A 288358-nucleotide genomic window follows, 5' to 3' on the forward strand; every position below is an offset into this window, starting at 1 on the left:
TAAGAGTCCTAGCTGTACATGCTATGAGCAGACCGACCCTATCCACAACCATAGCTACGATCACAAGGTAGCACTGAAGGTGAATGTATTTATGTGGCAGCACAGTAAAGGCAGCAGGGGAGCTGCCATGGTCTTTGTATCTGCCAAATGTGTCTGCAATGACTCCACATACCCCTTTCCCTGCTATCCAAAGATCAGAAGACTGGTATGAACCATTTTCCTAGAAATAAAAGCTGGATTTCCTTACAAACAACTATGATATGGGTGTCTTAGAGGATTGGATTGCTGCAGAAAGCATTTCAGGTCTGGATGATTTAAGACTGGTGTCTAAATAGGGAGAGAGAGGAGGTGAGCAACTCAAGAAGATGTGTAGGTGAATGTGTAGGGGTTTTTTTTATTACAATTATTGTATAATTCATAGAAAAAATAATCTATGTAAAAAAGCACTTACAAAAGCTATATACAGAAGCAATGTTTGATTGCATACCCCATAACCTTTGGGATAATGTTCATTTTTAGTCCCCCTCTTCAGCTGTGCGTGTTTTTATGGGTTTTTCTTATCAGTAAAGTGATGCTTATGTGACTGATCTCAGAACTTTTGTGAAAAGTATTCTCAGTAGCAGCAATTGTTGATTCAATAAGGAGATTTACAAAGTATTTTTTTCCTGGTGATCTCAAGTGAAATACACGAAAAACAGTGAGCTTTTGATGTGCTGACAAAAAAAAAAAGAGAGAGCAATAGCATATTGTAAAGTTTCAGCCCTCAGATACTAAAAATAAGAGGAAATGAAAGAAAAGACTCGCTTGAAGTCAGAAATCAACAAGACAATATGAACTGCTTCTGTAGCTTCAAAGCAGGCTGACTTAAGCTAATGTTTTGGTAGAAAAGGTCAAGAAGAAAATGGTTTGTGATTCTCAGTGATCTTTGTATTGACTCTTAGGTCTCCAATTATGGAGCTGCTACTTGAATAAAAAAAAGTCAACCAGTCTATTCATAGCAGAAAATATTGCAAGTGAGCACAGCCTATGATATTAGGGTGCTGGGAGGGGAGACAGAAGAAATAAAATAGATTAAAAGTAATAAAGGGTTTTGTGAAGAGTGCCTCAATCCAGATGAGAAATAGAGCAAAGTATGATACCAGATATATACATAGAAAACCCATTTTTTTCAATAAGTAAATTATGAATAATAGAGAGATTTATACCACTTCAGCATTTCTTTTTTCTAGGTTCCTTTCATTTGTGCCATTGATGTTTAAAGAAGGTGAGAAGGGGATTCTTGTGTAAGGTAAGAATAGCATAGCATTGAAGAGAGTAAGCTGACCTGGGGACAGAGTAAGGAAGGAAAGGCAGCTGTTTCCAAGCCCACAATAGAAAGGGAAACATGTTTCTTCTTTCATCTGTAACTTTGGATCTGTGCTCCTTTTTAACACTACTGAATATGAAGGAATCAACAGGAAAAAACAGGGTTTATTGGGAGGGTTCAAGGGGATCAGAAACTGGACAAGATCTTAAACTTCAGGATAGCTCAAGACCTCAAAAGTAAGAAGAGTTGCCAGTTGCTTTTCCTGCTGTGACTGATAAACAGCTGCTGTTGTCATGTCTGCTCACAACTCTTGGATGCTGTTTCCCACTTAGCAATCTCAGTGCCACCAACTGTATGTGTGAGTTTACTGAAAGGCAGTGAAGTACTAAAATATATCATATTGTGTTTAATTGTTTTAATATTGCCATTCTTCTACAAGGATTTTTGTCTTATTCCTCAGTAACTAAGAGGCCAGTACTGCCCAGTAACAACCAGTTGCATCAGCTGCTCCCAGTCCTCCAAGGGAGCCAAGGGCTCCCCTGTAAAGCTGCTGCCCAAACACTTTTTAGAAAGTAGGCTCTTGTTCTTTGTGCTTTGAAACACAGAGAACCCCTGCAAATATTTGATCTTATTAAAAATTCTCCCCCTCACCCCCTACAATTTTCCCCCTACAGCTTAGGGGGAAAATGTCCAAAAACAACCTCCCTGGTTTTGTTGAGCAGCAGGTAGAGGGAAGCTGAACAAAAGCTTTGAATCTCCCTGGCAAAGGCTTTCCTTATTTGACACTGCTTCTTTACATTAAGAAGCTTTTAATTACACTTGAAAAGGCTCATATTTGAAAATTTTCTTAGAAAAACTCAATTACAAACATTACAAGTTTTTTTTGTTTTTTATTTCCCATGTGCAAACCAAGAAGCTTCATGTTCAGTTTATAACCAAAAGCAGTTAAGAGCCTACTTTCCATAAAAAGTCTTAAAAATTTCTTTCATCCCAGAGAGCATTCTAAAAATAAACATTTTCTTTACTCTGAGGAAACAGTGTGGAGATTTCGTTTTTATCAAATAAGTGAATTTTTATTCCTGATAGCTGCTTTTTTCTTTAAGAAAAATTTTAACAGTTTCATAACATCATTACTTTGACAAGATAATAATTTTCCAAGCACTCTTTTCTGTTCAAGCAAAGACAAATTAGTATATATATGCATTTCAACACATCTGGCTTTAAACCACACATTTTTAATTATTTTTTACAGGAATTGCTATGTTATTTGTTACCTTTATTATTTCTTCTCTGTAAGTCAAAAATAATAAACAAATCCAACCAATAACCTCTTCCATTTCATGTCTGAAACTCATTTAAAAAATCCCTCAAATACCCTGTTATCTAAATAACATACTTAAAACATGAACTATGAATAGAAATTAAAGGCTATAGAGTAATTTTTTTTGTCATTTTTTCGAATTATACCAGTTGTCTTTCTACTTTATGGCTGTCTTTTATCTTCCAGCAGTGACACCCACCATCTGACTCATGATCTCTCTACAGGAAGTCATTGAGTGACACAATAGTGTTAATGAATTGGTCTTTCACCTCCAAAAACCTGATCTAAATGCTAGCCTGAGATAATGAGCATGATGGAGTTCAGTAATGTCAGCAGAGTATTAACTTCTGTTTAAAGGAAGAATGAGCACTGGCAGGAAAATGGATTTTAAGAGAGATTTGGAGCAATTGCACCTGCATGCATTATGGTGACTCTAGCCTTCCTTCATTAGTGTCATATTCACATTATCTCTTTGCCATTTGAATAGAATTTGGCAGGGGTTTATCTGCAGAGTGTATAATTTATCAGGGTTCTTTTTAGATATTGAAGTTCCCTACCACTGTAATATCTAAGCAGCACACCTTCAGTACCTGGTAGTTCAATGTCCGGATAGATCCATATAGAGAATCAAAGAGGAGCACTTAGCCAGTCAATAATAATATTTCTTATCACAGACATACATAATGGCAATGTATTTCAGGAAAAAAAATCCCACTGCTGTCTAGTGAGCACTGGGTTAACTGCAGAAGTCAGTGGGACTGACAGAGTGTTCCTTGTGCAGAAAGGCCAAATATAGTTTTTTTCACTGAAAATCTTCATCCCAGCTGAAGGTGAATTATTGGGATGCACTGGAGGCCTTTAGCATCTATAGAGGTAACTCACCTTTTTGTTTTTGGAGGGACTAGTGAGAGGTCAACAACACCTTTCCAAGCACTTAATCATTCACAGACATACTACAAACTGTCAAACCAGCTAGCAAAAGACCAAAAAATGGTCTACAAATTTGTTGGCATATTTGCACCATCTTCCCAACTCTCCAACTTCTTTGTTTCAGACAGATTTTGCCTGTGTTCTCAAAGGTCAATTTTCTCAGTATAAAATAGGAACCATCTCTCATACTTTTCCCAGATTCTTGACAGATTTGTAGTTGTACTGGTCCAGTGATGTTGTTACTTAAGGCTACTTCTGAAAGTACAGTATCAGATATAAAAATGTCCGTATTCCCATACCAAATGCCCCCATCCACTTCCAAGCTTCCACAGGATGTCCAAAGCAATGAGGGTGGTCTAGTTGTCTTGTCAATCAAGACAATGTTTCTCCTGAAAAGTGGCAGTGCAATGAGAGATTGCAGTGTCAATCAGTTATTCTCAATCTGTGATTTTTATTTCACTTCTAGACACAGCCCTGGGGAGAGTAGTGAGCAATGGGGAAGGCTGCCACTTCCTAGCTGCAGCTACCTCAAGAAGCCCAACAAAAGAAGAAAAACCCAAGCAGTAAACCCCAGATCTCATCACCACCATCAAAAACAAGTCCAAAACAAGTAAAACCCAAATGCAAGTACAATCCCTCCCTCACTTTTATCCTCATTGAATTTCTTCCCCTGTGAGCATCGTGTGTCTGGGGGGAGAGACAGTGATCTTCCTAACTGCTCCACAAAACTGTAAGGGAGAACCAGGTTTTCAGAGCTAAAAGATAGCTGTGCTTTTGCCTTCACTCTGATGTCTTTCCCTTACACAAAAAAATTCAAGCTTTCGTGTAGAAAAACCCACAACCTAAACCCAAAACAAAACAAAAATAAATAAATAAAATCAGATATTTACAAACTAACCACGGAAGCATTTTAAGGCAATGAAACCCTGAATAACCAAAGGAAACCTGGACTTTTGAATAGTGAAGTAGCTGGTACCAGAATGTGTACACAGAAAACACTATCTTCACGTCTTAGCCAAATAAGCTTTATTTTTTTTCTGAGTTGCATCAGAGTCAGAGTGACTTCTTCCCTGGACAGTCATTGGCAGTTCATGCTCTCAGATAGGCTGACCTTGTTTATATATTCACTAGTTTTGTGCCTCTCTGACTTTAGTCTTCCAATCCCAGCAAAACAGATCTATTGATTACCACAGGAAGACTAAACAGTTTGCAGGTTGTTCTTCTCTTGTTTAACCATTACCATCTTTTTACTTTCTTCTTGGTTTTTTGGATTTTTTTCCATTGGTTTGTGGTTTGTTGTTTTTTTTCCTTCACAGCTCTTGATTCACCCCTAACTACAGTCCATAAAGAAACAGTTTTAATAACAGCTTTAATACAGCTTTGTCCCCTTCTTGCGCTTTCCTGCCTTCCATTCTGCAGCTGCTTGCAATTCCCACCAAAAAACTGGTTCAGACCCTCACAGTTCACTTGTCCACACCCAACTTTATCTGAAACCAGTTTATGCCTGTCTCCAATCAAAAGTTAATTTTAAACTTAAACAGATGTTTCTCGCTGGTGTTTACATAGTTGACGTATTCAGAAGACAAATGTTCTCTTGACCTTTGTTTTTCTAGATTAAACAATCTAAACTCTCTTTGGCTGTGACTGACAGAGAGCAGACAATGGTCTTTGTGCTCCGTCAGTGGGAGGAGTTGAACCCGTGGCAGTCCTAGACCCAAAACTGGGGAGATACGTGTGTGTGGACACCAGCTGAGTGCTGCACTTGCAGTATTTAGTCTTGCCCCTCAGAGCTTGCTTACACCAAGAAGAATCAGTCCACGACCAGTTCTGCACTGCTGCAGGTATATGATTTTCAGTACTGGACAGTCTTCTTTGGTCAGAATATGGGTGGAGAAAATGCACCTGGATGTGTGAAGCAGGACCCCAGTCTATTCTGAGACATGGTCTCCAATTCCACAGTTTTCTATGAAGTCTTTCTCCAACATAGCTGTTAAGTAGATGAGCTGTCTTCTGTTCATGAAAGATTGTTGTAAGCTCTTAAAATCATGTCCTTACACCTGGTAAAGCTGAGATGATTTCCATTAGATTTGAAGGGGATTTTTGTTTGTTTGGCTTGGGTTGAGGGTCAGAGCTATAGCACTTGGTGTATGCAACTTGCCCCAGTGGTATGACCCAGGACTTGCTCACAGACTATGAGAACAGAGCAGTCAGTGAAGTATTGACGAGTTAAAATGCTGAGCAGGCACCACTGAAATGCTGAATGTGGCACATGAAGTCATAAGAGTCCTCAGGGTTGTAAGGGACCTCTGAAGTTCATGTAGTCCCTGCTAGAGCAGGATCACTACAGTAGATAATATCTCAATGCACTCTGCACCAGCAGCTTGGTGTCTTTCTTGAGGCCCACAGACATGCAAGCTTAAAGACCTGCAAAGCTGAACATGACAACAACGCAGGAAACACTGCATATGTATGGAGGAAAGGAGGAATGTAAAGATGCTTGGAAAGGAGCTATCTTTTGCTTTTCCTGTCTGCCTGTTCACTCAGCTTGTTCTGTGCTCCAGCTGGGAAGGAAACTCTTAGATATACTAGTGCATCCTGTAATGGCACATTTACTCAGATACATTAAGCTTTGGTGTATTTCCATATCTCAAATGGCAGTATTTTTTATTTTAAATTAATTTTATGTTGATTTTTAAAGGCACATTATGAAAAGATGTGGGGGATTTTTAGGGGATATGAGGAGTGTGAAGTTTGTCTGCTTGTTCCAAAAGTGTAAAGCAGCTCAGCAGAAAGGAAGTCTCCTTGCCTTGTCCTAGATCCAGCACACAGTCCTCCTCTTCCTCTTGGAGATGTCACCTTCTCCAGAAATTCCTGGACATGGCCAGAGAAGGGAGGATTCCCAAATGCAGAACAGGGCAGACAGAAGGAAAAACTGAAGAGCTAGCAAGGAAACAGCACAGCAAACAGGGGTAGGTGACTCCTGAGGAGGGCAATGTCAAAATCACAGCCACTGCAGGAGATAAGAAAAAAAAAAAAATCACCCTTTCTTAAGGTTTGAAAGAGGGCAGTGTGAGCACTCAGAAAGTCACCAAGTTGATAGTTTGAAACCAGGCTTGGATATGGAGGCAGGCTTTGGTATGACACTCAGGAATGGGAAGATCCTCAAGTTCCCTTCTGTCTTCCCTTTCTCTTTTGCATTTTCTGAGATTTAAAAGTGTGTTCTAGTTTCTGTTCTGAAAAAACAATCTGGCTTCTAATTCTGCAAAAGCCCATTTAGTGTTCTGGGAGTGATTACTTCCAAGAAAGAATTTTATGCAGATTTACCTAAATGTTGTGGCTTATTCAGGATGAGGACCTAAACAGTTCCAAAATATATCTCTCCAGTCCTGCCTGCAGGTGGTTGCTGTGGCATTTGACTGTGCTCCAGACTGTGCAGGTTCAGGATCTGCAGCTTCATCCTACTCCTCTTTTGCTGAAGTCAGCTGACTGTAGAACCTGAGCAGACAGGAACTAGAACTGTAGTTTACTTGTTTATTACTTCCTCCCAGCTGAGTATTTTGTATTTACAATTGTACTTCAAAATGTAGCTAGTGAGTGTGTCTCATGTCTGGATAAGCTCAGAGCAAAATAAGAAATGGCAGAGCCACATTTTACATGGTGCTGTGGTCAGGTTAATAAACCTTCCAAGCTTTCTGCGTAGTATGTTGTACTTGAGCAGGGCTTGCCACCTCAAGCACAATGTCATCTTAAATATTGTTAGTAGCCTCTAAATCTTTGAAGATTTGCATCCAGTCAGCTGAAAACATGGAGTGACCAAGCTCGTTTTCATCTGCAGAATATCAAGTAACGTACCCTGAAAAAAAAATATTTTTGTGCTAAAAAATATGCGTACAGAAATCGTAGCTGTATTTCCAAGCTTTGAGTTTGTTTTTAAGCAAGCTAACAAAAATGACTTTATTTTAAAATCAGGAGCCACAAAAAGGCACCAGAAACACATTAAAATAACCTTATGCAAATGCACAGCATGCTTCCAGTTATAATGCTAACAATGTGTCCTGGGTACATAATTTTATTTGCTTGAAGGACAAGCAGGGTTCTGCTTTTTGTGACCATATAACATGATGGAAAATTGATCAGATTCATGATAACTTGGCAAGCTGAGATCCCAGGTACACTGATAGGTGTTTTAATGACCAGCTGTCTTTAGCTGCCAATGAGGTGGCTCTGAACCTTAAAACAGGAATGTATTTGTAGGATATTGAGGATAGATATAAGAGAAAGGCAAGCGGTACTTACAAAGCCTTGCTACCAGGTTTTTTATACCCAAAGTCAACCACCAACCCCAGGAAAATGTACTTTTAAACTTTCTTAAGTAGTGCAGTGCCCTGTTGCTTAGTGGAAGAAATCTGGCTTAGCAGCTTTGTGCTGAGGCAATTAGGCTTAAGGAGCAGGCAGCTCTCTAAACCACTCGGCAGTCGACAAAGAGGATGCAATGCACATATAGACTGGCTACACTTCCTGCAGTAAGGAAACTACCTTTTATTACTTGAAAGCACTTCTCATATTTTTTGTATGTTAAGGCAGAAATCTACCCAGAGTTTTTATTTCCCAGGAGAAATTCCCATTTTTGTGAACTTGGTGATCTCCATAATTCAGGTGGAGAAACAGAAACCAGCTGTGAGGTGTTCAGATTTCAATTAAACCTCATTCATGTGGAAATAAATTCCTGGGAAATGCAGAACAGTTCATTTATCAGTTTTTGGAACTAGTAAAACTGAAGAAACCTCAAGGAGCTCACCCCTATCCTAGACCACAGGGTCTAGTGCCAGTGATGATTTTTGAGCAACCACCCCTAGCACAAAATAGGCATCTCCATGTTTTCAGGATCTGAGAGACAGATTGCAGTCACGACAGAGTAAGAACAGGAATGTTTTCCTGTAATGAACAGGAAAATCTGCACTGACCTCCAGCATGGTGAATTAGAGAAGAGCCTCCTGAGGTGCTGGCAGGAGCAAACAGAAGATTCTGCTTCTTCAGTCTAATGTATCTGAGATGTGGAAATGGGTTTGTTTTGTTATTACCTAATATTGGTATTGTCATACTGCAATATACATGTACTTTGAAGTACTCAGTATTTTAAGGAGACAATCAGCATCCAGAGTCCAAGAAGTCCTAGGCTATTATTTAGTATATGTTTTTAAAAGAAAGAAAACTCAGCAGCCTGGTCAATAATAAATCTCTTTCAGTTGCATACAGAAATTGAAAGTCAGAGATATTATATTTTATAGAGTATGGCTCTTTTTCTTGAAAATAAATACATTTTCAGGTGATAAAGACCTTGAAAAAGATGAATGAAATATTGAATATATTACCTTTTCTAGGTGTTCTACTGGCAGTGCTAATTTCGACAGAAAAGAAGAAAGTTTTGAATTATTTCTAAATTGGGGAGACAATAAATCTGAAAGAAACCCTGTGAGTAATTCTGGCGTTTAGATTTTGACATTTACAGTCACACAGTTTGCTATTTAAATTTTCATTCAAGTAATTTGGATTCCAGTTTGAGGACAGAAAACAGATAAAAAAATACACAGTATGTTTTCAAAAACTTCTTTGAAGTAAAATTTGACTAATGAAGTTACTACTACTGGTTTGGTTGCTTAAACTATTTGAAGAGTTTCCTAAGTAGCTTTATTGAAAATTATTTCTTAAAAACCAGTCCTTCCTAGAACAACAATTAAAACAAACCAGAAGAAATAAGTATTAAGAGGGGAAAAATAAAGCTAAAGAATCTGATTACACTTAGTAAGATAAAAAATTATGGAAAACATCTTAATGATGTCTTTCCAAGTTATTTAGAAAGAAGAGGTCATTGTAATATATGTTACTGCATCGGGATTTATGGCTAATGTTAAAGGGAGGGGGAAACGAGATTTCAAGAATTTGGAGAAAAAAAATACATTCTATTTCTGAAAATAAACCAAAGCTACTGTTCCCATTGTTTATGGCAAAACAATGGGATACTGCAGGACTTTTACTGAAAAAGAACAATATAACATGATGCTTGTATGTCATGTTGATACCTCTCCTTTTTCTGAAAGCAGTATCTCAATCCAGAAAGGACAGTACCATTCATGGCAAATTAAATGACACTGGTAAAGTTCCATTTGATGAGCCTTAAATTCTGGCTCTGCTACATAAAAGGGAAACACGTATATGTGCATTTGAACTTGAGTATTCAACTTCTTCCTCACTCCCTTCACATGGAAAAACATATTACTTCACTGTTCCATTAATCAGTTTTTTCAACACATTTTTTCATTACCAGAGAAAGGAAATTAAATCCTGTCTAATTTTAAAACTTCCTTGCCTGCACTGCGGGCTTCTCAATATCAAGAAATTCTTAGTCTCCGTGTATGTTTGCCCACAAGTAAAAAAATCCAGAAAAATGTTTTTAATCTGGGTTTAGGAACCAGGTTTGGGTGATTTCCTGCTTTGCAGCAGCTGGTAAAGGTAAGGGCTAAGCTAAACTTGTAGAGCTTATGTGGCTTTTGCAAACTACAAAGACAGCTTGCTTCTCCACATTACACAAAGAGAAAGCAAAAGAGCAAGCAGCAGTGTTCAGACTGTCCCCTGACTTTTTCTGCCAGAAGCTGCTGAGGGAGTGCAGTCCTCACCTGCATGGGTACATCACCTTCTCTGCTGGCACACATGCCTCACCTTCCCCTTGGCAAATTCTGGGAAACGCCAGTCAATTGGGAAAGACCCAATTGGAGCTTTGCATTGTTACACTTAGTAATGATCTTTGGCACTGAGAACTTAAAAATGAGGATTTCAGAAGCATGGAAGACTTTCTGCAAGGAGGTGAAGCCAACGTTTCTTTTTCTGTGTATTCCCTGCCATCATACTATATCAAAGTACTTTCTGGATATCTGGCTGTGTTGAGGAATGAAATGAGTGATTGACCTCAATGTCTGTCACACACCTTAAGAGGTGAGAGAAGGGTGTCAGAACTGAGAGCAAGCTCAGGAAAAGTAGTTTATTCCAGTGCCATTTGATAGGTCTGGCAAAATACTTGATGGTATAGTCCAGGCACAAGAAGGAGAAATACTCCAGCTGGCAGGGATTTTTCCTCCATAGGCAAAACTAACAAGCAGTAGAACTGTTATAATCAAATACCTAGCAAAATCCCTGAAACAAAAGGTGAGTATTTGTCTAGATCCATACACACATTCATTATTTTTTTTTTTTTTAATTATTATTTCTTAAAGTGCATGCCATATGGACATTTGAGTGCTTCCTGCTAACGGTATATACATGCTGCCTGTGCTCATTAGCCTGGAACAGGAAAATTGGAACTTAGGAAGGATTTTGTTAATAAGCCTTTTCTAAATGACACTTTTACGGTCCACCTCTCAAAGGAGTACAGTGCCAACTTTGTTGTGAGGCAGATGGTAGTGAAAAAGGTGGATGTGACTCTGATCATTTAGCAGGGAAATTAATTTATGTGATACTAACCAGCCTCCAAATTGGGTTTATTGGCTCATTACGGTTTCTCCAAAATGCCAAAGCTTTATGTTTTAAAGAAGCTGAAGGTTATTTTCAGGATATTTGAGAGACAGAGAGGGGAGAAAACTGAGTGACTGAGGATCAGTATTAAAGTTAAGGTCACAACTTTTATGAAACTTTGGATTAAGAACTTTGCAGATCAGCCAAGGAATGTTGAGGAATTTCTCCTGTCTGGTAGTAAAATGCATCTTTATCCACCCTTGGCTGCTCTAGTATGAATGTTCTTATCTTATTAGCATCGTACTTCTGACATGGATACACCTTTCATTGAACAGAGTAAATGAAATACATCATGGCCTAGTGTTACAGCATATAGGTATTTCACACTTTCATTTTATGAACAAAAATTGATCCCCTTATAGCAGAATAACTCTGTGTCTGTTTAGTTTACTAAAGAGAGGAAATTCTGGATGAAAGCTGGACAGCAAAATGGAGATTGTTCTTTACATTTCAATGATTTATGTCAGATGGGTAAAAAAGTTTATTCCTGGCATTGAAGAATGTTACAAAAACATAGAATGTAACTACCAGGCAAAATGTATAGCTTTACTTTTACTGATTTCTGTTTGTGAGTAATAAATCAATGTCTATCCCCATTTCATCGTATTTCTCATCTCTCATTGGTGTATTAGCTTTTTTTCCCAAGTTCCACGTTATAGCTCATCAAGACAAGATTGCATATTTAATCACTACTTACTGGAGTCTATGGAGTACTGTTATCCTAAGGATATTAAGAACACTTGCTTGAGGAGACAATAGTGTTCCTAGATCTGGTGCTTTAAACTTCATTGCATTACTTCCTTCAAAGTAATTGTTTATGCTTGTAAATGATCTAAGATGAGAATTTTTTGTAGTGCATTACAATATGCATGAGATTTGTAAAGATTCCTTAAAAGTTCCTGAAGTTTTTATTAGGCTGCTGTAGCCAACTTTTATCTTCAAGAATTTTTTGACATTTCATGGAATATGCTACAACTGCAAGACTGATAAACGACTAGTCTGCGATTTGATTTTAGATCTCTCTCCTTAGTTTGTGTTTACCTTAATAGGAATTATTTTAGTGGTAAAAAAATCCATTTCCAACAGATTTTTTTCAAGAACAAGTGGTGTTTTAGTCTTTCTATCTTTATCACAATAATTTGTTTCTAACTTCATGGAGCAGAGACTTTTAAAATATTAGACGTTTGTAACCAGGCACACCTGCACAGAAGCATCAGTCATGATGTGGGTAATTCTCCTAGATTAGGCTAACTCCTTCATATCCATTGGATGGGCTTTTTATAGATCCTATGCTGCAACCTGAAATTTGCAGGATGCGCATGATTGCTCTGACCACTTGAAACAGAGGCACTCTCGTGGTTGCCTTGTTTTCATTTTGTGAGCTGATATTTATCAGCAGAAAAAGAATCATAGAAAATCCTCAAAAGGACAACATGCTGGGAGCCAGAAGCCAGTTTCTGGGTGACTTTTGAAGGTTTTGGAAAGGACTGCTTATACTGTCAGTTTACTTAATTATTAAAATAATGAGAAAAAGAAATCTGTTACTGGTTTGGGGTTTGTTTGGGTTTGGTTTTTTGGTTGGTTGGTTTGGGTTTTGTTTGGTTTTGGCTTTTTGTTTATTTGTTTTTTGTGTTTGTTTTTTTTTTAAGTGAGAATGTTTCACAGACACTCAGATGTGTCTTCTGTTATGTTTCAGTCCTGTACTAATTCTCATTTTATCCAGAACAGCTTGTTTGTAATTAGTTGAAATAAATACCTGCTATGGAGTTCAGGAAACCCTCCAGAAGGACTCGGCTAAAATGAAGGATTCCCAAATACCAAATTGAGACCTAAATAGTCCTCCCTAATCCTGGAGATGTTTATGTTTGGTAGCTGCAACCTTGTTTGACTTGGAAGTTTTCAAGGCAACTAGAGCTCTTCTAGTCCCCAGAAACTCTTTGAATTACACAATGCAGTATGTCTTTTGCCTAGACTATTGTTAGGATCCTAAAATTAAGTCTGACTGCACTTCACCCAGATTCCACCAATCTAACAGGGTTTTTTTCAAAGTCTTGCATGTGGGATGTCTCCACAAAAACAGCTGTAATCACTTTATGTAGCAAATAGGAGCAAGTGGTAAAAGCTGTGCCAAAGCTTAAAGGTCAGACCATCTTTGTAGGTGACAGCTACACACCTGCTTTACAGGGAACCTTCCCTCCCCTTGGTGTTGCAAAGATAAAAGGTTGTTCCTCCAATTCTGCTACAGGTGTACATCAAAATGTTTCGGGTGGTTGAGATACATTGGGTTAATAAGGATAATAATTTCTTCCCTGTTGGCTAGTCTTTGCTTTCAATTGCAGCCTAATTCTTCCATAATTTATGCTACAGACTCTCTACCTGTTACAGTTGCCTGACTTCTTCAAAAAATCAATATGATTATAAACTTTTAAATGACAACTAGTAGCAAAATAATTGCATATGAAGCCTGGCAATATGAAATAAAGAAAGAGAAGAGAAGAGGTGCTACTTTTTCCAGTAGCACTACTGGACTGTGGAGCAGCTCCCTGCGAAAAGCTGTAATAGTCCATTGATCTGAATAAAACACAGTTGTGGTGTAAAAAGGCTGCATGAGAACATCTTGCAGCAATGAGATGAGTGTGAATTATTAGAACTCAAAACCCACTAATATTCTCCTGCATACTCTAAGACACTCCACAAGAGGGAAGTGAAAACATGCATGGTTTATGGCTCCCCACAAAACATTTATCCAAAACTACCCATTAATCTCTCTTAGAGTAGGCAGCTATGAAATTAAATTATTCTGAGGCTGAGTTTAAAATTTATATTAAAAAAAATATTAGGGAAAAAAAAAAGAAGTGTTTCAATAACCTAGGTTGGTGGTTTTCCTTTTCAAATCCTACTTTTGATTGCTGGTCCTGGTTTCTATCCAACTAGCATAAGTGGCTGAGAAGTAAGTGCTGCATCTTTCTTTAAGATTACAACCTCCAGACCAAGAAGAATACTTGCTGCTGTCCATAGAGCAGGCTTCTGTGGTGAAAATTCTTTTTTATTAAAGATGATCTAATTTTTCATCAACTCATTCTAGTAGTACTTTAAAAGGGAATGGAGAGGAAGGAGAACACTTTTTTTTTCCAGAGGGAGACATTGGGGTCCAACTGTGCAGAGCAGAGATATCCAAAAGTGCTATTGGCACAAAATGTGTCACAGGACTAACCAGTAAATACAGTTTCCCTCCACACAAGCTCTCATCTCACAACATAGAAACTTCATTGGCCTTTACCCTGGTCAGAAGTTTTTAATCTTGCCTTTGTCAAAAAACATGCAGAATGGGGCTTGAAAATAAAATACAAAATTACTGAAAATAAGAAAAGAGGTAATTTTGAGTGCAGATCAAACTTCTCCTTGCCTGTGAGGTAATTAGGGGCTGACTTTGAAGGCTAAGATCTAAGTGTCTCCGGATTCTGAGGTAGAACCCTGAGGAATCCAGGATTCATCACCAAAACCACAAAAGATAAAGTTTTACTCTTTAGGGTGGAAAAAGTGCAAATTAAAGAGCCTATTACATGAAATGCCGCAGGTTTTCTGCTCCCCCTAAATCCATGGCAGTTGCAAGTCTTGCTGCCTAGAAAAGATAAGTGGACTTGTAATACCATCCTCTGAGATCCCATGGTAGCATTTTGTGGGATAGTATAATTGCTTTGATGTTTAGTGTGAACCCTCTGGACCAAAAAGTCTACCCGCTTCTTTACATTCCTTTCCTATTCAGTCACTTATCTCCACTTGAAAGACTTTGTTCTCATGTAATTAAAATAAAATCGGATACTTTAAAATAGCTTCAAAATCTCCTATGCACCAAATTCTGGATTAACATCATTTTAATAGATTATCTATTAGTTAAAAGAACTGTGGCATTTCATAAAGCCCAGATGACACTTTTCAGGGTAATCTAGTAGTCACTGCTCAGGTTTTAAGTGACTACTTGAAAGACAGACTTTAGGAACAAGAAAACCTTTTTTCTAAGAAGTCAGATCTGTTTAAAATGGGTTGCTTTAGTTACCCCAGAACTCTTTCAGTGAGATTCCTGAAACATGCCTAGAATATGAAGCACAATGACAAGATGTACTCACCATTTCACAGAGCATCATTTAGGTCCAGCAAGGTTTACTCTCTGGCTGCAGGACACTCAGGCTGATAATTCACAACATTTTTTTTTCTCTTTGTGCTTCACAGCATTGCAGATCTGGGAGAGTGAACATCCAAGGAAACCATGCAGATTGAGGTGGTTTCCTTGCTAATGCTGTAGGGAGCCCTTTGCAGATAGATGAGAGCAGTTCTCTGTAGAGCCAGCCTGTCTCTGCCATCAGTGTTGATATGCTACAGCTAGTAGGATGAGGTGCATCAAACTGACTCCAGTTCTGGGGCTCCCAACACACAAAGGACATGGACCTGTTGGGGCAAGTCCAGTGGAGGGCCATGAAGATGATCTGAGGGCTGAAGCACCTCTCCTATGAAGACAGGTTGAGAGTTGAGATTGTTCAGCCTGGAGAAGAGAAGGCTCTGGAGAGAACTCATAGCAGCTTTCCAGTACCTGACGGGGCCTACTGAAAAGCTGGGGAGGGACTTTTTACTAGGGTGTGTGGTGACAGGGCAAGGGGTAATGGTTTTAAGCTAGAAGAGGGTGGATTTAAGTTAGGCATTAGGAAGAAATTATTTACTGTGAGGGTGGTGAGACACTGGTGCAGGTTGCCAAGGGAGGTTGTGGATGGTCCTTCCCTGGAAGTGTTCAAGGATAGGTTGGACAGGGCTTTGAGCAACACAGTCTAGTCAAAGGTGTCCATGCCTATGCAAGGGGATTGGAACCAGCTGATCTTTAAAGTCCCTTCCAACCCATTCTGGTGGTAAGCCAGCACTAGGAAGCCCAGCTGGTGCCACGCCACTCTTTTTCCAGAAATTCTTGGGCATTTCTACTCTTTCTGGTATTCCGCTGTTCTGCTATTACAAAACTGTACTAGTAGTGTGTGATCCCATGTGCTTTTTGCAATATTCATATTAGCTCTTCACCCATCCCTTTATTGCTTGTGCCTAGTCCAAAATCACAGAGCTGACAATAGTACCTCTGGAGATAATTTTGCTTCTTTAACCCCAATAAAGAATATTAACCAAGTTTTTTTCATTGTCAGGGGCACGCACTATCAAAGTCCATACAACTGAGTATTTATTCACCTTGTTATATAGGGTTGACTGTTTGCTGACATTAAGACAGACAGGGGAGTCTATTTGTTAGTGAGTTGGGGTTTTTTTCATATGAATTCTAGCTTCGTTAAATGGGCTTAAGTCAACTAAATTCTTGACTGTCAATCACCCATTGTCTTGGTTCATTACACAACCCATTTCTTAAGGCTCACCACAGCAGGAATTGTTTTCATTTTTGTTCTGCTAATGGAACCTGATTTGGAAAAACTCAATGGAAGTCATTTAAGAAGCCTTAGTTTCAAATGAAAAATATGAAACAATTTACTTCCCAGTGGGGAAAAATGTGGGTTGGACAAAGAAAAAGGCAGCAAAAGAAAGAAATGCAGATAGATATAGAATCACAACTCAATCCAGAGTGTGGGAGCCCAAAACACTGCAGGATTAAATCATGTAATGAACCAACAGTCTGAGAAACCCACAGGGAGTTTCCAAAACATTTTCCCTTTGGAGAAGATAAAAATAATTTCCATAAGAATTATAGTCAGGGGCTTATAACCAACACAAAGATAGTATACCATGTTTTTAGCCAGCTGTTTCTCCACTGTGGCTAAATACAAGTTTATAAACCCTGTTCCTGCTCTCAGATAATAGACTTTGTTCTGCAGCTCACACAGCAGAAATATCTTTGTTTCAAGTCCTGTTGTCACCTCCCTAAAAAGGGTTGCTATCTGTTTCTGCAGATACCGACATGCATATATACAAGTGACAATAACACTACAATATTGTTTTCTGTTCTGAGTTGAGCTTGACAAATAATTCATAGCACTTTTAAAATGTTTTAATTCATCGTTTCCTCTCTTAATAAATTTCCCACAAACAATTATGTGGGCTTTTTTGTATATTCTTTTTCTCTCTTAGTGTATGGGTTGCAGCCGAAACAGGACATTCACTGTTTGCAATTCACTAGCTCTACAAGTAGGTTGTGTGTTTAGGTTCATGGATACTCAGCACTGTAGCATCAAAACACCTTGTGTCAACAAAGTTTTGTTTTCAAGGGTTCTCAGGAAAAATTCAGGAAAACATCACAGTTTTAAGGAATGTAAAATTATGGTTAAGCTTTTGGATTATTACCATTGAAGCACAAAGCACAGCATTCAGTGAAACTAGGTTGTCAGTTGTTTAATGCATGGTTCTCGTGGATTCTGTGAATTACTATGCCTACTAAAAAAAATATTATGGAAACACTGAAAATGGCATGTAGTGTAGTAAGAACTTAAAAACTAAACAGGCAGGTCTGCCAAAGCTGGTGTTAAAAACAAAGCAGTGAACACTGAAATATTTGAATCCTTCTCTTACAGTGGTGGTTGAAAACCAGAAGGAAAAAAAACTTCAAACCAGCCCCTCTGCACTGCTCTCTAGTCAACCTATTAAAGACCAAGTAGGAATACTGGGAATTTCTCCAGTTCCAGCTCCTCCACTGAAGTGATAAACCTGACACTGAACTTCCACTCCCTTACTGAGGGCCCTCTTATAGCTCTTCTACTGGGCGAGGTCCATGACACCACCAGCAAACCCCCAACAGTCAAGTTTCTGCATTCAGCAAAATCCAGATGGACTCACAGGTCAAGTTTATGAGATAATTAACCCTGAAGTCTGTTTCCGTCCTCTTACTTTGAGACCTGTTATTTCCAACTGTCAGAGAAAGTGTAGGTAGAAACACTGCCTAAAATGTGAGTGAATAATTTTTGTGCTTAATGCAACCAAGGTCATTCACTCTAAGAGTTCCTGCTGTAGCTGTGGAAGGACGTGTGGCTTAAGGGTTTGAACTGAAGGAGAAAGAGTTTGCAAAACTCAGTTATATTGGTATTAATAGAATACAGCCAGATGGTGCAGTCATCAATAATCTAAAAATATCCCTGGTGCATAGTCAAAAGCAAAGTAGCATGAAAATTAAAGTAAAAAAATTACACTCACCAATAATGTCCTAAAAAACCTTTAATGGCAATTCACCCTGTGTTTGCTGAAAGGTCAATATGTAGAGACAGTGAAAGCCTTCTGTGAGGGAATTTCTTCAGAAATGCAGCTTTTTGAGATGAAAAGTCATCAAAAGAGAATTTTAATGTTACCTGCCTGATTTTAATGTTGTGCTTTTATGTGACTGAGTAAGAGTAAATACTTTATACAGACGCTTTAAATAGCACAATTTTTTTAATGAGAAAAATGCAGTCACCCTCCTGTATACTTGGCTCACTAATGAGTTAAAATTCCTCCGACAAGCCTGATTTCTCATTCTTGTGTGGGTTTTGTTATTGTTTATACACCCTTGTACAGAAAGGGCAAGAATATACCCTTCTGATCTGATCATAATTTGTGCAACTGTTGGATACAAGAGTTGAATTTTTCACCATGAGGACAGTCAAACATTGGAATAGTCTCCTGAGGGAAGTGGTAGATTCCCCCACATTGGACAGTTTCAGGTCTCAGCTTGACAGGGTGCTGAGCCATCTCATATAAACTATAGTATTACCTAGAAAGGTTGGACCAGATGATCCTTGAAGCCTCTTCCAACCTGGCAATCTGTAATTCTATGATTCTATGAACTGTTTAACGTGACAGTGGTAATAAAAAATATTTTTCATCAAAATAAAAATATATTTATTTATATTTATATAAAAAACTTTGAAACTGTCATAACTAATATATATAAGATAGTTGCTCAACCAATATATACATATACATATATAAACATATACCGACATACATATATTAGTAAGCACTGATTGACCGTGCCATCTTCATAGGAGTAGTTCTAGTCCTCAGCTGCTACATTTTTGCATTACTATGAACCCTTCCTTCTAAGTCTGTAGTTGATAGCTGAATAAAAGAGGGTAAGGTAAGGACCATAGCAAATGTTTTTAAAATGTTTATTTAAGTGCTAATAAGATTTTTTATATTTTATAGACATTTATGAACAAGTAGTCCACATTTAAGACTTGGTAATTAGTTAACCCCAGCTTTAAATTTAGCAATATTAACTAGAAAAAAAATGTACACATTTACACATTTTTAAAAACCCCTACCTAGGCATAATCTGTAGATTGGTTTTCTTTGGGCATAGGGGAGGAAAACCCATGAAAAATAAATCTGTTTTCTCTTTACTAATCTCCAAGGAAAAAAGCTGATACAGTACATTTTTATTTTGTGGTCATAAGCTATTTCTCATTAACTCAAGTCTTTTCATAGTACATGTCAAAAGTCAAGTAGGACAGGTTTTGTTGTAGGTTTTTTTTTTTCCCCCACAGGTATTCCCTAACAATTAATTTGGGAGCTTTTGTTCTATGCAAAGTCAAGCATCTACTTCATGCCTTCAGAGATCTACATGTACAGACTCTGTAAAAGAGAGTACACAGAATTTCTCAGGGCATGTCAGCTTTTAGGAGGTTGAGCATGTCTTCATTGACAGAAAAATGGAAGAAGACACAGCCAGAGATCCTACTTGTCAAGTGGAGGAAATAGCACAACTACCTGCTGCAAAGCCACCTCAGCCCCATGACTGCCTGTATGGCTCAAAGAGATGACAACTTAGACTAATAGTACTTGAAGTGGTGATGTACAGGAAAGACTCAATAAATCTTCAAAGGAGGAAAATATCTAAGAAAAGTTTTCTTTGGTTGTTTGTTTGTTTGTGGTTTTTTTGTGTTTTGTTTTGTTTTGTTCTGTTTTGTTTTTCTTTGGTCTTGGCTCACTTTGCCCCCTGCTTTGTACTACCAAACTTCTCATGGATCCCACTTCTCAGAGGCAGCTCTGGACTGGGTTGCTGAGAGCCACGTAGGCTGCAGGAGGAAACAGAGCCCATCATTTTGGCAGTGGTGGCTTTCTTAAATTATCATTAAATTATATTTAATAAATTAATAAAATAAATTATTATTAACCTTTGATCTTTTTAAGGGGAATAGATACCATGAAAATGGGAAGTGAGGTGGAGGTTGGGATGTAGAGTTTGGAGCATTCTAGAGATGCAAGTAGGATTTTCTCATAAGCAACCATAAGGGGGCCCCAAATTATTTAAGAGAAAAGCCCAGTTTTAAAATGTTTGAGAATTGCCTAGGACAAAAACATTTGAAGGAAATTAGTAGATAAGCAAAGGCTACTTTTGGTCAAGAGAGCAGGCAACTAAGCAATACTAAAACAAAGTGTTTTGCTCAGCCTCACATCTCACCACAGGTGCATATTATGGAAAAGCAGCAGCATCAGAATCATGTCTTAAAATGAAAGCTGTGCTGATTTTTCAGTAGTGTAACCAACACCTGAATCTAGTCCGAATTTATCCAGTTCTGTCAATGATCTTCATCATCTACTTTTTGGAATTATACTTACTTGTTTCCTCAATCTGTTTACTCCTTTAGCCATTAAAGAATAGGAAGGAACTTAATCATATCATTGAAGATAAAGGACTAGCACCAACCAACATGGAGGTAAAACATACTATTTTAATAAAAGTTTAGTATTTTTTTCATGCAGAAATAAGGCTCAAAGTGTTTGGACTGTTCTTACAATAAAATACTTCAGCAGTTATAAACCACCTGAGACTTGGTTTTTGTATCACCCAAGAAAACAATTCAAAGGGCCTTGATATTCCTAAATCAAATGCCCATGATAGATACTTAGAAAATGTTCGGTTTATATGTAAAAAAATAATAATATAAAAAATTAGATTAAATTTTTTTTTTAAATAAAGCAAATGAAAATCTACTCATTTTAAAGTGATTCATTGGGAAATCCCAAACACCAATGTTGTTTTCGGGTCTGTTTATGGTTCCTTTTTATTTAGACAGATGGTGATACCCTTATTTCTATGAATAATTTTTATTCATACACACTTCATGAATAATTTCACAAAGTTAACAGTGATACTCGGGAAGGAAATAACTTTCAAGTATCTCCCTTTTCAGGGTATTCTTTTCAAGGAACAGAAGTGACTTAGGATCATACAAAAATTTCAGAAGTTATTTAAGCCCCTGTAGCCTAGTTTCCTCACAGCCAGTAAGATTTAGGATTTGAAGGGATTTATTTAGATGGTTTTCAGTATTGTTTGGCAGAGAAGCACAACACAACTCCTCGGTCGCTCACAGCTTGGATTTTTAGCATGAACTTGAGTGCCTGTTTGCAGCTTGGGATCCCTACACAGGAATTTTTAAGCTTGTAAGAAAGGGATTTTCAGCTTTTTAAGGCAAACAGCTGAGCAGAGAGCTGCCTAAATTAGGCAATAGTGCAAGGCTGAAGAATGGGGCTTATGTGTCTAAGCAACTGATGTGATGCCAGTTTAGAGGTGGCTCCCCTTGCTCCAGATCCTTGGCTGAGAGCTCTCAGCTGGACGTGGGCACCTCAGCCAAGTCAACTACTTAAGCGGCCTGTGCTCTAGTTGTCAGAACCTCTGCCTGTCTTGAAAGCCTTCTCTGCTGAGTTGATTCTATTATTCTCATTATCCCTGTCATGTAGGCTAGAGCTGGGCTTTCCTTCCATCTAGAGCTGGCCTGTATTTATTTTTCTGCTGTGATCCTGGGAGACAGCATGACTCAGGCATGCTAAGGACACTGGTGGATGGGTAAGCCACTAATGAAAAGACTGTTTTGGTATCCAGGCTAAAACCCTGATGTCAGGGCTTGCAGGACCTCCTTTTGGGGCAGGACTCAGAAAAGCTCATTACTATGCTGCTGAAGTGATTAGGCTTGTTTGAATTCTTTGGATAGCAACAGGTGGGAAGGTATTGTTACTGTGATGTGGTTTAAAAACTCCTCTTCAGCTGCATAACTTGGTCTTATGATCTGGCTTGAAGGAAGTTATTATTTTATTTTATTTTTAATGGGATTGATTATCATAACCTATTTATGCTAGAAGACATAAAAGTGATCAGTATTCTAGAAGCATATGTGACTAAATATTTAGGTACCTAAGTATGACTGTAAATCTGAATCTTAAATGCTTTAAAAACAAAAGTGGCTATCGGCATCCTCTAATACCTAAATGCCCTTACAAACTTGCCCCCATAACTCCCTTGAAACTGTTTTGTTTAACTGAAAGTTTTTGTGAGTATTTGAACTGCAGTTCACGGATTGAACATGGAAAAATACAAACAAATTAAAAAATTCTAAAAAGTACTTCTTATGAGTTAAGTCTTAAGCTATTAACTATTGAGACAGCTGCACTTTCTACTTCAACCTTGGTTATAATGGAACATGTTTATTATTTCACAGTTTGCTTTGAAGTCCTGCCACCTATTGGTTTATCACAGCAACGATTAGACTGGCTGGATTGCTCCCTGTGAAACTACAAATGAGAGCGTATCTTATAAGAAATCTAATAAATTATTAGAAGTAATTTAGCCCCTTTGCAATTTCCAGATAGTTTGCTAGTTCTATATTAGCACCCCATATGGACAAGGCAATTGATAAACTTTCGTTTCTGTCCTTTTGAATTTTGAAAAAAAAAAAAAAAATCCTCTTCAAAGATCAAAACACTGAAGCTTTGGAATCTCATTCAAAGGATTCACAGACTACACTAGAAAAATGTACATATGTTTATTGATGCAAAATAGATTTAAATATACAGATATGCATGTACTGCCTTTACTTGTTATGAGCCAAGTTGTACATGAATAACTTATTTCATAGCTGTAAACAGATCAATCATTCTGCATTTATCTGCAAATGCATTCTTTGACATCACCAACATGCTGCATTATGAGAATATTTTAGAACGCTCTTTTAGCTTGTGTTATCCTGGTGCCACCTTACTTTTAATTTCTTTACTACATACTCAAAAAATGTTTATAATGTCAAGAGTATTTGGGGAATGACAGCAGAGCACAGACAGAAGCTAAAAGGTACATGAGCAGTACAGGACGAAAGCCTAGGGAGTAAGCAATGACTATGGAAGCAGAAGTAAAAACTGGGTGAAAAACATTATTTCTTGACCTTTTGGTACTGAGATGTTTGAAATTCTGCTAGGAAAGGGAGAATTTCTCAAGACAAAGCTGAAGCTGCTTTTAACCTTAACTTTTCTTAAGTCTTTGTTCAGGAGATGCTTCACTCTTGAAGAGTGACCTTTGTGATAACTGATTTCTGCTTGGTGTCCTCCAGGGCAAGATGAAACAAATAATCACTTGGGGAGAAGAGCTTTGCAGATAATGAGGGCTAGCCAGCCCTCTGCTATCTCTGCTAGTACCAAAGCAGTGTAGACAAGGATTGTGCAGAGGAAGGAATTATCATCTTGTCACAGCTGCAAGACAGGCTGCATAAAATAAGGCATCATTCTCAACATGGCTTGCCCTGACAACTCAAGCAAGTTGTGTTGTGATTATTCATATGAAAGGGTCTGGACGGAGAAGACAAAATATTTTAAGAAAAGGGCTTGAAAAATATATCACCAACAAGAAACTTCCAATCTGTTTACAGTTCTTTAGATATTGGGGACATGAAACTGCTTAATTCACAAGCCTTGCTGTCTTCTGTTCATTATTTTGTGTACCCAAAAGAATTCACTAAAGTGCACTCCACACGATGACAGTGTGACAAGGGCCAATTTGTGAATAACTTGTCAACAGCTTGAATGAAACTCTAGAAATCCATAACAGGTGCTCGATAGCTATAATCGAGTGACAGATGGATTAGATACATGAAACCACAACAAACTGACTGAATGAGAGAGGGAGAGAGAATGAGGGTGAGAGTAGGGGAGGTTCATTAACTATAGAAGAGAGCAAAAATACATGAATTATTAAAGAAGCAGTATGAGCCAATTTGTGTGGATGCTTCCTGATCATCTTCAGCAGGCCTGGGAAGAGGAGCTGCAATGCCAGCTACTACACACAGCAGCACTGGTCTAATATCTTGACTCTAGGCAGGGATGTACCGGAGCTTGGCACTGCCCTTGATTGCAGAAATCACTGTTATATTTTTGTACACACGTAAGAGCTGATTCAGCAGCGTCCTTCAGTGCATACCTTGCTGTAGGCGGGTGAGTAGTGTCACTAAGGCCAGCAGGATGATGGTGTTCAAACTAAAATGTTTAAGCATCTTGCTGAATTTTTGAGCTCTGTTGTGGGATTTAAAATACAAGGGAATAACTGGCATAAACTGTTACAAGCTCCCTGGATTCCTTGGGGACTGCTGCCATAAGAGCCCTGAGTGCCACTCAAGGACACAGCCATGTGCATGGGCAGCAATGGACTGCAGGCTTTAAGCAAGAGGGTTGCCATCCAGGCCAGACCTGGGCCCTGTAGATGTGACCCTGTTCCAGCACATCCAGCTTGCCTCTCCTATGAGCCAGAGATTGCCTGCACCCACCCACAGGCTTTTCCTGGCAGCTGGCTTCCAAACCACCAGTGCCAGGTATCCTGTACTTTAAACACCCAGAGTCATTGGTAGGTGCCTGTTGCCCACATACATTTGTGACTGGTATGCCAGAAAATTACATTTAGGCTCAGCAAGAACCAGTTCTTCTTAGTTCATGCCCAGCACACATCTTCTACGTGGTCCTGGCCACAGGCAGTAAGGGGACTCCCATTACCACTCTGTAGCTTGCTCCCTCTCCAATAGGTTGGTTTTTGTTTAAATTAAATATTTTACTTTAAATTAAACCTTCAATTTCCTTATTTTCCTCCTGTACACATTGCCATAATCCCAGATTTGCAATTATTCTATCCAAACAATGCTTTTCCATAGCTACCTATTAAGGGAACAAGCAAAACCTTGACAGCTGGTTTGCTTTTATAGAGTGACCTGTCAGGTTTTTTCCTCACAATCTTGCTGTGCCTACTATCTTCCCTCAGAGAAAAACTTGTGAAATTTTGGAACCCATTTACATAATGAACAAAATACAGCTACTGAATTTTTCAGGTGCAAAAGTAAGACTTGCTGTTGGTAAACCACATTAGTAACTTGATTTCTATTCTCTTCACCACAAATGTCATGTAAACGTGTGAACCAAACTACTTCTTAGAAAAGGAATTTGCTGTGTGGTCACTACCGTAAAAGAAACCCCTGTGATAACAAAATACAGCCATTTTACAAGCCTGGACTCCCAACATAGTTTAATCTTATTGTACTTTGGCTCAATTCTTATGTTTCATGATAGATTCACTCATGCCATAGTCCTGGCTGCTCTGTTTACCGAGAGTGAGACTGATCTCTCTGGCTGCATGGCCAGTGATCCCCAAAATGTCACACTAGCACACTCATACTCAAATACGAACCTTAAACCAACAAATTCAAAGTGTCAGAATTAACCAAAGGTAGGCACTGTTTCATATTTGAGTGCCTTTCAGCTTCTAGCCGTGAAAAATAAAGTTGAGCTCAAAGATACAGAATGCAGGGAAAAGGCAGTCCTGTACAAACACACAATGCTTGTGCATTAATTAAATCCCATTTTATCTCATTTAAGCTCTACTTCAGAGGACTTTTGTGTAGCATAGTTGCTTGCTTGGGTGAGAGAAAAATTACATTGTAATCTTTTATTGATTTAATTTATTTTTTTTTTCTGGCTGAAATAGTGTTCATATGAAGATGTGACCAAGAGGCTGAAAGAGCATTAAGATAAGAGATTAAAAGATCATGAGCTCTGATTAGGATACTCAGCAGTCACCACTAACCTTGTGGTAAGTAATGATAATATAATGGCTAATGCCACTGCCTGTGATAGAGCAGGCAAGCACATGTAAGGAGCAATAAAAGTGTATTAAGGCAAATTGAAAATCCATAGAGAATCAATCATATTTCAGTCTCTGGAAGAGTTTGGGTGCCTGGGGGTAGTTCTTAACCATTACTTTAGTAGAAGCAAAGCTGAGACTGGATAAAGTTTCCTGCTTGGTAAGTGAATTTCTAATCTTGTTCAGATCTGACTAAGCATTCTTCTATTTTGGCTGAGAAACCTATTTTATGTCTATTAGCCTTGGATCTAGAAGTGTTTCCCTGTTCCAAAGTTAAAAACTCTAAACTGATTGCATGCTTTTATGCTTTTATGACTATGACTCCTTTGTAATGTACACTGTAATTATCACCATGTAGAGAATTTTGCCTGTCTACTCCACAGCTGCTTGTGGGTGAAACAGCAACTACGTGAGTGAGTACACAGATGTTCAGCTATTGAATCACTTCTTTGCAATCCAGACCTGACAATAATTTGGATGTCAGTGATCCTCAAGCATCTGATCTATTGTTGGCTTTCTTATTTTGAGAAATCAAATCAAACTCTGGCCTTGCGGATTTTAAAGAACTGAAGCAAAAAAGTGAACCTTCACAGCAATTGTGCAGACTGGCAGAGACTGGCCATTACACCTTGGGGCTTCAAGGAGATGATTATTTTTAATCTCTCTACTTTGCCTAACCTTTTAAAGGCACATCAGTAACACCAAGTAGGCAATGGGTTGTTTTTACTGGAATGAGCATTTATTGAACAAGCACTGGAAATTTTTTTGCGTTTGTAGGGTTTTTTTTTTGTTTGAACTCCACAAGACTTTGTGAATGGTTGTATCACTGATTTACTCTTGGGATCTCCTTGTGAGCTTCCTAGAGACTATTGCAGATCTTGCTCAAGTCTACTGCTAACAGCAAGTTGAAGGGAACATTATTAGTTCCTCCGTTTCACAGATGAAAGGCAAGACACAGTTGCGGGTTCATGCACTTCTGTAACCAAATGGCAGACAAATGCCTGCACACATCTTTCACTTCTCCATGAACAGGAGTGAGAATTTGCACGTGCACCATTTGCACATAATAAACTGTTTGAAGTGTAAGTGTTGTTTAAGCCACGCAGATTTGTTTTCCAGACTCATCCTGTTAAGATACTTCCCCAAGATCTGTAAGTTTTAAGTGTTAGAACCAGGAACAGCTGCATGAGGGGCACCTTTTCCTTGCCATTGTGAGAGCAGCTGTTGAAAGGTGTTTACTCATTGGATACTATAAACAGAAGCTAGAGATAAGCTGAAATGCTTCACATTACAGCTTTTGCAAAATCCACTCACATAGATCATTAACCTCCTAGTAGCCCATACAAACAACTGAAAGACTTTAGAAAGCCATCACTTCAGCTTAAATAAGTTTTTCCTTTAGCCTATCTGACCTGAAGAAATCAGTTTCTCCAGTTTGATTTGGGTTAGTGTTTTCAGCTTGAACCAGTAAGGAAAAGGAATAAAAATTCCACACAAAAAGTTTCTTGTGTAATTCACCATCTTCCCAGCCAGCTCATGTGTACAATTTCCATGTCAAAATAAAGCAAGCATAGCAGCAGTTTTTACACAAAAATATTTCCTGTTGACTTTGTGTCTTCTGGCCAGTAAAGAAACAAAAACATTATAAAACCTTCCTTTAAAACACTCATTCTCAACTACTAGTATGTGTCATTCATGTTGGGTGAATCCCTAAGTAAGGTCTGGGTCTAGGTTCAAAATTTACAAAAATTGGTTTTGAAAGACCATGAAGCCAATCATAAGCATGACCAGACCTCCTTATATTTAAACCTGAAGTTGAAAGTTGCCCTTAAGCAAAAATCCATGTGTAAAGTGTGATTTCAAGGTTGGTCCGAGACCTGGAAGAGCAATACTTTACTGAATCCTACATTTCAGTGTTAGACCTCTTCCTGTGTTACTGAGGTGCATGACAAGAAGTGCATGAGGGTGTATTAGGAGAGGTAAGTCACAAACTTCATGTTAATTTTCAGCTTTTCTGCATTTTTCTGGGATACCTTAACTTACTGGCTGCCTTTGATTTTACATATCAATCTGGAGCGGACAGGAAATCTAAAGGATGAAAGACCTCAATAACATTTCAAAGATAAGTATTCATACCATAGGGGAAAGAGAGAGATAGTATTAAAATTTTGGAGGCTGAATGCTCGTGCCCCCAGGCCAGCACTGTATGTTCAGCAGCAGGCTGTCACACCCTAATTGCTAGTACCCCTTTGTGAATCAACATCTCTGAGAAGCCAATTCTCTGAGATGCTTCTTTAATATACATCTTCTCATTTACCCCACGTATATTTCAGTTTGCCATCTGATAATTGGAATTGTGTGGGTAGCAGCCGATACCATCTGGCTTGCTAATAAGTAGAGGATAAAAATGTCTAATGCCTTGCTCTACATAAATACAAGAATTACCCTACAAATAAACAGCTCCCTAAAACCTCAACTGATGAGAACAAAAGAAAATAGAGTGGTCTTGGCTCATGAAAAAAACACTAAGGAGAGAATGAGAGAGAAGTGGGAAAGCCTCATCATTTCCCATATGAAGTTTTAGTGTAACTAATAATGCAAAATAAAAAGTGATAACGCACTTTTCACACTAAAACATATTGGGCCACTATACGAATGATGCAATTAAAACTGCTGCCTTCAGGAGCCAAAACCTAAAACTGAATAAGTAGGGTACAATTAAAGTTTTTTATTTAAAACCAGTGAAAGATTTATCACAATGAACCTTAGAACTGAGATAATATGGCTTGGGGGCATCAAAGCTAAGCTATAGAATGCCACATGTCCTACATCGTGGACTTAGAATTGGAAGACTGACATCAGCAGATTTTAGGGCACAGAAAGGCTTATAAGTTCATTTGCATATGAATGGCCAAGACCATGCAAAATCTTGCATGTAAACAGTGCGGCATTGTAATCAATACTTTAATTAACAGGAAGGCAGTGCAAAGCTGTCTGCATTGGGGAAATAAACTCTGATCCTGTAGGCTGGATGTGAAAGCCGTGCTGTTGTATTTGGAACCTGCTGGAACATGTACAGGTCCTTATCTGAAAGGCCTCATACTCATCTCGACAATGTCCTCTAATCTGGTAATAAAAAGGGCATCACGAACGGCGGCAGCCAGGCCAGCCAGCGATGGCTGCGGTCATGCTTTGCTCCCAAGATGGTGAAAGGAGATTTAAGTCTCTTGCAGAAAAAAACCAAACAACCACAAGGATTGCCTCCAGTCTGGTCTGGGTAGGGAGGGGGGAAAAGGGAGGAAGTACAGCTGGGTGGCTGCCACGTGGCTGGGGACAGCAGGACCCTGGGAGGTGCTAACAGGCAGAGGAGGAAAGGGACGAAGCAATAACCTTGGTTCTTCCTCCACCACCAGTCACCCCCACAAAATCTCAGCCTATGAAAGCAGACACACTGGTGGATGGAGTTTTGCACTGCTGGAGAGGTTCCCCAGCAAGACCTTACTTGCCCAGCAGGTGCTGTGAAATATACACCTTCATTCTTCCTGTCATAAAGATATCTTGGGGTGAGTCAGAGCTCAGAGGCAGCCTCTGTTTCCTCAGGAAGCAGAGTTAGTAACACTACCCATGATGAAACCACAGCAAGGAGAGGGTATTTCATTGGACAAAATGGGAAAAGACCCACATTTGGAAAATGGACTAGTTCTGCACCAGGCAGAACTGATGTAGTCTGGTGCCTGATGGACTCCCGTGGACTTCTACTTGATGTCCCTGCCCCCATCACTGTCACTAGAAACACTGCATGCCTACCTGCTTTCTTGCTCGAGTATTTATACTGATGCATAAGACTTGTACTGTATACATCCTTTGACATTGCACCAGGCATGAGTGCAGTTCTCTGGCAAATGTTGCACTAACTCTTGCTGCTAGTCTGGGTTGTACATCATGCTGATCAGGAGCCAGCCCTTGCCAAACAGAATCTCTGACAGCTGAGCCTCCCTCCTCATCCCTCTTACGGTGAATCATAATTTTGCTCTCATAGCAATCAACTGATTTTTTGCAAAATCTGTAGAAGCTCCATTATCTCAATAAAAATGCTTCTGCTTTTACAGCTTTTGCTTCTGATGTTCTGTGATGTTCTGAAGTTTAGCTTCTGATTTTGAAAATTTAGCTTCAGACTGATCAGCAGCACTAACTGTAAGATACCCTCAAGGGAAACAATGTAAGAAGCATAGGAAGAAAATGAGGATGGTAATAATGCCTTAGGAGGGGAAAAAAAAAAAAAAAAAAAAAAAAAGCTAAACCTACAGGATGGGCTGTGCATAAGGGCTGATAGTGTTTGAAATAGAAAATGTGGGGATTTCTAGTGAGGCTGTAGTATACACAGCGAAGTCAGTTCTGACAGGCAGAGGAATTCAACCAGAGGCAGCAGATCTGAATCCTTTAGCTGGTACCATGCAGTGCCTCTAAAATGCAGGGAACAAAGTGATTATTTCAGAATTCTAATGACTGCCATCAAGGCATTTAATATATAGTGTGTTATTGTAGATATCTGTCATTGAACACAACTGTTACTGTTGTGGGGTTGACAGTATGCTGCCAGTCATGTAATAAAAGCTACTATGTGCTCTTACACGTGTTCTGGCTCATTCTCCCTGCCTGCATACGCGTGCATGTACTGCACAGTCCTATGTAAGACTGGTGTTGCTCACTCCTAATACACTTCAGAACCATCATCTTCTTTCTTTGATGTGAAAACAGAGCTAGAATGAAGTGTCTTGCCCAGAGTTACCCAAAAGGCTGAGTAGAGCCTAGAGATGGGTTTCCTGAGGTGCCATTTTGTGTCTTGCCAGCTCAGAAACACAAGATGTCCCCTCACAACCTTCAGCACCAATGTTCTACATGTGGTGCATTTGCCACTAGCATCTTTGCAAAGAGCTCAGCTCTTCAGTCCATGGAGATGGCACTGCATTTCTCTCTGAAGGAATTCGATTTAGACACATTTTCCCAGTGGGTTTTTACAAGCTTTTTAAACCTTCATTCCTTCCCTAAAATCTTTTTGACCAGACATCAGGATTAAAGAAACTGACTCTGTCTCCCAATTCTAGGCAATCCCTCCCAAAGGAACTAAGCTCATCCTGCTTCCAAAGGATCAAATGAATTCCATCCTGATAATTTGAAATCAGCATAGAACTTGGCTCCTAATCCAGATTTTGCTTATTGTGTCAGAGGTAAGCAGGGGCAGCACATGAGATGCTACATATGACTGTAATTAAAGAAGATTGCAGGGCAGATACTTTAAGCCCCAGCTCCAGCTTCAGCAGCAGTGACACTGTTTGGACAGATGATAACTTCAGTCAAATAAAGAATGAGGTTCAACCCTTTGTTTTTATTTCTTGTTTGATTTTCCACCAGAACTTCGAAAAATATGTGCACAGACAGTAAAAAGAGGAGCTTGGTAAGGATGAGAATTAAGCTTGGGATAATATCAATGATGTTTATTCTTCAATACCTTGGATGGGTACGGACCTAGAATTTTTTGGTGCATTGTACCCGCAAATAGGCATTGACAAGATACATATGTGATGATTCTATGAAATAATAATATGAAAACTTTGTAGTCATTTAGATTCACCTGAGAAGGGAATTTTGTAAAGGCCTTGCCTGGTATAAATAGCTGTGCATTTGGCTTCTAAAAATGCAGTCCCTTCAAAGGATAGGAAGCTGGGCACCAAAAGCTGGTTTGGAAAAATCTTGGGTGATGACAATTTTAGAAGCAGATAGCAGCAACCTAAATAATAATTGTTATCACATAACTGAATAGTTCTGAGATTTACTTGGACAATGTCCCTTGGAACATTCATTAAGAATGAAATGTAGTTGAAGCAATTTGTACCATGAAGTCAGACAGGAAATCAGACTAATCCTTGATGAAATTATATGTAAGCTTGGCTGTCTAAGACTTACCAGAGCAAAAGAGATAGAAGAAAATCAAGCCAGAATGAGATGTTGAAAGGTACTGAAACTAGGTCACTGTCCTACATTACAGAAAAGCCAAATGGAGCTCTATCATCCCCCAGTATCCTGAGCAAGATGAACAAAGACTTTGTCTGGTGCAAATCTTCTAGCAGCATCCAAGTTATACAGCTGCATAAATCATAAAGAAACTTTAAGCACAGCAGAATGCCAAGATAGATAGAATGTATAACATAGAAGGAACATGAGGAGCAAACGGAGGGGATGGCTTCTGTCATAACTGCATCATTGCATGATAACAAATTCCCATCAAGAAATCCTGTAACTTGCTAAAAAAAAAAAAAAAAAAAAAGAAAAAAGGACAACACGAGTGGGATGAAGGGGTACTGAGTGGAAAAGCCATGACATAATTAGATAGATACACTAAGCCAGCAGGAGAGAAGAAGTGTTTAATTAATAAACAGAAAAAAGATTGCACTAAAAGACAGAATCTATTTTTCTGCACCATAGACTTAAAAACCTTTATTATGATCAGTTAAGAGACAGGATAGACTTCCTGAGCCAACAGGGCAGCAAATGTTTATGGTTCTCTTTCCCTTTTCTTCTCAGATATCTAAATCTTCAATTCCATTAAAGTTAATTCAATCAATGGAATTTATAAATTTGTACTGAATTAAGCACTTTATCCCACTTCTATAGGCATAGATACAGAAAAATTATTAAAAATGGAAAAACTTTAGAAGATGGAAATGGTTTGAAAGTTTATTTCAAGCACAATAGTTTTTGTTGTTCTGTTGGTTCCCCCCCACCCATGGCTTATGTTAAATTAGTAATGAATATGGTGTAGCAGTTTACTTATTTATTTGATTTTTTTTTTAATGGAAAGAGACCACCATTTGGACGTTGAAATTAACATAATCAGAGCAAGTTGTTTAAAGATGAATGCAGGAACAGTCTTCAGATAATAAGAATTTAATCAATTAACTGTAGATATATTTCTTATCCAAAACTATTAGGAAAAGTGTTTCTTTGCTCACAGATAGGGACTCACAGTGCCTATCTCAGATTTCTGAAAACATGTGGAAATACAACACTGTTTTCTTAGGTGTGCATAGAGCCTAATATCCTTATACCACTGCACTACACTGATCTTATAAACAGAAGAAAATAAGAATTAATATAAAACTTAAAAAAAACCCAAAACAACAACTGTGGGGAGCTGCCTATCTGACAATAGTGCCTTCTAAATTTGTGATTTGAATTTAGGTCAGACAAAATGAAAATGTTTGCCTCGGTCTTCATCTGTTTACCACTAAGGCTCATTGCTAGGGGAGACCTGTTTCTGCTTCATCTGTGATGTGTGTGAAGAGATTATTTTGTTAATGATAGACCCAAAGGTCTACAGCTGAAGTTGAACAGTAATTGTAAAGGACCCTGAAAAAAAAATAAGAAAAAATAAATTGTATTCATTAAGAAATATAAAGAAATATTAAGTAACTATTAATTATTGAAGAACAGGTTCATGCTGTGCTTGGATAAGTGTCCTAGAGCAAAGAAAACTCGGAACCCCAATGGAGCAAAACTTCCAGGACAGATCTGTCTCCAGCTCAGCCCTTTGCTGACTCGACAGCTCCAAACCGGGCAAGATTTGTCAGTATCCAGGACTCAAGTCATGATTCAAACATTGAAGCTCTGCTCTATTCAAATACAGAGCATGTCAGTTTCTCTAGTCTCAGAGTCCATTCTTGTTTATCTACTACCTATATTCAAATAAATAATTGTCAGGTACTTTATGTCCTTTAAATATAGCTTATTTTCAAAATGAAAATTATTCTTGGTCTATCCATGGGAAGTTTGAATCTGAGACAAGAAACACTCCTGAATCCATTAGCATGCATCCAAATAAAACTGACCTGTTTTCGCTACAATGAGCAGTGAAAAAAGGAAATCCATTAAATACTGGAAATATTGTCTTTCTAAAACCAGCAGATTTTTATTTGTGCAATGTCTAAGCACTGCAAATCTCAGCAGAAAATTGCACTGGAACAGTGGGCGGTTCCAAATTGCTGGAAACTTTACAATGGCTTTTATGTTTAAACATAATTTAGCAGCTGTTAAAGGTCAGCACAAATCCCATACTTTACCAGTATAAATGAAGTCTACAACTGCCAAGATAAGAATGCATTGAATAATGCAGTGATTATTAGCTTGATTTTTTTTCCCCTCAGACATGTAAAGGACTTCTTAAGCAGTTCCATTTTTCTCCTCCTTATTTCAAATTGACAAAGTAAAACACTAATTACATTATTCATACTAGAAATTTACTTACAGGGATGACACATTTTGTACACAAAGCAAGTAAAACATCTGACACATTATATAGTGCCAGGTGCAGTTAAGAAAGTGTAATACGAGTCGGCATCTAGAGGCTAAAACACCCAACAAACTTGCTGCAATGTTTCATTATCAATTTTATTTCCTACCATACACCAAATGTACAGCACAGAACACAATTTTGTTGTTTTGATGTAAGAAATATTAATTGTATGAAGAAACAGTATACAAACTACTCCAAATTAAAAAATGCATACATCATTGCTCTTTACAAAAGGTCTAATTTACAGTATAGCTCATTAATGCATTTAAACACAAAAAAAAAGAAAAGAAAGAAAATAAAAGAAAAAAAATCAGTGCACATTACAAAACACATCAAGTACAAAGGAGGCAAATAAATACAAACATACTTCACAAAACATCCTGAGCAAACAGCCAAACACAGATAAATCAACCTGAAGCCATAGTAAATCATAATAATAAATACATAGGTCAGTAAGTGATTTTTTTACTTAAATAAAATATATAACAAATTTGTTAAAATATTTAGTAGATTAAATTTTAGTCTTTGCAATGAGTGAACTCATTTTGTATGCATTTAACAAGTATAACAAATGTTTGCTTTTTGTTTGTTTGTTTTTTTAGCAAGAACAATAACTTTAATAGCAAATTTTTGTTTGGTGTCCTCCTATTTATATTAGACAGCAGATATGGTAGCTTTTGAAAAATTGATTTAAAAAATAAACACAGCTCCTAAGAACATACATTTTCCCCTGTCTAAACTAAGATTGGAGAGTTGCATCAACCCTCAAACAAAAAGCAAGCCCCACCTAATGCAGAACAGTGACCACAGTGCATGAGAGTTGAATCACTTTTGAATAGTACTTTTGTGCAGGAACAGTAATAATATAATTGTATATGTCAAGCCTGTGAACGCCATCATATTCGATCTAAATATAAATGAGGCTAATAAAAATAAACACTTTCATTATAGCACGGAAAAATTAAACACACGCTAGATCCATGTATACATTTACACTGAGGCACATATGCACATGAGGTGTGTGTGCATACAAAAAAGGCAGTTTAGCTGGTTGTTTATACCTTTTTCTTAAAAAAAATAAATATAAAAAAAACCACAACTTTTGAAACAATGCTAAATTACTTACAATCCCTGAAATAGACTTTGCCTCTGTTATAGCAACCACTACTTTCTGACGGATTCAGAAGTCCCACAGCCAGGCTAACCAGATACCGCGGCGCACGCCAGCACCGCACGCAAGTGCTCGTCTGTCCGCACCTCCCTCTGTCTGGATGCTCTGTAGCACTTGGTACCCTACCAAAAGACTGGTAACAAATTCAGTATCAGCCTAGTCTTAGTGAAGAAGGATGGGAGAAACCAGTCACGGTGTTGCTACCATTCATCTAAAGAGAAAAGCAACCACCGTCGCGCTGGATTGGTATTATTACCCCCCTAGAGTGCTGCCTTCTCAGCTGCCATTAAGTTCAAACCAGTATTAAATGCCATTTCAGGGGAGATGGGTTTGATTCGTTATGTACAAAGCCTTCAGCTTGGGATGTGTTTGTGTTTTTCAAATCCAAATCCATAGCAATACTGGTCACTTGGTTAAAACCTCAACATCTCGTACTAAAAAAGTACCAGTCCTACCAAATGATCCCCCTCGTTTAGAGATAATTGTCGTTTCCCTCCATGAGCTAACTGCGAAAAAACTGCAGTGGTAAAATAAATCTGAAGTCCTCTTGAAGCATTTTAAATAATCATTCGCATAGGCTAAATCACACAGCCAAGTCAAGTGCTTTGCTGATTGCTATATTTCATTATTGCTAACATATTCTTTAACACACTGTTTTCCAGCATACTGTGCTTTTAAGAGCCCAAGTTCCCCACTAGTGGGAGCCGTTTATCTTCTCATTCCATGCATCTTCACATCTCATGTTACCGCAAACCCATTTCTGATACAAAGCCATTATAAAAAAGCAGGATGTGAGGAAAATAAAACTAGAACCATGGTTCAGTCATTTGTTACTTTCATAGGTTTTGTTTTTTTTTCTTCCTGTACAAACCCAGCATGTTATTTAATTTACAGTATAACTTTTCAGTCTATTTAAAACCCCGTTGGAAAATAAATTAATAAACACATTTGTAAAAATATGGCAGGCCGCAAAAATGCTGTTAAAAGATAAAAAAAACCAACTCTTTGATTAGAAATAAATAAAAAATATAAAAAATAGTCGCACACACTTTTTACATTCACTTTACAAAAACTGAGTGCAAAAGAAGAAAAAAAAAGGAATTGTACTGAAATAAATACAATATACTAACAGAGTGCATTGCTGTTAATACAAATAGTCTGTTGTGGTTTTATTCTTTTTTTTTTCTTTTTATGTCAGCTGGGAAAAAATTAGTGCAATGTTGCAACTGTAAATGCAGCATGGCAACCTACACCCCTTAGCAGTACATGAACTCCTAACAGATCCATCTGGAGTTTACTGCTGTTAAGTAATTTCTGTTGCCCAGCAGCTTTCACATCCTACACATGGATGCCCTTCACTGCCTGTTTGATACTTTCCAGCAGAGCTTTGCATTCGGGGGAATAGTCCCGTTCCAGATTGCTGTACATGTCTGTGAGTGTATTTACATATGCTTCGAAATTCTGCTCACTGATTGGCCCCTAAATGAAGACAAAACAGATTATAATTGTAGGAGTAAAAATTAAGGCCAAAAAACACCCCAAACACCCAATCCCAAAGCATGGCAAAGCAGTGATATGGCAAATGGGGAGAAGTTGTAAACAGGGCAACCATCCAAATTAATGGAGGGGTATGTAGAAATGAAGGGAGCTGCATGTGCTGGGGGAACCACACAATCTCCAAGCAAGGAAAGGATTTGGAGATACTATCATCAGTGTAACTTGCTTTTTTATTGTGGCCTGTTTGGCTCTGGGATTGTGGTTGACATCCCTGTAACTGTCCTCACCTAATTTCCCAGTGGCACTCTTAAGACTGGGAAAGGTGACTGTGACTCTGGAGACCCAAGTACCTTTGTGGATTTGGCCTGTATTTGCAAGTTAAACATCAAGGACCTGGAGTTTTTGAGAAGGTACAGCTTTTTTGGCTCCAGAAAAATCACCTGTATGAAAGGGCTTAAGATTTTGATCTAGGAGCAGAGTAAATAAAGATTCTCACGGTGAAGTTTTCACTCTTTGTGCAGGGTGGACATTCAGATAGGGAGGGGTGAGGGAAAGGCCTGTCCTGCAGAGTGCAGTACAGAGCAGAGATACCAGGGCTGGCTTGGTCCTGGAAGCAACTGTGTCTGCCATCACACAGATTTCATGATCCAGCATCTCTGCACAGTAAATTAGGCTAAAAAAGCTCTCTGATAACGCAGCTCCAGTGCTCCTGCTGGTCCCTGAGCTTGCTCATCTGCTTCAAGTGCTGGCAAAACAGGCTCGAAGAAGGTGTGAAGCTGCTGGCTGTGGTCTTACCATCTGTGGAAGCTGAATGTCAGCAAGGCTGGAGATGAGGGCTTGGCTTAAGCCAGCTAGCTCCTTCAACAGGCTCTCATTGTTCTGCTCTATGAGTTTGTTCTCTTCTTCTATTGTTTTCAAATTGCTCTCCATAGATGTAATCTGAAACACACAGGCAAGAACAAACACAGAAACAGACTCTTGTCACTGAAGTTTGCACCCAAAACAGCAGTCACGTGATCACGAGAAAAGCTGCAATGGATCTGAAACTCAGTTCTGTTTCTTTTAGGATAGGTGTAACTTCTCCACAGAATATTCAGCACAAGGAAGAGGTTGGACTCAGTTTGAATGGATGGACTTTGCTGTTGATTCATGGAGAAACCCTGTGGCAGTGAGGCACTCGAGAGTGCCCTGCAGTAGGAGAAAGGAGTTTGGCAGAGGGGAGAAGTTCTCTGTGGAGCTGGGATGGAGAGTGTGGCCACAGGGCTGGCAGAGGGAAGGAGAAAGGCTGCTTATGTTTACATTGTTGTCCTGCTCTTATAGCATCCCTGCTGATTGACCACAGTAGCAAGGCGATGGGTATTAGCTGTTGTGCTACTTTCCTGCTCCGCTCCTGGGTGGAGGGCAGAGCTGTGGGCTGGTTGGGATTAGTGACAGGGCTAGCACTGGAAACAATAAGAGTAAAAGGAAACCAAGAGGTTGAGCGCACAACGATCATCGCAAAGAAGATCTCTGAACAAAAGAGTGGAAACAAGGGGTTTGGTAAGAGCAGGAGAAAACATTTGAGGTAGCAAAACAGTATCCTTTTAGCATGAGAGCCCTGGGATTCTACTCAGCTCTTAAGACTTGTGTGTCAAAAACAGTGCTGAAAAACTGAAGGCACCAGTGGCAGTGTCTGGCTCCCTTCTGCCCAGCTACGCCCCCTGCAGCAGGCAGGGATGCAGCAGGGAAGGGCAGAACCAAGAGCTGACACCCCTGTGGCCAGGGCTCTGCAAGAAACAGAGCCATGGAGTTGCATCCATGGCTGTTACATCCACCCCTCTCCTCATTAGCATGCACATCTCTGCACTATAGAAATGTCCCTTGCTGTGGCCACCGGACTTTCCTTCCTCACACACCGGCCACACATCCAAACTGTCCCCAGGGGCAGGAACCCCTTTTTGCCTGCCTGTGATCCACTGCAACCTGTCCTCCTGAGGGTACTCACAGAAGCCTAACATCCGACTGGGCCACATTGAAAGGAAACAGAGTAAGCCATGTAGGAAGTGTTGCTTCAGCTGTAGTTCAGTTCAGACTTTAATGGTCAAACTGCCATCACCAGGGAGCAAATCAGAGGAGACAGATATCTGACAGCATAAACTAGGTGTTCTCTGTGCAAATAGCACAGTGACCACCAGAGAGAACTGAAGCAAATGTCCAATGACACTGAACATTATCCCCTCCCTCACTGCTGTGCAATTTGGGATGGATATCCCCAAAACACTGGCAGTGTGAAGCCAGATCATTTAGATGCAGCATAAACTTGACCCTTATTTAGACCATACACACAATGGTTATTACACAACCAGGATGAATTAGCAAGCACTCCAGTGTGGTAGAAATACAGAGGGGTATGGTTACACTCTGTTTTAGATCAGTTTAGACTTATATTCAGTTCCCAGAGCTCATTTAGGAACGTTTTTCTTAAACTTATTCCTAAAATAATAAGCAAGCTTCCTCTCTTGCTTTTACCCAGTCTTCCCAGGTGACTCTCAGGTGCATACTGGAGTCTCTGTAGGGATGAACATATTCAGCTCACTCCATAGAACCACTATCAGTGTCTTAAAGCCAACTTAATCCCTTCAGTATACAAAAGAACAAAAGAGAATTACTCTTTTCTATAGCTCCCATTAAGCTACTCTGCTATACAAATTAGTAAAAGGCATCCATTCTTTACCAGGTGTTGCCTGGAGGCAAAATTCAGACCATTTGAATAAACGACACTGGGTGAACTGAACTGGGGAGATTTTCTTACTACATGTAAGAACTAAGACAACTTGCATTAAGAGTTGGAGTATGCTGGTAAGAGGTAATATCCTCCCTAAAAACCACAGTCATCGGATTCTGCACAGTTTGGTCAACAGATGTTTGGTCAACAAAGGAAAATGAATGCTTTGTTTGGTAAATATGTTTTTTCTGCTTGCCAAGATTAGCTCCAAACTGCCTTGAATTTTTCTTTCACCAGATCTTTAAGATAATACCCTTCAATCTGCTGATGATTGACAAAAAACAAAGAAACAAAAACTTCATAAAGAAACATGTAGGATTTGGGTACTTTCAGTGCCACAGAGCGATGGGAAAACAAGTGCACAGGAGACCATGTTTAAACGTAGTGTTTGCATAGCATTTAATTTATTTATTGTGCTTAAATACAGCATACAAAAAGGCAAAACTTTCACATAATTGTCATACCTGGGTTTGAAGTTTCATCATGTCAGCTTCAATTTTAAGATTGGATTCATTCAGTTCCTTTATTTCCTCATCCAAGTGTCTGATTTCTTCATCACTCTCAATACCTGCAAATAGTTGAAAATACCAGTATCAGGTTTTAAGTGTCCATATGTAAATTATATATGAGTAACAATCTGTGTTACATGTTACTGAACAAGATGAAGATAAAAGCTTTTGATCAAATGATTGGTCCTTAAATTGCCTCTTACTTTGCTTTTACTGTCAAAATTGTTTCCTAGCTGTAAAACACCTATATGACCTGAAACACAGAAGGGGCTTCCTGAGTCTCTGTGCTTCACAATTCTGTTTTTCCAGTGCAACATAAAACTACAACCTGGAAGGTACAGAAAGGCAAAAATTGCCTACAAAAAGGTAAGTTTAACATAAAATACGAAGGTGTATTTGCAATGGCATTTTTGTTTTGAATTAAAATAAATGCTACAGCAACCCTTTTGCAGGGAACAGACTAAAATCTCCACTATTATAATTACTGACTTCAGTAAGCTCATCTGTACCTGCTTTTGATCTTGCAAGAAGTTCTGTGAGAGCAAATCTCTGTGCAAAATAACTTCAAGAAAATTAGTGAACAGCTACAGCTCCTGGCAACACGTCCCTCTTTCTGCTTAGTGTCACTCTGAGACCATCTCTGCCTAGAGATTCGTGCCACTGTTGTCATTTATCCATAAAACCCAGTTCAGAGCCCTTAACACAGTCTATGCGAGAGCCAGCTTGGGAAACCTGTTAGCAGCAGCCCCTGCCCCAGTGAAAACATGGACACAGGGATGCAAACTAGTTTGCCCAACGTAAACACGACCGTTTTGCTCAGCAGTTGGAAGCATAAAGACTAAGTTCCCTGAACCTGGCTCAATGCCCAACTTTCTAAAGCATGCTGTATAAGAAAGGAGACTCCTACATATTTCACCCTCTAGCTATTTGGTAATAACACTTGGGTGTCTGTCCAAGTACCGCACGGATGCTAAACCATGTAGTATTTAACTTAGGGATGGAGTCAATATTTATTCCTTCTTACCTTGGTCATCAGATAGCTAAGTCTTTCTGACCTATAACTACTAATTTGTTAGCAATAATAATATTGAAAGCATCTCCAAATAAACTAAAAAAATAATGCTCTGAGACGAGAGTGTACTCTCAATGTTATCATGATGGAAATGAGAATAATTTTATAATCTCTCATGCAAATATTTTTTATATTCAAGATTTGTTATTATTAGAGACTATTGAAAGGAGTGAGAATTAATGCCAGATGGCATAAAGGGGCGTAAGTATAAATGGGAGTCAGGGCCCTTCTATCTAAATAAATGTCATCATCTTTTACAAATCTCCTTACCACCACTTGCTTTAAGCTTGATAGTCATTAATTCTTCCGAAATTTTGCCCTTTTTTATGGCTTGTGCATTCAGAGGACAACCAGACAGGCTGAAACAAATAGGAAAAAAAACATTAGCACCCACTTGAAAATGGCAACAATCCTTTCAGGCAATATTATCATGCACTTGGACAGACCTCTGTACCTAAGGTCACATCAGTATCTCCATTATAGCATAGCTTCAGGGAATGACATAACTCATAAAGAGCCATTTAACTATATATTCTAGCTTGAAAATTGGCACTGAAATCTAACTTATAAGTAAACAACTCTTAAGCTTATTTCAGAATAATCAAAATAGCAATGGCAGCTACTGCTAAGTTGTGTGAAGATACACTGACAGAATTCTTGAAATTCCAACACATACAAATTAAAACTGCTTATTGTTTTTATTGAGGGCTTGTGCCCCTTAGGAGAGAGGCAGTATGGTCCTTTAAAATGGCAAGTTTACTGTCCAAAAAAAAAATTTAGGTAACACTATGATTTCCACAGTGCTTAACTATTGTATCATTTTGTTGATACATAATAATGATCAATACAATAATAACTCTGGATATACCCTATAGAGTATAATAGCTTTTTTGAATGGTTCTATTATATAGTCAGTGTGCTTTTTAACCACTGTTCACATTAAATTACGTTTTGCTATTTCAAAGCTTACAATTTCATCAGCTGGTAATTATCTGAGGCAATTTTTATAGCTCACTAAAGAGCTAAGGTGAATTGCACTGTCTTAATGCTATCTTTATAAATAACAAAGAAATACTCATATGCTGAAGAACAAGCAGAAGAATTTGTATTCAAATGTAGCCAACTAAGGAGTTAAGGAAAATTTCATTCCACAGGAAAACAAGTGATTTTTATGTGTGTGTAAAAATAAAAAACAAAAATTCTAAGAGACATGGTGGTTCCACATGGAGGGGGGGCAGGAAGCTTTTGTGGGTTAAAATTAACTTCATACTAAAAGCTATATTGGTAAAGATACTAGTTCTCCAGCTCTAAAATGTTGTTTAATATCTCTACCCAGAGCACAAAACTAATGGGAAGAATATCTCAAATCCATGGGTTACTTGTAAGTTTCCAAATGTCCTTGGAAAAGATATCATATCATAAATCTAGATTCGCTACCTCCTTTTAACCAACATGATCTTGACAGTGGTCCAGCTGTATGCATAAGCTGGTTAGAAAGGGTGTTTATTGCTACTACTTATATGTGTGATTCCTAATTTGTAAGGATAGTTTTATTTGTAAGATTATTAAAACTTGTGTAATCCATATGGGTTCTACGCATTTACTTTTTTTTTTTTTTTTTGTGGCTCTAGCTATTTAAATACAAAGTTTATGAAAACAGCTTTTCCACAAGTAGAAAAAGGAAATTAATGCAGCCATTGCCCTTGCAATATCTTTTCTGGTGACATTTTAATGATATTTGCATTTTGTGTAAAAGATATACAGACATAACTTCATATTTGCCCAGGAAATAACTCTATTAAATTTTAAACCATATCGAAACTGTGCTGATCTGAAGAAAAGACCTTGCAAATTCACACTGCAATGGGACAGAGAAAAAGAGTAAAAAGTTGATCCCAAATCTCCAAAAGTTATTCTGATCCATACTATTTCATCTGCAATGTAAACTAGGTTGCTACTTAAAGGACTTTAGCACAATTTATTCAGATTGTAACCTCACATGTTGCCAATTCAACAGTGGAATGTTAAGGAAAAATAAAAAAGAGAAAACACAAAATTATACCTTCTGTGGGTGACAAAAACATTATTAACATGACCCAGCCCGTTGCAGCCTGGCAAAGGACAGTGTGGCAGCTCTTGTTTGTTCAGTTTCCAGGATAGTGAAGACCCATTGACGGGACTCTCCTTCTGTCTCTTGGCAGCCAAAGGACAACCAGAAGCAGTGCGGTGAGAAGTGTATTTACCTGATATGTGACCTTGGCCATCACAGCCTATCACTGGACATCTACAGAAACACAGCAAAAGAATCCCCATTTTCACTGGAGAAAGCAGGCAAAGACAGTCTCAAGAAAGTCTAGGAAAATAATTCAGCTGCCTGTGACACTTTGCATTAATGGATTAAGACTCAATCCCCCGAGGCACACTGTACCTGAGCATCCAATTCATGTCAAGCTGAGTTATGGGAGTTCAGCTGATGTTGAGATTAGGCAATTTAAAATACAGTCATATGGCCTAAGAAACTAAAACATTAATTTAGATAGTATTTTACTAGAAAAGAAAATTGAAAACCCATCACAGGCAATAAATCATACTTCTACAAGTGTGTAGGAAGTCAACATTCCCTCCTCTCTATCTAGGTTTCTGTCATGAAGCAGAGGGTGGGCTCTTGTAACTTGAAAACTTGTATTATCTCATGCAAATACTTGCAAAGAAAGGTTTGGGATTTTTTTTTTGCATTAGTCTGTCAGTATTAAGCAGCCTCTAATATATCATTAGCTAGTATTAAGAACAACATTGTGTGCAACTGAACTTTCATATCTATATTCTGGCAGTTATCATGTACTGATTTTAGTGGAATGTGCATTGAAATCAGAAATGTAGTGAATTTCTACTGAGTTTCCAGTTTTCACTCTAAGTGAAATTTTAATTGATTTATAGATGGAAGACATGAGACATACATTTAAGTTCTCTGGGACTTAGTTTTAGGGTGCTACTCTGATTTAGTTATCTGACACTTCAAGACTTCACCACAGGCAGAAATAATTTATTTTCCTTCATTTTGTCAAATTTTCCAAACAAGTCACATTTTCATAGCACCATTTAAAATAATTGGACTAATGCAACCAGACATAGCAATGCATTGTCACTCTTAAAGCTCCTAGGTGATGGACTCCATCAGCTTTGTTACAAGCAGAAACGCTTAGTTTGGCTCCAGCTCTAGGCCATATCCTCACGTGGCTCAGATTAACTGGGGTATCTCCTGTGATGCCTCAAAACCTGAGCTTTACGGGCTTGTTTCCCCCTCCACTGGTGGTAGAACTCCACTTTTTTACTCACTTAAGTTCAGGATCTTCTTTTTCTTCCTTGGTAGGAGTCACTTTGAGACCTCCTTTCCTGGCACGAGGACAACCAGATAAACTGAAAGAAGCACACAGAATAAAAACCACATCTTGTTGCTACTGCTTGCCCAGAACCCTGAGTGCTGGCTGCCTCCTCATGAGATGGGATTGGTTTTACCTTCTGTGGGATGCATAGTTCCCTGTAACGTGGCCAGAGCCATCACAGCCAGGTGTTGGGCACCTATGGAATAATACAGGGAGCTTAAAAAATACAGCTTCAAAGGCACACAGTAAATAACGAGTACATTCTACATTTTGTCTATTGTGGAAGAGTGAACTGCACACTTCCACAGAAGTGCAGAGCTTTTGTTGAATAATTAGAGCTACTTCTTGCTTATATTTAAATAGCAGACTCCTTTCATTGTTTTGTTTTTGTTGTTTGTTTGGTTTTTGTTGTTGTTGTTTTTTGGTTTGGTTTGGTTTGTTTTTTTATAACAGAGTTTTAGTAAGGAATGTGAAATATATTGCATATGATGTGTAGCTTTATTTAGTTTATTACACTGTTTGCACCAAACATTTTTCCCTGTACAAGATTAATATTAACACCCCCCTCCCCAACAAAACAGCTTGATATCGATCTATTTGTAAATCTACTTTTATGTGTTTGTTTGCTATTCTTCTGATGTTTTCAGGTACAGATATAAATAAGCATTTTGCCAGTATTTACAGAAGGGAAAACGGAAGCAGAGAAGCAGTTTTACTTTTGAGCATTGGTACGAGAGCCAGAATTTGAATTTAGTAATTTGTATATTCTACTACTGTAAGCATACAACAGGAACATATCTTTCTAGCACTAGATTCAACTGGGCATTCAGTTTAGCAATTGGATTATGCTTATGTCTCAGAGTTAAGGGGTTTCTGTGTGTGTGTGTAACAAACAAGCCCTTTCAGATATGAATGTTTAATGCTGAAACATCCACACAGCAAAAAGAAACCTCCCAGTTACTGTGACTTTGACGCTGATTTGGAAGGGTGGGTTCTTGTTTCTTGCTCGCTGGTCATACATGAAGACCTACTCCAAAAGCCTAATGGAGTCAGTAGGTCTTTCCCACTGACTTCTGAGGGGTTTGGAGCAGGACTTGACAGGTAACATCTTTGATCTCAGTTCACACACACACACACACATACATATATATATATGTAGGCACTGCAGTATAGGAAGGACATTGAGATGCTGGAGAGGGTGCAGAGAAGGGCAGATAGGCCAGTTAGGGGTCTGGAGAACAGGTCTTATAAGGAGAGGCTGAGGGAGCTGTGGCTGTTCAGCCTGGAGAAGTTGTTGCTCTCTACAAATACCTGAAAGGAGGTTGTAGTGAGGCCTCTTCTCCCAAGTAAATAATGGCAGGACTAGAGGAAATGGCCTGAAGCTGTGGTGGGGGAGGTTCAGATTGGATATTAGGAAGAATTTCTTAACTGATAGAGTGGTGAGGTATTAGATCTGTCTGTCCAGGGAGATGGTGGAGGTGCCACCCCTGGAGTTGTTAAAAAACCCGGTAAATGTGGTGCCTTGGGAGATGGTTTAGTGGTCATGGGGTGCAGGGTTGATGGTTGGACTTAATGATCTTGAAGGTCTTTTCCAACCTTAATGATTCTGTGATTCAATTTTACTTGCAATTGTACTTCGTCTACCTGAAAATAAAGCAACTTTCTTGGAGAAGGGAACAAAATAGCGAGTACTCACTGCACAGTTACAATAATTTCTGAGAGATTTGGAAAACAAGCAATTAATTGTACAAGAATCTGTAATCTATACCCACTTGAGAGTTGACATCTTTTAGCTTCAGATCCTGAGACCTCTGGCCCTTCAATGTAAATCTGATTTTCTCAGCTCTACACAGGAATCCACAACAAAGGATGAATCCCTAGGTAGGGGCACCAGTTCATCAGCCAATTAAAAGCTGATTAAGATCCACAGTATGACTGACTGTAAGGCAACATATTGTTGCCATATCTTGTATTACGGAATTTCACAATCCACACAAAGGTATAACCAATATTTTGAAAACTTGACCCAGTGATCAAGCTTAATTGTCTGTCAAATGAAGCTTCTTACTAATTTGTCAGTAGTCCACCTGAAATATCATTTAATAATTTCATCAGTATTGATAATATCTCAGCCTCACATCTTTAATTACCTCAAGAATACCTTGGACTCTAATCTGGTTATGAAATGTCTGCTTCCAGAAGTTGTAAATACAGATTGAGAGATTTAAATTTAGTTCAATGTTTTTTCTAAGTCCATAATTCTCAGACTCTCAGATCTTAATGTCTTCCACAAAGAGTTCTTACTGCGTTAAAATCCACATCCAGTCTATTTGGACAGTTCTTCCATCTGTGATATCTGATAAAACTAGTAGCCAAAATTACTACCCATAGTATTTGGCAGGTGTTCTGGATTTACTTGTGAGCTTTCAAACTCTCCAGACATCTGCCCTTGCTGCCTGCTCCACATGACATTGTGCCCAGTCCTTGTCCCACACTCAGACAGGTCAACATTTCATTCTACAAAGCCAAAAGTATCTGACACTCCGCATCCCAGCCTCTACCTTCACTGTCAGTGTGAGGCATGTGATTCTGCCAAAATATTTGCTTGAGGCGCAGCCTCCCCAAGGCCAAGTAGAGGGGCAGGATCACCTTCCTGGTCCTCCTGGTCACACTGTTCCTGATGCAGGCCAGGATGCTCTTGGCCTTCTTGGCCACCTGGGCACACTGATGACTCATATTCAGTTGGCTGTCAATCAACAGCCCCAGGTCCCTCTCTGCTGGGAAGTTCTCCAGCCACTCCTCCCCAAGCCTGTAGTTCTGGTGGGGGTTGTTGTGGCCCAAGTGCAGTACCCAACATTTGGCCTTATTGAAACTCCTACATTTGGCCCTGGCCCATTGATCAAGCCTATCTAGGCCCCTCTGAAGAGCCTACTTACCCTCAAGCAGATCAACACTTCCACCCAGCTTTGTGTCACTTGCAAACTTACTGAGGATGCACTCTATCCCCTCATCCAAATAATCAATAAAGATGTTAAACAGGAGCAGTCCCAGCACTGAGCCCTGGAGAACACCACTCATGACTGGCCGTGAACTGGATTTAACTCAATTGAACACAACTCTTTGGACCTGGCCGTCCAACCAGTTTTTATCCAGCGAAGCATGTGCACATCCAAGCCACGAGCAGCCAGCTTCTCTAGGAGAATGCTGTGGGAAACCTTGTCAAAGGCCTTGCTAAAGTCAAGGCAGACAACATCCACAACTCTTCCCTTGCCCAATAAACAAGTCACCCTGTTTTAGAAGGAGATCATATTAGTCAAACAGGACCTGCTCTTCATGAACCCATGCTGACTGGGCCTGATCACCAGGTTGTCCTGAATGTATCGCATAATGGTTCTCAAGATGATCTGCTCCATCAGATTCCCCTGCACCAAAATCAAACTAATAGGCCTGTAACTTCCGGGATCATCCTTTAGTCCCTTCTTATATATGGGGGTTATGTTGGCTGATTACTAATCTGCTGGTACCTCTCCAGAGGTACACAGAACTGCAGATATAGGAGCATTTCTGGTACTTGTACAGAATCACAGAATCACCAAGACTGGAAAAGACCTTTGAGATTATCAAGTCCAGCCTATACTTCCTAGAAAGCTCACAGGTTTGCTTGGGTATGAACTGTAGTTAAGGCAAACCCACAAAGGTGTCCTAAGAATACCATCAGCTGAAATATGTCATGCCACCTGTGGAATATTGATCAATACCAACATGCCGTGTGAAATCTAGAGAAATCTAGAAAGACCACTAGACTGTCTCCTAAAAATTGCCATTTAACCACTGCAACAACTTGTCTAAGGATAGGATTGCCTACCTATTCCTTAAAGTTTCTAAATTCTAATAAAATATCTTTCTGAAATACACTTTCATAATTCTTTAAGACTTAATAAGCAATCTATTTGGTGAAAAAGGATAATCAGTCATAATTATCTCTTACAGTTTTAAAATCTGAGTCATCAGCTATAGCATGTTTTAATGTGACCACTTTAGATTGCCCTGTGCAGTAAGACTCCTGGGATAAAAAAAAATTCTTGAATCTGACTCAGAGGCTCACTTTCTGAACAGATCTTCCTTATTTTCAAACTGTAGATCACATGGAAGCCTTATATATTTTCTGGCTTAGAGTTTCATAATCCAAGCCAAACTCGTATCTTGATTCTGGCAAATTAAACACGAATAACATTTGCAAAAAAATACAGAGCTTTTTCATATTCGTGCCTAACTACATGAGGGTACTTTTGTGGCCTGATTCAAGAGCATTTATGCCCTTTGCTTACACAGCAATAGTAAAATTAACCATTGATATTACTATACTATACCAGTGCAAGTATGCTAGCAGTTTTTGGCATAAGATTCCATTTATCCAACACTTAGCAAAAGCAGAGTTTTGTTTAAAATTTCACCTGAACTATATTTTCAGGAAGCTAAAATAAGGTGATACATTTGCAGAGAATAATTTTATTTAGCCCTTTTTCCTTATGCAAATTGTCTGTGAACAGATTTTGATTTTTGCTCTTTTTCTAGCTAATTGAAATTAAATGCTAAGTGCTTTATACAACATATTTCTGTCTGTGAAATGTCCATGAACTTTGACTTTGTCTTTCACAACTCACTTATTATACATGGTGTACAGTGTGCAGTTTGTCATTTAAGTCATATGCTGTTGCTCCTCTTTCCTTATGGCATGACCAAAACTCTAGAAGCTTTAGTGGAAAAATAACCATATTGGTATGCAAATTTCCTTATTCACACATGAATATGGGGGGGGAAGCTACATGAGGAGCAACTATTCAAAATATTTGTGTGAGTGTCTATGTATGGCAGAAAGCCAACAAAAGCAGGGACAAATACATGTGACTCAGCAAACAATTTAAAATTCGTCAGCATTTTTACGAGTCATCCCTGTGCTGCTTTTTTAAAAGTCAAGTAAACCTAAATTTTATACATTTGAGTCTCAGTGGTGGAAAAAATGAATCATTGTGACAGTGTGCCAGTTTAGCTCCTGGCTTTAGGAACTGCTTTGAACAGTTGTCCATAGAAATGGCCTTTCTTTGTCATTTTGTTGCACCTCCAGTGGTCTCAACACCTTAGCTACCACCAGTTCAGTATTCTGTTTATAATTCAAGTTGTAAGACTAGGACATAAGGCCACTAACATTCGATCTGTGGAAGCTAAAGACTGAGTCAAACCTAAATGTAGTCACACCTACTATTAATAACATTAGGACAGTGTAGCAGTGCCATGATCACACTTTATTTTCTTATATCTGGACTAGAGATGAATCTAAAGGACAGAAAGGACAGTCATGGGATTCTACTCTTTTACAGGCATTTATGAGTTTTTCCAAGCCATCTATTCTGGGATCCAATTTACAAGTTGCAGAGGGAAAGCTATGAAAGAACTCTAATTATCCTTTCCTCTTCCCCACATCCTTATTGACAAAACCAATTCAATGACTAGATGACTGGTTGCCAGTGCATCTCTTGACTGCAGATTTTTGAAATATTCATATGTCCCTATACATCTGTTTATATAGCAGAATGTGCACAGTCCTTTTGTAAGTGACATTTCATGGTGAGAAATACGCCAGCGCAAAATCATATGACTTGATGTCTGCTTCGGTGACATTATACTTATAGTATATGGTAGTGAACGACAGAAAATTATTCGCCACAGTTCTGGTCTCATTTGTAGATTCATCCTAGTTAGATTTATTTCTAACTAAATATTTCTAATTTATTCTAACTGAATCAGAGAGACTTATTTGCCAGACCAGTCTTACATTTTAATATTTTCTGTTTCTCTCTGATTCAGAAATACTGTGAGAGCAGCATTTCTGTTAGTCTTTACAATTTTTTCCCCCAGGTCCCAGTTAATTCACAAAAATAAAGGGATATAAAAATAATTAATAACAAATGGAGAAAACGAAATTCCAGTTTACTCAAAAGCTTTCAAACCAACTCCCTTCAAACTTCAGACAAAGGTTTGATGTAGATCAGAGCAATGCAAATGAATAGCTCCATTAACATAGGGGACATATTAATGGAATATAAATAACAACATTTGTGATATTATCAATACTTACTTAAGCTCCTGAGAGTTAGCAGCCATAAGGGATTTCAGTGTCTTGTCAGCTAATGGGCACCCAGAAACACTGAAAAAATACCAATGTGAAATGTTTTACTATAACAGAATATTTTTCCCTAAATCAGTAACCTCCAGACAGTCTATGACTTATTATGGGATAAAGGATATCCTCAAATATTTGCTCTTGGCAAAGGAGGAGCAGCCAATATCATGCTGTAGTTCTTATATTACTGGAAGGATATTGGGTTAAGGCCAAAGGCTCTGTAAAGCTTTGCACGGGAAGGCAGTGCTACACAGAGTCCTTCCTTTAAGTTGCCTACAGGAAGGACAAGTTAAGCATCTGGTCCACATGGCTGGTAAAAGGCAGAAGTCGTTCCATTCTACTTTTAAAAAGGCAAGAAATTATTGTTTCACCCCCTAGATTGACAGTAGGCTACTCTGAGGAAAATATATAGCATCCTCTGATTAGATTAGCAGATTTATAAATTTCAAATCCATTTCTGGAGAGATTTGCAGAAACCTCATTTTAAATCCCATGCACCAGCATCTGTACAGAGAGTGTTTGTACACTTAGGGAAATGCAGACTTTACTAAATGACTTATCTACGTCTCTCAGCTAAGAAATGCAGCTGCAGCAATAATGCGTCTTAACTCCACCGGTCCATTGAGCCTAAACCTTCACAAACTATACCAACAGGAAAAACATTTGAGTATGGATTACTTTATCCAAATTACTTGTTTAGTATAAAAATGTTCAAAGATGACAATAGCTATAAGTAGCTCTATTTCCTCTTTAGGCTTTCTGTTGTTTCTTACCTGCGATGTGACGCATAGTTTCCCGTTACATGACCGCTACCATCACATCCTGGAGTTGGACAGCTATGCACAGGACATGCAATGAGAAATTAAAGCATGTACAATACACTCCACAGCTCACCCTACCCTTCAGTGAACTATGTTCTGATCCTTAGGACAATCACATTCATCATTACACTACAGAAAACTAGCAAAACTTACATGATACTTTTAGTTTTCATTTATTACTTGAAGCATAAATGGAAAAAAGCTTTCCTGTTTCCTGTGAGAATGAGTAAAAAAAATTTTTTTTTTTTCTTTTTCCCAACTGTATAATGCAAAGCCACCATGCTTTGTGTAGATTTTTTGGTTATGACTTGGATTCTTAAAAGGACAGTTTTGTGACCAGTACCAAATTTTGACAGCAATTCATAAATGCTAGGGTTGAAGTTTCTGACCTGACCTCCTGTATAACAGATGCCGGAGAACAGTAATATCCAAAATAAATCCCTCAGCTTCTGACTATAATAAGGCACCTTCTTGAGAAACACTTCTAAAATTAGGTGTTATGGTTGCTTGCAGAACAGAAAGCACATCAAGCTCACCCAGCTGAAGCTCAGAATGAGCACAGAAGTTTTCCAAGATGTGTCTCAGCTGAACTGAGAAGTGATTCAACTGTGATATGTTCAGCAGACCAGATAGAGAATCATAGAATCATTAAGGTCAGAAAGACAAAGACCTTCAATATGAAGTTCAACCAATCCAACTACCACAATCACTAACTGTATCCTGAAGTACCACATCTAAACATTTCTCGAACACCTCCAGCGATGGTGGCTCCACCACTTCCCTGGGCAGCCCATTCCAATGCCTCATCACTCTTTCAGTAAAGATTTTTTTCCTAATATCCAGCCTACACCTCCCCTGGCACATCTTAAACCTATTTCGTGTGGTCTTGTCACTAGCTACTTGGGAGAAGACCCCAACACTGGCCTTTCTGTTCATTTATGCTGACAGATGGAACTAAGTTTGACCTGGAGAAGATATCATAGTTTCTGTTTTTCCTCAGCCCTTCTTCAGTCATAGCCCTGAGCTCATTTATCAAGCTGAATACAGTCCTCTGCAAAAGGTCAAAGATCTCAAGAAATGTAATTTGTGCATGAAAAGGGAAAGGTAGGTGAATTAAGTGTATATTTCTGCAGTATTTTAAAACACTAACACCAGCTCTGCAGAGTCACCTTATAGAGGGCTGTGTTTCTTTCTCTGGGCACACAGATAAGAAGGGCAAGCAGAAGATATACAAAATCTTTTAGCTAGTGCTCCATCCTAATAAATAAGGGGTACCTGAGATCCTCTGAGCTGGCAGAGTGCTAGTAAGTTTTTCAAATCTGTAAAAAAGCCTTAGGAAGACATCAGCCTCATTTTCACAGCACATTTCAACCTGAGAAATGCAGTTATGGGCAAGAGAATTAACACAGAAAAATAGAAAGCACATGCTAGTAGGTGGTGTCCAAACCACAGTTCACTGCAACTGAGCTAACCATGTCAGAATTTTTTCTCTGCAAGTGCTTATGTCATTTTAAAAAATTCCTCATGATGGAGCCACCTGTATTGAATTGTTCTGTGTAAGTTTTGAGCTCAATGGGATAAAAATACAGTCTGTTTCCTATGTTACTTATAGGTTCTTCTGATAAACTGAAACTGTGTCTTCTTTAATTTTCTGGACAGCTGCATTTTAGATGTGTATTTCTACTCACTCTGAATATAATACATTAAAACCACTGTAAGCTGATCATTGCCCTAGTAAATACTTTGGGCATTACTATTTACGGGAGTAGAAAAGTATTTTACAGACATCTCAAAACAGGTCAATATCACAAAGGAGTAAATATGACAAAAGAAAAGCCATTAGTCTTCAGCAAATAAACTCTCTGTGATTTTTTTTTTTATCCATTTGTTTTAGAAGAGGCAAAACAAACCTGACCTGCAGCAATTTAGGTCATGAACTACAACTGCAGATATAATGTGGTAAGTAGACAACACGCAGACTGCGTGGCATGAGAGGAAAGAATCACTCTTCACAGCAGCTTGCCCCAGGGAAATGTATGTTCTAGAGACAGAGGTGGATCTAACTGCTTCAGTGCCACTGAGTCTGGGGAGCAGGACACAAGGGATGTGACACATTTATTGATGAGCGAGCCTGCAGATATGTTACGGACTATCATCACTAAGCAATACTGAATGCACTTGTCTAAAGAGACCTGCTCTCCTGCGGGACAAAAAGAAGAGGGCTAAAAATGATTGCTAAGTCCTAGTTGACTATCACAGTGAAAACACTGTGTTGATATCAAAATGAGGTGAATCCAAATGGGTTTTGTGAAGAGCCCAGATGAGATTTCAAAAAGCGGCTCCACTTACGAGCTAGTTGGGACAATTTTACTGAATGATTCTAGACTGAAACAAGCTGTTGCATGCACAAAGGTTTAACATAATTTCTTCGCAGTTCTTGATAATAAAGTTTTGGAACTTTAAACAAAGCAAGTGAGTCTCTTTACTTGGGAAACGATAACACTAGCCTGTTCTCTCAGAGTGTTAATTTGTGCATCACTGGATTTTCAGCAGGACAGAATAACAAACTGTGCTTTGAAAGAAGCAGATGAAGGACTTAAACACAGATTTCCTACAGGTTAGAACACCCTGGGGTAGTTCCTGACTTGTGTTTTATCTTTTTATTAACTTTGTGTGGTTCTTGTCTGAGAAATCCTGAGCACTTCTACACAAGCTCTCAATTAATCAATATTGATGGCTGTCCAAATAAAGTTTAATCATGCAAGCATTAGCACAGTCAGCCTGCAGCACACTACCAACCTGTGTGCTTTGTAGAAGGAGCTGTTGCCCATTTGCTACCTATGGACCTGAGGATTAAGGAGTGAAACCCGGTATAACAGTAGTCTTGAACCTGTCCTGCACCTCCCTGGCATGCCTCAGCTCCAAACCTCATGTCTACCGAGTTGCAAACTGTCGCAAGCCGGTACCGGGGGGCTACCCACAAGAGGGAACTAACTACCTGCTGCAAACAGTCATGCAAGTCCCCTTGCTCAGCTCCTGCAAATCTGCTGCAAACCAGCACTCAGAACAACGACATAGTCAGCCTATAACAAGGCAAAGGAAAACATGGCATTTTTTGACTCACGTGATGAGTTCCTTTTTGAGATCTCTCGAATGGAGCTTGGGTTTAGGACTTGGTATGGAGACATCTCCTGGATACTTCTTTTCCTCCATGTTTTCTGGAGAGCTCACTGGATCTTTCTGAAATATTAGATGAGAATGTGACTAAAGGTTTCTCTCTTCACGGCCTCTCATATATTAAAAAAATAACTTGCTGCGACAAGAACAGAACCTCTTAGAAAAAGAGTAAAAAACCCCAAATTTTAAGAAACACCGAAGAGAGATGAAGAAATTTAGCACCTCACAGTTTTAAGTTCTCATAGGTAGACTTTTAATAATGTTGTGAAAGTATTTCTGAAGGTAGATGCTGGTTTAAGCCTTATATAGGGAAAACTGGGGTTTGATTTATAAAATTGTGGTAAAGGCCAAAGGAAAATATACAGAGAAAATAAAAATTGTTATTGTTATAGAGTAATTTTTTTTTCTGTGTGAGTAGATCACAGTTTTGTATACACTTGAAATCAATACCATTGTACTGTGAACTAAAAAATTGCAATCATAAATTAAAAAAACCCACAATTTTACATCAACATAAGTAAATGCAAACCTTTCAGGTCTGTATAATGGAATGACTTATTATCTTGTTTGAAGAGCAGAATCTTGTTAAAAGTCATAAGAAGAAAACCACTTTTAAATTTTCTTACTAGCAGGCTACTAAGGTAGTTCTTGATTTCTACTATTTGTAGGTTAAAATCATCACTACTGCAGTGCTGTTTGATGGATGGGATGGACCACAAGTATTCACTTCTTTGGGAAGGGCATTTTGGAAATTTGGAGTCCTGGAAATTACATTTTTGTTTCTGAAGAATCGTCTTTGATCACTTCAAAATAGCTTGGTTTATACTGTTTTGAGAATGAATGCCTTCAGTTATTATTACTTTTATCAAAGACAAGTATTTCCTTTCTGGAGGGATGCTCGTTGGATATTGTATCATTCAAGAATTCTCCGAAGCCCATAGCATTGATTCTCACAGCTCTATTAATCCCTTCTGGGACTTCATGTTGGTTTTGTGACTCTGTTCCAATACTCTCAGGTGGTTATCACCCAGAGATTACCATCTGTGGGAGCAGAAACTGCTGCCTGTGGTTGAGAAGAGAAATTCACAGCTCCTGCTAAACTCCCAGGGCTGCTGCCATAGATGCTCTGGACTTGTGCAGCCGACGACTGTGCCAGGACAGAGGGGCAGGGATGTCTGCAGAGCTGTTAGTGCAGAGCAGAGGGCTGAGGATAATCTGGACTGAAAATGGAGATTCTGCCTAACGGGACATGTAAACTCTGCGGGGGCGTTTCTTCTGATAAAGCTTCCATATGGTCCTCAATGCTGGCAGCTCATCTTTGCCTATTTGGAGACTGGATCCTCAATATGACTTCCTTCTGCTTTCTGGTACTGGCTACCTACTGCCTACTGAAACTCACACTACACACATATATAGAAATTGTGCCATATTATTGCTGTATCAATTACTATTGATTTTTGCAACCGTATTTGTGGTGTTAGTTTCTTTGGGAATACTCTAATCTGATACACATATACAAAGCAAAAATGCATATATCCAGCTTTTCTAAGCACACTTTCATAGTAATTATTGAGTAATTATTTTAAAATTTAAGAAAACAAACCAACAAAAAAACCCCACAACAAAACCAACAAAACAACCCTGATATATTTCAGGCATTTAGAATGCTATTTCTAAAGGAAAACTTCAGATAAGGAGTAAGAGAGAAAGGTAAACCCAATGAAAGTTATTGTTAAAATATTAGTACAGAAGTAATAAATAGTTGGAAGTCCTCCAAACATGGCCATTAAAATGTTAAAAAACTCCCACAAGTGGAAAAACAGACATCAGCTTTGTTCAAGATTCAAGAAACCTCGAAGAATGTTTTCCAACACTGAGTTAAATCCTGGTTCCAGTGGCATATGGGGGTGTTTCTTGCCAGTGAAATCTGCAGAATTGAATTTTGAGTTCCTGTCCACAATTTCTGACCTGCCTTTCTTATATACACATAAATGCAAGCTCCTAAAGGGACCATAAGTAGTGTAAAATCAAAAGCTCCCAAAAGAAACAACAAAATGGTGACCTTCCGTTGCCAGCTGGAAGGGGTCAGATGTTAAAATAACTTCAAAAAACACAGGTGAAATGGTTTCCACTTAATCTAATGGAAGCTGAAGAAGGCTAGCCTATCATTTTTCTCTCTAAAACCAAACTCTGATAGGCCACATCTGTATCACTTAATTGAGGACCAATGCCGTGTTTCTAAAAAATTAGTGCATGCCTTGGCTGGATCCTAACTATGTATCCAGACCAGACACACATCAGCCTTTTCCACTTCTCATCAAAGGCACAACTGGGAGCAGCTTGGAATAGAGGGTGGTGGAAAGACCACTCTGGCACCCCACTGGGATTTGTGGTCTAACTCAGAATGTACCTGCAGTAAGCAAGAATAGCCATAATTGTTAGTGCTCTAGGGTATATGAATACTTTTATATAGAGACTGTCCTGGTTTGAGCCAGGATGAAGCCAATTTTACTTTTACTGATATTTTTTTTTCCTTCAGTGAGCATTCTTTATATCAAATGGAATATATCATTTGATCTTTTGATGGTGGTGGTCCAGAAACTTGTGAGTTACTCATCATGTCACTGTCTGATACCTGCTGCACAGAGAAGACTGATCAAGAATTATGTATATGAAGGCCTGACAAAATACTGCAGTATTGCACTACACAGCTTCATTTAATGATGCTTCCCTGAATCATTTAACAAAAATAAGATTGCAAGATGAAGGTTGGCATGAGTTCATCTACAACCACCTATATAACTAATATTAGAGTTAGAATTAGAATTGCAGTATTCTAATTTTCTATGTTTGAAATAATGATTTATTTTTTTTTTTTTAATCTTAGTGGTGAATTTCCTGAATTGACTTATCAAGATTAGTAATTTTTTTAAAACCACTCACATGCATACACAAACATCTATAATTTCATAGTAACTGCTGTTTTGAAAAAGAAAAAAATCTAATAGTGCAGTTTGTTTCCTAGTTGACATCCCTTAGCATATTTCCCAGGAATGAGGAAGACATAGAGACATTTAAGCAGGTGATTTCTTCAGCATTGTCTTAGCACCTTCTGGAAAACTAGGTAGCATTCAAGCAGCATGAAATCTTCATATGTGCAGAAGCTGTAAAAGGAAGACAGTACAAAGGGAACATAGGCAAAGGAATACCAAAACTTTGCCTTTCTAGGACCTTACATCAGTATATGTGGTGCAAAAAAGGGTTGTATCTGTCTAAAACAAGTAGGTCAGATCTAAAGATCAGATAGTTTTTAGTTCTCTGCACTTAGGACTGAGCACAGATCATCATCACAGTCCAACTTTATGTATCATTTTTCCTTCTCCATTTGAATGGATTTATAATTAAATGCTATTGAAATTCTGAAGAATTCCAGACTAAAAGAAAAACCAGAACCACCCCAATCAGTCCAAACACTACTATTTTCTGCAAAGAGCATGTGTGTATTCATGCATGCACACTACAGAAAGCAAGCAAGCAATGAAACTCCATTAATGTACAGATGGAAGTTTATATTGATTTCAGCAAAGACCAGAACATAATGGTAACATGAATAACAGATAATAGCATCTGGCACTTTTAACATTTTTAAGCCCTGAAATCTTTGGAGAACTGACAGTTGAACTAACTGACAGCTCTAGTTATTTCTCAGCGCTTTCCTTTTGGAGAGATTTTGAGCTTTTTCCAAATTCAGATTATTTTTTTTTAAGGGGGCATCTGGACAGGCTATTTTGCTGAGAGAGAGAGAGACAATATTTTCTGGAAATTACCACCAAAATTAAGCAACTGTTGTGCATATGAACCAGATAACAATGAATTAGAAATAGATATAATCAGTCATTTTCTTTGCATGAGGATAACTGCCAGTCTTCGATTTGCAAAACAGAGCCTCTGGCCCTGAGATCACTGGACATGTCAGCACTCCCTGGGATGACAAAAGCTCTCAACAGAGGTCTGGGGCTAGATCCTCAATTAGGGACAAACTGCAGTGTCAAAACACAGAGTGCAAGGGACAAGAGTGCCTGAGCGTGGACCTTTATGTCCTGTCAGGTGGTCCACTGGTGCATCCAGCTCCCTCCGCCAGCAAGGGACAGCGACAAAGCCATCCATCCATCATGGCCTTCCGAAAGTCAAGCAGGGTTTGGGGGAAGCAGAAGTGCTCCTGCCATGGCTCTTCTGCTGAGCTGCGGCAGCAGCAGGGAGGAGGAGCAGCAGGACAGGCCCCTTGCCAAGTCTGCAACATCAATTGATTCCCTGAAGCAAGGCGGTTCTCTTGAAGTTGGATGTGTTTGCTCATTATGCAGCAAGGATGGGGAAGAGCCTGAGCATTCAGCCTACCGTCTTGTGTCAAACCCACTCCAAAACCTTGATACAAGGATCATGCCTTTATTGCTGAGGTAAGGAACATCATCAGCCCCACAGAGGTGACCACAAAGGGCTCTTCAAGACAGCCTACTCTACAATAAATGATCCTCTGTGGTGCAAGCTGTTTCAGGGGTAACATTACATCAGGCTACCCAGTGCTGACATTTATTTTCTTCACACAACTAAATTATCTCTTATTCCCAGGAATTTTTTAGAATTGGAGGCCTGAACATAACCTCTTGTGCTACTTATTGTAATAAAAATCTTCAGATTTCCTAACATTTTTGTATTTATGAATTTCTGCTCTCAGATTGTTTTCAGGACCACTTGAGTGATATAAGGAACAAAAATTTTAAAAGGAGTCTCTAATGGTGGATAGCTTTGAGTTCCTTATCTTACAGACATATAGACATTCACAAGTAGGCTCTGAGAGCAAGATTTTTCAAAGTGAGTAGTGATTTTTTTATGCCACATCAGAGAAGGTTTTAAAACCAGCTTAGCATTTACAAACCTCTACTTGTGGAAACTGATTCCCTTTAAACTGCACTAGATTGGTCATCCCAAAGACCATCACATGGCTACTCATCAAAGAGAAAAAGTCATTCAGAAACTGCAAAAAATACCTCTTTTTCTTCGTCTTTCTTGCATTGGGTCTTGCTGTAGTTGATTGGTGTATTCCAGCCTTCCTGTTCACAAAGAGCCTGGTAGAAGGCTGCATTTACCAGGATGCTGCTTGTTTTGAAGGGAGAAGAGGAAGGAGTGGGAAGTGCTATTCTGGAAGAAGTGAGAGGCACAACTTTGTCTTGGCTTCGGTTCTTTTTCATACTCAAATCCAGAGTGCCGTTTTCATCCACTTCTATCTCAGCTCCCTGACATGCAACAGGAAACAGAAACAAGTTTAAATATGGACTTGGTGAGGCTGCAATATAACCATGTGGTGCTTTTAAGGGATAAATATAAATGCATGCTTTGATTTAAATTTATCTGAATCTAAAACCAGCTTTTCGATTTATATCAGTTAATGTCCAACTCTTAGGCAGACTTAAGAGTCGCTTCAGTATCTCAGCTTAAGCAGAATAAGTAGAATTTAAATAAGATGCCTCTAAACCATAGACTATACACCCTAAATCTTGTTTTATTTAAAAAAAGTTTATCTTTAAATCTTCTTGATCTTTCCACTCTTACAGTGAACTATGACCCCAATTCACAGTTAAAAGCATTAATGCATTGTTTAGGCCATCAACATCATCACTATTACGTATCCTCCCCTCCCCCCACACCCCAGAAACATGACAATATCTGCATCATGGGGGAGAGAAGGAGGGGAAAGAAATAGGACTAAAAGTAGAACTGTTGGAAATATTTCACTAGGGTTTTGTACATCTCTCAAAATAATACATTGCCTCAATCACAGTTTGACTAGGCCACTGAGGCACAGGTCTGCACTAAGACCACTAAACTGGGAGCCATAGGAGGAATCTGAGGAAATTCTCCATGATGGAGACCTTCAGCATGAGTTAACAAAGCTTTTGCTACCTGGGGAGTACATCAAAGAGCAAGCTCTGATTGCAGGGATGTATGCAGTTTGTTCATCTTCTACAGTGTGTGCAGTGTGTGCGACTTCTCTTTCTAGGCTGGGAGAAGATCTCAGAGCAGCTCCTGCTCCCAAGAAAAGGCAAGCATTGCTCAGATGTACAAGAAAAACAAGGGAAAAAAAGGTTCCTGATCTGCTCTACACTACCTGACCACAGAAAAAGAATACAAGCTCCTCTTCTTGGAACGATGAAAAGTTCCTGAAAGTGCAGCTTACTAATGGAAGCAATAAAATTTTTCCCCTCATGCTGAAGTTACAACACTGCATATTGACGAATTGTGTTTATAAGGATAAGACTAGTCCTTGCTATTGCCAACAGTTACTAAATTCAAGCAGAGGAAGAGCTGAAAGAGGAGGCTTCTGGAGTAGCACTTGGTAGTCTAGTTCTGTGTGTTGCCCTGAATAAAGTGGAAAACATTCAATGACTATAGAGATAAAAATGTCATAGATCTACACATGGAAAATTCCATAATTAACACTTGTCTGTGTTTTCCTGTTATTATCATCATTACCTGTAGCATAAGTAAATCATCTAGACCCTCTGTTGTAAATGGAAAAGAGACAGGTATGTCCAGGAGGCAACTTTTTCCATCTTTCTTAGACCTCTTCCTTAGGAAGAGACGAGACCCTGACAGAAAAACTTTCTCTTTCTTCCCAGACCTTGATGATTAGTCAACCATTTAATGGTTAAAGACAGTGTAGTGAAACTTTGACCTTAGAAACAGCTGTGGTGAAATCAGGAATCCTCCCCTTGTGCTGGAAGTGTGACACGGCCACCCCAGTTGGACTGAAGGCACAAGCTTCCTTCATGCAGCCTTGTCTTCTACCACAGCCAGTGATGACACATTTAAAGTTAAAAAAATGTCTGATTAAATCTTTTTAATCAGAAGGAAAATGTTAGTAAAAGAAAAAAATTTTAGGGCCAAATGATCTCTCCTCACTCAGACAGCCTTACTCCATTTTGTACCCATGGGCCTGAGGCAGATGCTCACCTATACCGAAGCACTACCAAGCTGTCTGCCTGCCCCTGGTTCAGAAACTCAGACACCCCTTATGTTTGCTTCTCCTGCATAGCAAAGTTCCCATTTTCAATCCTACAGCTTAAAGAGAGAGATGTTTTATTATATTTATGGGAAGTAAATACACTTCTAATATGTTCATACTAAGACGCTTTGGTTATATCTTTCTGCCCCTTTTTAGTAAATAGTTTAATCTCCTGTGATAGTTTTAAGCCCTGAATTTGACAGTGCAGCTTATCCTGGATAATAACTTAGTAACCACAACATCTTATGCCATCTGTATAATATCAAATACATTTTTATATCAGCATTAATAAACCTTAGTTATAAAAATCCAAGATATTAACTATATCAGTGCCAAGCACACACTCCAGGATCTTACAATATAGCTCTGCCATGATAGCCCCACTGTTTTTTGGCTTCGTACTTGATATGTAACTATAGCAATGAAACAGAGCTACAGTAATCAAGTTTAATGACCAATGTAAAGTAAAATGCTAAATATTGTAGTTGCTGACATTTTTCATAATAAAAAAAAACTTGGGTTAAGTCTGCACAACCAACATTCACATAAAATTCCAGACCTCTGTGACAGATGGCTTAGGAAAGGAAGCCATGTGACTGGGCTGCAGTAGTTTTATAGTGCAAAACCCATAAATAGTGCAGATTCTCTGTCACTGACAAAATATCAACTACTCAGAAGGCAAAAGCAACAACAAAAAGGACCAAAACCAGCCAAGATCCCCTCCTCAATGAAACTGGACATAGAAAACTACCACGAAATGTGTTGTCTCTGAAAGACAGATACCATTAGTCACAACAAGGAGCTCTGGCTGATATGCAGAACATTTACTAATGTCGATATGTAAAGCTTCCTCAGCACTTTCCTGAATTTCACATGGAAGCTGAGTTGTCCAGCATGTACCTAATTCTAATCAGGGAATGCTGGGTTGTGTGTTTGTGAAGTAGTGTACAGATGGGGTTTAAGTGAGCTCACAGATGCACACAACAATTAAATATAGTCATGGAAAAAATACTCTCTTTTGCTCATCACAGGATGGATTACATGTTTACAGCATGGCTTTTTGTTCAGAATGTTATAAAAGAGCTATCACTTTGCTGCCTTCATAGCAAACTCCAAATGGCAGAGCAAATAGAGAAGGCAGTCAGAGATACTGCTCCAGTTTTCATCCCTGCTCTCATCCCGCCCTCCTCTCAATATGTCTCCTCTGCTTGTTTTAGCATGTTTAATGTTATATTAATTTTAAAATGGAACTAAAAAGACAAAAATGGCAAATGACAAAAAATGCTAGAGCAGTGTTATGACATGCTGAGAGAAAATGGCACTATGCTTAGCTCAGACTTGCAAAAGCTGTGTTTTCCTCAGTGGAGTCAAGGTATTATTAATGTCAACTCTAGTACATGTGTGAACAGGCCTATATTTATGCATTTATCATGACGTATTTAAAATCTAGCTACCAAAACAATGCAAACTGTTGTGATTCTTCCATAAAATGTAAGCTAAATAAAGATGCAGATGTATCTTATTATTTCCTAACTTCTTGTACTTTTCAGCTGTGTAAATCTTTGGAGCCTGATTTTGATCCTATTTACATTTACATTTACACTGATGAAAAAATCCACTGAAACAATGAAGAAAAATCAATTAGGGTGTGAAGATACACACAGTAATTAAATTCAGGTTACTCCTTATCTACTTCCACATTAGTGACAGTGTCATCACCTGCACAAGTGTTACAAGCAGCAGGAAAAAGGCTTTCAGAATAAAAATGAGAGAAAAATGACTGAGGCATATTTTCTTTATTCCAGGATCTATTAAGTGAAAAGATATGGTACAAGTAGTATTCTACTGTGAGTATCTATCTAAAATGAAGACTAATATAAATATATAAACAACTACAAAAAAATTTCTATCCTCTTTTAGTGCTTTGTACTTTAAAGTCAAGCTTTTTCAGCCTCCTGTTTTATGCCATAAATATTACAGAATATTTTCAAGTACCGTAATAAATCTTGTCTTTGGAACTGAACTACACCAGGACAATAAAGGATAATGGTTTTTGTCACAAAGCACTGTATTTTTTCATATGCTTTTGGTCCATCTGATCACTCACAATATTTAATACTCTGCAGTGCGTCTCCAGTAACAATTACAAGTTAAACTATCTCTTAGCTGTATCAGAAAAAGTGACTTAACTGTGTCTTCATGAATCTTATTTCAAACCTGTGACCTTAGGGAAATTGTATCATAATATATAAGGGGTTTTATGCGTTTGTTGGCATCAGGTGTACAACTTAATACTAAGTCCAAAGAAACAACATTATCAATGTTTTTGCACTCCCACTAGCAGTTTAGTCTAGTTTGGAAATATCAAGGGATGTCTTCAGTTCTGGTATTGAAAATAGCTCTGAAAGCAGTATCATATTAATGCAATTCCACCCAAGAGAGTACAATCTTTCCTATTCCTAGCCAATAAAAATTCATGCATCTAGTTCTCAATTCTTCAGACTTTAATTTAAGCAATTGAGTTCATCTGCAGCAAATTAAAATTCTAATTTGGGTCAAAACAAGAAAAATTCTAACTGCCCAGCAACATCTGAGCAAAAAATGAAGTCACAGTTTCAGCCCAGAGCAATTTACAAATTAAAAAAAGGAAGCCAAGAATGTACTCAAGGAGCAATGTGCACAGCAGTATAACAGGATGGTACATAGTGATACTCTTGGCTGATTTTTGAATGTGTATTTAGGATTTAAGGTATTTGGAGTAAAGGACTGCCTGACAAATGTGCTGACTACTAACTACATTGTTGAAATAATTGATGTAATTATCACCATCATCAATATCCAGGAATGGAGAGATGGCACAATTTTGTTAAAAAACAGAATTTGAACTTTAAACATTTTTAGCAAGTGTCATTTCTTGTTTTCTTTCAATGCATAGTGTGCATATGCCATTTTGTCTAAACAGGTGGGAAAATCACCAAAACAGTCAACAAAATGTTTGGCAAGCAGTAGTGATGAGGTTACAGATAAACTGTATTGCTTGCAGCTACCTCTATGAGATGTGAATGTGGTGAGAGCTGAAAACAGGGAAGATCCCTGGATGTTACAATGATGTAGCCTCTTGCACTATGCTAGAAACTGCAGGTGAAGCCTGTTGACTGCAGCGGGAGTTGAATTAAGCTACATAAACTGCACACCAAATGCAACCAGAAGACTGGTTCGGGGTGCTGACTGCATGGGAATTGGCTGATCCAGATTGTATTTAGGGCAACAGTTTATTACAGCCCCAGGTTGAGGTTGAATGGTTCAGACAATGTAACATCAATGTGGTATTAATTATTTTGGAAAACAGTATCATCAAGGTAACTAATGATCTTAGTATTTCTTATGCAGCTGATAGATAATTATAAGAGACAGCTTTGGATCCATTTTACTGCACATGTCACAATAAATTTATTCTTTAAATTGCTTAATTTATAAATTCATACTTTTAACCTTGAGTTACTTTCGCAGATCATCTTTGCACATTATATCTCTGTGGAAATTTTGCTTACCAATGATACTGTGAATGTGTTAATTTGATTTCTCTCTCTCTTTTTTTTTTTTTTTTTTTCTTAGACTGTCCCTTTCATCTGCTATGTAGAGAATGTGAGATATATATTTGAAAATCCATTAAATTAATGACATTTGGAATTGTGCTGCAAAACTATTTACTTTTTCACTTAAGCATTATCTTTAATTACAGAAAAGTGATGAACATTTAAAGGAAAACATCTAACTCATGGAAAAACGGGCAACACTCTGGAGATCAAGAAATTAAATTTGAGAGACAGAAAGAAAAAAAACAAACTTCAGGAATACACTTGTGCTAGAAAAAATGTTCTGGTGTTTTCCCCACCTGTTTAAGCATATGCCTGTCTTGAGTGAATACAAGAAAATGACACTTGCTTGAAATGCTTGAAGTTCAAGTTCTGTTTTTAAAACTTGAAATCACAATATTTTTACAGCTCTGGCAATTGTGTAACTTGCAAAGGATTTCCTATAAGTCCAGGAAATCTGCAGTCCCACATGTCCTTGTCCTACCACCACACTGTTTCTGACCTGCAAAGTGTGTCATGGTTTGATTGCTGGGAGGCTGCCTGATACTTGTATTAGAGCCAACACCTCTGCCAGTCAGGAGCTTTGATCTGCTAAATTATGGACAATGCTAATCAGGTTTTTTTAGGCAAAAAAAACCCAAAAAAGTGGCAAGGAGCAGGGCTGAGAGCTCTGATATAGTGGATCTCTGAACACAGCCACCCCACACAGGTGTTTTCAGACCTGGTGAATGGGTGTGCTACCAAGAGTAAAAAAAGTAAATCATGAACTCTGTAGTAATACGTTGACACTGCATTGAGTCCAAACACTGATAAAGCCTCAAGAGATGTTTTTTATCATCTAAAAATTTGTAAGATTTTCTAACAGTTAAAGATTTGCATTTGCAGCCAAGATCAGCCACAAAACAGTTCAGAAACACTGATAAATAGATAATAGTCCCTTTACAAATAGCTGTATTTTTTTTGTTCATATTTTAAAATAGAAAGCATGTTCACTGAAGAGAGTCTGGTGATTTATTTCCACATTTTTTGTTTGAATCCTGTGTGATAAAAGTAGTAAATAGCCAAAACCGAATAAAAAATGGGTTTTTTGTGGTTTTGGCCATCAAATCTGCTTGGGGCTTACTTGCTGGTGTTGTGGCCAGAAGCTAATTCTGATTCTTCTGTCAGATGTTTTGTAGCAGTGTGCCTTCCAGTAAGTCTGGCAAAAGGGGAAGCAGGCAGATAGCAAGGTATGCAGGTGATTTTCTTTTAGGCTGGATTCCTGGCTGTGAGAAAGGAGGAAGCTATGTGCCCCAAGTGTCCCTCCATTTCGTTACTATTATGTTCACTTCCATTCAAACCTTCCCCATGATTTGGCAACAAGGAAGCAGATATGGAGGAGAAAATCTTTAGGTTATGCCTGGTCCCTTTACTGCTCTTCCCTGGCAAGAAGATCTATTGCTGAGGTCAGCCAAAGGCTGCGGCAGCAATTTAACCCAGCCATTGGCATCAGTTTCCATTTCCCTGCTAGAAGAAGTCTCTACTGAAGATCAGTGGAAGCTTTCTGCAGCAGATATCAGGGATGGACCAGCCATCTGGAAAAGGTTCTGTGAGCAATCATTGGAACAGATAATGTCTGAGTTACAGCGGATGCATGTGGACACACTCTAAAAAGTCTTCCTCATGGCATCTCCCAACATGGGTTTCAAGATTCAAGACTCCACAAGTGGAAATCAAAGGCAGCAATTTGGGGTTTACTATTCTGCAAAGGAGCAAGGCTTGAAATACCTAACAAGGTGTTGCACTGATGGTAAAACTAATGGTTCCACTCAAAGAATAATAGCCAACCTCTTGGCGATGGTGAATGAAGGCTCAACCAAAGTGTAGGCCTCTAGCCAGAATGAGCCTAATCCTAAAACAGACAAGGTAGAGCAACACTGAATTGCAGATAAATAGGTCATCTGTGTTTTTGAGCACACATCATGACTCTCCCACAACAGAAACACACCTGCTACTCTGTGTTTTGATAAATACATCTCTTTTCACTCCCCAGTGATTTCTTCTCAAGCTCTTCCAATAGGACCTTCTCATCTACACAGAGCTTTCAAAAGTTTTATTGCGGTGGAGCATGTGTGACTTTAATACAAATAATAAACAAGAGTGCTCCCATCACCACGGTCATCAGAAGAAAATTTTGTCTATTTTCATCAGCAATATAATACTATATAATGGCACAGAAAATAAGGCTCATAGCTCACACAGTACCATTTGTAAATCATAAAGATCTGTGAGGAAACGCAGAGCAGAAACCAAAACATGAAAGCCACTCAAACATCTACAATATTAGGCAGCTTTCCATTATGACAGACTTGCCCAAATTATCTGTCTCCAAACGCTGTGGGCCTGATTCTCTTCCCTTGCCAGCAGAAAGGATAATTTTACACAAGTCAGTTGTTGTTTCTCTCAGTACACCTTGTCAAACTGTCATGAGCTCCAAACACAGCAGATTCAATAAATGTAGTTCTGTTCCATTGCTAGCAAAATATTACCTTGATTAATTACATTATTATTTTTTTTATTTAAAAATCAGTCTACAAAATAATCCTTATGGCAGGTTTCAGAGGGAAGAAAATTTCCTCTTTAAGTAGATCTAACTCCTTATCCACGATAGATTGTTGTTGGATTTCAAATAACCTTGTTTATTCCTCCCACAAAACTCCCCTCTTGTATTTAAGTCTCATGAAAAGAGTTAACAACATAATTCCTGCTATTTCTTTATTTTTATCAGAACTGGTCACTACATTACTGATTTTTTCTCTCTCTCTCTTCAAAAGAGCATGCAAACAGAAGCCTCCTTTTTGGGGATTTAATGCAGTCGCTAACATGAAAGACAGTTTATTCGCACAGTTCAGTAGCTAGCACACCCTCCAGGTTCTTGGACTACCCTACCTTGGCAGACAGACTCTGTGGTTTGTTGGAGAGGATCTCTGCTGCTTCCCTGCAGCGGGTGGAAAGGTTCAGGATAGCAGCAGCTGCTGCTATGTGGGTGTCTTCACTACATTGACCGTAGCTATAAGAGTTGGCATGGCAAGGACTCTGTGTGTGGGCGCTAGCACTAGGCAGTCGATTAGAAAATTTCACTGGATTTGAAAAATGCTTTGCTGTTGAAGAGAGATTTGATTAGCAATTGCATGTATGAGATTTTTCCCATTAAATAGTTTTGTTTCTCAGACGACAATTTCATACATTAAAATATTCAAAGAATACATTTAAAACAATCCTTTTCCTATTGCCAGTAAGGGTTTGTTGAAAAAAAAATCTTAAAAAAAACCCACAATAATTTAATTATTTACCCAAGTAATACACATCTTTTTACAAAGCATCTGAGGCTTTTACTCAGAGTTTACTCATTCTTTACTCAGGCATTAAAAGCAATGATGTCCAAGGAAAGACTGAACAAGTGTTAGTGTGTCATTCGTTGTGACTTGACAAAACTGGTGGGCAAATGGAATTGTAAACGTATCCTTTTAAAGGCTTTCTCTTGGAGCTCTACTGTGTAAAAAAACAACAGTGACTTGTCCAGTCTTAGCCATAACAACACTGCTTACCCTACTTGAATGAATAAGTCTGTTATTTAAAAATCTTTGCTCATGCGAATGAGAACAAGACCGGGCTCTTGAATGAACCAGAACAATCAGACAAGAACATTATCTCTCAGGAATATTGTGTCCTGATTTCACAGAAATTTTTATAAATGTAAGAATTCCTGTAATTAATTAAAAAAAAGAAATACAACAGATATTCAGAATAAAACTGATCTTGGCTCACTGTCTTATGTCAGCCGTCATTTGCAGTAATACACAGACTTAATAGGCACAAAGAGGTCAGTTGAGAATGAAAAAATAACAGGTGAAAAGAAAAGCCCTTTCACAGGTAAAACTGGTGTGTGGTTTTTTGTTTTCTGCTCCCTCAGCAGCACTTACACTAAACCAGGTGGAAAGAAATTTGCTCTCTGATCTGGATTTTGGAGCTTGAGTTCTCATTAACTGTTGCAGGGAAAACACAGGACTGTGATTTCAGCTCTTAGGAAGCAAAAATCACTTTGACTGTATCTCTCACAGTATCCTACAAAGACAAACTAACCAAAATCCACTTTCTCACACTACACCAAGAACATTTCTGTGTATGGCCATCTGCTTGCTCCACAAAGATCTGAGTCCCAAGGCTGTAGATCACTTTGGAAGTAGAGCTTTGGCTGAGTGCCTTTTAATGTTAAGACCCACACAAGACATTGAAGAACTCAGCTTTTCTAAAACATGGGATGCTTTAAGAAAAACACTTGTTTGTGTGCGCTAACTGTAGCTGAATGCCGGATTCAGTTTTTCTAAGTACTGGAGGCATCTCACTAGAGCAGTACATTAAGGCCTCATAATTCAGTTCTCCTTCTCCAGTGCAAATGAAAAAGGATTTATCTACTCTGCTGTGAAACTGTAGCACAACCAAGAGAATCTACACTTTTAGCTGTTACTACAGCTAACTTCAAATTATACTTAAAGAGCAAAAAAAAAAAGGCAGACTATGAAGGGGGTGTGTTTTGTTAACAAATCAGTTTTGTAAGCGCGAAATCCACAGACAGCTAACAATGGGCTTTTGGCTAGCTACAGATTTACATAGGACACTAAACCAATCATGACATCATCAGCTTCTTATTGCAAACTTTTCTGTATCTGCATAGTTAAAGTGTTCACCTGATCTTTTACTTTCACCTTTCCGTTAGAATAATAGCTGCACACCGCAATCTTTGTAAGAACAACAGGCTGTAAACTTCAGCCCTGATGTACATTATACATAAATTGCATATGTATGGATTTGCATTTGTATAAAAATATTTCAATCATCTTTTCCTCAAAATGAACCTATGAAAAAGACGTGCAACTGTGCAAAGAGACAACTAATAGAGAATATTCAATTTTACAAACAAAATTGGAAAATCTGCCACACAAGAAGCTGGCAACGCATATATTTGCTTTCCTTTGAACAAGCCTATTTTCTAGGCCAGATAAACATCTACTTTACATTTGCAATTTCAAATGGGGTATTTATATATATGTATATATACACACACAAATACAGTGATACCAACAAATAAATATATAAATGTGAAAATGTACTCAGTCACAAACACACACACAGAAATAAATATATACATTTTATAAATATATAAAACATACATAACCTTATATAGTATTAGTATTAGAAGTATATTCTATTATTAGATTATATTTTATGTGGGATAAATATGAAGTTTTTTCTGCTTTTCTATTCACTGTATATTGAATGTTCAACTTAGTTGGGATAAGTGCAGTGCAATTTGCTTTCCTTTTTTATTTTCCTTTACTAAATTTTTTGTCATGAACAAAAGAAAAGCCAATCAAAGAGCCTTTTGTCACATTGTTTTGAATCTATTTTCTTCTGAACCCAAATATGGTGCACTGAAACCTTTTTTCCATTTGCTGCATGGCAACTGAATTGTTTGTTTCTTTGAACTAGAGAGTATTTTATAATGGTCAAAATAATGGCAGAATCTTGCTAAAGTTTCCCATGCATATAAAGAAGATAATCTGTAATAAATAATCAGTGTTCAGACTGTGATATCTCATTTGTACCAAATAATACCTCAGCAAATCTGTAAGTGATGCAAGTGGGGAATCTCAGTAACAATTTGATGCATTGGATTTGCTTGCACTACAAATACAATGTAGTACAGAAGTATGAGAGATCAAAACAAATCCAGTCTAGGTCTGGAAGTAATGCAGTAGAGGTACATGGTCATCTAGGGGGAATAATACTTCTATGGATACATCTACAATGTATCTGAAATGCCTTTTAAAACCTAACTTGTATTTCTCTGTACTGCAATTCATAACATCTTGTGCAGACACATTCTATGGGATTTCTCAGTGCAGCATCCTCTCATGCAAGGATATCACAATTTAGCCAAGGAGGAAGGTAACAGATAAGACATAAACCATTCCTTTTTGCTCTTCTTTTCCCTTCATAGTTGCTTTTAAAAGAAACGTCAAAAAGTAAACCTTATTTAGCATTCCAGCATTCTATATTTAGCAAACTAGTGAATGAATTTAGCATTCTGGACACAAGTGGTTAAAGATGCTTCAAAGGGAGATTTTTTTGAATTCTAGAAATCTGGAAGCAGAACAAAACTAAAAAGAAAAAAAAAAAGAGCCATTGACATTTTGCCCATTTTCCAAGAGATAATGGAATTTTAAGCTTACATTCAAGGAACTGGGGTGTTTTTCGTCCTTGTGCCACAGGTGCTGTTGTGCGTTTGCCAAAGACTTGTGCATCAAAACTGGCATAATCAAATGGTACTTTCCCAAACTTCTCCTGTTCTTTCATCAGGGTGGCTCTGGGGGAGGTTACTGGTTGTGAAATTCTGTAATTGTACTGAGCTACTTCAGGTTGCTTTGTTAAATTTGTCCTGCAGGGAGGAGGGAAAAAATGAATGAGAAAGAGAAGAATATCTTGAAATTAACTTTTCTTGAATAATAGGGTACAGTTGCATCTCAGTAACAAATAGTGTGCTGTTGCCACAAATAGATCTTTTTGATAGGAGTATACAAGAAATAAACAATCCAAATATGGTGGCTGACCTAGTAGTCAGAGTACTTTGACTTCATACAAGTTCAGTGGCAGACATGAAAAAATCTAGTATTGTCTAGTAACGGTGTTAGATATTTACAAAAAAAATTATGATTTACTTCTAGATTACCACTGTAGCATGACATTTCTTTAATTTTGGAAAATTGTCTGGATTTTTGCTGGTCAAAGAAATTGTAGATTTATGGATCACTACTGTTCACACTTTATTGTGAATGAGTATGGTATAATATAATATGATCCAAAATAATTGCTTCTGTTATTTGGGAGAAAAAAATGATTTGTGGTATGTTATTCTATTTAGTTACTGTTCAGTAACAACTTGTCTTCAGTAATTTCCTAAGGACTTTTCATATGTAGAGTTAAGGCACGTGCAGTTGGCAGACACATGGACATAATATTCTGTAATGGCTCTGAAGGAACCATTACAGCTGATCATGTCAATAATCCACAAATTAAAGTGTCCCCAAATAGACCTGGATATAATAGGTTGTAATGGTCGTGGTGCCAATAATGGGCAAATTATGCATGTCTGTAGGGTCCATATAACTCTCAAACAAAATACAATTGCAATAAAATGTTTCCCCATTTTGATGCCATTGTATAAAAAATAAATTAACTAATTAAACCAATAAACTTAAAATAATTATTCAATGGTGGGGAAGCAGAATTAGCAGAGTTCTCAACCCTTTCAGATAAATGCAATGCCAGTATGACATGCTACATGGCATGACTGGAAGACACTTCTGAAAAGAATCATGAAATAAATGAGGACTGTGTTGCTAACACAGTAACACAGGAAGAGTTCTTGAAAACTGTGTAAACCATTTCAGCAAGACAAGTTATTTGGTTTACAGAAGACATTTGAGAGCCATTGATTAGGCCATTTGTGTTAAAGTTAGATCTAGTAGAATATATTTGTTTCTCAAAAGATAAGTCTGTTGTCTTTCATGTCAGTCACACACATAAGAACCAGCAGAACTCTGTTAATTTCGAGGTACAGTGAAATAATTTATCTTTGTAAAGGACCCTGAAATACTGAGTTACCTCTGTAGCTAAAGCTGAAATGAGTGGAACAACAGCGATCAACAGTTCATGCAGAAATACTTTGGAGAGACTAGTTCACAAGGACTCCTACCTGTGAGTCTGATCATGGCACTGTCCAGCTTTTGGAGACTCGAGCTGGTTCTTTTCCTGGGACATTGCCAACTTTTCAGCTGCAGCAATTGGACAACCAGAAAGGCTGTTTAAAAGCAAGGTGAAGAAAAGAAAGAAGAAGGAGAAGAAAAAAAACACTAAAATGAAATCTTAAGTAAAGGAATGGTATGCTAAGGAATCCACTGACTTTGAACTTTTCTGGTGCCCTGTGCATCTATGGGATCTGCTCTTATTATGGCCCAGATTTATCTGTTTTTCAACTCTTAATGCAAAACTGTGAAATCTGTTTATTTAGGATGATATATCTAGAAAAAGAATCATGTAGGACTTTTCCACAGTTCAGCTTTGATGTTCTGTGGCTGGCAAGTCACTAGTGAATTTTTTAAGAAATAGCATTTACTTTATCAGCTTAACCATGCATAAAAACCTCCTGCTGATTAAAAGCAAACTGAATTTGAGGAAAAAAACAGGGATATATGAGTGACTGTTACCAAATAATATATTTTGTCATTTAAGGTTGTACTTTTTTTTTTCTTTTTTTTCTTTCTATCTGCATTATTAGATTAGAACATGTTTTCTTATCCTATTCATGGGCTGCTTATGATACAGCTGATATGCCACAAGGATGACTGGGGATTTGAAACAGGAAATACAATGAAAAAGTATTTACTGGTTCCTTATATATTTGTGTAGATGAGCTGGTAATCTCCCTGGAAAAGATTATTTTTTTGTATTAAACACAGTAACATAGTGTAACAATCCTTGATTTTGGTGTGTTCATACAGCAACCAATCAGTCATCAGTAAAAAAAAATAAAAATGCCACAAAAATTCAGTTCAAAAAACAAAGTTGTATTTGAAATTTTTCTGTCCCAAGTTTGACTGTAAGTTCACAGAATCATAGAATCATAGAATTATTAAGGTTGGAATGGACCTTAAAGATCACCAAGTTCCAACTCCCCTGCCATGAGCAGGGAACCCTGCCACTAGAGAAGGTTGCACAAAACCTCATCCAACCTGGCCTTAAAAACCTCCAGGGATGAGGCATCAACCATCTCCCTGGGAAACCCATTCTAGTTCCTCACCACCCTTATAGTGAAGAATTTCTTCCTAATGTCTAACCTAAATCTCCCCTCTCTCAGTTTAAAACCTGTACCCCTTTTCCTATCACTAGGACATGTCCTATTAAAGCCCCTCCCCAGCTTTCCTGTAGGCCTTTTTCAAGTACTGGAAGGCTGCTATAAGGTCGCCCTGGAGCCTTCTCTTCTCTAGGCTGAACAGCCCCAACTCTCTCAGTCTGTCTTCATAGCGGAGGTGCTCCAGGTCTTTAAGCATCTTGGTGGCCCTTCTCTGGACCCTCTCCAACAGGTCTATATCTCTCTTGTGCTGAGGGCACCAGAACTGTACACAGTGTTCCAGATGGGGTCTCACCAGAGCAGAGTAGAGGGGCAGAATCACCTACCTGGCCCTGCTGGCCACACTTCTTTTGATGCAGCTCAGGATGGGTTGGCTCTCTGGACTCCAGCGCACACTGGCAGCTCATGTTGAGCTTCTCATCTACTACCATCCCCAAGTCCTTCTCCTCAGGACTGCTCTCCAGCCATTCTTCCCCCAGCCTGTATTTATGCCTGGGGTTTTGCCAACCCAGGTGCAGGACCCTGCACTCGGCCTTGTTAAACTTCATGAGGTTGGCATTGGCCCACCTCTCCAGCCTGTCAGGGTCCCTTTGGATGGTGTCCTTTCCTTCTTGGGTGTCATCCATACCACACAACTTGGTATTGTCAGCAAACTTGCTGAGGATACACTCAATCCCACTGTCCATGTCTCCATCAAAGATGTTATACAGCACTGGTCCCGGTACTGACCCCTGAGGGACACCACTCATCACCTGCCTCCATTTGGACAGTGAGGCATTGACCACAATTCTCTGGGTGCAGCCATCCAGCCAGTTTCTTACCCACCGAGTGGTCCATCTGTTTGACATTATATTTTTCCAGAAGCACTACAATGGAATACTTTGGCTTGCTGGCTTCCAGTAGAAAGTAGCAGGGACAAAAGCCATGCTGACAGCAGTAACTTGCTGGACATAGAGTGTGTCAGCTTTCTACCTCACCTGTAGCCCAGCTGTGACTCCCCAGCTGCCTGTCTTGGAGGCTTTTCTCAATTTTACTTTCTCCCTCCTGGCAGTAAGATTAGAGTGTTCCAAGCAGGAAGATTACATTCCTGAGGGTAGTAAGTGGAGTTAGTTTTTACAGGGATTCTGAAGTAACTTAAATGTCCTGTTTTGCTAAAAGAGAATGTGCCTTGATGAAAAGTTCCTGCCAAAGACTATCATGTATATGGTGCAAAACCTTTGGTTTCCATCAGCTTTTCCAGTTGTAGCAGCAGTAATGCATTTATTCATTCCCACCCCACCTACATTATGGTGTTGCACTGAGAAGTCTAATGAAATTGTAGTTTAAAAGCTCATCTGTGAAAAATGTTAGTGGAAATTCCCATCCTCAGTGCTACAGACATTTTTTATATAATGAAATTAAACATAAATATTTTATTATAAATAATACAGGCTATGCTTGCACTTCATAGGCATTCCGAAGAGTAGTAGATACCATGTAATTCCAAGATGTGTCCATCACCGTAATCACGAGTACATCTTAGATTTATAGTGGACAAGAATTTTTCTGATCTACCTTCTGTGTGTGTTGCGATTGCTGTTGACATGTCCTCTTCCAGTGCATCCTGGGGTGGGGCACTTTAAAACATTTTCATGCATGGCAAGAACTGAACAGGAAAAAGAAGAAGAAAAAGTCATAATAGCATACATCAATTAAAATGCATATATCAAATTTTTGAACAATTTTTCTGCAGCCTCAGATTCTCAGTATTGTCATATTTTGACCACAAAAGAAAAGGAGAAGCAAAGGACCTACAACACAGCAAGGCTGGTGCCTCCAACATATATGAGTCTATTCCTACATTGCTGTAGTGTGGCTTCCCACATGCACATCACTGTTTTTGTAGACTTGAAAAGAACAAACGCAGAAGTTAGCAAGGACAGTACACCATGAAGCCCTTTGCACTCTGGTTCACCCTCTGCTAACACAGTTGACTAGAAAAAATATGTGGACTTCTTATGGCCTTTGATGTGGATCATTTTTGCTAGGATTCAGATTTATGTTTGTGTAAAACATAATATGTCTTTGTACTCACTACCCCTTTGGGTGCACAGTGCTTCAAAAAAGACACCTGGTTTTGTTCTGTTTGGAACCTAATTAAGATTACCGCAAGATAGGAAAAATTGACATGGACTTGTTAATTTTAAACTTTTAGAAAGTTAATATTGCTAAGGCCTTCCAAATGCAGCAGCCTGCTTAGCTCAACAGATGTTTCTATAAATGCAGTTTAGTAACAGATTTTTTTAAAAAAGGGAGAGCTACAGTTAAGAATAGGAAGTTGGTAAAGTGCAAGTATCCTTTAAATTTGTTGTTATGCATGCCACCATAAAAATCAATCTCACTAAGTTGGTTGTTTAAACAAACACTTTCACTTTAGATTTTGGCTTATTATGCAGCATATCATTGTATCACATTGCAGGATTACACACACACACCCCCCAGATCAGCACAGTTAGAAGAAATAAGCAGAGAAATTCAGGCTAGACTGGACATAAAAGAGTTAACATTATATAGTCATATGAGAGGGACGTGCTGTGGACCAGCACTGAGATGTACTGATGGAAGTAACCTTTTTGAGCTCAGTGGTGAGGGGGACACTGGAAACATCTCTGAATAAGCATGCCCAGGCTTCTTAGTTACTGGCTATGAAAACCAAGCCTCAGTGTGCAATATGGCACATCAGGCTGCAGCTCCAAAACAAGCAGGTGATTTCTGTGCTGCATGTCTTAGCAAAGGAAAGGACAAACAAGATCTTGTGAAGATTCATATGACTACAGTATACAGAACTTATTCTTTCCAGGCCACCTGAGAAGCCTTCCACTGTTTGTATTGCTACTGCTAAGGAGTACTTGAGTGTCCCCAGTGTGGAAAGCAGGCCTGTGACTATGAGCTGGAAGGCAAGGAAGGTGTGATGGCTCCTCTCTCAGCCTTGTTCTGCAATCTCACCCAGAAAAAGTGGGTTTCTTCTCCAGCATGAACACACACTACCCACAATGCCAGGCCAGATCCAGTTTTTATTCTGGACTGCAGGGTGATGATACTCACTTTCTAGTGGCACTCTAACTTTATGTGGACAGCCTGAGAGACTGCGGTGGTGAGGGTACAGCCCAGTCACGTGCCCTGTGCCATCACATCCTGGGATGGGACATTTGGTTTCTCTCTTTTCAGGCCTGGGTGAATCTGCAGAGAAATCAGATAAGGATTTTGTTTGGTTTTAACCCCCATCTGTACTCAGCTGACTGATCCTAGCAGAGTGATACTCTCTATTTTGTACTTCAGATGTAATTTCTACAAAGTTTTAACAGAGATGTATGTTATTTAAGCATCTCTAGGTTTTCATGTTTTGTCCTTTGAACAATGGCTCCCCCCTCCCAGTATGCCATTTATGTGGTGAACTATATAGCGTTAGGATTGCAGTGTCATTTATTCCATTCAGAGCCTCAAACAGGACAGAAGCCACAATCCAATAAGCCCGAAAACTGGCAGCATCAGCCAACAGCAAGATCTATAAAGGAATAAATAGAAAAGCAGAAACAATCTTTTACTGTGTTAATGTCAGACTCCAGGAAGCTGGGGAAAAAAAGGTTAGGTGTGAAAAAAAACAAGCAAACAAACAAACAAAAAGCATTTCAACCCGAAGCCATTCCTTAAATATCGCAGATCTCTAGGCTGTAGGTTCTTTGTTAGGAAACTGAATACATGCCACTTTACATTTGAGAGGCAAGACAAGCAGCTCCCTCTGGTACACATGGCAATGCCGCTTTGTGCAGCAGCCCACAATGAGAGTGAAAACATGGAGCAGCCGATACCCTTTCAAAGACAAGGTCTCAGCCCAGCCCCACAGTTACCACTCTGTAATGGCTGCAGCACAATCCCATTTTTTTTTTTTTGTATCAAGCACCTAGAATTGTGCAAGAAGCAGTGGTCAGAAACCCTTTATTTAATTTCCAATGCAGGATCAAAAGTCTGGGCAAGAAAGGAATGAATTCTGGTCCAGAAATTCTCTTGTGAGAAATCTGGAGGAAGTGGCTGCATAAATTGCTGAGGATGGTTTTAGCTCCATCTGTGATTGGCTGCCAATAGCATTCAGTGCTGGGGGAGAAAACAGCTGCAGCCAGCACAGGGAGCAGCCTCCTTCAGGCTCAATTTGTTGGCCTGTGAGGTAGGACATGCTTAGGGACAAGATCGCCAGAGACAGCTGAGGGTTAAACTTCCTGGCAAGATTTTAGGTTAAAAAAAAAAAACACAAAACAAAACAAAGAAAAAAAAATAGGGAGGAAAGAAAATAGACTAAGCATCAACAGGAGACCACATGCTTTTTAGAATCACTGCAAATGGACAGTACTGCAATAGTGGACAGAAAATAAAGAGGGACCCTGAAGTATGATATATTTTTTCTCCCACTAATTGGAAAGTTTATCATTAAAAAAGATGTCAAAATATATCTTTAATCCATGTTTTTCTGATGTAGCATCCAAGACAGAAAATTAAGAGATGATAGATTTGATGGTGGATCTTTTAGAAATAAGTTAATTATGTAAAGTGAAAAAACTGTGTGCCTGAAATTACATTGACTAAAATCATATGGTGTCTCTACAGCCTGAACAAAGTCTAGTTTGTTTCTCTGTAAATGTTAACTCTGAACTCACCTGAGAAATACAGCTAATAATAATATGATGCAAATTAGGAAGGGCCATATTCTGCTATGCTTAACATCACTGCTCCTTCCTATGTGTGCTGTGAGAAAGTCACATTGACACCAATGGGAACGTGGTGACCACAGCTAGCCTCAGGACAAAAAAAGGTGTCTGTAAAATTCCTGCATATACCATAGTCATCTGATCAAATAAAGATTCATGTTGTTTAGCAAGGAAGCAGGCTAATACTGTGCACTCACAGCTTAAGACATGCTAATGAAAAGACTTTTTGAGACAGAAACATGAGATGCATGCATATTCTTTCTAAATATTGCAGGAAATATTTTATATATGCAACTCCTAAGAAACCTTTTCACTTATCTTACACACTAAATGCTTTAGATGACTACTATAATATGTGCAGTGTCCACAGGGATGACTCTAAAGTAAGACCAGAAATACCAAAGTAAATTGTTTGTCAAAAGCATAAATTGCAGCAATGTTGGGATGACCTCAGGATATTTGGAAGCCCAAAAGGAAAGGTCAAAGGGCAGATGAATGTATTGTTACTTAGTACAGCAGGGAGTGTGCTTATAATACGACATCTCTTGATGTTCTATAATTATCCTCAATTGAGAAGTTTCATACCAGACAGCCCAGTTTACAAATCAAAACCAAATCTTTTAAAACTGCACTTCTGGAAGCCTGATTAAGTACTCAAAATGAAGCAATGTTCCTACAGCTTTGCAGAATGCAACAAACCATCAGAAACAATAAAGATTTTGGAACTTACTGGTAGTTCTGCAAATGGTGAATGAGGCAGAAGAGCACGGCTTGTGCTCTCCTGGCTCAGAAGTGCTGGCCATAGCAAAATGTAATGTTGATACGTGAAATAGAGCGAACTCAGAAAACACATGGCTTAGGAATTAGGTGGTGTGTTTGGAAGAGGCCAATTTTTCACCCTAACCTTTCCTTAAGCACCGTTTTAATACCTTCTCTTTTGGCTGCTGAAATTTAGGAGGTATATATTAGCGCCCTATGGAGGAGGAGGTGGAGGAGGAGGACAAGGAGGAGAAGGAGTGTCAGTGCCAGCTACACAGCCCTTTTAGTACCAATTACTGATCATTTCACATAGCGGTTTGGCAGGAAGCCAAGTACCTCGCGTTTAACCTGGGTAGATGTAAGGCACTAGTGTGAAGGTACATAATTAACAAAATTACCAGCTAAATTCCAGATTCTTTACTGTTGCTATAAAACCCAGCTCAGAATCCTCTACCAGTCACAAGATGAATACTTAAGCCAGTAAGAAAAGCCAAAAATATTCTCTTACGTTTGTTGCTAAATATTTGTCTCCCACCAATGTCAGTAACTTTGGTTTGTCTCCTTTCCCCTGCTAGATGCTCCAGAAGAAACCGATCCAGTTCCTTGTAGGTGCTGTGAAACACATGCCCTTGCTCTGCCTGCAGAGCGATTGCTTGTTCTAGCAAACTTAAGTTCCCTTTTGTTTTTTCCAGCTCAACCGATGCTTCAGTGGTTTCTGACAGGCACTCGTTGTCGTCTTCTTCACTTTCAGGGAAAGGATTCTGAATTCTCTTCTCGAAAGGATCTGAGTGAGACTCCTGGGGTGCTCTTAGCTCTGTTTCCGAGTCACAAAATGTTTCACAAGGGCCAAATTCTACCTCTTCCTTCTTAATTTCTGGGACTTCCAGGATGCTAGGTTGATTACACTCTACAATATATTTCTGAGTTGCATGGGGCTTTACACTGGTTTCTTCTGAGAAATTTGAGGAGCTGTCCCACTCATTGTCCATAATTTCAGAGCTACTTTCATTTTCCTCAGATGAACAGTATTTTGGGTCAGAAATAACAGTCTTTTCCTTTCCTTCAACTGAGTTAATCATGCAACATTCATCAGTGTCATCACTTTCTGCTTTTAAAGACTGAATTCCGCTATCATTTAGATTTTCTGCCACTGTTTGACTGGGTGCATCTTTTGCTAATTTGCCCACGTTCATCAAAGATTTGGCTACAGCATCATGGTAGCTGGAGTAGTTCTCATTTCTTTGACTATAATTTTCTTGGCCACCTGAATGAGGGGCTTTCTCAGATGATTTTGGAGTACTCTCCTCTGTGTGAGAAAAAAGCAAGAGAAAAATATGAAAGAATAATTGCTTTTTTTTATCTTGTAGAAGTGATATGAAGATATTTACTTACCAATTGCCACACTTTACTCAAAGGTACTCCAAAATTATTGAATTCACACCAAGGCTGTGGTTGAAATGACTGCTTGTAGCACCAGGGAAAGCCCTTGTATGATTATATTTATGTTATATTACAGTTTCAAAGCTATATAACAAATAAATATGTTGCCATTTTTCACTAATGGTGTACACATACTATCTTAAAATACACAGACATTCATATTCATTCATTTAAATATAACATGCCATATATTGGTACTACATATATATACACAATTTATATAATATATGTGTCTATATACATACAAGCAGACACACATTTTTTAATTCCTCTGATCTATTTTTCACTTTTTGTTAATCTAAGATTCCCAAATATTTTCTCAAAATAGACTCTAAATTCTTTCTCAGTCACCCAGATCCCATGAAAGACCTTGGTGGAAAAAACCTTCACAAGGGACAAGCTCCTGGTCACCACTGCAACTGCCACATTAAGTGATAGATCAGGTCATGCACAGGCAAACAGAAATGGTTGTTATGTACAGACTCATAAAGGACTTGTTAAAGACACCACTGAAGTGCATCCTGTCTTTATAAACATCTTTCTTCAGAAGAAAAGCAGCAGCCAGCAGGTAATAGAAGGTGCATGTAGGAGAGGTTGTTGGTGGGGAAGACAATATGCCTTTTGTATCTCATTTAATTTTTTATAAACATTTCCTCTGACAAGGACACTTAAAAAAACATCTCCATCATCTTCCTTTCTGGTAATTATCTCTCTAAAATCAACACTGGTTTGCCAGGATCAAGTAAATATTGCCATAGTAACTAAAAGCATTTTTGGATGAAGGGAAGAATTTAGTCACAACACTAGCCCCTTCAATAATGCTGATTATAGGGTACATTCTTTTGTTGGGATCTATTCAACATAAACTGAAAAATTTAACATTTTACTTCCTAGAAAGGAGGATGAATAAACAAGCACAGACTACTTCGTAAGATGTGTCTGTCCTCTCCTGAATCAGAAGAACTCCAGGTTTAAATAATAAATTAAGCATAGTCTAAAATGCAAATGAAGTTTCTCTCAATAACACAGCGAGCTATTAAGAGAAAGTGTAAAGGGTTATGATAATTTTAAAGTATTATGAACTACAGAAAACAAATAAAAAGCATTTTCAGTGAATATGTCCAATTCATTGAACTATTCTCTCAATCCACTTAACTACCCACATGTGTACAATAATGATTTATAGACATTATACCTAATTATGCATATTTGGGCTGTGTTAGAGTGCCTAACAAAAGCTCTAGAAAGCAACAATTACCTCTGTTGCTTAGCTACATAGTTTAAAATATTCCTATTAAGTGCAGATTATTGTGGAGGGGAAAAGGGGGACAAAAATGCACATGTGCACCACAATGCATTTCACTTTACTGCTGCCAAACTGTTAGCATTTTGGGTCATTTCCAGTTTACATAATTGTTTGGTTCAACTGTTTGTTATATGTTAAAAGAAAATATTGATTAATTCTTATTCTTTTTCAGGAAATTGGATGCATGCAGGGTGAGGTGGCCTTGTGCACTGTGTCCATAAAGTTGTGTTTAAAAAGAAAGTCTGTAAACCTTAGTGTAACTTTTCAGCAGCTGGTCTAGTGCCACATATTACAGTATTCTGAATAAAGAAGTCTGCTGTCTTTTCATGTCTCAGCAAGTAAAAAAGGGGATTTGGCTCTATAACCATCTTCATTCAAATGGATTTTTATTTTTTGCTCCTCAATTTAGAAAATAACAAAATCCGATCAGTGGGTCATTTAAAAAAGTAAGAAGCTGTAGTTTTAAAAGAAATCTCCAACCCTTCAAACTAAAGTAAAACTTGATAAAAGTAATAGGTCTTTTCAGTTACTTTTCTGTGTCAAAGATGAAAAATAATATAAATGCATGAAAACAGATTTTTGTTTTTAAATAATCAGCAATTTTAAAATACACAGTTTAAAAATTTGTTGTTGAACCAGTCTTATAGTTCAGCTGTCCCAGCTTTGCTTTTCACTTCTAAGGTTGTAAATTTACTTTAAAAATAACCAAAACTCAGCTTCGTTTACAGTTGCATCAGTTCATGAACTGAAGCATTATCTGATCAACAGAAAAGAATCATGTGCTCATAATAAAATGATCAGTATTACACTAAAATATTACAACTAAACATACATATCCAGAACCACTGTATGCTTTAGATGAAATTTGTTTTGTAGCTGTCAAAATTGATGCAACAGGACAGGCTGCATTATACCTGACACAAGAAGATTGGGAGGAATCTCACTGTTATCAAACACACATTTTAAAGCAAGTGAATTTTCTTGTGACTGAAGGGTTGGGTGCAAATAGGGTTTCCCTTCATTTCTCAATGGATCTGGTCCAACACTTGCCCTTTTTTAAAAAAAGAACCAGTTAAATAACTTCGATTCATCTGTATGTGGCACAAGTTCTGCCTTTGCACCCATTAAGTACTTTATCTTCAGTGAGTTCCTCAAACTGTGTGAAGGACACATAATGGGAAAAGAAAAATACATTACTGAGGGTAGCTCTGGATAACCTCGAACCAGGCTGAATTAATACAAGAAAAACTAGCTAAAAATGTGTATCCCCCAAAAAAAAACCCCAAACAATCAAACTATACAGGAAGTCTTACTCAGACAACTTGCCTCCTGGTGTTAGGAGAGAAAAATACTCCATGCAGGCTGGTCAGGCATGGAGAACCATAGAGCTTTTTTTTCTGGATGAATTTAGCTTAGTCATGTCTCCCAAAAGACAGAGACATTTGATACCATCATGTTAATTAACGTTCCATTTGAAGAGGAAGCTCCTTTCCAGGGTTTCACACTGATGGGATACAGACCCCTGGAACAGACTCCTAGAAGACTTACAAGTGATAACTGGCTGAAATCTTTGCCATATAGAAATGACATAAAGACTTCCACTGATTTCAGATTTGATTCTTTTATCTGAAAGACAGTCTTCTTCTTCTATGTGTTTAATAACATTCATTTGGCATGGATAAAGATATAAATTAATAATCTCAGTTCAACATCTCAGGTTGGAAGGGACCTCAAAAGCTCATCTCATTCAACTTTTTGAGGAAAGGGAGACTAGATGTGATTATCTAGCACCCTGTCCTTCCAAAATACTTGATAAGTAGAACCTGAGTGGAAAATAAATTACCTTTAAACTCCCATAGCAACTAGCAACTGAGTGGAATATAAGCTCATTTTGTATTCATGTTACCTATGATTATTAATTTCCCAGTGCCATATCACATTGTTTTATCTTGACATTTGGTTAAGATGAGTAATGACTCCTCCCTTTAAAACAAATGCAGAATGTAGTTCACTGATATCTTCTCACTTGCCTGATCAACAATTTTTGCTTCTTAAACAAATATGTAACATGTAATTTAGTTTGATTCTATTAATTTTTTTACATCTTGAATAACTATTAAAAAAAAAAAGAAAGAAAGAGCAATACAGACATATTGTAGCTGTATCTTTCTGTCTCCCCATCCTCTTCCATATTTTCCAGCAAGCACACGATAGAAGTTTCTATAAATTGTTGGACATGTTTGGCTTAGCAGAGTTGGAATAACAAGTGTAAAAGTGCTGAGTCTAATAATCGTGTTAAACAGAACACACGTAGCAGTCACATGCATGAAATTGCTTTGCTAAATTTTAAAGTCAACAATGTTTTGCTAAGCATTTTTTTTTCTTCCTAAGAGCTCTATATATTCCATTGAAAATCTGCTCTTCATAAATGTGTTTTTTGCAGTGGTGAGCTTAACCCTGTTCTTTGACAGAGCCAATGGAGAAGCAGATGCTGCTCTGTACCTGACCTGCTGCGGTCTCTCTGTGTGACCTACAAAGCATTTACTAGACCTCAGGAGGAGTTATTGTACACAATAATTGGAAGTATGATGGTTGAACCTAGACAGAAATGCACCATTATAACTCTGATAGAAGTAAAACACATTCTGCATCCTTTTTGAAAATGCTGCTTAATTTCTGTGGAATTCAGGTTCAAGTATAGACACACTGCACAACTACCTGGAGTTGAGCTGCTTTCGAGGACACTGATCTCTTCCTGTAAATCTGTCCTGTCTTCATTTTCCTCTTTGCATTCCAAGCTGGGGCTATAGTGGCGGGGTTTCATTAAGAGGGACTTTCTTTTGTTGACGGGAACACCTGGTATCTGTTCTTCAGCTTTCCTCTTCTTAGCCATGGAGCATTTGTAGGCACTGCAACAGTCAATTTGCAATCATAGAGAAAAAAGTGGGAGGGTAAATTGTTTAAAAAATAGCAGCATCCTCCAGTTTAATTCTAAGTAGGAAAGTGAGGATTGTTAAAATATTAATTCACTTGCAGTTTCAGTAAGTTGTGTTTTGTGGATATTTAATTTTAGCTCTGGTACTCAAAGTTCAGGGCACAGGCAAGTCCCATTCCCTTTCACTGTTGCCAAAACCTGTTTAAGGGAAGAGGAATGAGGAGGAAGAGAAAACAAAAAAACACACCAGCATCCTTAATCCTACAGAAGCATATGCTGTTCTAAGCCTTGCTCTGCAGCAAAATAAATACACCCAGGAAAGGATGAACAAATCTGTGGTCTGGTTTGATAATCCAGAGAAAAAGCTAAGGGGAAAAATATATGGCCAGTTACACTACAATATCCTGAGCCTTTGGCTCTATTACGTGTACATGATATAGAATCCAATCACGCACCTTGAATTCAACATAAAACCTGTGTGAAACACACTGTGCCTTCAGAAAATTTTGAAATAAGAGTCCTTCTTTTACTATCAGTCCCAAGCAATGATTTAATTTCATTACCTCCAGCCATAAATGCCTAGTTTAAGCTCTTCTCAGATCTCTATATGGACTGGCAAAAAAGGCTACTCTAGAAGGCAATTCAACCCACTTGAAAAAAGATTTATCTAATATACAATGTGAGCCATCCTCTGTGAAAGGCCTTGCCCAGTCTAGATGCCTTTCTGTTGACCAACATGAGAAGTGAGAGCAGTATTTTAAAGATGAATTTTTTTAGCAGATTTAATATACTTGTTTCAGGTCCTATACGGTTTACATATTGATCTGTGTACAATTTGCTTCTGCAAATGATTAGCAAACTTTTCATGTAAGTGATTCAGCATGAATTTATTGATCTCTCACACACAGGGTTCTAACAAATTACTGTAGGATGAATAATGGTGCTCATAATGTATCTGTCAGAGATGAAAAAACTACATAAATGAATCTGTGTAAAACACTCAATGGTTTCTCAACCTTAGGCACTTCAAGGGTGCACTACAAATCTACACGATGTCCCTAGGTGTTGGATTTTGCATTTGACATAGCTGCAAGATTTGTAAAATAAATCCATGTATGCAGAGAACTTATTTGATACACATATTACAAGCTCAGCAGCATAAATTAATCCTTCCAAGGTATCTTATGTGCACTAAATTGGCTCAGGTTCTGATTGTTTTAGATGAAAGCATATGACCAACTTGAGCTTTTTGTTAAAAAAAAAAACAAAAAACTACCCATTTTTGGCTAAGCACCTTTCTGGCAATCCATCATTGCAAACATGAAGGACACAGAAATACAAAGATGTGCATTTCAGGGGGAATGTAAAAATTTTACCATATTAATCTTAAAACACTGGATATCCTTGATCTTCTGAAAGCTAAAATGCTATGGGCATCAGGAACACTGGACACTAAACACCTGCTTTAGTTGAATATATGATGGCTTCTGTGTTATTTATTTATGAATAGTCGATAGCATTAATATAATGATAAAGGTCAGAATCACAATGGTATAAACATCCCCTTGGAAATGATGCTCATATAACAGACATCAGGGATTGATGTAGTGCAGACAAATGTGCATAATTTATTTCTAGGAAATTAAAACAAAGACTTTCTTAACTAATATTTGAGAACAACAGATCATACTATTCATGTCATTTCAGGAAAACTGAATAAACTAGAAGTATTTGAAAACCCATCACACAAAATTATTTTTATTGACCAAAACCTTCACTAAGTTTGCTTTTGATCTTTCTCATTAATTTGTCAAGCTTCAAGTTTGCCTTCAGAAGCTACTGTGAGAGTGTTTAGGAAAAGATGATTTTCCAGTTTCAGTTCCCCTTTTACAAAGCTACAGCTGTTTCTTACACAAGCATAATTGACAGATTTTTAGAACAAAAGATAAAATTAGATCATCTAGTATGCACTCCTGTGCAACACAGCTCACAGAACCTCATCTAGTTCTTCAGTTTTAATCCTGTAATTTGCCTGACTACTGTGTATCCTCCAGTCGAGTTAAGGGAAAACATGGTAAAATGGTAAGTTGAATTTCTTTATACTTGCTCAAAAAATACAGTCTTTCTCTAGGAAAAAGTTGTTATAAGCCTACCACTGTGGGCTGGCACAACAGCTATTAAACATGTTGTTTTTTCACCACAACTCTGAAAGAGAGCCCAACTCAGATGTCAGCAGCACACAGTCAGGACCAGTGCAGGGGTACTGCTGCCACCTGCCACCTGCAGATCTGCTCTGGGAAATGAAAGCACAAGAATCCCACTGGATGGTAACCACCATGGTTTACAGCTGTAAATCAAGAGCTGCTGTACTGATGTCAGGACAGGAAGCCCATGAATCTCTCTGGAAGCATATTGCTCATTTTAAAAACTTTCTCCTCATTGACAAATTGATGCTTTAGCTGGTTCTTATCTTTTCCGGTAGACAAGCAGCCACTCACCTAGATTTTCTCTACAGTTCCCATCATTCTAAAATAAGTGAACACATGAGATTCATCTTTAAGTAAAATAATTCCTGATGACTTCCATTTTGATTACAGGTGAAAGACAAAACACAGTTGATGCTTCTTTCCTAGGAGGTGCAAATTGCTCTCCATAGGCTAGGAAGAGATTTTTCAACTCCAGCAGAGTATACTCTTGCTTTTGCTGGTGATTTTTTAAACTGCTGATTTTGAGTTTTAACTGAAATCTGTTCTCAGCAAGAGCCAGTTTAAAGATCTACTATTTACCACCAAGTCTCCTTCTTCTCTACCTTACAGGGCTTATAAGTGAAAATGAAAATAAAACCAGAAAAACATCTTCACAAGTGGTAGATTTTTTCAAGTAATTACACATGATTTGTTAAGTATTCGATAATGGACACTGGATATTTAACTGCTATGAAAAGAATATATTTATGCCTTTGTAACATTTGTGACATATCAGATTCACCTTTGTCTTAAAAAGTTTCTATTTCTCTCTTTTGCTTATGTCAATGCACACATACACATTCGTACGTTAGCACAGATTTGTCAAGCTGTAGTTTGTCAAATGGTAAACCTATAATTTTGCTTTTCTATTACTCATCTCATAAATTCAACATTTAATAGTTTTGTTGCTATTTATCAATGGCCTGCTTGTTGTCATGGAACACTGATTCAGCTGTCAAGGTTATTTGGTAATCGGAGGCTCATAAAACAGGAGAAGCTCTTTTTGTCACGAGCCCAAAGCAAATACATGGATTTTTTTCCCCAATTTAACTGTACTTAAGTTTTATGGATAATAAATCATTTTAGTACTATCAATAATGAGCAATTTTTTTATTATTATTTTTTTAAGTCAATGACTCTGTTACCAAAACCAGCCTTGTCTCAGTTATCACAATGTGAGCCAAGAGGTTGAAATTTAAGACAGGTAAAACCTGGTTATATGTGTTGAAAAAAACACCATGATAATTTTTTTCATATATATTTCACACCTAAATACTTCTTATAATTATTTTTATTTTTATTTTATTTACTAGGTCGTTTTCTCTTCTTTACTTCTGCTCAGAGTGTATCTTGGATGGTGTAGACAGACACTGGTAACACTCAGGCAGAACAGTGCATTGGCTTCCTATCATAAAGCAATGCCTCAGAAAAAAAGAGAGAGGTTTTCAGCAGTCCTAACTTACATACAGCTTTATCTACTGCTAAAAATTGACGTGCTCATTTTTTCTTCTTTTTTTTTTTTTTTTTTTTTTTTTTTTTTTTTTTTTTTGTAATTGGTTTATCCAAGTGATGTGTTTGTCAGGCTTTTAACCTGAGCTTTAACCACTTTGTAACCAACAAGGATTTTTTGCTGTTAATCTGTTGGCAAGACTTCTAGATCTCTGGGGATTTTTTCTTACTCACAGCAGCCTGCAGATTGGTAAAGCATGATAACAGAGCAAAGAATTGCCATAGAATGTAAAACCAGAGGTACTTTCAGTCTGCCAATCAGTGTTTTCTAATGCCTGTAATGGATGCCATGTAAAATAAGAACAGAATATACCGCATCTCCTGTATATTCCTTAGATTCAAGAGAGAAAAGAAATGTCTTTGAATATCAAGGCATTTATATTCATTGCTTAAGATTATTTAAGAAGTTCACTCCTCAAGTGAGTTTGTACAAGAAAAATTAATCGAACATTTTAATTTCTGGAGAAAATAATTTTAAAGTCTTAACCTGAATGCCTTTTGGCTGTTTGCCTGATTATACTATAAAAGTAAGCATTAGCGTATTGAATTACAATTAAAGGAGACATAGGCTTCTGATCTACAGAACCATTTAACTTCACACCAGTAGTTACAAGGAGAAGGTTAGCCTAATTGTTTCTTAATCATATGGTGATTTAAGATGTTGCCAGATGCTTTAGGCCTTAATCAGGTTTTGTTCACAAACTTGCAGATGCCCTAAGACACTGTGGAAGTGAAATACTACATTTTCATTCCAGCAGGGAAAAAGTTGGCATTCAAAGATTCAGGGACACTTATTACTTATAGCTGCACCAGTAGCTTACAAATGTTGTGGCTGGGCTTCCAAAAATTTGAAGACTACTGAATCAGAAGTACATAAAAGGAAAAGAAATTTTGAATGGCTCCCCACCTTAGCCGTCTTCTATGTCTGCTTGTTCTCCAAGAAAGAGATGTGCAGGATTCTGTCTAGCTCTCTAGAACAACGGCTTCCAAAATTTTAGGCTATAGGTGAAATTATCTGATTCCACCCCAAATCACACAAAAATCCTAAACTCTTTTAAGCTGATGGTGGACAGAAAAAATTACTAGCAAAGGGTCCAGAAAGGGGATGATCTGCTTCTAGGACAGGTCACGTCAGCTGAAATGACCTTGATGTTATCATTTACATCAACCAGGAATGCTGAAAGTTAATGAAAAGAGCTGGAATGTTGGAGTGTGAAGGAGAACATTGGCAGTCTGAACACTGCAAATGAAAAGCTAAATGAGTACTGTCAGTTACAGCAACTTCAGATGGACAACAGCATTTGGGGTGAAAGGTGAAGAGTGACTATGACTCAAGTGTTTGTTTTGTCTTCAGGTTAAGACACTCAGATATACGTTCTGTTTCCTTAACTAACCCTCATTGTTTGCAAAGACTGCATGTACATTTATAGCTCAGTGAAGAGTGACAGTGTTCCCAGTTCAGCTTGCTCTAAAAGTGAGAACAGGGAGAAAGAAGGTATTAATACACTGTTTCATAAGCAGAAGATAGGAGTCTCCACAGAAAGACTGAAAATTCACAGCATCAGTCAGGTCTGAAAGAACAGAGTGGTGTTTCCAATGTCATAAAATTCCTTACTGAATATGAAAGAATACACATATTCTAACTAAATACATATACAAATTCTAGATTCAGAAAACTAGATAGAGGCTACTTCTAAAAGACATGGATTAGTCATAGATTTTATACATGGAGAGAGAATAATGTTTTCTAAAGGGAAGAAACTATATTGCAGCATGGATACTGGTATATAAAATCTACAATGTTTATGCCCTTGGAAAAATCATAACTAAAAAGTAATTCCATTTACTGCATTCCATTCTGAAATCCATATAGATGCTAGAGGCAAAACTAAGCAAAGCCTCTCAAAGGACATAAAGAAACTGGCTTTTGTATTAAATAAGGACTTCTTGATCAATCTCTTATTTTACTTTTTTTTAAGGAAGATATTTGAAGAGATGCTTTACAGTGCCTTCTATCTTTTCTTCTCTATGAACTACATAGATTCTCAGGATTTCTACAACACTGTATTCTGGTGCTCCATCCTGAAAGATCCTCCCAATTTCAAAACATTTTTCTATTTAGTGGAATATGAGAGTATGCTTACAGAGGTTTTGTATGTCCAAGAATTTCTCCTTGAATAGTGGGACATACTGGAGCATGGCTTAAATGAAATGACCATTCTACCCATCTAAAAAAAAAAAAAAAATATAACATTTGTGAATTGTCACATGGGGAAATTGCACATGTCCAGAAGCAACAGTTTGCTATGCAAGTTATAGGTGGCAACATACGGACTAACTGAAAAACTTAAAGGATTGAGATTGTGCACGTGAGAAAATTTTTATTAAATGTAGATCTACAGTTTGCTGACAGTCTAAGATTAAGGTAAACTAGAAATAAAGATACTTTTTTCCCTATTTCTTTTAAATAATTCTTATATGTATTAAAAACATATTCAAATATTGTGCCAATTACAATTTTATGTGGAAATATTTTAAAAGACCATTAGCTAGCAGAACTCTGATGTGAGTTTTTACAGATAAAATTTTGCAGGCTAGTCCTTTAAAGAACTGCTGAGTTCTTGTCACTCACCAGAAGCTAACCATGTATTTGCCCTGATCTGGAGCCAGTTACTGATGTTTAGGTCCTCTTGTATTTTGTAATATAAGCTGAGACACAGTATCTTTTAGACAATATAGAGTATTTGGGCTTTTTTATGGAGTGTATTGTAGGTAACAGATTCAGCCTGGGTGGTAAACACAATCTGAAGAACAGCTCCAGCTAGGAATTATTGGAAAATTATTTCAGAGAGCATTCATCAAGTAAAAGTAAGTTACTTCCATCAACACTTTTAAGCATTAAAATTGGAAGAACTTAAACAAATAAAATGTTTAAAAAAATACTACTTGTAATTTAGACTCAGTTAACTGGCTGTAATGGAAACTCAGAGTTATCATGACTTACTCCCATAATAACTAAAAAAACCTGAGTATTTCTCATTTTTTAATATCTTGCTAAATAAAAAATGCATTTTACCCCTTTCAGACAAACCCATACACTTGGCTTACAATTTGGATCTGTGAAATGGATGGGGTCTTTCCTGTGCATTTTAGTGATCATGGCAGGGTTAAAGGGCCTTCTACAAATATAAAAGTTTACTGCCAGACACGGGCAATGCTCTTTTTTTAAAATGCCAAAGTTATGAGAAGCTCAGTCCAGGGCTGAACTAAGATGAAAGAAAAGCACATGGGGTATAGATGGGAAGAAAGATAAAAGGGAGTTTCGTATTTATGAACACTAATACAGAGCAAAATAAGCTCAGTAACTCAGGAGTATTTAAGTGTTTGTCTATATACACAAATGAAAGGTTTAGCTAGGAAAAAAAGGAACAGAACTGGATGGATAATAATATAGTATCATAACTAAAAGCTGGCTGGAGCACGATATTAAAAGATGTATTTTATTTTAAAAAGACATATAAGAATAGAAGAGGAGCTGCCATAGCCTTGTTGGTGAAAGAGGATTTACTAGCCCCCATAAGATGAGGCTGGGGAGAAATGGGTAATGCTGTTGAGTCATTATATACTGAGCTTGGAGATGTTTCAGACAGTAAACTAAATATTATAGGCCACCTGACCAAAAAGATCAACTGGACTGTGAAATGATTGAGCAAATAAAAAGCAGCAAGTAAAAAGAGTAAAGCAATGGAAGTCAGAAATAACATAGGAAAGGGCATACAGTTATGGTGAAATCTACCCATGCCTCAAGCTCATGTGATGCCTGAGGCTAAAGGACAACAATTTCAGGCTGCAATAGGCTCATGAAATGGAGCTTTTTTTTTCTTTTCTTTTCTTTTTTCTTTTTTTCCCCTTTTAATTCTAGTTTACTATTTTGGAAGGATTCTCTGCACAGGAAAGTCAACTCAGAAAAGGACAGATTTAAATTATCTTCTCTGATTTTTTTGTTTTCCGTTTACAAGGTTGTAGGATCATAAGAATATTCAGATCCTATAACAAATAACACACGTAAACACTCCAACTGAGATACGAGGTTAGTGAAATGTATGACTTCTTCACTGTGCCATGCTGTAGCTCACAGATCAAGAATTCTATATAGCTAGAGCTGTACATTTGGATCCTTTTCTAACAGGTATGTTATTTTTAGTATAAGCTATTTTGGAGGAGATTTAATTTCTACTGTGTGGAGCTCAGAAAGTTCTTAAATTCGATAATATGAATGAATGCCCAAGATCTGGGCCAAATCCAGCCTCCCTAGCCTCTTTTTCATTTACTCGCTCAATCTGTCCAGGTTCAGTAGGTCAATAAATTCCAGTGGGACCCAAGCCAAGAATTTGGCTTAGAATGGATTAAGTTTCTAGGCAAATCTACAGATCATCCACTCAACCTTTGCATCCAGAAAGCCTTGCACATGAGTAGTCAGCCTGCTAACTCCAGCAAATTCATAAATAAAAAGCACACTGATAACTAGTCTGCTTAGAGAAGACATCATAAAGAAGTGCTTTCCCCCCCTCCCTTTTTTTTTTTTTTTTTGACAACAGTCAACGGGACTGTATGCAATTCCATGTCAGGGACAGTACCTCCCTTTAATGTAGCAGGAGGTCCCATGGCTGCATCCATTTCATTTCCTTGCTATCTCCAGGCTTTCCACAGTCTGTTTCAGTTTGCTTTTGCTTGGCTGAATCCTCCCTTAATATCAGTCAGACAAAGCAATTCAGCCAGCCATAATATTTAACTCATGATTGATATACATGAGGCAGAATTCACTGGTTGGCATTTCAATCTCTATATGGCTTGCAGTAACCTACAGAGAAAAGATGTGCCATAAGAGGAAACAACCATTTTGGGCTATAATGTTCTGATGCATTCTGTTACCCAGCAGAAGGCACTAAGTAAGGCATATGCAACTCTGAATTCCTGTGTAAGGTTGGGAGGATAACATTTACCGTGTGCTGATAAGCACAGAAGTTGAGATGGGGAATATATTAAATAACATACGAGTCTTCATTCAAGACAGGGAACATTATAATATACAACAAAATCCCAGGTAGAAAAAAACTGTAACTAACCATCTGCCAGTCTAGCAGCCAAAATTAAAGTGATGTGAATTTGACATGTATTAAAAAACTAACTGTTACACAAATGTATATGTTGTCACTAATTAATAACTGCTTTTAAAAAAATGAAATTAAGACTTTAAGTAGAAAAACTGTGAAACTACAATCAAATAAAATAACTAAGAGAAAAGAGACACTTAGACTACATGTGTTGGCTAGAAATAAACAGATGTTAAAAGAAGCCTATAATATGTTAGAAAGTCATCTAACCCATTTGCTATTGAGGAAAGCTAAAAAAGTCATCTATAAAGCAAATGCACTTAAAGTATCAACTAAAGCAAACTAAAAGTGAAATCTGAACATGAAATACAACTTCTAAATATTCTAAGTAAATCTAGATGGAAATGTTAGGTGTCACAGTACATAGGTCAATAGGTTTTAATAGCTACAGGAATTAGGCAAATGATTAATTGTAATTAACAACTTCAAGAACAGGTGTGTCTAAAAGTGCATGAGATACAGTTCCTATTTCAACCATCTTAATGGTTATTCAGAATAATTCACTAAACAGTTAAGTCAAATAATTACCAACCCCAGGGTTATCTGCAAAATGTTAAAGACATGACTTCTGGTCACCTAGAACTATATGCTATTACTTCTTCACTGAAACAATTACAATATTTTTGTTGTAAAGGAAAACAGTATCAGTACTGAAAAACAACCTGTTCCTGAAGTATGAAAGTATATGGGACAAAAAAAAAGTCAAACAGCCTGAGGTCTGTACAATCATCAGAGCTCTAGGAAAGCCACAAGAGAGGAGAGAGAGGCACAGAGAAGGCAGAGTAGGAATCACAGCAGAGTAGATTTCACAATTTGATGGCTAATTAGAGGGGGACTGGAAGGTGGAGGAGGAAACAAGGGAGGAACTTAGACATGACAAACCTATACATTTGATTGCCATTGTAATTTATGTTAATGCTTGTTTTATTAGTTACGATGAGAATGGTTGACATACAGGATATAATAATGAGGCTAGATAATTTCAGCACTATTATTTTGTTAGCTCTATGACCAGTATTCACTTACCTTTGCCTGTCAGTAAACTGCACCATGTACTGATTGTTCAGTGTTTGTTTATGCTTGACTGTTCAATATTTTCTATCAAACATCAATTACAAGATAATTTTTCCTCAGCGTAAAACATAGATTTCCATGAATTCTTTAAGGGCAGTACTGACTAGGTATGACAGCCTAAATTCCTTAAGAACCTAACAATGTTCTCAGAAAAGATTAAGAAATGAACAAGACTTATTGAGAATGTAAGAAACTAAGATTGATGACAATATGACAGCCAGCCTTGACTATACCAGAAATCATGGAGTAAGAGGCCAAGGTTAATATTTTCAAAGCCCCATGACCATTTCAATTTCTACAATAGATAGGGCAGGGACAAAGTTCAGTTTCTGAGCTAGATAGCAAGCAGTAGGTACTCTTAGTTCCTCATTCTGTAATCAGACCTTGGGAATAGGTATAAAATCACACAGAATTGTTCTGGTTGGAAAAGACCTTTAAGATTACTGAGTCCCACCATACAAGAAACAGCGTGACACAGATCTTTGTTTCAGGTGAAATGTCTAATCTAGATGTTATCACAGAGAGATATTTGAATGACAGTTTGGCTCAACTCTGTCCCAGCCAGTTACCATCATAGGGAACACTGGGAAGTAGAGATGGAAAAGTATGCTGTCAACACCCAACCTTCAGTTGCAAATAACGAGCCTTTTTTTCAAGCTCAGACAGGTCTGCACAAAATCAGGATAAATATCCTGGCAGTAGATATTACTGTGGACCCTCTTCATCTAGGATTTACTACTAAGCCCATTTGGACACAGAGGCACAATTTTCTTCAGCAGAGCACATTAAGGACTGTGAGGGTCCCACACCCTCTGCCAGTGGGAGACAGAAGAGTCACCAAAAAATGCAAGAATCTACCTCAGTTCTATTCCAAATGTATTTATTTAGGATTATGACAAATGTGCTTTTTCTCAACAGTTTCCAGAAAATCTTGAGTCTACAACCAACTCCCATGGAAACAGAACCCAAGCCCAAAGGACAAAACTCTTTTTTTTTTCCAGATGCAGGCTAGGAACAAGCAGCTTTCTCAGTCTCTGTCTCAGTGCTAAGCAGTGTTAAGGGCTAGAAGCACTGTGAAGGTGATAGCTACACAAATCAATCATAATCTCAGTTCTTGCTGAGGAACCTATTTGAGCATTTTTGTGTGAGTTTGTATCCTGTGTCCAATTCCTCCACCATCTAAGTAGTGCTTTCGCCACTTCAGGTCATCTGACAAACTACTGCTTTTTTTTCATACATCTTCAAAATTGTTTGGGTTTTTTTGTTTGTTTGTTTGTTTTGTTTTGATTTGTTTTGTTTGTTTGTTTGTTTTTCTGAAGCTTACAAAAGGAGTCACCAATGAATCATTCCTTTTTAAATGCAGCTAGGCATGCTTAGTCCTTTTCTCTAATGTTAAGAACTTGTACTCAGTGCCCAGATTATCTCCTGGCTATCAAACTGTATACTGCCATTCCATTACTGTCTGTAACTAGACTTCAGGTATAAGTAGCTACGTATCACCTACCAGTACTTAGAGGAAACCAGCAAAATATGCAGGATTGTAGAATGACTAACTTAGTCAATAAAACGCTTTTTAGTATGCTGTCAATACTGCTATTTATATTGTATACTTCTTAAACATTTTGGATAAACTTAAGAAATACATTTTAGTAACATAAACCTTCTGAAATACTTCAGTATCATTGATTGCATTATTGTTTTGCATGTTTTCTCACCCTCCTAATCAAGAGACAGCAGCAAAGGGTGAAGTGTCCAGTTACTCCTCCCATCAAGAGACATCCAGATGTGTCTGCTCTATTATTTCTCTCTCTGTTAAAGCACTCAAGATACTCGTATCTCTATACAGTCACACTGAGCAGTTCAATTTATCTGAATATCTAAAATGTCTCACATCTGTAACGAGAGTTCCAGATAAAAAAGTAACTTTCCATACTTTAGAAGAAACAGTCCTTTTGATTAAATGATCCAATACCACAGACATTAAGGGGAAGTGTATCTTTTCCCATCAAAGAGCAGGATTGTCATACATTACTTGAACCACCATGCCTTGTGGAATCTTCCTTAATTATCAGTGACAGAAGCCAGAAAGACTTAGTTTCACCTGTATTTAATCCAGAAAAGGTACCCTTTCTATTCAGACATGGACTTAGCCAAACTGATCTGTGCTTGTGTAATCCTATGCTTGGATCAATCCAATTTGCTCTTCCTTGGTCTGACCCAGATGCCACTCCATAACCTACAGATGGTTCTTAGTACTGTATCCCATCTGTTAAATAGAACACAGTAATGAGAATACATCACACTAATATTCCTCACTTCCCTTTGGTTTTCATTCTAATCCTGAAGACAGATGAAGGTCCTGGTCCTTTCAGTGGTCCATGACTAAATAATCTAAGAGAAGACATCTTCTTTCTGCTTCTTGCAGGAAATGGATGGGACAGAGATGTTATGCCTAAAAGGAGTCAGATTCAGGCTTGAAGGTATGGGACAGAGATCTGGCTTCAACACTCACTTCTACCACACTCTGTGTTTTCTGCGGACAGTTTAACTACCTGTTAAATCACCACAGCACTACATTCCTAAATGAAAATTAAACCGTGTTGTTCATGAGTAAAATATTAAGGTTGGAAGGAGGAACAGCTCTGTTTTGAAGGGCTAATTAAGTTTAGCTTATTATGCTGCAACACTACAGCATATACAGTTGATATAATAAGAAAAAAAAAAGTCTTATAAATCAGAACTAATAAGACAGCAGTATTAATAACATCAATGCATAAAAATTATGTATATTATATTGAAATTTGGGATTCCTTAAGACATATAATTACATTAAAGCAATGCAAGTTTGACACTTAAAGAGGAGTTGTGTGTAGGTGGTCAATATATGGAATAAAAGTGCTGTCTTCTGAAAATTCTGTGCAGTGCAAGAGATTTTTTAGTGATTTTACTAAACAGAAAAAAAATAAAATTGAAACCCAACCTGGTCCTCACAGTGATGTTTCTCTGAAAAGATACTTTATATGCAGAGAGGTGGTTTTGGCTTTTTTAAAATCAATAGATTTTTGTCATTGCATTCCATTAAGCAAGACTGCAACCTCTAAAGTTTAGATGAGAGACATTTTCATGCATTATTGAATCTAATTGGTGACTGCAATTCTTTGTTTGGCTTTTCAGTTATTTCATTCCTTACTTTTGTGAAACACAACTTGCAGAATAAGAAAAGGCTAATAAATGCTCTAGAACCAATCAATGTCACGAAACTAATAATAATACAATATGAGCATGTAAGCTTATGTAGTGCCTTTCATGTAAAAGTATCCCAAGGCACTTTGTAACAGAAACTCAATAAGGAGTGCAAAAGTGCTTTGTCAGATAGGATAAGCCAAGGGAAAAGGGGAAATTAATTAAGCATGGATTTAAATTTCTCAGCCAACACAGCATTTAGAACCTTGGTCAGAAAAGACAGTGGTTCCAATATCTGTATCCAGGGAACACAATAGACTATTTCAGTCTTTAATTCTTGAGGAATGTTCAATAGTTTTTCCACAATAATATGGGTAGAAGTAATAGGAATGAAGTTTATAGCCTACATTTCCAAAAGGCAGCCCCTGCCCCTCTTCCTCTAGTTTTTCTAAAAGAAATGGATCATAAAATTGATCCCCTGACATGTACGCCAGTAAAGCCACTTGACTGCAGAAATACCAAACATGGAATTTGGTGTGGCAGAAGTTACAAATACCAAACTAATGGCTTTATTGGCTGTTCACTTCATTGGTTTAAACCAAAGTATGTTTCTTTATGGAGACAGTTCACAAGTCTGACAGCGGGAGTCATCTGTTACACAGTAGTTTCAGAGATAGCATGTATTTCACAGGGAAAAGCAAAATTGCTTGGGAAAAGCTATAGTAATTGATAATGCATAACTTACAGCTTCCCTGATGTTACAGAAACGTGCACATCCTCTATTTTTCAAACATTTTTCTCTTAGGAACACATGGACCATCCTCATTTTTGGATGACTGCCTCTTCGGATTAATGCATCCTTCTGGTGCATAAATTAGGATGCACAGAGGAAAAAGAAGAAGCACTAAATCTCAGGAAACTGAAGCCATACAGAAAAATGAGGTTCACAGTAGAGCTGAATGAGTGACTCACCATGAACAATTTATCCAAAAAGTTAGCCTCCATTTCTGTTCATGGAATACCTATAAGAAGCTTGTCATTTTCTCAGTTTTATTATAAAACTAAACCTTAAACCTTGCATATCTTCACTGCAAATACCTTCCTGTAAGCATTTCATGTCCTAACTTAAGAGAGAGTGGCATTTTGATTGATCATATAAATCACATTATGATATTTCTGTTACCTAGATGGATGAACCCACAAACACTTAATTTGAATGTCTGTTGTGGTTAAGAAAGCATCTCAGTAGCATGTAATGAAAAGTAGGCATAGGCAATACATTTTCACTTAGGAAAAAATTATAAAACTTTTCAGAAAAATGTTTTCACTATTTATATTGCAGCTGTAGTCCATTGTAATTGTCCTTAACAACTCAAGGAATTTGTAGCTACCTGTATATATTTTCTTTGGGGGATGTGAAAAGTGAAATTGTCCTAGGAAAAACTTGAATTTGATGGTATGCTGGGGTTTTTGGGGTTTTTTTAGGATTTTTTACTGAATAATCTACCTCTCTTTCCAGTGTTTGTTCTAATCTCTTGGTCCAGTTATTAGGAGTTTTCCATTAGTAAGATTGAAGTAGCAATGTTAAACTTTTACTAGATTATTTATGATCTAAAATATCCTTTCAGAATTTATTGTATAGCAAGTACTTAAAGAAGAAGGAACCATGAATGCATTTAGAATTCACAGTAGCATACAGAAAATATCAGTTTTATAAAAGCCATCTACAAAAACCTTATAAAGGTTAATATCTTTTAGAATGTTCAGATGCTAAAATACAATAATACTTATTACAGGAAAAAAGAAGACTGAAGACTGATAAGAAACTGTATTCATTTGTTGTGTTATCTGACACAGGCTGAAGATAAAGACAGTATACTAGAACATTGCCCACTTTGCATTACTTTTAATTATGTTTGCATAATTAATGCCAATATATTGCTTTTGGTTTTAGTATATTTGAAAAATGAATGTTCATTGAGCACCCTTTGTCAGATCTGTGCTAAATCTCTACATAATGCATCATTTGCTGGATTCTCTATTTTACAGCAATACCATCGGTGTGATTTTATCAATATAAGGAGAAAATAAAACTGAAAGAGCAAACATGAATTCTTACCTGAGCTCTTGAGCTATAGAGTCCACTTGAACTGTTAATAAAAGCAGGAAAGAATGAGTTAGTTTACACTGCAAGATTTGTGCTTTCTGCAACCTTGCACCTGCCTGTACGTGATGACAAGAGAGGCTATCAAAACACAGGTGATTATTTCATGCTAACTACAGGATTGCAGCTACTAATGACAAATGTTAACTGAACATGTCATTCTCATAGTTATTTTAGCATACATAAAATCTGGAGCATGACATTCCGTGGAACACTAAGAAAAAGTAAGAGTAATAATAAGAAAAATAAAAGCTAAAGAGGAGACACAGGTTTTTGTTGAAAACAGAATGACAGATCTCTGCTTTTTGTTAATTTTAATTCAATTTGGGAATGATGAAGGCTGATATTTAACAATACCTGCCCACAGATGGATATACAGCATATTGACAAAGCCAACAGGTGGTTCTAAAGATTACTCGTACTGTGCAGGCAACTTTTGTTGTTTCCACTTCTGGGAAAATGTTTCTGATCTATGAATTGCTATATATGTGTGTGCACGTCTATGAAAAATATAGAGGAAGTTTTAAAAATTATTAGCTTTTTGAGTGAAGAGGGTGTGAATCCCCTATTAAATACACTTGTAGCTTGCTAAGCCCATCAAACTGTCCTAACTCAGTCCTTACTGACACAGGAGACATGCTCTAATCCTGAGGTGTGAATAACTTCTCTATTCAATTTCTTTGGTCAGTTTATCTGTCCTGGTATGTTTGAAGCATATATGAATTTTATATTAATTTCAGAGAACATTAATAAGGGATGTATCAAAGATTCGATATGACAATGCTTATGTTTTTTAGAAGGCTTGTCTGTATTTATCCCCTTGTCTGCTGGCAGCTCGTGGCACTCCCACCCCCTTCCTCTGGCTTTTCCTAAGTGAAGTCCAGCACTTTTCAATTCTTTGGATATTTGAATCTAAAGGATTTAATTTTTTCATTCTGACCATGACTTGAAGCTGAAGGCACAATATTAAGAATCCAGAACTACTAACTTGTGACAACGAATCAAACAAGTCAGTTTTGCACAATCCTGAGAGTATGATTCACATTAAAATCAGAGTGAAGGACGGGTGCTTTGTACCTCTGAAACTAGTCGTAAGCAAAAATGCTCACAGAGCAGACAAAACTTTAACATTTATTTTTAAATATCTCCATTTTTCACTCATTATCAAGAGTCACAAAAAGTGCTATGAATTAAAATAAAAAGTTATTTTCCCGGAAGGGCTGTATTGCTAGTCAATCATGTTTTCCAGATGTTGAGACCATTAAGGGCCTGTTTATCTCTCAGTACTGCATTTCCATCTGTTCTTTACAAAAAGAGGAAGGGCTGGGATATATAACTATGTCATAACTTTGCAAAATGAAACATGAGCACTGCACTTAAAAAAAGCACAGGGTTCTTCTCTGCCGTATACACCTGCACTTTTGATTAAAGTAAGTATACTTCTAGATCATTTGTGCACCTAATTTGCAGATAATTAATGGCAATAGACAGAAAAAAATTCAGTTGGCTGAGACAAAGTTTTATGCATTATTTTGAAAGCATCTATTCAATATTGTCTAGCTTTTTGTTTGCATAATAAATAGCATAACCTTTATTTTCTTTGAGAAATAACTCAAAGAAAATAGCGTATGCGTGATTTCTTTTTTTTTTTTTCTGTTTTTCTTTAAACTATAGTTAACAATATCATGCCTCCTAATGCCAGCAGTCTGTGTCCTGCCTTGATTAAAAAAGCAGCCCTAAGGAAGCTACACAGTCTCTTACTGCACATTAGGGACGGTGCAGAGGAACTGTCATAATTCATGGTGTGCTGGGCACGGGGTCGTGGAACATGCTTGCTAACTCACCCCTGGTTCCTTTTGAGCGTGTGCGCAGCTTTTTATTTTCCCCATCTGCATCCATCTGTAATATTAACACAAAGTCTTTAATTCATCCCTTTTGCCATTGAGAAAAAGAAGTCTCCAATGCTTTTTTTTTTTTTTTTTTTTACATTTCTAAAAGCTAGACAGTAATAGAAAGAATAATAATCATGCCTTATTAATCTTGTCAAAGAGATAAAAAGCCATCTGTGAATATCTAGCAAATACCTAGGAGATACCTTTAATGATACAGATTTGTTTAATAAAGAGATGGTTATAAGTGACTCTGTAAGGTTTAATGACAATGTCTACAGGTGTTAGCTGAAGGTATAAGGTTAGAAGCAGCAATGTTCTTTGAATGCTGCTTTCAGCATGCACCACCTGGAAGAAAAGGTCTCAGAAAGCCCCAGTGCCTACAAGCACATTGTACAACTGTTGTAACTGAAGCATAGCTTAACAGTTGTGCTTGAACCTTCATTTCTGACAACTTTGCCCTTAGAATGTGAAACCCACTTGCTTCAATGTGTGCAATTGCACATTTACAGCTTTGAAATACTTCAGCACTTAATCAACTAATTCTTACAGAAGTTTCGATCAGGGAGACAGTTACATATTTTTGTGAGGTTTTGCAAGAATTAGGTGTCTGGGTTTGTATTTTACACAAATTTTAAAAATAAAAAGACCAAACAAACAAACAAAACAAAAAAAGAAAAAATCCAGCTCTCAACAACGTCAGCTGTTACCATAAGATTTCTAACTGAAATAATAGAGACTTTGCAAGATCAGCTGTTCTCATGACACTCTTGACTACATATAAACTAGTAGTGGAAATATGCCCCTTCTGGTCTTGGATCTGGTCAAGACGTGTAATTGTAAGGGCAGGGTTTCAATTAATGGATTTTATTGCAAACCCTTGAAATTCAAAAAGATTAAGATTTCGTGTTCTCATGTGGAGAGCTTCAGCAACATACAGCAGATTGTACAACAGTGTAAATTTTAACCATATCCAGGAAGGCAAACACCACTTCTTTCTAAAAATAACTCTTACATTTTATATAATGAAGACTGTCATGAGGAATTTTTGCCTAGGCAAAGTATCAGGAACTCGGGAGATCTTCCTCAGTGTATAGCAGCATCTCACTATCTATCTTTGCTTTGAATTGTGATTTCTCTGTTTTTAAAATGGTGATGATCAAGCACACTGTAGAAACTCCCATGTGCTTCTGCAGATCAACGTGTAAGAATAAATGCCAACACAAGAATCTGATTTATATAGCTGTGCTGGGCAATTGGTAGATGCATTCTGCAGATACCAGAAGTTCCCTATGCCTATTTCCCTGCAAAAGTTCTTAAGATAAAACCCGATGTCAACAGAAGATCCTGCTTATTATTTCACTTTCTATTTTTGATGATAGGCAGGACTGATTTGTCTCACAGAGGGAAGATGCTCAGAGCTCTCTTTATGCCTTTTTTCCATTTATAGAGTTTGAATAATTGAGGATGCTTTATTTATAGCTTTATATGACTCAGATAACTAAGATGTTTTGAAGGTCTTATCTGAAAGAACATTGCAGAATATGACAAAATTGTTCTCAGAAAGAAAGAGAGTAAAGTCAGCCCTTCTAGGCAAGAAAACAGCATTTTTCTTATTTTCTAGGTGTTTTTCTGTTTGTTGTTATATATGGTTACACATTATGTACAGCTACTGGAATCAAAATACCTATTTGTGGGAGAAAACACAGGTATTCACATACTTGAAGAAGTCTAATTCTCGAACACAGATTAGTGATCTCTGAAATGAAAGTATAAATTGATCAAAATGCATCTCAAAGACAGACAATGATATCTTTTCTCTGTTTAAATTTACATCTGATGTTGATTATTAGCAGGGACGGAACATAAGTGGCTTATGTTCACGTAGTGGGGCTGATGGCAGCCTACACTTCTTACTACCCTTAAAACCTGGAGAATGAGTTTTTGCAATGTGACTGCAATGGTAATGGGAAACGTGGCTCTGTTCTCTGATGCTGAGTTGTGATTGAAGGCACTGACCTGCCATAGACTTATAATAGGGGAGCAGGTGTGGCAATGATGGACTTTAATTTCCTTTAATAAACCTTTTATGTGCCACACTTTTACTGCCATTCTATGCTCTCCAAGGTCCTGCACATAATAGGTTCATTACTTTTGATTACTATAGTCTATTGAGACAAACAACTCCAGAACACACTATATATTATGTTCAGTTAAACCAATATAGACTATTTATCCACTGTGCATTATTTCACCTGCAACTCTACAGACAAAATTAACAACAGCTCCTGTAAGCTAAAACTATTAAAACCACTGGTTCTCCTTTGTCATCATTTCATAATACCACACCAATCACAGTGCTGCTCCTTTAATTATGAAACAAAAAGTGTCCACTGCTTCTACTGAACAGCAGTTACTTTGGTCTATATAGCACATTGCATTGTGATGAATATTTAAAAACTGCACAAGGAGTGAAAACCAACAATAAAATCAAAGAAGGTGATTTTTCTACTGATTTTCTTTCAGTGTAATGATTTGAAATTATGAGAGACATTTAATCAACTCAAACCTAAAGTTTATAGGCCTATTTAGCCTGATGCATACCAAATATTAAAATTATAATTATGTCTCTGTTGCTTAAAAACAACTTTAACTTAAAAAAATCTCATACATAACTTAAAAATTATACAAAAAATAACTGAATAAAACTAAAATATTTTAAGTGTGTCAGCAAAAAGACCTCTCTTGCTCAACATTACATTACATTAGATGTAATACCTTTGTATTTTGATAGCTCTTTCAGAGATTGCCTGATACTGAAAAAAGTAAACAAAGTTTGTAACTTCTCATTTTTGCCTACATAGTGATGGGTTTACACGAGGTTACAGCCAGAGATGGTCAGCAAGAAGTACTGAAACTTTTAAATCATCCATGGAACAACAAAAGACTTAAACTCTAAGAAAGAAATTCCATTGTTTTTAAAAGTAATTTTTACCAAGGTGTTAATTTGGGAGACATATCTTATTACTGCTACATACTGTAAAGAATGAGTAGATTTTAGAAGGTGTTTCATGCTCTCAAAGCTGGGGATGGGTCAGCCCTCCCCGGCGCCCCTCTAGTACATATGTTTTCTTGAGAGAAGAAGTCATAAGGGAGAAATAGAACAGTTATGTCTGCAGAAAATCCTCACAAGATATCTTACTACTATTTTTTTTAGCCATCAGAACCGTTTGTATAATATCTAAAGGTTTGCCAGCAAACTTTTATTGGGAATTGCAGTCCCGTATATTTTAAGGGCAAGCTTCCCAAAAAGAACAAGTGAATGATGGAATCAGTTCAACTTTATCTTTGTGTCTTAAATCTAGATTCTCCGATTTGATGGGTTTGAAACCTACCTAAACATTTTATTTTCAAAATTAATTAAAACTATCTTAACAGAATTACTACACAATGTACAGTCTGAAACACGGCGACAGAGGGGTAGCAGCTCTGCAATCCCAAATTGTTAGGCTATCAGGCTAAGAAACAGAAGGCTGCCTTAGAACTGCTTCACTGATGATGAATTTCTGTGATGTGGACATTTAGAGGATGCTGCTGATGAATTATTTTCTAAAAGCATCTTCCAACAAAGCACACTAAGTTTGTGAACGCAGTCTCTCTGACTTCAGAAATTTCAGTAGGATCCTCCCTCAACCTTTCCTTTGAGACTCAAGAGTAAGTCAATGACTAGGTGTTAGAAAGCTGACTGGAGTCACTGATGATACTAAAAATTCTGCTTCGCTGAAAGTGGAGTAACTTGTTATGTGCCTGCCTCGTTGTATTTATGTTTCTCCAGATGAACTTACCATTGGAACAGCAGCAATCATACTTTCTGAGAAAACTATTTCAGAGTTCCTGGCTACAGAAAGTAAATGTTACTGCTTCTGTTTGTACCATCACACTGCAGTGAGTGGCCTTGAGAGTGGCACCTGGAAATACTTCCCTGAGTGAAAGACTCAGGATTTGGCTCTGAGTTTGCTTTTTTTGTGTGCCTGGAGCCTATCTGTGCACATGTGCATATACTGCTATAATGGCATCCAAGAATATGACTAACAGCTGAAAATAGGACATGTGAAATATATGGTAATAATAACAATAAAAATGATAACTATTTCAGTTTACTTGCAAATTTTAATTCCGAATTTTAGAAACTAAATGGATATTATTGTCTTGGTAAGATTCACAGCACATTACTGTGAAATAAACTAGAACTTGGGAAAGCCAATGCTGCTGACAGGTAAAAATGTTAATGCACCACCTGGAAAGAGCTAATGCAAGAGCTACGCACTTTCTAATTTCTATTGTAAGCTTTGTACAAATATGATAGCTTTTCCCTATTATTTTTTATTTATAAATTACTTCAGTCTGCACAGCAGCAACAGCTACATCTGTCACTAGACTAATGAATTTAGCCAGGAAAAAAAACCCAAGCAAACAAAAAAAAGCAACTTCATTTTTAAAGCACACAAATCTATCCTCAAGTTTCAAACACAAGCCACAGACTTCAAAGTTGAAGCCAGACAGTGCTAAGTGCTACAAACACATCTGTGCTGCACTGTGGCCCAAGGTGACATGACACTGTGTGTGCCTCTGCCTACAATAAATAATACACTCAGAGCAACCTTTTCAGTCCTTTTGGTACTCATATTTTAGTGCTTCATTTCAACAACTCATTTAAGAATCTAAGACACAAAAGGATAATGATGTCATAACAAAAAAGACTTTTTAAAATAAATCTGAAAGCAGGAAGGCTTCCTATAGTCTGTCCAGAAGTACAGAGAACTGTTTGGCTGCTCGTGTGTCTATGTGCACTGACTGCACCTTTCTGTCACTCTACCACACCCTCTTTTTAATATGAAGTGTTAATGGCAAAGTTTACACACAGAAACTTCAAGGCAAAGCTTTTATATTCTGATTGCTGACAGTAAAAATATCCAAAATCCAAAGACAAAATTTTACCCAACATTGCTAGCACAATGGTTAAAGTTTCATGTTCTTCTTCTTTATTTTTAAAAATATATTGATGGCCAGGAAAGAGAAAAAATATTTAGAAAGTAGGTGTTCTTAAAGACTATTACTGAAAATACGCCTTGTTCTGTGATGTGATTATTTTTAATCACCATCTCATCTTTATTTTTTAAACTTTTGTTTTAGTTTACACAATGTTATTTCTGATTTCTCTGGGAGAAAGCTGAATAACATGGAAATTATTTGTTCAGATGTATTAGTTTCTCAGAAATAAAACCAAGTAAGTACGCCTATTGAATGTAAACTTTAAAGGATGTTTATAACACAAAGAAATTATCAACGATTTGGCATTTTATAGTGTGGTTAAATGGTATATGTATTTTTGAGAAGTAAATATTTTTCATATTGAAATCACTACTTGAAAATATGCAGCGACAAAGTAAACCTTTGAATAGCTTTGTAATGAGGATGATTTATTTGGATCCTCACTTCTGATTTCTGAGTTGTCACTGCTGTTGTATACTTCATCCATGCAACTTTGCACAACTGGCAGTGCTGAATATAAACCAAAGCCATATGTTTATGTCCTTTTGCCAAACGACTACAGCAAATAGTTCTATTATTCCCTTAGGTAACCAAAGTGTGCCAAGTATTTCTATTAGTCTGCTTTACCAAGGCTTTAGAGGGCAGAGTCACAGCTTTGTGAAATTTAGGGGCAACTGCTAGCTTTTAAAATTTAGAGAAAAATTATATAGTCTACTGCACTGAAATGCAGCTTAACAAAAGCTGGTAAGCGATCCTAATTTCTGAAGGCTTTTTTTCCCTAGATTTTTATTTTTTATGTAGTTCAATGCTTGTCATTACTTCCTGGACTACTATGTGCAAAATATAATTTTTTTGGAAGAAAGAAAGTGTCAATATTCAAAAATAAAATAATGCTTTGACACCTTGAGGTCTTTTATGAATATACATGTTTTTATTCCACCCAATTGATATATAGTTAAAAAACCTCAAAAAGCATTTAAAAAAAAAATCACAAATATACTGTCCCTCACAGATTAAATTTAAGCAGTGCATTATAAAACACATTCTCTACTCCCAGAGTCATATAGATTCAAAGATAGTTGTGTTCTTCACAGTATGTAATGCTAAAATGTGTAGTTATGAAACTTTAAAACTCAAATTTCTAGGTATTTACAAAGATTTATATCTTTTTCTATTGTTCAATATTGCTATATCTGACTATCGAAGACTTGTGTTCTTAAAAGAGCAGATGTTACGTGAGAAAAACACTCATAGTGCACAAGATGCTATACATGAAACCACAGTGTTCTAGTACTAACACAGAGATACATATTTTGACTCAAATTAATTTTGTGTATAAATTATCCCACCTTTGATTGTTTCCAGGTGAATATACGTGCAGATTCCAAAGGACTAAATTTGTCTCTCAACTCAAGATATCTTGCCTGATCTACCAGATGATCCCGAAATTCATTCTCTGAAAAAAAAAAACAAACACAACAACAACAAAAATAAATAAAATCACAGCTATACTAAATAAAAAGTAGATTAAACAGGACATTCTTTAAAGAAAATGGGCAAATAATCTAGGTGCATTGTTTTCTTGTGCTGGTTTTCAAAGATGTGATATGGAGACATCAATGGTGCTTCTACAAGGCAGAAAGAATATACATTTTTATTTTGTTATGGTACTTTTGTATATTGTTAATACCCTTTCCAACAGATTATGAATGGGATCTGCTCTAAGAAAAGTTTTTCTTCTTGTGCAGACAAAAATTCATGTTTCTATATTTAATAATCCTTACTCAAATGTTTTTTATTGCATCAGAACCAATTTGAGTAGGACAGTACACTACATAATATGAAATCAATGAGAAGCATTCAAAAACACTTTACAATAACAGAAAAACCCTCAGACTATTTTTTTTCTAATTTTGAATATCAGTGTTAAAAGTTTGGCAGACTGACAGTGTTCCCACCATAATCAAATTGAAGGAAATCCTTGACATTTCTCCATGCTCCGTTTTTATTCCTTTCTGTGTGAAAACTCCTGCAAATCAACAGTAACAGTGAGGAAAAAAAAGTTGCAGAAGTTTATAACTGAGTGTACAATACTGAGGGCCTTGTATTCAGAAAAAACAAATACCCAAACTCTTTGAACCCTTAAAACTGGGAAAATCTGTCCATGAGCATTGATTATGGTCAGGCTTTATTTTAGCATCACTCCTGCCAGTAGTGACCGAAACGTAAAAATTTTACCATCACTTGCAATTTCTGAGGTTCTTTTCAAATATCTAGTGTATTTAGTAAAATAGATCTATTGATTCAACGTATTCCAAATACGCCAAAATTTGCAGATAAACCTTTGGAACTTGAAGATGAAATTTTAGGATAGGTGATGAACTTTTGTCAGTAAATTTTGTAATGACGTATTTCTGAAATCAGAAGAGTTCATTCTAGACAGATTCTCAAGCAAGACATACTTTATAGCATGATTAATTTCTGCTTGAGTCCCAATAGATAGAATATTAGTTGCATCCCATCAATAACTTTTAATTAAAGTAAGTAAGCTTTTATCAAATAGAAAAACAGACAACAGATGCAAGATGATAAAGCAGGGAGAAAACCCAGAACAAAACAGCCCAGCAGCAAAAAGATTTTTAAAGCCCTTTTCTAGCCAATATGCTGTTGGGGAAAGATGATGTTTATTCTCAAAGGCCTCATTCTTGGATATTCTATTTCAACATCTATGGGGAAAAAAACACAACCAAAAAACTAAAAACAAACAAACAAAAAACCCACAAAAAAACCCCAAAACATACAACAAAAGGAGCCTTAATGCTTTCTACCTGCCTCTTACTCTTTGCTCAAAACACTATAACCTAAAAGAAGAGATCTCTGAGAATAGCTACAACGATGAACAAAGCTCTTTCTAAAGCCTAAAACTTAGCAGTTTTTTGTCTAGAGTCTTATCATGTTGTGTATTTATTAGCAATATATTTTTCATTTATTTTCTCAAAGATTGCCAATAAAGAACTAAATCACATAAGGGAGTAGCTGTAAACCCTTTGAGTTCCCTAATGTCAAACTCATTAGCATCCGAATAACCACACAGCAGCACATCATCTGCACAATTGCAATTTTTTACTACTTTTAATAGCGTTTCTCAAAGGGCTCATTTTCAACTTTCTTTAGTGGTTAGTTGGGTCTCTGGGGAATAGGAGCTTCCTGACGCTCACAGCTTCCACTCAACTACCAGGCCGTTTGCTGTCAGAAGCATCAGCCCTCTGCCCTAACCCCATCTGCTGTCTCTCTCATCCTGAGGGACCAAGAGTTAAGACAGCACAGCTGAGATCCACTTGGAAAAGTGCACAAAGGACAGGAAAATACACAAAACTTTCCACATTTAACTTTACATAATCAGATAATACATTGAAAATCCTCCTTTTAAGAACAGGAGTCTGAACTGGGTTGGGGCTTTTGGGGAGGAGGTTTTGAAGTTGTACTGGAAAACTACATACAACAGTGCCGTTTGCTATTTCACTCCCATCTGCCTCATGTGCTACGTCATCAGCTATCTTTGTAAAGCAGAAGTGCTGTAGTAGGACAAAAGCAAGACTTTATACACAGCACAAAACCTGATCTCCTCTGTTTAGTTACAACAGAAGTTACTGGCTAATAATTTTAAATGTGCTGTTTTCTATTTCTTTCACATAACAGGGTGCTGGCTGCCATACAACTGATTCGTGGGTGAGTACCCACATTGGAAGATATGGTGTTTCATAAAAAGCTGAACACAACAACATGCATCTGTCATGTTATAAGCAGGGAGTGTAGGATTATGCTGTGTCATGGGATGTGACATACCCCTAAAGAAATATAAACTATGAGTGGCTGCTTTCCAGCATAAGTGCTGGGATCTGATACGTCAGGAAGCAAACAAAAGTTAGTGCTGATTTCACAGGAGCATCAAGGTATATTTAAGAAGTTATTGAGAAACACTTCATTGCAGTATATTACATGAATTAATTTATGACTAATCATGGGGCAAATTTGTAGGCATTGCAAGAAGTGCAGATAAAAGTCTGCAATGCCAACTGGAAAAATTAAAATCCTCAAGAGCCTATAAAAAAACCTATCTAGGTTACTGGCGACTTTGATTATAAGAACATTGTTATTGGAAATCTGGTAGAACTAATTCACTCATTTTTCAACCAAGGTCCTTTGGTGGGATCACTCCTCTTCAGTACACACTTATCTTCACTTGGCTCAATCTATTCATAACTTACATGAACTCATTTGTCTGTTTTAGTAAAGAATTCAAAAGGATTTACAATCAGCAAATTATGCCTACATACACTTCGACTCCTTGTATGCCTGAACAGCATATTTTAATCCTGAAGGAGAAGTTTTCCTGCCCACAAAGGAAACCTTCCCCCTTTTCAACCAGCACCTCAGTTCAACCGGAATAATAAACTTTATAAACCCACAAAGATGGAATAAATTAGTTGCTTGATTTGCCAATGTAATGGTTCAGTGAAGTCACCTGGAACCTTTGCAATTCATTCTTCGGTTTATAGCCATTTCCAGTGTAACATGATTTTGTAGTGACTCTGAAGTGTCATCCTACTGAGATCCATGAGTCATACCAGGATACTGACGTGAATCACCGTTTGTGCCCTGATCCTCAACATTAGACGCATGTGACAAATCCCTTCAAACAATCATTCTTGTTGACCCATTGACTATAGGTAAAAGTCCACTCATTCAGGTCAGAGTACTAAACAGTTCCTGAGGATTTAACAATGTGAAAAGACATGTTCTACAGTAAAAAATTATCTCACCAGAAGTCTGAGGTTGTTTTCTCTGTCAGAATTGCAATACACAAAGCTGTACATCTGTAAAAGACCCACATAACTTTTTGAGAAAAATGGATTTAATTTCCAACAGATGAATTTGATTTTCTCTCATTTACCACATCAACAGTTGATACATTGCAAATACAAAAACAAATTATCACAACAGTTTGTGATTTGTTAACTTAGGATGGACATAACAAGTAAGGAAACAAAATCCAATATGCTCATCATTATGATCCCTGATAATTATTTTGTGTTTCTACAGTGACAGTGATTTCTCTTTCTTGAAAAAAATAATGCAACGTGTTTAGTATTTGAGAAAAAAAATAGGTGAAAAAAAGTTTCCAATGCAAATTAATGAAGATGCATTGAGCTCTCAACTGCAGGCAGTTCTTTATCCTGCACAGGCTGAAGTATGTAACATTATATCTTAAATGCTGCACAAAATTATGGGTGTCCTCAGTGAGACCTTTAAGTACATGTGTAATGTTCAGCACATGAGTAAACAAATTACTTTTTCTTGACCATCTGATACGTCACTTTAACACCCTCAGTACAGTACACATGAGCAGTCTTGGAAATGTGAAGGAGTCTATTTGGAAATATATATATATTTTTATATAATTTGAGCTTCAGAAAGGAATTTTCTTCAGAGTACTCCTCTTTGCACTTTTTTTTATTAAGCACAGAGTTGAAATTAAATAGGATTATTGCTGCTTCAACTACTGCATTGTCTTTTCCAACTATATGGCTAAACTTTATCTCACTTAGTTCTACCCTGAAATAAGCATAAGGTCATATTACCTGTGCAAGGCTGCCTGGTAACACAGGCAGTTGTACTTCCAGTACCTGTAAAACACATCCCTTGGACTCATCCTCTTTTAAACAGGGAATTCATTCCAATGCCACGTGCAAGATCATATTTCGCCTAGCAGAAGGGTTTAACTTTCACCTGATTTAAGCAATAAACTATCCCTCAAAGATGCCTGAGGCTTTGCTGTAATTAACATAACTGCATTTAGATGCTATTCATGACCAATAATTCCAACACCTTGTGGAAAAAGAAAAAAAAAAAAAAAGAAAAAAAAAAAAAGGTTGCATGCTGTAAACATTATAAACATATTCAAATAAGCTTAACACAATCTGCCATGCTTATTTCTGCCTAGATCATGGACCAGCGAAATGGTTAATGCAAATGGATTTATAATTTGCTTTGGGGGGCCAGTTTCTTCTCCTTATTTATTAGCCCAGCTGATGGGGCAGATTTGATGAGGCACTTCTGGAATAATTGAGTCATCACACAAAGAAGGCTGCTAGCATTCAGAGTGGTTTTATCAGCAGCAAGCAGGCCTGATTACTGACAATTACACTCTGATCCGGTGATGGAGGAGAAAGAGCCAACGAGTGGGAAATGTCCGTGTTTCTATCCAGGAATAATTTCTACATTCATTTTACATGCTAAGTGTTTCCTATCTCTGCATAATAAACTGTAAACAGGAATAGATGGCACAATGTCCCTTAATATTTCCTGGTAATGAAGACACAAATGTACAGTGAGTGCTGATAAATATAGATGAAACATAAGCTATTCTCTGAGTCTGTATTGTTACCTTTAAAATAAATGCATTTTGGTGGTAAAAGCATAATCATAGCTAATGCAAAAAAATGACAGAAGATTGAAGCTGTCCTTGTAACTACACAGAAACTTTGTAAAAGTCCTGTTAATCACTGCTGCTGTAGAGGCTCATAAGCTGAAGGTGATATACTAGAAAGAACGTAATTTTGTTCCTCAGTACTCAAGTATGTAGGAACTCCTTTGCTTTGACATAGTAAAGGAGAGCAACAGCAGTGACCTCCATTAACACTTGAGGGATAGAGCACATCTCAATGCTAAACTGAAAAAACAATGAAGCTGATCCTAGAAGACATCTTCACTATGATAAATTTTCATTTCCCTCTCATCAGCCTTAAGATAGTGTTTATAATGAATAATAGAGCTAGAACATAGACTTCATGAGTTGTGTTTAAGTAATGTATTATTATTACCTTTAGGACATATTTTTTTTTAGCAACCCAGATGCTTTAAAATGCAAAGTATTAACAAAATGCTGAAGGTAGAACTTCAGAAAAATCTGTTTCTTCTCTGATTCAGGAAAAAAGCATAGAAACAGACATACTGAAGAGCTGAAATATGATTTTGTGTTTGCTGACGGGCAATTATAGATTTCAGCTGGAAAACGTTAATGTCCTGGTCTAGGAAGAGTTTTTATTTTTTAGAGTTGATGAAGCATGAAACACTGAATAATAAACTTCTATATACTTGTTTATTCCTTTTCCTCTTTTAAACTAATTCATGGCTTCAAAAGAACTAAAAGTTATTCTCTGTTCTCCTGAGGTAACTATGGTAACTATGTTTCATTATGGTAGCCACTTAACTTCAAGGCTTGTGTTACAATAATATGCATTATTTTGAGTAAAACCACACCATAACAACCTTATGATTTCAGAGCAATTTTAAAAGAAAGTTCAAAGAGCATGCGTCATTGACTCTGGAACACAGGGTTTGTTTTCTTTTAAAACATGTTTACTCTTTTTCAGCCTAGGTGACTTTTCCAGCATGGAGTCATCTCTGCAGTGAGGTGCTGTGTGGGGGGACTGCTACTGACTTCAGCAAGAGATGACCATCCTCTGCTCATCCTCTGCTCATCAAAGGGGTGTTTAGCAGTTGCAGGATTGAGGCCAGCGGGAGATGCCTGAGGACACAGATCATTATAACTAAGACCAGTGAAATGGTGTTGTTCTAACTACTCTGTTACAGCCTCCTTCAACATTGGGAAGATTCTGGTCTGGCTATGGTATTGCTACATGCAATGTGTTTAGTCACTGCTGATACAGTCCTTGTTCTGTTACATGGTTTCCAACCAGCTGGTTAGGATCAATGGTTTTGAAAGGCAATTTTATGGGGGTGCTGTTATGGTTGCATTGACTTCTAAAAATGTTCTGGAGCTGATTAGATTCAGTAAAAGTAGTCACTTCTAAAATACTTGCAGGTTTAAGTGAGGCTACTATACTCCTTCCCTCTGGTTTCTGATTGTTCCAGCCAAATTTTTTGGGACTGATTTAATAATCAGAATTAGGACATCACAATTTTTATGCTGGACAAAACCCCATCATTAATTAACTCACTGACCATTTCCTGACAGAGAGTCAGATGGAACAATGAACCTAAAAAAGCAAAATATTTATACAAAAGGAAATATATTTACCATTCCAATACCCTGTGCATTCATCCTCCCCTTTCTGAGCAACAAGCTCTCTTCATTAAGCATGACAGACGTCCCAAGAAAGGGAAAGTCACATAAAGGGAAGAAGTGTGCCTTCCCTCAACGTGCAAATCACATATGTTCATTAACTTCAAGAGTGCCATGAGAAGTATAGTCTGCCACCATCTAAAAGACTTGTAATGACCCTAACTGTTAAAGATAATGGGGCTCACTTGCGCTACTGCATTGTCCTGAAGATCCTGAGAACACACTGAAGAGCACAGGGGAAACAAACCAAGAACAAAAATATTACCTTGAAAATAATTTAGAAAAAAAAAAAAAATTACTATTATTTGTCAGACAACAAAATTAACATGTAAAATTATCACAGGGATGGACCTCTTATCCAAAAAGATTTAACTTTGCAAACATTTGGATCACGTGTCTGGAGCAGGGAAAAAGGTGTTCAGTTTGTTCAAAGTTAAGCTAAGAGGCCAGTGGCACCACTAATGCCAGTTCAAATTTTCTTTTCAGGGCCTTTTGTGATTCTAGAGTGGGACAGACATTGTCTTACAAACTTTACCACTTTAACCACAGCTTTCCTACATGCTTCCTAGTGTAATCCTGGCTCTGTTTAAAAACAAGCAGAACATGCTCATGGGACCTCAGTAATACATGTCATTTGCATGTGGAAGCAGTCATATACACTCAGTATTAATCACACAGGTATACAAAGATACAGTCCTGGCTAGAAGATCTGAGAAAGTAAGATGATTAAAAACTGTTTTGGGTATAATCAACAGTAGTTTAGAAATTCCAGTGGCACATTAATGAAATTTTGCTATTTTATTGATAGTTATGTCTTTCTTCATAAGTAGGCCTCCATCAGATGTCTGAATATATATTTAATAGGCTGGTTTGTCTAGATGTCACATTAAATCACAGGTTCTGCCACTTCTGCTGGCACTTCAAACACCAAGATGTGTGCAGGAAGGAGGTGGGCTGGGGGGTGGCTTTCGTGCTTAGGGGGTAGTCCTTTTTTCATATGTTTTGTACCCCAGGAGACAGATTTTTGTTTTCCTTTGAAGAAGTCTGCATCATTTTACATCAGAACTATGTCCTGATACAAGAAGTAGTAGCTGTGATTTTTAAATCAACAGCCTCACTACAGATACCCTTACAGCAACCAACAATGTTCTACCTTAAATCATTTTGAGAATGTACTCTCTGCACTGCCCATAGACCTGGAAGGTGTCCTCACAACATTCAAACTGAAATAACATTCATGGTTAAGAAAACTCCAGAAGCAGCCAAACAGGTGTTCACTTCTCTCAGAAAAGGCCTTTTTAGATAGAAGACCTTTTGTACACTAGTTCTATCCCAGGTCCCTTTTAGGGGCCACACCTGAGAGAGAAAGTGAATTATCAATGACATTTTTTTAAAGAATCAGTGGTTTAACACTAATTTCTAATCAGATCCTACAGAAAGGAACAGCTCGCATGGCAGCTGTACTTTTCCCAGGGTTAATTACCTTTCACTGCTCTCTACTAATGAGTCAGCTGTTCCTGTCATCACACAACTACACTGTGTTCATCTGTAGCTCTAGCTGTGGACAAACACAGTAGTTAGAGCCCTGTTTACATATTGGTGCAGTTTGCTGTGCAAAGAATTTGCAAAGCAGTTTAAAAAAAAAAAAAAAGGTAAAACTCCTTCCATTCCCATGTCCCTTTGCATATAAACAACTTTATTTTTCAGGCCAACACTGTGTTCTCAAGTTTATTGAATTAATCAACAAGACTAGAAAACTACGGACATGAAAACTAACAAAAATTAACTTTTTTTTTGTAATATTGCATAGTAGTTTATATAAGGAGGATTAGATCTGTGTACCTATCTAGCTTGTCTTAGCTGAGTGTTTATTTGTTCATCTATGAACTAGAAAACTTCTTTATAAAATACTGTTTTAAGCAGTAGAACAGATACTAGTGCAAAAATTAATGCACTTAAGGAAAGAGTTTGTATTATCTGTATGGCAAGCTCTAATGAGACAATGATTTAAGGCTTTCCGTAACCTGTTAATGTTTTTACATTATTCTAGAATGTAATTCAATAGCAAGTAAATAGGACAGATAATTTTCTAGCTAGGGTGAACAGGATGTGTTCTTTATAGCTGTGTAAGATCAGGAGTGATCCACGTGTCACTTTTATATGTCACTTTTATATGTCCTTTTTAAGGCCTGTATAGAACTTGGGGGGTATTAGGAAAGGCTAACTTTAATGACAGGGAAGGGACTCATACCTAATTTGCTGTTATTGTCAAGAAAGTAAGAGCACGTAAGCTCTTACTTAAGAAGTAAGAAAATAAGCTCTGTGGCAGCAACAAGCACCTAGTTAGTCAACCTAGGAATAACCTAGCTGGTTGTTATTCCAGCTTTGTCATGAGAGGCTATGAAGACTAAGGCTAAAGATGGGCACTGTGAAAGAGCTCAACTCCTGTTTGGGTCAAAGATAAAAAAATGTTTCCTTTTCATATAACTTACAGCAGGACTTTAAGCTGGCACTGTCTTCAAAACATGATTCTAGGCTAAAATTGTCCATACAGAGACTAACCTGATCTGAGCAGATTTCCTTGGGGTCAGATCTATGGGTGTTAACAGAGCAAGTAAATTTTCAACACACACCAAAGGGACACCACAGAGAACATATTACATGACAATAAGCTCAACTACCTGCACTTATATCTGAAACAGGCCAGTTCATGAAGGTTATTAGAGGTTGAATTCCTTACTAGCTGTAACATCAGATAATGGTACTTGAGAAAATCTAAGGCATGAATCTATTCTTCTGAATATGATGATGGAGGAAGAGACTTCAGCTTTACAGGTCTAGGTTAAACTTGCAGAACTGGCAGCTCATAACAATACAAATTTGCTTTTGAAGACATCAAGCCAAAACCGCCATAGGATTTCCAGGGATCACTCAAATAGTCATCTGGGAAATGAACATTTCCTTTGAACATGACTGTAATGAACCTCTTCTTTCTTTCAGGCACCTTAAGTTGTACAACCTGTACTGACAACTTCAGACACTGAGCATCGAGAAAATGTGAGCTGTGTGGTTATATTCTTTTAAAAGGCAGATATTTATTCATTGCTCTATTAGAAGCAGTTCTCCTGCTTGATTTTGGAATTTTATGTTAAAGTGAATTTCCTGAAGGTGCATTAACTGCACTTAATGATTCACAGAAACCTCTGATCACTCAGGTCAGGCCATGGAAAACAGTTATTATGTAATGCCCGTTTCATCTCAGATTTTCCCTCTTCTCAAGAGATTATTCCTTCTTCCAACACACTGTATCTCGCTCACCCTTAATGCTAAAAAAAATAAATCCTCAGCGATAGCATGGTCATTCTTCTCCTCAAAAGTCTTCACATGTTACCGGCTTGTCTTTCCCTGACTTCTCAAGATGCTTTCTTCATCCTCAGGCAGGAAAATGGGGAACAAGTCCTCTTCATTTGGTGAATAGGAAAACCTAAGTCTTAGACTGATTAACATGCTTTCCTGGGATGTAGTCTGCTTAACTCGAACTCTGTCAGTAAAAGGGCTTACTAGCTTCTAACCTTACTGTTAGAAGTACATTTCATGCTGTACACTGAAGCAGCTAGGATGTTTGAAGACAGCTTTTCTAAATAGCCTATTGGGTTGATGATGGTCCTACTGTCTGGATTCCTCTTGAGGGTTCAGGAGGAAGACTACTTAGAAAATGGTGCCTCTGAAAAATTTAGGGCAAAAAATCATTTTATCTTCCATACTATGTCCACTTGACTTCTTTACTTATAAATATCATAAAAATAGCCATGCAATTTGTACATCTAAAAAACAGGGAACTACAAATAAATACCAAACCCTCCAAAATAAATAGGGGAGCAAGCTGTATGACCTGCAGAGCATCCACAATGCTGAACTTGTTTTTTGAAACAAGTTGGCTGGCACTCATTGGCTGAAAGCAACTTGGACTTCTGCAATATTATAGTATTACTCCCTATGATTGCAAAATAGTAGCATATTATTCACATTAATAACAATAAAAATAAGTGGTATTACTAATGTTGCTATAAATAACATTGGGCCCAAAGCGTTCAGGGCTAGAACTATTTATTCTCTCACACTATTCAAAATGAGTTGGGAATATTTAAGAAGATACTTTTTAATGACAGCCACTAAAATGTTGATGGTGGGGAAGAAAACTCTGAAAATATCATATCTGAGCAGATTAAAGGATAAATGATAAACCAGTCTAAAGGAATATGTCTATTGAACTGTGTCAGTTTCCACTATAATGAACTTAATGATTTTCATTGACTTTGAGTCTTATCTGTGGAAGTGCTACTGGAGGCACATAGTTGCTAACTCTTCTTAAAGATCATTGTAACAAAAATTAGATCAAGCTAAGTGTAATCTTACAGCAGGGGTCACTAGTGTGGCTATCCTCACCTCAGGGAAAGAGTATGAAAAGTCAAAGGACTGTCAGATACCTAGCTATGGCTCCCTGCTTCCAAGACCAACCTGTACTTCCCATGGTATAGATTAGGCTAGTGCATAAACACATGCTGTTCCATAGGGATCATCCACTATGTAAGGGTTAACACAGCTTATTGGAGCTACATCCAGCTCTGGTCCCCAAAAGAATTCTGAGTTGCCCACTTAGAAATTCAGTGTAAGTACTCTGCCTCAATTTGAAAAAAAAACTTTGAGAACCTGTCCCTAAATGTTTTCAAGGTGAAGACTTGTTTTAAAAAAATCCACACCTATGTGATAAAGCCACGGATATGATAAATAGTACTCTACAAATAAAAATTTATGTAATCAAATCTCTTCAAACATAGAAAAAATACTTGAAATATATGCAACATATGCACAGTAACTGGAATTTTGGATGGAAAGCTAGTTTGTAGTTTTTACGATAGCATAAGAAACATTGAGTCACTACAATCACTCACAGAAATACTGCAAAACTGTCATCTAATCTATCCTTCTATTACCTTGAAGCTTGAAATACAGAGTCTTGAAAGCTTGAGGTGAGAGAGAAATCACAGAGGCACCTCTAGAAGTGCCTACGGAGTCCAAGTAGTGAACAATGAGAGAGAGAAAATATGGAGCTGAGCCTGGAAATGCTTCTATCAGCAGTGTTTAACATTTCCAGCTGGTTTAATGGTGAAATCTCTACTGTATTTTGAAAAGAATGGATGTTGTTAAACCTTTACAGCCCATTTTTTATTTTTTTTAAGAATTAGTTTTGAGAAGAGAAACTCTTTTCTGAGAGGAAATACAATGGTTTCTAACAGAAAGGCAGGGAATTTCCCCCTTCCCTTTTGTAAATATCACATTTCATAGGCAAAATTTGGTCCTCTGAGTTGCACAACAATATTCAGTTTTGCTATTCTGCTCTCCATTGATATCTGAACACATACCAAATTTCATCACTGGAAAATGTGGTCTTAGGCATACCATGTTATCACGTCACTGTCTTGTATGAAATTGTGAGATATAGAATATTTATGTGGAGGCAAGATATAAGAAGAAATCAAGACCAGATTGTAGGCTGGACCAGAAAGACAGGATTCACTTCCATAATTTTGTGTGCCTAAAATACAGATAAATATTTCGGAGGTAGAAACTGCTGGCTTCCCATGTTCTCTGTGCAGCCTGTAGGCAACCTGCAGGCATTTCTGCCACCTTTTAGATGTGATCTTATTTATTTCATACATTTACTTCAGGGTGAGATGAATGGCATCCAAGAAATGTTTTTCTTTCCACTGACTTTAACAGGAATCTGGATCACTCACTCAGGTCTAGACACTTTCACTGTGCACATGGTGTACCAAAGGATCCCAAACCAAGGAACCTATTCCAATTGCTGAGAAGCCTCTTACATCTCCAGTAACATGTATGCAATGTGGCTCTGAGCTGTATTTTAAAATAGGGATGAAAAAGCAAGAGTAATAAAGTAAGAAATCATCCTCCAGAAATGAAGGCAGTGCCAGTCCTTGTAGGAAAGAACTGGCAAACAAAATGAAGCTGATGAACAAATATAAGAGAGCACAAGTGCATGGTGTAAATTAAAGAGAAGGAGAGTTAGGCACAGCTTTGATATGAGCAGTGTGGCTTCAGAGTGACAGGAGAATCCACTGTCAAGAGGCAGAAAAAGGAAAAGGTCAGCATGATATGGCAAATATTTCTTTATCTAGATATAGAAGAATAAAGATCTTTGAGTTCTAAGCACAACGGAGGTAAAGTGAACTTTAACAGTTGGTATGGACTGAAATGCCATCTTTTTAATGTTTGTATTGGGCAATATTTTATGAAGGAGCAGAAGTTTTCCTAACAAGCAAACACATCACATGGATTGATGTCTGATGAATGGGAAGTCTCCCTCAGTTTGAGCTATTATTATCTAAATACAGTTGTTTTCTTAAGAGTTTAAGTTTGCTGTTCAAGCTTATCCATGTTTCTTCCTTGGTTTATTATTAATTATTTTATACCTGAGAAACTTGATGTCATCAATAAAAGTGGCTCTGCATTTAATTATTCTGTTTGTTTGTTTTAACCATACATAACACCACTTGCCCTGTTCTATTTAGTGACTTCTACTCAGTGCCAAGTTTTTAACTATAAAATTAAATACATTAAAATCTGAATTCCTTCTAGCAACTTTTGCTGGCCTTTGAGAGCCAACAACATGAGCCAGATTTTCAAAAATGAAAATGTTATTGTGCCTACACTGCCTGCTACAAACATGCCCTTTTTTTTCAGCATGTAAGGTGAGTGTTTATACAAAGAATTATTGACACAATCATTTCCTTGATTTGTGAGTGTGAAGCAGGGCTTTTTCACATGCACTCAGTAAAACCTAGATAAAAAAAAAAAAAAAGTCTTGTTATATTTATTTTGTGTATTTACTCTAACAAAAAAAAAAGTCTTGTGAGTAAAATTCAACATATCCAAACAAAAGACTGGCAGCTAAAGTAGGTATATGAACAGGGGGAAGGGAGACTTATTTCCTGAGTTTCAACAGATGTCATACTTAATTGGTTGTGAAATAAACCAGAGCTACTCTCGGCCCGTTTCCCTAGTTTCAGCTGTGAAGACACTTTCAAACATGTGCATTTCCCTCCTGCTTGTCATAATGAGGGTGTGGGGTGAGAATCAAACCTCCAAAAGGAGTAAAGCAGCATGCATGCTGCATACAGGCCTTCAGATACACTAATTAAACAGAAGTGGCAGTTGCATATTTTGTTCCTGCGAGATACCTGTCAATAGAGCATTAAGGAAGACAATTCTGTTAAGGGAATATTTTCTTTGCCTTCTGCTACTATGAGGAAGCCACTGGACTAGCCCATTCTGCACCAAGTTTTTCCATCTTCATGTATTTTCTCTCTAAAACACCCTTTATCCTAACTCAAGGCATTGACAATGTCCTACAACCTGATGTAATGCGAACATTTTTGTATTAAGACGTTGAGCACTTCTCCTAGAATTAATAATTTTTTTTTGCCTTGTGGGTGTTTGCTACTAGAAGATGCAGAGTAACACCACAGGTAACACAACAACAAAGAAAGAACAAAATAGCTCAGCTAAACATGGTGAAGAACATAAAAAAATGTAGTACAAGACTTCTCACAGGCAAAAAACCCAGACATTTGTAACTGTGCTTAACCACCAGTCCGTGGTAGGCTAATATAAACACAGGCATGCATATCTGAAGGACTAGGGAAAAGAATGTTAACCACTCGTTTTAGGCTTTTGTGTATGTAGAGAGCACTAAACTGTTCTTTTGAGCTTCATGGGAAAAGCTAAGTATGGGACAGGCGTTTCTCTGTGAAATTCAGTATGACCAAATAAAAATTAAAAAAAAATTAAAAAAAAAGTGTTAAAAGAATTCAAAGAGAAATGTAGTGGGAATTGTGTAAAAAGAAAAATTAAGGCCAAGGTCAAATATATTTAATTCACCTGTGACAACCAAACTGAACAATATTTGTTCTTTTAGTTTAGACTTGGAACCCAGATCCCAGGAGTGCTAGGAAAGAGCTTTAATCCCTAGAAAAAATTCAAATTCCCAAAGTACATGATGGAAACCAGCATAATCCCTCCTGAAGTCAGAAATAAAAAATACTTTTTTTTTTTTCTACTAAAACAAGAGAAATCATAATGATCTTTATTCTTTTAATGTTTTACAGGTCTGACTTTCTGCAGATGACCTCTCTTGTTTGTCCCTACATGTTTTCCAAAATATAAAAGTGAAATAGAGTCCCAAGGGCACTGTACTTGAAAGGTTATGAGAGTTAGAGAATTTTAACCATGCCTGCCAAATCAGCAGATGGCTTGTGATTATAATTATATGCATCAATAAAACGAATAATCTTTACAAAATTTGAATTTCTACTAAAGTAAGGGATTTAGTAAGCAGATGCAACAGAATGCATTTTCTTTAACCCTTTTCGTAGACAGTACTGTTTCTCACAAAAATAATGGGAATGCTCTCCATAAAGTAGCTTGACCATACACTTGAGCCTTGAATATGTTTCTTTTTGACCAAGTGGCAATGTTATTTAGAATGATTTATGTGCTCAGTTGCACTTTGTTCACTAAATGTCTAATGCTTATATATAGGATTATTCCCATCAGACCCATACTTCAAAATGGTGTTTAATGTTATAAAATGTTAGAGATACAATGAAAATGTCATGTGTACTCAGTCTCTTCATTTGTATCACTATGGTAGTTCTTTCTGTTTAGGATTTGGTGATGCTTCATAACTTGTATGGAGGCTGAGTTAATCACAGTGATCGTGAAGAAAATATTTTTTTTTTTTTTTTCTGAAATGTGGGAAATGATTAAATGTTCTACGGGACTTTTAAATCACAATAAATGTAATTAATTATTAAAAATAAATTAATACAACAATAATAGCCTTCAATTTCTACAACTTGTGCTTACTTTCAAACTTACTTTTATAACAAGATCAAGATTGTGTCAAACTTCTACCTGAAGTGTGATAAAATCACACAGTAGAAAAATTAAACAAAACAAACAAAAGCCCCCCTAAGACACATCTATTTCTGGGCTGCATCATAAAAATGCTGTCTGAAGACATGATGGAAATTTTCTATGCTGTCCTGATACAGTAAGGAAGAAATATTTGAGAACAGTAATAAGTACATTTTCAAAAGAAGTCTCAGTTCAGAATACTGTAGCTTCCTACCTACAATATTTTTATATTTATTTGATTGAAACATTTAAACATCAACGTTGGTTTCAAGAAAGTAAATGTGTTGGGTTTTGTAACTACCATAATATCTTTGATGTGAAGAATGCACAACAATATTTTGATGTTCATTAAAAAGTGGATTTTTACTGCAGAAATGACAGAGCCATTACTCTGTATCATGTAAATCTTTCTTAGCATAAGGATTATTGACCTGATAGTCCATTACGGTGCCTTTGGAGCCATTTCTACTTTGTCGTGCCAATCCAGCTGCTGTACATGTGCTCTAAGTTGGGGGATGGGGGGCATAGTGAAGGTGTCAGTTTTTCTTCTGAGATTTAGGCAACTGACCTAGTGTCTATTAGTATCACCTGAAGAAGCACTGTTAAGAAGAAATGGAGATCTCCAATGCACACATGAAGTGGTATCTTGGAAAAGTTGTAATGCATTATTGTTTTTCATCTAATATCTCATGGAGCAGAGTTCAAATACATGTCTTTATAGATGAAAAGCAAGATCCTTTTAACCAAACTTCCTTAATAGAGGGAAAAGTTCACATATGAAGCCAAACCTCAAAAATGTGCTAGCAAATGTTACCTGAATCTATTAAGCAAATCAATAAACTCCTCATCTTCAAAACATTTACACACCTGCTTTACTGTATGGAAGGCAGCCATCAACCTCACTTCAGTGGAATCACTCCTGAGTATAAAATGATTTTGTAAGTGTTCACCTCTTTTTATTATAAAGTAACTTTTACTGTTAGGTTAGCACCTTCTTTGAATCAGAAATCTGTCATTTTGAAAGACAAAAGTTGCTAGTACTATTAGAAGTGTTCGTGAACATAAAAAAACAATAATTCTCCTTCAAAGAGATCTTATGCAAGTAGTAAAAGTTATGAGAAAGAAAATCTTTTTATCACTAATTAAACAGTATCTTGAGTCTAAAGTGATTCAAGAGAATTAAAATTTAGTTTTTAATAATCCATAACTATGAGCACATAAACTGCAGGTATACTTGTAGTATACTTCCAAAATTAATGAGTTCAGTAACATTTAGATTTTGGTCTAAAAGATCCAAATAGATATGGATGTAGTAGTAAATAAAGTTTAGTCTGCAAGTTATTCAATATGTTTTATTTTGGAGTGACAGTGACAGGCCTTCAGGAGGTTTGTCTGTGACTGACCTTGGAGATACTTGTTGGTCAGAAATATCAGATATTACTGGCTTAAAAACCTATAAGCATGAAAAAAAAAAAAAAACATAATTATGCAAATAAACTGTGTAATGCCATAAAGTTTTTCAGATCCACATGCACAACTGATTTTGGTGTGTCGTGGAATTGAGCAGAAAGGTCTTATACTGGATTGTAAGGTCCAAAAAGTTTTTTGAAAGGTGTTTTCTAAAAACCTGGTGTTACACAGTTTATTAGTGAGACCAGATGAACAACATTAATTATCAGAAATCAAGGGTTTTTTGCCTTTTCTCTTAGATGTACCAAAGATACGACGGACAAGAGAAAAAATAAAGAAGTTCTGAAAAGCTACCAAAACTACTGTGACTCAACCTGTGAGATTACAGTAGCAGTATGTTTTTTTGTAGCAGTGCTGCATGTGCATTAAGCCTATGAAATCACTTTCAACATTTAATAGGCTAAAGGACAGCTGAACTTATTCATTAACATGATGCTTCTTGAAATATCAAATGCCCTTTACTCTCACTCACATAGGCATGTAAAAAAACATAATGACTGTGTGTTAGGGATCTACTTATTTTTAAAAACTGTGGTGGTGCACCTACATAAAATATCCTCAAATCTTACCTGTTAAAATGAAATGAAAACTTAGTATCAATTAGCAAAGTTTGAAGCAAAACTCTGTCGTAACACTGCAGCTTACTAAATCTCTGCTGGTCTAGAAAATAGGTATGAATTATAGGACTTCACTGAGAAACTAAACTTGGCTTCTGATGTCATATTTACTGAGGAAAATGTATTGCTAAAATGAAGACACCTTGAAAATATGGAAAATAAAATTTAATACAAAATTTTAGTTGAGTTTGTTTACTTCCTCATTAAATTTCTTAAGTTGTAAAGAATGAGAAATGCAAAAGCAAACATAACTTACATTTCATTTCAAGAAACTGAGATACTATATAGGTGAACATTGTTTTTTGCTTATGTACTTTTAATATAAATACACACATGCAGATTCATATAGATGCATGCACACATGCACATTTGCAAGGAATCACCACAGGCATATATTAAAATATCACATTTTATCTTAATTTCTTTAATCTGTGATAATACTTCAGTTGCCCATACAGTAAAAAAATACGTCCCTGGGCAACCGACATTGTGGTGGACTGACTTCTGTGACCTATGAAGAGTTTTAAGTGACCCTTTATCGTGACACGTGTAAATACACATATATTGACAAGTGTTTTCCCTAATCAAATAACTCTTACAAAACAAAACAAAAAACCCAAAAAAACCTCAGTAATGCAGGCTGATACCTAAACCCCACTTCTTTAACTGTCTGTATCTGAGAAAGCATTCTTAGAACATCTGATTTTCAGTGGCTTTTAAGGGGTGGATAATATCATGTTGTTTTGAACCTACCATCCCCTGAGCTTCCGAAGTGCAAAGCAGACAGAAACATTTTAGCAATGCAAACAAGACTTTCTGGCAACTTCCTGTTGCCATTTTTCAGCAAAACAGAGAGACCTGAGATACTACACTGAAACACTGCTAGAAAAGATTTTATCATTGGACACACAGGCAGGCACCTATTAGGCTAAAATATCAGCTGAATATTTTGCTACTGTGCAAAGAAAATAGATAGCAACTGTGTAACTGTTTGGTAGCAATCTTAAACTCTAATTTCAGTTCACATGGAAGACAATGCTGAGAGAGACATCAAGCAAAAATCTGTTTTAAAAAAACATCTCAAAATTATACTAACAACTTCATTTATATCTGCATATCTGCAAATCGTGAAAACTGTACCAGGTATTTAGGGAAATAAGTAGCTGCCTAGTGGATTGAAATGTCTATTCATACATATAAAACAATTTCAGCAGATTTTTAGAGAGAAGTAAAAAGAAACTTTCTGTCTGTAAAGTTCATCAGATGTTAATGTACATCTGAGTCAGTGCTTATTGTGTGCCATTTCTTACAAAGAATATATCTTTCATTACACTATAATTACAATCTCCAAAAAACACACTGTTTCACCTTACTTTAGGAATTCCAGAAACTTTTGTAAGCCGGCACATCAGACAGAAAGAGAAAAGGAAACAAACAAGAAACAAACCCAACCGTGATTCCAGAGACATTTTTCTCCCCTTCATGAAGTGACGGAGGGGGGGGAAAAATCCCTTCATTATGACCTACTTGTCTAGAAACGGACTTTCAACCCCATGGTTAGGCTAAGATTTGCTCTACTTTCTCCCTAGGGCATAATTGTCAGACTGACTTACCGTGTGCCTTTTAGCCTTTGTTCTGCCTCTCACGCTGACATCAGGGAAGCAGTGATGTAGAATAAAGCAGGGGTGGGCTAGGTTAGTCCACTGTTTGTGTCGTTGTGTGGTGTGCAGGGACACTCTGTGATACTCTAGTGAGCTGCTAAGCTTTTTTTGTAGGCTTTGTGTCATTTACTTAACGACCAATCTCATTAGCTGCCAGGGTACAATGGGCTGATGCATTTTCTATGTACATACTCTACACAGTGACCCTCAAGGTTGCCGAAGGTCTATTTAATCAGTCAAAATGCTGAATATATTTGCAGTAAATCACTAAAAAAAAATACGGGACCACAGAGGTATCTCATGAGGGTTTACTCTTTCCTGGGAGTTATTTACAGGTAATAAAGTGATAGGAGATATAGGTAAAAGCAAGGGCAAAGAAGGGAAAAGTGTAATCACTGGGTTTGCACTGGTCACCTTTAATTTAGGGAACCTTGGGGGCCCTGCATATCACTGTGTCTCTGCTTGTTAATTTCTCCATGCAGTTCATGCTTCAATGTAATCATGTTATCACAATTAAACCCCTTTAAATAAGAAGAGCAGCACTAACAAAATACACAGCCTTTCACACACTGGGGAGGGGATATGTGTGTGTGTGTGTGTGGGGGGGGTGATGTTTATTTATTAACTTCCTTACTACAGGCAACCTCAGGGCTGGCTTTTTTGCATTTCTAACCTCTCGTCAGTTACAAGGTAAAACCTTTTTAACTCTCATGAAAAATGAAATGCTGAAAAGCCCTATGAATCACGACAGCTGTCCATAAGTAACAGGGAGAGTTCTATTGTCCAACTTGTCCCTGGATAAAATGAATACTTTACAGCAGAGGCTGTTCAGCTTGGCTAAAGAGTGTGGGGAGAAGGGGAGGAGGTCACTGGAGATTTCGCACACTAATTTAATCTGGGAAAAGGACAGGCACTGCATCTCACTTGAACAGACTGGCGGCAATCTGGGCTCCCACAGAACTATCTCCTTTTGCCTGTGCTCTATTTATTCCTTATCTCTGTTTACCAACCGCTAGGTCCCTTTCATTCACACCACGAGGCCGTTCTCCTACTATCAGTCAGCAGCTGACACTGTGGAAGAGCCTCAAAGGCAAAAAAAAAAGGGATCAAAACTAAACCAAAGCTGTATAAACAATGCAACAGTAGAAGTAAATGCATAAATCCTAATTCTTAACCCAACCCACAGGGTGCGAACAGAACCTTTATAGTAAATCCAACAAACCCACCACAGTGAGCTATGGGCTATAGAGGAAACAGGAAAAGCCAAATATCATTCATGAAATCACCATCTCAAGCAGAAACATTGAAAATAGGCATTGGCAGATATTTAACTGGCTTCAGAACAACAGGTTCATCAGTCTTGCGGATCCCTCAGCAAGTAATGAGGTGCACGTTTTTCTGCGTGCCTGGTACAAGGTGAATAAGAGCCCTTGCCACTTGACCATCTCATGGTTTGAAAGCCTTAGGTAACTTGTACTCACTGCATGTCACTTAGATTAAAAGAAGTAGAGGCAACCACTTAAACAATATCTGTACCTGGACGTTGTGGTAATTTGGGTAACTTTGTGTCTCAAAGTTAAATGTCAGGTTATTATTGAAGCATTTTCCCAATTAATTTTACTTTTAAAACTCTGGATATTTCAACCATTGCCCCTTTTTGGTCCTTAGCTTATATCTTCCCCTCTTACTCTTGGTCAAGTTTCTAGCACTTCTTATGAAAGCAAAACGTCTGAAGACAGTAAAGAAAAAATTAAGCTTGTGACTCTAATACAAAAGTAAAGGAAAGTAATACACTCTTTACATTTGACAAACTGTTTTGAGGCTACTGCTGTGACATAACTACAAATGTGTTTTTTTTCTAATTTTAACAGTACCTTATTTTGTATTCTTGAAGTCACTTAATAAGAAAGAAGTTGCAAGTATTCATAGAAAGACGGCAATATTGTTTCAGTGAAACATTTCAGTTTTTAAACCTACATAATCTGTAACTCCTTAAGTAGGGGTGTTCCTCCCAGAAGAGGAGTTATGCTTTTAGAACTGTCTCAACTTTCTGAGACATAAAAATATCTCTTAACAGCACATAGTCAATGTACTGTCAACTGCCTGATCAAGATCATTATAACAATAAGAAAGAAAATGTTTCTCATTATCAAAGATGATAACTGGACCTAATTTCAGTTTTGATTTCCACCTATGTGCATTATGAGCAATGAAGACTTTACTACTTGGATCCTTTTTTCCAAATGAATTAATGAATTAAATTTATCCTTTCACCAGCTGCTAGGCAGCAGATGGAACCATTTCTGAAGCCTTGTTGAATTCAATCCATAAAACTCATTTCCTAGGATTAGCAGTCCAAAGTTTCTTTTAATGTTTATATACCGCTTGGGATTTTGAATTTCATGATGTTAAACTTTCTATTTAACAATTTTTTTTTCATTTCATATCAAACAAATATGATCGTTTGGGTTTCTATAGCTTTGTAACAACACATTTCAGGTCACATAAGGACAAGAATTCATTTCAAAAGCAATCAAGTAATGCAAGATTGTGATCTGAGGGCTTTTTTGTTTGTTTGTTTTGTTTACATTGCAGAACTACCATAGAAACCACTTGTGTTATACTCAAAGATTAACTTAGACTGGAAAAGTTTTACTGTCTGTAACTTTGGCAAAAACCTTAATGTAAAAATTTACTTAAAACAAGCGATTTGTGAAAGTTATTTTGATCCGATCTTGTATTTGCTACTCACAGAAGCACGACGTTCCTGAAACATGTTTTTAATGGACTTTTTTTTTTTTTCTTTCAGTGAACTTCAATACAAAGTTTATCTACTGGGAGGGGGGGGAGTGGGAACAGTAGCAAATTGTGGCAGCTTTGTGAACTCTTGATTAACAAAAAATTCTGTACAGAAATAGGAACAAATAATCAGCTGCAGTACCATGGACAGCTCCTTTTTATATTCGGTTTTCTTCCCTGTGAAACAATAACTGAAGACCAGGAGACTTTACATTTCCTTTCCATCACAAAGGTCCCTATTTATACATCTTGGAAGAAACTAAACTGTAATTTAACCAAAGTTTCTACTTAGTAGAAAACTGCAAAAAGGAAAAAGGCAAACAAAATACGCCCTCTCCCGCTCAGCTTTCAAAGACAAATTATATTAGAAGTCTCAAGAATAAAATCTCATGATGTCAAAGTCTTCCGTTGTTCAACAAAATAAATAAAAGTTAAAAAAAAAAAAAAAAGTGATTCGTTGTTTTGTATAGCAGTGGTTTCCGCTAATTTGGCACAAGAAATCTATATTAATCTAATAATGCAGTAAGCCAAGAAGGCCACATAATAATAATTACCATTCAGTAATTGAATATTTAGAAGGAGGAGGAAAAAAAAGGAAGACTGGTAATCTTAGCCTGCAGGCATGAAAGTACTATAATACGCAGATGATATTTACAAGTAAAAATAAATGCTCCACACTGGGAAGTTAAGAAGCAAAACTTGTATTTAGAAATTCCTCATTCCGAATCTGGATTATTTTTTAGTCTTTTTATAGCAGAAATACATTATTTTCTCAAAGAAAGCTTTCACAACAAATGCTGTAATTTTCCCCAAGAATTACAAAACCAGTGCACAGCCAAACCAAAGAAGACACATCTATGCAATTAACTTAACTAATTTAATTGACAAAAGAGATAATAAATGGCCATTTTGAATCCTAAGAAGATCCTTAACTGACAAGTTCACCCCTTACAGTTAAAGGATAAAATCTGGGATTTGTGCTTCTATAATCTGTTACATGAAAAAATTCACAGCATCTTGCAGAAGATTGTCTTCCTATTTACATATCAAGGAAGACAAACATCTGAACTAAGTGCTTTGTTAAAGACAAAAGAAAGTCAGAGAGAGAGAGTGAGAGAGAGCTATTACTGATCAGTGTTAAAAAGACTTTCTCTAGCATCAAATATTATTTCATAAAAATCACCCTCTTGCAAAATGTTGTCCCAGAAGGTTCATTTCATTCTTCAACCTCACCTGATATTACTGTCATTTAACTTTCTAAAGATTTTCCTGCACAAACATTCATTCTAAAGTACAGTATTTGTTTTCCTTAATCAGAAGCTCTCAATTCTCTCTCTGAATCTAAAATAATTAAAGGGCTAAAATGTCACATTTGGAAAGACTCTTTTTCATTTAGAGTAATGCTATTAAATGTTTTGATCAACAATCTTTATTTTAAAAACATTATATATTATTTTAAAGCATCCTAAAAAATAATGAGAAAGCTCTTTGGTGTCTAATACATAACTGTAAGTGAACCTGCAACTATCGAACAGTTCCTACAAATACACTGTTCCCACTCTGCCTCTCCCGTCTCATTTATCCCCTTGCTTTTTTTTCTCAATGATAGTATATAAGTTCAGTAACTTTTGAAAATGAGAGAAAAACTGTCCTTGTGATCATTTCCTCAAATCAAACAGCTAGAGCTGCAAATTTGCACAATTCTAAAATGTATATGAACAAAGGCTTTACTGAGGCAGTATAAATGCAATTACACCATGACATTTTATTCAGAAAGCTTTCTCAAAGCAGTTACAAGTAGCTATTTTTTAATTGAGGCCCAGAATAGCATTTAAGATAATGACCAAGCATACATTGTGGAAGAAACAGCATTAGTGTCATTTAAACATAAAGAAAAGTTTGTCGAGAGCATTTTAAACATGGATTAAAAATTCTTATACTTCTTATCACAAATCTCTCATGCTTTCCACATTGATAAATGGACAGGAGTTTTTGCTTTTTGCAAAATAAGAGTACAAACAATAGAAAAGACAGAAAGTTACTAATAGTACAAGCTGCTTAAAGATCAATGGGTTCAGAATAGTGTGAAAAAGTTGTTAAACTTACTTTACTTTTGTTTCCAAAACTTATATGTTTCTCCTCCCTTGTGTGCTGAACTGTGCACTAAAGCTGTGTCTTTGAAAGGTAGTTCCCATGATATGACATCCAGTGCCTTTGACTGCCTAGAGATAAGCACCTGCGTTTGTGTCCCCTCTTTACGTCACACCTCCCTATTCAAACCCTCTCAATATGATTCACATTTGCACATCAACAGCCTCATGCGCATACACAGATTTTTTTCGGCTCTGGGCCCAAAACTTTCACTTTAATTTTCATCACATGATTGCTGTGGCATATGTCCTTCCAAACCTCCCATATATCAGTCATCATGCAAATGAGATGGAATATCACTCCTCTGCAGCAGATGGCCAGGGATGATAACAATGGCTCAACAGAGGAGATTCAATGTCCCTGACTTTATCGCCACGGCAACAACAACCTAAAATATATGTAATGGAAGTGGTGCTTATTAATTTTGCAGGCTCGAGTGTTCTGATTTTGTGAGTGAATGGGCTGAGTTAAAAAGGGGGCTGTGTCCTCCTGCCTCTAGAAGACTATCTATAAAAGCCAGGGACCTGGAAATTATTTTCAGTGACTAAGAAGGCAACAGCCTAGCAATTATTTGAGTAATTAGGTGTAATTCCTCCCTGTAGGCCTTGTACCCTCCTGTGCTTGTTTCACAGAAGCTCGTGAATTAGACAGGCACAGATACTGAAAAGAAAAGTGCCTCAAGATATAGCAGGAGAGCTTGCAGGAGCTAAGCTTCAGTGATATGACACTTGGCCTCCACCAGGCTTGGTAAACACAAGCCCCAAGCCCTAAGTAAATAGAGGCCCCACTCCACAAACACAGACCAATTAAAATTACAAAGGCAGCCACACTTCTGGGTGGGGCTGGGGGAAGCTTTATTCTGCCATGGTCTCACTGTGAGTTGCACACATAATGGCCTCTTAGTTCAGAGCACCAAGTACTGTGTTCCCATTGCTATCTGTCACTATCAAACCCAAGCACAAGGCTGTCTTCAGGCTGTGAATGTCTCCCTAGGGATTTACGATGTGCCTTTAAGGAAATGTTTCAAAGTTAATTTTCTGTTAGTCCTCTTCTAAATGCAAACCAGGAAGGAAAAATAAATGCAAAGATTTGATATTTATCTTCAACAGATTAGCAGTAAAGAGTGGGGATCACCATTTTCCCTCTGAGAAACAACATATCCACGGCCTTTCTTCACCCCATTCATGCCACAGCTTTAACCTCCTTTAATATTTTGAGCATGTGAGTAACCATTCCTCAGAAATAAAGTTTATATGTGAACTGTATATTCAACTAGGAAAGTGCATGTACAGAAACGGTGTCTTTTGTTCTTTTCCCCAGGAGAAACCCTAGAAAAATGGAAAATCCTTTGTATCATTCTTCAGTAGATGGGAGAAAGTTTAAGTGAAACTGATGAAATACTTTGGCAAGTGATGGCTCCAACATGTGCTAGAGATTTACCACAGCACCGGACTATGGAAGCTTGCTACCCGTCATACAAAAACATTCCTCAAAATTTATGAGATTGTTTGAAATAATTTTGACTCCTCTTCTTGGAGCTCACAAACTGCGAACACAAATGGTGTGTAAATTTGAAGCCAGAGAGGAGACATCAAGTTGTATTGTACCCCCCAGAGGAAAATCAGAGTAGTGAGACAACACTTGAAAGAAGTGATAGGGAACCTGAGCAGCAGTGCTGGGTCTGTGAATCCACCTCCTGTTTTGCCCGGGCTCAGCACCACCTCGGCATTCTTTGGTTCTCTGTTAGCATTCCCAGTGGTCAAAGGTAAAGCTTCCATCTAAAAAAAATGCAGGTATATTTTTGTTCTGCATCAATATTGTAAACCTCCAGAACTATTATTTATCTATCATACCCTTGTACAGCACCCAGCATTCACCTTCTGCCCTAGTAACAGATGCTACCAGAATATGAATGTTCAGTACTGAATGAGCTTTCATTTTCCACTACAAAAAAATATTCTGAGTGTGAAAATAATGTATGGCTGTTTTAAACAAGTGAAAAACAGAAGTGTTTTTTTTTTCTGGCTTTAGTTTTGCCAACTACTTCTTAGCTACCAATGGAAGTATTTAAAATACAAACAAGTGTAAAGTAAAGCTTATTGTTCATCTTTACTTCCTACAGTGGCATGTAGTTTGCAATTACACTTTCCAAATACAATGGTACTGATGAGTTTTATTTTCCTGTTTCAGAAAATATCAGCCAAAGTGAAAACCTGGACTTTCATTTTGGGGTTTTATATGGTTGTGTGTGCATATGCAATAGGATTCTAGAATTTTTTATGTTCATGTTCTTAACTTCTGTACATTTCATTCTCCAGTCTTCTAATTTGGATTTGGGAATAACTCATGAGTGTAGCTGATATGGTGACCTGAAGACATAAGTGTGGTCCAAGCTTATGCAAAGCTCTGAAGCTCCTTGTAGTCGATCTGTAGTTGGACAGAAAGCCAACACACAGCGTACTATAGGAATGATGCTTTCCAGACAGCTTGTGTTATTTATAGGACTGGCCACTGTCTTCTGAACCAGATGGAGCTTTTTTCCTAGGGTTTTTTGGGGGGTTTTTTGTTGTTGTTGTTGTTTTTGTGAGCTGCTGTGCATGGCCCTAATTGAACATGGAGGGAGACTGACATTTAGGTCACTGTCTTCATATTTTGCACTGTTAAGTATAGAGTATAGTCTTGCATGGTGAACTGTCTCTTTTATCTTAAAGGTACAGCTTGCTTCACAGAGCTATTCAGATTCTGTCATATCATGGGAAGAACACAGGATGAGGGGATGAGTAAAATTTGTAGATACAGATTATCTTTTCCTGTCTAATTCTTGTCTGTATGGCTGTGGTGTCACGATACGAAAAACTGCTTGCTGAAAAAGAGTTTGGAAAGTATTTCATAAATTCCACTGAGAGGCATAAGTAAGAAAAAATAATCGTTGCTATTAAATCAATCCTAAGTAAGTTCAGATTTAACACAACTTTGTTTTTTGAAAAAAAAATATATAAAAATTACAATCCAGTAAGTAATGACTAACTGGCAAAGACTAGTTTGTTTGTGTTGAGTATTCATTTAAAAAACAAAATAGGTACTTACAATTCATTTCTTCAAAATTAACAAAGATTTAAGTTGCAACAGCCATTCTATTTTGACTCTCTAATTAACAGGAGATTCAAAGCTTAGAATAATACCAAGGAAAGCATAAAAAAAAAAGGTTAAGCTGTCCCTCAAACTGCTCACTTGAGAAAAAATGAAATCTAATAGGAAAATGATGACTTGATGCAGAAACACAAATGAAATAAAACTGCCATAACTACCATTCAGACTTGTAGTGGTAAGAAATTATGCAGATCTAATATGAATGCTGAGGTACATGACTTTTTATAGCCTTTTATAGTATTTTATAGTCTTCTATTGATAAGCAAAATGCTCTTCAAAGAGCACAAATGAAACTGTAAATGGTTTTTATATGCCAGATAGACCACAGCAAAGAAAAAACTTCCTTGTAGAATGTACAGTAGTTATTTGGCTGCTCTTCAAGTTCAGGAGAAACTTCAAAAACAGCTCCGAACTTTAAATTAGCACTATGAATATTGCATAGTACTAATTATATAGCACTACTGATATAATATATCAATAGTATTAACATTTTCCATGGTTTTACCTGAATTTAGTGTATCTTCACTGTTAGGAAGACAAAATTTTTAAAATAAAATAATAAAAAAAAAACATTAAAAAGTTTCCATTCCTTTGCAGAAATACATGTACTTCCTATATTCCTACATCTTGCCAAAAAATGTTCCAGACCTACTTTAAACAGATAAAACTTACTTGTAAGTCTTAAGAGACCACATGAGAGGTAAAATAAACAGTATAAATAATACCATAAAGAAACTTCAACATAACAGATACAGTTTTATTTCTGAGAACAGCCATTAGAACAACAGAATCATAGCTGAATATTCTGGAAATAGAGAGGAATTAGAGAAATCAAAGAGGTTACATGAGATGTACTGGATAGCAAGCAATATGGAGCTTGATTCTTCACAAAGAGATAAGGGAATGAAATATTCTCTGCTGCTGCCAGTAAATTCATTGCACATGTTGGCATCATCAAGCACCAAGTGCAGAGACATTCTAGACAACAGCATTGCCAAAGTTGCTAAACCCATGCAGCACCTGGTTCAATAAAAATAATAAATCAGCCTGGAGGAAATGATGTTAGCAGGCTCGTCCTGAGGAAACCTGCCAGATACATACATAGCAGAAAAACTACAAGCACTCAACTTTGAAATGACATTTTGAAAATGTACTAGCCATGTTTGTACAATATATTAATTCAAAAGTGTCAATTTATAGAAATAAAAAGGACGAAGAAGAAAAGTTACCTGATCAAATACAACAAGGGAATGATTATCCAAATAAAATTATATATGGGCTTGTGTGATTGTTAATTCACTAAAACAGCAGAAAGATTTCCTCTTCTTAAAAGTGTACTTAATAGTACTCTAAAGAAAGCCAGGAAATTTTGGAGTGTTCCTCTTTTGTCAATAGATTTTACCATAGAAAGCAGAAATCAGATGTTTCAGGTGAGTTTTCTTAAAGTGTCTTAGTACAGGTGTGCACTCAATTCTCTTAGGTTTTCTGTAATACTCAAGGGGCTGTGGACATCTCTCCAATTAAAGAACATTAAAAAAGTAATTCTTAATGGGTTTTGTTGTTGGGATTGCACCTCACTGAAAGGAAGATTAGAATATTGATGGTTCGAGTTACAGTTTCATGAAATTCTGAAATTCAGGCTGATACAAAACTGGGAAATGAAAATATTTTTCTCTTCACAGTCTTATTTAATATATAGCCTTAATAAGTAACTGTAAGCAGTTATTTAATAAGCACTGAAAATTAGATGTAGGTGATGTCCAATATGGATTAAGCCTTTCAAAAACACCCCGTAATAAGGCTAAGTATTAAGAGTAACAAATTTTCTCAGGTCTTGTAGTTAATTAAAAAAAAGCTCTCACACATATCTTTCTCCTAATCATTGTATTATTAAATGCATAAATAAGGAAAACAATAATCACATTACTGTTGTGCAAATAAACTTTTTATCATAGATAATAACCAGATTGCCATTTGTAATTTAGATAGCCGATTAGCTGGGAAAATTCCTTTAAGTCATAATGTTAAATAATGTAATAATTTAGTAGTTTTCACGTTATTTTATGCCTTGTCTCAAAAGGGAAAATTAATCTCTTTAGGTCCAGTTTACTTTCGATAACTTTTACTTCTAAATTGCTGATCTGATTGCTGTCTATTTTATGCATTTGTGCCAGTATGTGTCTTTCCTACCTCTCACACACCATCACAAATGTTATAAGTATGGGTGACATCTCTAACACCTCCAGTGTTAGCCTCGGAAAATTTCATCACAAGTATTTGTAGCATTAGAATAAATCTTGGGAAAATAATTTTGGGAAAATAATTCTTTCCAAAAGAGCAAATACATCCTGGAAATCTTAACACCAGGCTCACTTATCTCACTGTCCATGTAGTTCTGAGAAGTACAAAACAATGCAGTTGTTGAAGTATTCTCAGCTCTGACAATTGTGCCTTTCCCTCAGTTCCCTTCGTATCTTTCCTTACAGCCTTTTCACTAAAGCCTACCCATGGCCATTCAACTAGGAGCATTCCAGGTTCTCTTTGGGAAGCATCACTTCTGTGATTTGTATTTGCCTGCAGGCTTCTGCCTTTGTTTCTGTTGCTCACGTTCCAAGGTTTTCCAGATTACAGAAGTCAACAGGTAAACACTCTTCTGCTGAACACCTGCCTTTCAGCCTAAGTTCTTGTCCTCAAATCTCCCTAGGCTTCCAGCTGTGATTCTTCAGAATTTTTTTTATTCTGATACCCATTTCTTGGAAAAGTGCCTAGGCAACCTCTTCTGCGGCTTGCTCAGCAACACAAAAACTCAGCTCATCACAGAAAACTCCAACAGCTCTTGCCAGCAATGCCATACCTGATCCCTGACAGCTGCTTCCTTCAGTGAAATCCTGTGAATCAGTTTCTGTTTTCCTCTCTGCTTATGTGCAGCACATACTTATTATCCAAAGAAAAGCCTAATAACATTGTAGAAACAGTGACTTAAGTGCTCCAGGGTTTTAAGAAGTCTGAATGGCAACACAAAATTCAAATGGTTCTGAACATTCATTATCAAGATGAAAACAGCAAATTAAAAAAAATAATAATTATTTAAACTATATTGTGTGGTTATAAAGAGGGAAAATATTTACATCTTTTTCTATCTGAAATGTTGCATGAAGACAACCCTAAGTCAGATTAGACTGTGTATGCAACATTGTGTGTATACAATTGCAACTGAATCTAAATCTACATTCAGGTGCATCTTGTCAGCATTTAAAATACTTTACTAATAAATGAAATAATTATAGTACTAAATATTACAACGGCATATGACAAATGTTGGGCTGTACCATACCACAAATGTATATGGAAAATTACCTCTGGTTTTACTCATCTATCAGAAACATATATTTTATATCTATATATAAACACATATTTACAGGAGGGAAGAAAAACCTTATTCTTTCTAACACTGGAGAAATCATTTTAATAAAATGGTAAGAGTACCATCAGCTTTTTCTAAACAGCTTACACAAAACTAAGTGAGAACCATAAGGATTATTTTTTCTTCTCAGTAATCAAATAAATCTGAGAGAATGACAGGTATTTAATAATAAATAATTTAAAATGCTTAGATTCAGAATCGGATAACAACTATCTGCAAAAAGAGGGATGTATGTTTCCAGGGACTAAGCTTGCTTTCTTTCTTACACAGTTTGTTGAACAGCCTACATGGCCAGAGGCGATTCTAGACCTAATCCTAGGAAGTGAGCCAAGCATGATAAATACGACTGAATGCTGGGAGTGGCTAGTGTTCACCATAGTGTCATTAGGCAATCTCTAGATTGCAGCCAGTAGCCCTCAGTTACTAAGTCTGTGTTTTCTTCTGACCTTTCTAAAAGCAGTCTTTTAGTTTAACAGTCATTTCCTCTGTACTGGACAACAAAGAACATGTGGAGATCTTCAGAAACTAAAACTAAACACTTGCTGAAAAACTCCAGGTAGATTTACACTCCACTTTGAGGTATATACCACACTATCAGAGGTGAATTGCTCTTGAAAATGTTGAACAGATTGCCCAATCCTATGTCCATACAAGTCTCTAGCAAAATACTCTTACTGTCATCACCAGCAGAAAGACTAAATTATTTGCAAATAATTTCAACTAATAAGGGCAGGTATGGTATCAAAAAAAAAAAAAAAAAGGCAAAAAAATTGGATCAGGTTAATTATTTTCTTAGTGACTTAAGCTTTTTAACTGTTAAGCAATTTTTCCTCAATTTCACACACACACACAAAGAAACTAAACATCCTTATCCTCCCACCACACCAAATAAACAAAAAATCCTCATTTGTTCTTCTTTTCTTTTGGAGAAAATATGGCAATTTGTATTCCAATTTTTAAAGCCAAAGTTACAGGGGTCTAAAATAAGGCTTTATAATGGAGGTTGATTGCAACCCTGGCTATAGAGGGGCTACTGCCTTTCCATAATAAAGAGCTGCGCATTTCCAAGGAGAGGAGGAGAATACTTCTCTGCATGACTTCTTGTAATTTTACTTCTTTGAATTAAGGTTCTGTCTTGGAAACTTTCTTAGTTCTTTTAAGCATGAAGTTTGATATTTCACTTCATGTGGTTTTAATTTTGATCTAGCACACTAACATTTTGCATTTGATACATTTGAAAAATGAGGAAAAATATGAAGCTTTGCACTCTGTTAGAGCTGTGATCCTTATTTAGTTTGGTTGTTTTTCTTCTTTTCTTTTTTTGTATGAATCATATGAAAAGGCCACACAGGCTAAAGCAACAATTTCAACATAATTTGATTTAGTTTGCTTGCTTTGCATTGTCTTCTTGCTTAACGGTAGAATGATTTTTGGCTGTTTAAATTTCAGTCTGGAATGAGTGCTGGCTGTTTTTCCTTTTTCTGGGCATAAAATGGGGGAGACCACTGAGACAATGTCAGGAATGTAAACTGTGATCATAATAACCAGTGCCCAGGTATGACATTATTAGCCTCAGCTTCTATTACACAAAGGTTTAACTAGCATTAAATGTTTCTCAGTTGGCTAGATGCTTCACCACCATTAAAGGCTGCTGAAAAATGACCAATAGTAAGTAAAAGAATGAGATTATTTAAGTATAAATTTAGAATGTTTTAAAAACTTTAAAAGTCAGATTGTTTGTGTGGGTTTTTTTCCGATGCTTTCAAGTGAGTGCAAAAGAGATGAGATTCGGCAAAATGGAGATCTGTAGGACTTAGATTTAAGGGGACATAAATCCAGACATATATCCTGGACTCCAATGCTTTGCTGTAGATTCAACTCCATTCTTATCCATTGCTCCATTGCTATTAATATCTGCAAAAACCCATCAAGCTAGCATTTGTGTTGTGTCTATGATTAGTGATCTTAACTCTTTTGAATACTTTCATTATATTGACGATTCAGAGCATCCTTCCAAATTTAAGAGCCTTTCATTAAGGCATTGAATTTAAGAGCCTACCACACTTACAAGCACAGCTACTGTTTATAAAGGCTTTCACCTTTTTAGGGACAATAGGCAAAAAACTTCACTTGTACAAAAGACTGTTTTTTTTCTAATAGATTGAAAACTCCTTGGAGAAGAACTATAATATACCAATGAATATTGCTAAAAGACTCAAGCATTTTCATTCTTTTCTGCAGTATTAAAATCCTACAGTGATTACAGAGGAAATTTGTTTTAAAACGTATTTCTCTCACACACACATATTACTTGAAATGATGGAATAAAGAGCTGTATCTGAAGAAAAAATTTACTTCTAACATATGTTAACACCTAAAAAAGTCTGAAAGAAAATCACACTGCATTTTGATACCTGATTCAATAGTGTCTCCTAACGTTACTACCTAAACATATAACACATGAATTTTATTACTGTGTATTCATGGTTAATGTATTTTATGCTAACCTTATCTTTTCCAAATAGTATTGAAAAAATAAATTGTTCAAAAGTATTAATCAGAAAATAAGAGTGTGGCATTTCACACTTGCAAAGACTGTTCTTAGATTAGTAACAAAATAAAACCTGGCATCATGCTGTTTTGAGTATCCAGGAAAAATATTTTCTTTCTGTTTTAGGCATTCAAAGTGAAAAAATAACTAATCTATCAGGTCTTGAAGAAGCAGTAATTTTCTTTTTCTCTTTAAATCTATGTGTGAAAAAACATATGAAAGATCATTTACTTGTCATGAAACTTTAAACCACACATGTACCACATTATACCTTTTCATTTTATCAATCAGTTTAATATGCAGAATGTTTCAAAACTTTTTTGTATTGTATGTAAAACACAGTTTTATGTAGCGAATGTAAAAACAATGTCTGACTATATAGGTAACAGATTGAATTCCTATTTCCATACCAAGCATGAGCCAAATTGCAAGGGTAAAAACTTAAATCCATTAAATAAAAATAAATGCAATTTTCCCTTTTCAAACCAAATAAGTAATTGAAGAAATGTACATTCAGATGACATGATTTAAATATGAACCTACTATGTCTTCAGGGTTGTCAAAAAGAAGTAATAAATGTAGTATGAGATTCATGCTAGTTGAAAATCCACACCTTATACATTCAAACTTGTATTAAGAAAAAAGTACAAATGCAAAGTACAAATTATTTTAATCAGGATTTATTGCTCATTTCTTCAACTGGTAGTAAGAATCAGAAAACTAAATCACTATGATTTGATCTATCTATACTGATAAAGATTCTGCAAAAGTTGCCTAAAATATTGTGATTTAAGCTCTTGTAGACCTCTAACTCCACAGAGTTCATTAATATTAAATGAAATTTAAGAAAGGCCTGAGAAACCTACTAGACTGTGAATGGATCAACTGATATTTTTAATTCTGCTTAGTAGGTGCCATTAACTAAAAATAAAATGAAGGCACAAATCCACCAGGAATTAAGTAAAAATGGAACATTATATTCTTTTCCTGATTAACTTACTAAAAGTATGACTGATTTTATAGTGTTTATAAGCATCTGTATGCATTAATTTGCACTGTGAAACACAGAACAAGATGCAGAGCACGAGGTCCGGTATAATGTCTTCTTCACAAAAAGTCACCTTCAGGTAAGTCCATGACAAGAAATACAACAGTTAAAGCCAGAAAACACATATCTAGGCCTTTAATGTCTTTCTCACTTAGCTAATTATTTAGTTCTGTTGAAATTATTCTGTTCTTTGTCTTGGAAGCTTGAAGTTTCCATAAATAAACTGTACATCTACTAATTTAAAACACACCTACCTCATTCTCCCAACCTGTTAGACCTTCTGTCACTAAGAAAAAGCCTGTCACTGGGACTTCAACACATTTTGGTGTGGCTGACAGCATTCCTAAGAAAAAAATGAAGTTGTCAAGTATTGACCAGGAACTGCACACCAGTGACACTTAATGGCTAGTTTTGAGTATTATAACCAGTCTTAAACGATGTCTCCAAAGAATAATACTAACTAGTCACTTTATATTAAAAGAAAAAAATAATTAAGGGTTTGGGGGACAGTACCATCTTAAAAGTTTTTTACAAAAATCAGCTGATAGCCACTGCTTGTTAAAGAGAACAGTTTTCATGTCCTAGCTGTGCAACTAACGATTTAACAGTTACTCCTTTTTAAGTTCCCACATGTAGTGTGGCAAGCCACACTATTCAAATAGCAATGCTGAGACCCAGTGCAGAAATATTATCTAGCAAACTCAGAATTTACTTTCTTTCATCAACTTTAGACCTTAGACACAATATGACATTTTTTTTGTGGCTTAAAAGTATATAAGCATCTGTTAACAGAAGCCCTTTATTTCACATAACAAGAGAATTCTGTTTATAATGTGTCACCAGCTGCTCAGTCAAAATGGGTTCTATTAGAACTAATTTAATTTTACATAAGTTGATCTATTTGCATTCTGAGTCTCCAGTTAAACGACTAGGTACTATTTTGTAGACGGATCCCGCTTCAGGCCTCAGTGTATGGACAATGCTTAATCAGTGTGTACATCAGCAAATAAACATAATCAGCAAGTGTGCTAATTAAGCCAGGAAAATTTTGCAACATGCATACACTGTATGGATTAACAAGGCAATTCATTAGAAATCTTAATTATGGAATATTATATTTTCCGTACGTTTTATTTTACGATGCTTCAGATGAGCTTTCTCTAAATACAGAAGCCATCTACACTTCTCAAAGCAGTCAGTGAGATCCTTTTAACTCAGGCACATCTGTGTAGCCTCTAGTCTGGAAGCCTCTATGAAAAACATGCTTTATTATCTCCAGCCAGATAACCTGATACGCTCTCTTAAAGAAGCAGTTGTTAATCGAATGTTTATAAGCAGATAATTGAAAAATAAATATAAAATATGTAGATAAAAATGTCCGTTGCTGATTTGGTGCCTCTCCTCATCCTTAGAACCAATATTTATCGTGTTTATTTCCGAAAAGGGAACAAACATACACCTATGCTTTGAGACACAGCTCTTGGGTTTTAGTGAAAAAAGCTTTCATTGAACCTTGTACACTTCCAGCTTTTAGTATAAACTGGCAGAAGAACTCCAATATGAAGCAGAGATGCCAATAAATTTGAAACGTGCATGAGTGTAAATATGTGGGTTCCTCTTCTCTGGCAAACAACTCCGCTCAATCGACTCCATGTCTAACACAAGATCATATCTTGCTTTAGACCTTCACTTAAACTTCTTGCTGAAGGGGTTATGCATGTGGAATAAGGGAGACTGGTTTCATGGGAAGCACAAGGAATCAACCAAGCAGTTTGTGTCAGTGTAAGTGGACTTCATACAAAGCACTTTATCTGTCTGACAGTAATATCATATAACTGACTTCATTGGGAGTTGCTGTGTATCGATGAAGGAGGACTCAGAAGGTTAACATAGCTTTGCTCTGTGTAGCCAGGAAAGGGGTTATTTCAGAGCTGCACATTTGTGAGTTCATTGTATTACTTCTAAGCCTTGCACATACAGCTTTCATTTACACAGAAGACTACAATGATTTTAAATAATGGTGAAGTGGTTTCTGCAGCACCTCCTGAAGAGGGCATTGCTTCCAACAGTAAAAGGACACATAACTATGCTTAGGAAATAAGAAATACTTAACAGAATAGAAAGGTTTTCTAAATCTGCTCATCTGTCAGGTGTTCCACATTTAGAGAGTCTAAGAACATCCCCTGGAGCACCTGTACATTTGGCTCATTATTCCAGTCTGTGAATGGGAGAAAAAGAAGAGTTGAAATTCCCCTAGCACATTAATTTTAAACCTTAGATTAGCACATCTGGGAAGGAGATTTCTACATTGACAGAAAAACACGGACCATGTGATATAAGGCATCCTTGGTGCCCTTACAGGAACTCATTCTTTGTTCCATTTCCATCCTTATCTCAAAAATCTCTTGTGGGATGTGCACATACATTTTCAGCTCAATAGAAGCAATCTACATAATCCCTCAACATATTCACTGCTGGGAAGTATTTTAGCCACCATGAGAATGGGTGAAATGATATTATGAACCTTTGCTGTTACTGCAGCTAAGCTTATTTCTTAGAAGATAGGTGTGGCTGAAGTTCAATGTTGTTTAGGTCCAATGAAAAGGATGAAGTCTGAATAGTAGCAGTGGGCACGCTTACAGGTTTTCCTTTTACCATAGTACAGGACAAATTCTGTTCTTGTTTACACCATGCTTCAGATGTAAAATATTAGTTTGAACTGTCAAGGTTGCATGTCCCTTGATGTCTGTCATATTAAGTGGAATAAGTCAGTTGAAACTTGAAGATAACTTTACAATAAGATAAGTAAAGTCTATGGGTTTTAACTGTAAACTTAAAAAATGCTGTCAAATAAGAGTTATACTCTGGTCTGTTGTTAGCAGAAATGCCAAACAGTGCCCATATTAGGATGGTCCCTTGGCATCTGCGTGAGTCATAAACGTGTCTTTTGGCCACTGCTTCATTTATTGCTCATTATGTTTGTTGTGGACTGGTAAAGGCAGATATAAATAGAAAAATGCTTACGTAGTATGACGGACAGATTTTGTTTAAACATTTTCAATACCCTAGCCAAAACCTGACAAAGTAGCTATTACTGGCATTTGAAAATTCCCATCCCATAAAGGATTATTCATGTATATTTAGGCCACAATTACCATTTTATTTGTGGTAACAGGCATGAGGGGAAGGGGAAAAAAAAAAAAAAAAGAAAAAGAAAAAAAAAAAGGAGAGAGAGAGAAAACCAGGGGCTAATATATTCAGTGAAAGCACTTAGGAGATATATGAAATATTCATGTAGGGGACACAGGGCTTAACAGCACAATAAAAAAGCATTCCCAAAACACAGGCCAGATCACTTAAATGAGATGGAAAAGGACATGTGACAGCACCAAACCCTTGTCCAGAGTTCTGGCCTAAAGGCAATGAAATAAGTGAATTGACGATTTGAGTAAAGCTTTTGTTGTTGAGAGTAATGATTCACATATTCTTTGTATGAACATGACAAGAGAAAATTATTTTTGCATCCAGTTCTTCCTTCTGTCCTAAATCAGCCTATGATTCAGCTCATTTCTTTAAAGGACATTGGCCACCATCATAGTCCACCAGTAGAGAAATTAAAAGATTAAAGTTCTGAAACTTCCCTAATCCTGCAGTAATACTTCTTTTCACATCATAGATTGTACTTACTGCTTTCTTGAGAACACTAAATTATGATATCGCCTGGCTTTTAATTTGAGCTAAAAAATAAACTAAGATGCCTTTCTATAAAGTTCACTTGAAGTATAAATTAATTTGCATTGGTTTATCAGTTACAAAGTATATTTGCCTTTGAGCAATGACTTTGTCACATCATCAAGTTATGGAAAATTCAGTCTGTCATAGGCTGAAGGGCCAAACTGTAATAACTTCATTACAGCATCACAAAGGGAGATACAGGAAATTATATTGACATTAAATTATTTCTCTCAAATCTCAACAGTTAGAGGACTTTTTTAATGATATCAATTTAGAAGAATACAATCTTATGTCATTGCTGATTTCACGAAGCATAGAGGTCACATTGAGCAAGTGTGGACAAAACTGTTACTGCATTTGACCATTTGCTATAATGTGTCAGATTCTCACTACTTGTTTCAAGGAGCCTTTTTCTACTGATATTATTTTAGGTCTGAGTTATCAGCAAAGGTGATAATATGCAGTTACCTTTATCTAAAACCTACAATTTGTCAGATCCTCAGATTTTACTAAATTCTTAAGAAATTATTGTTAACATCAGCCTTCACAGGGCCCAAAGGCTTTTTTCAGAACTGTGGTATTGCCAACTGGGTTTATATATAACAACACACATATACAAATAACTGCTACACAATACATATTATCCTGAACTACACACTTAGAGGATTGTCCTATCTGAATAAAATGACACAGCCCGGGAGAAAGGCCTATTGGTGCAGTTGTGAATGGAAAGATTGCAGAACAGGTTTTAATCAGGCACACTTTGTTTAAGCCTATGCTGAATTTAACTGAAATAGTGAATTTTTCAAACTCACCATCTTAACTATCTCAATCATTACAGCATCCTTTAACAACCCAAATTTTCACATGTAAGTATATGTTTTGGGCACACAAGATACAGGATTTCCAGATGCCAAGTGCCGACATTTGAAAATGTGGCCCTAAGTGTCATATGTTACCCATGATTGATGCACACAGATCAAAACGACTTCAGAGAGAGTTCTACACACAGATTGAGGGTAAGATATGGCTGTAATAAAATGAACATTAATCTATGAACAGTGTTGTTCTCCACCATAGGGCAATGATAGATTCACCGTAAACCTTTTCCATCTGTCAAGTGCACAGCAGTGTTCTTGTACCTATACTAATATTCTTTCATATTTAAAGCATTGATTTTTGAACACTCTGTCAGACTGAAAACAAAATATACGAAATACAAATAGAGGCGGAAAAATCCAGGAAACTGGCTTGAACAAAAAAAAAAAAAAAAGGAAAAAAAAGGCAAATGAATCTACCTTTAAGAGGAACAACGAATTCCAACTGATAGCACCTACATCACTAAAATACAAATATTGAGGGTCTATTTATTGAAATGGTTGTCTACAACACTTCTTATTGGGAAAAAAAAAAAAAAAAAGAAAAAGCATATGCTAAACCATTGGCAGAATCATGGTTTAGTTGAAAGTGGCAACTTCCATCCCAACACTGGAGAAGCAAGGACTGCAGCAGTTCTCCTCCAGCCCATTAGGTTTATTCCTCATTCTGAGTTTATTTTAGTGTTAAACTGAAGATAAAACATGGTGTGAAATGTACAGAAGATCTTACTTTAACAAAACCATCTCAAAACAGATTCATGGCAGAGGTAAATGTACTGAAGCAAATAATGAAAGGCAATACTCTAATACTCATTGCTTCATTTGCTGCTAAGAACTGAATTTAAGTTTATAATATTTTGATCATTTAAAAAGCTGGGTGAATCATGAAAATAATTATTCGTGAGTATCTTAGTACCAATTGAGGAAAAATGTGAATAGGTCACATAAGTAAACATTATTTAACTATCTATACAACTAATTGAATAATGGAAACATTTCTTCACCAATAATACGTTCATCTATCTATAGAAGAAAGGAAACAAACAATTTGTAAATTAGACCAACATTGAAAGGATCTAATGAGCATCTGTAATGTCCAAATTTTTTGTTATTTTTACAAAGAATAAGAAAGCTTACTGAAATAATATTGTCATTTACATTGAAAAGACCTTAAATGGGAAACAATTTGCCTAGAAAACACTTGTATCATTAATCCACTGTATATTTACGTTGATGAATGGGATGACATTTCAAAGCACAGAAGGAAGAATAATCTCATACTTTAGGTGGGGGACCAAGAACTAGATGACCTGATTTCTACTTGTAGTCATATCATCAATTATTTTCACAGGGTTTTCACCTCCCTACCTAGAAATTACTTGTTTCTGAGCTAATTACTTTCACCTTAGGAAAGGAAATGAGCTTTATTCACAGTCCAATGAATAACTGAGTACCCTTAACTACCTTTGAGTTAGGGTGACTCTAGTAACATGAGTATAATTAAGTGAGGCTCAGAAAAATAGAATGCTTGAAAGAAACAATATTCCTACAAGGTACCTCACTTCAGCTCCTCAAGGATCCCTGTGAGGGAAGTTTTCACCAGTGAGTGAAATTGAAGATTAAATGTGAATAACTTCAGCGACTGCTAATGTTCCTTGAGACTTTACAAAAATAATCAGCCCAAAACACATGAAACCAAAGCAGTTGTAAGCACAAACATAAAGCCATGAAAACCATCCTCAGCTAGTGTTTTATGTAGTCCAGAGTTCACTCAGCCAGTGCGGGAACAGAAGTGATGAAACAGCAAGCAATAAATCCCTTCCTTCAGGAATCTCAGTTAACAAAAAGTGCCAATTTCCCAATGTCCTTACCCATGGGGAAACACCAGTCTTTGGACATCCATTATGAGCATTATCTGTAAGGGCATGAAAAGTGGTGAACAACTTTACTCTGGACAAGCAGCATTCAGCTATTTCCTCTGCACTTTGCTGCTAGTTACTGTTAGTGAGCTTGTGAATAAGAAAGACTTTCCAGGGCATGGTACCAGGTGAATTTTATAAAAGATTCCTGCCTGATTCTCTTCAGCAATCTCTGTTCTATTTTCCATGTTCTCTGTTCCTGAGCAGAAAGCAGATTTAAAAATCACAAGGTATTTGTTGCTACTCAGCAGAAGGAGGATACTGGAATCATGGAAGGAAACCAGAATGTAGCAAAGGGCAGCTTTGTTGCCAAATAATGTAAAGAAAAGGAATTCTTTCTCAGGCTTAGAGAATGAGTCGAGTTTTATTCTCACAAGGTCAGACAGCTGTTTATTTTAATCCAAAGAGGTCTCTGAAGCTATGTAAACAAGTTTTATATTATAAGAACAGCTCTTTTCCAAACCAAAGCAAAGTCTAACACAACCCAAAACTTGGATGCTAATTTCTGATTATTCAGAATTCAGTTGCAACTGAGTTACTTTGTATTAAGGCACAATACCAAATGTCAACAAGAAAAATCAGTTAATGTTTTAACCTTTTTTGTTTCAACAGAAATGGAATTTCCCCCCCACGTCTTTCCCTTTCAAATAGGATTCATAAAAAACTGGCCACTTCAGTGAAGCATTTTGACTTTGACAGAACTGCACATTTTCTGAGCACCAGTACTAGTCAGCCCTTAGCTATAAAGCTGCATATAAATGAATGACTTGAACAAGCTCGCAAAGCCAAAACCTGAATTTTAATATAGCCCTATACTTTTTCTGTACATTCCTCTTCAGAGTACACTATAATAAAGTACAGGTGATGAATATTTATTCAACCCTGATTATACTTGAGCTGCATTAGTGTACTTTAGATTAAAGCTCTGTTGTTTCTACTGCCAGTTCTCGTGCATGGTAATTTTTTACATTTTAGATCTTTTGATTTACACATAAAACTATACTTATTATAATGTCTGCCTTATTAACCTTCTTTTCTGTTCTACATTCTATTCATAGTGGTATTGTATTCAAGCCGTGGGTTATTATATTTACCGACTTGCCTTATTTACTGTAAATGTAGAAATTACTATTATTAAGTATGCATTCAGTACAAAACTTAGCTATTCAGACTGAAAGTAGGCTCTAATTCTGCTTAAAATATTCCACTACCAAGAACCTGGACACATTTATATTTTATTTTTGAATTAAAAGAGAGAGAAGTAAGATTTATATCTTACTCTTCTGATGTAAAATGTGATGTCTCCAGAAACAACGCCAGATACTACAAGACACTAGCAACTGGAAAACTGACCATGCAGCACCTTTAGATGCCAAGAATATGGCTTACTGAAGCCGTTGATTTAGGAATGCATCTGGGAAGGCCACTGGGATGTCATTTGTACCCTCCAAGACACCGTTTTCCTAACCAGTTCTCTCAGAGTCCATCTGACTTACAGACTTGGTTTATATAGTATTGGTGAGAGTAAAATTTTCAAGTTAGATAGAGGTTGATATGTCTAAGTGGGAGGCATGAATTACACAGCTAAGTAGCTCCTACAGTGTCCCATGAGAGGGTGCTGAAAGGAATGACAAGAGTAAGGTCTTCTAAGTCACGTTGCAGCAAGTTTGCTTATGATTGCCTTTTGATAGCATGAACATCACAAGCCCTTGGTGTTTTTTCCCAAACAATGTTCTGCTAGACATTGTCACCTACTAATCTGAACCTAACTTAACCATTCACACATCTAAGCCCTGCAGAAAAGGGGACGCTCATCTACATCTACTTCTATCTTCAGTGCTGAGGGAAACATTTCTTCCCTGTCCCCACCAAGTTCAATGGCAGAGAATAAGCATGAAACTCACTGGGTAAGAACAGAGCAGGACAAAAGTATTGTCTCCATGAAAGTACATCATCCTTTTCACATGTTACCATATACATGTCATATGTATATGGTAGCATTTTGCTCTACCACCATAACCAAAACCTTGCAGGGAGGGAGCAGAAACAACTGAGAGGAAAAAAAACCTTGAAGAAGTTTTTTAGTTATTTCTCCTACTGGCTTTATGTCTTCTCTGCATTTCTCTTCCTCCTCACACAGAGATGTTACAAAGGCAATTGACATATATGGACAAGAAAAACAGAATTGGACATATACAAAGAAAAGTAAGCATGCTACAACTAGACAAAAAATATAATGTCAGAATCTGATAATCCTGCAAGATCTTACTTTCAGAACATGCAATTAAGTACTTTTGAGATACAAGCAATCTCAGTCTATGGAAAACCTCATGCAGGTTTGCTAAACTGCCACTGGAGATACAGAGTATGTGTCAGCATTAGTTCCTTCAACCAAAGATACCATGGTGCATTACAGGACTAACAAAAGAAGGTAACAGTATTCAACATTACAACCACTGAAAATGGAACCTAGTAAGAAGTGAACTGGGAAACAGAAAAGGATTGAAGGAAGAAGCTAGATAGGTCATTATTCGTTACTTAGAATTCTATATTAATAACACCTATTTGTCTCCTTCTGAGAGCATCTTATAATGCCAGTTGGTCTTTGCACACACACAGAAACAAATGCAAATTTCCTATCTATGGAACTGAGAGACAGTCAAATCAAAAGAAAGTACTAAAATGTGGTAAAGAAAGTGATGCAGCAGAGTAAAGGCAGACAGCAACAATAAGACAGCCACCTAAATAAAACTTAGGTAGAATCCATGCAGGGTCTTTTGACCTAGGTATTTGTAGAAGCAAATCACTTTCACAGTTACATTCCTTAACGAGATGGACTAAATACAAAGTGAGCAAGTTCCCCCATACCAAGGGATGTACTTCTGAAGAGGGCATTTCAGCAGTCCCTCAAGAGAGCTGTCACCTCAATACAGCTGAGCAACTTAAGAGCACAAGTCCACTTGGACACTCAGCTTATCTGAGAAAAAAAAAATGACAGAGACAAAAAATGGCAGCTTATAAAGAACCTAGAAGACCTTGAATATCCTCAGAGACCAACCCAAGTAGTTAATTATCAGTCTCAAGAGACAATTGCTTCATGAGAAAAAATGCAAAGTAACCAGCTTGACGATGCTGTAACTTAGCTACAAAGAACTTCAGAAACACATTACAAATTAAATATTAATGAGGCAGCATATCCTAGAGAACTCAGACAGTATGCACTACCAGAAATTAAATTGTTAAATATTTAGGCTAAATGCCATTTCAGTGATCATTAGTCTGAAATATTTGGCTAGTAAATTCAGTATCTTTAATTTCAATCAGATTTGAGTGTTTGTAAATGATGCAGCTGTTCCTATAAAGATAATTTAATAAACAAATAGCCAACAACTTTAATTTTGGGAGGTTTTTTTGTGATATTTGAAGATTAGAGTTATTTGCAAACTCCTCGGACCCCACTGCTCTCAGTTCTAAAAAAGAAACAATTTCAGTGCATGATCTGTATGAAACAGATTTTCTGTCTTAGTCCAGTTCCAAAGTATGACAGACCTCTCAAATCTCACAATCATAACAGGCATCTTTGTTTTCCATCTCAGCAGAAAGCCAAAAGAAACCACAGAGATATAATTATGCACCTCTCTTCCTTACAATTGCTCCCACTATGTGAAAAGCAAGTTGATGGCATGGATGACAAAGAAGGAATTCATAGTTCTCACTAGCTATACTGACTTGTTTTGTTTATTGGTTAGTAGCGGACAACAAATCTGACTTTCCAAATATCATCATCCCTCTACACCAAGTTGTGGAATTACAAAAATGGTTACTTCTCTTATTTTGATTATGATGAATGTAATGAGTCCCATTTCGCTCTCACTGCAAATCAATATGTATTCAAAGGATATCAAGTGACTCCAATAGTTATTGGTCACGGTAGAGTAGTTGTGGTCACTGGCTCTACAGATTGCTGCCGATCTTTGGCTTGGGGGGCAAACTTATGCTTAGTCTTTAATATCAGAAGCAGCAAAATATTTATGAGAAAATAATGTAAAATGTAACTCTCTCCTCAACTTTGAGCATTTTACTTTAATTATACTTAAATATGGTTTCTTGAACTAAGACTATCCTAGTGGACCGTAACTTATGGGCACTACCCTGAGGGATATTCTGTCAGGGAGAACTACAGGAAGCGTTAAATCCTATGGAAAACAAGAGTCAATTATGCAATTGTGGGTGAAGTTTCTGCTCTCCAAGTGCATTTGCTTTGTTTGCACACAGAGGACTTTGGTATTCATACTCAGCCCAGAAAAGGCCAAATCCTTAAAAAGTCTTTGGTGTCTCCGTAAACTAGCACAAGACACAGCGTGAGATACTCCAAGAAGTGTAGATATAACATGACTCAGTGGTGATATTTTGATTCAGGCAAAACAAAAGGTTTTTTGTGCAATACTTCAAAAACATACAGAATGTCTCACTGATGTGGACATCAAAGTCAAAAACATGTCCTAGGTGTCATCAGGGTAGCCATATTTTTTTTTGTTGCATTTGTATGCTAATCACATAAGAAGCAAAAATAGGCTTAGATTGGAAATCAAAGATTGGTTGTATACAGGTAATAGAGTGCTCAAAAAGCTTTATTTAAAGATAGAAGGCTCTTGAACCAGGCTTTATTATTGAACTAAGACTATCTATCCTTTTTGACACTTTTTAAATTAAGTTCTTCCTCTAATTTATGTTTTTGTCAGCTTTCCTCCCTTACCTGGCTTTAAACTGATTTTTTTTCTCTCAGAGTAATAAACCACTTCAGAGAGGAGAGAAAAAAATTTTAATGACCTTAGGAATTCAGATTAACAAAATGGATCATTTGTATACAGCTGCAGAATTATGAAACCTTTTGAAGTAGAGAGAGTCTGTAGCATTTTATTGCTGCTACACATTGCCACAAAATTCTTGTTAGCACTTCCCACATTCTCAATTCTCGGCATGCTTAAGCAGGACCACACCTCTTTGGTGCAAAATTAGGAGGTCAAAGTTAAACCAAAGGGATAATGTTGAGGTCAAAACCATCAATGTATTCTCTTTTTTTTTAATTCTTTTTTTTTTTATTTTTAATGCTCTGATGGGTAAACCCCATCAGCCCTTGTACCAAAGCAGCAAACAAAAGCCTGTGTGAGCCTGGATTTGCACCACCAGTCATGTTTGACTCTTTACTGGCTGCTCAGTCTGCCTCCTTATTATCGCTAATCCAACCTGCTTCCCAGGGGGGTATGCATCCCGTCTGACTTCAGCAGAGATACAGGGAGCTGGTTCAGACAAACAGAGCAGGGTAGCAGCTGCAGCCTGATGAGTGGTGGCAGCCAGATAATCTGCTGTGATGTCTTGTTGGAGAAAATTTGGGACAATGTAATTTCCCGTTTGACATGAAACCCTTGTCAGAGTAACATGAGGCTATGCATAGCACACCCAGCCTTCGGCAGCTGTAAGCAATATTTGTTTCTCTATTACAAGGATTAGGATCATATATGCTTGCTCATAAGGTGCCTTCAAAATTTCAATAGTTTATTTGTTAAAGATATGAATACAGATTGAAAAGATGAACTATCTGTTCAAGACGAAAATGGTAATGGGTCACATTTCTTCCCTGTTTCCTCTCTTTCTTTCCCTGTCTCCAAAGTGATCTTAATTCTTCTTATCACTAGGTCATGCTGCAGGCATTTTTTTGAAGTGCCTTTAAAAGTAAATAAAGGAGAAAAGATTTTTTTAAAAAGCAGTTACACATGTGAAAAGAGATCTTGTTTTCTTCCATTAAACAGAGCTACATTCAGAAAGTTGTGCAAACATACATATCTCATATTCATTAACTTTTCAAAATGGCATCTTATTTTGGCTCTTCTCGCATGATTCCTGATTTAGCATGAAAAAGAGAAATACAGGGTTTTAAGTGCTCTGAACTCTTGCAGAACAAGGCTTCACTAAGGTGGTTTTACTCAGAGAAATAGCCAATAATGGCTTTAATGGAAATATTATTTCCAACCAGGTCCCACTGGACATTCATTAGAATGTATTTTCAATATAGAAAATAAGTATACTCAACTAAAACTAAACCACCAAAGAGGCAGGATCTTAACTTGCCATCAGAACCTCAGTGTGCACTTTTAACTTTTAAATAAAGTTTCTATGACTGAATCTTGCATTCCTTCCCTCCCTCCCAGCAGAAGTTCACTCAAGCACATTTTTCAGATTGGTTTTGCATCAATAGCTGTAGGCTGTTCTCATACAAAGTTTCTTCAGCTTTGGGCTTTAGAATCTAGATAAATATAAAACAACAATTCAAGTGAAGAATATGAATGTCCTGTATGATTCATTATTCTAAACTACATTTATATCCCAAATTATTTATAAAAGTTTCTCTATGAGTAAACTTTACTTTCTAATATTGGAACACTATCTTACTCTGCTACGGCATAAAAGTCAGTTGTGCCATGTGTAAAAGTTTCCCACCTGTAGAAACTGGACCATGAGGATGGATGAGCTGAAGCCCACTGTGATTTCATTCTGGACCCAGAAGCTCATAAGCATTATTGGGTCTGGTGATGTGGGAGGAGCTTAAATTCATAAGTCTTATTCCTCTGTCCACACCCATAAAAAAAAATAGAGGCCTAAGTACACAGAGAATGATTCATAAACACCAGACACAGAAATACAGATTTAGCAACCTGTGTAAATCCCTTAATTAAAAAAAAAATGCTGAAAGCATGCAATCCCCATTACAATTAATGAAAATTCAATTAATGAATATTACACGTAGTTTAGGTATTTTGACCATAAACTTAAGTAATTAATGTTAGCTTCTGAAAGTTGAAAGAATAAACATTTATCTCAGAAGCTGCCTAAGTTCTCCCAGCCTACGTGCTTCAGACATATTTTATCAGCATATTAATCAGATCTTCCCTGATTTGCATTCAGTGATTGAGACTTCTCAATACATGGATGCTGTCATTTTGAGTTCCATTTTCTGTTATGGTACACCATCCTTTATTTCATTTGTCCAAACTGAATTCCTTAACTTTTAACAAAATTTGTCACTAGAGTCTCCCTAAAATGTTCAAGTATGAAGTCAAGGGGGAGGTCTAACTTAAATCTGATTAAATCAGAAATTATCGTCTTTGAGTAGAAAAGAATGGAATCCAATATGACTTCATCAGTTGTATCAGCAATTTAGATAACTAAGTATTTACAAAGACAGAACCATGAAACATATTTATGCATTAGACATGCTGCTCTCAATCTCCCCATGAGTGCTGATTTCTGAATGAAATCAAAGAGTCTGGTGCTACTACAGCAATTGAATTAATACTTCTGGGGCTGAACAGATCTGTCAGGAAGAGAGACAGTGCCACAGAGTGTCATTGTCTTTTCCACTTCATTATTGATTCTCTGTCAGCATACAGTGCCCCTGCCTCACTTCATGGTGCGCACCAGTGTCATGTGCCATGTTTAGCACCTGGGCTTATGATAACTGAAGAAATGCAGCTCGACAGTCCTTGTCACTGCATTAGCTGTACCAGAAAGATAATTTTATTTTTTCTTAAGAAAAAAAACAAACAACATATAAAAAACCACAAAAACCACACAAAAAAATAAACACGGGGTGTGTGTGTGTGTAGAATAAAATGATTTCTTGGTGTTTGTAAACTACAGATATGTTCAATGTGCTTAATTAGCATTGACCTCTAACCTGGCTAGTTATGGTGAATTCTACTACGAATAGCATGGTATGCTAGATGCTATATTGTCATATTGCACCTATAGTATCTCCTGTGCAGACAAGGAAACTCTCAGTTGAATTTTTGAGGCAGAATATGTGTCACATACACAAACACACAGTGCAAAGGTATCATTGCTTAGCCGAAAATTTTATAATCTTTTACCATTGTAGGCAAATTTATGCCAAGTGTCATGCATACAGAAAACCCGGGGAGGCCAAGAGAAATTATACATCTGATCAGAAACAACGAAGGGCGTGACCTAGAATTATAGCTGCATGGCAGCCTTGCTATGTGGCTTGGATGTTAGTTACTAAGCATGCACGTGCTTTTGGAATAGGCAATAGCATATTTTCAGAAAAATCAGACATGCAGTCATACTAGGGTAAATTTCTTAAAAGTGTTAATAATTTGTCCAAGCTAGAAGGGCAATATCCATGATACATCATTAAATACCACATACCTTCAGATAATCACCAGTCAAGCTCGTTCACATCTGTGTTGCTGGGCAAAGTGCATTTGAAAATAAAAGTGCATTTTGCTCAGATCATGTGCAAGTCATTGCAGAGGACATCCTCCGTCGGCACATGAAGGAGCTCAGCTTGTCATTGAGCTCTTGATTTGTATTCTATTCAATATGTTTTCTCAGTTCCACAGTTATGCTTCATGTTCATGGTATTGTGATGCTTGGAATATAGAAAAGCCAGGGTCTCATTTTTCTTTCATATAGTATAATGGGAGTGGTGATGGAAAAGTAATTATGTTTCTGGGTTGCCTTGTAGATATCATTAGTATTAGTAACAGAGATACAATGTGTAAACCTGCTGAGGTATTTAATGCCACCTCTGTTAGTGACAGCAAACAGCAATACAGTTGCATTCAGTTTGTTCACACACCCAATTATTACAGTGTAGTGTATGTCACAGTACATTAGAGTAGTTCAGGATTTTCATTAAGGTTTCTCTTTTCAGCATGTTGCAAGGTGATCTTAATAATTTGCTTTGGTCTCAAAGCAGATACTTGAAATCTCAATTCAAATGTGAATTTCATTTGCATGTGTGTTTGCCTGAATAAGAACTGAAAAAAGGTAGATACCACTTGTTTTACTGCATTGTCTAGTAGGTATCTTGAAGAACTTTTCTCCAGTGGGTCTTCCAATGTGACATCTCCTAGGGAAAATTTGGATGTGAGAACAAGTACCTGGAAGGAAATATGACTCAAAAGAGTCAAAATTCCCTGTCTAGCCATGTGTATATGAGGAGAAAAGAGTCTTGCAACTTGTAAAGATCTGTTGCCATATACTTCTGATCAGCTCTTTCATATGGAGGAGAATGAAGCCACAGACCTATACACTCAAAAGTAAACACCTCGGGGGGGAACAAGCTGTGAGGTCAGTGGGAAAACATATGGTGCAAAGAGCACCATTTGCTCCTTCTCCTGTGTTCAGGACACTGTCTGGCATCTGCAACATGAATCAGGATGTTAGAAGAGCTCTAGGTTTTACAAACCTACCTTTTCACAAGATGGCTAGCCATAATCTGGCACAATGAGACTAAAAAGGCTTGAAGGAAACTCCTTGCAGAGTCCACATCTGCATTTTTATCACCACTTTGAAACACAGCTTGTAAGGGTTTTTTTTTATATTTTAATTTGTGTTTCATAGATTTTCAATCAAGATTCGTAAATAAAGTAGAATAAAAAAGTGTTGGAGTGTTTTCTTTGATTAAATCCACCTTAGTTTCTTAAAAAGTATTAAAACAGCATTTGTTGCACCCATTTATAAAAAAGGCAAAATACACAGATAGCCATATTTACAAAAACCTTAAAAGGTTAGGGAAATCACCTAAATTGTTCAAAAGCTTTTAAACAATTTTGGACAAACACTGCTTTTAATCTGATAACATGGCTTTAACTAAACTTAATGGATTAGTTTTATGCTACTCAGTCTTTTCAGTAAGGTTTTATCCAAGTTATTATCCCTTTTAAAGGGGAAATTAGTAATTTTGCTGATTCAGAAGAGAAAAGATGGGACTACACGTACATGTCTTGTTCATCCACCAGCAGGTAACTTCTTCATTAGAGGCACAAACTAATTTCAGTGAACTATCTTATACACACTAAAAGTGTAAGATCATCTGCTGCTTGCTGATAGATCATTTGTTGCTGCGAGATCACAAAACATTTGTTGTAAAAAATGGCAAAATTATTTTTAAACTGACAGGAACTGCTCTGGATGTTATTTTAGAAGCAAATAATTGGCAATAGCTGGGAGATGTAAAACAGCCATTTAATGAACACACAGGTAAGAATCTCATCCTTTTACCACCGTCCACAGAATCATGTTCAGTAACTGATTCAACTTCAACAATCCAAATGGCATCATAGAGATTTGATCAAAAAAATAATGTTATGATCATGTAAGTCTGAAGACCACATCTGTTAGATAATGAGGACTTATTACTTCACATATATTGTTAAATTTGTTACTGTCTCTTCTTGTATGTATGATGAGACTAAAAATGGAGAGTTATCATGATGTTTCATACAGGAAATGAAAAAAATGTTTGTTGGACATGTTAAAAGGGATTATATAATGCATGAATCCATGATATTACAGTTACTGAAGGGTATCTCAAAAAGTTTTTTTGCAGTTGGCATTAATTAAAGAACAAATAAAACGTTAACCTGTGCATTAAAATTCAAAATTCTACCAGAAATGAATCCATATTAAAATATATGTTAGAAATCTTTGGAGAATTTGCCTTCTAAGGGGTTTTACATTGATTAATTTAGTAGGTCTAAATAGAATTGTTTGCAGCATCATTTGTCCTAAAAAGCTGAAAATCGCCCTCAATATGTGTGACTGACTGTATGAGACTTCAGTGTTGATCTACCTATATATGATATCTATGATCTATGGCTACTACACCTAAAAGGACTCAACAATTTCTGTAATTTTGATTGCAAAGTATAAAGTATTTCCTCAAGGAAAATCTTTTGGAACCCTAATAAAGTACCTAAGTAGGCCCTGAAAGATAACACACTGTTAACTCCAAGCCTCCATATTAAATTCCACAGTAGAAAGTTTTACTAAATGTCCATGAACTCCTATAGCTCAGTTGTCTGCTAGAATGCTTTCACAGAGCATGGCTCATGAGAGGGTTTCAGACCAGGTTTTACAGGAATCTTAGTCCTATTCCTACAAAAATATTAAATTACACTCTCAGTTACATAAAGTCTAATCCTGCAACACTTGGGTAAATTAAATTTCTGTGGGGAAAGTCTAGATTCTAACCCAAACCATTTTATGATTCTTTCATAAGTACAAGATAGTAATTATTTGACCCAAGATTCCACCATAAAAAGTAGCAGAAAAAATAAAGTGCAAAGAATAGCTGTATACAGAGTGAAGCAAATTTGACATTTGTAACCTGAAGAGAGTTGAAGATAATAGCTAAAATGAGAAATTAAGGCTGAGGTAAAATAGATGCTATCATTATAATCACCTTTGATTAAAATCGGCCAAGAACTGCTTACCGTTAACACAAACACAACAAGCTGGAGCCCAAATTAAGATTTTTTTTTGGTATTCACATGAAAATGAAACAAAAAACGGTGTGAAATATATTACACAACATCCCTACGGAATCCATAACACTTAGCTCAAAAAGAGATCTCAGCAGGTGTTTGCATTAAAGTCCAATATCCAAAGCATGTATTTTCCCCCATGTTAAAAAGTGGGGGGGAAATGGCTGACTGAAGGTAGAATATGTGCATTATCTTTGTTTAACAGGTTAGAATATTCTCCTGGCTGGAAGCTCCCTGGCATATGTGAGGGTGAATCAGGACATGTAATTCTCAGCAGTTTCATGACTTGGTGGCACACTGCCAGAAGAGCCAGCAGGTCATTGATTGTTATTGGGGAATCCCCTGACAGTTCCAACCCCCAGGAAAAGAGAAGGAAGGCTGGGCAGCCAGCCAGGAATTCACTCCTGCAAAAAACCCCAAATGCTCTCTGACTAGTTATGCAGGAGCCATTCAAACCTCAGGTACTGCTGGCACCCAGGATATTAATGATAAACCATTGAGAGAAAGGACACAGAGTTTCCTTAATTGTTTAAACTGTGAGCTGGTGTTAAGATGTGTCTTTACTTGACTCGGAGCTATACTTCCTTACATTAACAAGAATACTGCCTCAAAGGAGCGTAATAATACTTTCTTGTGCACAGCTTCTATAGAGTGAGAGTATACTGTTATGTTACCTGAACCCACAAAGCAAATTATTTAATAATCTGAGTACATTCATGTGACAGTGGGACAAGTCATATAGTCAGTGGTTGTCACTCTGATCATGTCAGTACTGTGGAATGTACCCCATGGACATGTGAAATGTACTTCTCTGATGCAGGTGGATGTACAGGTTACTGTACATTTTGAGATTTCATCCAAATTAAAGAACGATCTATTCAAAGCTGCTGCCTCTGCTAGGTAGTGCTTCTATTCTTACAGCACTGAAGAGGTTAACAGTGATTTTTCTTGAAAACCACTCATGTACCATAGAAATACAATGTCATGTGTCTCCACATAAACAGCAGTAAAGAGAAGTCAATAATTATTTTAAAACATGAGTGACTGAGGAAAGCATTTCCTGGTTTGCTTAACAGCATGTTTGCTCAACACCATGTTTGCTCGGTGACTGCAAAGGAACAAAGAATCTCCCTGTCTAGTTGGGTTCTTCAGCCTAATTTCTTTGTCTTGTCCTTTTAACTTACTTTTCTGAATGCCTTCAAGTCTTCAGAGGCAGTGAGATGAGTGATTTCTTCATGTAGGACTAAGAATAAAATGTTAAAAAATTCCATATAGCAAAATTTCAAGACATGTCTCCAAGACCACAGATGGGATTTACAGGAAGAAAACAACCTGGCTATGTGTTTGTGAGACCGGCATTTGTGATTTTTATTTATTTATTTGTTTGTTTTTAGCACAGTGCTACCTAGGAGTGTGGTTCATGAAACATTCTTAAGAAGTGAATGAAAGCAGAACAAGAGATGAAATGTTACTGACAAGACTGAATTGCTTGTTGAAGTCACTGAGTGCTTCTTTACAGTTCTGGAGTATCTTGGAAGAAACACGTCTAATACCATTTTCTAAACCAGGCAGTTGATGAGGTCTTTCCTTGGATGACTAAACTACCTAATTATGACTAATCTGGAAACACTGAATTGTGGTCAGCAGATAAATCTTCAGGGAAATATAGAAATACCAAGAAAACCACTCACTAAACTCTGAAAAGTTATGGGTTGCTATTGCGTATTGCCATGGAAACATGCAGTTACAAATCAATGCTCAGCATAACAGCATGTGTTTCAGCTCAATATTTCATTCCATTCCATTCAACTGCCTGTTGAAATTAAGTAAAGATTTCATTTCAGGTGGTGTGACTACATTCACCTACAAGGCTAGTGACAGGCAACCAGAGGGAACTGGGCAGCAGGAGCTTCTTTACCCACAGGCAGCTGCAGACACTGAAGCATTTCTAGACCTTTGATATTCAGAAGACCAGATTCAAAATATGACTGATTGTTTCTGATGCAAAATAAACAGTTTTCTGAGCAAAATCTGGACTCATGCCAAGATACAGACCACTCTTATTTTAGTGATGTATTTTCAGAGTAATCAGATGAGAAAACTTTTTGAATAATCAAGGCTTGTGTTTAAGCTTTATATAAGCTAGTTTCCTGAAGTTTTGCCATTAAATCAGCACACAGAGAAATCCCTCACTTTCTATTTTAATACAATTTTGTATTAAATTTAAAACAAATTTGTATTTGTAGCATAGAAAGAGTAACTGATGACTGTACTTTTCTAAAGATGGCTGGAAATAATTCTACTTCAGAACTTTACACTGAGGGTTTAATAATGCTTGTTATGTGCATTAAAAGCAATTGGATAACTTTGATTTCATCTTCAACATCAATATTAAAATCTGCAGGTCAATTTTTTTTCCTCACCTAAACTGTAACTGCGGTATTGTTACTCCCCTTACTTCTTTAGAAATGCTGTTCCAGAAAAAAACTTATGGTAACACACTTTGCAACATCACCTTTGGAACTTAGCAGCCAACCTGAAAAAGCAGAGAACATGAACCCTACTGCATTTCCCCTATACCTAGTTCTCAAGTCTCTCCCATTCAGTAGCTAGTTCCTCCCCTCTTCCCTCTCCTATGCCCTCTGCATTGAAGTGGTACAAAAACTGGTGTTGGCATCACCTTGGCAGATGATTTCAGGCTTGAGCACACACAGTGAAGAAGTGGGACCGTGATTCCAGGTACAGCAGCGGATGGCAAATCAGTCCCACTCTATAAGAACATTTGATTGGCTCATGTGATCTACCAAGTGCCAGTGAAACCAAACAATAAAAGACTAGGCCTTCTGCAAATTTTCTGAGATTTCTCTGAATTCCCTGATAAAGTGACAGTATCAGCTTTCTCTGAGATAAAAAGTCAAGAACAAACTAAATTGCCTGGTGGAAATATGAGGAAGAAAACTAGAAAAGTAACCTCTGAAGGGATGAACAGAAAGCAATCCCACAGAAAAAAATGAGAACACTGAAATGTAAAATATCCTACAGATAGCATCATGTAGCTAGTCCTTTTTACAATGATGTGCAAGCACACACACATACACAAAAAACCCAACCCATGTAGCCCACTTAAGCAATTAAGGCTTGGCAATTTGATGAAAATATCACAGAACAGAATTGATGTGAATTTGAGCACCCTGCCAGCTCATTGGGATGGAACTGGCAGTCAGGGGAAGAGACGGGTGGTGTGATGTGCACGCGTGAGCATGCAAAGGCAAACTCTGGCCTCCAGGGCAATTGCCAGGAGTTGGTTATCCTGCAGGAAAACAGGGATTTTAACAGTAGGTAAGCTCTCAAGGGAGGTAGGTTTTCCAGACTTCAGATAATTAAAGAAAAAATAGTGGGGGATAGATGTATTACCAACCTCTAATGCTCACAATGCTCACAGAGAATTAGAAATATTGTTGGCACACAGGTAGTAGCACATGAAGTGATTTTTCTTCTAGAAGAAACTGCATTTAGTTGCAGAACTTTATGCACTTCACAGTAATGGTTATATCTACAATACTGTAGATGTAATACTTCTTCAGATTAACTCACTTAATACTAAATAGAAACAAAATGCATCACACAGCACTTCTTCGCACATGCATGATTTTCTTCAGTGATTTCAAATTTATGCTAGATGCAAAAGAAACCACTGAAGTGACTAAATGAGCTGCATATCTGAACACTTGGAGAAATTACTTCAAGCATATGAAGAAAAAAATATTACCATGCAAAAAACAACTAGAATATGTGAAATGCTACTTTAGGTTTTAAACTTACAGCATTGTGTTTCAGAAAGAATGTGAAAGTCTCTCAAATTACTAATTATTATTATTATTATTATATTTTTAAAAAAATCTTTTCTTCATTAGGAAGATTTTTTTCGCCAAAAAGAAGCAACAACTGACCCCTCCTGCAACAGATTTGGCACAGCATGCAAAGACAATGAAAAGTTAATTATATGCTGATGTAATAAATGTTCAGGCATCCTCAAAAATAGTCTTGTAGTACATTTCCTTTCAAAAAAAGGCTCTATTTTTATAAGGATATTTTTTTCCTAGGATTCATTACTTACTGACAGATAGTAAGCACTTACTGTCAGGCCTCACATTGTGCATATTACTGTCTGATAGCAGAATGGCCACAATTCTGCAAAAGCTTATAAATTGTGCCAATAACTGGACTTGCTAGTCAAACCCAATTAACTTCTCGCACCAGTTTGCCTAGTAAAGCATCCACTTAGTCAGAATTCATTTGTGCTTTAAAACTGACGAATCGTATTTTTTTAAGAGTTCTGGTTTGTTGGTTTTTTTTTCAGTGTGCCATTAGAATTAAAAAAAAATATAATGTACTAGAAATTCTAAAGTTATAAATAAAATTAAGCTGCATACTTAGGGTTTGCACCATTTGAATGTGTTGTAAGTACACGGTATTTTGAAGCATCAAGCAGTTCTCAGCTTCCTGCTGTGTCCCATATAGAGTCTCCATCACTATCATCAGTCATGCATAAAATAATTGTTTTTCTGCTCTTACAATGGGACCAAGAAAACCCTGCATTCTGGTTGAAATGAAAATGAAGGCAACATAAGTAATCACATCATGATGGGTCAGTTGCTGTGTACTGAACATTCTCAAAAGCAGCTCAATAATGGTACCTTTAACTAAATGTTTATTTACATAATCAAATAGGTAAAAATGTCCAAATAATAATTAAAAAAGGAAAACAATTTAAAAATATATTTTTAATAAATTACTTAGAAAATCAGTGATGAAAAGCTCATTGACAGTGCCTATGAAACCACTAACAAGATATTTACAAAGAAGAAAAAATAAATAAATCTGTTAACTTTTGAATTTTATTGTGACAAAAATCAAAGGAAATTGAACACCAGGCACTGTTTTGATTTTTACTTTTCTTGAAGAGCATTAGAAATAAACACATTTTATTTGAGCAATCCATTGTTGCTTAATCTATTACCGGAATATGAGACGCATTTCTGTAAAATTTTTAATTGGCAGTCTGCTTTCACTTTGACTATAGAAATGCTACTTTGTATCTTAATAAAACATTGCAAGTCAGTGAATAAAAATATATTCCAGTTATTGAAAAATTAAAACAAAACTGGATTAGAAATAAAATAATTTCCCTCCTGTCTCCATGAGTGATGCAGAATATTAATGTTACAGTCTTTTTAGTTCTTCATACAATGGTACATTTGGATCCCACATCTGAAGTGCAGATCAGGAAAGATCTAATTACATTAGAGAACACCACTAGTGGCTCACTGGGTGTTTGGCTCAGGGTTGGCTCTTCAGTTTTGATAATAAGTTCCTGACAGGAGTATTTGGCCTTGACCTTTGAAATGCTTAAGTATGTGCATTGCTTTACACACACAAATTGTCCACTTAAGCTTAAGTCAATTTAAGCACTGGAGTAAGTTTTTGGAGGATAAGAGTTCAACATTTTTTAAAAGCACCTCAGTAGTGTGAAACAAACAAAAAAAATTCATACTGTGATATATAAATACAACGATGGAAAGTCAGCATACAAATAGGAGTGTCATGTTAGATTCATGAAGTCATCCTTCCACTCTACTTGGTTCTGAAGGCTGTGTCACATGGAGTTTTTGGCAGGGAGATGTGGATCAACGGGAAGGAGTCCAGAAGAAAGCAACAGCAATGAATCAGGTTTAGAAAACCTGATTTAGAAATAAAGATTGAAAAAAGTGACTTTGCTTAAGTGAGGAATTTCAGAGTCTGCAGGTTATTTAATGGAGTTTTACAGGCTTTTTGTGAGACAATACCCTCAGAAAGTCAGTACAGATCATTGGTGTATACGTTCACCGTTACAGTCACATCTTCAAAACATTTATGTAATTTATATGTGAAGTCCCCCCCCCAATCCCACTTACATGCTCAGTAGATGGGAATAAAAGTGCTAAAATAGTTTTTGTTTTGCATTTCACCTGTCAAAATTCTATAGTCTATTCATTTCTCCTTTGAGATAGAAACACTTTAAATCCCAAAATAGCATTCAGAACTACTCTTAGATTTGTTGTTACAAACAGATGTTTTTCAGAGAGACTGGGGGAGTAAGGAAGGGGTAGGAAGGGAGCAAACCAGCTATTTTATTTTCCTTTTCTGGATTTTCTCATTCGTAGGGAAAAAAATGACTTTGAGGTAAATTATTTTAGCACAGTACACAACTGTATAGTCACTCCCACCACACTATCTATGGATTACTAGTGTTTAATATTCTTACTTACAGAGATTGGGAGGAAAAAAAATGAACAGAATGAGGCTGTTCATCCCTAATTATCTTTATTATGACAGAGAATAATTGTTTTAAGTTGTAAGGTTATAGCTTGTGAAACAGTTGTGTATAAAATATTGACATTACAGAGATACTGTATTTTGACTGTTAGCATGGTGCACGCCGTCTGTATGAAACATAAGATCTGGCAAAACAAAAATGTTTTTCTAGGAGATTTACAAAGTGACAAGTCGTGGGTTTTTTTTTTTAATATTATTATTATTATTTTAGCAATCCTAAAGACCGAGTAAATACATATTTTCTTGTAATTGTATTCCAAGAGTGAATGCCTCAGTAGCAACATTAATCAGGAAAAATCTGTAATCTGGACTATTTATCATGTAATTAAAATGATAAAAAGCCAGCAAATAGGAGGGAACTGACTGTGTGAAAAGAGCCACAAGTAGGCAAATATCCAACACATGCTCCTACAGTGGAAATCATAAAGTAAAGCTAATGCATTTAATAATTTTTACAATTCTAAAAGCAAAATCTCTTCGAACAGTAAATGTATATGGAAACATCCTAAGAGTTCCAGCTCCTGATTTTCCCTTTGCAATTCCTGTAGTGTGCTTGGATGCTCCCTGTGTTTTATTTGAGCCTCTCTAAATCACTGTGCTCCAACTGTAATGCTACCTTCATTTCTTGTGTTGTTGCGTTTCTCCTTTAGCTCAATATATATTGTAGGCCATCCTACTATCCTACAGTGCCTCACTGTTCCTCTTTTACACTTAGTGATAGGAAGGCATTCACATTGAAGCTAGGTTAGTTAAGCGTTCTGAACTTCAAAGAAGAGCTATTCTTCCTCACCCAACTGGAGAGTGGTCAGTCTCCAGGATGTGAATCGGAGCACTTTAGATACCTCGTATGATGTAATATAAAGACTATCTTTCGAATTGTCTACCCTGGAAATAAAAATCCTTTCAATATTGAATGGTGCTATAGGATTATTTTCAACCAGATTAAAAAAAAACACACCCACACAAAACAAAAACAACAACAAACCAAACCAAAACACACACACACAAAAAACAACAACAAAAAAACATTTTGAGAAGAGATAGACAGAGAGAACAGGAAAATACTTCATAAAACTTGAAGCTGGTATCTGATTCAGGCTAACAATTTGAAATTATGTCTTCTACAAGCCACGCACTAGTTACACTTCCTGGGCATCTTTTCTTTAAGAGACTGAATATTCATAGAATCATAGAATCATAGAATCCTAAGGGTTGGAAGGGACCTCGAAAGATCATCTAGTCCAACCCCACTGCCAGAGCAGGGTCATCTAGAGCACATCACACAGGAATGCGTCCAGGTGGGTTTTGAATGTCTCCAGTGAAGGAGACTCCACAACCTCTCTGGGCAGCCTGTTCCAGTGCTCTGTCACTCTCACAGTAAAAAATTTTTTTCTGATATTCACCTTAAACCTCCTATGCTCCAATTTGCATCCATTACTCCTTGTCCTATCACTGGTCATCACTGAAAAAAGCTTCACTCCATCTTCTTGACACTCACCCTTTACGTATTTGTAAACATTGATGAGGTCACCCCTCAGCCTCCTTTTCTCCACACTTGCCCTTGTTGAACTTCATCAGTTTTTTCCCTGCCCAAGTCTCCAGCCTGTCTAGGTCTCTCTGAATGGCAGCACAGCCTCCTGGTGTATCAGCCACTCCTCCCAGCTTGGTGTCATCAGCAAACTTGCTGAGGGTACATTCTGTACCCTCATCCAGGTCTTTGATGAAGATGTTGAACAACACCGGTCCCAGTACCGACCCCTGAGGGACTCCACTGGTCACACACCTCCAACTAGATTCTGCCCCATTGACTACAACTCTCTGACTTCTTCCTTTCAACCAGTTCTTGATCCACCTCACTGCCTGATCATCAAACCCATACTTGATCAACTTATCTACAAGGATGCTGTGGGAGACGGTGTCAAATGCTTTACTGAAATCAAGATAAACCACATCTACTGCTCTGCCATCATCTATCCACCTTGTAATTTCCTCATAGAAGGCTATAAGGTTAGTCAAACATGACTTACCCTTAATAAAACCATGTTGACTGCTCTTGATGACCCCCATGTCCTTGATATGGCTAGAGATAGTGCCAAGGACAAGTTGTTCCATCATCTTTCCAGGGATGGAGGTGAGGCTGACCGGTCTATAGTTACCCGGGTCCTCCTTCTTGCCCTTCTTGTAGACTGGAGTGACATTTGCTATCCTCCAGTCCTCAGGCACCTCTCCTGTTACCCATGACTTACCAAAGATGATGGAGAGTGGACTAGCAATGACCTCTGCCAGCTCTCTCAGCACCCTTGGATGCATTCCATCTGGACCCATTGATTTATGGATGTCCAGATTACTCAACTGATCCCTAATCCAATCCTCATCTACCTGGGCAAACTCCTCCTTTATCCTGACTTCTTCTGGGGCTATATGAATCTGGGGCTCATGGGGAAAGCCTGCAGGAGTAAAGACAGAGGCAAAGAAGGCATTCAGCACCTCTGCCTTCTTCATATCCTCTGTCACCAGGGCACCCACCTCATTCAACAGTGGGCCTATATTGCCTCTGGTGTTAGTTTTGTTGGCTATGTATTTGAAAAAGCCCTTTCTATTATCCTTAACCCGACTTGCAAGGTTAAGTTCCAAGGAGGCCTTAGCTTTCCTAGTTGCCTCCCTACATTCTCTGACAACAGTCCTATATTCCTCCCAAGTGACCAGCCCCTCCTTCCATGGTCTATAGATTTTCCTTTTCCACTTGTGTTTGCCCAGCAGTTCCTTTTTTAACCACGCTGGTCTCCTAGCTCCCTTACTAGATTTTCTACCCATTGGGACACACTGATCCTGTGCTTGCAAGAAGTGGTCCTTGAATGTTGACCAGCTATCTTGAGCCCCTTTACCTTCTAGCACCCTGTCCCATGGACTTCCCTTAACAATTGATTCCATCTTTATAATTCTAGTTTAGTGGTGGGCAGGAGGAAAGCACAGCAGATGTTTCTGAAAAAGACAGGCAGGGTATTTCTACATTAATATATGCAGACAAATTTCTGGCTTTGGAGTTTCACTGTTACCATAGCACTCTACAGAGCTAGAATGAATCTATCTTCCCTCATACATTAGCAAGCAGACAAAGGACCTCTCATCTGTTTATAACTTTGCATGTAGATATACTGTAATTCTCTGTTAATGACATGCTTGAAACACAGAACTGCTCATGTTCCAATCCCCAGCCAAAGTCATCCAGAAGGGAGGCCTAAACCTTGTACTACACACCCATAAGGAACTCTAATTTTGGGGATGTTAGGTATTTGAGGCTGAGGGTCTGCTGCATCTCTCCTCACTTGCATCAGAAAGTTAACCCCTGACAAAAGTATTATCTGAATTTTGCTCCTAGCAGAAGCTTTGGTTTCAACAAATGTGGAAAATGTTTTCCAATTAATGTGTTTTGGAAAAGTCCTGATGGTGTCTAGCTACTGTTCTGCTGATGCTTAAGGAACTTCATAGTGAGAAACTGTTGCTTATGAAAAGACCCAGTGTAGTCAGTAATAGTTATGGTCCCGCTGCAGTAAATCACAGAATTCCTGTTTTAAATACTTCATAGTCGGCCTTCAAGTGCATAATTACTAGGGATGTCATATTGAGCTGTGGGTGTATTCAGCACAGACGCATTTCAAACAGTTTCATCTTAAAGTTCTGAAACTACTTGAAAAAGTTCCTGTTAATATCTTACTACTCATTTCCTTTCTGCCACTTAAATAAATATTTTATTTGAGCTTGACTGTTGAAAATCTAACCATAGGGAATCCTATATGTTAAGGAAACATTCAGTGTTTCCTTGAGATTATATCACAAATTGCAGACAAATTACAATATAAATGCAAACAACATATGCTAGAAGCAATCAGGAAACTGCTAGAATTATAGTAATTCACAAAAATAACAAGCTATTGATCTATTGAATCTAATCACAGAGCCTAACAATTGACTAAACATTTGGTATCACATTTTAATATTTTTGTGGACAGCTGCTGTTAAAACTAGTTTCACATGTACCCCATTTCAATACATATGGTATATACCGTATAGTTAAATAAGAATGAACATTTCTAGAAAGAAAATAGAAAAAAAATACATGCTTGCATGCTTACTCCAATGGAACAAAGTAAAAATATTATGAGAGAAACACAAGTCTTTATGGGTGTGTTTTCTTGATTGTAAGACTTCCTTCTCTGCAGACTGTACGACATATATTTTTTTCTCTTTAGAAGTCAGAGAGAGTGAAATGCTGGGTGTTAAAGGATTATATCCAAAATATGAACCGAAAGAAACATCCTTGATTCTCAAGTATTATGCTAATGAAGCATTTGTATACACAAACATGGAATAGCTTAAATGGAAAATCTAATTTTACTGATCTGTACAAGACCAAAAAGGTGAAGTCACTGCGTAATTGGGATTTTAAAAGGTTAAAGCAGCAAGAAGGCACATGTTATATGCAGTAGCAGTAAAAGATGGTGGTTGTTTTTGAGTAAGTGGCTAATTGTACATCTACTCATGTGCTTCCAAGAGAAAAGTTATTGTAAGAATCTTAAACTGTTTTCAATGAATTAAACCCCTCCAGCTAGCATTGGCCTAGGGATACATACTAGATGTGGGTATATTATGTGAAGAAGTAAAACAGGCTTTTTTTAAACTGCTGAATAAAGCTCAGGGAAGTCTAGTTTTACTGTCAGATTTTACAAAGCACTGGGCCTTAAACTAGCCCCAGATGCACAGTTCAGGTTCATGCACCTCATCTCTCCTTCTTACTTTATATGAGGTGATAATATATTTTATTCACAAAACTGCAAAAGATGTCCTTGAATGTACCAACCATAGCCATTTATATCATTAAGCCTTGATTATAAATTCTCCCCCAAGATCTGAAAGATGGGGACCAATCCAGCTTTATAAAAGTTTCATTAATTCTGGAAAAAGTACCTCCATTTTAGCAGCCAAAATAACTTATTTAGAATCTCTGCACCAGGGTACTATTTTTCAGCCATAATGTAAAGGGCTGATTTGATCCATCAACATTTGTTAAAGATAGATTGAAGCCAGGAATATGTCTGAAGTGAGTACAAGTATTTTTGTAGTGTAGTAGAAATTAAAGATCTCAGCTGTGGATGGTAGAGGCTGAAGAAACCTGTTTCATGAGGTACTATGCATATCATGAAAAGACAAACCCTGTCTTTAAAAGCTGGTTGTATAACAACCCGAATGGCAGCAGTTTTACTCTGATGGAGCTCTGCACCCATCTTCTATAGAGCAGTCCTTCTGGGTGCCTATACAGCCACATGTCTGGAGAGGAAGGGACTATACTTACACCTAGAGCAAGAGATAATGTGATGAGACAGATGGGGGAACACTGTGCACCAGGGAGATTTATGACAAGTGTATCATACAGTAATTAATCACCTGAACATATATTTCTGGGAAAAAAAAAAAAAAAAAAAAGTCAATAGCAAATTTTTAGTGGTACAGTCCACCTTTTCAAACCTATTTAAATACTTATAATTTAAAATTAGCAATCTGGTTGCATTCATACAGTTCATGAAAATATTTATAGTTCAGGCCTCTTCACATTAACCACAAGGCAGCTTGGCAGTGCTGTCAGGAATGCTTTCATACCAGTAAGGGACTTCTAGGTGCTACTACTAGACAAGTATGATTGTGCTAATGAAGTATCTGCAGGAGGGGGAAAACTGCCATTTCATATAGATGATACTATAATGTTTCTGCTTAAGCCAGTGAAATAATTTCCTCATTTATTACTATAGCTGTAATTATAATAGCTGTATCATCATTAATAGCGGTATAATAGCTGTGAAGTTATTAATACTGAGAAACTACATAAATTTAAATTGTCAGAACTTTTGTTATTATCCAGCAGATATTAAGACGCCTTTTACCTAGGAGTTTAATTTGCCCCCTAAGAGTACTGAAGAGTTAGGCTTGTGGCTATAGAACGAAAGATAATTAAATAACTGAAGTAAGCTTTCATTTTTTTAGAGAAAAGGAAGAATAACTTTTGCAAGTAATTTTCAACCCTTTTGTATTACAAACTCCAACTGGTTCAGTTCAGCAAACTTGCCTGTCTAACCATTACAAAAGGCAGAGCGACCTGCTATGAGTATCCTAATTGCCACACCTAGAAATACGCCTGTTTTGCTATTCTCCCTACTCTCTCTACAGCTTTCTACTTTAGTGGAGCTTATAGGGTCTTTTATTCCACTAAACAGAATCTAATGAGCAATATACAACCTGATTTCCTCAATGAAACAATAAACTACTCTGCCACATGAGACTTGTTGCTTTTTGCTTTCTGCAGAGGAGGATCACAACACAACTGCATCTTGAAGCAGAACAGCTTCACTATCTCTTATGTAGCCACCAGGTGCTTAGATTTCTCACTGGTCACCACAATAAGAACTCATCAGTCTTGTGCACGAAATGATGATATTTGGTGTTACTAGAAGAGAACGTGTCCAGTCACACTGTAAAAAGGGTCTGTGTTTTGGTTAAGTGACAGGTTGCATTCAGTTGCATATGAAAGAACATGTCTCCAGCCACAAGAGGACACAACAGCACCATTGCCTATCAGGAACTCTTCTTTGAATGAAAATCAGGTAGCTGAGTCACATGAGGAACATATTTTCTATTTGTGTGTAGAGGTGGGCATGAAGAACTTTGGAAAGAGAAGACCAGGAGAAAACAGCCAATAAAATTCACCCAGAGAAAAACTTGCACTCTGCCCCTGTCTAAAGCCATCCAAGGAAAGAGAATTATGATGAATCAGCTGTGAGTCAGATGTTCACACACCTTTATACAGATAATCCTTTAGAAATCAGAATTTATCAAGACATATCTCCTACCATTAAGCCTCACATTTAGATTTTACCTTTCAGATTATGATTATGATTATAATATAAATTTAAAATAGTATTCTTTATGAATCAGAAGTCAAGACTACTGCACCTATGCTGTTCTGTGCAGTGAGAGTAAGAGTAAGACTGTGCAGTGAGTATGTTTTGGAATAAATGCTATCTTAATCACATCTCAAAGACAGTACAGTCTCATATGTATTAAAGCCAGAGCAGACACACACCATGTGGTTGGGACTGGCCCCATGAATTAAGGGACCTAAGCTGAAGGGAATGATTATCACTGAGCAGTGGTATCTCACATCAGAAGGAAGAAGAAAGAAACAGTAGTGCAGGTCAGAGAGTAGTTTTGCACAGGGTAGACAAATTTGCTATGTTGGGGGTGCTATGCCAGCAATTTAATCTGTGCTTTATTTAATTCACTATGGTCGCCTTGTCTTTTGACTTTTGACATCAAGGATTCACAGGCCCGTAATGATATGCATTAGTTAATTAGTTAATGTTTGTAAAGCACTTTGAAAATGTAAAGCATTGTGCTGAGCACTGCATATGAGAAATTGATATGAGGATACACAGTGGGAGTGGGAAATATACTTTTCAGATATGGTAATATGACAGAGATAAATATTTTTGCATAATTAAAGTATTCAGTATTCTGCTTCCTCAAATATACTGTAGATATATTTGTGTCATAGCATGCAGCTACAGCACCACTTAGTTTATATAAGCAGAAAACCACTATTCACTTGCTTATTGGAGAGAACACTACAAATCTGTTGTTATGTGTAAAAGGTCTGTGAAGTATGAGAGCAGAAAATTGTCAAGAGACTACAGCCCATATACTATCATATACTATATGGACATCATGTGATGCTGCCTGGCTTTTTTTTTTCAGTGATACAAGATTTTGTGGTGGGAAGAGAGCAAAATGGGAGCAAAATGAAGAAAAATAAAAAGGAAAATTGTTTATGTTTCCAGACTGCAATAGTCTTTAAGTTACAAAGACTTTTTAGGAACATCTAAAAAGAATCAGCTGAACTACGGTGCTTCAAGATGCAGTATTTAAGACACACCTGTGTGCTGGCAACTCGTACAGGAACTGGCTGTGTGCAGCTATCTAAAGACATCACATATCACACGGTGCACTGATGTGCCCGAGTTAGATATGGAAATTGTAAATGAGGATGTGACCAGCAGGTACATGAAACAACATGAATATGCTATCAGCTGGCATCAATCGTACTAATATAGGGCAGGTCATATTCAGTCCAGATTCCAGTACTAGAAAGTTTTGTCAGCTCCATGCAGGATAGCAGCACAACCTGTACATGTAGTCTAAAAATGAATTAAGAGACCCACAAAACGTTTATTGGTGTTTCTAGCACAAAGTCAGGACATTAATGTGATATTTTTCATGAACAACCACCTCTATGTTCTACATTTATCAGAGCCTGATTTAGACTAGATAAGAAATTGTTTTTAATGTTATTGCTGAAGATAAAAAATGCAATTTTTAGGCAATTAGCAAACAATTTACAGCAGATGCAGGTCCATGCTAACACATAGTTAGGTTACTCAATCTCATGTTACACCTGAAGATTCATGCAGAAAAACAATGATGGATGCCAGATTCAACAGGAAGGGGGTTCAATACAGTCTTCTGGCCACTCTTAAAACTCAGAATCATAATTCTCAGAAAAATTGTAGTTTCCTTTTAAACCCAAACTGCAAGGACAACAGGAATCCACTTACAATAAAAGAGAAAGAGGCGAGTCAAAACAAATAATAACCTTGGAATTGTCAAAGGTATTATTCTTTTCCATTACAGTGGAATTATTTTGGCTATATTTTTGCAAAGTAGTATCTCATAATTTGGAAAAAAATACTGTGTAGGTTAAAATTGATGTCTTGATTTAGGTAAATTTGGCTGGCATGTATCTGTCTATGCCCCATAGTGCTTCAGTTTCATTAGATTAGCAGCTTCCGATGGAAAAACATTTGAACTTTTTTTTTTTTCTAATAGATGAACTCACCAAAACCATTTTGTGTTGGTAAAATATAAAAGTCTATCACAGAGAGTTGCATTTGCAATTAGCAAGTATAGTAATGCTAGGTTTGTTAAATGGTTTTTGATCCTGTGGGTTCTTCAGTGTCCAAGTGTATGTACAAACTATGCTGACGCATGCTACATCTTCCTGTGGATCATTAATTGTACCATTTCATTTCCATCTCCATACAGAGTTAAGGACTGATGTTTATTGCAAATAATGTATTCAGTCCTCATTTTCTTTAAAGCTGAAGATGGACATGAAAAGTAAGACTTTACAGGAGACAGTGGCTAGGTTTCCATTTCCTGGGGTCAGAATTTTTTCCTTTGAATTTTTGAAATTATTACTTCAGTGCAGAAACATTGAAGCCTTCCTGTGGGCATTGGTAGAACATGATTTTTACATCTGGTAGAGGGCAGCTGTTCATCTAAAAAGAACAATGGTGGGCAAATTCCAGGAGCCATAGATGCCCCTTCATTCACAGCCTACTCCAGAATTGCCACCCTTCTGGAAAACAGTTTTAACCATCTTGCCATACATCTATCTTTTCAGATGTAAGGAGACAATTTTGCAATTTTAGGAGCCTCTCTTGATAGTCTAATCTTCCCAGGTATCTTCATAATAGTCATGGCTGTATCACTTTTTATTTCCTCTTGTGCTATTTAAGAACTGGCTCTTGCCTGCTCCCCTTTCCTATAAGCTCTACTTGCTCACTGCCTCACCCACTCAACAAGCATTTTCAGTCTTCCCTCAAGCCAAGAAGAAATAAAATAATGAAACTGCTAGTATTGAAGAACACAGGGATAGAAATGACATTCTTGACTGGGAAGCAGCAGCACAAATATTCTAAAAATAGTTAATATATTTTGTCACTACTTTTCCTAGTACAAAAGCTTGGATCAGTTTTGTAAATTAATATCAATTGATCCGTTGACAGTGTTTAAATAAGAAATGTCTGAGTATGAATGGTGGAAGTTACTTTCTAAGTATTTTTATAAGAAACAGCTAAAACACAGTGGACACCTACAGGTACATTGAATCACTTTTTTCTCTTGAAAAATTTTGAAACAGATAATTATGAATACCTAGACTACAGCAAGAAATGTTACACTAAGTAAAGGAAGTGTAGGCAAAACCTGTCATTTTCCTTTGTCTGCAAGACTAGAGCTGCTTTATTCCCAGTCTAGCAAAACTGTTTTGGATTCACCTTCTCTGAGTGAAAGCACATCTAGCTTTCTACTCTTGCTGTGAACTACAACATTCAGTCGGCCTGTATCACTGTGAAAATAAACACTAGACTTCCAGCTGTGATATATCATATTTTATCCTGTGCTTTTCCTGCACCACTCACCTCATTACATCTGTTATACTTCATCCATTGTTGGAGACTGTAATATATCTGTTAGTCATCCTTGGGCAGATACCATTGTAAATATGCTGCCAGATTCTACAAGATGTTCAGTAAACATATCTGAAACAAATAAAAGACCTATTCCTGGATGCAATTTGCCTGGACACGTTCTCTGTCTTAAGTGAGGCTACCCAAGCTCAGTTTTAATAATACCTTCCCTAGAAGGTATTAGGAAGCAAAGGTCTGTCCTAAACATTTTTGATGTACCTTTTTGAAGTGATGCTGAACTAGATCATTAGGAGGTCACTTCACAGTGCAAATGGCTCAGCACATATTTCTGTAATAAGCAGTAAAAGCTTTAGTTTAAAAAAAAACAATAATAGTTGGGTATTACAGACAAGTGATGCTAGAGAGTGTAATGGCCAAGAATGGCACCACCACTGTCAATTCTGAGAATTGGTGACATTCATGACATGAGTTTAAGTGACAGCCTCTGTAGCAGGTGCTCTTTAATATGGCATTATAGACAATGGTGGAGAAAATGTTGGTTAAAAAAAACAAAACCAAACCAAAAAAAACCCCACAAAAGTAGCCAAGTTGTGTGATTGATTGATAAATAACATTTTGGGTTCCATATTATTAAATGGTCAGCCATGCACAAGCAATGCACTACTAATCAAAGCTCCTGATGATGACAATCCCCTTTTATATAAAAAGTGCTCACCTGTCTCCTAGCCAGTTCTTTACTCACTCTGGAGGTTCCTATTAATCCATATTTTCTTCAGTGTAGTAAATAATTAGACAAATTAGACTTGCATTTCTCTTATTAAAAAAAAAAAATAAACAAAACCACAACAAAACAACAAACTTACCTGAGATGGACAACTGATTGATCTGACATGATCTGCAGCCTTTTGTTTTCTGCTGTTTAATTTCATCTCTTCTAGATCTTAAATAAGTTCTAAGTTTTTGCCAGGTTGAGTAACAATCATAAGTGCATATTAGTCTAGTTTACATTACTATTTACTTGACTATTTATATTAATCTGTGATTTTACGATGTCACTTAGATTTGTTAAAAGATTCTGTCTGACTGTGATTTTGTATTCAAAATTTTGGGAACTATGTAATCTTCTTAGCTTCCTTTCTCCTTTACACACCTACATTAAACTCAGTGAGCTTTGTTTTAGCAAGCCTGCCTTTCCTTTTGTGCTCAGCACTAGTTCCATTAAAAATGGAAACAGCTATAAACTTTGAATCTGTTCTAGGTAAGTGATAATTTTAAGCAAATGGCAACCCTCTCCTTTCTCCCCTATTAGTAATGAAAAACCTCTTTCTAAAGCAAAATTGTTTTTAAGTCTTGCCTTATCCCTGTGTTTTCTATTCACCAAAGCACCAGATTCTTTGATTTTTTATTTTATTTTTATTTTGATTTTTTTTTGTTTTGGGTTTTTTTCCCTCTTTCCATTAGCTCTTACAGGTTTTCTGCTTAAAGTTAATGTTCTTTTTAAATTCATTACTCAGAACTGCACTTGGAACCATTTCCAATAGTTTTTTTTCTTTGACTGGAGTACAAATTCCAGGGAATATTTTTCCTTTGACTGGGAAATCATGAGCTTCTTAAAGATATGAGTTCCTGAGCCCTTGATTCCAGTCACTTTATTTTAATTTCTTAAAGTTTTCACTTCATAATTGAAAACACCTGCACAATAAGGCTCAGCTAAAATTGCAACAAATATTCCAAATTTCTGAATAGTTATTGTGAAAGTTTATGCTTTTAATGTTTACTACTTAGATTAAAAATGTATAACTTTCTGGGTATATGAGAATTTACAAGCATTGTTAATACAACATTTTTTTTATTGTGTCTTTCTGCCAGAACTCCTTGACAGGATTATTTGCTGTCAGCTAACTGACAGTGAACACAGATGTGTGTGTTTTCTGTTTGAATCAGAGGTAGGCATAGATGTCATAGAAATAAAAATCTTTCATTTGTAGATTGATCTAGGAGAATACAATTACAATGTCATCAGCATGGAGGAATCTCCCACACAACCTGGTGAGCACCCTGGGGGCTATGTTTTAAGCATGGTGCACAGTAAATTAGCCACTAAGCACCCATTCATGTTCATGAGAGCTTCATGGTTAATTTCCTGAGCACTGTGCTGAAAAGGTACCTGTAGGTATTGGTCATAAGCCTGGCTACCTATACTTAGACTAATAAAATGGATGGTAAAAAGTGAAAAAATCATCTAATTCAACCACTAAAGCTCTTCTTACAGTGTAACTTACACAAAGCAAGTTAGTCAATCTGCAAAATACAATAAAATCGACATGGATTAATAGGAGACACTTTTCAAATGTGGAGTAAATATAATACTTGAATAAAATAGGCAAATCAAGTATGCAAAAGGAATCACAACATGTATTTTAGGACTGTGATTACAGCTCTTCTCTCCTGCTCTGCTAACTACAGATAACATCAGACACAATGAGACAAATTTCTAATGCACAGCACAAAGTTGTTAAAACTGAGTTGTTCAGTTTACAACTGAAGTTGTAAATCCATCATTATTTTTACTGTTGATTCAATTTCAGTGGTGCAAGTCACTTAGCTAAAGTTTTTATTTTCCTTTAAATTGTATTTTGAATGTTTCTTCTTCAAAATATAATGACAAAATTTAAGTGGAAGGTGCAGCTGTTGCCTTCTTAACTGATGTATTTCCAACTCATGTGCTACAACAGCCATCTCTGATTACACCAGCATTAGCTAAGTTGTCCATAAGATGAGACAATGCTATTAAGCAACAGGATCAAATCTCGAGGAAATGTTTTGCAATTTCATTAAAGTGGGATATAATTTTTCTTCCCATGCATTGGTCAGGACATGTAGGACATCAGTCCCAGAAACCCTTGCAACTGAAATAGCTTTAACTTAATTAAAAATGAAGCACATTTTAAAATACCTTGCTTAGATATAGATAAGCATTGATTGTGTTTATATTTGTATGATGGTCAGGTATCTGTAGCACCTTTACCAGCTCATGCTCATCTCTCCGTAATTAAGCTCTGGTTCCTTAGCCCTGAGTTCTGAATGTACAAAGGTAGAAATATTCAAATGTGGTGTTCCTTTCTACAGTCAGTTCTACCACCACTCAAAACCTTTAGTGGTTTGGAACTGTCACTCCTGTTCTTAAGCTTCTAGAAATTTCGCATCAGAGAAAGAGAAAAAGAAGGTTTTTTAACATTTTACTTGCATTCTGAATATATTTCTCCAGCTACATACATTACAAATAGCCTTTTTGTTTCGTTTTGTTTTCCTCTGGCTTGGCTTATCATGGCCAAAATTTTAATTATTAAGACTCTTGGTGCAGAAAAGAAGACAGATGTGTTCTTCTTAATGCAGAGGTAACCACTTTACCATCTGCCAGAAAATGAGAAGTACTACTGTGGAATCTTCAGCAATAGCCCCAAAGTATAAGCAAACCCATTGATTTTATTATTTATTTTTTTATAACACATCACTAATCAGTAATCAGAACCTCTATGCAAGTAAAGTATGAAGAATCTCCCCAAAAAAAACTTGCAACATAACCTCAACATAAAGAACTCAGCAGAAGGTTGTTGGTAACAACTGTAACTTTTCTAGTGGGCTTCAGTTATTACATACAGCATTCTCTGTTCACACAAACTGTGATACTTTTGCAGCCTGCACAAAGTCTAGAGCAAAAATACCCAAGAGCCAGATTCACTCAGATGCACATTTGGACAAGTTACCAACTGAAAGCATTTTCAAAACCATGACACTTAATAATGTTTAAATAAATTTAATTGGCATAATATTGTACAACTTCTCTATGAGGTACTAAGTAAAGTTCTAGTGAATTCAACAGCATGTTTAAAATACAATTAATATAAAATTGGGTCCCTAAGAGACATCTTCATCACCCTTTGACATGTATTCAGAGGTGCCCTACTTTTCAAAATTCACAGTACAAATCCTGCAGTGAGAGTGTGAGCACTGGATTTTCAGTGTCATCTCCAAAAGGCTTTTTAAAAGGCTTATTAGCTAGCAGCTGTTCATGGAATGAACCATCATGGTTTTGTGCACATAAAGAATCCTTATACTTCACATTAATGTCACCCCTTTTAAACTCAGTCATGCTATTCAGTTTCTCTAATGCACAAAGTTAGGGAAGCATGCAAAACTAGAAATCTCTCTCCTATGGTAAAAGAAACATACAAACAAATATTCAGCTTACAATTCTAGTTATCAGTACTACCCTCGATCCAAGACACATCTCTGCTTAAGCTATTTCAATTGCAAATGAATGTTTGATAAATTATTGGATAAGGTAATGCCAGCTTGAGATGCCTCTATGTGTACTATCATCTAATTGCTTAAAGAATTTTCAGGTAGGTTCTCTTCACTTTCTTAAATATTCCCTCTGCCATACTCTTTCCCATACCTGCTTTTTAGTAAGTCAAGCACAAATTCTCCAGTTTTCTTTCCCTTAAGCATGCAGAGACTAGCTCCAGAATCTTCATTTCACTTGTCCTAAAATTATTTAGGAAACTAGAGATTTAAGGGATTGATCAAAGGAGCTATCTTTACCTTTAAAATACTCAAACAACTGTTCATTAGATTTTTGCTTTCAGATCAAAGTGATACAATACATAAAGCATCTCAGCTACAATAATTCAAATGTGCCCTCTGGGAAAAAGAGGCTAGATTTTCCACGTTAATGCTCATCCATCCTCTAGATTATGTTGCAAAGCAAAAATTCAGAATGTTAGTCACACTTCAGGTTTCCCACACCAGGTTAGATTTTTCCATGCCTGCATGGAATGAATGTCAGTTATATACCTAATCCACAGATAAAGCTGATTCTCTAGTTTTACAAATACAAGTATAGGTGATAAAAAGAACATTCTATAGGAATAAACACTAAGCAAAGTCAGTGTTTCTTGTCTGAAACCGTATCTGTTTCTTAAAACTCTCCACACCTGTAACAGCAAAGCATAACAATTTTAATAAACATACAGCAAAAAGACACTGGAACACAAGCTTGGCAAAATTGTATTTGGGAGAAAGGAGTAAAATGTAGATTATTCTTCCTACAACAATCTATTTCCAGGATGTTCCATCAGAGAACACTAAATAGTTTGTTTTGTTCAGAGGAATAAAAGGCAAAATAAAGATGTAGCAATTATTCCACAGGAAGCATAAACTCCAAGAAGGCCAGACTATTTCTTAGCAGTGCATGCTATACCATTTGATAGCAAAAGGGAAAAAAAAAAATGCTGGCACTTAAAACTGGCAGTGTAGCTATTCATTTAAAACCCTGTATCAGATTACCAATGCCATGTGATGTCTTATATAAAGCTGGATAACATTCATGATCAGTTTGTATCCAGTACAAAGCTCCTCATAAATAAATAGGGCTAGAGGCATGTTTTGATGGCAGAGGGCATCATACTGCTCTGTTCTCATTGAAGGATGGCCCTGGTTTAGTAAAGATATGTTTTGTTGGCAAAAAGTCTGCTCTCATCTGGTTAAGTGGAAGGATGTTCAGACATGAAGCTGAAGCAAACACTTTAGCTTAATCTTTAAGGCAAGTGATTTACTTTGTAGCATTTCAAGGCTATTTATTTTACAGTACAGCAGCTTGTTTTCCTGGAATCAGTGTGACTCACAAAATCTTGTTAAAATGGAATATTAGGAGAAGGAAAAATAAAATAAAAAAGGGAAAGGAACAGAGAAAGAGTTAGAAGGAGTTTGAAATATAAGTAGAAGAAGAAATAAGGATTTAAACAAGAGGGATGTTAGAGAATAGGGATCTATCAAGTGAACATAAATTTAACTTTATTTTCCATTTGAACCCTTTAATGAAGCCCTTGCTTACTCTGGCCAGCAGTTTCTCTTGTAAATAGCTTCATAGGCAGCAGTGGGACAATTTCTAAGAGCTACTGCATTTTTATGTCTGTAAGAAGTGAACTGTATAGTCTTTCAGATGAAGATTAACGGAAATAACTACTGAGTAGTAAGTAGGAAGAAAACATATATATTCTGTAAACTTAAATATCAGAGTACTGAAAGGAAGGGTTGTTTTAACCACTGGAAACTTGACAATAATCAGTCTCTTGGTACATTTACATTTACATTTATTTCACACATACACAGATTACTTTTTTTTTTCCATGCTATTTCATTCATTATTTTTCTATAATGAAGTTGATTAATTATAGGAAATTCTAAGTCTTAGACCTTCCCTGCCCTCCTGTTCTCCCCAAATATACCTCTTTTTTTACTTTTTTATTTTCTTTTTTTTTTTCCTCCATTAATGAATGGGAAATTATAGTGCAGCTACTATTGTAAATGGAAGAAACTTAATCTGGGAAGATACTACATAATGTAAGTACTATCAGTCAGCACTGCAGCTTTAATAATCATGCTTTCGGCTGTTCTTACAGCAAGCTGGTCAGCTGTCTTTTTTCTATGATACACAAACATGGCTAAGTCTTTATCTACAAGTTTAGCCTATCATTTTGTGAAGACACCTTCACTAAATTATCTAGATTCTCATAAAACCTGTCAGTAATGCTATAAAGAGTCTAATCTTGATATCAGCTTCAGTTAAGAAAATATTAGGTAGTCATTTATTCTCAATGTCAGATTTTTGGTAGTACATATACACAGCAATTATGGCCTTACAATTTATCTCATCTCAAAGATATGTTCAGATTTATTTATTAATATCACATTTTACCAGACACTATCAATATGTACTACACACCTTCCCAGTCTCACACTTGGTTTTTGGTTTAGCTTGTTTTACGTGATAATTTTGCTACATAATTGACTTGCTGTTGTAGCACAGTGAGTCCATGATAGAGTACATGACAGCTGAGGATGTGTTTTTCCATTTTCAGTAACTGGTGATAGTGACTCTATCCTCAAAAAGGGCTCCTTTGATGTACAAGTTACAGATGCCTCTGTCACTGCAAGTCAATGGCCAACAGCCATCATTTCTTCATCATTTGTATGGAGGTGTGACATCCTCCATCTGTCTCTGTTGCCAGCTCCTGAGCAATCACAGGATTTAGGGAAAACATGTAGGTAGATGGAAGAAAGACATAAGACATGTACAAAGGATGGATTACTCTCTCATCCTCCCTGATCACAGTATTAACTGATGGAATGGAAACACAACTAACAGACAGAAGAAAAGGATTCAGAGCAGTGAGAGGGACAAATGAAGTAATCCCACACAGAGACCATTGCTGGCCAAATTGATCTCAGTGACATGCAGAAGTCATGCCATTACAATCACATGTGAGGCTGTCAACCACATGAAAAACTACTTTTCTTGCTACTGAAGGCTACCACAAAAACAGATTTTAAAACCAGTTATCAGACTGATTACTGGGTTTGGCTAAAGAGATTGATCGAGCTCTGTCTATACTTATGCAAAGCAACAACTGATTCCAACGAGCTCGCAGTCTCCACACCCACATTATTCAATGCTTAATCTCCCCTCTTTAGTGAAGAAAGTAAGTGAACATAGGAGGGTTGTATGTGCACAGGCTTTTTTTTTTTTTTTTTGTACACAGAAACCAATGATACCTAACAAAATGAGAAAAAGACAAATGAAAACTGGAGGCCTTTTAGCAAAAAGACCTTTAGTCAAAGCAAAAGGATTTTATATAAATCTCTGAAAACAACAGATACACTCATTTTACTCTCAACATTTGTTATTTCAGTATTTGCAGTTTTCTTGCATTGGCTTTGCTTATTTTTCAAATAATTTGAATATTTTTAACATATTTCTTGTAAAATAATACAAAAGGGCACAAATGACAAAATGACATTGTATTGCAGTATTTATTCATAAATGAAAAGCAATTTTTCTTTCTGTTTCAACTAGGAGCAACTATTCAGAACTTAAGTATGCTCCTGAGTGCACAAACTTTTAGAGGAAAGCAGCAGCAGCACTATTTTATAGTTGTAAAAAAAAATCATCTAAGCAACCAAATGTGACCATTTGAGCTCTATTCTGCCTACCACATTTGATGAATTTATCACTGCATCCTTTTATTTAGTGTTCAAAATTGAGTAAGTTGTTTGGCTTTGTAAGAAGCAAATATGAAGACTGATTCAACACAAATGAGGCCAGGTTGCACCTAACGTCTAGGTGTAAACTATCAGAAATACATTAACAATAAAAATAACTTGCAACAACAGAACAAAGCAATGACAGTAAATAGTATGTGCAGACATATTAGGAAAGAAAAACGGTGGAGAAGCAGGAAGTTTCAGACCTCCCATCAGTCACTGCTCAGAACCACCACAGGAGGTGCCAGGTGTGGCTCAGGATAACCTGCACCCTCTTCTGACCGTGGGCTGTTCAGAAGTCACAGGCAATCTAGCAGCAACAAATGGTGTTTCAGCAGACAAAGGGAGCACTTTGCCTAATGGATCTTACAATGAATGACATCAGTGGAATCCCCCAGCAGATTAGGGGTGGTGTGACTGGTCTTTCTAAAGATCAGAATAAAATATGCCTATAGGCATTAGAAAGGTAGTGGTTAAATCTATTGCTTGGAGCCTAGAAAGCCAAGGATAGGGGAAGCCTCTTTATCTGGTTCCAGTATTGAAAACCAGTCTAGAGCAGAACTGATGAAAAACCCAGGGGCACTGTCCTATTTCTTTGCAAAAGCAGATGATCATAAAGCTAGACAGAAAACTGATCCAGAGGCTGGTGAACACTGATGTTGAACAAGTCTTTTGAAGAGCCTTCTGTGACACCACTAATTCCTCTTCCATCAGAAAACTGATGGATCGTTCCTGTAGATCAAGCAAATCAAAGAAAGGCTGCAGCTATAGATAAACTATAGTAATAGGTAAAAGTATTCGGTGGAAGGCCTGGCACAAGGAGTTACACCACATCAGAGGCCTAACAGGTGAGAATGGCATAAGTGACAGAAAATTATTGAGGATTCTAGCTAAGCTATGCATCTACAAATACTAGTATTTGAATAGGGGAGTCCTGAATTTTCAGTAAACACATGCAGGGACACGATGCTTAGGTACAGAAAGAAACTATTCCTGAGCTAGTGTTTGCAGATGACTGCTGTCTCCTGTCTCATGTCTCCAAGGTCATGCAGTTAGTTATTGGCCAGTTTGGAGGTTCTGCAAAGCTCTTTAAGCTTGCAGTTCCTCTAACAGAAGTGTGAACTCAGTCAAGACCAGAAAAAGATGACTCTCCGGTGTTCACATGTGCGTGTAATTCAAGGTAATGAAAAATCCCCTTGGTTGTCTGCATTTCAGATGCATCTCTGCTGTTGCAAGAGTAGATGATGGTAGTATGGTATATTGGCTTGGCTAGTAATCAGGTAATGTCTAGGGAAGGGATATGATGATGATTCACAAGGGAAGGCTGTCACAGAACTCTTTACTTAGCCTCACAGTTGGGAGATTTAGGCTGCACATTCTTGGTAGGCACAACCTTGCTATTATGTGTGTCTATCAACTCGATCCCTGGGCTCTTCCGTGATTAACTGAATAATTCCATTTGCAGGATACGATACCCAGCTCTGCAGTTCTGGGGCACTGTACGTTACTGGCACTGAAGTTATGATAATTACAGCTAAGTGGTCATGTAGCTTGTCTTCATGGTGACATAACCCTGCAGGTCATTATTTGCAGGGGTCTCCAATTAGAAACCCAAACATTACAATAACCTTAAAGCTGATCTTATAATTTAACAAACAGACTTTTGTGGCAGAAGATTACTTCTCTATCCTGGCAAACCTGGATAAAATCTCTGTTGTTGTACTGAACTGTTGCTATGAACTCTATAAAACAAAAGAAAGAAAAGCAAATAAAAAAAATAAATATTCACTAATATCCTGGCTCATGTCTACTATACCTCTGTACCAATCTCTGCTCTCACTTTAAAATTCATAAAATGACTTCTACCAAGAGGAGATACTGAAGCTTTTATGAGACTTTCAAGAAGATGCTTCATCATCACACTGACTGGCAGCAGGGCAAAACAACTTAGAAAACTGCTTTTTCATGGAGTCGGTGAGCAATAAATCTATAGGAACAAATTGTGATACTGCCACAGCCAATGCAGGAAAAAAATTTTCAGAGCCGTCACACTGCTAATCCAAATTGAAGGGTATTAAACAAGCTTTGCCCAGAACTAGCTTGCACATTTTCTATGCTGCATTCTTAAAAATATTCCTTCAAGATGTGTAACTACAAGGCTAAATTGATGGAACTCTTTCAGATATCACAAAAGGAAAGGAAAAAAAAAGGCACAGAGTGCAAAAGATAATTCCCAAACATACTACCATGATATTAAAGTTTCAAATGTATGTTTTAATATTAAATTCAGGGTTAAAAATATACACATTCCTTCACAAAAATGCCTATGGATTTTCACCATTGCAATTTGGGTACCGGATCTTCAAAAGTGCGAAGTATTCAACAGCATTGAAAGTGAATGAAAAAGGAAAATATTCAAACCATACATGAGTGTTTGTATATATAGACTTTAATATACTTTCTTCTCAAGCCCAAGCTCACTCAGTTACACATTCTGGATGGCTATTTTACAGTATAAGTTTTTACTGTAAACTGTAAACTGCCCTGGTTTCAGCTGGGATGCTTATTTTCTTCTACGTAGCTAGAACAGCACCGTGTTTTGAATTTTGTATGGGGTTTGGTATAGGAAGAATGTTCATAGCACACTGATGATTTAGTTGTGGCTAAGAAATCAAGGACTTTTCAACTTCCCATGTTTTGCTAGTGTGCAGGTGCACAAGAAGACGGGAGGGAGCACCGCCAGAGCAACAGACCCCAGCTGATGAAAGGGATATTCCGTAGCATATAATGTCATGTTAAGCATATAAAGCTAGTGGAAGAAGAAGGAAAGGGAGGACATTCAGAGTGATGGAGTTTGTCTACTCAAGAGGCTGTTACACATGATGGAGCCCTGCTCTTCTGGAGATGGCTGAACATGTCTGCCTATGGGAAGTGGTGAATTAATTCTTTGTTTTGGTTTGCTTATGTGCACAGTTTTTGCTTTACCTTTCAAACTGTCTTTATATCAAGCCATGAGTTTTCTCACTTTTACTCTTCCAGTTCTCCCCCCCATCCCACTGGAAGTGAGTGAGCAAGCACCTACAAGTTGCTTAGTTGCTGGCTGGGGTTAAACCACAACAAAACCAGAAAGGCCAAATTTTAAGAAAAAAAAGAATGTTTGCCTTTTCTACTTCTCAGTCATGAATATGCCATGAATATATCTTTTTACTATATGGCTTTATTTCAATATTATTTAAAAAAAACTTTTCTAGATATGAAAATGTTGATAATTGTATTTTTAATTTATGAAATTATAAATTCTCTCTCCCAGGTCTTCATTCTGATCCTGCAGAAGTCTGATTGGCAGGTATACCCCCCCTAGAAACCAGTCCTGTTAGAATCCAGGTGTTTGACATGTTTCCTTTCTCACCATCATGATATGAGTACAGAATGCATAGTCTGCTATGTAGTGTGAGAACATATATAGGTGATCTATCTTTCCATGAAGGGTTGACAAGGGTGTGATTACTTTCTACAGAAATACTTTAAATCCTTTTTAAGTGTCAGAATTATGCATGTTGACAGTTAGAAACAGGTGCTTTTGATTATCAAATGTCTGTTTGAAATTTGCCACTAATTTGATGTGACTATAGTGAAACTGTGAGGTTCATTTCATGCCTCCCTGTAATACACACAAACATTAAGAGAGGCAGCTTCATGATTTTGTGAGATAAATGAGCAACACTAAATTGTTCTTTGTTATTGTGATATTATGTCTGTCGATTGTTAGGTTCACAAACCTTCAAGAAATTTAAAAACTGCACTGCCTAAGCGTTGCATTTTGCTGTTCTACTGATACAGAAGGCAACACTTCTTGTGCAATAGTAGCCTGTCCTTGTGCCCATATCCATCCACCACACAGTGCTGATGAAGTCAGCAGGAATGGGACATGTTGCACAGTTCCAGGCTGCCAGCTGTGGGCTCCTGCAGCCAGGGCTGCGTTGATTACACCCTGTTTTACAGGGGCCATTGCTTTGCTGGGAACAACTTCCAGTAGAACAGGAACTCAGGTAGCATAAGGTGTGACATGGTTCAGAGGAAACAAGTCTCCTTTTTTGCAAGCATTTCAATACTAGCAAACAAAGCTAGTAATCTTGTTCCAAAAATGAAGCTCACAGTTTAAGAGGAAAGGAAGAGCTTCCACAATATGGAATTGATCCATTTTAAGCATTCTAGCTGGCAAATGCATTAGAAAAGGGAAATAAAAAAAATAAATAAATAAAAATATTAGAGTCTGCAACAGATAATCTGGCAGAAAATAGGAACAATATTTTGTAGGTGGGCCCAGCACAAAGCAAGGTCCATTAGGCTCAAAGGACACTGCAACAGAACAATGGAAGCACACAGGAAGTCTGCACTAATAAATATGCCCATTGGGCCAGTGCCACTGCCTAGCATGGCATAGATACATACAGAAGGATTATACACTAAATGGTGCAAACACAGTCCAGTCCATCTGTCATAAACATTAAGTCCAAAGGCCACAGGTGCAGATGGCACTAAAAAGTAAAAATTACACCCAGACAGAGACCACTTCATGTAATATGGAGAAGAAAAAAAAGCCCAGCAAAACAAAACAAATCTAGTGATTTGTTTCTGATCAATAAATGTTCTCAGAATGTCCTTGGCAATCTCTGCTTCTTCCTTTCCCTCTGTCATTGTACAAGCATAACATACATTTTTTTTCAAAAAAGTACTTTGAGCTTTCAGGACAATTTTTTATTCAGTTAAATAATCTACTTGGTATTTTAGGGAAAAAAGACAAATCATTTAAAGTAAACTTCAGTTCTTCATTCTAGTGTTTTGAGAATATGATTTGTGTTCCCTTTGGAGATGGAGTCTGTTAGGCTTCAGGTATATCATTTCTGAGGATTGTTCACATATTAAAAAGCTTAATAAAAAGGAGAATGGGCTTTTTCTCTTATAGTCCAGGTAAACAGAAAGGAAAGTAAGTTCCAAAACGAAGCACAGAATTTCTGCTCTTTAGACATTTTACATGACACTTGTACATTACACTGATTTCTGGTATTGGAGTATCATTAATATATTCACTATATCTCTTTAGATTATGTACATAAAGATGGCTACACATCACAGAAAACACCTTATAGGAGTTTAATCTACCATACTTTTCTTCTTTCATAATCACCACAGGCTAGTAACCAAACATCCAGGTCTAAACAGGAGCAGACCACCATGAAAGGGCTTTAAGAACAGTCTATCCAAACGAAATGAGTCCCCAGATAAAGCATTGTATCTCAGACCTATGGATATCAAAATTTCAGGTTTGTCCTTTTTCAGCCATTCTTTGGTGCAATCATAGAACATGTACGAACACTTCTCAGATTGTCAGCCCTATTAAAAGAGGGATGCCCACTCTTCAGCAGCACTTAAAGTTTTAAAATTACAACCAAATACAATACAGCTTTGATGGAGTAATGGATAGTGTTAGATCCCTGTTTTAACAAAGAAACAAAAGCCATTTAAGAATATAATCATATTCCAATTTTATAATTCCATAGAAGTTCTTGGCAACCCTAGTGTTGTTTCAGAAACAGAGGTAGGTTTATTGAAACAAATATTTATAGAACTTTTATTTTTTTACTACAAGAACAAGCTTTATCTTTTCATCTTTAGTCAGCATTGTGCATTGTGCCTCATCCATTTTGCTCATGAAATCTGACCTCCAGAAGTTACTGAATAAACCTGTTGGATTTATGATAGCACTAGCTATAGATTTATATAAGCAGGTGAATAGGATGTGCTGCATTTTCTCTTTGTTTTGGACAGATTTTTTGTAACTGGGCAGCAGACATTATAATCACAGAAATGACTACACACACTATTTCTTCCTTGTACTTGCAGCCAAGTGCTATAAAGACTTAGTAATACAGAAATGAGTCAACTGAATGTTATTTCAAAAATATTAAAGAATAATGAAAAAAATCCCAATTTCTACAGTTTTTATGAGGTACATACCCACTAAGCAAGGGTTTGAGTATGATCTAAAAGAGAGAACAATGGGCAGCATCAACATAATTTTCATAACGGCTAAAATTAAAACTGTCTAGGAAAGGGGTTTTTTTAAGATCAAAAAGTGATTTCTAAGACCTACTTCTTTACCTAATGGCAGAGGATTATTGTATTCCAGTGGTGCTTTTTGCATTCCAGCTGTGGTGGGTTCCAGTCTTTCACAACCAGAGCACATTTCCATTTGATTCACACGTGACTATCTAAAGACATCTGGTTTAGCAGTGAATTAGAACTGACACCTTTTCCAGTATCCACTTTCCAAGTGTTTATTCCCACCCTGATGCTGCATCAATAGATGTGACTTCAGATGCACCTACTTGCTCTGCTTCCTGCTGTCCTCAGTGACCAGGAACAAGAAGAAAGCTTCCTCTCTCATTGACAAGGTCTGCTTGTGCAACTGTGATCAAATGAGACCTTGCTCTGCCCTATATCAAGCCAGCCAACCTTCATGCAACCACCACAGGAATAAATGAATGTGACACCATACCCAGCCAGCAAGGCTTACTTATTACAATCACTGCAGTGACACCTGCTCATACAATGTTAGAATACTCATTTCCTACCAGCTTGGAATTTAGGGAGAGTTTGCTCCCATTTCCATTCACAAACTGTAACTCCTAAGTAACCCTGACAGACAGGTTCCTGTGACAGGATGTATGGAAAGAACATAAGCAGGTTTTAACCTTTCAGTGCTAGACATCATCACCCATGCCCTTATCTCCTATTCCCTTCACCACAATTAGTGGCAACACATGTGGTCCTGTCTGCTCTGAACTCCTCCAAAGATGTACTGTGTCCCCATTCCTTCTGCACATCCACACCACAGTATCACTGCTGCCTTGTGATCTGAAGCAGGGAAGGTCAGGAATGGCTGAACACATCAGCAGGAACCAGCACTCACTTCTGTTAATTTACAGGTTGCTTCCTGTCCTAGATGTGGTGCTGGCTGGTGCTCACATAGTCATGGAAATCACATATATAAAGTCCTGATGCATGGCGGTGCCACTGCATTGTTGCATTTTAAATTCAATGATTAAAACAGAAAATTAACCTAAATGCGTTACTATTTTTCTGAAAGTGAAGATGCTGTATATTTACACCAATTACTATTACATTCATTTGTTTACTACCTATGTTTTCTGCTACTGTACACCAATAGCATCTGCCAAGGATCATGCTATTGGTGTTAGAGCTCAGGAAAGCAATGAGACTGCTGCTTGGGCCCCTGCCTGAAGTTAAAGCTCACCAAACAGGACATACTAACACTTCCCATTCAAACACAAACAGAAAATGAGAAGTTATTGAGAGATAACAAAGTGAGAAGCTAATAAACTTTAAAGATAGTACAGTGAAGAAAGGCTGGATTTCACAGGCAGTTGAGAGTTATGTGATCACTGGACAAAATGCACAGTTGAAGGGGAGCACTGGGGACCTTCTGGTGGGTACAGTAATGCAAGGCCAACAGTGCCCAGGCAGGTGTAGCAAAAATTCCCTGCAATGGCATCAGAAATACTGCACTGGCAAAGTTGGCACCCATGGGGAGAAACTGGGGCAAGCTGTTTCTTAGGATCAGACTGAAGCAGGAAAGAGTTAAGCAGGGACGTGAAAAAGAACTTCAAGAAGTAGAAAAGGGAAAAAGCAGGAAATAGAAAAAGTAATTAAGTAATGCATGTCCTTTGAGCAGTGCTGTGTCTGGGTAATCCTGCATTTGATCAGCACAAACTGTGTCAGGACAACAAACCAAACTTGTAAACATGCAGTGCATATATCAAACTTGCTTCTGCAATTGGGAGGAAGCCAGTGGGGGGAGGAGGTGTTGTCCCTGGGCTAACAGGAGAACATCTGGATAAGACAGGTTTCAAGTTCTGGTAACACTGTTGGTGTCTAGCTGGTCATATTCGTGTCTTATCAGCTAGTTCCTAATATCTTCTGCAGTATAAATCCATACATAAATCCAAGATTGATTACAATGTATTCCACATTCTTAGAGTATTTTCAACCAATGACCCAAGAGAGCCCATGAACACTTTCCTTTTAACCTTGTCTTCACTGTTAGTCATGCTGATTTGGCATAAGGAAAGATAGGCTTACAAATATCTGCTCATCACTCCCTTTGTTCTACTAGTTTCACTTCCAAACAAAAATGCACCAGATTTCTTATGACTTCCTTGGCATACTTCTTTCCTCCTAAACAAAAATATTCACATCAAATTTCAGGAAAAAAAAGAACAAAAACAGGGCATAAACACTATTACATCAAACCAAGGCACAGTTCAGAATCTATAGGCCATCATTTCCCTACCAACAGTGTTCACCATCCTGGCCAAACACCTGTACTCAGTAAATTTCCAGCATCCCAGGAGCAATGGCAAGGACTGCTCCACAGGAAGAATCCTCTTAGCTGGCACAGGAGCTTCAGAATCCTGCATAAATCACCAGATTACATATGGCATGCCAATTTTTAATATATTCAATTATTACCCATGTGAAAACAATACCTTGCCTTTTCAAATTAGTACAGCACTACATCTCTTGCAACACTTGGAGATTCATTAGAGCCCCTTAAAAACTCGAGCCAACCTTAGAAAGCAAAAGGTACTATTCACTTACGATGAAAATGTTATTTCAAAAGTTACAAATGTTTCATTTTCTCAGGATTGCTCTGCCTAAACTTCCCCCCAGCCCCACGCTCCTCCCACCCCCACAGGCATCTCTTCTCCAGGTTAAACAAGCCCTACTTTCTTGGAGTTTCTTCAGAGAGCATATGCTTCTGCCTTCAACCATCTTGGTAGCTCCTCACTGAACTTGCTCCAAGTGATCAGCATCTCTCTTGTATGGGGGTACCCAGGGCTGGATGCAGTGCTCTAGATGTGGCCTCATTAGTACCAAACAAAGGGAAATAACAGCTTCCTTTTATCTACTAGCTATGCTGCTGTTGATACAGTCCAGTGCTTTGTTAGCCTTAACACTGTCAGCATACAGTGTTTAACCTGCTGTCCACCAAGACACTTAGGGACTTATTAAAGAGGATGGGTTTCTGACCGTCCCCTGAGGAACTCAGGCATTGAGGCAGAGCATGAACCATTAGCCACTATCCTCTGAGTCTGATGATCCATTCAGTTTTCTAGTCATCTAGTAGTCCCTCCATCTACTCCGTAAAAATCCTGCTTGAATATGAGGATGTTGTGGGATTTTGTGCTGAAAACCTTGCTAAAGTCAAAGGAGATGACACCCCTTGCATCCCTTAACTAAGAATCCGGTCAATCTAGTCATCTCATCATAGGATGTTACCAGGGTTAGTCAAGAATTAAAATTCATGCTACCTCAAATCACTTTGCAAGAGAACTTGCTATAAAAATATCAGGTATAACCATTCACATTCTCTGTGGTCATCTTTACCACCACCATCAAGCTACAAGAAAATCTTTACTCATACATTTTCTCTGAAGTAGTAAAGAACTGCTAGCAAAATAGAATATTTTTGGCACATGTGATCACATGAGTAACACTTCTGTAGGAGTACTACTACTAACATTATGACTAAGATAATAGATAAAAGATTTCTGGGAGCCAGGTTCATGGGAAATGACATGTGTTTCTGCTTCATGCTATTTAAAACCACAGTTAATATTTTTAAGACTTTTGTCTATATTCAGTCTAATTTTAATTAAACATTTTCTTAAGTCTAACATCTTAATTCCTGGGAAAAATTATTAATCTCAATATGAACTTGTTGAGATCATAAAAAAGAAAATAATGAGCTCCCCAGTAGTATTTTCCTGAAGAAATTTCACTTTCTCTTTATATTAATCTCTTCTCCCTAGTAATAAGCAACAGGACAAGAGGAAATGGCCTCAAGTTCTCAAGTTGTGCAAGGGGTGGTTTAGATTGGATATGAGGAAAAAAATATTCACGGACAAATTGTCAGGCACTGGAACAGGTTGCCCAGGGAAATAGTGGAATCACCATCCCTGGAGGTACTGAAAAAAATGTGTAGATGTCGTGCTTAGGGGTTTAGTTAGGACTTAGATTTAGCTGGGACTTCACAGTGCTAGGTTAATGGCTGTACTTCATGTGCTTAAGGGTTTTTTCCAACCTCAAAAATTCTATGATTATATATATATATATATATATAGGGAGAGAGAGAGAGAGAGAGAGAGAGAGAGAGAGATAATATGAGTGTATTGGAAAAAAAAAAAAAAAAAAAAACACACATACAAAATAGATAAAAATCTTCAGGAAAGCAGGTTTCTTTTTCTGGACCTGCATAAAACCCCCAAAGAATTGTCAAAAAAATGTAGTAAAATAATATTGCCATTAATTGTATTTGTACAGTCTTAGAAAAACCCAGTGTATACCACTGAATCTGAGATTTGCCCTTGAAGTACAAAAGGCCAAAGTTAAGACTATATACTTGTTAAAAATTTTCTGTTAATTCTGTTCTGAATATCCCCCTGAGTAATAACAAACATATAATATGGAAGATCTTTCTGATGCATTACAACTTGTTCATAAAAGAGTTATTCTGTATTAGAGACCCAAATGTAAGATTTGCTTGTAGGAGAGACTTGCTGAAAACATAAAGGTCCTCAGAAATGACTTTGCTTATAAACATAATCATGAATATGTACTACAAAAACTGTATTAACTTTTATTTGGTTCACTGTTAAGGTGATAGTGTGACTACTGACATCTCAGAAATACCTAGGTATAAGAGAAATCGACTGAGACATTTTCTATGAAAAGGGAGTGATTTTCAGAGTTTCTGGAAGGCCTTAACTCCACCTATACCTCAGGTACAATGTCGATATTGTAAAGGCTACAGGTCATCAGCTTCAGGCCACCCGCTACAATCAGGTTTTTTTATGTTACTGGGATAAAGAAGACACTCAAGACTTGGGTTCAGCATCCTACTGATTTCCATGGGAGTTAAAGAGTATCAAGAAGAGGCTGTAGTCTAAAGTTTATTCTTGACATATGAGAAAGTGAAGAAAAGCCTAATAGTGACTTTTGCTACACAGTGAAAATGACAGGTAACTACTTTCCAATAGAACTCTAGGATACAGTGGGGGGGGGGAAACACACACACAAAAAAAACCCAAAACAAACAAACAAACAAACAAACAAAAAACCCCAAAAAAACCCACATCTATACCATCCAATCTAACACAGTCAGGGAAAAGCACCATTTCTGATCCCTTAAGCACATTAGAAGCAAAGTTGCTTCCATAGATAAGCTTCACTAAAACAGTGGAACCATCAAAAATGAAACTTGTATTGATGTTTTCTCGTCATGTAGAATACATTTCCCCAGATTACACCAATTCCTTAGGACGTCCTTTTATTCCTGAAATGTGTGAAAGATCTCTCTTTTTCCTCCCTGTGGAATACCAGAAATTACAATTTATTTGCCTACATTTAGAATTCTAATTTATTATAGGTGATTTTTTAATTTGCAGATTGATAATGTAATCACAGATAAAAAACCTTAATTTATTCAATTGGTGGTGCAAATGCCATAGTTTCCTTGTTTATATGATGAGATTTTCACTAGTATTGTAATCTCTTTTGCTGACCTCCAATGATTAAATGAGTGCTATTCCCACCTGGATACAAACCCACAATTTTTTTATACATGCTTAAACACATCCACAGCTTCATAGTTAAATGACAGATACCTCTATATCAGGTAATGCAAAATTTTCGAAGTCACCCCTGTACACACATACAGTAAGAATGGAGAAATTTATCTCTGACTTACACGAAGATAAAACCTAGATATACAGTGGTGGGGTATTTTAACTACACATAGCTACTGGCAGGGAAGGTTTTTTTAAAAGAACAAACAAATAAATCAAAGACAACAGAAAAGAGGGACAAAATGAGAACATAAAGTTACAATACCTGTAAGAATGTATTAATTTAATACCACAATCAAGAAAATATCAAACATTAATCTACCAAGAGACTGAGTACTTCAGTGATAAGATAGACCTTCTGTTACTTAATCAAGAACAGCCTTGAATACAGATAAGAATAGCAAACTTCTAGCATAACATTATACTTGACTGAACTATGCATTTCCAGTAAGATAATTTTGGTCTCTACATTTTGGGGGTTTCTATCTCATATGTTACAGAAAAAAAAAGCAGACAAGATGTTAATGAAATTTAACATGTAAACAAACTCAATTGAAGCAATAGAAAGAGAAGAAATTTTGGATTTCAATATTGACTGGCTAAATCCAGAACATTTATTATTTTAAGAACCACCTTAACTTCCACTTTTGCACTACTTTTCAGGAAAGACATTTGAGGAGGAGGGTTCCCTCCCAAAAAACAGCTAGTGAAGCATATCAGTTACTCTAAGCAGTTCTGCTGTGGCTTAGCAAAACAATTCCTCACACCTTTTTTAGCTAAAAAAAAAAAAAAGAGAGAGAGAGAGAAATGTCAAAAAAGCAACAGGAAAATACTATGTGCCAAAATGCTACAGACATCAGAAGTATACCTGGGGAAAGAAGCTGGGTTTGACTTTTGGATTCAAGTGTATTTTCTCAAAACACAATCAAAGCCAAGAGTGAAATCAGTACTATAAGTTGTTTCTCCACTTCCCTTTAAATCAAGAAGAATGGAACTGAACTGAACGGAATTGAATCCAAGCCTTTGGTAATTTGGACTCAAAACGGAAATTGTCATTTAACATGCTACCAACTCTTATGTCATGGACCCCGTGTTATGAAAGAAATGAGATTATTTCTGTGTTTCCTCTGCCGCAGGGGAAAAATAATGTTGAAGCAAGACTGCGGAGCTTTTGATCTCGCCACTGATCCAAACATCAGGATTTCCATTGCCTTTGCCAAAACCAGGTTTCTACACTACATCTGTAAAGGGAGATCTTTTGCAAGATCTCTGATGTGATGTTACAGAGACAAAAGCAAGGAAAAACAACAGACCAAACATCAGATATGCAACATCAGTTTATGCCACCTCTGTCTCCTTCCTACCTCAGTTTATACTGTTGAGAGCTGTTAGTTATCAGGGAATCCCTTCCCTGCAGCCCTCCAAGCTGCATTCACACTTATGCCATCTGACTCTAATGGCACACCACATAAATGCTTGTGAGAAAGAGTTGTGGAGTTTCTGCCTAGTACTTACCACTTTTAAGTGCATGATAAAGCACATGAAAAGGAACTACAGTTTCCAGTGCCTCCATAATCAGTTTGAAGAAGAGTGTGAAAGGTAAGCAGAACAAGTTAAGAGGATTTTCAAAAGTTTTCCCATTGTATAGTTCTGTTTTCTCTGCATATACTGGGAAATTTCTCCCAAAGCTCACAGACAGCAGATGTAAGTCAGTGTTGAAATCAAAACAGAACATACCATCTTATCCAGTGACAATTTTTTTGGCAACTCTTTAATATTCAACAATTACAATTTCATAGCAAGACAGTTTTCAAAGTACTTAGTTTAAGTGCAAGGAAAGAGAATTGGGACAGGCAGGTTGTTCTTTCTAGATTAACAGAGAGCAGCTTGAACAGAAGTTTTTTAGAAATGAGTTTTTACAGCTAATAAATGCTGAAGGACCTTTCCATGCACAGACTGTACGTGGTGATTCTTTTCCTTGCTTTAAATCACAAAAGGAAACCACGAGCAAACAATGGCTTTAAAAAGTGAAACAAAAGATAATTCAACTTTATATAAAGAGTCTGTCTGCTTCTCTCTCTCTCTCTCTGTATATATGTGTATATACCCAAATAAATCACCTTTAAAACAACACTTGATTATAATTATCCAAACCTATTATGTAAAATGAGAAAAATTCTTTTGTTACTTTACCTTCAATATGTGAACATTTGGTTTCTAAAATTTATCCTAGTTTTTTTCAACATAGCCATCAGCTAGATGTGTTTTTCACTGCAATACATGTAATACATATTACGGACTGGTTTCACTAAAGATTCCACAAAATAAGGTTTTCAGCATCAGTCTGCAAGCTATAACGTGCTACAGAATGCATGTTGTTGCTTAAATTACTCTGTTTAAGCAGTTTTTCATCGTCATATTACCCCATGTATTTTTATCTTTTGAAGAGTACAGGAATATTTACTGTAAGCCACTGTAAGCCTTTACCACATTTTCAAGGAAAAGTTAAAGAGTTAAAGTAGAGCATAAATGCACAAGGCTTTGGCTCTCCACTTCCATTTCAGCGCTCTGCACTGACCTCTACTGGTTTATCTATCACAGCTTTCATAAATATTAAATGGCTTTTATTGAATTTTTGCCCTCTCATTCAAATTTAGGGGATAAAGTAAACTGTAACCTGCCAGCTGATTGAAGATCAAAAAGCCACCAAGCCTCCAACTATTGGTGGCAGTTTACCTAAAGTGGGTGAGACACTATGAAAATCATAAGTTAAAAGAACCCTAACAGTTTATATACAGCAGTAGAAAGATATTAAAATCAGAAAACTCCATCTTAATACTTTGGAAGTATTTTCTATGACTGAATAATGTATGACATTTATTTAACTGCTGTCTCATCTCTGCATCACTAGCTGTTTTGGTATACAAAATCTGTTCTTGCCCTGTACAATACCCAGCATCTGACCCACGATGAGGACCAGAAGTATTACTGCTCATAAATACCATAGTTGTGCATATAAATTAATCATCTACAGTCATCCCCATTTGAAAGAGCTCTGTTTCTGAGAACACACTTCTCTCTGTAAGTTTCCTCAGAAGAAATATTTGCTCTAATTAGGACAGAGCTGACAACTTATGTATGGTACATGCCAGTGGATCAAAGTACAGAAGCAAGTTTGACAGTATGAATGTACAACTGTAAATGCTTTGTCAAATTCAAGTCATTACCCTGCCTTACTGGGAGCCATGACATGCTCATTGCATCTTTACTACTACTAAATGAAGTTCTACCTATCTACTTCCTAACTGATCACAAGAAAAAAACCCCAAATCTTTAGCTCTTTATGTGCCTTAAAGAGCAACTCCAGTTAGTGATAAGTAAATGAGTAAACTTTTCTATCCTCATTTACCCAAGAACACTTTCATTGTCAGCAGCACTCAAAACTTTCCAATTTTAAAGGCCTATTTGTTTTACAAGTCTTTAACTATGAATAACAGTTTTACTTAGAGTAAGAACTTAGTTTCTTCTCACTGCTCCAGCAGTGACTCCAAATAGTTTTCATTCTTCCTTTTTTTTTTTTTTGTAAGTCACCGTACTGGCTGGAAAATAACAATTGTTGACCACAAAAACAATGAAGCTTTGTTATTATGTTGGTGTACATAGTAAAGCAGATCACATATTGTTAATTCCATTTCAGAGCAGCAAGATGCCTATTCTTTTTGTGCAATAATGCATTCTTTTTTTAATTTTTCATAGAAAACTTCTGTAGATTGTGAATATAAACAAATCACTCAGATCATTCAGCATAAATCTGCAACATTTTTATGCTGCATAAATAAATATCTAAACTACATCTGAGTGGGTTTTAAAAAAACATCTCCCCCTGATTTTTTGAACACTCAGAGTTCTCTCTCTTCTTTTGCCCCCGCTGCACCTTGCACCACTACCTCCTAAACCTGTCAGTGCTGAGACTCACAAGCTCCGCACTGAGGAAGCCCTGCAGAGCTGCTGACCAGCAGGCCTTTCCCCACTCCTTCCATCCCCCACCTGGGGAAAGAGGGTGCTAGGTTGCCCCAAACCAGGCGCTGCAATCCCCCGGCGCTGGCCAGCAGAGGAAGGGGAGGGGGTACCCACGCTGCCCCACAGACCCCTCTGCTCCTCATCCAAGCAAAACTACAGGTAGTGGCCCCAGTCTGAATGCATGCGGTGAAAACCCACACCTCATCTTGCCCAGAAAATGCACTGATGCTGGTCTCGTTTTTTCCTTCTTACCTTTACCTGGTGATTGTGTACAGGTGTCCAGAAGGTCGCTGTCTCCTGGTTGCGCTGGGTTTGCCTCCACTCCAATTCTTGCACTGCTGCTTCTAGGACTTGGATGAACAACAGGATCTGAGCTGCTTATTCTGATCTGTGTTAGAAAGAAAACATCTTGATGTTCTGTCACTAGAACTGGGCCTTTCCTCCACACACTACAGCAAGTACATAAACATTCTGCAATTTGGAAATCAGCACCTTTTTCCATGAGTGGGAAACATAAAATCTTATTAAGACTTCCTATGACTTACGAAGAAGTGAAAGATACTGATTTCCACTGACCAAGGTGTTTACTGGATCATTGTGAAACCATCTTTCTAAGAGGTATTTTAGAGCAGTACTTTTGGTCAGCTCTGTGCAAAATATTCCCCAACAGCCCCAGTAACTTTTTCTTACCTCTGGTATCCCAGTGAGGTCACATTCTGTTAAAAACATCCTGTCAAGCTTGGTACAAAAGGGCTCCAAAGAATCAGAATGCAGAAGCTATGCAGCTTGCTGACTAACTTTGCTCTGTGTTATTTACCAACCACACAAAGAAAATGCTGTCTATTCAAAACACAGTTCAAAACTCTCTTCACAGAAAGTGAGTGAACAAACAGTCCCATGTCCGATGCTGTAGTCACATCTCCCATGAGGCCCGGTGATAGCTCTGGGGCATGGGACGGAGTGACACCACCAGCAGTCACTACAAGGCACTTTTGTAAACAAGTTGTGTGTGTGTGCAGAGGAGGAGGAGGCGGGTGTTACTTTTTCTCTGTCTCAACATTAAGCAACATTTGCTTTATCATCTCAGAACTTGAGTCTTACTTAGTTTACTGGGTGCATTTGCTCTAGTATTCACATGATGTTTTCCTCACCTTTGTTTTCTCCCAGAAGGGATCTGAAAGGAACATCAGGAATTAGTGAAGGATCTAGATTTGGAGCCCTGGAGCCAGGTTAAGCAGCAGAAGCTAATTCAGAGTCTTCCAGACCCGTCAGAGAAACAGACAAAGAAACTCAGTGGCTTACCATACTTCACACCAAGCAAAATTTAAAGACCTGGCGGAAGTCGTCTGCTTTGGTTCATTGAAGAAATAGGCCTAAGTTATAAAAGCCATACTCAAGTTTCAAGCATTAAGTATTTCCCAGATTCAAAGAGGAAATTCTGACCCAACTTTATGACTTTGCCTCATTATACAACTGGATTCTTAAAGCAATTTGGGATTACTCTAAAAATCAGAGAAACTTTAGATTTTGCATTTCAGTTCAGTAATTTCAAGTATTCCTAAAATCATAAACCCTCTCTGTCCACTTTCATTATTTTAAACCCATCTATTTTTTGAACACTCTAACCCTACCTAATCACAAAGCCACACCATGGCAAAGAAGCAGAACTTTCTTCAGCTCCCTATGAGAAGTATCATATAGACCTAGTGCTTCCAATACTAGCCCTTGCCCTCCACTCACACTGAACCAGTCTGGTGCTCTTTCTTTATGCTAACTATAAATCATAGAAAACAGCTATTTCCAGATGTAGAACGATGAAAAGTTTGTTCTCATCGATCTGTTTGTAATTTCTGTCTTTAACTGTCAGACCAGCATTGGAATCTTGTTTCTGCCACCCAATCCAAACCATCCTTTCTTATCTACATGGCAGTCCTTGCCATGCTCACATTTATTTTTTAATTACAACTTCCTAGTAAAAATTTTTCTTATGCTTTCAAAGGTCTAAAAGACAGGTGTTATAAAACAGCTGTCGTGTATGTTTGTGAGAGGACAATGTGAGACATAGTGACATTATTTTGTAAAATAAACACTAGTCTGCTTTTCATTTGGTGGGGTCTGGTTCTGTAGCTTAAATGTGTATTCTGATCTCATCCCAAGTGAAATACCTTTAGAAGTTTTTACAGGTTTGTGAACTAGGTTATTCCAAGTCTCTTTTCTAGGAATAAGGATCATTCCAGGTAGGACACAAAAGACATTCAACTGCTGATATACTTTAACAACTGAGTGATTCATGACCAATAATTGGGTGACAGAAGGCCAGCTTTTAAAAAAGTAAAATTGTAAAAATGTAAAATTGTAAAAATGTAAATTTTTTCTCGAATTACACAAAGCCTTAAACTACCTAGCTATATTTATTTTATCAGCACTTGAAAATAATTACTTTAAAATATGAATGGTGAATAATCATGCAAGTAGAATTGTCTATGTATCCCTTAGGATTTTTAGGAAAAAAAAAATATTATTTCTCAGTACCCAACAAATAGTCTTTGGTCAGAGTCTACAGTTGTGCCTTGTCAAGCAGTACCATTCTTCAAAAGTAATAATTTACTTATATGCATATGTTCACTTCTCCATGACAGCTAAAGATACTACACCTGTTACTTTTGCTTTTCAATGTAGACTTTAAAAAGCACTGGAACCAATAGGAAGTTGTCCACTGATCTCTGTATACTTGATTTCTGTTATTATTTTTAATTATTTACATGATATGGTCTTACCTCATTAATATTAGTAACATATTATAGAACAGTATACAAATATTCCTAATAACCTCATTGTTCCACTTAATTATCCGTATCTCAGGAACACATTCCATGCATACTAAAATACTGCCATATACAGTAGGTTAGTTATTTTCACCATGAGATCAGAAAGATTACAATCTCTGTTTTATGGACTGGGAAGACCTCAGTTAAGTTTCCCTCTTAAGCATTTTCTGAGCTCTAGTAACTATTTTTAACAGGTCAGAACCAGCATATAGAAGGCTGTACACAAGAGCAAGGTCTACAGAAAATTAAGCCTCCTAAATGCAAATATCGGACATTTTCTCTTCTTGGTTACTCACCCTATAACTAGATTTTGAAAGGTACATCTTGCTTTTATAAGGAAATCTACTGAACTTTGTAAGTTAAAGCAGTCTAGCATTTTAAAATTGGGTTCAGAACATACTACTTTTCCAAGCTATTATAAGAGAAAGAGACAAGCCTATTTTATTTTTTTTTTCCCATTAAAATCAGCATGTCATTGCAAAAAGAGCAAAAAGTGTAAATGTCACGGAGACAGTTTCACGTTCTCTTTTGTGTGTGCTGTGGGTACATATCTGTTTTGGAGGCTTTGATATGCCTGATATTACACGTGTTATAAGTTCTTTTTGTCATTTGCAACCTCATATTCCATGTCCTACCTGCGACATCGCATTCATCGAAGAGCACCCATTAGGCACTGTTCTCCCTTAGGAGCCTGACTGCAGATGTACACCTCTCCCTCAGCTTTCTGAGGTCTGGACTGTCAGTGGCTCCATTCAACTTAATAAGGGGTGTCAGATTGTTGTACTTTTAAGTCTCAAAACTGAGACAGCCAAGTCAAGCTCAGAGTCTCAGAAGTTCCTCCTATCTTCTTCTTGCAATCTATTAATTCTTTAACAATACCAACAGCAGTCTCTATATATGCTTTTCAAAAATTACCATATACTCCAGTCTCATGGAGAAAGAGGGCTAGAAAATAAGAAATGTAGAACACATGGGAACTAAGATGTGAACCTAAAAATGCATTTAATGGCAAAGACTTCTCTCTCTCCCCAACAGCGCCACCAGGGAAATGAGACCAAGGAAGACTGATACTAATTATGCACGCAGAAGAGCTCTAGCTGCAGTCGCCAGCCTGCTGCAGAATACTCTGGATGAGAGGCAGAATCGGCAAACAAAAGTGGGAGTAGAAAGTAAGAAAGAAACAAACAAAATGCTTTTTCTGGCTATTCATGAAATATACCCAGGACTTTAAAAATCCCAAATCTAAATGCACAAAAAAAGCCCCCAGGCAAGCCATGAAAAAACATTTAGTTAAGTGTCTCATAACTCCAGGAGCAATGCTGGGTATCAAGCTATCACATGCTCCCATCAGGTGGTTTTAAAAAAAGAAAACAAAAAAAATATTTAAAAAATCCTGTGCTTCCTCCTTTTCATGTAATTACTGAGTTACAGTTGGGGGTGATGCTACAGAGGAGTGGGGGGAAGTGAGGTGAATTTGAAACACATAAAAGCTGGGTAAACCACCCCAGTAGTCAGGCTCATGCAAAAGTACTTAACCAGAAACAAATGCTGCTGATGCTTTTGTTCTGGTCTTTCACTAAAGCTTATTCTGGCCGTCTGATGTGCCTCCTATAGGTTGCCTCTGCCAAACAACTGTGCATGTGCTCACAGTCCCAACTGTGAGCACCACATTTATTTATATATTTTCAAACCAAATAAACTCTTAATGGCTTAACATAAAACATTTGGATTTTTTTTTTCAATGCACACTAAATAATAAAAGAGCCAGAAGCACAATAGGCCATAAGGGAATGAAAGGGATGATTGTTCAAAGCCCGATTAAAAGGTTTGTTGCTTTATTTATATATTTTTTAACAACACAATTTCAAAGCCTTTTAAAGAAGACTCCTCCTCACCAGTTGTCTGCCAAGATAGTACTTAGCTGAGGGAGGGAGTGGCTGGTCTTTAAAAGATGATGGTATCTATTAGAGAGCGAGGGAAAAAAGAGATATATAAAAAGGTTTTTCCAAAAATGATTGTCCAGAAGGACCAATGAAAAGAAACAAAAAGCACGAGATGAGAATTAAATGGAAAGAAGATGGGAGTATTAAAACAGAGAGCACTGAGAGAGAGAAGAGATTTTTAAAGCAAAACAGTTCTGCTAAAATCCTTTTAGTTATTTTATTATACTAACCATGCTTGATAGTTAGGCACATGTCAGGTACTCTCTATGAGGCACTTCATAAAAATTTACCCTGACAGCCCCCTTTCATGAGGCAGATGAGGGTCAGAGACCCACTACAAGCAGGCACAGGCCAGGTTGTACAGCTGGTTTTCAAAGAAGACCAGAAAACATTTTAACAGCACATCACGTTACAAAGCAACAGGCACAGAAAAGTTATTTGACCCCCTCAGTGTGTTGTGTTATATCACTGCAGGTATTTAGTGACTTGTCTGAGTGGAAGATGTGTCAAGTGTGGTTGAACTATCTGGAGAGAAAGCTGAGGTCTGTGTTCACTCTCCTTTCTCTTAGAAGCAAATATTAAAGTCTAGTTCTCACTCTAAGGAAAATTCCTCCACAGTACTTCTCTTGCTCGGGGGCCTGTTCCTTCAAAATGCTGTCAGGAATCACCATCAAAAATGTGACCACAAACCCCAGAAAACTTGTGCAAAGCCAAATAAAAGCTGCCAAACAAGGTTCTGCATTGGCACTAGGGAGCCAGTGCAATTGCATGTCTTTGTCCATTGACGAGTATGCCCATGGTGACCTCTGCTGCTAGATGGTGATCTGTAGTTTGACCTGGCCAGAGTTTTTCCACACCTAGAAATTACGTATCTCTCTTTTGGGTATGAGAGCTCTCCTGTGCAGTTGAGGAGTGAGTGTGAAGAGCTCTGCCTTTCCTGGTGGACTACGATCAGCTACATCAGCTTGCACTATCAGAGTCGTTGGACCGTGAGGCAGCCTACATCACAGAAGTGACGCAGAAGCCTTTGATACTTCCCATCTGGTAAGAGCAAGAAAGAAATTACTGCAAGAGAATATTTTCAGTGTAGCTTGGCTGCAACAACAAAAAAGCAACCCTCCTGGGGACAGCTCTATAAGAAACACCACTGTTTCAGTACTGAAATTTCATCCTGTGAAACTGAAGGTAACTTTCATTTTCATTTGTATGTTTCTGATAGGAAACACCTGTTTCAGTGGAAATCTCCAAATAAACTCTGCTGAATACATTTCAGGGACTCTTAGGTTCTCAAACTGAGTCACTAACCTTAGCATAAGTGCTCTAGATTAAGGTGTAGATAGTTTCTTTGGAGATTACCCCTTTCCTCACCAGCATATTCTTGACTGGGTTTGATTTTTTTAAAGCTCTCAGGTGCCGAGTTTCAGTATATGAGAAGGAAAGAATTTGAAGACTGTTGTACGACACCTCTTTCTGCATGACATGGCTTTGAAGCTGCTAGAACACTGACTTGCAGTTCTGAGATCAAACTATGGCAAATTCCAAAGCTAGCATCTTATTCCAATAATACACAGTTTACTGAGATCCATTATCATATTTATCATCTGGAGCCAAACAGTGCAATTTTTCCTAAAGGAATCTATGAAAAGGCCTGTAATAACCCAAGGTTACATATCTTAGATTAAATTAACAGACTTCTACTAAAAAGGATAGTTCTTGTACACCAGAGTCCCATAAAAATTTCCTTTCTGCATTATGCTTTTTTGTTGTGAAACTGACTAAAATGTGATATATGCTGTGAGGCCAAGCAACTCTTTGTGAAATCTATCAAAATTACTGAAAAGAGAAGAAAGCAAAACTGTCCAGCAGAAAGTACAGAAAGACTTTAGGTACCTAAAGGAACTTTAAAGGTACTTTTTATGCAGCATTGCTAGGACACCACAATTTCTCTTTACCATCCTGAAAGGACTATGGGATCCTTGCTGCCTGAAGCAGCTGAGACCTTTGCTTCTTGATGGCTGGTAAAAAAGAATCCCAGCACTGCATGCCTCACCAGTGTCACAGAGCAGAAGAGGCACATAGGTCCCTCTCTTTGGATAGGGCATACTCCCCATCCAAGCACTGAGTCTGCTTTTGAGACTTAGAAATCTGACTACAGCTGAACAGACAACAGCAATGACTGCAGTCATGGGCACCAGCCTCTTAGAAGAGAGAATAAAAATTGCTATATTTCACAGCTATAAAGATCCACTTTCATCAGTGGTGCTTCAGCATGCTTTAAAACACAAGGCTATGTGTGACACACAGGACATTGTTTTCCCTTTAATTTCCAGGTAGGCTGCTTAAACATATGTCTCCGATGAATTCTGTGAGTAGAGAGTGTTCATGGTGAAGATGTTCAATTCAGGAATCCTCATTAAAAAACAAAACAAACAAACAAACAAACAAACCAGTTTGCTTGAATTACTTATAACCTAATTAAACAATATGAGAACTACATTTTGAGGTGCCTTTAACAGAAGAGATCATCTTGCCATGGGTAATCAGAAGAGTCCCTAAGCATGAAGGGGCCAACACCCGACTCACTAAATATACAGAAAAGTCTCATGAGTTTTGAGAAACTCTGAGAAGTGAGGGTGATGCTAAAGAGAAAGACATAGCTCGCACATCTCAGAAGAGCTTGAGCTGCCACCCAGTGGAGGCAGCTATCAGTTTTGTACTGATTCAGTGTGGCAGCCACAGTAGAAAAGCCAGCTCTGTAGTTGTTCAAATAATAGTAGAAAAAGCAATGCCTTAATGGAGTTACTGTTTCTTGCACACTAGTTATTCTGGATTGACATCTTCCATCTAGAAATTCAAACGGGGCTTTTCTAAATGCTAACCCAACACCTCAGAGTCAGACTGAAATTTTGTCTTCTGTAGCTGCAGTAATAGTTTCAGTAGGACAAAACTAGACTGATGGTTGAATAAACTTACTAAGCAAATAATGCCAATATACTTGTTGCATTATTGTTTCAGCTATAATACAAATTTTTGACTACAGTTTCTGTGGAAGTCTTATGCTATTTATGACCAAATAGAATCATAACTTTTGCACTGAAGGGATCACTTGCAATGTAATTTTACTAGAAAAAAATGCCTTATGGAAATACTCAGCAAGAAGAGAGGACAGTCCTATAAAACATCTAGATCAGAACTGAAGTACTGCCAGGAGAGATGAAAATAATTCTTACCCCTATGTACTGACAATTAAAGAAAAATTAGGCACAGTTCAAAATCTGGACTGACTTAACTTTTTTATGACTTTGTCTCTCTGTGCCCACCTGGCACACTGCCTTCCTATGACAGCTAGCATAAGACCATTTTCTTTTTACTCCTATTTTACTGTATTTCAAATAGTGTTTCAAAATCCTTGCGTACAAGAACCAGAAGCTGGAACTTACCAGGGACATAATAAAAGAAAGTAGTCTATTATCAAGCTGCAGATGGGGACAAATTGGGGACAAAAAAATCCTATTTTTTTTTTCTACTGAAGACAAACTAAAATGTTTTATTTATTTCAATTTATATTTTGTGATCTCATAATCAAAATGTTTTTTCTCACACAATCTACAGATGGAAATAAGTTGTCATAAGAATGCTTATAACAACTTCTGAGTATTTAGGCTTACAGAAGCCCTGAGATAATGATAATATCCTCAGAGAAGGAGAGTTCTGATCCCTAAAACCCCTAAACTGCTCACAGTGTAACTCACACCTAAGTCCATGGTGTCATGCTAACTTAGATATTATACTTCTGGTAATGTGGGATTTCTTTCCCCTTGTTTGACAAGTGTGCCAATCCTTTATGTATTACTGCAAATATTATTTTCCTTGTAGGCATTAGTCTTGGTTTCAAAACTCCCCTTATATGACTTAAAGCAAGTGGTGCTTAGATTTTGGAAATGCCTTCAACTACCAGACTTGGAATCCTATACTTGCTCTTTAGCAGACTCTTCTGTTAAAAGTTATGCTACTTATGAGAGTTGTTCACTAGACAAGATGACATTTGTCTGCTTTATAGTTGTATGGTTGAGGCACTCATCTGGGACACCAAAAATTCAGACTCCTCTCTGTTGGAATAAGACAGAAGAGTGTTTTGAAGATCATAACTCGTTTTCTCAGGGGATACCCCTTATCTCACATAGATAAAAAGACCCAAACACTGTAAGGCCAGAAAACATTCTTTAGAGCATCTTTTCTGGGTCATGCTAGAGCGCACGAGGACATGTCTTTTCTCAGGTTAAGAGAACAAATGAGTCTGAGCCCTTAGGACTGCAGCTAGACAAACAGAGATAAAAACTCTTTGACTCCAAGGCATTTTTCCTTGCTTACTGTGTTGTTTCTAAAGTCTGGAACAAAACAGCACTCCACAGGCATTTGAAACAGGGGACTAAAACTCTGTGACTGTACTGGCCACTCTGGATATGTTCTTACACTGTTCTAATCACTGACCTACAAGGACAGATTATTTAGGGATCTAAGACTTTGCTCCTGATGAATCCTGTGCATTGATCAAACTCATGTTTGAAGGATAAGTCTGTGCCTTTACTTCCTTCTGAACTATATACTTCCTGGTTGCACAACAGCTGCAATTGACTCGGCACTTGCAAACATTACATTACCTTTCGGCATTCTTTATATTCAGCTGCATAGCAATGATTTCTTAAGACCTGTTTTGTTTGGGTGGTTTTTGTTTGTTTTCCTTGGTTTTGTTTGTTTTTCTTCCCCCCCCCCCCCCCCCCCCCCCAAAGGCAAGTTATGCTTAAAGGAGCTCACTTTGAACAGAGACATGTATATTGCTTTTTGCCTTTACTGAGCTTTGTGTTCATCTCATTATTCTCATTCATTTCATGTTATTCTCATCAAAATAAAACAAACAAAAACATTTAACAAGAAAAAAAAAACAGATTTTGAAGGGTTTTTATTAGCTATCTAAGATGGATTGTTTATTTGAAGCCTTAACACATCCCTACTGCAGGTGCAGAGCACAGACACTTGACTTGGTATTCGATAGAACAACCTTAGAAACAGAAATCCTGGGAGGAACATTGCAGGGACATTAGAGCAAGCTGCATGCAAATCACCTTGGTCCAGAAACAAAACGTCAGGGTTTTTCACTCTTCCTTCTGTGATAAAATTGAGGTCTTCATATTAATTGGACCTCAAAAGCTGGGACTGAATACAGTGCTAGAAAACAAAAAGTTCAAAGTTACCTTTTGTTAATCATAGTCTCATAGAACGATTAGGGTTGGAAGGGACCTTAAGGATCATTGAATTCCAACCCTCCTGCATGGTCAGGGACACCTTCCACTAGATCAGGTTGCTCAAAGCTCCATCCAACCTAGCCTTGAACATTTTCAGTAATGGGATCTCCACAGGTTCTCTGGGCAACTTGTTTCAGTGCCTCATCACCCTTCTAGTGAAGAATTTATCCCTAATATCGAATATAAATCTTCCCTCTTCGAGTTTAAAGACACTGGCCCTTACCCTCTCACTACAAGCCCTTGTAAAATGTCTCTCCCCAGCTTTCCTGTAGCCCTCTTTTTCCAGTGGTTGTTTAACTACGGTCAAAATATTTTTATGCCACAAGAGGGAGACACAGGCACATCATTTCTTCATTAAAAATGAAGCAAAAGCCTTCAAATCCTGCAAACTGAATTTTCCTGGAAAGTTGTTTAGTTCATTTGCTCTCTCATGAATACAGTATCAATTCTGGTAGCGAAGAGGCATAGAGGAGTTTTTACTCTGCACCAGCAAACTATAGAACACAGAACTAAAATTTAGTGACATTCTATTTTCACTGAGGTACAAGGAAAGAAACACGCAAAAAATTCTAAGTAACATTGAAAGGTTATAATACAAAAGCTGAACTTCTAAGCTTTTCTGAGTAGAAGAATTTGTCCTAGAAGTGTAGACTTGGAAAAGATTACTTAGTTCCCATTAAACTGATCTTGCTATTATTAGATTGGTTCTGGGACCAGTATTTTATGTTAGCCATAAGGCAAAGCATTTCAAACTGCCATGGTAAGAAAGAATGCTTCTAGGACCATAAGATAAAAGAAAAACAGTTAAATGGATGCTGCTGTTTTGTATTAACATAGGTATCACATTTCATAATTAATCATTTGTACAAAAAGTTATGAATAGAAAATAACCACTCAGTGTGTATATATCTTTAAATCTGGTTTGGCTCAAGGCAATGCCTGGAAATTCATTTCTCTACCACTTTTCTAGCTGGGCTGCTCTGAGCTGCCAGTCAAATGGAATTTAGCATTATTTGTTCTCCAGCACTGCAGTAGATCTTGGTTTTGTTAAATACGTCACAAAATAGTTTAAAAGATGCACTACATGTATTGAAGCATTTGCAAACACTAGGCAGTGTCATACACTGCAGTAAGGAAACACTGGGGTGTTAGACAGCTGTGTTGACAATAACACATGAATTCAAACATTTCAGCACCGGTACTTGACAAAGGTGAAATAGAGAACCTGCTTGTTCTGGCAGCTGTTGAAACTCATAATTCCTAACAATCTTAATGGATTAAAGCACGAGAGAGGAAAGAAAGAAAGAAAGAAAGAAAGAAAGAAAGAAAGAAAGAAAGAAAGAAAGAAAGAAAGAAAGAAAGAAAGAAAGAAAGAAAGAAAGAAAGAAAGAAAGAAAGAAAGAAAGAAAGAAAGAAAGAAAGAAAGAAAGAAAGAAAGAAAGAAAGAAAGAAAGAAAGAAAGAAAGAAAGAAAGAAAGAAAGAAAGAAAGAAAGAAAGAAAAGAAAGAAAGAAAGAAAGAAAGAAAGAAAGAAAGAAAGAAAGAAAGAAAGAAAGAAAGAAAGAAAGAAAGAAAGAAAGAAAGAAAGAAAGAAAGAAAGAAAGAAAGAAAGAAAGAAAGAAAGAAAGAAAGAAAGAAAGAAAGAAAGAAAGGAAGGAAGGAAGGAAGAAAGGAAGGAAGAAAGGAAGGAAGAAAGGAAGGAAGAAAGAAAGAAAGGAAGGAAGAAAGAAAGAAAGGAAGAAAGAAAGAAAGAAAGAAAGAAAGAAAGAAAGAAAGAAAGAAAGAAAGAAAGAAAGAAAGAAAGAAAGAAAGAAAGAAAGAAAGAAAGAAAGAAAGAAAGAAAGAAAGAAAGAAAGAAAGAAAGAAAGAAAGAAAGAAAGAAAGAAAGAAAGAAAGAAAGAAAGAAAGAAAGAAAGAAAGAAGAAGAAAGGAAGAAAGAAAGGAAGAAAGAAAGAAGAAAGAAAGAAAGAAAGAAAGAAAGAAAGAAAGAAAGAAAGAAAGAAAGAAAGAAAGAAAGAAAGAAAGAAAGAAAGAAAGAAAGAAAGAAAGAAAGAAAGAAAGAAAGAAAGAAAGAAAGAAAGAAAGAAAGAAAGGAAGGAAGAAAGGAAGAAAGGAAGAAAGGAAGAAAGGAAGAAAGGAAGAAAGGAAGAAAGAAAGAAAGAAAGAAAGAAAGAAAGAAAGAAAGAAAGAAAGAAAGAAAGAAAGAAAGAAAGAAAGAAAGAAAGAAAGAAAGAAAGAAAGAAAGAAAGAAAGAATGCAAGACAGAAAGCAGAAAAGATAGAAAGCAAGACTGATAGAAAGCTAATGCGAGTTATTTGGAAACTAATGCAGCTCCTTCCCTGAAGTCATTATACGGAGCTGAATAATCTAAAAATTATGTAATATTCCCCTGTTCTTCAAGAAAATGGTGCCCTCTACAAAAATCAGGACACAGCTAACACTGGACAATGTTCAACAATTTTATGTTTGGACACAAAACAAAAGCAGTTTGTCTTGTATATTATTTCAATACAGAACCCCCCTTTGTTTTATAGCTTGACTGCAATAGACCTGTGTTTCTTTCAAAACGGACACGAACTCTGGAGTTATTCAGACTTTTCTCAGAGGTCCTAAACATAGTAAGTTTTTCAGCCTTGCAAAAGCACTTGTTAATCATGAAATAGATTACCCTCTTGAAATAAATTCTTGCATATTTTTGAGGTATTTCCACAACAAGATTTGTACTGTTATTGCAATACATTTCAAAGAGGCCAGTAACTACTGAAAGATGAAACTAAGTTGCTTAGAGGGTTGAATGACAAGATGTTCTGTCTTGATGGAATACATTAAGGGGAAGGGGAGAAAAAAGACAAGCAGTGCAGCTCCACCAAGACCAACTATTGTTTAATGGGAACGGCTGGTTTTGAAAACACCAAAACCACTTTGTTTTGAATTTGAAGCCACTGATGGTAAAACAGTGCACAGAAAAATGCTTTGGTTAATTTAAGTTTTCAAGATCTCCATTTGTAATGAAGGCTCTTTATAAACTTGAAATACTGATGTGATGAGAAAAATTATTTCAGAAAAGCTCTAATTGCTCTTGCAAGCACAGTCTATGTTATTGTGCTAAACGGAGACACTGACAAGGTAGATCCCTGCGATGGAAACAAAGATGATGTTTATGAAAGTTCGGTAAGAAAGTTTCACTTTCTAAACACTAGAGTAGAAACTGCTAATAGTGTTTAGCATAGTTTAAATAATACTGTAGAAACGCTACAAAGGTGTATAATTCAATGGCAATTATAAAGAATGAAAATAAGACTAAAATAGAGAGAGGATAGATGGATTATGACCAAAAGCCCCAAGTTCTTCACAACTTAAACTTCAGTTTAATAAATCTACTCTTGCTATAAGAAGCAGGAAAAAAAAAGTTTTAATTTTTTTATTTTAGATTATAATCTGAGAAAAGCCATGGATGTAAATGTGGTTTTGAGGCCTATAACTAGATATTACAGACAAATAGTATCTCTACTCCCTAACCACTCTTTCATTCATTTTATTTTTATACTGGTTTACCACAAGGAGCATTCATAATTACTGTGAATAGATAAAAAGGCAGCATTTTTCTGGGAAGAGAAGTCTCATAAGAGACAATATCTCCTGGATAACATAAATCCCTTACTGACCCTAGAAAGCCCCATTGTTTGCTTATGAAGAACCCACATTTCTTTCCTTTGACTGTGATTTCCAATGTGGGTTTTTCTTGGTTTCTGTAATGTTTTTCCAGACCCATGGATTACCCTTATATAGATCAGTGGTCCATTTCACCAGAAAGAGCCATTTCATATTCCTTTCCACTTTCCTTCCAACCTTCATCAGGCTTACTTCTAACTTAGCACAATCTGTGAGCCTTTCCACACCACCTGAAGATGCACAAAGGCTGGCATCCTTCAAGGTATAATTAGGAGCTGATGACTCATAAGGTTTCCTTACTGCACCATCAGCATAAGAGGAACTTAATACCAAGTTATTGCCAAGAAACAACCCAGTATGTGCTCAGCTGAACACAAGAAATTGATTAGAAAAGTAGAAGCATATATATGCTAAAAAAAGCACTACAAAACCAGAACTTTGAAGGCTGTGCTACCAAGTTTATCATAGTTTTTATAAAAATGGTTCCTGCCCAGCTGTACCTGTCTTTTAGACCCAGCATTCCAGTCTTCTGCTGTAGCTGCCATTTGTTTCCTTCCTCTTCCATTGGGCTTGAAGAAAGTTTCCCAGGCCCTCTTCAAAAAGAATCTCTTCAAAATCTGTGTCTGAGGGAAGACAAGATCAAATGTAACGTTTATAATGCTCTCTTTCATCCCAGACTGACAAGTTAAATAATTAATTTTTCCCAAGTCGTGTCTGTTTGGGCCATAACAGTAACTAGTAAAGGGATCTCCATGTATTTAATTCAACCCTAAAGCGTTTTCATCTTATTTCCTGCTCTGGGGGGTAGGGTGTGGGAGGGCACATCTGACAGCCAGCCAAGGTCAACCACCACAATTCCCATTTCATTTAAGAAAAACGCAGCAGTCAAAATCATAGCAAATCTGCAGTAGTATTCCACATGTCCACGAATGTGTCTTCTATTCTCTCAGTATATACATGCATAACAATGCAATTGTACCCCAGAAAATACAGTATAGTAATAGCAGGTCATTTGTGAAATTTTGTGCAGGACAGAACTTGCAGCTTTTTGACTAACCTATTTAGAAAGAGCTCCTGAAATGCTATTTTGAAAGATAGTATTGAGTAACTATCCAAAGCTAACAAATTATCTGAGTAAAACTCTTCAAAAGTTTGATAAATCTAGTAACCGGAGGAATGCACATCTTCACTGACATGTCAAAACCCCACATAGCTTAGGCATTCTTATCTACCCATACATTGCACCATAGCCATAATATTTATAACAAAAAAAGTTTTAAAGCAGGATTTATTATATTAATTATCTTTATACGGAAATACTGCTTCCTCTGGGGAGAATTCCCACAGCTGTTCCTTGGCAACATAGCAATATGAGTGTGAGAGGTATGTGCAAATGGAATACCCAAAAAACAGAGCTGCCTGAGACAGCACAAATGGTGTTTGTGCAAACCTTGGTAAATTAAAAGAGGAAATGAACAATGATGATGCTTCATATGGCAACAATCACAAAGATTAAACAGTAATAAGGAGGTCATGCAGGCTTTTAAGAAAAGGAGTCAGCTTGACAAGACCTACAAGAGGCATGAAAATTTGAGACACCTGATAGGGGAAAAGCACTCAGAGCAGCAGTGAAACTGTGTCAGACACTGGCAGAAGTCACCTTGCTGCTGTTGCAACCCTCTCTAGGCCTGACACAGCACCTTCCCAGCCCATGCAGAGACCAGGCTGCACCTCAGCTGATGGACTGACAGTACAGGGTGCAGTAGCAGAAGGATCCACAGGGCATGCGGGAGCTCATGGGGTGTCATCTCACCAGTGCACTGACTAGCAGATCATAGCAAGATGCATAAAGCAGGAGAAAACTCATCTCCAGCAGGGCAGACAAACAGGGAAACCCACACTTCAAGTGAGAGTGGGCATGCGAGAAGCCATTCACATAAGGTGGGTATATAGTGGGGGAAGAAACGTGTGCAAGATTACAAATTATTTGCTTTACCTTTTAAAAGGGTTTTTAGAATCTCGTAATCATTCATTAACATTTTATAAGTACTGAGTGTGCGAGATCTGCTGTACTACTGACATTGACCTGGAATCAGTTCATTGATTTCCAGTTAACTATGTCATCAATTTATCATAAAATATTTTGTTCCTGATTTGATTTAAACCACGAGTTGATAATTTTCCTATCAGTACTTTCCTTATGAATAGAAAAAACTGAAAAGAATTGCTGGACAAGGTCCATATATTAAATGATTCACATGTGATTCAGCTGTTCCACGCGCATACCTAAACTGATTTAGCTAAAGATGTTAAGAGACCTGGCACTGGGGGATGGGTGATGCGAGGCTGAGTCAAAAGACTAGAAAAGGAAATGCTTCAGGATTTTTCTCTATTTCTGTAGTCAGGGAAAAATGTTAGACCTTGAGCAGTCTTGCCTAGAAGTTTTAGGTTCCCTGTCCTTCTTCTGTCTTGGTTCTCTGTGACCCAGTCTTGTCTTGTGACCTGAAGATAGCAAAATTTGTGTTCCTTGCAAAGATTAAGCATAAAACCTGAGCTTGACCTCGACTGCAGATCTCTTTCCCTCTGTTTTCACTTCTTACCAGAAGACTATCAGTTGTGAACATTCACTCAGTAGAAGTTTGCCATCCAGAACACACAGCAAAACTCTCAACCATTTGCCCTTATAGCCCCCAAAAGGACTGAAAAAAACAAAACAAAGCAAGTATCAAGAAGAGAAGCAAAACCCAATGACAGAACAATGGAGAGGTGAGGGGGGGGGAGAGGAGGCGTGGGCAATAAGATATTTCTAGAGAAAATTACTGTCTACTGATACAAGCAGTCAGATATGGCAAATACTTTAGAAATCAGCTCTCAGATATTCAGGGCAAGTAAGTGCATTCATATATAAATTTAAAACATAAAAAGAATACATAGTCATATATAGAAAATCCACTTGAAGTGGAAGAAGGCTGTAGGATGGAGCAGACTCTCATAAACACTCTAGATACTCCTTCCTCCTAGGTGATGACTAGCAGTACTTATAAATCTGAAGAATTACTCCAAAGCATCAACTGAATTTGTATCCCCCCCCACTCTGTGACAAGGAAGTGAAAAGCCCTCAAACTTACTCTATTGGTAGCAAAATAATAGATATTAAAAAATCTATTCTTACAACTTCAAAATTAACTGGTGGATCCACCATATGTATATGTTGCAAGCTCTGGTAATACAGAAGCTCTGAGTCAGTGTAATTTTGAGCAAACAGGCTGTGACAGTGACTAGAGCCTTACTAATAACTCCCAGTAAACAAACTACTGGCAGTGAGAGTAATAGAGTCAGACTTTGATGGAAGGGGTTAGTGCTGAATCTAAGAACAATAGCTGAGGCAGGGAATTAGCATCTTTTTAATCATGATCCCAATTATAACTCAAGACAAATGACATCCTTTAATACAGCACCTGGTGCCAAATGTGGCCACTTTAAATTTCACCCTCAAAGGAACTGGCAATGGCTTAATTACAGTATTTACTAATTATTTATTAATTTCTTTCTTATTAAGAACTTCTCTGAAGTTGAGACACTACAAAGACCTTTTACATTAATATGTACAGGTAATAAAGGCACTTCCGCCAGTAGGAATACATTAAGAAATAAAGAAAACATACTGGAGTGTGTTGGTTTAATACAAAATCATGTCCAGTGCTTTCATAAACATGTAGCATATTTTCTTTGGCAAATTTAGACACAGACACATAAAAATGACTGACCACACAACACTAGGTCCTCAGGTACTAGCAGCAAGCTTTGGTATTCTTTCCTGCATTATGAACTTTAATTTTCCTGTGAAAATGACAGATTACTGGCACAAACAGAACCACTCATGCCATTTACTTAAAGAGTAAAGAGACTGGGACTTCAGCAGAAGCCTTCTATGCATTTCGACATTACAACACTTTAGTCACTATTTTTCAGGTCAAGTTCTATTATTACACCTAAGCAGGTTTCTTGATGGCAGCAAGCACATCAGACCTGTCAGTATTGAGTTAATTGTGTCATATGCTTGACCATACGTGTATCCACAATTTTTGAAAGCACACAGCCAAAACATCCAAAACCATGGATGATCAGTGCATGAGGTAGCAGATTTCCTTTAAAAGTTATACTTAGTCCCCAAAGAATCTTGCCTTTATGCCATAGTTTATTTTGTGTCACAAGCACATTGAACAACTGACTCTCAAGATGAGAGGTTTTGGTTCTGTCTACTAAAATCATACACAAATATATATATATATATGCATCTCCTTTCACATACACAAGCTTTTAGAAATTTACTGTTCTTTAGCTAACAATCTCAAAATTATTGTTATAGATGGTTTGCACTAGGATGACATTGAACAACTGACTCTCAAGATGAGAGGCTTTGATTCTGTCTACTAAAATCATACACAAATATATATATATATGCATCTCCTGTCACATACACAAGTTTTAGAAATTTACTGTTCTTTAGCTAACAATCTCAAAATTATTGTTATAGATGGTTTGCATTAGGATGACTTATTATACATACACAAATGCTATATATTAAACCCAGGCATTAAGGAAATAGTAAAAAAAGATTTTATTTATGTCTCACTAAGTTTACCGAGCAAGAAGTAATGATAAGGCTAATCACATGCCTAAGAGTAGATATTGTCTGGAAGATGCATTCAGTCTGTAATTACTGCTGCTCATAGTAAAACACGCAAAAGGAACGGACACCTTGTATGTTCTCAGGCAGAACTTAGAACTAAGTGACCAACAGGCAGATCATGAAAGGGCCCAGAAAAATAGGAACTTTGTGAAATTTCTGTTGATGGCATACAGAATACAGAAAACTTGGTTATATTCAGTTGACTGTATAGAAATCTATACTTTGTCAAGATAAGCTACAGAGATTAACATTTCATTTGATTCTGCTTCCTGTCCTCATCATCCCTCATCATGAAGGAAGAACAGGTGTCAAAGTCTTGGAATGGAAATACAGAAGTATTTTTCATGTTGTGTTTTTTGTTTGTTTGTTTTGTTATTTTTTTTTTAGTTTTATTTTATAAAATCCTTTACTACTTCTTTGCCTTATCTAAGCCTACTCAGAGAACCAGCAGGGAAAAACAAAGCACTTGAATGTTCAGGAAGAGAACAGCAAGCAGTGTGTCAAACTATTATCTTCTAAGGACATAATCAAATGATCCCTTCCAGAAGTTGCAGAGTGATGAAAAACCATTTTAACGCAGACACCATCGTTTACTTGTTCACTTTTAAGGCATCCCTGAGTTTTACATGGACATTTGAGACTGTATCTTCACAGCTGAGAGATTATAAATACCTCACCACAAATGCTTTCCAGCACCTAGCAATACTAAATTTATTGGGAATGTCAGTCTGGCACTTTGGAATGCATTAAATTTGAGAAGTGTTTTCATTTCACCCCTGATGCTACATTACATTCAATTGTCCTCCTGCAAAGGCTACCCTAGCTTTTGTCATTGTGATGCTGTAAGGTCCAGTACTCAGAAAACCAGAAGAACCACTATGCTGTAAAATGCAAATACATCACCATTAACTTTAAAAAGTCATGAGTTTTTTGGGGTTGTTTTTTTGTGTGTGTGTGTGTTTGTTTGTTTGCTTTTTGGGTTTTTTTAAGTTTTGTGGAACTCAGCTATTTTCCACTATTAAAAAAGGACTGAAACCAAACATTAATAAAAGAGATAACTCCTGAAGAGTGTAAATTTTACTAATTATAATTTACAATCACAGCTCACAGCTGGAATTTGAAAAAATGTTCTTTCTGTACAGGATCAAGTACTGCTTTAACAAATACGATAGGGCATTTACCTAAATGATATCTGTGTAATCTAAGGGTTCCATGTGTACTGTAATAATATGGATTGCATAGAGTAATTCCTATCATCAAATATACATTGGTGAGCATTTTTTTCCCCACACCATATGAAATGTACTTCATTCAAGGAGAGAAAACTAACACAAAATACAAGCAAGAATATATCTGGTTTATGACACTTCTGTTGTTGAAAGTTTTAGGTCTCACATTTGTACCTTGTAACACCACCTCACTAGTATTTATTGTGTGCTACTGAAGATTTATGGAGCACTACACATCAGAATTCATTATTTGATTTAAAGTTAAGTTATTAAAGTTATGCTGTGAACAAAAGGTAGCCATTAAGCAAAAAGATTTTGGTCTCAAAAAGTTATTTTTGCAATAATTTCTCTCAAATCAGTGCTTTTAAAACTATTTGCAAAGCCAGCATTAAAGACATGAATTTCAGAAGTCTTGGCAAAGTTTTCAACTGCAGTCTTATACAAGTGATTCACAAAAAACTATGCAGTGAAAACAAAAACTGGAAGCATGGCTCCAAATCAGGGGTGGAGGTGATACAGATGTCCCTGAATAGCAAAGTATATGTCAGTCTGATGTGCTATTGTGCCATCTTGCAAAAAAAAAAAAAAAAAAAAAAAAAAAAAAAATCATAAATGAAACCTTTAAAAGCACTTCTCCAAAACAACTGGTCCCTGTAACTTCTTCCGCACTGGTACTCTCCAGAAAAAAATACTTCTAGAGGACTATTTTTTATTATTTTTTTAATACAGAAGTATTTATGAGAAAGTGATTTTTAACTATCAGGTCTTAAAAGTTTCTTCGTACCAGTTTACCTTCATTGAAACAACAAAGTCTCTTAAGATAGAGGAGTGGCCCAACCTGCTTTCAGAAAGGTACACTGGAATATAGAAAAACCTGTTTCAGACATACAGTTCTAAGATATGTATAGCAAGGTTCACTCAGTGCTGAGAGACCTGTCTGCCATACATACTTCCATCACCATAGCTGTAACTAAGTGGAGACTACATCTCCTATATCTTTGCCTCTCAGGAAACCAATAAATTCCTGAACACAGAGGAAGAACTCAAGTTCTATGTCCTCTGACCTCTGCAGAAGATTTTTCATTCAGGTGCATTGCTTTTTCTCCTACATAACACCTGACAAGTAATACTGGAAACCCACACATTGGTGCAATTGATGACCCCAAAGTTATGCATATGTGTAAGCACTGTATAAGGGGTGTCAACAGTTAGGATCTGACAAAGGTACAGAGGAGCATTTGCTATACAAATATTAAGGAAAAAACAGAGATTCTCTGCTGTGTCAGGATTTACTGCCCTAATAGACTGATAGAAGTAGTAGCAATGAGTTAGTTTGGATATAGTTCAACACATTTAGAAAAGATTTGGTTTGTTTATTTGGTATATGTTTATATAGCATGCATTTAAGACTTTGCATAGTATAATCAACCATGTATTGACTTTTATTTCCCCTCTCATCATCTGACTTATTTTCCAAAGGAACTCCTCAACACAGTCAGGATTACCTATCATGAGACCAACAGGAGTTTTGATACAAGAGGACAAAGCTGCATTCAAGGATTTTGTTTCTACATGGAATCTCAATCAACTTCATTTGGGTTCTCAAGAATAAAAGTTGTCAAAGGCAGAGAGGCTTTTCATTTTTGTTTGGTTTGGTTTTTTTGAGCAGGACCAAAGCCTACCAGAAAAAACTGCCAATGCATGGAGAGGTCAAATACAATACAAAAACTCTGTGAAGTAAGGTCAAAAAGGAGTTATGTGTTTCCTTCTGAACACTTAGCATTAAGGCCTAAAAAACAGTAACACAAGGTGAAAGTCAGGCGACATAAAAATCATGCAGAAACCAAAAGGGTTGTGACAGTCACAGTGAGATATCTAAACAACAACAACAACAAAATATTTTTACAGGAATAGAGTAGTTTAGAGGAATTAAACACTGGAGGGACAATTTAGTTAAAAAAAGCTGATGTTAGGACTGGGAGGTTTTATGAAATGCTTGTTCTTACAGCAAAAACAGCTGGCAAATCAGAAAGGAAAGAGACAATCTCCATAATTAAATACTGGGGCAACAGACATTATGGCTATAAATACGTGTGAGGAGAAAAGCAAAGCCCAGCCTCAGAAGGCAGGTGGTGCCAAAGTATTATTCATTGTGGTGACCTTAAGCTGAGCCAGCTGCTGCCTTCCTGGAATACAGATTTGAATCACTCACTTTTCTGACCTGGATGGCAAATTATAATACCTCATCCTGCTGCTGTCTGATGTCAGAGGAAACAGAATTTCCTGGCTGCTCCCTTCAAACACCCACTAAGAAAAATGGCACTTAACGTTGCCACTTAGCTGCCCACACCAGCAGATGGAAGTTGTTGAAACCTACAATTTCACATAGAGGATAGATACTGATTGCTCCGTGAGAAAAGATGAGTGAATTTAATGAAGCTGTTTTGGGAATGAGACTTAGATGGAAGAGGTGGATCCACTCAAAATTCTGTGTCCCTGAACACGGTGGTGAAATCTTGTAGGAAGACACTGATTCCAGCTGACTCATCTCTGCCTTAACAGACGGGAGAGGAGAGTACTCTAAGCAGAGTGGGAGTCCAGAAAGAGAGCATCTACAAGAAAGTCCTTATGAATAGCTCTGCAAATAGAAAGAAATTATACATGTGCTATTTCTGCTAGTGTTGGTGTTTTATGGTATTATTTAGAAAAGCTAAACTTTCTGATGGTGTTGATTTTGAACTTTGATATTAGCAATTCTGTTAGTATTTAGCATAAATTCTGCCTATTAACATTTTGTTGGCATGGTCATTAAGAGAGCACAAGCAGTAAGAAAATGAAAAGCAGAGAGAAGACTGTTACATAAACTATTGGTGAGTGGGGTCACATGATGAGAGAGATCATAACTGTGTTGAAAATTTTATCTAAGTGTATAATTACAAAAATGATAACTCCATCACTTTTCAAACACAATCAGAACGTATAAAGAAGGTGCTTCTATTTCAGCCACTTTCCCATTTTATTCTCTACCAAAGGTAAAGTGATAAAAAGATCTAGCTGGAGGGGTGAGAAAGACATGCTTCACATTAACATTATAATAATAATTTTAGAAATCATGAAGTGGCATCTTCTGTTCCACTTCAAGGGTCCTAAAGAATTAGTAACCCACAAATAAAATTAACATTTTTGAAATTCTGCACAGTATGATGAGGAAGATTTTCCATGGCAAAAAGTTAATAGGAGAAGATGACAGCACATGATAATGTTTCCATCTTTGCAAGGCTGGTAGCTTCTCCTTAGCCCCTTACTTCATTCAGCCCCACTGCTACCTCTCTGGGCACTACTAACATAGATTGAAAGACTTGCACTTAGCTTACTTCTGTAAAAGTAGCTTGAACAACAGAGATACTGTACACATTTAAAACTGCTGCAGTTGTATTTTTTTTTTAATAATAATGTAAAACCCGTAAAGCTGCACTTGCTAAAGCAGTGTAATTGCATTGCTTATAGTGAAGATAGGAGAGGCAATAATTCAGAACTCATTAAAAAAAAATTAATGCATTTTGTTTTGCAAAATACCTCTTGAATGCAAAAGCCAGATCAGATCTCTCTGTCCTCCTTTTACTTGGACTTGATGTTTTGAAGTCTCTTGTCCAACTAAAATGCACAAAACTGAAGAAAATGTAATATAAAGCATGCCTGCTTCTTTATCATCCTCATAGCCACTCGATCCAAGAACTGTCAGGACCATCATCTCCAACCAGTCATGAAATGACAAGTGTTTTGGACACATTCTTGTAGAAGAAAAATGTAAAAGATTTATTTTTAAGACAGCCATCTATTCATTGCTGAGAAAATTTGTCATCTTCATGGTGTGTACATTAATAATATGCATGAGCCTCCTCAATAACTAAAATAATTCATTACTATCATATATTAAAAAATAAAAAATAAATAAAAAAAGAGGTTGTGAGGTTGCAGATAATTCCACTGAAAGCTGATTAAAATTCTAGGAGACCACAATTTACAAGTACTCTGTCATGAAGGATTTGACAATAGGATAGTTTTCTTTTGAGATACATTCTGGACATTTTTCTGAAGATATCCACAAATAAAACCTTCCCTTTCAGTGTGAGAAAAACTATTTTGTATTTCTCAAACTAATTGGAAGAAATGGAGACTAGAGGACAACTCACACTCCTCATATATCAACACTTTTGCATGTGGGACTGCAGAAAACCCTACTTTTGTATTTCAGTTCTGTAACAACAGGCTGCACACACCACCTTAATTCCAAGAGAAAGTTTTCTTCTTAAAACTAAATAGTAAAATAAGTAAAGCTTTCCTTCACTGGTATATGAGGGGAAGTTTACCACTCCAGCACCATGGCCCACATGTTAATGTGTTACTATCTAAGAAAAAACAGGTCCCATTCATTCTGAATACACAGGATTTCCTATAAGGATCTTCATAACACAGTTGCAATTGACCACAAACATAAAAGACAGTGCTCAAGTTTCTGTCATGTAATTATAAAATCACCAGGTTATGGTTCACATTAACTTTTCCCCTTCTTTCTGTAGCATTTTTCCCCAGCTCTGACCCTCTTCTTTTAAACACCTGTAATAACACCATTTTATAGTAAATTTCTTTTCCTTTAAAAAGAAAAAAAGTCTTACTTGTTAGAAGTTAGAAAAACAGCTCCAAGGGTGCGGTGATATTATGCGCAAAGGAAGTTTATAATGACAAAGTTTGAAGAACTCTGAACTTAAAATCTGACCCTTACACAGACACACAAACACACGCAAGTTTCCACCAACTTTGAACTCATGTGACCAGCTTTATCCTCAGCAGCAGCTTCTCCTTTTCTCATGTACTCATATTCAAAACTTCCACTCCAATGTACACAGATTTACTTACTGCATGCAGGTTACTTTGCATTCACTTCCACCTTTTGATCTTTATTGTTTACTTGTAGTCCTCCAGCCCTGCAGATACTTACAAACATCAATGCAGCACACTACTTACTTAGGAACTGTCTCTCAAATAACTGTGGCCTTTTGGGGATTGCACCTTAGGAAAGTAGAAGCAACACCGCTAAACTAAACTGATTTTCCATTGGACTCAATGATCTTAAAGGTCTTTTCCAATCTATAACTATGATTCTATTATTTTATTAAAATAATTGAGGCAAAATAGAAAATAAAATATATTACATGCTTTGGGAATAATATCCTCTTAAACTGCCTAAAGCTGATTTGAAATCTGAAAGTCAAATGTTTCCTTGATATTATCTCATATCCCATATTTACTATGGTTTAGAAGTTACAATTTTAATAATCAGTTAACACTTGATTTTATTGTTGGTTTATGTGAGATGTAAATCTTCTCTCAAAAATTCCCTTTTAAATTTTTCTTCTGAGCTTCCTCCCAGTATCTTTTTCTTGTGAAGCCCATCTTGATTATTTTATACTCTTCAGACCAATATATGTTGGAAAAAGGTTAAAGAACTGTGATTTTCAAATGCTATTACGCAAATGTTTGCAAAAGTGTGTTTAATTGGTAGAAATATGTACAGTTTTACTTCATCTGGCTAGTTTCAGTGTCCGTATCTGTCTGTGGCAATTAACACAGGATTCCTGCCTCACACATAGTTTGATTTTAAAATATATATATAAGCAGGAACTTCTCCATTGACATTGCTGCAACAGGCTCACACAAAGAGTTTCCCTTTCCAGAAAACTTCACTTCTATGCTGAAAGTGCACAGGGACAAGTTTCAGCACTTTATGTTTCTTAGGCACCCTGCTTATACAAACAATGCAAATTTTCATATAAAAATTAAAATTATGACATTTTTTTCCCTGAATGTTACATGTATGAAGAACCAGAATTTGAAGAGGAATGTCTGAAAGTCAGTATTACTTCCTTCTCACTCCAGCGTTGTGATTATATCGTGGATCATTAGCCACATTGCTCACAGATTCTGAATGTATTTTACACATAAAGAAGGCATCACAAACTAATGAAATTACTAGATTTTTAACTGAGGGGAATGTTTGAAAAAATCTCAAAAAATATAGTAAATTTAAAAGGTTTTGCACCCTCCCTTGTCCTCCACCCTCAAAGGCTTTCATTTGTAGTTTTTCCTTACAGATAAAATATAGGAAGTAATATTTAATCTCTAAAAACAAACATATAGGCAAACCTGTGGGACCAAACATACCCCCATCAGGTCCTCTGAGCATATTTTTTCATTAAATGTGAAGTAAACAATCCACATGACAAAAAAGCATCTTACAGCTTCCCATTTGGGCAAAAGGTCTAGGCTACCAGCAACTTGGAGTTTGGTGCATATCTCAGGCAAATATCTATCTGTGTGTTTGATTATCTCAATTTGTGACATTTATGTTTAAGTGCCAGGTTAGAGATTTTTCACAATGCTCTTGACAAAATACAGGCTATCCCACAATCGCAACTTAGCAAAAATATGTGCCATCATACAGCAATTACTCTGTTAATTAAGAGAAAAATGTAAAAAAAAACCAAACACGTTCCAGCTACTGATAAATATCAAAGGCTAAAAAAGGCTTTTAATCTAGAGTCCTCTAGTCTGAGGAACAGTTATGCCACACTATTCTGTTCTGTCAAATGCACACTCTCAAAGGCAACTGGGAAGAGAAAACCCAACTTCCCAGTCTTCAGCACTGAGGCTCTTCAAATGGAAGATGAACCTCTGAATATACCGAGCGCCACGCATTTGGGAAGTTTGGAGAACAGACTTGAAATACACTAAAATAAATAGCACTCAGGAATTAAAAATACTCCTTCATGTAAGAGCCAAAGCATCCTTCTGCTTTCTAGAACATTTGCATGAAGATTTTTGCATTGATGATGATTGTGTGCTCAGTGTTTGCTTCCACGCAGCTTGTTCGAAAATCATGTTGTGCAGCATGATTAAAGTCCTGGTGTAGTGCTGGCTATGACCAAATGATCACTGACATAACACTCAGTGGAAATAACTGTGGGGGGAAAAACAAGCTCAACCTTCTGAGTAACACTACTGGGAATGAATGACAGAGTAAGACATTCACAAATATTCACATTATTTGCAGAAGGGAACTAATCTGATTTCTTCTAACCTTCACCAACCGAAATTCCCAGCTCTCTGCAAAGTTATCCTGTGGGTATTAGTGTTGGCATGTATCATTGTGTTTACCTTATGTTACATGCAGTGGTGACTGCCCTGAAATTTTAAGTAGGAACAAAAGTAACAGGCCTCACTGCATAATGAACACAATATCCTAACAACCACATAATTAGGGAGTTAGAAGTCACTGAAAAAGAAACTTTAAATGAAAACCTGTATTTAAAAAGAAGTTTTTTAAGGGAAGCTTAAAAATAAATGACAGCAGCTGCAGAAATAGATGAAAACACCAAGCCATCCTAAGTGAGTAAACGAGAACACTGAAAAACCAGAAGAGGAGCATGTATTGTAATGAAGCAAAAACATCAGTAGTAGTGAAAGATAAAAATGAGGAAACAAGAATAAATGTAAATCAGTTGTGGATTTTGCTTGTAGAAAGGATATGGGAGAAAACAAGAACTACCAGTATAATGGAGATAAACATTTAACCCCAAATGTCTGTTTATAAATGGTAAACATCTCTTGAAATGGAGTTAAACAAGACTCCTTTTGTAAAGTAGGCAGCCTGTAATCATGTTGGCTTTTTTTAAGGTAAAGCACAATACATTATTATTAATACTGCACAGCTCAGGGGTGTGCACATGTGAAGTTCAATACAAGCTGCAACAATTAAGCTTTGCATTCAAAAGTGAATTCATTGATCAACATTAGACACACATGCACAAATTGCATTAAAATAACTTCTAAATTTGTTTAAGAAGAGCTCATAATTTCAAAACTGTGAGATAAACAAACAGGCCTCCCTGCTTATTTCTTTCCTCCTCCTATGTTCCCATAGAATTTTTGTTGTGGTGAACTAGAGTATTTCTGTGAAAGTAACTGACAGCTTCTGAAATGTCAAAGCTTTTGTGGGAGTTAGAGAGAGAAGGAAGTGAAATGCTATTCTGGGAGGAAGTGGCTCTTTGTCAGCAGCAGATTGGATTCTTACCCTCATTACCAGTACTAAGCCATGCAAAACAAAACCTCAAAATTGTGGATCAGAATCTCCAGCCTGTTACAGCTACTTTAGAACTGCTTCTCAAAAATCCCAAAAGAAGTCATTTTTCATAAATGAGGAATGAAATATGATCAGTCTTTCCAGTGTCTTTAAGAAAAAGTTGTAGCAAGATACACAAACTGTAAAAAAGTACCCTAAGCTCATAGTGCAAGAAGTACAATATCCTCCCCAGTTCTTAGAGTCTTGGAGATTTTTCCCAGGAATCAAAGTGTCAGAAATCAGAACCAGGTACCATCAAGTCATTACCCTGAGAAGAAAACAAATATATTGGTATAAATCCCCTTTCTTGCCAATGAGAAATTACCCCATGCAGTCCAGAAAACTGAACTGTTGGTAAGTCAATGGACTTGGACACAGAGTTTTGGTTTTATCTTCACCAATTCCAAAAAGGCACCCCAGAATTACACAACTGGAATCATGACTGGAATCAAATATACATTACTATGTTTTCTAACCAAAGCAACACAGAACAACCTTGGTCGGCATTAATCACATAACCAATGGCATAACCATTGGACAACACAGCAAAGCACCAGCAATCCAGGAAGTTCCTGGAGTGCATTGTTGACAGCTTCCTCCTCCAAATGGTAGAGGAACCAACAAGAAAAGGTGCTATGCTGGACCTTGTTCTCACCAGCAGAGATGGGCACCAGCAGAGATGTAAAACTTAATGGGAAACTAGGCTGCAGCAGCCATGACATGGTTGAATTCGGGATCCTAAAGGCAGCAAGGAAGGTGCCAAGCAAGCTCACTGCCCTCAGTTTCAAAAGAGAAGACTTTTAGTCTCTTCAAGGTGGGGTACCATGGGACAAAGCCATGGAGGGGAGCTCAGGAAAACTGGTCTATTCAAGGATCACCTCCTCCATTCCCCAGAATAATGTGTTCCAGTGAAGAGGAAGGCAGGAGTGTTAAGAGCTCTGTGTGGATGAGCTAGGAGCTCCTAGACATAGTTAAACATAAAAACAAGGTTTACAGAGAGTGGAAGCAGAGCCAGGTCTCCTGGAAGAAGTACAGACAAGTTGTCAGGGAAGCAAGGGATCAGGTAAGGAAGGCCAAAGCACAGAGATAACTGGATCTGGCCAGGGACATTAAGAGCTACAAGAAAAGTTTCTACAGCTATGTCAGCGATAAGAGGAAGACGAGGGAAAATGTGGGCCCACTCCAGAAGAAAACTGGAGATCTGGTCATTCAAGACACAGAGAAGGCTGAGGTACTCAGTGACTATTTTGCCTCAGTCTTCACAGGCAAGGGTGAAGGGTCATCCAATTATAGAGGGCAAAGACAGGGACTGTAAAAAGGAAGATCTCCCCACTGTAGGAGAACAGCAGGTTTGAGACCACACAAAGGACCTGAAGGTGCATAAATCCATGGGACCTGACTGGATTCATCCACAGCTCCTGAAGGAAGTGGCCAATGAAATTGAAAAGCTACCTGCCATCATATTTGAAAAGTCTTGGCAGTCTGCCAAGGTTTCCATGGACTGGAAAAGGTATTCAAGTGCAGGTTGGATGGTGCTTTGAGCTACATGAGCTACTGGGAGGTACCAATGAAGGGGGTTGGATCTAGGTTGTTTTTAAGGTCCCTTCCAACCCTAGCCATTCTGTGATTCTATGATAAATAAGTTCTTCTGTTTCTTACAGGCACATTATTTCCTTTTTTGGGGGCAGGCAATACTCCATGGAAATGGACCAATGGAAAGGTCAAATAAATGACAAGATTTTCTGAATCTTCAATTTCATTTACCTACCTCTCCAAAATACTAATTACATAATTTAATTAGATATTAAAAATTCAATTTACTCCATTAAAAATATTACATGGAAAATAAAATTTACTAGAGGAGATATAATATTCTATTTCTTGTGGCTAAAATTAACACACAACCCTTCACAATCTCTAATTATTCATGCTTTAGAAGAAGGAGGGAGGGATTAATCCTCTTGCTCACCTATTTGGCAACAGAGCTGCGGTAGACCTGCTCTGTTGCCAGACTAACTAAAACATGTAGATGTGAGAACTACCTGTACATCTCCTTTTGTAAGTATGACTTTGAGTTAATTTTCTCAAATATGACCTCTATTTCCCCTCCTCAAAGGCTGGGGGTTCCATTGCTAACTTTAAATAGAGAATCAGTTCTCTCAGTTCTGCAAAGAGGGTTACAAAATGACAATGCCTCTGGCTGTGCCCCTGAGAGATCATTAAGCAGACAGAAAAATGAGGACATCAAATATGTAGCCAGCCATCCCTTCTCCCTCAGCTACATAATCTCATGTCAGTTAGAGAGTTTCAAGTATTATCAAACAAGAATGGATAAACCTGCTATTATTTTGCTCTATTGCACTGTAAAAGAAGGACAACATTTTCAATACAAAACTGTTTTAACACAGTAAATAAACCACACTTCTATGCCACTATTGCATTGAAAAATATTTTGTTTGCATGTCGAGTAAGTGGAATTCACAACCCTTCCGGGCTGTTCTTTTGCTAATTTTCGCCATGTTTATCTGAGTTGCTTATGGAAGGCACTGTAGAAATGCAGGCCTTCTTTGCTAAGATGCAAATTCTTCTCTGGCCTGTAATTCTGAATTTTTTTCCTTACTGAAATATGACATAGTTTTATAACCAAGTACTCTGGTCTCTGATTTGGGGTTGAGATACAGACAAACTTGGGGATTTCTCTCGTACTGTGGGTTTCAGAATCAAATTTTAATTTCTTCTACACTTATCTACAAATTACTGATTTCAGTTCAAGGATCACTGTGATCAGAAAAATACTTGGGAGTAAAACAGAAGAGTCAAATACAGAGCTCTTCAAATTATTACACATATATATCAAGATTACATACAGCTTAATCTTTTGTGCCACTGTATATGGTAACAAGCTCAACAAGTTTTCCTGAATGATTTCTCAAGTTGCTTAATGTATAGCATGGTTAGAAAATGAGAAAAAAGACTGAACTGTAAAAGAGAGTAACCTCCAAGTGAACAGAGTTCCTTTTTTTCTAAAGTCAGAGAGAAATGAAATACCAGCTATTAATCAGTAATCCAAAAGAAACACAGAAAGTATAAAATACTTAGTTAGAAAATGATCAGGAAAAGACCTAATTTGAAAACATGGAACACATCAGATAATACTGAAGGAATGGTCTTGCATTTTCTTGATTTTAAAGCAAAATGAAGATAAGGGCTCCTTGAGAGATACACATAACTTGTACGACTCTAATATATGTTCACTTTAAAAGAAGTATGCATTTCCTGCTGTGACTAAAGAAATCAGAATCATAAACCTTTAACTATTGAATACTGACTGCTTATATCCCTCTTAAGGACTCCACAACCCTCTCTTAATAGCTAACAAAATCTTGTAGCAATATTTTATATAGGACTACTAGTGTGATTTGCCAACATTTCTGTTATGTTTAAACCTTTTCTAGTTCTCAAATGGACTGCTCCATGAGGAGCTTTCTATTTGCTTTCTTCAGTACAGCGTTACTGAAGATCTGCTTTTGGTTCCTTGAACTCTATATTATAAGTAGTACTAATTCAATTTCACTCATTTAGTGCTTTGTAAGGTGGGATTTGGTGTTTCTGAATTTTCAAGATGACAGTTATTTCTGACTAAGTGTGCCTGGCACAGGTCCAGCTCATTTCTTCCTCCATTGGGAACTCATTTTCTGTGATGTTTCTTTCTGTTTGTTTCTGCCACTTTTGCACTCAAATACACAATAAAGAATGACATTAGGTTATGCAGATATTACCACAACCATGCAGAGTGCATACATTTAAACAGTAAGACTGAAACTTAATGGAACTAAGTCATATTGAAGAAACTCAACCTTTATTTTTAATGAAAAGCAATGCCTGGTGAGAAAATGGCAAACCAGTTTGATAAAATAATTACATCAATGAACATTTAGAATCTGGATATACTGAATTGGGCACTTCTGATATTAGGCAAGAAACTCACTCTATAGCAAAGGGGAGATATATTTACTTATGTTTTTCATTCCTCTTTGAATTTTCTGAGTATATTTAGTTACATTTAAACACTGGAGTAATTAGATAGTCACCTGAGAGTGCCGTAATATAGAGTGTTGTAAGTTCATTTTTTCAGAATGTTGTTGCTAAAGGGTCTCTGCCAAAATTCTGCAGCCTAGTGAGCCAACATAACCGCCTTGGGGGCAGCTATGAGAAAGAGCAAGGCAGCTCACTCCCAGCATCTGCCTTCCTAGTTAGGGTCAAACACTGGTAGCACTGGCACACAGCAATTGTTTGCAATTGCAAGTTCATTGCAGAACTACCATTAATAGCTTCTGCAACCTCTTCCATACACAGATGCTACCAGAGTTTCAAGCTGGTGGTATCGAAAGTAGAGACTGAACAATCTTCCACATTGTGGATAGGATCCTCTCATAAAGAAAGTCTCAATTAAAAAATAAATTTAAAGGACCTATTTTAGATATTTACATTCTGGACAAAACAAGATATTTTTCAAATAGATATTAAAGCTATTTTAATTTGATTGAAAATCACTTTGGAGCTACACAAAAGGGAGGTTGCTCACAGTTCTCTTAAACAGGCTAATCTCCTTGAAACAGTATTATTATTTACTTAGACAGGCTTACTGAAGACAAGATAGTCCTTAATGGCTTTCACAGTAAAAGAAAGTCAGTCCACAGTTTAAATATAAGGAAGTTATTTATGATTGACTACATGAACAGACCAAACCTCACATGGGGTATAAAAATTACTGCAAAAAGAAAAAAGCTGGTACAGCTATAGAAAATATCTCACATGAAAAGCAGAAGAAAATTAAAGTAATAGTTTCTGAGTGGATGGGGATTTTTTTACTATAATGTCTCCTAAAATGCTCTCATTAATTTTCATGGGCCTCTTGAATTGGTAAAGTACTTGAAGTAAGTACTTGAAGTAAATATATAGGTGAGAAGGTGGTTGTTTCTCTTGCAGCAGTGGAAGGATCATGGAATGTCAAAATGTAATCTTGCTCTGTAAAAAAATTACAAAAAGCAGTAGCACTTTCCTACTCTGCTTTTACCCTGAGCCACTTAAAAATGGCTTAACAGCACATTTAGCTCTTGGTGACACCAAGGTTCAATTGTCTGTTCAGGCTGAGAAGATTTGCAACAGCATCTTCCAAGAGAATGCATTAATGACTGGACCATGTTTCAATGATGAGATAGTAACACATGTGCAAAAGGTCTAAACTTACGTATTTCCTACATGGGAACATCTTAGCCCTGAAACTTAAGAATCATGCTGATTCTTAACAATTAAATACTTCTCATGGTAAGTAACATTATTTTTGTTAAATCATCTTAAAATGAATAGTCTCTGACAGCATACCATCCTAGAATGTACTGCAATGAAGGAATTCTCCTGATCACACCATAGATACATATGGAGATGTATCTATCCTTTCAGATTATCAAAAGTAAGAGTGGGTTACAACTAAGCCTAACAACTCCACAGGTTTTTCATTGTCAGCATTTAATTTCTCTACATTATACCCTTTAATGGGCTACCTCATTCAGAGGATAACTGCCTGCTTTGTCCCATCATTTACACCAGAGCAGAAAGAAGGTATCTGCAGTATTCAAAGGTTGTGCTCCCAACACTGTACCAAGATGTTGGGATAAAAAAATCTTATGTGGATAATAGCTAGATTTATTTTGCTAAACATGATATTTAATAGTAAATACAGATCTGCTTTTATCCAGCTATTGCCTTTCTCTTGTATCTACATCATTAGCATGCATTATCCTCTTAAGGATATCATAAAAATATGCAGATTCACTCTTCATTTAAATTCAATCACAGGAGTTTCATAAAATTTCAACTTTGATTTAATAAACCTCTCTTTCATTCTCAAAGCTGTCATGTTAACACACTTGGGAGGAAGAAGGATGAACGACCTGAGTTTTAGGACAATATTAAAGAGTAAAAAAAGTTTTCAAGTGTTTCAGTTGGTAAAAAAAGCTCCTCCAAGCAGTCTGGTTTATGGGTGTCTGCTGGGCCTTCTGTGAGATTACTGTCCCTCTCACTTCCAGCAGTCACAAGACATACTTGTCACCATGTTTGTCACTCCCATGTGCCTTTCAAGATAGATAATCTCTCCTTATGGCTTTGTACAGAAAGGTTCTCTAAGAACACATGACAGTAAGACAAAAATCTTAGTTCAGAAAGATTTTCAAATGTTAGCAGTTCTTCCATTGTGCCTTTATTTACAGCCAACAAGGGACACAGAGAAGAGAGATCATAACATACTACTCCTAGTCTCCTGACTTGTGATCCAGTCTCTTTAAATGGTAAACATCATTAACTCAAATCCAAAAAAATGCTAAACATGGAATAATTTTTATGCAGTCCATTAACTCTGGCTTGAATGTCTTGTTTTCCTGCTTTAAGCATCTGTGCTTGCACAGTATTTACCAGTCAAAGTCCTGAAACCAGAAAACAAGTGCATGAACAGGGAGAAATAACTCTGGGTCTAAAGTTAAATCAACCAGCATAGGATTTAAAATAACAATTTTAAAAGGTATTTTTGCAAGCTAGTTTACTTTGATAATTTCTTACTTCAGAGATGTACCAAAATATTAGACACTGTAGCCTGAAGTGGTTTCATTAATTTGGGTGTTTCCATTTAATCAAAGTTTCAGATATTCCAGCTGGCAAGGTTTTCTGTTGATCATTGGTTGATTGGTTGGTTGGATTTTAATTTTCTCTGTTTGGCCAATTATTCTCTTTGGAAATAATAATTGTGTGTGTGTCACCTAACTGCTTTCACAGTAATAAATCAAAATATCACAGTAAATACAAGCATCATAGAAAGCACAATGAACACATTCCTCATATGGAGACTATTAGCAGTAATAAGAAAGAAGAAACTAAGGCATTAAACATAAGCAGCCTTGTCTGAATAGAACAGTCATCAACATTTCAAAGAACTGCTAGCAGGTCTTCAACAGGTTCTGCTAATTTATATTTCCCTATCTAGGAAATAAGTGCAAAGTACTGCTGCTGGAGATCATTCAACACAATACATGAAGTATCTTCACACAGAGTATCTGAGGAGAACACATATAACCTTGCTACATCAAATTGTTCGAAGTAGAGTGCTTTTTTGGCTTCATCCCTTTCAAATCAATGTAGAAGTATTTCCATTGGTATCAGAAACAGTTTGGGTGGAAGGAGGTCACAACAGCAGAATTCAACTTCAATTATTTCTAAGATTAAAAACCAATATTCATTTTTAGTTGCAAACATAGATCAAGCTTTCAAAATTGGATTCTATTGATTCTATAATTATGTTTTGGAATTTTTTTTGTACTTAACACTATTTATAACTAACATTAAAGCAATGGGATGAGAAACTCACATTTCACTCCCTTACTTTTTAAATTAAAATGAAACAAAACCATAATAATAATTGTAAAATGTTCCTTCACTAGTGTTCTCATCTTTGATTTTCATCCTGGTGTGGATGAGTATGTTATATTATGAAGGAAGCATTAGAGCTGAGAGTAAAAATTAATCTGCAGGTTTTCCTCTGCTGTGAATGTGTAACAAAAAACATTTCCATTACCTAGATGATTTGTTTCTTACAGTCATTCAAAATACACCTCAACAACAAAAGGATCCCCATCAGGATTTTCATGACGAGACACAGGGAAAGGACACATACTGCAATTTCCATGAGAGTTCATGTCTTCTTCCTCCCCGCACCTCCCCCCCCCCCCCCAAAGAAAGTCCTTTTGCACTTTTCCAATGTGTTGGGTTGCCTTGCAATAGGACAGAGTAATAATTTTCTTCTAAATTCAGTTTACCTGAAAGCTGTCTCAGATGCACTAAGAGTTACACTCTTAGTGCTAAGAGCACTCAATCAAGGATTTAGCAATGTTTTACGGTTGAATTCATACCTTGCAGAAAACGTAACAGGAAGATTTCATGTCTAGTTCCACAGGTCATTTCACTCAGAGTACACAGGTTACTTTTCCATGAAAATGTTTTCGCTTTTGCCTATATGCAAAACTGGAGAGCTCAGTGCTTCACTGGTTTTGCATATCCAGCTGCCATTTAAGAGCCACAGACAACAGTCACTAAACATCTTGCACCTGTCAGCCACAGACTTTTTTCACAGCACCTGTAAACTCAGAGAGGATGAAGTTCTAATATTAGAATTTATTAGAACTTACTAGAACTTACTAGAACTTCTCTATTCTTATTAATGGAAAACATTCATTTTGTTTTATATTTATGTCAGTTCATTCCTCTCCAGAATCATTCTCTTGATGGAGAGAGTAGGCAGATACTGAATTTTCCTACAACTTCCTGATGTTTACATATGACAAAGTGTACATGAAAAAGACATGTCAAGTCCTTAGTGAAAGCTCTTTTGTTAGCTATTATTATTTTGCATTATAAAAATAGAGAAAAGTGAGATTGTAAACCACTATAGAACACACCGACAAAGGGGATTGTTTGAGCAAAGTGCAAAAAACTTTCTTCTTAACTTTACGTTACGGTATATCTGACGAGGAAAGTGAATTTCAAACTATAAACTGGCTGGTTTTGTCATGTATATTTTTAACATTCACACTGATACATAAGGTACAGTGAAAGATGCTTTCTTCCATGAGGAATACCAAATAGTATCCAAATAAAAAAGAGAAGCAAAAATATGGTTACAAACCAGGAAAGTCACAAGATGATTCTTACTATAGCAGAAAACATGTACCTCCTACATAAACTGCAGGAAGCTGCAGCAATACTATCTAGAAGGCTTGAAAGGGAAGGATTTATATAAAAGCTAAGATATCCTCCAAGAGGAAGGGGGAGTGCACTTTCTATACTACTCAAAGTATAAGTACATGGTCTATAGTCTAGACACACAACTTTTAGACAACTGAGGTTAGCATCTCCTAAAAGCCATTGTTAAGGAACTAAGGAAAAAAAGTGTCTGTATTTCTGTTGTTCATATTTTGAACCACTAGGTCATGTTTTAAGGCTTAATCTTGCAATCATGAAATCTAGAAATTGATAGTTGAGCCTTCCCTGCTATTGCTGAAAATGCATTTTTAAACAAGAGATGTAAAATTGGAAAGTGGTGTTAAATCACAGGTAACAAACATAATTAAACACAGAGCTTAACACTCCAGCACATCTTTTTTCCCCCACTTCTGAATTAATGTATTTTCCATTGCTAAACTCACTAAATGAAAGCGTACATATAGTCCTGACATTGTGCTTTTGCAATTGGTCTGAAGTTTGTGGGACATGTACAAAGTCCTGATCAATTTATAATGTGAACAAAATATGAAGGAATACATATCAAACTGCCACTTGCCAAGATAAGGATTTATTGTATTGAAATAATACAGTGAGTGTTATTTCATCCTCATTTATTAAGCATATTTCAATTTAATTGCTGTAATATGTTATATCACTGTGGAGCAGTTAGAAATGTTTTAAAGGTGAAACATTTAAAGTATGCTAAAAGTACATTTGGAGAATGAAGAAAGATGTTTCCACATTTCTAATAGAAGATTACAGCGAGTGTTGCTAAGTGCTCTTCTACTTTATTTAGAAGAGGTGCACATTAATCATTGGTAATTTATAATCTGCATGACTAATGTAATTGGTCACAAGAAAGCAATATTTTATATCTTCTCTAATTCAGCATTCATTTGCAATATTATTTATAATTATAAGCTTCTTTAATGAGAAATAACCTTCTTTTAGAAAAGAAAATCTCTGAGTCTACAAAAACAGATCTTTGTGTCATCCTCTGAGCATTATTTACTAAGTTAGGATTCTTAACCATGATTTATGATATAAGTGGGCTATCAAATAGTATGTCGGCTGTAACAGTTTATTGCATGACACTTTGGAAACATAATGTAAACAAATACATAACATTACTTCAACTTGTTGAAGCCCAACCCAGGAGCTTAACTCTGAAAGGAAAAATTGTGTTTTCAGAAATGCAAAACAAAAACTACTGGGTTCAGAAGCCAGAAAACACTAATCCTGTTGGTGTCATGGCCTTAACAGAGGTCAGTTTCTAAGTTCATAAGGATCCAGGAGCCAGTAGGTGGCCTGAGAACACGTGCTTCTGGTGTAGAGATGGTCATTTTAGCTTCTAGAATTACTCATTATATATATATCAAAAGACTGAACTTAAGCAGTAGAACACAAAATACTTCAAACATCTATATTAAATTTTGTAGCAGTTCCCTGCCTTCAGAGGCTTGTATTATACTATAATTTCCTTACTTTTATCTTAAGACTCATATATATACATATTTCAAGGCTTTGAATTTATGCATGAAATTACAGTGTTTTTTTCCCTCATAAATTATATGCATAATAATGAACAGTAAAGTACAAAACCTTGCTACAGTCAAATAACATTCTTCTCAAAACTGCTGTACTGTAGAAAGGTTAATATAAAAACCTCAGCTTCTCAGAGAAGTTCAGTAAAAATTTGGTAGTGTCTGAGCTATACAATCAACCAGTTTAAAAACCTTCCTCAGATTTGCTGGACCTTGCTTTTCTTTGTTACTTTTTTATTGTTTCTGCCCCCTCTAATTCTGGATGAGAACATCTGAATAAAAGTACAAATTAAAACGCAGCAAGACAAATGCTGAATTGGTACCTCCAATCAAACACAGACAAGTTCCACATCTAGCCTATTTTTATAGATCAAAGCCCCTGTACCAGCTACAATTCCTGTAGTGTACAGTACTGTACAATTTTGAAAGTACAATGTCACACTTTTACTGAGAAAATAGTCAAACTATGAAACTTCCGCTCTTACAACCCAGGGAACAGGATAAAGATGAAAAACAGGATATAAAAGCCCCCACCAAGAGATAACTAGTTACCTCCTCTTGCCCAGCAAGAATAAACTGAGAAGTTGAAAGGTGTGTATACATGTATGGTGAGCCTAATTCCATCAGTGCACAAGGCATCAGGATTCTCTTTCCCTGAATAACAAAGTCCACTGCCTCCCTCCAGGGGTGGGTGCCAGGAGGAACAAGCAGCTGGCAAAGCACCTGGGGTGCCAGCTAAAGTGTGGCTGGAAAGCTGAGTAGAGTTGCTTGTCAAAGCATTTTAATCTCTAATGTTAACTTGCAAACTAATTTTCAGGACCTGGAGACCACCTGTAATTTCCCGTTTCTGACCAACATTGCCTTTGTTGTGTGGCTTGCCTTTAAAAAAAAAGTCTGCCTCCCCTTTAAAAACTGCACGTATGCCTTAGAAATCTATTGAAGATTTAGATACATTGCTTATATAAAATTAAGAGGACCTGAGCAGAAAAAGTTATATACATATGTTTTTACCAGGACTAACATGAACTTGGACTTAGGAACCCTCCAACATACAGCAGCTCCCTTTCATCAGGAGTCGCAGATGAGCATCTAAGGGTGATCACAGCAGCAGTAGAAAGGACAATGAGAATTTTTATGAGAAATGCTAAACCTCATACGAGGTTACAGCACATCTGACCTTGGATTCCCCTTTCTTGTGGGTATCATGCTTCTCTAACTAGAGCAGAAAACCTTTCCATTAAATAAAACCCAACCGAGAAATGCCACTAGAGGGAGAGCTGGCCGTATTTATTAATGCTGTATTTATTAATGCTACATGGGGATCAATGGTACCACTACCTGAATGAAGGAAGTGACGGCAAAAAAACCAAACCTCTTCGACTCCAGAAAAATTAAAAATAAAAATGCCACAAACATGTGTAGGCTATATTATATCAAACATTTGGGAGAATGATAGAGACAAAACTGGAGGGACTTTAAAGTGTTTTTCCACACACTGTTAGGAAGGCGAGATTAATTTATTGCACTACTGGCAGTTATCTGTTGAGCTGGTCCTAAGACACGCAGCAATCATGACTGGAGTTTCTGGATAGAACATCACTGGTTTGGAGATCAAAAGAGATTAATTCATAGTTTCATATTCCTCTACGCTGGAAAGCTCTTTTCTTCATACTAACCTAAACATTCCTCAGAGTAATTTAAGCTCAAGACTCCCTTCATCCTTTCCACAGTGTTGGTGAAGAAGATTTTATAGTTCTCTCTCTCTTTATTAGTAATTTTTAAGGGTGTCATCAGATGTCCCCTCAGCCTTCTCCCCTGTAAAGCATTCTAATTCCTGCAACTGGTCCTCACACACAGCCATTTCCAGACCCCTGATTATTCTTATTGCTCCTCATCTCAAAATTCTCTAGGTGATCAACAGCATCCTTAATCTCTATGCTTCAAATGCGGTCAGCAACCTTTATATGCACCACTGATTATGATATGTGGGTGTGTTTCCATACATTCAAGTAATTAAATTGTAGCTGGGAAAAAAAAAAATAATAATTGTTCACCACAGGAAAGGTCATCCAAATGTTACTTAACTTTTAAAGACAGTTTGAATTCCTAATGCAAGGTTAACTGCATATTTGTAATTACTTCCAATCCCATCTGCAAGTCAAAAATGGAAAGTGTTGACCAGTAATAGAAGCAGTAGAGACTGTTTCAAACCCAAAATCAATAGGCAATTTTAAAAGTGTGTCCCCATCTCAATTAATGTACTTGCATAAGAGATGTGAGGTTTTACTTTTGTCAGGTATCAATTGCTTAGGACATTATATTCGGCAACCATATTAAAATGCTTCTCACAGTCAAAGAATTGTAATAATTGCTTCTTCCCTATGAAAAAGGCCTATTAGCTTGCTTTGGAAGAATACTAGATTAGCTTAACCTAGCTAGCTCCTGAGAAATCCATGGTTTTATTTCCTAGGTGCCTGACAATGATCTTATGCAAAAGTTTTTATTCCAGGAATTTATACAATGTTTATCATTCTTAATATTTTCATCATTGATTTTTGAAACCACAGTGAATCTCATCAGGTTACTATCAGATCAAGTAATTACAGAACCACAGAACTTTTTAGTTGGAAGGGAACTTAAAGATCATAGAGTTCCGACTCCCTTGCATGGGCATTATTCTTCTCTGATTTATTATTGTCCTATACACACTAATATTTTTACTTCTGCTTCTGACAGTGGGTTGTCTTCCTGTTTAGAGAAAAATATCATAGAATCATAGAATTGTTTTGGTTGGAAAGACCTTTAAGATCATCAAGGCCAACCATTAGCCTTGGCAGGCAAATCTCTCTTCCATTTCTTCCTCACATATATGCCTAAGGAATACTTTTTGCTATTGTTTTGCAGGTCAGAAAGCTGGTGGTAAAATGGGAGTAGTCCCTCCCTGAAATCTATAACAATCAGCATCTGATAGATGATCTTTATGGGAACAGTTGAAACTTGAGTCTCATGTGAAGCAAGAATTGGGATTGGAACAACTGAAAGAAAACACTCTTAATGATACTGGTGCAAATTCACCAGGAGAGGGGGAAAAAAAAAAATTACAATTCCTAATGAAAAGAATTATTAAACAGCCACTCATTCTCCTTGAGGGTCACTAAGAAGTTCACAGTATTGAGATTTCCAGGAAGCTGTCCAACAAACCAGGAAAGAGTGATGAGTAGCTGTGGATACTTTAATACTTAGAATTAAAATCATACTCCTTAACTGGCAATCCTACCCTGCACACATAAAATTGTATTCAATCATTATGGGTGAAAGGCATACACAAAAAACCCAAGCCTAACAAAAAAGCCATGACAATGTCAAAGTCCTGCTGAAGCCCAAAAAGCCAACATTTATTTCTGTTCTTCTGAATGGCAGAAAACTGAGTTGCCTAAAATCTCTTCTGAGAAAAAAAATACGTAGGCTGTCTTCTCCATTTGCACACTTTTCATGCTTTTAAATGTGCTCTTTTTAAAAACTATATTAATAATAACAGAGCATGTCAGCTCATCATTCATTCTCTGTAAGCCAATTTTAAAATCAAGCTTTATATTTTAGCATGATATTCTGAAAATCTTTCCTAGTAGAATGATTATTTAACCATATTCTCCAATTTTTACATTTACAAAAATCATTACTAGGCAATTCCTCTCTTTGCATATGCAGAAATCCACTGTAAAATTAAAAAATGCTTTTTGCTTTGAATCTGATTTTTCAAGAATGTTAACATTTAAGAATTTTGGAAGTTAAATAATAAAACCTTTTTCATTTTGGCTACTAAATGTGCCCAAAATTTCCTGAAAAGGGCTCAGGAGATTTTTGGCTCAGCCAAAGTAAAATCAGAATCTTGTCTGATTTAGCCTTAAACTGACAGAAATGTTACCTAAAGCTGATCCAAAGCAAAATGCTGCTGTATTTGTATCTCTTTCCTATTAAAACCTAAGACTAGTCAGAACAATTTGTTATTCATGTTATTATTGTTTCAGGGGTTTTTGATGGTGCCTTCTGTAATCTTATTCCACAAAAGCAAGAGCTGGTTGTGTTTATATGTCTTTGAAATTTCATGTTTTATTTATGTTATTTGTGTATTATACTTCTGGGCTACTGTGATATCAGCCCTTGGGAAAATTAAACCCTTTTGCTGAACAGACTCCAAAATAGGTTTGGAAAGGAATACCACAATCCATGTTTACTGAAATATCACCCTTATTACTTTTTTCCATTATTAGTAGGATCAGTGATGGATTTGGCTGCATCTGGAGCAAGGATTTCTTTCTAATTTAAAGAATGATAAACAAGGGGAAGATAAACAGCTATGCAGTAATACAAGGTAACATGTTTTTTGCCATTTTTGGCATTAGCTTAACCATTGCCAATATGGTGAACGGAGGGGGTCAGGCAACTCTCAGCAAGGAACAGATGGACTAAACAGCAGTAGAACATTTTAAACAGTTTAGAAGATTATTACAAAAGTCAAAGGGTCTACAGAGAAGTATTGGGGAGCAGGGAAAAAACATGGAGAGGGAACTAACTGGCTCTTTGAAACTGTTCAGCAGGTGGTTAACATTACCTGGAACATGTGATGTAGGAGTTACTGCATTAGAGGAAAAGCTGATGCATGCCTGGCAAGGGTTCTGCCAAAACCAACTTCTGCAGACTTTTCTGACCCATTCATATTCCAGCAAAAAGCTTTCAGTCATTTGTTACAGCAGAACTTCACACCAGTGAGTACACCACAGGTGAAAGTTCCTGTGGGTACCCAAAATGCAAGCGAGTGGTTGATAGCTACACTTTTTTAAAAGATGGCCCTCCCAGTGAAAGCAGTATGTGGTGTTGCTTATACCATTTCACCCTCTTGTGATTTGAATACTTGCAAGAAAGAATCACTTAAACGTTTTCAAGCTCAGCTACTGTTTTAAGTTCCATGTATTTTCACTTTATAACACACCATTACACCCAATTATATAGCATTTATTTAATGGGACCTTACTAGCAATTTAGAAGAACATTCTCTGTTTCAAAACATCAATCTGAATTTTATTCAATTTTATTCCAGTCCTCATAAGAAATTCAGCACCTTTTCAGCCCATCTCCTTGTTCTTGACAGTTCTTTGCAGGAATCATGAGAAACAAGAAATCTCTTTTTAAAATGGGAGAGTCCTTGAAATGCTTTGTGGTTTTCTTTATTCAGCATCACATTTCTAAAAATAGAACTTCTTCAAAAAACTTCCTCGCAACAGCCCTATGGATTGGGACTTCCCTATAAAAGCTGAAGTCCAGGCTCAGCTGCTTTCTTCAAAAAATCTGGGAGATGCTAATTCTTTCAATGCATCATTATTCAGGAACTGGCTGGTTGTAAATTAATATACAGAAGGAATGGCAGACTGCAGTGAAATATTACAGAGTTTTCACCTGCAGGTGGGCTAAAGTAATTAATAATTTATTTGTCTCTTGATCCATCAAAAATAGTAACTACATCAAATTTGACAATAAAATAGCTATGGAGTAGATCAAGGGAAAAGCTCTCAGGACAGTCTTGCCACCAGTCAAGACGTCACAGTTTTTGAGTCATAAAACTTCTAAAAAGATAAAATACCTCACTTGCTAGCAACACTGCTTTCACTAATGAAGAGTCATTTATTATTTGATTCTCAATAGCTCTAAGTAAGAGTTTCAAGCACAAACAAAGTTTAACAAAATAAATATAATTTAAATATTTTTTTCGTATTTTCATAATGTAAAGGAACCTGGCCTTGGCATTTTTCATCACAAAATTATAGGAAGTGTGGTATATAAATTAAAGTTTTGACAGCTTCTGCATTGTTGGGAGACTGTAAAAGGTAGACTTAATAACCAATATATTTGAGAAAATTAAGGGAACTAAAGAAAATGTAATCTTATCGTTTCAGTTAATTTCCTGTATAGAACATTGGTTTTTAAATACTAAATCTCAGATTTATTTTTTATTATTATATATTATCACTGATTTTTTTGTAATAAATAAAAAAGACATAGAAACAAGACAATTATTCATAATGTGGTTTTACACAAGACAAATGAAAGAGAATCTCCATTTGTGTGTTTACATATTGAATTAATAACACCAACACTCTGAAATTTTACTTATATGGGAGTAGTAAAACAGTGCTAATGCAAATTCATAAAATAACTGTTAAATTATCTGGTTGCATTTGGTGAATGCATAGGGCTGAGGAAGTCATTTCAGTTATGTCAAATTCACTGCTTCCTCAGGAGTCTCTTCAATGGATTCTAAGCATATTTGGGATAGAGACCATGACAAGATTTGCAGAGTCAAAATAACAAACAGAATAAGCACGTTCACCTTAACTTCAAGTACTACAAAGTTCTTGTCTTTGTTGGGTTTTGGGCCCAGTCCAAAATGTTGGCATTCTCTTGACAAAAAGACCCAAAGGACAAAATGTTCATGATTTAGTCTAGGGAGTAGGACTACGTTTCCACTTCAGCCTGTAACTTTCTGATAAAGAACCTGACAGAACACAGGAGCTCAGAGTTCAGCTTCTCTTAGATGAAGGCAAACAGATCCATGGGAATACACTGTTCAGACAGGACAGCTGAGTGCTTTCAGGTGCTGCTACTGACTGTCTCATGTTTTAATCATTTAACTTTTAACAAAAACTCTGTATAAAACTTGTAAGAATACACTGTGGAATAGCCCTAATAGAATTAACAAAGGATGTTAAACAATCCTTCAGACAAGAAAGATTCTCACTTGAGAGAAAAGAAACTCAAGTATAAACTAAGCTCTTTCACCATTCAGGCCAGAGGTCTGAATCATGACCTTCTAACCCCCACACAATGATGCAACTAGTCTTAAAAAAAACCCAAAACATCAAGCAAGCTAAACTGGCTTTCAGCCAAACAAGTAGAAAACTTGAGTTTCAGACTTTTAGCAGTTAATTTTTAAACATTTTTAAAGTGGTAAGGTCACTCCATTAAAATCTCTACTATTTTAGAGGCATTTTTTTCATTTTGGCACAGGATGCCAAAGAATTTCTGTCTTGCAGGGTGACAAGTATGGAACATGGAAGTCCCAGAGGCAGAAAACTAAAACCTTGGGAATTTACATATACCAGTGAAATGTACTGTAGTCATTTTTCTGGTAGTCCTGGTCATTATATAGTAAACTAGAAATTATGAGTCACAGACCCATTGTCCTTGTGACTTAGAAGAATGCCATCTATCCTTCTAAGTCAGTCTCTTCCCAGTATCTACTTTGGCTTTCTGGACTGAAGGACAGCATTTTGTGATTAACGTCTTGTTTGGTTTCTGTACTGGACACTTCTCAATGAGTCTGAAAAACTTAAAAAACCTTAAGTTCTTAAAAGAACTATTTTGAAGAAGTTTGAGCATGTCTGCATAATCCAAAAGAATGTTGAACAATAAGTCTACCATTGTTGAAACCACTGAGCTGGATGAGCAAGGTCCCCTTGAGATTGTCACACTGACTTCCTGGTTACTGCCTATAATCTCATTGCTCACTAAATCCTATTCTTACAAAACAGTACCTCTGTCCTTATCTATCTTATTAGAACCTCAGTTGGAATCTCAATGCTGTGATAACTGTATAAAGCTGTTTTCAGGCTATCATTTCTGATGACTTTTCACACTTCATCCTAAGCTTGTCGCACCTTATCTCGTATACCCCTCCTCTCAGTCATATATTCTCAGTGTTAAGAAAAATGAAATTTGATAAGGATCTGGTCAAACAGGAATGTTCAGATCTCTTTGCTGCTTCATGCTAATAGCCTTTCCCCACATTTACTCCAAGCTGACTTTGTCTTTCTTGAGTATCAATGGCCATGATAATGCACAGCATTTTAGAGAAACTCGTATGTGTCCTTTCTACAACAATGCTACATATGTCTAATTCTGCTGAGGTAAATAGAAATTGCATTTAATATCTCATGGCACTATCACATGACTCATGCTCACAAGATAAATGAATGACTGCTTCATGTCCTCTCCAGCTGTTGAAAGCCAAAAAGCACCTACTTTACATCTGTTCTTAGTAATTTTTCAGCTTAAATATTACATTTTATACTAATAACTTGAATTCCAATTCTATTCCTTGAAGCTTCAAGATCATCTAGATATTACTTATCTTTGAGATCTCAAATGTCCTTTATACTGATCACAACTCCTAGCCCTACATCCTCAGCAAATATCACTGGCACACTAAGTGGAAACAGCAGAATTAAGCTCCCTGAGGATTCTGTTTAGTACATTTTCTTATATTGTACTTCCAGCATTTTAAATGCAAATAGCCCATTCAAAGCTTTATTGCTCCCTGTCCTATCCCATGCTAGTAAATAGAAATAATATTTTTTTAAAAGATCAAAAATTATGTATTCTAATGTTTCTACGCCTACTGTTTTTCAAAAGATCTTGTCAACAAGCATTAGTAGTCAATATATTAGTATTCAGTCTACAGAAACTCAAAATAAATAAGGAATCACAAAATCACAGAATCTTAGGGGTCGAAAGGGGCCTCAAAAGATCATCCAGTCCAACCCCCCTGCCAGAGCAGGGTCACCTAGAGCACATCACACAGGAACTTGTCCAGGCGGGTTTTGAGTGTCTCCAGAGAAGGAGACTCCACAACCTCTCTGGGCAGCCTGTTCCAGTGTTCTGGAATATGTAAACTCTGTCAATCAAATTTCAGCTGCCTTCTTTAGAAATACCTTAAATTATCTGGTCAGGTAGTTTTATATAACATGACACAAAATAGAACGACTCTACCCTTTTCTCACCCCGTCAATGGCCAAAAAAAGATCTACAGCTAAAATATTCAATTACACTGGATCCATCGTAAACCCACTAGAGTTCATGGCTAAGCTACCCGAATAGACTGACTAAACCCTTGCCACACTGAGTACTAACCTCCACTAACAGAGCTGCTTCAGCACACAATCTGGAAAAAATATTATAATGGCCTTGAAAATAATCTGTAACATGTTAACAAATGCTGAAGGACGGTAAGGAATCCTTCAGTCTGGGGTTGGAAGAAAAAAAATAATTTTAATATAGATTCATGTTGCAAATATTGGGGGGGTGTAAACAAATGTTACAATGATTACTGCAATGGATCCAAAATTACACAAACAGCAGTTCAGCTGCACTTGATTTTTTTTTTTTTCTACAGAAAGCAAAAACTCAGCTGCATGTTTTCACAGTTGTGCTCCAGCCTATTATTAAAACAACTGGCAGTTCTTGCACTCTTGACAATGACAAAGTAGTTGCTTGTTTCAGCTACAGAAGGAATTTTTCACTGAAAGTATTTTCCAATAGAAAGAGGAGGTAGTTATATTGTTTTACTTTTCTTCTGTAGTATCTGGTTTTATTCAAATTCAATGACATTCAGTATTTCTTTGTAAAGAAAAAATATGTAATACATGTTTAAATATCTTATCACAGAACAGATTTTACCATTTCTCTCCTTTCACATTTAATTACCATGTTTTGAAGAAATTAATGAACAAAATCCCAAGAAAAACAGAGCATAACAAAACTTGCAAAGTTTGCTAAAATGCTCAAAAGATATTTCTTGTGCAGCCAAGCATCTAAATGCCCATCAACAGAGTTACTTTTCCTTCATTTTACACTGACTTATACTTAACCGTTTACTCAACTTTTCACCTAAATTACTATGTATGGAATTCAATATACTGGCAGTCATTTTAGAATTTCATGCAACTGGTTCTGCATTCACTTCTTGTCCTGCCTTTAGCATCTCACCCCCAACGTACTATGTGCTACTGAGGTGAATCTCACTTGAAGCCTCTGATGTCAGTCATGATAGTTCTTGATGTTTTGAACATCAGCTTTTCTAACGTGCAGTAAGACTTAGTGTTTGCACAGACAAATGCTCATGGCCATTGTGCTGTGTCACAGGGGGTTTTGATCCTTTTCACAAGCCCATTTAGACCTGCTATTTAACTAGCACAAAATGCTTCCTTTAGCACTTCCATGACCTGAATGTCTGACAACTCCACTTTGAAATTTTCTCACTCTTTACAAATATTAAAGCATGATTCCACTCAGTATTGATATGAGTTTAGAAATGTTTTCTTGCAACCAAGAAACAAAACTTAGAAATTAGTTTGAATCTATAAATATATGAAAAGCACCAAAACTCAACTCTTGCCACAAACAAAATAAAGGGAAAATATTATGACTTTTTTAAAGGTGAAACAAGTTAATTTTGCTCTGAGAAATAAACTGTGCAGCAGCAAAGTATTTTTTTATTTAAAAGAACAGCAACTTCTCAAAGCATTCAAAGTAGTACTTGTTACATAAAAGGAGACATTTGAGAGTTGCAATACATTTTCTTGCTTTTGGTACATCTATGATCCACTCTTTCTAAACGAAGTATATTCAAAATAGACAACAGAGCCCAGTTTCTAGTCAGGCAACCTGGAGCAATTCCTTTCCCTTCCACTGAGTCTGCAGCTTGTAAAGAGCTACAAGTTAGAGCTTGAGGGTGCATTTGTTCACATGTTCTTTTAGTCATTTAGAGATGAATTCAAGTTTGTAACTCAGCACTGAGCAAGAGATTTCCACAGATCTCAGAACATGCTTGCTCGTGGGTGGCCTTCTGCTTGTCTGAACACCTGAAGCTGAAGCTGCCTGAACAGATTGTCCTGTTTCTGGAAGGTTAGTTCTGCAATACTTTCCAGGTACACAGAAACTGCCTTTTTTGTTATAGTATGACATCTTGTGGACTGCTGGTAGTACTACGAAAGGATTCACTGTTCTTAAGCTAAATATTACTCACATCAAGCAAACTAGGCCTGTTTCTTTTAAAGCTGACTGGGTCATATACACAGCTGTCATCTATTTATGGGTAAAAAGCATTGCCGAGGATAAGCTTGTGAGAAAGGAGATACAATGGCAAAACCTATTTCATGTACAGGTACTAGAGTCCTGTGATAGTTATATGCAGGGCTTAGGACAAGAGAGAACGTTTGGTCACTCAGCAGCTTACTGGCAAGGGGCAGGCTTCGAAGACTGGCTCATTCCCACCTTCAGCCTCCTTTTTCTCTTCAACCAGTTTCTGGCAAACAGTTGGAAAAAAGGATAAGGACCCCTTGACATGTTGCCTGGCAGGCAGGTCGTGAGTCTCTTTCCAAGCCTCTGAGGAATGAAGAATGGTAAAGGGCAGACAGTATTGAAGAGCTTGAGGGTTTCCCCCTCCCCCCCATTGCTAAAAATGGACAGTATTCAGGATTATTTTAAGGTTTAGAGCATGACTAAAAAGCTCACTTACAAAACACATGAGCTTGCCTGGCTTTATCACCGGCCCTCATCACTACCTCCTGATTAACAGTAATGGAAAAAATCTGTCTGATCGTTTAGCTTCTGACTACATCTGAATGCATCCCCTTATAAATTTCATTTAAGTCTTTCCTGGCTGGCATATTTAGGGAAAACCTGGTGCTTTATTTTAAATAACAAGACAGGACCAAGTTATGAACCAGCAGAAAAGCTGATATGTATGAAACCTATAGTCTTTTTTCATACAAACTAAGGCAAATAATTTTAGACAAAATGTTTCTTTGCTCTCAGATCCCTTGGTTGCTTTTCACTTTGCACAGTGTTTCCAAATCTATTCCCTCTGTTTCAGGACACCCATTAACTCTTCAGATGTAAGCATATGACATACACTGTTCCAAATGTCAAGATACTGTGAAGTGTGAATGTAGAAAAGGGCAAAGGAGGACGTACTGCACAAAAGAAAAACAAAAACCAGTAACTATCATTATTTAGATGATACAGTAAAAAAAACAAGTCTCATAAACAGACACTGAAATTATGTAACATATCCCCATTCAAGAGGGTGGATGACTGAGATACTGTCTTTAGACTTTTTCTTCATAGTTGAACTTACCTTTACAGTTTTGACTGAGCAGGAAAATGCCAAAATACTCTGAGAACTTGGAAGCAATTTCCTATTCTAATTTTATGGGTCTGAGAGAGGTGGAAGATTTGGCTGGGTACATAACCTCCATGTCCCTAGTCTAAACGAACTGAAATTCCAAAGCTTTTTCTTAATCAGTTTGGTTTTTTTTATATAGTGAAGAGATTCATCAGCTTAAGAATGGCTTTCAAGTTAAATTCGCAGTAAGTACAAAGCAAATGCTTGAAGACTAGTGTAAGATTAGGGTTAGGTTTCAGCCCAAGATTAAGACCTCCTTGATAATTACTACCTCTCCATAATACTAGATGCCCAGACAGCTATCATACTTTAGAAAGCTGAATTCCATGATGTACTGGACACAAAAGATGGTGTGACTTACCAAGTAACTGTCAGTGCTGTGCCACTCTTGCAGACACAGACTAGAGATGAGCAATTAGCAGACTAATAAAGTACAGTATCAGAGTAGGGTGTGATTACTAAAGGGAGAATAAATGACTTATTTTCAGGGACATGCTACTGAAGTAATTGGACTCAGTTGAATTTGACCCACACTGCATATGAAGCCTGGCACAAGCAATTATGAACAGAAGGGGAGCTAGGAATGAGGACATAAAAAACTAAATCTAGCCTCTATTGAAATCTACCAGCTTCACAGGGTGGAAAGCTGAGCTTTGGAGACCAGATGGGAAACTAGCCTTTTTCAAGTATTTGTCAAGCTAGAATTTTATAAAATCCCTTTGACCCCCTGCCCTAGCCATGCTTTCTACTTCTCAAATGATTGCTTATGGAAGAGAAACAAAAAAAACATGTCCCATAGCTTATACATGTTTATTACTAGCAGGTAGCTGAACAAATACAATGGACTTAGGAATCATTAAAATTATAAAGAACAGAAATACTAAAGAAAAAGTCATCAATATTTAAAAAAAAAAAAAAGCACAATACAGTTCAATCTCCAGATTTCTTCCCCTTACTATGATTTTTAATGGTTCCACTAATCAATAGTCCCTTCTGCTCCTCTCCCCAACTCCTGGCTGCAGTCTACATTTACTACTGGACTTGATCGGAGCAGTCTGCTAACTGAAAGGTGTAAAGAACATTGAATCATTTTGTTGCTACTCCTAGTGGTCTGCTACATGTCTTCTGTTCCCTATGAGCATTTGAACCTGTATTTCTATTTCAGAAATAGACCAAGAAATTCCTATTAAGTCAATCTCTTCCCAATACCTACTTCAGACATAGAAGGAAGGCCTGTTTCAATTAATATATTGTTTGGTGTTCCGCACAGGAAACTTCAAGGAGACAGATACTGATGAGCTAAGTTCTTAAGAAAGTTATTCTGGAGAAGTTTGCACATCTGCATAAGAGAATGTGGATCAATACCTCTAAAATCAGGGCTGGTACCTCCTTAGCTGCCCACTAGCTAGCACAGATTGACTCAGCGCTGAAGACAAGCCACCAGATCAGCTCTTCAGAATTGTGGGTACAGAGGTACTGAATCTATGCACACACAGAACTCTTCAGAGGAGTGTTTGGGAGAGAGGATACTAGTAGCTAAGCAGTATGCAGTCTGTAGTGATTTTTTTGCAAAAGTACCAGAGGGATATGGATACAGAGAAGAGGAAGAGTTAGCATGTAATGACTGTGAGGAGGAAAAAGAGATGACTGATAACTATTTATCAATCCAAAGTGTATCTCCTTGATAAAAATTCACTGTCTGTTTTCAGCTGTTACAAGCAGCTCTTGCTCAGCAGTCACCAAAAAAGGAAAGCAAATACATTTCCAAGAGTTAGCTGCTCCAAGAACCAGGATGAAACTGCACACATTACAGCAGCACATCAAAACCAAAGCAGCTTCTTATTCACAGGCAGTTACACTTTACAGTACCCAAGTGCTATCTATCTACTGCATACTTGCACAGGGTATGCTCACCTCTGGTAAACTGAAGTCTTGGAATTGTTTGGAGTTCTGCACAATTCAGTTACTGCAGCAGACATGCTTGATAGAGACATGCTTTAAATCCCAGCCATTACACAAGTATGATACAATGAAATTCTAAAGTGTTCTACATTTTCCCTAAGAAGCTGTAAACTAAATGGGTGACACCAAGAGGAAAGACATCCCTCCATCTAGAACAGATTTCCGAGCAAAAGGAAGAAAATTAATCTAGACAACATAACACTTAAAGTTGAAGGACACCATCTTATTTCAGAGAAAATAATCTTGTACATACTTAAGCACCAACAGTATGATATATAATCATTTTGGTTAGACAAGAACTTTAAGATCATCAAGTCCAACTGTAAGCCTAACACTGCCAAGTTCACCACTAAAACATGACCCTGAGCACCACATCTACATGTCTTTTAAATACCTCCAGGGATGTTGACTACACCACTTCCCTGGGCAGCCTGTTCCAGCATTTGACAACACTTTCAGTGAAGAAATTTTTCCTATTATCCAATCTAGGTCTCCCCTGGAACAACTTGAGACCATTGCTTCTTGTCCTATCACTTGTTAATTGGGAGAAGAGAACAACCCCCACCTTGCTACAACCTCCTTTCAGGTACTTGTAGAAAGCAATAAGGTCTCCCCCTCAGCCCTCTTTTCTCAAGGCTAAAAAACCTCCAGTTCCCTCAGTTGCTCCTCCTAAGATTTGTTCCCTAGACACAAGTTGCCTTAATGCATTTTTTCACTCATCTGAACAGATACCAAATGCCAGATCAAGTTGTACTTTATTGGCTTATAAATTATATTAGGTCAAAGGCAAGGTTTAACTTTGAACAACTATGTAGGTCTGAAGTAATGTATCAATCATTTTTCACCCAAAAAAAGTAGTAAAATTGTGTAGATATCTCCTGTCTGACAGAGGTAGTCAGAAAGGACAGAATAAACCTCACAGTTTTTCCCAAATTATTTTAATCCCTCCCATATATTACAAAACCACACTTTTTTTGTCTTGGCTAACAAAAATCAGACAAGCCTTGTTTTAGGCCTAGTAAAGGATAACTCTCACACAAACATGTTTTACACCTGAGTCACTTTTTGATGAAACTGTTTGGTCTTAATTGTTTGCTTTAAAACCAGGTCTTAACTACACTAGGAAGAATGTGGTTCTGTTAATAGACACAGACCAGGCTTGAGTCATTACAAAAGTTGTAAACAAACTGGATAGAGTCCAGAGAAGAGTAATAAAAATGATAAGAGGTGCAGAAAATGACCTATGAGAAACGGTTGAAATAATGGAGCTTGTTTAGTCTAGAAGAGTAAAGACTGAACTGGGACATGACCACAGTCTTCAAATATGTATAATGCCTTTTCTATAGAGGACAATGATCAACTGTTGTCTATGTTCACCAAGGACAGTACAAGCAATAATTTACAAAATTTGAAACAACAGAGATTATATTTTGATATTAAGGACAGATCTCCAAATAGAGCTAGCTAAATCACAGGATTCTTGCTTTGGATAAGTTTCAAAAAGCTTTTCAAGAGTAAATTGAGGTTTTGGACTGAATTAGAATACTAAAAACAGTACTGCAGAAATTCATAGCATTAAAGCAAATGACAATAAGTCAAGAAGGATTAAGCATGATACAATTTACCTTAGAACTGTCTCATAGTTGCTTTAAATTTCTATTAAACAATTAAAAACAGTTTTAATTGCTCAGTAAACTTGGAGAGTCTCTAGATGGTCTGGAGAAGTCTTTCATGCTGGCTACTCTGAAATCTGATAGATTTCTTCATATGTGGCATACTTTATGTCTTATTCACACATATATGAATTGTATGGCTATTGACACAGCAGAGTTCTTTAATATACACTCAGAAGTTGAGCTCTTTAAAACAAAAAGCAGCCTTTACTCTTTAATACTATATAATAACACTGCAGAAAATACTCATATAGTTTGATTCTCTTATAAACAAAGTAACTTTATACAAAGTGACCTTCTTTGGGAATTAAAAAAGGATGCTGTAAGTCTAATTCCACCCACTCATTATCAGAATCTGTGTGTATAAATAATTAACATCCTATGAAATATTTAAATAAAAGTCAAGTTTTCCAATTTATTCAAGAGGACATGCAATCACTTCAAAAGCTTCTCTTTCTGTAAGTAGCTAGGACAGATAATGCACACATATACATACTTGAAAAAACATACACACTTTCTATATATATATAAATATAAACACTAGGTGGTATTTATGTTGTATTTTGTATTTCTTTCCCCAGAAACTGTTTATAGTAATTTCAGTTTAAGAGGAAACAAGGGTATCTGATAAAAGTCTAAAGATTAGCTGCATTCCTATATAGACACTGTGTAAATTGTTCATGTCTATTAACTTAAATACACCATCTAAAAGTTAAGATATATATTTTGAGCAAAAATGTACAATGCACAATTCAGAACTTTGAAATAATTCAAACATTTTTTTATCCTATGAAGCTGGAGGAAATGCTTTAATGTTTAGCATTAATTTAAGTGTTGACAATGTATTTCTTACACTTGATATGGACCTTTTTCCTGGAAATATAGCCTAGCACCTGAAAAATGTTAAAACACAGAACATTGCTCTTGGGATAAAAGTTCTGGAAATTAATGGCATATGGAGATATGCCAAACCAACACTCCTGGACACTAATATACATTAGATTTTGTTGCCTGCAGAAGGAGTAAGTTCCATAGTTGGAATTAAAAAGATACTCTACCCTGCATATGGTCTATGGATAGATTATCTCCATTCTCCTTACTCTGAGAATGCCTCATGCTTGCTTAGAGATCATGCAGGAAAGGAGGGACTGTTCTACCCTAGACAGGAGGATGCATCTCACCTGTAAGCCTCCCATACAGCCCAATAAATCTGCAACCAGCAGAGTTAGGAACACACTGGAAGCTGTTGCAGAAGGGGCTTCTGGTTTTGCAACATGTGCCCACATTACATCATGTGATTTCACTTTGCTGTGATGCAGAAAGCCCTAAGACATCCCAAAGCTACTGGGACACTCAAGATCTGCAGCAGGAAGACAGTGGCATGTCACAGTTTTACACAACCTGGTGACAGATGCTGTGTTATCCCTCCACTGTCTTCCCAGGGGAACATAAAAAGAGGAGTAAGACAGATAGACTTTAAGGATAGGGGAAACTAAAAAGGATAGGAAAGGTTTAATGAAGTAGTAATAACAACAATGGTGAATTATAAATATATACAAATATGTAAATACGGAACTCACACTCCTCAGTTGATAATTACTTCCCAAACTAGACTCAGCAGCAAGTGGGCATACTGGAGTCCAGGGTCCCAGTGACAGTCCACAGCCACCTTGGAGCAGCCAAGCCAGCCCTACTCAGGGAGGCAGGAGAGGCTACCAGTCTTGGTGAACAATGTTCTTCTCCAGCAAGACAACAAGATGCAGGAACAGTAGCAGAGGGAGATATGACAGACGGACATACCCCCAACCCAGCCAACACACCAGTCACAAAGAGCAGGCCAACCTTTGCTGAGGAGCCATTTCACACTGAGCCCCGTGGACAGGAGCCCTGTGGTTGGTCCCTGTGGGTCGCCTGACCCAGCCTCTCCTCCCCACAGGCACAGCTGCTCCCCCCACTGTCACTGACACAGACACAGCCTGGCATCGTCTGGGGGGTCCCAGGAGGTCTCAGGTCAGTATGGCCATAGGGAATGTTTAACCTGGTCCTCTCAAACCAGGACATGGTGAAATTAATGTTCAGAAAAAGTTTCAGAAAAAATAATGTTCTGTCTAAACAGAAAGTTTCATGCATATTTAATTTATATATATATATATATATATATATATATATATATGATGCTGCTTCTGTTAGACAAGCATTCCAGGAAAAGGAAAAGGAAGCATAATTACGTGACCTAAGTGAAATACAAATGCTACATTTAACAGAAATGTCAGAAGGGCACAGTGTACATTTTTAACTTTTACTCAGGTGCTTAGATTCTCAAGTGGTGATTGGGAAGTACTGGAATCCCCCTAGAAGTTTAGGCTACATTTATCAAGGGGTTAAGGAGAATTTTCTAGAGTTTTGTGTCTGGACTGACAACTTAATTGTATCTGACTGCATGTCAGGATTAAATACAAAAGTTCACACCTAACTTTACACCACACCTGGGATCCTACCAGATGGGAGACTGGGACTCTGGAGTGCACCTACTAAAGTTCAGATACAGCTAGGCAATTTGATTTGAGCATATCTCAAGGGAAAATACCATCTTTGTTTTCCAAAGGCCACAGTTCTGACCTGTTTCTTTCCCTCTGAGGGAAGCCCTACTGTCATTTTTAATGGGAAATAAGAATGGTAAAAATTGCTAGCTTTTATTTTCCAAAGTAGCCTTAAGTTTCAAGAAAATCTAATGAAGGACTGTACCATATGTCATAGTTGTCCTTTGCTGCCATGCTAGCAACTCCGTATTCATCAAAAAACCCCATAGAACAGATAAACATGTGACCATCTAATACTCAGGCAGAAGTTCATGCAGACACTAATTAATTCTCAAAACATATTTTCCTGCCCTTCTTTTAGTTCTTTTGGCATGCCATCCACTTGGCAACATTAAAGTTCTGGGAAAGAAAGATATCTCTTAAAAATCTCTGTGAAGCACTTTGCATTGTTTTATAAATATAGAAATGTTGAACAAGAACACCTAAATTTAATAAAATAGGATGTGGAAACAAGTTACTGAGTTCCAATGGTACTTATTCATAGCTTTGAACAAATGTCCTTAAAACCTTTCTGAAGTCAGAAGAGAATTTATCTAGACAACCTGGATAGTCCTCTGATGTGGTGCTTTAGAAAGCTCGAAATTTACAACTCTACAGCATGCTATGAGCCTAAGTTCATAACATTGGATTACAGTAATTTGGGGAAGTAGCAGATTTTTAGTACATATTTTACATTATTCTAAGATAATTTAGCTTTAATCTAAACTACCAGAGTTCAACTCTCATCTTACATATTTTGTTCTCTGTAATTAAGAAAGCAAAATTAAGAGAATAGTAAAAAGTTCCAATGTGAACGGAGAGGCCTGGTCAGAGACCAGTTACTGCTTGGAGAATGCTTAAGCATAGTGCTTTTATTATGCCCTGTAATATTTTAACATTGCACAATTTACATTTCACTATAGAGAACAGGTTAAAGCAGTTTGTTCCTTAATCAACACCGCCCAATTGTCATTTAAACTTGCATGAACGTAGTGGCAATATAACTACGAAAATATCTCTTATATACATTGTAAAGCTCTCCTGTGTTGTCATTAAAGATAAAATTTGCATGAGACATGACAACAACCCTAAATAAGTTTCAGAGGAGTCCTATACAGGGAAGATTTAGGAAACTCTACAGGCTGGAAACCAGGCAAAACTCAACCAGATCAATGTTTTAATTTTCCAGTACTAACTGCAACACCTCCCCTTCACAGAGCATTTAACATAGTAAGTCTTCTGTTGGAACATTTATGTTTGCACAAAGGTCTACATATAAGATGGCCTAAATTACCATTGAAAAGTTGTAAAATAAAAGAGACATATTTGCAAAAGCTGAAAGAAATTTAGAATGTAACAGTTATGATACTAGAGCATTTTAGTGAATCATAGGTGGATTTCTATAGGTGGAGAAACATCCTCAGCTGAAACACATCTGGCCAAATTGCTAATAAATCCATCTCTTAAGTAATTCCAGCTGTGGATCTGGCCCAATGCTCATTTTCATTTACCTCCATATATAAGCACCCTCATGGATGTACTGATCAGCATTATTTTTATTTTGTTTCTTTGTAAGAATGTTAATCCTATGGTACTAAAGTCAATAGATAAAGGATCTGGTTCTTAAAACCAGAGTCATAGAGTCTGTAAGTTTCTCAGAGAAATCAGAAAAATTAAAAATGAAATCTAATTATACCCTCTCCAAATACAGATTTCTTACCACCCAATTTAGAATATATTTAGGCATGCACTAACTGAAAATATCATATTGCAATCATTACAAGTAGCTGTTCAGAAACATTACTCCAGTTGTCAACAGTAAATAAAATATTGTAAATAAATACTGCATAATGTGGAAAAAAATATGAAGGACTAGATGAATCTCGGTGGCAGCTGAATCTTTAAAACATTTATGTGAATATTGATTAGTCTTCTATAAATTTGCTTTTATTCCTGTAGTAATGGACATATAAAAACTTTGAACCTATGCTTTACTTGACACTTCAAGATTCCTCAGGGATGGCCCTGGCTCCAGGGTTGTATGCACAACAGTTACAGAGCTACTGGTTCAGTTCTTGTGCATTTAGCCAGGCTGACTATTGAAGATTGAAGATCACTGACAGATCAGGAATTTAACAAACAGATATTAACAGCTTAATCAAATGGTGGGATCATCTTTCTGAAAGTCACTGTTCCCAATATTTGCTCTCACTCGTTTAAATGTGAAAGCGATCCATTATACTGACAAACATTGTCAACTGGAATTTTTCATCTGTCCTGGTTCAGGCATAGCCTTATGTTTTATACTTACAATTGAAATTGTATTGCTTACCCAGTTCTTTGGCAATGTATTTGTACTGTGAATATACACAAAGTATAATACTAACGTACAAGGTATGAAACCATGTTCCAATATGGAGATGTAGCATAAATGCTATTTAAAATTACCTTCTTTTTTATTCTGTTCATCAAAGTTTGTATTACTTCCTTCCCATCTGTCCTGTGTCTTTATGATCTGTCCTTTTTCTACAGCTGCTGCAGCCATCAATAGAAAACTATGTTTTACATATGTAGAAAGCCACGTTTTCTACCAAGATTAGACTTCGGTGTGACTGCTTGACTATTTCATAGTGTTGATTACCATGTTCTTTATATTCCTTCTAAAAGAACAGGCCAGTACCAACAGCAAATTTCATCGTTCTTTTTTATTCTACAGATGTGATTCTGCTGACAGGAATTCAGAATTTGCATGTCTTCAAGTTTACTATTTAAACTTCCAAAAACTACTTCTCCCATACTTTACTTAAATAACTGTTAATTACTGTATCTCCCTGGTGTCTACCCAAAGTTGTTTTACATTTTCTGGTGAATATGTGCAAGAGAATTCTGAGCCACAGTAATTTGTGAAGGTTCCATTGAATGCTTTTACACTAGAATAAACTATCAAAAATAATTAAATTCCAAAATGAGAAAACCCTAGATTTACAAAAAGATACTGTGGCTGTATCCTCTTCCTATATCTTATATATCACATAGCAATAAAGCAATCTGTGCTACAGATGCAGAGAATCCTCCTGCAACTTTGAAGAAATACAGTCGGGATCCTGAAATTAGCAGGTTTATGTACTAAATTCCCATGATATTGAATAAAATACTGTACCTAAAAATCAGGTCCTCAACGTGCTTTCAGAGTACAGAACTATGAACAGATTCACAAAGGAGGAGAGATCTTGATGTCAGGTTTTTAATTTTTTATTATTTTTTTTCTTTCAAACAGTCAGATTTATTCCTCGTAGGGCTTGGCAAGGTAACTTTTTATCAACACATATTTTTGTCTCATGCATTTCTGATCAGACTGCAGCTGCCAACGCGTTGTCACTCAGAGAATGCAAACTGACCCCCCAGCCATTAAATAGCCTGATATCCTCTGATAGCTTCAGGACTGCATTCTAGTCTGTAAAAACAGAGAGCAAAGGACAGGAAGGTATTTGCAGTGCTCCTAGCATTACTCAGGGATGATAAATAAAAATCTTTAGTATCTGTCTCTCCTATTTGTTTTGTGCATATTTAATGCAGATAGATAAATGATAGATTGGCAAATCTTATCAGATACAGTATTTTGGGTTTAATTTGTTTAATCACTCTCTCCTTTTAATGTTTTTTCTAAGTGATCTAGGTTAGCTGGCAAGCAACATCCAAAACTGCATTTTTCAGCCAGTGACTTCAATGGAATCAAATTTTTTCCTCTTGAGCATTACAGAATTCACATTTCCTGCCTCTTGGAGCCATACACTCTTCAGAAAGGTTGTAAAATCACTTTGTAGGCAAGCACAGAAGGAAAACATTCTAAAGTGCTTTTCTCAAGGAGTAGATTAAAACACATGAAACCAAAGGCTTATGTTTAAGCAGTAGAATCTCCTTGTAAATTATGTGCTACCACATCAGAGGCCACTTGTGGAAATAAAATAATTTTTATATTTTCTCTTCTCTATTTATACAGGCTTTGGAAGAAACACTGCTCTGAAGGAGAAAAATGAAAGTACTCAGTAGCCTATTTCTCAACAGTGAGCAGCAAGAATATAAAATGTTTTAAGAATATGAAAACAGAGCTCAATATGGAGACTTAAAGACAATTTTAAAATAGAATAATTTGCATTCTTTTGCTGGATTCAGCCAATAATTCTTACCATTCACAAATAGCTTGTCTTCTTGACACATATTTTTGAAAAGTACATTAAAAGGAGACAAAACACTTAACTGGTGATTTTTAATCTGCTGTTTCACTCCTACAACCAGTTGCCTCAAAACACTTTCTCCTTTCTAAAATAAGATTATTGGCTTGTTGAGTGAGGGGAAAGCAGTGATTGCTGCTTATTTCAACTTCAGTAAGACTTTCAACACTGTTTCCCACAACATCCTCATAGACAAACTGATGAAATAAAGACTAGATAAGCAGACAGTGAGGTGGAATGAAAACTGAAAAGCTCAAAGGGCTGTCATCAGCAGCACTAAGTTCAGCTGGAGGCCAAGCAATGGTGGTGTCCCACAGGGGTTGAAATTGATTCCAAAACAGTTTAGCATCTTCATTAATTACATGGATGGTGGGACAGAGTGCAAACTGACCAACTTTGAAGGTGATACAAATCTGGGAGAAGTGGCTGATAAACCTAATGGATGTGCTGTCATTCAGAGGGATCTCAACAGGCTGGAGAAATGGACTGAGAAGAATATCAGAAAATATCAAAATATCAGAAAATATCAAAAAGAAGGAACTTCAAAGTCCTGCACTTGGAGAGGACTGCACTCCAGATACCAGTCCAGGCTGGGGGCTATCTGGCTGGAAAGCAGCTTTGCAGAAAAAGATGTAGACTTTCTGGTGAACAACAATTTGAACCTGAGCCAACAATGTGTTCTTGCAGAAAATACAGCTACAATATCTTGGGCTGCATTAGTGAGAACATTGTCAGCTCTTCCAGAGCATTACCAGAAGTGATGCCTGCTGGAAGTATTCTGCCACATTCTCTAGAAAGGCAAACCTCTGTGACTTGAGTTTTGGTATCGATAGTCTGGTCTGTGAACATCACAAAGGAAAAAAAAGTTCAAACTGTTTACCCCATAGTTCTGTGTAGCACTAAAAAGTTAAGATATACTAACAAGCTTCCTTAACTATCTGAATGATTTCTACAGTAATCACTGTTGCCCCATTATAGCCCCATATATAAGTTTTGAAGCTTACAAAGGAAGATGATTTTATACACTTCACCATTCAAGAAGAGGGAAATTCCTTTATCTCCTCCATTAATATACAGAGTAGAAGTCAGATAGAGAATATTGGCATTGCCAGCTATAAAGTTTCTTCATGGCTTTTTTAGCATACTTCCCTTTCATTTTTTCAACTGCCTCAGTCTAAAGGTCCATGGGCTCCTCCCATTCATGACGGAAAGACTAGTAGGTGAACCAAATACGGTTTTAACTTCAAGTCATGCCTTATCAGAGTGTCACAAGAAGCAATGGTATAATCCCAAATTCTAGGTCAAAACCACCTACTTTACCTATTAATTCCTAAATGCCTAGAACTTAATTAATGTGAATGACAGTGTTGAGTGTTTATGGGTAAGAATCAAGGAGAAGGCCCATAAGGCAGAGATCATGGTGGGAGTTTGTTACAGACTTCCCAACCAGGATGTGCAGGCTGTTGAAATATTCTATATGCAGCTGGCAGAGGTCTCGCAATGACTTGCCCTTGTCCTTGTGGGGGACTTAATCTTCCCAGATGTCTGCTGGAAATACAACACAGCAGAGAGGGAACAGTCCTGGAGGTTCCTGGAGAGTGTGGAAGACACCTTCCTGACACAGCTGGTGAGTGAGCTAACTAGGGAAAGTGTCTTGCTGGACCTGCTGCTTGTTAACAGGGAAGGTCTTGTGTGGGGTGTAAAGGTTATGGGTCTTGGACAGGCTGATCACGAAATGATAAAGTTCTCAGTTCTTGGAAAAGCAATAGGGAGAGCCAGCAGAACTGCCACCTTGGACTTCTGAAAGACAGACTTTGACCTGCTTCGAAGCACGGTTGAGAGTGTCCTTTGGAAGACAGACCTGAAGGGCAAAGGAGCCCAGGAAGGCTGGTCATATTTCGAGAAGGAACTCTTAAAGGTACAGGAGAAGGCCATCCCCCAGGTCCTAAAAGACAAGCCAACGGGGAGTAAGACTAGCCTGCCTAAATAGAGAGCTTTGGCTGGACATCAGGAACAAAAGGAAAGTTTATAGCCTTTGGAAAAGAGGGTTGGCAACTTATGAGGAATACCAAGATGTAGTGAAGCTATGCAGGGAGAAAATTAGAAGGGCTCAAGCAGAACTCAACTTGGCCACTGCAGTTAAAGATAACAAGAGGTTTTTTCAGTATGCCAATAAAAAAAGGAAGAGTAGGGAAAATATAGGCCCTCTGGTGAATGAGGCGGGTGCTTTAGTGGTGGAAGACGCAGGGAAGGTGGAGTTACTGAATGTCTTCTTCACTTCAGTCTTCACTGCTAAAGCTGTCCCTCATGAATCCCAGACTCTGGAGGCACAGGGGAAAGGTCTGGAGAGAGGAAGATACTCCCTCAGTAGAGAAGGACTGGGTTAGAGACCACTTGGCCAAACTGGACGTATATAAGTCTGTGGGCCCTGATGTACTCGTGAGTGCTGAGAGAGCTGGCAGATGTTATTGCTGAGCCACTCTCCATCATCTTTGAAAGGTCATGGAGAGCAAGAGAGGTGCCTGAGGACTGGAGGAAGGCTAATATCACTACAGTCTTCAAAAAGGGCAAGAAAGTGGACCTAGGGAACTACAGGCCAGTTAGTCTCATCTCTGTCCCTAGAAAGGTGATGGAGTAACTCGTTCTGGATGACATCTCTAAACATATTGAAGAACAGGAGGTTATTAGGAGTGGTGAACATGGCTTTACCAAGGGTAAATAGTGGTTGACCAATCTGCTACCCTTCTATGGTGACATAACTGGTTGGATGGATGAGGGGGGAGCAGTAGATGTCATCTACCTTGTCTTCAGCAAGGCATTTGACACTGTCTCCTATAACATCCTCTTTAGGAAACTGAAGGAGTGTGGGCTAGATGCATGGACAGTGAGGTGGATTGAGAGCTGGATGTGTGACAGAACTCACAGGGTTGTGATTAATGGAACAGGATCAAGTTGGAGACATGGAGTGATGTCCCCCAGGGGTCAGTACTCAGTCCTGTCTTGTTCAATGTATTCATCAATGACCTGGACAAGGGGAGAGAGTGTATCCTCAAGTTCACTGATGATACCAAACTGCAAGGGATAGCCAGTGCTCCAGGGGGCTGTGCTGCCATCCAGTGTGACCTAGACAGGCTGGAGAGGTAGGCAGAGAGGAGCATAATGAGGTTCAACAAGGTCAAGTGTAGGGTCCTACACCTGGGGAGGAAGAAACCCATGCACCGATATAGGTTAGGGGTGGACCTGCTGGAAAGCAATTCCGAGGGGAAGGATCTGGGAGTTCTGGTAGATAGTAAATTATCCAGAAGCCAGCAATGTGCCCTTGTTGCCAAGAAGGCCAATGGACTTCTGGGGTGCATAAGGAAGAGCGTGGCCATTAGGTCGAGAGAGGTCATTCTCCCCTTCTGCTCTGCTCTGCTCTGGTGAAGCCACAGCTGGAATACTGCATCCAATTCTGGGCTCCCCAGTTCAAGAGAGACAGGGAAATTACTAGAGAGAGTCCAGTGGCGGGCAACAAAGATGACTGGGGAATTGGAGCATCTCCCTTATGAGGAAAGGCTGAGAGAACTGGGACTCTTTAGCCTGGAGAAGAGAAGGCTGAGGGGAGACCTTATTAATGCCTATAAGTATCTAAAGGGGTCGTGCAAGGAGGATGGAGCCAGACTCTTTTCAGTAGTTCCTAGTGACAGGATGAAGGGCAATGGGCACAAGCTGGAACGTAGTAAGTTCCATTTAAATTTGAGGAAAAACTTATTTACTACAAGGGTGACAGAGAACTGGAACAGGCTGCCCAGGGAGTTTGAGGAGTCGTCTTCTCCAGAGATACTCAAGACCCACCTCGACGCAGCCCTAAGTAATGTGCTGTAGGGTTTCCTGCTTTGGCAGGGGAGTTGGACTGGATGATCTCTAGAGGTTCTTCCAGCTCTGACAATTCTGTGATTCTGTGATTCCATGAAGACTGGTCCTGACCTTAGGTGCTGCCAGGACAGTTTTCATATGTTTATTTGCTAGAACAAAATTATTTATCAGGTCTCCTTGCCTTCTTAGTTATGGTGGAGACCATGAATAAAACCAGAATAAAACAGAAATAAAGAGAGGACAATATTTCAAGAGTAAATTCAACAGGATCAAAAGTTAAGTAGTACTGATGAAGAAGTCCTAGGTCTGTCATCAAACATTAGAAACAAATTAGAAACACTATTTAAGAGTGAAGTCAGGAAAATGCAGAGGGTCTGGAGGATTTAGCATGCCATTTGTACTGTACACAATTATTTTAGTGAACTTAGAAAAGAAAGATGAACTGGTAGCTGGACCTGAATTGGACAGCTTGTTAATATAAAAACATAAAGAGATTAAAAATTATTTATTTTGAGGCAAAGAAGAGAAAAAAGGCTGAGAAAGGAATAGGAGAGAGAATGGTCATGACAGAGATCAACTGAAGGGATAAAATCAGTTGGACACGAGATTGGATTAGGAGGATACCAGATTAGCATCTGTGGTGAGAAGAGGAAGGCAAGACAAAGGGAAGAGGAAAGTTGCTTAACAATTTTCTCTACCTTCTATCTTCTACCTCTCGTGGAACCTCTACCAGCTGCCTTTTTCCTAAGGATTGCAGGGTGTAGCTCCACTAGTCTATTTCCCTTTCACATTCTCAGATAGTTCTTAATCTATCCACTTCCTCCTAAAGCTGCACCACCAGGCTGAGCAGATCATTTACCTGGTTGCACCGCACACAGGTGTTGCCTTTGCTTTCCTCCAGCAAAAGTGATGGGCTCAGACATTCCGCACAGACTGACACCTGGATGGCTGCGTGTTTTCCAGGAAGGTAGGTCCAGGTGGACATAGCTCTTTTGACCATGGCTTTGGACCGAGTGGAGACCATTGCTGGATTTTTTCCCAGGAGAGCGAAGACTTCCAGCCAAGCTCGCCCTGCCTGCATGAACTGCAACGCAAAATACCGCGCCATGCTCCTTGGGGTCTGCTCTTGTGCCTGAGGGGGTTTGGCCCCCACGCTCAGTCAGAGCTGCTGCTCATCAGGAGCTCACTCTTCCTACTCAGGGCAGGGGGTGGGGATGCCCTGTCTCTCCTTGCACTTTTGAGATAGGCACTAAAGATAAACCATGCAGAGACTGAACTGGGAATTTAATGGAAACTGGTAGTTCAAAACATGATCACAAACTTCCTTTCCTTAGAAAATCAGGAACCCTAAACATGGGCTCTATTCTTTACAAACTGAAAGAGAACATATATATATAGGTCATATACCTATAGACTAGTATTTACTTGTAATAAAAACTATTTTTTTTTTTTTGTATAGCCTTTCTTTTTACTTTTTTAGCTCACATTATAAATACCTGATGTCCCTACAACAAGTTCTGTAGAAAGTTTTTGGTCACAGAAATTTTTCCAAAGTACAAAAGCTTTTACCTGAATATCTCATCAAATCACTTCCCTACAAGATAACCTAAAGGGTTTTATCTCATTGCTCTGGTGGTTAGTTTAGACTGGTGTTGCTGGGTCATATTATCATACCCATACAGTTATGGATATTTATTTCATGGTTCCCTTTAAGCTGGAACACGTTTCCTCTACAAATACAGCCCTTATCCCTTGGAAGCCTAATCCTTGTTGTAACTCATTTAGGGAGGTATTCACAAGGACAAGCTGTCATTAATAGAGGATTTTGTTAGGCTTCTCTCCAGTAAATGGAGAAAGAAAAGGTCATTCAGAAGTTTGTTCAAAAGAGAAACTAAACTGTAGGAGTTCAGAGTTGTTTAACTAGCTGAGGTGCTATCCAAATGTGTTCTGAAGAGAGGATGTAAGGTTTGGGCTGTCACTGCTGGCTTTCTCTGTTTCAGTGCTATAAACTTTTGGAATAGTTCACAAGGTTACTTTGACATACTGTTCATAAGCATCCAAAGAAAACAGTAATCACACACTATTCTACTTAGCGTGCTGAACCTGAATAGAGAAACTAAACATAAAATGTTAAACTTACTATATTTTTTGTTCAATTTTCTATGCCACAGAAGTAGTTACACGCAGAGGTGTGTTTGATTTTTGTTTGTTTGTTGAAGTTTCATTAATGTAGTTAATTTATTACAAATTAATGATGGGGTTTGTGAATATGCACATTTTCTAATTACTCTTAATGATTTGGTTTTGCTTGGAGATCACCTTATTTTTCAGCTCACAGTTCTCTAGCTTCGTGGTCTCTAGCTGGCTATTTGTCACATCACATCTGTTCTAGTTTTCAATCTGAGGAGGAAATCTCTTTAAATATTGAAGCAATCCTGTTTATCAGCAATTATCTTTGCTAGTGTGTTAATACAAAAAAAAAACCCAAAACCAACAACATTTAAAAATAAAATAAAACAAAATACATAAAAAAACCACAAACAAACAAAAAACCCCACAACTTTTACAAAATTACACTCACCTCAGTTTTGCAAGGCAGTCTAATGTAAGAAAATTTGAATTAAAGAGGCATCAATTCTGACACACCCTTCCATGTATGAGACTTCCCAAAAAATGACAGAAATGTCAGGATAACTTATAAGGTAATACTATATCAACTGCTTTGTGATGGATCTTTCCACAGCACTAGGCTGTGTCCCATGTGATTGTAACCTGGGCTATCTAATTGAAAACACAAGGCACTGCTAAAAGCACAGGAGTCCTCCTGGTGGAGCGCATCACTACTGAGTGTTCACTTATAGGAAAGAATATCAAATAAGTGAGAAGGAGTTATGAAGATCATAATTCTTATTTTCTATGGCTCAAATATGAAATACCGCACCACAATGGAACCCTCAATCCTGAATGATGATTTGCATGGGCAAATAATTTAGCACTTTTATTTTTTCAACATCAGAAACTTAGCAAGAAAACATATAAGAATTAAAAGAACATATATCAAAGAGTTACACTGTAATTTGTACCTTAAAGTGACAATTCTGAAAAGAATTGAGAACTGAAAGAGGGTAAGATAAGAAAGACAAGAAAGTCAAGTGTGTTCTGGGCTGCATCCAAAGAAGTATGGTCAGCAGGTTGAGAGAGGTGATTCTGCCCCTCTGCTCTGGTGAGACTGGTGAGACCTGGAATACAACATACAGATCTGGAGCCCTCAGCACAGGAATGACATGGACCTGTTGGAAAGAAGGGCCTTGAGGATGATCAAAGGGCTGGAGAACCTCTGCTATGAAGACAGGCTGAAGCAGTTGAGGCTATCCATCCTGGGGAAGAGAAGGCTTCAGGGAGACCTTGTAGTGGCCTTTCAGTACCTGCAGGTATGTCAAGACCCGAGTGGGACAACCCAGGGGGATTCAGATCAGACTCCCTTGCTTTCTAAACTCCTTCTCAGAGAGGAGCTTAGATGAGGCTCGATCCAACCTTTGTCTCAGACCTTGCCCTTCCAGGGAAAATGTCATGACTCGAGGAAATATTAGACCATCCAATACCCCTAGATCAGATTAAGGTGAAACAGCACTCAAGGTCTGTATTTGAATATTAGGTTTACTTAAAACTATAGAAGGCATACGGATACTTCAATTGTTATCTTAGGCTGCACGATCATAAAAGCTGACAATTAGAACACAAGAGTATAATATGTGTATGTTTAAGCTGCACAACCTGAGAAAAAAATCATAGTTAGGTCTTGCATTACTTAATGATGATAGGAGTGAAGAGAGAGAGAGTAGGAGAAGAAAAGTTTAGAGAGATAGATAATAGAAAGTCACCCGTCCTGGATCCAGAGTTGGGCCAGCCAACAGGCGAGAGTGGGTGTCAGCGAGACTCCCAAAGCCCAGCATTGCAGCCCCCTGTTTTATAGGCCTAATTACCTTGTTTTGAAAGGATGAGCAAGCTGTTTGAGTCATAAACCTGAGCAGCTGGAGTGGAACCTCCACCCCCTCTGCCCCTCCAACCTTATCTCAATCCCTGTACATGGAGCCTCAGGCCATATGCAGGCCATCAGTGCAGTCTCCATCCTCTCAGGCAGGCCTTTTGGACTTTGCTTAGGGGTTACAATGGGGTTTCAACACCAATTCCAGCAAATATAGGTTCTGAGGGCTTGTCCCTTGCAAGGGAGACTACAGGAAAGATGAGGAGGCACTGTTTACAAGGGCATTTAGCAACAGGACAAGGGCTAATGGTTTTAAACTGAAAGAGAGGAGATTTAGGTTAGGTATTAGGAAGAAGTTCCTCACTATGGAGGTAGTAAGGGACTGGAATATGTTGCCCAAGGAGGTTGTGGATGTGCCCTCCCTGGAGGTGTTTCAGGCCAGTTTGGATGAGGCTTTGTGCAGCCTGATCTAGTGTGAGGTGTCCCTGCTCGTGGCAGGGAGGTTGGAACTAGATGATCTTTAAGGTCCCTTCCAACCCAAACCATTCTAAAATTCTATGATTCTATTCTAAGATTAGGTCTCACTAAGTCTTTAACAGTTCATTCATTCATTCATTCATTAGTCATGTTGCTACCTCATGACAACCCAGCCTTTTCCCCTCAGACTCAGAGACAAACTTCACGCATTTACTTACTGGAATGTTTTAACTTTACAAAAGGGAAATAAGAGAACTTTATTAAACTTTTCCTTTTTACTCTATAAAAAAAGGAAATGCCTGTCCCTGCACTGCAGTGTCCAGCACTAAACACTTGTAAAGAGGTGGGGATAGGCCTGTTCAATTGAGTTACAAGTGATAGGACAAGAGTTAACAGCATATAATTGTGCCAGAGGAGGTTTAGATGGGATGTTAGGAGGAATTTCTTCACTGAAAAGGTTATCAGAATTTGGAACAGGCTTCCCACCCACGGTAGTGGTGGAGTCACCATAATTGGAGGTATTTAAGAGTAGCACAGACCTAGTACTTAGGGATAGGATTTAGTTAAGGACTTCTCAGTGTTAACAGTTGGACTTGATGATCTCAAAGATCTTTTCCAATCAAGGTAATTCTGTGATTCTGTGATATGTGTAGCAATAGAGTCAGGAAAGCCAAAACACAACTGGAGTTGAAACTAATGAGAGAGGTGAAGTGTAAAAAGAAAGGTTTCTAAAACTACACTTTGTGAAAGAAAGGCTAAGGAAAGTGTAGGCCCATTGCTTAGTAGGGCAGGGGACCTATTGAAAAGAGATTGGGGAAAAGCTGAAATACTTACTGCTCTCTTTTCCTCAAATGTAGCTTGTAATGCATGTGCTCAGGCCTCCAAGGTGCTTGAGACTAATAGCAGAATCTGTGGGAGGGAAACAGTATCCACAGGATGAAAGAGAGCATTTTATCTACATGGACATACACAAGTCTGTGGACCCAGATGAACATTCATCCAAGGGTGTTAAAGGAGCTGGCTGATTCTGCTTTGTCTTCATAATCTTTGAGAAATCAGAGTAATTGGAGTGGTGCCTGATGGTTGAAAAATGCAGATATCACATCTGTCCTGAAGAAAGAAAAGATGGAGCACATGGGGAGATACAGGACTCACTTGTTTTCAACCTCATGTGGGTCCCTTGGGAAGCAATTTCTAATTCCATAATATTCCATTACTTTTAAAAATCCTAGAGAATGTTCTGAAAAATTTGGAAATGTAGTTTGAATTTTAAACAGAATTATAAGAAATGAACATTACTTTTGTGCTTTTGAAGAGAAACTACTGCATCAAAACAGTAAAGGGGAATTCAAAGAATTAACTTTATTGCAGTAAAGAAGTGCATTTTCTGGAAGAATGATGGATGAGAGTTAAGGAGATAATTAAGGTGAGAGGACAAAGAATAGAGTAAGAGTAGAGTATCTGTATGGGTTCTCCCAGTGGAATACATTACTAATGCTTATTTATTACTAAAAATATACTGCTTTCTAATAATTATTGTAATGATAATTTGGTGTGGATCCTTTGAGATATCAAAATAATTATTAATGTTATACCACAGAAATATGCACATTTCCTAATAAGAAAGAAATAAATACAGTCGAATTCAGCAAATATATTATCTAGTTAACACTGTAATTTAGTTACTGTTATGTGTTACTTTTGATAAACTTTCAAATGGAACAACATTTAAAGTTTATCTGAAACATGATTTGAAAACTGCTATATTTACTTATTTAAAGACAAAAAGAATTTGCAACTATGATTGAATAGCTTTTCATTCATGTATTATCCATGTATGCACTCAAATGTGAGCTTTGAAATGCACTTACTTTGAAAACTAAAATGATTGTAAAAATGTACTTTCTTATAAGCTTTTACACTAGGTACAAGCTGAATGTTCAGTTCCTTAGCCAATGAATATAATATACCTCTTCCTTAGCAGGATGTGTTGCTCCTTCACATTATCTGCCAAACTGTCTGGCACATTTCCAGTTACAGGGAGATGCAAAATCTGGTAGTTAATTTTTTGTGGTGTTGGCACTTATGCATATTTACCTGTAAAAATATGATTGCTTCCTTCATTTATTTCCTGACTTTAATGGTTTTGGTTAAAACAGTAATGCAAGTGCCAGGGAAATTATTGCTTGAAACAAAGGCTCCATGACCTGGAAACTCAAAATATCTAGAGGGTATGTATTTCTACATAATTGTAAGACAACCGTTCCTTAGCTTTAAATGTATATATTCCTACACTAATAGTTTGCAAAATATTTTTTTTATTTTTAAAAGTTAAAATACACTGTTGAGTTTATTGTGTAAAAGCCACTGGTACCAACTGAAATGAAACCTTTGTCACATAGAAAACTTGTAAACAAAGTTTACCTTTTTATACTGCAAATTCATAGTCATAGTATGGCAGCACATTGCAAACTTCCTGAAGACTAGCACTAATAGGATCAGATGCATGCATGGGTGAAGCAGGGAGTTGTCTGGGCAGCAAGGCATTCATTTCTCCCAGTGGTACCAAGAGGGTAGTACCTGAGGTGGTTCTGCAGTCTCACTTCTGCCAGTGCAGTATGGAGAGGAAGGAAGAGCAGGATCCTACTAGTCAGATAATATGAGCCTGGTTCTGCCTCTTTCTCAACAATGGCAGGCCCAGTCCAAGTCCTGTGCCTCTCTAGGTCTGTAGCTGCAGCCTTGGAAGAGTGTATGCTGTCAGCTAATGAAACAAAAATGCCTGTGAGTCTCCACAAAAGTGTATCCTCTGCCTCATGTCTTTCCCAGTCTCTGCTGAATCTTTGGACACAGTGCTGCAAAAACTTAGACTGATTAATTGAAGCTGTTGTAGAATAAATGTTAGATTGAGATACGGGTTCAAAAGGGAAAGCTATGCAACAGTGCAGAAGTGTTAATGTATTTTCTGCCTGGGAGTTTTGGTAGTTTGTTTGATATCTATGGATGACTATTCCTTCATCAGAACTCAATTTAATTTTCATTTCTGTTATGTGCTCACTTCCCCTTTTAAACACATTTCGTTTTAGAGTTAATATTTGCAGGGCATCTTGAAATGCACGTATGTGCCAATGGTATGAGGCTAACAGCCTCCCAGACCTACATTCTTCCATGCAGGGGGACTATGATGAGGCTTATAAGCTTCCAAAACCTTTGAAAGAGATGTTGATGTGGAGAAATAGAGTAGCAAGGAGAACATGAAAAGTTAAAAATCAGTGTGTAGTAAAGCTGGAACAGGCTGAATAATGAAAGCCACTCAATTAAGGAAGACATCAAAAGAAGGACTGGGTAACTTGCAGACCTGGAAAATGGGAGGCAAATGACAGACCAGCTGAACTGATAAGAAGGCCTGATCCACAAGAGTAGAATGAAGACCACACATCTCCAGAAGATGAAGGCTGAGGGGAAGATGTTGCGGTTCAGATCTCTGCTGCTATAGATAAGGGAGAAAGGCATGTCGTCTTTGGATAAGATTTTTAGGTAGGAGATAAAATTTTGAAAGAAACTTTGGTTTCTTAGGGAAACACTATTTGGCCAAAAATAGCTGACACTCTGAGAGTGACTGCAAGCCACGATATTACGTTGTTGTCTCCAAGAGAAACTAACGGTGAATTAGTCAAGTTAATTGAGTCATTGTATTTCTTTCTACCACAAAACACCACTGCTTACTCCTGAGCTTCTCTGTAGGTGGATGCCAGCAGTAATATTTTCACTACCTCCTTCATGTCTGGCTCCTGAACCCTAGTTGGTTTCCAGCTTATGGCAATTCTACAGGCCACGGAACCTATTCTGCAGAGTTGTCCAAAGAAAACAACCTGCTCTTCTGTGTTAAACACAAAATCATCACCTAGTAAAGCTAATAAGTATTCTCTCCGATTCTTCTCCAAGATGTAATAAGGGTTTTAAGCCCTACTTCAGATTCAGGATCTCTGTATGAACTACTTCTTACTGGCTATGTATGTAGTCCTCCCACAGATACCCAGAAATACTTGGGTTTGATCATGCACGTTGTTCAATGGAGACTTGCATCATTCTTCATGGTTGCAACTCTCCTGTCACTTCAGCCTTCACAAGTGCTTTGATCAGGATATTTTTTGGCAGGAACACAGCTCTGCTCTAGATCTGAAGTTATTGTTCAGAAGAATCTCTGGATGTCCTCTGTCAAAGTTCCCCCTTGGACTTTAAAGAATCATAGAATGGTTTGGGATTGGAAAGGGCCTTTAAAGCTCGTATGGTTTGCCCCCCTGCAGTGAGTGGGCATATCCTCAGCTAAGCAAGGTTGCTCGGAGCCCTGTCCAACCTGGCCTTGGATGTTCCCAGGGATGGGACAAATATAACAGTAGATGTAGTTTCTATGCTACTACAAAATCATGCTGGATGACATTTCTGAATGACTCATTTAATCCAGGAAGATGTGTAAAACTTGTAGTTCTTTAAACTATGTCAGGGAAAGAAGTTATTTTAAGTAGGATAAGAGGTACTTAGTAGTAGTTATACACTGCAGTGTAAATTAGGGCCTGTAATTAAAAAGTATTATAAACAAGGTTTAAATAATTTTTTAATAGTACTAGGTCATATTCCAAACACAGGCTCATGTCACTGCTGAAATAAAAGTAAATTAAAGGGTCATTCACATCCAGGGTTTCCCGTGGCTGTTTTTCAAATGCAAGTATGAAAGACAGAAAGTAAAGCATGTTGTTGGGAAGCAGCAGGTAACAAGAACAACCCTTGGGGACCTGACCCTAGTAAACTCTCTGAACTGACTTACTGTGGCTGTGAACAGGGATTCAGTTTTTGGGGAAGTCAATAATAGCTGTAAATTAATTGCTAGCAAGTAAGTAGCACTGTCAAATCCAGTGTATTCATTCAATGATAACTTCGTTTTCCATAATGGAAATATCCATGGTTCTAAATTTTTAGCTGACATCTCACATCAAGAGGAGTAATACTTCTCTAAAAATCACACCATTTACAACATGCCAGAATTTTTAAATGACTGTCCTGTCTGAATCTCATATTTCTTTATGAGTTCCATGGTATTCTGATGTTAGTGTGTTTTGAATAAGAGATACAAATCCAAATGTCTTGCATTAGTAATGAAGAAGGCAAATTCTGCTGTCTGTCATGGGCAATCTCATAGAGGTATGATATAGTCCTTTTTTTTCATTTGGCTTACAAGACCCAGGCCTCTGTTTGGTACTGGAATTCACATTTTCCCTGATCTATGGGAATCTTTTATGTATGTTTTCATTTTCAACAAATGTCTTGTTATATATGTGCTTTTTTTACAGGATCAAGGTTTTAGATCACACTCCTTGCAGTGCCTGTTTTTTCTTTTCTTTTTTTGCCTCACTTCCGTAAGTGCTAACTCTTAAGGAGTATATGCATGAAAAGAAACTGACTTCCTCATAGGCCATGACCTTTCATGCATAATATAAATTCACATATTATGATTATAGTATAGTTATAGTCATTCAAAAGTACTGCAGAGCGCTATTTGACATTATTGTATATAATGAAAGGGCAAAGGGAGTTGAGCTACAAAGAGAACCAACTGTTTTTATTAATGCCCAATTTCATAACTAATCATTTTGTTGAAGTGTAACATACATCTTAGGAACTGATGTATTTGTGTTAGACATTTGTAAATCTAACTAAGCATAAACACTTGACTTCAAAGCATTCCTGTGAGGGAATGATCATATTTTAAGAATATGCTTGGAAAACTTGTCTTTTGGTTTGAAATAGTTATACCTGAGAGAAGAAGTGTATTACAAAGTATACTCCTGAATATTAGTATATGTGAACATATCTCACTTTGGCTAAAAAAATATGAGATTAGATAAAGTCTAATGATTTATACTTCAGGAACCTGAATATTGTTGTTAAGCAGTACTAAAAACTTGTTTTGCAAACAAAAGCAAAAAATACCCCAAGTTTCAGATTTTGCATTCTCTCTAGATATTTAAATAGATATTAAATACAAGGATGTTACAAATGAATAGATGTTATCTGTTGCTAGTCTGCTTTATGTCAGTACTTACTTGATTAAGTATCTTGATACAGTCAAGACCGCTTGATTTGGATTTCTATTTTATTTAACAATTTTTATATGTCTTATCAAGATAGCATCAGGGATCTTCATTAACGATTCTGGTTTTAGGAGCTTTACTGATTCTACATTTCAATTGCTTACAGACGTTTCTATGCTGTAGGCCAGCAATTACCAAATACTGCTTTCCCATCAGATTATACTGGGGAGTGTTAAAATATCTCCAGGATATGCCAAAAAATTTCTGTAAAACTGACTGTCTTCCAATGCCTACCATAGTCAGAATGCATGCACAAGTTTAACACTTTTTTTATGGCTTACTCATAAAACATCTCAAAAGACAGAATTGTCATCAACCCATAAGCCAGTAACCTCCATAGCTGTTTATGCTTTCAGCAATTACTTTGAGGAATCAGTACTTATTAGTCTTTAGTGAGGGGTTTGAAGAGTTAAGCTTTTGATTTCTCCCACTTTCCAGTAGTGGTTAGGTCCTAATCCTTTCTGGAAGATACTAATTGGGAGTGGATCTTAGTTTCAGCTAAGTTTTGATGGGAATGTGCTGAAAACAGGCCTGCTAAGTTGAACAGCATGGTACCCCTTGTGACACATGGCTTCTTTTTCAGTCAGACCATAAACTGCACGTTTAACAATCTCTTACGGACAAATAAATAGTGTTCCACGTTGGATTTTGCTGCTCTAATGATTTAAAGTACAGTCTGCTTTACAAACTAAATTAGGGCCAACATGATTTTATTTTTAAAAAGAGATAAGTCACAGAATGTTCTTCAGAAGTTAACTGCAATCCTTACAACATCTACAAAACTATGGAAGCAAACTAGCTACTCATCTACATGCTCCCATGTAAATCCACCACTGGCCTTCAGGGCTTTAGGTGGTCCATTTAGGATGTTTTTATCTGTCTGGTCTATCCATTATATGATCAATTTAACAAAAATATCTCTGTTCAGCAAGAAGGAGTAGGCAGCATGGAGGGGCAGCAAGTGCTGCTCAGCCATAGCTTAGTTCTGTCTCCCTCCAAGAATGTATCACAATTCTCAAAATAAAATTCTACAAAAATATTTTGCAGTTGAAGGGTCAATTGTTGGTGGATTAGCACTTAGTTCCCTGGAATAGTGACATAGGAATGAGCTCATTAACAACAATATTTATTCCTGGAACAGGGTATAGAGACAGCTACTCTCCTGCTGCTCAGTTTTGCTTCTCTCCTGCTGTAATTCTCCTACCCCATACATAGAATTTCCTTAGACCGTGGTGTTGTTTGGCAGTAGTTGCACCTTTAGCAGCTGTTGCTGGATGTGCCACACACAGATCCAGCCAGCACACTGTAGACTCAAACTCTCCCCGAGGTCCAGGTGTGTAGTTTCAACAATGCACATTCCCCAGATGCTTGTTGCTTCTGTCCTCTTTCCCCTTCTCTCAACCCTCCTCTTCTACAATGTACTGCTGGAAGACATTCCATGAGCTCTTTGTGATCTCTTCAGGCAAAATCACCCAGTTTAATTTTTTATTTTCCAAATCAAATTGAGCTGACTTTGGTGTTTTTGTCAACACTGCTCCTTAGAAGTTCTCCAAGGAAATGGGAGCACAGTTTACCTACCACATGGGTTAGAAAAACAGACTCCTTTAAGACTATAATTTTTGTTCAAATGCTTTTCTCAATTATTTTATATGCTCTTTAAATTACTAACTGGAAATGAGTTAGAAAATGTGATAGATCATCAAACAGCAAACTGCAGATTGAAAAAAAAAAATTATCTCACATATCTAAATAATTCCTCATCTTGGAAAAATACTATTAACTTTTAATTTTAGCACCTTTCTTATTGGATCTTCCAGAATATTTTCTTCATTTCTTTGTAAGATGTTAAAAAAGAACTTAATTTCTGTTGTAATTATTTACCATTTCTTAAATTTAAGAACCTCTAGAATTCATTTCTTTCAAGTGAAAACTGATTTCAGCAGTTGATCTAAAATTAAAACCTTTTATTCTAGCAGCTACATGGCTGTTTTCTATGAATTGTTCTCAAAAGTTGGCAAAGAGGTATTAGGAGTATTCCCATCAAAAACTCATACAATTGCAAAAAATTTATTACTAAATGTCCTTAGATTTTTAGTCTCAATGTGTCATCTTCTGTCATATCAAGCACCTTTTTTAATCCTAATTCCTGCAACTTTTGCCTTGAAAATTCAGTTGAGTTTGATAACAAGTTCATGAATGTAAAAAAATAAAAGGAGAAATCCTGCAGTAAGTTTCATGTATTCATTTCTGAGATTCATTTCAGCTCTTCTCTCTCTGCTGGCACATACCCACCACCACCTATGCAAGAAAGAAAAAGCTTCCAATAGTTAGTCTCCTTGGCTTTGTGTATGGATGAGGAAAATGACTTGTTAAGGAGTTCTGAACTTTCAAAAGAGGTCACATGGGGCAGTTGACTGCCATATGTTTCAGGCATATATGTTAAGCTCATCTTTGGAGATGACTTGATGCTGTACTACTAGGAGGAAGGAATGAATAACTGAGTAAAATTTGAACTCTGTAAATGGTAAATGCAACTCGGTGGAGTTCAAAAAGCGAGATAGAAGGTAGTCCTGTTTTTAAACAATCAGTGACTCTAAAATCAGATAAATATATTGTCTATATAAAAATGAGACGTGATTTCCATTAAAAATTAGGTTAGAGAGGAGAAATATGTCATATTTCTGAACAACACACGTTTTTATAAAGAAGTTGTGTATATTTATAAAATACATCGCAACATGGAATTCAGAAGCCTTTAAAACATTAAAAAGATAAAAAAATATCCAATTGAGAATCTAATTTCAATGTAATTAACTGTATTAGGGACAGTTAGATATGACTGAGAGAACAAAATGCTTGCCAAGTAGATTTGATGAGCCTAATTATCTAAACCAAATTCATAGAAATAAATATAGGAAAATACATGCAATAATAGCCAACAGAAAGTAGGTATATGGGCAGTATAATTAAAATATAATTCAAATATTTTGGAGGTGTTCCTCATTAGAACAGGAAAAAAAAAGCTGTCTTTTTTTTTTTTTTTTTTTTAATAATATATCTCATTATCAGACATCTGAATTTTAAAATGCCCACCTGAAAGTTAACAGTCATGTAAGTACTGAATGATGCATAAAAAGTTTGGAAAGAGACACTCCAGCCCTTATCCTAAAAAAATCACTTTCCTTTCCTCTAACTTAACAATCCCTTTGACTAAGAGAGATTCTTCCCTCCACAACATTTGTACAATCCATTTCAGAGCTTAAGTAGCTTGGAGGAATTTTTTCTGTGGATTTTTTGTTCTCCAAGATCTGAGTTGCCTGTCAATGAACCCTAACTATGTTTGCTCTACTGCTGTGGGAATTTGTTTTCAGGTTACCAAGACATTTTAATATTCAACAATATATAGGATTAAAGAGTCTACCTCTGCTGAAGTTTGGACTGCAAAGTGTTTCATGTATTGGAAATAATTACGAATGAAAAACAAGAAAACTCAATTCTAGACGTTATTTATCAATTCGTGGGTATCCAAAGAGCCTCATCATCTTGGCTAAAAGTGAGGCTTGCCATTTAATCTTTTATCTGTTTAACTTTTCCTCTCTTCTTGCTACTCTCATGACACATGACACTCTGAGAGCATCCTATTTCCTCTTCCTGTTATTAAGAGATGGATTCTCCTCTTAATGTGCAGCACACATGAGAGGCAGACAGCTGTGCTTTTCTGTCCTTCAAACTCTGCTTCCCATTTGTTCATCCCTTGTAAGAAATGCAATGCTTACAAATTAATGCTTCAACAGATCAATTTTTCTACTCCCAGATCTACATAATATTCCTATTGCATTTGCTTAGCTTAGACCATTTCTTCCTGCTTGCCTGCTGTCTCCATATAACCAGTTAGTGGACAACCATGAGACAGATTATATGAACCCAAAGGTCCTTCCAACTTCAGCTATCCTGAAAATACCAACAGGTTGCACACCTTGAAAAACAGTGCTTATAACCATTGAATTAAAATCGAAAATATGGGAAAATGTCACAGTTAACAAGTTCCTGTGCTACTTCTGTGACACTCTTCTGTAAGACAGAAGCAGTTGAACCTAAAATTCTGAACAAAACAAGTCTGGTAAGTATATGGTTTGAATTATTACTGAACCCACCAGGGGCTGGTTTATTTTATGGACATGCAGATTGTCCCAAATGTCACCTATCCCCATAGGCACCTACATTTCCTCTCCAGTTCCTAAGGAAATAGAAAATCAAAGCTGGATAACAAGTGAGTCAAACCAGCTTACTTTTTTATCCACAGGAAAATGCAATTACATATTTCCTCTAGATACTAATTTTGCAGCCACACTATGCTTGACCCTTTGATGAAATTTTTTCTCAGTATGAAGCAGAGTGCTCTTGTCATCCTAGAGTGTAGTAATCCTCTTTCCTGTATAACAACTATGCAGCCAAATTGTATGCTCATAAAAAATTGTCCAAAAACACATGCAGCTACTTTGAGTAGATATTAAAATAATATTTTTCCTACAGTATAGTACTTACTCTGGATTTTTTCCACCATTTAAAATTAATTTATTAATTGTTTATTCTCTCTAAATCTGAACATCCAGCTAAGGTTTTACTTTATAGATTCACAATCTGATTGTTCTCTCTGGGACTACTGTGCCAGTTTCACCTGTATGCTCATTCATTTCCTCTGAACTGCATCTTCAGACTTTTTAAAAAAGCACTTATAACTTGCAGCACTGAAATATGAAGTTTACTTGTACCCCCACATAAAGAAGACACAGCTCAAGTCTACGTAAAGAAACATGGAGTCTCTGTTTCTATGAGTGGCTGGATTGTCCCTAAAGACAATTGTGTTACTGAGGGGTGCATATATGGAGTTTGAGCCAGATAGTTTCTGTTTTTCCTCTGTGCTTAATTAAACTTGCCAGGCACACATGCCAGTTCTTGCTTTATTGCAAGAAGTTTAGAATGTAGCATTGTGGGGTTCCAGGACTTAACATCTTTTTCAAAAATCTGTCCTGGCTGGATCTCCTTGATCATTTGAGAGTAGACAGCCACCACACACTAAAAAAAGAAAAGAAAAACTCTCTTTCTTCAACTCAGGACTCATCAAGTTTTTCTTGCAGATTTCCTACTTTAACAGACATTTAATTCACAATATATTTTATAAACATTGTATGGTGGTCTCACAGTCATGTCTGTATAGTATAAATAGATGGCTGTATCATATCTAAAAAGCTATAAATGCATGTCACAGTAGAAAAGGGCTGAATGGATTCATGCCAGTGGAAAACAAATTTTTAGTTGAGCTGTGTAATGTGAAGTGAAAACATTTTTCTTTTAATAACACTTTCCCTTCCTTCAGGTGTAAGTGCACAACTAGGGGCAGATAAATCCTTTTGTCTGAGATACTTCTACATCACTTTTCAACAGTACCTCAGATCTGCAATCAAATAGCATCTGAGATAATTTTTCATGTGAAACTACAGTTCTTTTTTCCTTTTCAACACCTAACCAAAAGAAAATATTTCTTTTCCTCCCAGTATGGTTACGTTCACTGTTTTATTTAGCTCCAATCTGTTGTGTGTTTCAAAGCTGAGTTTGAAACTTGTGAATTACCCATGCTGCCGTTGAAGGGCAGTTTCCTGATGGTGGGAAAGAGATTAAAAGAATGGCAGTTTCCAAGATTTAAGTGGTGCTGCAGGGTATTAAACTCTATGGGAGAGTTTGAACATGTCAGAAGCGTGAGGTGCTTTATATCCATGGGCAATTTCACAAATGAGTTGATTGTGCTGTCCTTACATCATGAAATGCAATAGGAACGACACGTACCGGTTTAAAGACTGTAGAACTGAGCCTGTCATGTTGACTGCTGGAGAGCTCTTTGTATTGAAGTGTTCTAAGGCAAACATTCTTGCAGGTATTTGCTGTTACATTGTTTAATAATGACCACATTGAGCTTTTAGTCTAGCTCCTTAAAGCTTCCAACATACTGAAAATTTGCATGAAATCCTTGGGGCAAAATGCTGAGCTGTTATAAATTTAAAAATCTACTGCAGGAGTTAACCCTGAGTAATTAGCTAGCGTTGGCATAATGGAAAGAAACAGGTTTACCACTCAGCTATATAAACCAGTGACAGAGAAATAAGTGTTGAACTTGTCTTCTTAATATTTTTCCTAAAAATAATTTGCAGTTTTGTTTTGTTTTGTTTTCAATAAAATTAAAATAAAGCTCAGTATCCTATATACTAACAATTATAGGTGGGTTTCTAGCACCTTTTTATTTTAAATTCCTGTTTGCAACTCTAGTCTGTCATATGAAGAACTGGGCAGATAATTAAGAGCTGTAAGTTATTCCACATTGGGGCTTATTCATTATCTCTAAGTGAAGCTGTCCCACTTCATGTGCAACACCCAAAACATCAAGACAGCTACTCTAGATGGTTACATCAGTGAATGACTGGGTTTTTTTCTGTGCAATTAGCCCACCCCTTCATGGAACAATTTCAAGCAAAAGAGATGAAAAATTCTGTCCACATACGACCTTGCCCTATAACTTGGCAATGAGGAGTATGAATCATCCCAAGATATTGAGGGATATCAGACTGGGTCGTAGAGGGATCAGTACTAACCTAGGAGGTTATATTTTTCTCCCCTGCTGTGTTTTACTTGGGGATAAGCATTATATTCTTATCTAACTGAATTGCCTCTCTTCTCTGCAGGGTCTGGAGAAACATACATAAATCTACCCCACACATTTGCCTAAGACATCTAAAAGTTCCTCTGCCAGCTCTCCAAACTCACAGACACAAGCCAGCTGTGGCCTGGAAGCTATAGATCCATTTTAGCATGGCCCTGTGCCCAAATAAAAACATCTTGCCTCAGCAGAGCCATGTTAATGCCCATATGGCTTCTTCACTGCAGCTAGTAAATATGGCCAGTTGCTGTAAGGGCAGCACAAGATCTCTTGCCTGTGTGTTTCCCTGAGACATACCTCCTTTTGCAAGTCCCTCAGCTATTTAGGTTAATGGAGTTCACCAGTCCTGTCAAGATTTCAACAGTACTGTAGATGCCAAGCAATAAATGGGGAGGCACCTGTGGGAATTGCATGGTGAATACTCATAACACCTAGACAAATTTATTCTTCCCCCAGCATAGGGAAGGTTTTGGGTGCCAGGTAAGTGCTTAGGTCAAGAGCATCTTTGCCTCCTTTTTGCATCTAACCCATAGGCTTTTGAAGCAGCTGAATTACCTCAGATTAAAGGCACGTTAATATATTATAACCTTGACTAGCATTTAGGCTACGTATTCTGTTTATACAGTGTATAAACTAGTGAATTCTGCTCAGCCTAATTAGGATATTAATGCTGCAAACTTACAGAAAATGTCAAATTGTTAAACAAAACAAAAAAATGTGGGGTTTTTTCCACTCAGTTTGTACACAACTTTTGTGTATACTTCAGAGATTACATATGGTAGAAATGCTCTTGGTTTTCAGAATCTTCCCAGACGAGACAAACTGACACTTCTTACACACTGTCTGAATAATTCAGAATACAGAGTCAGTTGGGGGACAGTTTTATTTGCTTTTTATTAAAAAATAAATAAATTGCATGTAGCCAACACACTAGCCTAGTCATATGACTGACAAGAATTAAATGTTTAATTTTTCTGGTTGAGACAGTTCTACTGAATATTCTGGAATTTCAGTTGCAAGTTTCTGGCTCAAATTTGTCAGTGACAAGATTAAGCATTAGTTCTTTTTTCACAATTTAGGTGGATAAATGAAGAAGAAGAACAATGCCTATGGATACTTCAATGATAGCAGATCACAAGCACTTCATATAGGCTTCATATTACTGCTGGAATCTTATTTGCCTATATGGAGGTGTAGGGATTGAGCACTCTCCGTTGGTACATTATATTAACAAGACAGTCATGAAATAAATCACAGAAATAAATTATTTTGTTTAGTAGCAACAGTGTAGCATGACTGAAGTTTGAATGGGTATCAGAAAATCTCAGATGTTTGAGTAGACAACACTAGTAATCTAAACTGAGCACATCACTCTTCATGCTGCACTTGAGGAAGGAACAGACTAGCTGCCATGACATCATGATATACTAGCTATGGCTGTCATTATCAATTTGCAATGTTGAATAAACTCTAAGGTTGTCATTGCAAATAATTCAGACACCTTATATTTCATGTTCACCTGGACTTGTGTGAAGTGTTCGACACTGCCTCACATAACATCCTGGTCACTACATTGGAAAAGTTATTGAAAGAACCAGATGATCTTTAAAGTCTCTTCAAACCCAAACCATTCTGTGATTGTATGATTTTAGGATTCTATGTATGATAAGCAGATCAGACCTGTCAGAATAGCAATACTGGCATTTTAAAATGTCTATGCAACTTCAAACACTACTAGGGTAACACCTTAAATATCTGAAAATTCACTGATTATTTTATCAGTGGAGTTCACTAATCTTTTCCCATAATTTTCTATATTCCTATGCCTGACAAATAGTCATGCATGCTGCATATAAGCAGCAAGTCTGCAAATACTACCTGAAACAGGTACAACATAGGTTTTCAACAGATGTTTAACTTTGCTTTATTCTGTTCCCTAATCCAAGATAAATTGTGTTTTCCCTTATGCTATCAAGTGAGAAGAAAATAGTATCATTAACAATCATTTGTTCATTCCCTGAGAACAAAATTATTAAAAATATAAATGAAATGTCAGATTAAATGTTGAAACATGACTAATCAGGTGGCAACAACCAAATTTTCTGCGCACAGGAATTTTGTTAAATTTTCAAAAGTACATTTTTGTTTTGTTGCTACTGAAAAGGGATTCTTTCATACTAGACAGGATCATTTAGCCATAGCAATATATGTAGAGACCGTAGAGTCCAGTTTTACATGTGCAAAACCAATAAAAATATATACCTCAATGCTATTTACTAATAACCTGCTTAAATATGTAATATTATTTCTGTTTATAAAATAATATTTGATAAATGGAGAATAAATACAATTTTTGTTTAGCTGTGGAACATTTTTTCATTAGAGCTTGTCAAGCTGCAATCCATATACTGGGCTGAAACTGATCTTGGTTGTGTGAAGCTATTCCAGTCACACCACAAAACTAAATCTATGTAAGTTAGATTTTGAGCCAAACTTGGTACCTCTAACAAGAAAGTGTTTTAACAATAGGAGCAGTAGTACAGTTACAGACTCCCATGGATATCTGATATGCATTGACCATGCCAATAAGAAAGATGACCTACAAGGAACCTCGTGTTTCTGGATTTGGGACAAGGTAGGATAAACAAGGGCATCTAGAATGATGTGAGATTCCTGTCTCTGAGTCACATCCTTCATGGTCTGGAAGAGGAATCATGCTTACATACATCACTATAGAAACCACTGTGTTTAAATATTTAAGAGATTGCTCCAAATTCTTCAATACCATTGAGTAAATAAAAATTGAAAAGCTATTTAGAACATATCAGTTGCTTTTAAGTTACAGCTGTAGGTTTGATAAACTGTAATTTGAAAAACAAATGGAGAAAATGCAAGCAAAATCAGTAGGAATTCTTCTTTACTTCAAAAGAAATAAAAATTCACACAACTGCTTCAAGAGTTCTTTTTAAGCATTGTTGCTTTCCTTTTTCCCCATATATGGAAGTGCATTAATATTTTGCTGCCCCTGATCAAGTGCATGAAAATACACTTTAATCAAGAAACTTTAGACCAGTTTGCAATTAGTTTAAATTCAGCAAGCCACTGCTTGTGTTTGAGTCTGTGTCACAATCTCAACTCACACATTCTTATTTGATTTTAATTAACCTTTACTATAGGTGTGCTGCAAGTAATACAAACACAATATTCTGTGATTTTATCTGCTGGCAGCTTTCTAGCCAACTGCTGTCCTTCCATCAAGATATACCCAAATATAGTAATATACCTTAAGTTCTACAGGCATTTTACTGCTGCTGCTCTACTATCATATTTTTTTTCATGTTAGTGATGAAGATTCTGGAGTACAGATTGTTTTATTCTAGCCAAATAAGCTTAATACAATATAACCATCTGTGGATACAAATACAGTTCCAACACTTTATCAAACTTATCAAGAGCTACTCCCATATCTGGTCCCAGGGATTTGACTACCAAACTTTGAAATACTAGAATGAATGAGTTAACTGTCAGTCTAAGAATGTAAGTATGACAATGACTTTGCAAGAGATCAGTACTGCTTCTCATGTCCCCATGTTATTATGAGCTTAAAAGGATATTTTTGAAAGATACAAATATAGACCTATTGTAGTTGTTTGTTCCACTATTCAGCACTGTAGAGATGATGGTTGTGAGCCTAGAACAAATGCAGTAACTGCAACTCTGAGCAAAGCATGGGCCATATTACAGAGCACAAACCAAACAAAGTGGTCCAAGGAGTGAAACAAGGTGCTGGAGCAGCCAACAGCAGTTTTGCCTTTCTGCCGTTGCTCCTCAAATTGTCTCTACGGGTTTGCATTTTGTCTAAGGAAGAAAGCATGGCTTGGGAAATCTTGGGAAAGTCCTATGATCCCATCAGCATGTCTTTAGGCAAGAGAATGCAACTGCCATCACTCTTTAGCTCCAGTTTCTGCTGTAGATTGGGAAGAGAGACTGGAGAACTGGGGGAGGGATTGAGAAGAGGACTTGGGCCAGGGAAGAGAGCAGGGCATCT

At 37.1% G+C, this 288358-nt stretch overlaps 1 protein-coding gene across 9 annotated transcripts; it reads right to left on the minus strand.

Moving 5' to 3' along the window:
- Window positions 1-33983: 33983 nt before the first annotated feature.
- ST18 (ST18 C2H2C-type zinc finger transcription factor) lies at window positions 33984-203265 on the minus strand. Of its 9 annotated transcripts, none has more exons than XM_051612693.1 (23): window positions 203145-203265; window positions 202707-202842; window positions 109373-109479; window positions 102927-102981; window positions 101038-101068; window positions 85516-85706; window positions 80560-81357; window positions 77638-77772; window positions 76108-76198; window positions 73399-73503; window positions 71876-72081; window positions 68532-68743; window positions 59993-60238; window positions 54895-55010; window positions 51723-51785; window positions 50905-50973; window positions 44902-44964; window positions 44722-44802; window positions 43448-43669; window positions 41656-41744; window positions 40269-40372; window positions 37836-37979; window positions 33984-37022 (listed from the first exon to the last, which is right to left on the minus strand). In XM_051612693.1, exons 1-23 carry the CDS (start codon window positions 203181-203183, stop codon window positions 36882-36884), a joined length of 3444 nt encoding a protein of 1147 aa, XP_051468653.1. In that variant the 5' UTR covers window positions 203184-203265; the 3' UTR covers window positions 33984-36881. The 9 variants fall into 9 exon arrangements, with proteins under 9 accessions (XP_051468653.1, XP_051468659.1, XP_051468660.1 ...); XM_051612699.1 differs by lacking the exon at window positions 203145-203265 and adding an exon at window positions 203031-203113; XM_051612700.1 differs by lacking the exon at window positions 203145-203265 and adding an exon at window positions 203000-203032.
- Window positions 203266-288358: the final 85093 nt, after the last annotated feature.

This window comes from Apus apus, chromosome 2, assembly GCF_020740795.1.
Source record: "Apus apus isolate bApuApu2 chromosome 2, bApuApu2.pri.cur, whole genome shotgun sequence".
Taxonomy (NCBI): domain Eukaryota; kingdom Metazoa; phylum Chordata; class Aves; order Apodiformes; family Apodidae; genus Apus; species Apus apus.

Excerpts from the sequence above, each read along its gene's own strand:
- ST18 (XM_051612693.1), bottom strand. The coding sequence starts at position 203,183 with ATGTTTTTAACAGAATGTGACCTCACTGGGATACCAGAG. Across the intron at positions 85,707-101,037 it reads TCTATAGCTCAAGAGCTCAG|TGCCTACAAATGCTCCATGG; the intron begins GTAAGAATTCAT and ends TGACTGTTGCAG. Across the intron at positions 50,974-51,722 it reads AACTATGCGTCACATCGCAG|TGTTTCTGGGTGCCCATTAG; the intron begins GTAAGAAACAAC and ends GTATTTTTTCAG.